Source organism: Typopeltis vanoorti, chromosome 10, assembly GCF_054136105.1.
Source record: "Typopeltis vanoorti isolate ZY-2024b chromosome 10, IOZ_Tvanoo_1.0, whole genome shotgun sequence".
Taxonomy (NCBI): Eukaryota; Metazoa; Arthropoda; class Arachnida; order Uropygi; family Thelyphonidae; genus Typopeltis; species Typopeltis vanoorti.
The window spans coordinates 39,669,516-39,930,431 of NC_143558.1; the positions used below are offsets into that span (position 1 = coordinate 39,669,516).

The following is a 260,916-nucleotide window of genomic DNA, read 5'->3' on the forward strand; positions in this document are numbered from 1 at the left end:
CACGAGTATGTCATCTCCTTGTGGCTAAACAGGTATTAAATTACTTTGGCTAGATGAAGTTTCTCACGAAGAGACAAGGTATTGCAGCAGAAAGTCTGCAAGTGGGTTCCTGTAAATGCGAGTTATCCCTAACTTGCTATAGCCATTTATCCAAGAAATTCCTCTAGGGGATTTAGCAATTCAAAGTGTAATTAATAGAAAAGCGCTTAATAATATGCAAGACAGTAATGGGATTCTTACTTGAAGACTTAATTACTCATGGACATTAATAAAATGTCCATGAGTAATTAAGTATTGAACTGAGGATTTTGCTAAGGAGAAATTTTAATATGCCGGTAAAGCGTGTCCCTTTTAATATATATGTAATTATTTTTTTAACTAGCGTTAATATTTCAAGAAAAACAAAGGTTCTTCCGAATGTTCAAAATTATTTCTATTATAAATGCAGTGTATTACCTGAATACTGCACGGTCTTCGGGATGCATCCTAGATTAGATCTTTTTTCGTAGTATTAGTCAGTTGTGAACAATGTCACGAATATACGATACTAGGTTAACGACCTCAGTTGCCTTATTGTAATTCAGACCGTACGACTTCAGATCTATTAAGCTTTCAAATACTACAAGGCAATTTAATATAAATGCTATACACGACAAAAATTAAATTATTTCTACTGAAATTATTGTTAATAATACAAATAATGAGCGGCGCGCTGAACCCGCCTTACATATTCATGAAGAATGCAAATAAAGTTCTAATTTAGGTCATGTTCATCAAAAACCAAATCATGTCAATATACAGGTGAATCTCTAGATGAACTTGTTCATTTTATGTACAACATTTCTTACTCCAACATTTTGCTATATAATCAAAATCATCAACATTAGAAAGTACTTTGCATTAACAAATAGCAAGTTCATGTTCCAGAGCCTATAACCTAAATCTTACCTATGCTTGTAGTAGATGAGATTATCATTCCATTTCTGATTTTAAAATAACCGGACATAAATTTTTCATTTTAAATTGTTTGTTTTTTTTCATTTTATCAACATTTTCTAGAGTTGTCTAAATTTTGGGTATAAAGTATTCAAATAATTCAAATTTACTATTAACTGCATTAGTCGAGTTATAATCTCCGACCTAATATATCATGATGGCAAAAGACATGTTCGGAGGGATTTGGCACATTTCCATGGGGAAATATTCAGTTTATAATACGTATTTATCATGGAAGAGAAATGAGTATTAGAAACCGAATATAATAAATAATATGTCTTGCATATTATACATACGGCTGTTGTAACAGACGTATGGAGCAGAGCTCTCATATTACCCATCTATAAAAAAGGGAATAAAATTGAATATGAGAATTACAGAGGAATTTCCCTACTAAGTGTTCCAGGTAAGATTTATACAAGCATAGTTTAAGAGTTTGAGAAAGATTGTGGAAGAAAACTTGAAGACACGCTGGCTTCAGGTCGAATAGAGATTATCAAGTTCAGATTTTCACTTTACGACAAATAGTTGAGAAATCGTGGGAATATGACAAGGATCTATACTTAATTTTTGTAGATGTGGAAAAGGCATGACAAGGTGCCCAGAGAAAAACTATTCAAAACATTGCAATTATATGGAGTGAACTGAACATTATACAGAGCAGAATCCACATTTAAGTTGTCAGTCGGCACTTAGAATTGAAGATGGTTTGATGTAAAATCAGGGGTAAGACAAAGATGCAGATTATCTCCACCCCTATTCCCCATTCTATATAGATCACATTATGAAGGAAAGTGGCATCAAGCCTGATGTTAGAATTGGAGATGTCAAACTTAGCTCTTTGCTTTATGATATTGTACACCTAAACACATCTAGTGCAAATCTCCAGGATTCACTAAACTGAATAATAGCTGTAACAAATTTGGCATGAAAATAAGCAATAAAAAGACCAAAACTATGAAAATAGGTAGGAGCATAAAAATTCTCAGCTGCATTCTGAATGGCAATCCTATAGAAAACGTAAAAATATTTCAGCTGTTTACGCACAGTTTTATTGAAAATGGCAGGTTAAATCTAAAAATAGACAACAGAATAAAAATAGCTGGTATGGTGGGTAGCCAGCTGAATATGTTTATGTGGAATAGGAGAGAAATTAGCCAAAATACCCAATTCGCAGTATACTAAACAGTGTTCAAACTAGTTTTAAGTTATGGATCTGGGAGTTGGGTAAGAAATGAAGCACTTGATCAAAGATTAGAGACCACATATATGAGGGTTCTGAGAAAAATAATAATAAAACTGGAGATAACGGCATCAATGGCAGAATCGTATTAAAAATGAAGATATTAGAAAGGAACTCGGCGTTATTAGAATTCAAGAACGTGTCGACAGAGCTAATCTGAGGTGGTCTGGCCACTTAAATAGAATGAAAAAAGATTAGCAAAACAGGTGTTTGATGTCAAGATGACAGGAAAGAGAGCCAGAGGGAAACCATGGTCAAGGTGGATTGATTCGGTCGGAAGTGCCTTAGAAGCATGGAATGTTATATATGACAATACTGGAGTTCTCACACGTAACAGACTGATATGGAGGAAAATTGTCGATATATTAATAATGTAAATTTAATCATGTAATTTAATCGTGTCATAGTAACCTGAACACACCTTGGAGGGGGGGGGGGGTATATATCAGGAAATTGATGATGATGATGTCTTGCATATTATATGTACAATACGCAAGTTCAACACTTCGTCATTCATATAAACCTGTTTAATAGGTAACATGAGTCGCATGCGATATTGTCATATACAGATATGACAGATTGTGCTTTACATTAGAACGAAATATCCAACTCTTGCATTGATGACTAAGACATTTTAGCTGGAACATTGCATCGCATATCTCCTGTAGCTTTCCACCAGAAAGATATTAGAAAACTCTTTCCAACCTGCATATCAAAAGCCTCTGATCCTGAGGGAATCTCACCAGTTGTGCTCAAGAGATGTGCTACTGAACTAACAGTAGCATATCTCTTGTTTTATCATCTCTTCACTACATTACACTCTCTGCCAATATCCGCTCCACAATATGAAAGCAATCCCAAATACAACCAATTCCAAAAAAAAAAAAAAAAAGTCAAGTGTCTGTCATGAAACTATCGACCTTTTGCTCTCACAGTGACTCTGTTTAAACTTTTTTGGAGAAAGGCATCAACAGTTAACTTCTTTGACACCAGCAAACATCAAGTAGTTATTATTGTATTTATTGCTACCAATATGAATTTCGCCAATCAAGATCCACAGCAGATGCCTCCTTCTATACAATTCCCCCCCCCTGGACACATTCCATGGAAAAGTTTGGAGATCAGTCTGTGTTGCGCCTGACATTTACCAGGCATTTGAGAGGGTTTCGCATCGCTGGTTTCTCAGCAAATTACCATCTTAGTCTGCTTTCTTCCCCTTGTAACTGGATTTCCGTTTTCACTCAGGTCGTTCCCTACGTGTAATGGTGGAAGGTGTTCTCTCTACAGATTTCCTGTAATACACATGTTCTTCAGGACTCTATTTCACCCGTCCTCTTCCTCACACAAATAAACGACCTGTTTTCACTGACCTCCAGCCGTAGTCATAGTTTTGCTGATAATAGTACCCTTTGCTCGACATGAAAACAGTACTCTTTGCTTATCCATATAACATAATTTTCAGTACGCAAACATATCAAATTTTAAAATCATCTACAATAAGTGAAAAAGGCAGTGCCCTAAAAGTACGCTGATCTCCACACCATTGGGGCGATAGCAACCTAGATATCTTAATGTTTACAAAACAGTTTTATCTCTTTTTTTTTTATTTCAATCCCTTTCTCTCGTCTCTGACTGACTCTTACACCCTCACTCTATATTCAAATCCGTCCAACCTTGGAATACCACTCTCACATTTGGGATGATGCATCTAACACCTCTGTAACAATTCTAGATGCTGTTCAGAAGAGCGCAGTTCCATTGATTGACAACCCGTCTCTTACAGAATCTTCAGCTACTTTGTCATAGATAATTTTCTGTGTCTCTTTTACAGATATTTTCATGGGATCTCTTCGGGAGAACTAGAATCAATTATTCTCCTTCCTCTAATTTCTGCTAAGCTTATAGCTACACGACCAATAACTGCTCAACATTCTTTAACAGTTGACTACTCCTCAACCAAACCTGCTAACTTCCATTCATCTTTTATTCCTTCACTTCTGTGGAAGAATACTTGAATACTTCACTATGCTATGAAGTATTCCCCGGTGACTTCAACTTCCAGCTCTTCAAAGAGGAATATCAACAGATTACTTTGCTTCTGATCCCAGCCCACACGGCATTTTTTTTGATACAGGGATTCAGAGCTCCATGTCTGTGGGAGTTATATAAAAAGTGATCTTTACGGCTTGACAAAAACGTTGCATTGTTTATATTATTTCGCAAGATTCAAAGGTAGATATTATACTTATCATACCTCTCTAGTCAGATCACAGAGAATTTGTTTGGAGAAATAATCATCACTAACAGTTCCCTTAAGCAGTGTTTCCTAAACTTTCAGTATCCACGTACCCCTTTTAAACATTTTAGAACATCGGCCCACCCACTTAGACAGGCAATTTTGAGAGAAGTGATAATATTGTATTCAAATATGAATAATTCTAACGGTGTTTATATTTTAACATATTTCTTTTAATAAATTACAAATATGTGAAACATTTTTATTGAATATATTTAAATTATACGAATCCAAGCGACACATTTTCGTAAAACTTCCTTTAAATTTTTTAATTATTGTAAAATTACGTCGACAAAAATATAAAAGTAAAAAAAAAAAAAAAAATACTGAAAATTAAAAACAAAAAGTGCCACGTGCTCACTAAAAGCCTTTCGTGTATCCCTGGGGATACGCGTACCACTCTGTGGGAAACTGCTGTAAAGTTCCAGGACGTGTAGAAAGCATGTGAAAATTCACGCAATACCATGAATTTTCAGTCAAGAAGTGTATCCCAACTGCTGACTATCGTATGATGAATATACATCTAGTCGGCATGGGACAAGGCAGTATACACAGAATCTGCACCTTGGAATAATGGAAATCAGTCTTCTGGAAAAATAAGTCAGGGCCTCTGTTTCTTCCGCCCACTGGGCATGTTTGGGTCTGGAAGGACGCTTTTTATCCTAATGTGTTCTTTACACCTGTTAACGTAATCATGCTTCATGTGACAAAGCAATAATTGGAAATAACAGGTGGTCTGAAAAAAAACAAATATGACACATTGCAGCGTTCAGCGCACAGCCCGATCTAAACAGAAAATAAAAAGATTTTACGAATGAACTAGAACGCATAATTCAGCCATGGCCAAGATGGCTTTCTCTTTACAAGTATTCGTTAGTAATATTTTCTGCCAGAAATTAGTAGAAAGTCTACAACGACTATTTGAAGGAGTTCTGGCCAAAGGTGGGACAACAAATTATTTAATTTTTGTCAATAAAAATGGTTTTATTTATATCGTTGTGTACAATAATTGTTGGCCTTAATTAGCAACTGTATGTATAAAAACGCTTTATGGCCATGTGAAAGATGAGTATGTGGTCGATATTTGGTGTGGTGGTAGGGTTTTTTTTTTTTTTTTTTTTTTTTTTTTATTTGTGGCTCTGTGGCTGCAATACGAAACGTAATGTTTATAAATATAAAGGAAGGTTTTCCTTAATAATAATAATAATAATAATAATAATAGGTAGTTTGAAATTCGAGTAAAATTTTAGATCTTTTTTTTTTTAGCATTTTATATAAATGTCAATGTTATTCTTTTAAAGATCCTAGAAAACTTCATCTCTGGTCTCTTTCCCATTTTTTTTCCTAGCGACTTTCAAATGAATAACATAGAACAATAAAATGAACAAGTAAGATAATGATGGACAAACATAGCAAGGCCATTCATTATCACAGCAGTTGAACCAGGATTCGTTTGTTTTGCCACCAAAATGGTCCAGTGATATTAGATATCAAATTCATTATATTCCATGGACCAGAGAGGAACTGTTATTATCTTTTTCAGTCGAGAATTATAGCAAACAATCTTTTAATTTGTAATTTTTATACAGTAGTACAGGCAAGCGTCCAATGCATTACGGAAAATGAATTTTTTTTTTTTTTTGTATTGTACGCATATGCTTTTGTTTTGCCTAATTTTGGCACTATGAATGGTCGGATTGCGACCATTTGAAATTGACAAGATTCGACAATTTTTAGTTGATCTAAATACCATCAAATCCCATCCGCCTAGTACGGAATTATTAATATCATTTAGAATAATTTTGCCAATAAAAAATGCATCTTTGAAACTAAAATTGAACCATAAAGTTATATTCATGTGTATATCCCAACTTTTGTTAAATTCCAGCCACTCACAACGGAGTTATGGATGTATAACTTCAACACATTTTTGTCATTCTGTATTCTAGCAAATGGCCATATTGAAACAAAAGAAAATCTAAACGATTTAGCTCAACAAATTTATGTAACATCTTAAATACCAAATGCGAATAAAATCCTACTTGCCAGATATTCAGAATAACTTGTGCACAGATGGATCTACAAAGTAATTCATATAAGGTGCTTACACATTTTATGAAAAGCACACCTAAAATGTATTATAGAAATAAATTTTAATATCAGTATTGTTTTCTCCAAAATTCTATTATGAAACACATTAAATACTTAGTACCATCGGAGTAAAAAAATTAATTGCGTTCCTAACATCATTCTCTAAACTAGTCTGTATCTTGTCACTTTTCTTGTGTGTGGAACGTCAGATTTTCAGTTTTTGATACTGCATAGCAAGGAAATTTGTTTGCAAAGACATTATTTCATTGCTACGAGAATTTGGACGTGCGAGTGAGTCTTCAAGGGATCGAGATACTACAGTAAGTTACTACCTACGATAATTTAGTATGCAGCAGGTGCCAGACAGTGGATGATAAATTACAAGAAACAAGAGTCTAATCTAAGCTATTATTTTCAAACTTTTTCTTTTTTCGATATACGTTCGTTCATGTTGGTAACCTTTTTGTGTATTTTTTCTTTTCCCTTCGTTTTAATATTTTGCTACGAGAAGTTTAATCTCAAGAAAAGGTTGTTTAGTGAATGTATAGTCTGTTTAATCAGAATTTAAGAAAATAAGGAGATTCCTCTGTTACGTTTGAGAAAAGGTAATGTTAACCCCCCCCCCCCCCCAACACACACACACGTTAAGGCACTGGGAGACAATCGATCATCGACCTGTTCTTCCTTACACAAGTCCTGGTGATTTTGCTCTGAAATAAAAGTTTGCTATGAGGGGAAAAAAATCCTCACTGCGACGTAGTTTGCAATATAAAAAAGCCATCTTATACGCCGGGATGATCGCGCCCTTGCGGATATATTCAGGAAACTATTCTTAGGATAAAATTTCCCAGTTACCAAGTGCGTGAGTATGTTGAAGGCATTATCAAGAACAAAAAAGTCTTGGTTAAAAATAGGAAATTTGCAATTATTGCATGCGGGACCTTTTTATTCCTGCCATGTTGTCCTCTTTTAATACAATTCTCTTCTTTCTCTTTTCCAAATCTCTTATTGAAGGATGCTCCTTCAATCCAGCTTTCTGAAAATATTATTCACACTGCTGAGTAATCTAGTAATTGTGTTGGTCAAAAATGCTCAACTATCACAAGTTAATCAATAAGAATAAACGCCTCCAGTTACCCTCTTAATAGATCGACGGGATAATGAATCCTTCATTTTTTTTAAGACGATTTGAATCTCGTGAGTTTGAATCGGGCATTTCTTCCTCAAAGCAATGCAAATTGGCCACAGAACACACGCGATTTACGGGAAAAAATGATTGCGTACTGGAAGATGAGCAGACGGTAATGTTACAGTAGCTTCCTACGATGAGTCCTTAGATTCCATGTCGTAATAACAATAATCACGATTTACAAAGACACGCCAGTTCCCCCCCCCACACACACACTTTTCCATGATTCCTTTATTTTCATCAATACTTCATGCTCTTTACACAGAAACGCCATACTATGTTCCATAATTAAAGAGTACCTAGGATTTTTCAACTAGATGCTGCATCTTTCTTCACGTTAAAAGGTAGGCCCTGAGAGTGAAATCTATCCGAAGTGAAGAAACAGCGACTTTATTATGCAACGTATCAGGTGTAAATTCCAACAAAGCAGTTTTTATTGTACATAATATTAAAGGAAAGGAAACGAACAATAATATTCTATATGAACTGCAAAGCATCGTGCCTTAAGAGAGCATCTTCACAACCATAGGTACCAATTAGAATCGTGACTTCACAATGGCTTTGAATATGGTTTTTTTTTTTCGATTATGAAAACTTTTTATGATGTTTTTCAATGTTTCAGCCGATGGAAAGGAGCCCATATCTCATCTGATGAAAATTTGTTCGTGATAACTACAGCTAGCGCCTCCGTAGCTCAGGCAGTTCTTGTATTGTAATAAATTTTCACACACACACATTCGCCTAAGACTTCTTATTACTACGTAATATTTCAGCAGATAAAATGGTATCACTGTGGGTTAACTCAAATGCTTAAGTGTTTGTTAATCAAATTTGTCCATACGATTGAGGGACAAAGTTTCGTATATATCATTGGCAAGAAACTGTGCGAAGTAAACCATATTCAAAATGTAACAAAAATGGCAACAGATATATTGAATTAGTAAATAAAGCAATAAATAAAATAATCTGACCTATAAAATAATTCCATCCGTTAATTCACATTTTATTATATATAATATTTATCCTTTCTACATGACTAAACACTAGCAGCAATACGTCTTAGTCGTGTAACGAACTGCACCTTGTTGTTAACAGAAACGCAAGGAATCGGAAAGTTTACAACATGCTAGAATAGCAACGATTTATGAAATAGTTTATATTGTCCGAACTGTTCTTAAAACCAGTGGAACCAATTTATAATTAATACAACTTCACAAAAACAACAACAAAATGTCTCGCTATCTTCGCTGGCGATATTAACCCTTCTAAAATGCGATATAATGGATAGTCCTAGTGTTGACAATAGAAAACAGAAGCTTCACTCGATACTTGATCGTTTATTTCTTTTGCTAAAAATGTACATATTATCTGAAATTCGTTCATCTTCTCAGGTGATCATTTCAAAATACACTAATGAGCCTAAACATGCCCACTCAGCCTATTTCGGACCTATTAGACTGCACGGATGGCGGACACAGGCCGATCGTGGGATATCCTTATGTAGGATTGTTCTCGCGCACATCGCTGGGTCTTATCATCCCCCACCGACCATACCTTCAGAATTAATTCTTATTGGGAATTGTTTCGGACCAGGAGACGATTTTAGATTTCCATAGCTGTTCACTTGCTCTGTTACAGTTTATTTAATTTTAATACTCGGTTTTCTACACACAGCCTAACTAATCGAAAAGTTTGATTGTACAATTACTTTGTAACCCCCCTTGGACTCTTCAGAGAAGGAAATAGTTCAAAAAGGCAAAAGTTTCATTTAGTACCATGGACGATAATTTGTCAGGCCATATTTTGATACGAACATAAAAGTGTATCTATTGTTCGGTCAGTTGAACCTAAAAACATTAAATAAATAATACATTCCTGTGTATAAGAGGATTATGTATACATAGAAACTACTTAGCTGGAAATGCAAAAACAGACATGACGCCAACTAGTAGTGTGCCTCGTTTTTACCATACAAACGTGTGACTAATACAAAAACTACAAATGTTTTACGGCTCGCTGCTTTCATATACAAATATTTTGACATACTGTTGTGGAACTGTTAAGAAGATTAAAGACAAAAGCTTCTTGCAATTAATTTTTAAAATAAAATTACTTTTAATTAGCAACTGATTTCTTCTAGTGAAAAGAGCTACTAAGGGTCTACATTTCTGTGATTTCATTAAAAGGCGATTATATTTGTTATAACTACGGAAAGTGCAGTCAATTAGTTCACCTTTTTTTTTTTTATTAAAAGCATCACTTGTTTCTACGTTAAAGCACTAGCGATCCACTTACTTTTCTCCATTAGTAATTCAAGTAATAATAAAAATACGACTTATGGCTATTTGTTTTCACGCATTACATTAAAATTGTGAGATACTTAAAGATCTATAGCAAATTACCAGTTCTCTTTCTAATATATCAGCAATGGAATCTAAAGAAAGATTTATCGACTGCACATTTCTCTATATTAAATCTCAATTGAAATTTTTTTTACAGTATCAGTTGAATATATTGCGAGTATGACAATTAAACTACACTTAAGACATGATTAAAATACCCACACTATTAACTTACACTGGCCTTTTCTAGAATGCGTCTAAAGAGAAACTCAGACAAGCATTTCTCAAAGTAGGAGTTGATCAGGGGAGAAACTGAGAACTACTTACGATAATGAGTTCGAAATTATTTGATGCTCATTCCAAAATGCAATTTAATTAAAACAAGCAGATTGACACAGTGGTAGGATACAATTCACTAATGGAAACAGGAACAGAAGGAAATGACAGATTTAAAAGATAAAACAATCAGCATACAAGTACAGAAGTAAAATCAGAGTTTAAAATTAGTATTTCCCACATTTATCGGCGAACGTCGCACTAAATCTTCCTTACACTGTATAAACCATGCTGTTCTAAACATACCACATTACCTTTTTCACAACCTTCCCCCAAACAAAAAATAAATAAATTCTCAACAGTTTACTTAGTGTACGATAGACCTGATATAGCCAGCAGCAAAAAGGAAGCGTAAATTGAAATACTTTTAATCTATCAATTTTTTCGATTTTTTAAATTTAAAAAGGAAATATTTTTCTTAAAATTATAATTTTAGATATAACTTATAACCTAGAAAATACAGACAAAAATAGAAAAACGAAAAATTGAAAAAAAATTGTAAATAGAAAAAAAAAACTTGCAAAAACGCCTTATACTCTTTATACAATTGTGGCAACTACAGAAGAATCAAGCTGATGTCACACACGCTGAAGATATGGGAAAGAGTAATTGAAGGAAAGATACGGCAGGAAACAAAAATTGATGAGGAGCAGTTTGGATTTATGCCAGGAAGAGGGACAACGGATGCAATATTTGCGCTAAGGCGATTGATGGAGAAATATAGGGAGATGCAGGCGGAGCTACATGTGGTGTTTATAGACCTGGAAAAGCGTACGACAGAATGGCCAGACAGAAGGTATGGAGGTGAATGAGGAAGAAAGGGGGGGGGTGTCGGAAAAGTACGTAAAGTTGGTGAAGGAGATGTATTAGGAAACGAAAACTCAGGTCAGGTCTAGTGTCGGAATGACAGACGGGTTCCCCATTGTCGTAGGGCTCCATCAGGGATCAACTCTGAGCCCCTACCTCTTTGATCTGGTCATGGATGTACTAGTGGAGGACGTCAAGAAGGAGGCGCCAGGGAGCATGATGTTTGCCGATGTTCTCTGCGAATCATCCCGAGAGAAACTTGAAAAGACCCTGGAAGAGTGGAGAAAGGTATTGGAGGAGAGAGGTATGAAAGGGTAAAGACCGAATATATGTCAACGGGGAGTGACGAGGATATGATCATACGACTCCAGGGTGAAAGGTTAACTTCAGGGAAGAAATTTAAGTACCTCAGGTCGGTCGTCGAGAGGAATGGTGACCTGGATGAGGAAATACAACACCGAATAACATGCGGCTGGATGAACTGGAGGAAGATGAGCGGTGTCCTGTGCGACAAGAGCGCGAGTTGTGAGATGAAAGGATAGCTGTATAAGATGGTGGTGGTGAGGCCGGCGATGCTTCTTGGTATGGAGACATGGCCTATAGCAAAGGCACAGGAGAGGAAGATGGAGGTGGCGGAGATGCGGATGTTGAGAAGGATGAGTGGTGTGACAAAGGAGGACAGGATAAGGAATGACTACATCAGAGGGACGATCAGGTTGGGACCGATCGGTAAGAAGGCACAAGAAAGCAGACTGAGGTGGTTCGGTCATGTAGAGAGAAGGAGTGAGGAATATGTTGGTAAACGAGTGGAGCGTATGGAGGTGGAGGGAAGGAGGGAAAGAGGCAGGCCCAAACTCAGATGGAGGGATAAGGTGGCGGAGGATCTTAGGGAGAAAGGATGGAGTCGAGAAGATGCCTTGGACCGGAGAATCTGGAAGAAGAAGATTAAAGATGTGAACGCTAACCCCGTTTAACACGGGATAAGGCATAGCGAAAGAAGAAGACACTTTATGCAAAAACAAAAAATTAAAAAAAATTGCATCAGTATTGTCGACCGGTGAACATACAGATCTACAGGCTTAGGTAGTTATTCCATAATTCAGAAATACCGCAAAAGGGTTTTAGTTTGTAGTATAATCTTTCAAATAAGTATTATAATGCATAATGATAACTCCATGGTGCACTCGGTATTTTTAAACTCAGATGAAAACAAAATGTGGATTAGAATCCTATCTATTCCAATTCTCGTCCGGATGAGTGAACTGCTTGCTAGCCATTCCTCTGCTACATCCCCTGAGGTTCACTCTCGCAAGGAAAAAAGCCCTCCATCTCCGTATGAGATCGGCTAACTCACCATTTGATCGAGCACACTTCATAAAAGGTTCCTCACGTCTTAGAATTTGAACCTAGTTCTTTCCACCCGAAGGGCGGGTCTGTACCAACTGAGCTATGGAGGTGTTGAATCTCCTATTTGGAAAAAGAAATATTTCTCAGGGGCGATTCTTTTCACCTGATTGTTCCTCAGTGTCAGTGGTAATAGTACGCTGTCTTAAAAACTATTTTGCCTCCTACAACCAACAAATAAATCGACAATTGAGGGACTTAATACAACCGCCTTGTAGCCTTCTAAAAACAACAACAAAAAAAAATCTAACTAGATAAAATACTTTGAGAAAAAAGAGGTGTTTAATTAAGGACGCTGACGAGTTTTTTTTTTTTTTTTTTTTTTAAGGAAACACCCAAAATTTCTTTCTCTCCATCTTAGAAATAAACATCGACCCTCCTTTCTCCCTAATTACTGGAATGAATGAATGAAGCCGAACAGACAATTACTAGCAGATAAACACATGATTAACAGTTTCTCTCTTTAGACAATTCGGATAAGTTAGCGTCGTTAATTAGTAGGAACTTAAATACATTTCCGGATCACCAGTCGTTCAATTTACGGTTTCGTTCGCCGTCAGAAAACGCGACGGTTAGAGCACAAAAGACACGGCACTCGATAAAATTAATCTTCGTACCTCAGTAAACTAATCTCTGTTATTCACCTGTTTACTAGTCCACCTCACATTAACCTGCACATCTGCGACCTCCTTGAAAGACACTTAAAACAATTGCAACTCTAGGAATTCACTTTAATAACTACACTTAAGACTGTACAAAAGAATAATGCCCGAAATATTTTAATTATGTCTACTAGCAACGCTCACTTATATTCAGTCTCTTGATCTGCCGAAAGTATTTCTTCTAATCCTTCTTTAATTATTTTTTTTCTACGTATATTATACTTGAATTAATGCCATACTCATCAGAAGACGTAGTAATACTTTCTATGTTACAAAATTGAGAAGTTTATAGCAAGAAAACTCTCAGGTGGCTTTTTTTTTTTTTAACCTTAAAAACAATTGTGAAGTTTTTAGGAAACATGGCACTGGCAAACAATACTAGTTAGCCTCGTGATTTTAATTGCCTCTTATTAGCCACCTCTTCTTCGGGGATTCGAGCACGAGACTTCACTTGAAGATTGGCACTAGCATTACCAGGTAAGAAGAGCCGTAATGAGATGTAAATGAGAAATAAAAATAAAATAAACGACAGTCCAATTATTTATTTTTTCTTCCGTAATTGCAAGCGCCTGTGTGTGCTCTGTCATCTTGTCGGAGTAGTGTTCGTTTTTGATTAACTAATACCCCATAGTGATCAAGATGAACAGCATGAACTCTTTAGTTGTCGGTGCTGATTACCCTCATCTGAAAACTAAAATTGAATTGCGATCCCCCCCCCCCCCAAAAAAAAAAATAAAAATGAAAACAGCATGATCTCGTTTTAGAAATGATCTCTTCTGGACTGGAAGTGCTGCTTCATCCTAATAATGCACTGATTCCTTGTGTGTTCAGATTGCCGAACTAGAATCACTCCTCTCGAAGATCAGCATGTAAATTCACCATAGACACTGACGGTTGTTGGGTGGATACGCTAACCACCTGGCGAATCATGCCGAAAAGTGATTTAATGGCAATATTAAGTTTTCATCTCTGTCCATTTTTATGACGTTAGCGTTAAGCCTTGGATCAAAAAAAATCTTCCGAATGCAGAAAAGGCTCGAAGTTTCAAGAGCGACTTCAATTCAAGGAAGCATATTTGAATACTTAAAAAAAACCGATTAAAATCCAAATTTTAGATGATTTAACATCCATTGCAAAACGACTGCAAATGCACAATTTCATCAAAAGTTGACCAGACAGAGCGGCATACTTCTGTGCAGAACTTCATGCGTAATCGCAAGTGGACACCTGTTTCTTTAATCTTTCGAAGGCACATCATTTGTAAACAGCCACAGCTAATATAAAATTGTTTATTGTCGGAAACATATGTATGTAAATACCTAATTGAGTATTTACATTTCACCTTCCGGGTTTTGTGTTTCACCAAAAAGCAGTATTCCATTTCTTAATTCGTATTAGAAAATTAACTACTAATATACGCATTTGACATCATCTAAAACAATCAGTTCACTGAAAATTATCCTATTAACCGAAAGCTATAATAATTTTTATGAAAAATGAAATTGATTTTATAATCTACAATGTTCCTTCAAAACTTAGTAAATTTCATTATGGTTTCTATAGTGATCTATACAGAAAACGTGCATAAATAAATGTTCTCTGCGATTGTAAACAGGAAATATATTAAACTAAACTTTGCAAATTAAATGGTCATATTTCGTTTGATAGTAATGAGTCATGATACTACGGGGATATATTTTTAATTTAATATTATCATGAGGACTAATATTATTATTGCATGAGAGTTCCGAGATTCGCCGCAGGGATATAAGTAGATGTAAGCATATAAATAAACATGCCAAGATTTGATTACGTAACAGTATCTAATATCAGACCACCATTAAAACTGTTACACTATATTCTAACCGTGCATCTGGCAACTTAAACGGTACAGCAAACTTTACTCACACTTATTTGCGAGCTAGTTAACTAGCCCGCAAATGAGTCAATACTGTCAACGTATTTTGTTGTCAGCTCTTGTAATTAACTGCTTAGCAACTTAAAACCAATTTACATAACATGCCATTAAGCGTATAACAAAGGCGCCCTCTAACGTATAAATAACATGTTTTGAGTAAACGAGATATCCCCAAAACCAGGATTTATTTCTTATGGGAAGTCACGAGGCGTTTTTCTTTAAAAATACATATATTAAAATTTGAAATGAGAGATCTGTTGGTGATTCATTTCATCAAATTACGAAAAGTTTATTCTGTGATTTAGTTGCGTTGCACACTTGATATTAGCTGGTCAACTAGTTCTGTCGGCTGTATTGTAAGTTTCACTAATCCATTAGGTTAGTGATGCAATAGGCACGTATAGAGTTCCTCGATTTTATAAAAAATAATAATAAAAAAACTTAAATTATTCAGTTAAGTTAAGAGCAAGTTAAAGTATTGAAAGTGTATAAAAAAATGGAAATTATATATGCGATAGAATGGTATGTGTTGTATTTCAATTAAAAATGTAAATTTTTCCATGTTTTTGCGGGGAAAAAAACACCAAATCGAGAAATGAAGAGATGACAATTAACAAAACATGATGATAATTCAAAAGCGGGAATTGGTTATCTCTTATTATATTTTTGGAACTAGATTGTAATTATGATCAAAGCAACTGACACTATAAAGCCAGTATTTGTTAGTGTGTGTTCTCTGGCTAATATGCATGTTTTGCGAGGTTTAAATCCAGAGTTTTTCGGGGGAAAAATCCCGGTATCATGACCAGAATTCTCCCATGAATCTTAAGCTACAGATAAGAAAATCTCAGTAAAACTTGAATACCACATTTACACTACGCAACTATATACACTGCAAATATGGGATATTTGGCTACCGGCGCACAACAGGGTAACTACTTTACTAGTCGAGTTCTGGAGGGAGGGTTCTAGTACCAATCCCTTACATCTGGTATGTAAAGCAAAAATAAATAAAATAATAATAATAACTGGAGCGGCACGCTAAGAAATTTTAGAGTTCTTTCATCCGAAGTACTAGTTTGCATCTTTTCGTTAACGCCAGATGACTACTTTTATTTTGATTAGCACTTGCTGAATATAATAAGCTTTCCCAGTACGATAAAGCCCGCTAATACACATTCATTTCCTTCACATTTTAAAAAAAAATAAAATAAAAATAAATTTCTACATAGTCATTTTTATTTTTTTCTGAAAAATGCAACGACTTTAATTAACATAAACAAACTTGGTATACAGAACTACTAACATCCTACAAGTGCATGGTATACACACCGTAGGAACTCGAATCCTCTCTTATTACACGGGACTGAACAACATAAGGCAACAAACACTACGCACAATGGATCAACTGCCAGACAGGCGACGGGGTGTTGTCGGGTCTTCCACCCCAAGTACTGTATGCTCCACTCTTCGCCTCCCCAAGAAGGAAAGCCATCTCAAATAATGACACCACTGATCCAAGACAACAGCAAACATTAGAAAAAGCATTAAAATTACAAAAAACTCTCTCCCATGTGCAGTTCATCTACAATCATCTTAACACAAACATTGTGTTCAGCCACTTAGAGAAGTCTAAACCCGCCTTGCCATTTCTGAATTGGGAGCAATTGCTATTACCTTCCTTCATATATGCAGGCAATACTTCATGACGCCTTCCGTAACGGAAAATTCATTAGATCTCATAATCCAAAATGGAAAATGGCAAAACTAGAGTGTTCTTCTTTATTTTTAATCTGTTATGCTTAAAAATTGCCTTACCACATTTTACTGCATTCATTTGCTGTCTTTATCACTCTTCAAATTCTGATAACCCTCACCATTTAACGACTTCTTTACTGCTTTCTGAATTCCAAATATGCAAATAGTAAGATCGTTTCCTCCGAGAACTGCAATGTCTAAAACTCACTTCTATTCCTTTTCCCCCTTTCGGTGGTCAAAGATGAAAAATTTCCTCTTTGCACTATATTATACGAGTAGTTATTGATCAAGATTCATATTCAGTCTTCAAACTTGCCAAAACAACAAACTTTTCGTGTTACTCTTTCATTTATCCTCTGAGGTTTTCTCACATAAGTATATCTAAGAGCTATATCATCAACTGTTGAAGGAAAACATCAACATGTTCCGTGTTTCCTCTTGACTACTTGCCCACATATGGGATTGCCCATCATCACATGGTACGTTGTCAAACTAGCACATTCATGTGCGATAATTTAACAACCATTCCTGTGATGATTTATGCAAAAAAATCAGGCATAAAACGACTAAAATTCTCTGATTGTAAATTAATTTATTCATGTATAGAGGTACAACCGTAACCACATGAATAAGTCAATAATTTCCGACACCTCCGTTGTATTTTAAATAATCGTGTTTATTGCTATATTCTTTACATTAGCTTAAACTAGATTCCGGTTATGGCGTCCGTAGGCACTATTTTTCGGTGCTTCCTTTTATTTTCATATATAAAAACAGTTTCACTGAGAAGCATGTTAGGGCTTTTATTTTGGCATGACAACAGACTCTTCGCAAGATAATCATCTCAAGGCAAGCATGCCGAATATGTAACCCACAATCTTCCGAAAGACATCGAGATATCGTTAGTGAACAATTATGTTCTTTTATTGCCTCGTCTACTAGATGCAAGTAACTAATTACATTGTTCTGACATGCTTCCGTGAAATGAAATGAAATCGCGTAGTCAATAACGAAATAGACGACACGTAAGATATCGGAAACTTACACCAAAATTCTATGGTGGGGATAATTTTTTTTTTCCTCAGGTTAATACGATCCCCTCTAGATAAAGGAAGCCTCTAGAGAATGCAGGCATGTTTCGCCACTAAACTTTCTTGAAGAACATTTTTTAAATATGTTTTCCAAGAACAAGACATGGTTAGATGGTGGTTTGGATCGCTGCTGTCTGTCTGCCTAATATATTGGAGGCAAAGTCTCGTCAGTAGCAAACCGTAAGCACGTAAAGCCGTTAATATCACATCCAGAATAGACAACAAAAACATCATCAATTTACTCGTCGGTTTCATCTGTAGGGATCTAATATCTTATATTATGCAACGTAAGGTCGTCTGAATGACGACATTGTCTTCTTGGATAATATTTTCTTACAACACGTGGTAACTGGAAGATTCCATTTACAGCCTGAAGTAACTCGCTATCAAAATCAACTGCACGATACACTTGCAGTGAGAAAGGTTGTTACACATATGACGGGCACATACAACTACTGCCCAGTTGCAGTTCATCGCGTCGACATTGAACTACGACACTTATCACTACATTTATTTTTACTCTCGTATTTAATGACATACAAGTAATAATAACGGAATGATTTTAATAATTATACTAAACAAAATTTGTTATATACCTAGTTTTCATAAGAAACTCGGAATTCTTTCATTTAAAAGAGGAAATTCGAGGAAAGATTTTTTAAGAATTCAAAGTAAATGAATTTTTGAGTAGGAAAACTTCTAGTTGAAAAGAAAAAAAAAATCCCAATGGATAAGTTGCAATCAAAAGACACGTCGAGCTCACCTAAATCAACGGTCTGCTTAACGTAAATTGCATTAGCAATCCCGATGTTTCGGTAATGAACGAACGTCCATTTGCTACAATCTTTCTTTCTTCATCATTAAAGACAGTAATCATCAATAAGGAAACAAGTAATTGGATTAATTAGCGACTTTCTTCTTCGCGAGATTTTCATTTATCTGAGCTCGAAAGCAACAGAAGTTTTGATGAGGAGGGTCATGTAAAAGTTATGTGAACTTTGGGAGAGTGGTTCGGGAAAATGGCACACACTGACGTCGAGATCGTGGGGATAGAATGATGCACTAAACTCATTTTTAAACTGAAAACATTGTATTTTAATATATTTTAAAAATCTTAGATGCAAAAATATTGGGACTATAAATAAAGGAACCCAAGCACAGAGTATAAATATCATTCCATGCGAAAGTTACAAACATAGTAATAAGCCTATCTCCCCTTCGCGTATCAGGCACAATAGTCAGTCACGAGATAGGAATAAGTTTATATGGAAATTTTTTAAAACACAAGTTTTTGTGCATGAGAGATGGCAAGAAACGGAAATTTGAAGCCCTGTGATATTCGTGTTTTGATTTAACCTTGATGGGATCAAAAAAAAGTTCCGAAAAAAACAAAGTATAACATATAATTTAAAAATCAACTGTTAGTGTTCAGCTGAATACAGTGACAGCTATTTAGACTCTTCTTTTAATATTACAAATTTGAAAACTTCCCCTTAAAATATTATGGTAGAAGTGACTTGTTTGAATTAAAAAAAAAAAAAAAAAGACTTACGACCCTAATTATTAGAATAAAAGAACTAATAACAGTCAGACGCATGAGGTAATAAATATATTTCAATGTCAATATGCCAAACCCAAACTCCCAACATTAAACAAACTTCTTACCTTCCATCCAGTAATTAATCAGCACTACAGCACTTGACACCATTTCTTTTTGGATGTGCTGGTCGGAGACGATCAAGCTTGACACTGTCAGATCCACAAGGAGAATATCACCTGTTATGTGCCACGCGCCGATGTCGTTCATCGTTGTCAACACCATCCAGCCGTCGCACGGGGTCACTTTCCTAATATGTTCCACGCACGTATTATTATCGGAGGCAAAACCCAAATACTCCTCTAAAGTGTTATTGGGAAACACGTCCGTCTTATTGGAACGTACATTCGGATCGAAATCGATGAAAGTCCTCAAACTCTCCAATTGTTTAGGGGACAAGGAATTCACTGCTAAATCAAACAAGACGGTCCCTCGATGTTTTGCACAAGACACAAACACGCTCATATTAACCAAGTGGAAATCCGGGTTTGGCAAACGCACCTCTCCGTATTCTCGTACTTCAATCAAAGGGAACATAAAAATACTGAAGGTGGTACAAGACCTGGGTTCGAACCTCGAAAACTCGGAAGACTTTGTAGAGCAGTGGGAACAAGGGATTTCTTGTTCGTGATATGTCCCATAAGTAATGGTTTCGCTGTGGATGTTGGTTTGAGTACGTTCACAATAACACTCATAGGGAAGCAAAATTAACCATGGCACTACCAGAATCTCGTACGCCTCCATCCTTTTCATTATCTCCCAACGAGGAAGTGGCGTGTTTACAAAAAAAAAAAAATAATAATAATAATAGCCTTCACTACTCTATGACAACGTCCTTAGCGAACTTGTTAAAGAGGAGACACTTTTATAAAGTTTTTATCCCCTTCTCTTCCCCCTACTACAATTTCGCACGTGCGCATTCCTTAGATGAACACACAGACCGATACGGAAGATTCTCCGTCGCTGCACGCGGTAAGCACCAGTAAAGTGGAAATCCTCTGCCGTAATGACTACTACCATTAGAAAAGCAACGCATAGGTGGCGTGCTACAGAAAACGGATCGGTGTTTGTAGCCCTATTTTTTTTTTTCTTTCTCTTCTGTTACTTTTTTTCTTATGTTGTGGTTTCATTGTTTTACACCGTAGTAAACATGAACGTATAAATTTATGTTAACTCGAGTATCAAGAGAGACTTGCGTTTAACGCAGCTGTCACGAAATAAACGCGGTTGCCATGGCAACCTCGTCTAAAATGGCATTATTGATGTCAAAGTCCCATGCAAAGAATGTGGGATACACGAGGATAAGGAAGACGTTGACAAATGTGGTGACCTAACGGAAGAGATTTAAACATATCAGTGAAGTTTTAACATGACACTGGAGATAAGAGATTTAGTCGTATAATTTCATTGAATTTTAGTGGATAGACTTTAATTAGGAAGAGGGAATACTAAGGGATGTTCAATGACGTCTTTTGTATTAGCATTTCAACATTTGTACCTGTTGCGGAAGGTTAATAACGTTCAAAATATCGTTTACTAAAGTATAGCGATAAAATACAGGGTTTTTTCTCCCGGAAACTCGGGTTTTTCATCCCGCATACATACAAATCGGCCCTTCAGAACACACGCAATTTACAGACAAAAATTACTAGTTGTGGTGGTGTTGGAGGTGGGCGGTAGATGGCGTTGATTCGTAGTAGAGGTAAGGTGTAGGGACAGTTGAAGATGTCCTCCCGCGATGAGTCTTCGGACTCCTTGGAGGTATCAGGAATAATAATAATAATAATAATAATAATAATACAACGCGTTTAAGATTTGTTAGAATAATATTTATTAGCAGAGCCATTACTGAAAACTGTGTAACGAACACAGAATCTGAAACACAAATATTTGAGGTTTAAAATGAATTGAGAAATAGGCCAGTTTATATGATGAGACAGATGCAAGAAAATAATTTACAACATATGGCGTAAAATCCAATGAATTCTCAATAAAAATTAACAATTCATCATAGCAGAGCATCTATACTACGGATAGAAAACCTTAATTGAGTTGAGTCATAATAAAAAAATAAATAAATAAATAAAACGAGAGTTACCAGTTATTATATTTTATTAAGGAGAAAACACTAGCGCATTTATAATTTTGAAAATGGATATTTCTTTCAAATATATACATTCAAACTGCGTTAAAATATCGAAAAAGAAATGATTCCTGTGACTTCTCAGTTGGTGTTGGTATTCGTTAGTGATAGCTCTTTTTCTTTAGTTCATCATAGATGATGCTTTATGTGTCGGGTAACAACTTCACAAATCGTCATGTGAAAAAAAAAAAAAAAAAGGGAAAAAAAGATAGTGATACTAATATTGTAATAAAATGTTTCGTTGATAAGCACAGATAATCACCTTATCCAAGATTTATGATTAAGAAATCCAAGGATATTTGGAAGGTCGTGGTCACTTAAGGACCTGTTAGAACTAATGATGATGTTGATGATAATGAAGATGAATGTTGATTTGAGTTGCTCGTTCACATGAAGGTTATGTAAGCTCACTTTACAAAAACAAAATAAATAAATAAACAAATATCTTGTACCATCCATCGTAGCGAAATTTTATGTTTGGTGATTTGGATAGAGTTTGTATTTTACATATTTTGTTATTTTATGATAATTTTTTACCTCGGGAAATGCGTAACATGGTTAAAAATAAAGATAGATTATTTATCATCATTTAAGTAATAAAATCAATGTTTGAGTTCTTCTTTTGCTCAAAAATAAATAAATAAATAAAAACCATAAATAGAATCACGTATTTTAAGTTGTGTTTTTTTTAATCCAGTTACGAAATTTTAATCGTATTTTAGTGAAATCTTTACAGCTCTATTTAACTGTCATATCGGATATTGAAGCAAAAATAAAATGCAGCAAATTGTTTAAAATATATTAATACTGTGAAGAACGTCTATATGTTTATAGATTCTGTTACGAAAATACCTGGATTTCAAATATCCAGTAGAGTTCCGTAAGTTATCACGAAATCCCTTCTCCGGAAATACTGCTGTTTGAATTAATGTAAGCAATGGGAGTTCTAATAATGTTAGTAGGAAGCTTATACATCAAAATTGTGTAGAGGTATACCCGGCTTTAGGTAAGAGACTTGCATTCATATGTAAACTGATGCATTGAAATAATAATAACTGATTGCGCTGCTCAAGAAGTGATATGTATTCTAATGCAAATCATTAATACCATCGGACTATCTTTCGATATCAAACATAAACACCGCATGTAGTCGATATTGCTCTGGCGTGTAGCTATCATGCTAATAAGTTAGAAAATCTTTTGTATTCATACTCCCTGAGGGGTAGTTAGTCAAGCTGTACGAGGGAATAAGATGAAATTAGTACTAATGAAATTCCAATCGTCGAGCTTCATTGAGGCATCCTTTCATTATAGTTTACATTCCTAATTTCTAGTAATAATTTTACATTTTAAGAAATGAAAAAATGCCGGCAAACACAGCGAACAGTTTTATAAATATCAATGACCTCTCCAATCCTCACCTTATCCAGAAGTTATAAATCAATCAATAATCAAGAAGAACTGATTATCTATTAAAACAATCATTTGGTTTCATCTCTGACTTTCAGTTTCAAACTCTGTATGAGATCGATTAACTCATTTTCAGCTGACCCCCCCATATAAGTGTACTTCGCTTCCTAGACGGGATTCAAACCCAGGTGTTTTCAACTGAACGTTTATATTGACTCATTTATGAGCGTAAAGAGCCTGTGTAGCTCAGTGGATGTGGCGTTTGCACACCACCGCGCTAGGCCGCACGAAGGAAGTCTTGGTTTCGAGTCTAGTCGGCGACTAGAGGAAATTTTTCTAAGCCTTTTTTCGACCGGTTCCCGAGTTAGTCGATCTCTGGCACGGGCAAGCAGGTTTTTCCTCCCGGAAACTCGGGTTTTTCGTCCTGTAAACTCAAGAAAATCGACCGTAGAACCCACATTATCTCAGACATTAAATATATTGTGTTAGGGTTAGAGACCACGAGATGGCGGCACATTTGAGCCGTCTCTCTTCACTGCGTACCGCTTAATTAGTGATAGCCTTGGGCCATCTGTCTCTGATTGGGTACCAGTGGAGATTGAACTGCCCACTCAGTCTCCAAAAGTTAGATAGAGCTAAATGGCCTCGCCTACTCCCGTATATACGGGAATAAAAAGGCGTTAGCTGATTTTTTTTTTTTTTATGAGCGTAAGACAGAAATAAAATTCAAGGTTATTTCCTGAGCTAATATCTGTCAGAAAGCATCTCATTACTATAAAGTGAATCAAAATTTGAAACATTTAAGAACTGGAATAATGTATTTAACTTAATTAAGTTAAACTTAATCTTCTATTAACAATTTTGACATGCTTTTCAGTAAACGTAGCTTGAAGGACGGAAAAATTCAACTACAAAAACGTAAATTAAAATTTTTGGAAAAGGTTAACAACAGCTTGCAGAACACGTACTTCATGATATTCAGCCAGTATCTTTCATTCATACAAATATATATATATATATATACAGTATATATTTGTATGAATGAACGTATGAAGATGAAAGACAATCACAACCACTCATGCCATAGGCGGGATTCGAATCCACAGCCTTTTGGCTGAAGAGCGGATACGCTGACCACTCGGCCAACTAGGCCGACTATACGTACTTAGCTAAGATAAACTAAAAATTTGGCAGCATAAATAATGATAACCTAGCAAAAATAAGCCACCTTAACTAACCACGATGTCATATTATGCAAACGAATTGAGTGAATAGTTGGTGAATTGAATTCATTGAATGAATGAATATGGAGATAGAGAGTTGTTGAGTAGGGCCCTCCATCGATGAGTTTTCGGACTCCCTGGAGGTGTCTCGTAATAAATAAATAAATTCTGTTTTTTGCCCATTATAAATTGATAGAAATATATCAGATGAATTACATAACAGATAGATTTAGGGGTTAAACTGGTGAAAATTTATATAAATTGTAAATTAAGTGATAATTTATTTACCAATTAATAAATTTAAATAAATATATCAGTTAATTAAATTTTGTTGGTTAATTAAAGTTAACCAACTTTATTATTACTTCATCAATTATCAAAAATGTCAATTGATACATCAAGAACTCTCAATACTGACGTATTAGAAGTAAATACAACTGCGTAATTTTAAGTAATGAATAATATCGCTTTGCGAATGAATTAATCAATAACTCTAGATGACTCGTAAGTAACTGAGTTATCTACATATTGTCGCTTTGATCAAGTTTGGGTTTGGTTTTTTAAGTGAATACTTTTTAAGTTCGTCCATAGCGCAGCTGGAAGGACGTTGCCGCCTTCGATGAAAAGACACGAATTCAATTCTAGTCAAAACGAGAAGAATTTTATACGAACTTTTTCAATTGAAGGCGAGTTATCCGATTTCATACGAAAAACTCAGTTTTACCGGAAAGTCTGGTTTTTCATCCTGTGTACAGGCAAATCGGCCAGTGAACACGCGATCAATAGACAATTAATCGTGTTTAATCGCAATTAGTCGTATTTATTAACTGACGCTCGATGACGCACTACGAAAATGGTGGGTAGTAGCGTAGTATGTGGATTGGAGGATTAAGTTTTTTTTTTTTTTTTTTTATTTACCCTATACATGAGAGGTCGAGGGACCTATAAGTACATTAGTGCCGTTTGTGCGTTGTAGATGAAGACTGGGGTAGAAGTTTATTGATTATTTTCTTAAGAGTTGTATGTGGTAGTTCTTTGGGAATATTTCACGATGAAGGCCGTTCCAAAGGACAGAGGTGGACGGAATAAAAGAGGAAGAATAGAAGTAGGTTCAGTAAAAAAAAGTTTGCATTAAAAGGATGCTGAGCAACCGTTTAATCAAGTTTGGGATTTCTACGTGAATACTTTTTTAAGTGCCTCCATAGCGCAGCTGGAATTAAATATCGAGTGTTGAGTGACCTCTCGCGATGAGTTTCCTGAGACTGCTTAGAAATTTCACGTTATAATAATAATAATAATTTGGAACACAATAGACCTGACATCACAATTATCGAATATCGACAGGTTTGGATTATTGATATCGTAGTACCCAGTGATAACAACATTAACAACAAAGAATTGGAAAAAATTACTAAATATCGAGATCTGACAATCGAAGTTGGCCGACTGTAGCTTAAACACACCAAAGTCATCCCAATAGTTATCGGTGCACTTGGTGCAACTTCAAAGAAGTTATCCAACTATTTACAGCAATTAAACATCAACGAAGTGACCCCATATGACCTACAAAAAGCAGCATTACTTGGAACAGTCCATATTTTGCAACGCTAACCTGACGGACCATTCTTAGATTCTTGGGTAGAATGTGAATTGTTCTGTATCACTAGTCAAATTTTTGTTTATATGATATCTTGTTTTGCCCTGTGTGTCAATTAGGATAATAATAATATTACACTTAAAATGGAATTTATTTCAAATTTTATCAGAACCGGATTATAAATTAAAACAACTAAAGAATAAATTAAATTACACACAGCACTTTTACAGAAAGAAAACCTATCAGTCCTAAGGTGTCGATATTTAGATAAAAGTTTTGTGCAAAACAATACTCGGTATCTTTGCATCTCGATATATTTATGCCAGTAAAATGATTTCATTCATTAAATGTAGTTTCATGGTTATTTTAATGATCTATTTAGTCTAGTTGCTAATTCCTGCTTTAGAATATTTACTAAATTCGAATTATTTGATAAATTTAAATAATTTGCGAAAGGTTGAATAAACAAAAGAAAATGCGATTCGATTAAAAATAAAATAAAATAATAAAATAACTTTTGACAAGAAATAGTACAAACAGCAGTAATTCTCACACAGAAATATTACTATGAAGAATGTGAGAAAGTTAGTAAAAATCGGGTGACATCGGAATAGCTTATTACCAGGGGAGACTCGTGCATGGCCACTGACGAACTGCAGCACCCCCAATTTTTCTCGATATATAAATATATTTATTAATTTATTTATATTTTCTTGTAATATTTAATTTTATGATCAAGAATCCTATACAATTCTCTTATTTTGTATAAAAAATAATAAAAATCCATCTTGTAGCACCTAGAAGGGCGAAGGACGGTAGCAGCAGGTGACACTGTGTTTACCACAGTGTCATATTACTACGCGCGCAAGCATATGCACGTCATAGTGAGATGCGAGCTATTAGCGTAATGCGGCACTGTCCGTCGCGCAGTTCCACTGTCGTTTATATGCAGTTTGCGCCAGTAGAAGAGTGTTTGTAGTGCTTATCGTGTTTACTCCCTTTCTTTAAATATTTGGACAATTAAAGACAAAATTTGTTATAGTTTTCATTTTAGAACATAATTGGGGTTATTGACAATTATTGCATCAATTTTTAAGTAATTTTGAATCGATAATAAACAATAATTTTTCATGTTTAATTTTTTTTTAATTTTTACCATAATTTTGATATTTTATCCAAACACGCATTGTATTTACAGTATGTATGTATATTTCGAAAGCTGCAGCACCTCCCCCCCCCCCCCCCACGATTTCAACCACGAGCCGCCACTGCTTATTACACAATGATAAACTCTAATAAACGAAATGTGTAATTCAATATATAATGCCGTTAATCTTAATTTGTTAAAATAAAAAAAAATAAAAAAAACGTTTTTGTGTAAAAGTTCCAGAATTATGAAATTTCATCAAAAAAGTTCCAGAATTATGAAATTTCATAAAAAAAAAAAGGGAGAAAAAGTCAGATATTAAAATCAAATTAATAATTATATTATTTCATCCATATTACTTTATACATAAATTAAATCATGGCTTCCGAACCTAGAGAAACAATTACCCAGATCGGGGCATATTAATAAAAATAATCTGAGTTTTTATGCTAATATCAATCCTTCTATATACTTAAACTTGCATGGATTATTATTGTTAAGAAATATTAACCAAATTCAACACATATTAAAAGAAATCGACATTAAGTACAAAAGAAACACGCATCCAAAAAAGAACACTTACAGACATTTCATTCCATATCTAAAGCAATTAAAAATACAGTACCATTCGAACCAAAAGTTTGGGCACACTTCAAGATGTAGCATTTCCGCTCCAATAATAATAATAATAAGCTGAATCTTTTTCCTAAACAGGTTCATCACTGTGACAGCTTCGATCACTTCAGTGGTCCCTTTAAACGTCTTATACCAAATAAGTATAAAGCATGTATATTCGAGTAGAATGCTTTTGCTGCAGACTAACGTAATAGTCGTCTTGTTTTCCGGTGCACTTTCATCCCTCCTCTGAATGGAAGAATGCAATTTCCGTCAAAATCTCTATGTTGGCATGCACGGTTCTGTTGTGTCAGTCGAGTATGCTCTTCGACTAGTTTGTGTGTTTAGCGGAGATAACACTCACTTTCAGTTTGTTATATTTGTCCAGAAATTATATTCTGGTTTTCATCAATATTTTAAGTTTGGGTATTTTGGATAAGCAAACCTATGCTTGCGTGTGAAATGTCCTCACGATTAAATTACTCGAATAGAGAGAACAGCTGACTTCACAGATTAGTCAACAGATTAGAAAACAAAAACGGTATGATTTGTTTTCTGTAATGAAAAACATATTTTTTACAGGGCGATACAATGCGATCAGATATCGAATTAGGTACTTAATGCTCTGACAAAAATACGTAGTTTATAAAACGATTGATATTTAGCGTTCGCCATACAATATAGGGATAATAAAAAGGCAGAATAATATTTCTTCGTTGTGTGGCACGACACAGAACCAAAATGTTGTTAAAGTAATCACAGACGTTCACAAACGTCATATAGGAAACCAAAATTATAACGAATTATGTACCCAGTGCAAGTTATCCACTGACATCGACATTTTGTTATCGCTTCCAAGTGAACGCGACCTACTCGCACTATACAAGGTGTTCAAATTGGAGTTATCTAGTTTCAAAGAACGATAAATAATCGAAATGCGGAACTATGTAAGGTTTGGGTTGTTCAAACCTTCCAGAGACGCTACAAGTTTCATGCAGAATTTTATTTTATTTATTTTTTTTTTTTTACAAAAACTTGGCGAGTGTTCCTTCTCATTTGTACAATTTCGATACCATTGTCCATACACTTAAGTAGGAGTAACGCGTCCAAATTAGGGCGGTCCAATGTAGACACCCTGTATTATTGCTTTATGCTGTTACGGAGTCTACAATATTTGATTTTATATTATGGATGATTATTCTAGGATTGCACGTTCTGTCTTTTCGAAATACCATATTTACTTCCTAGACCGGGTCATTTTCTATTAAAGCATTCACACTTTATTTCTTTCAAACCTCCCCCCCCCCAATGGTTTATATCAATCTTCGTAAAACAATTAGAGAGTAAGCGGTACCCGCTTTAGCCTTAACGTAACGTTTCGGAAAAGGATTAGGCTTCTCGATCTCTTCCTTGCAACATTACGGCCGACTGAGTGCATTTTTCAGTGATGACACGTGGGATGAAGGCAACAAGAATACGACAGAATATTGTTCCTAATCCTATATATTACATGTGTGTCTGCGATCGAGTTCAGAAAGTTGGGCACATAAAAAACTGCATTTCTACCGGAAGAAATCCTGAAAGAAACCCAACTTGCGAGCAGTGAAGAGCAACTAACTCCGAAATCCACGCTAAAAAAAAAAAAAATATCCTTTGTTAGGTGGCTTAGATCGTATCTGTTATCTTGCTTCTGCTGATTTAGTGTCATGAAAGTTACCAGAAGACTCTGCAAGTATTCCGTAAAAGATTTAGTTTTCTGACACGATCAACTCTGTGCACAAAAATAAAAGGAATTAAACTGCTATTAATTAAAATCGAAATCAATCATAAAAATTAAAGCACACTTTTAATCTCAAAGATTAAATTGTTTCTTTCCACCTTCGCGATGCTTTTAGAACCCTGGAGTAAACGTCTTTCTTTATTAATATTTAAGATGGTGATTTAGTGATTTTTAATTTAAAAAATAAATCAGGTAAGCTGCATATAAGTAAAAAAGAAACAAAATAGAGACAAAACTAGAAAAAAAAATCTAAATGACAGAAAATAATTACCTTTCTGTTGCATGTAAAAATAAGGCTTCCAGCAGAGGCAAACGGCTATTAATAACTGACGCGGTTGCTTTCATAAAAGGGTAATTTGCAGGGTGTAATTAAAATCAACACTAAAAGTAACTTTCACTAGACGTATTGTTTACATCCTGATCAACATAGTAGTGTAATCTGCAAATTATACTCAGTATATTAGATTATGAAATCAACTGCCTTTTGAGATAACTTCAATAACATTGAAATTAGACATTATGAAAAAATGGTCGTTATTCCGTAAATTTAATATAATGGGTACTCTATGATATGCAGTCCTCTCTTTCATATAGCACTCATTATATTAAATTTATCTTTTTTTTAATTTATAATTTAAATGTATCTTCTTTAAAATTTATTATATTAAATTTTGCTAGTTTTTCAACTCCCAAGAGTTCAAAAATTAGCAAAACATGCAGTGTGTAGCTAACTGGTTGTGTTATTGATGTTTCTTGAACAGCTAGAAGAGAAGGATGAAACGTTGGGTCGATAAATGTGAAATACTGTATATCAACTTGAACTAGCAACTACTCGTGTTCTTACGGTATTACAGGAAAGTGGAGGAATGATGACGGCCAATGAAATCACCTATAAGACAGGCATGAAAGAAACCGAGTTAATGCGAAAGCCACTGGAAGGAGGACTCATCTAAGAGGATTACCCTCGTCGGGATAACATCGAGAATTCTAAGAGATTACAGCTGCATCACTCCAAAAGTGAGAGCAATAGTCTAAGCTTGGACAGATTGGAATTTGTAAAGCGTTAGTTGTCGGTTGTATAATTCAGAAGCCTTGAGAGGAAAATAAGTTTTAGAGGCCGAGAAAAGTAAATCGAGACTGTGCGAAAAAAAAAAATCTCTTATACACATAATAATATACGAATAATAAATTTATTTTTATTAGAAAGTAAATTATACTTGATAAGAAGTTATATTCATTCTTATTTCCCCAAGCTCAAGCAAACCCAAAGTAATAGAGAGATAGAGAGAACAATCAATACCCAACTCCTGCACTACCTTGAAGGTACCTAACTAATATATGACCTCCGGTATGCATTCCCCAGCTTCGGATCAACAGGAGATCTACTCACATATGTTGCCCATCTCCGTACAAATACCATGCAGAAGTTTGGTGAATCTGAAATCGTCAAAGCTTTCGACTGGAACAAAGGCCTATTGAGAAGCTCTTATCATTTGGTCTGTCCTACCATGTCTGCAATTGGGTTTCCAGCTTTCTGACTGGACGCACTCTATGTGTGATGGTGGATGGTTCCTTATCTTCTCACTATGTAACAAATGCTAGCGTTCAGCAAGGTTCTGTTCTCTCACCAACCCTCTTTCATCTGTATATCAACAACCTACTCCTGTTGACTACTAACCCAATACACAGTTTCGTGGACGACAGCACATTGCTCTCATCCCTTTCATGTGTGCACCACGCAGTACACAAATCACCTCAACTTACAGAGCATCAACCTCCACTATCTTCAGTTATGGTCTCCAAGTCATTCTTATGGTTCCCATAACCTCGTCAATTTCAATGTTAGCAAAACACAGTTCTGCCTTATTTCCCACACAAATAACCATTTTCTTCCAGTATTTACTTTCACAACATTCAAATCTCTAAGCAAGATGAGATTTCTCTTCTTGGAGTTTCCCTGATATCAAGCCCTTCCTGTCATAAATACATCACAACCATTGTCTCTTCAGTTTCCAAAAAAACTAGGATTTCTCTTTTGTTCGAGGAGTTATTTAACCTCATAACAACTGTTAACTTTATTACAAATCACAAATCCGCCTAACTATTGAATACTGTCTTAGTATTTCGGTGTTCGGTCCCTAAGAGTTCCCTAACTTGACTCAATACAGAAGAGGGCAATTTGATTAATGGGACATCTCTTACACCATAATCCGCCCACTTTCGCACAGACGTTTGTTTTCTGTAATATGTATCTTCTATAAATATTTCCATGGTAAATGTTCATATGTAGTAGCATCAATAATTATTCCGCTCGCTATCAAATCTGTTGAAAAACGTTCAGTCGTCACCCTAACAGCTCTCACAGTTGAACTCCAGTCTCACAAAACAAGTTTCTTTTTCTCCTCTTTATTGTTGATATTTTGTATAAATATCAACAATAATCTGCTAAGTGAATATTAAAAGTCAGCCGGGGGGGGGGAGGATTCTTATCTCTTAAATCTGTGATCGTGTTATCCCATCTCTTAATCAAGACAACGAACTTTAAAAAGTTGAACAGTATACTGCACAACGAAACAACATATAATTTATAAAACAAGCTAACATGCTTATAATATCATATACAGTACACATTTAGAGCAACAAAATGCTCGATTGTCGCTAGCAATCTAGCACACTTCTTTTGCCTGGTTACCATAATAGTAGTCAATTCGACATTCAGTGGCAGCACGAACTGTTTTCGTTACGATATTATTTATCTGTATTTCTTTTCTGAAGCTATTCTAGAATCAAGATTGTTTTAAATTTCTGGTGGGCTAAGTATTAAGTATGCAAAACAGATGTTTAATTATTTTTACATAGTCGTGGTACACTACTATGTACGCCGTTTTCTTTCCCTCTTCTTATATCATTATGCAATATCCAATGTTTATTTAAATTAATAATTGTATTTTGTAAAGATATATCTAGTAAGAGCTGTAATAATGATTGGTGCAACTGCAAAGTTCATAAAGTTGTCGATATCGAAAGTTAATCGATAGATTTTCTGCATAATACATTGGTCGTACAGATTTATTTTCTAATATTGCATTCTTAAGTAGACTAAGAGTAATATAATATGCGCGCGCACGCGCACACGCACGCACGCACGCACGCACACACACACACACACACACACACACACACACACACACACACACACACACACACACACACACACACACACACACACACACACCTTCAACAAGCTGCTCTAAAAAATTGAATCTATACAAAATTGAAATTACTGTTCAAGTTACTGTCCACCAACGTTCGTATGCAATATCTCTCTAAATATATTCTTTTTATTTAAAAATAACAAGCTTCTGTATAGGATTAACCGGTTTTGGTCCTCTGCATTCAGGCAGAGAGGTTACATGTTCATTGATTGTTGAGATAAATTATATACGAATAACAGTTGTCATAAGACGATATTACACTTATCATACCAATAACAGTTATTTTGACATGATACTATACCTTACACGAAAATAGCAGCTTCTATAAGACAGTATTATATATTTACATGAAAGTAAGAGATGATCATTATTCACACTGTTAAGCACGAAAATCCTTTTCTTTGAGAGGGGAGCATTGATATCACTTCTATTTTGGAAAGTGGGCTGTGATGCAGTCGCCCTGCTCAGCCAGGAGTTGATTCCGTGCATTCCAGTCTTCGCGGAAAAGGTCTAAGGCTTAGACCATTTCCGCGAAGGTGTTGTTCTACAAGTGGTGATGATGCTCATGTAGGATACGACTTCTCCTTTTGTTTGAAGGCTGCAAGGAGATGATCAGCCGCCTCTCTCAGGGAAACTGTTGTGCTATTTGGTCTTGTGTGTCGAAGATAGAAACTATATGTTTTCGCAGTGATGAAGAGGTAGTTGCAGATCGAATGGTTTTTTTGACTCCGCATGGACAAGATTCAGATATTGCTCTTCGGTATGAAAACAACAGCAGGTTAAGGCTGCCGTTTCCCGAGATGAATGGATTAACTGGGTGTTGAGAGGCATTCTAAGTAGATATGTCGGAATTTCCTTCTCGGTAGCAGAACAGACAGTTATCTGAAACACCCGGACTGAATTTCCGTAATATAGTTGGAGTGAATAGGTAATGATTGTGCCACATTCTCCACTGAATATCTGAGTCGGGTTATGGTATCCCAGTTAAGTATTGTTTGGTGACATGATACAGGATTTTCCAGTGAAGTGCTCTGGTTGGACTGTTGTATTATAGTGCTGTAGATTTTGTTTATATTGCAGGGTGTAAGTCTCTCCCATGCATTGTTGGTTTTAATCAAAAAGATAGGCGCTAATCTTCTTCGTCAGGAGGACTGACCCCCCCCCCTTCCGTTATACTATCAGGCATAGCAGCTTGAAAAGCAGATCTCACAATGTGTATCTGCTCAGCCTGATTCCCGTATTCCAGGTTTGCGAGTGATTTTGAAAAGTGCCAGTTAAGGCTCTGAAAATGAATATCACCCAAGACCCTCATGCCTCGCCAGCTCCATGGAGGAAAGAAAATCTCTATCTGAGTGATGGGGGTTCCTCACCATCGTGATGTGGAAGATGGGTTTCACGAGGATTTCAGGAAGAGATGCCATCTTCACTGTGTGCTGGAGGTTAAACTTCTTCCATCTTCGAAGGGCATCTTTGTAGAAATTTGTTAGACTCACAAATGGCACACAAACGCACCACCGAATATATTTTCAGTTCTGCCATTAGAGGTCTCTCTTTTTCCACAACCTTAAGAATTGAAAATATATTCGGTGGTGCGTTTATTTGCCATTTCCTATTGTAGGGTATTAAGGAAAAAGCGAGTACAGCATGTTGTTATCCTGTGGTCAATGGAGATCAAGTTTTGTCCTCATTCTTTAACAAAACTACTTAGCTTGGAGTAGGAAAGCCAATTTGTTTGGTTCCATATGAACAGATAGATGGCTGACTGTATTTGTTTGATAAATTGTACAGGTGGCGCGAGAATCTTTAGTGTATGCAAAAGGATACTGGTAGCTATTTGGTTAACAATTGCTTTCCCTCTTGAGGAGACAGAGACGCGGATTACTGCCCACTTTTCTAATACTTGCTTGAAACGTTTAATGAGTGTTTTCCAGTTCTTATCCACGTGTTTCCTAGGTAAATTCCCAGATATTTATTTCCCCCTCTTCGGACCAGTGACCAGACATTATGGAATTGGTTCGTTTTTTCCATTTGCCACACGTCCTGTGATTTTATGTGCATTTAGTTTGGCTCCTGAGGCTGCTTGGTATGCTGTTTGTATGTTACAGAAATCCTCTTCTGTGCGTCTATAACTGTAACATCATCAGCACATGTTGGTAGGGTTACGGCTTGGTAAGAACGTTTACCATAATTACCAAAGTTTACCATTTAATTCTGCGTGTTCTCAAATTGAAATACCTGTTAATCGGGATAAAGAACCCGAGTTTCCGGAGGGGAACTCTGCCGCCTCCATATGAGATCAGCTAACTTATCTTCAGGTGAAAAAATCCTTATAAACATCCTTTGCACCTTGAAGTCCTAGACAGTATTTAATCTAAATTCAAAATGGATAAATATCGTTATCCTAGCAAGTACGCTAGTATAAGGAGCTTTGTTGTTTTGTAACACAATCTACCTGGTGGAATTGAATGCTGTTTATTTCTCTGGATTAATTTAAAATAGATAAATTTATTTCTATATTGATGCATAATTTTCCTATCTTTAGCATACTATAACCTGATTAGCAGTACATTAACTAATCCATCAGCATTCATTATGTACTTTTGCTACATTATCTGTAGAAAGAGTCAGAGAGAGAGAGAGAGAGAGAGAGAGAGAGAGAGAGAGAGAGAGAGAGAGAGAGAGAGAGAGAGAGAGAGAGAGATCTACCTATACACTACAAAAGTTCTTTATAAACGCAAAAAAAAAAACCATTCATGATCGCATTAACCACAGATAATCTCCATTTTCCAAAGTTCATTAATTACTATCTAACCTAGTCTTTCTCTTCATCAAGTAACTTTTGAACAATTATCAACTAAGTATTTGTTTACAGATCTAAAATTTAGCACAAGAACAACTAATTTAAAACGATCGTAAGATGTTTCATTTTCTAAAGAAAAGACGTGTTCACTAATTTGGTCAGAATTCCAAGACACTGTGAAGTAATCACTTTTAACCATTGTGGTAGTTAAATCGTCAACTCCTGCCTTTTATTATTATCTACATCCCTTATAGCATTTTTACTTCTCTTTCATTAGCATATTCAATACAAATATACTATTTACTTTAAAAGTGTTTGCAATAAAGTATACGTTTAATTTTCCATATTTCAATAGGGTCAATAAAAGCTAGATTCATGTTCGGCAGTTTCGTTGTACTATCGCCTTATTCGTTTGCTTTATTCCAATTAAATTGTTTACAAGTTTCCATTCTGTTACACAGTTGTTTCTACAGCTAGTTGATTTATCTGTGTAGTACTAGACAAAGAGAGAAAAAGATGTGCGAGAATACATAATTTATTGGCAATTCTGAGTGTGTACAAAAAAGATTTCACATCTGGGATTAACTAATTATTCCTCATTAATGAGATCAAATGATACCCTACTCTTTAAGCTGATGATTAGATTAATATCATATTACTAAGCATTAAATAATTAGGTGTGTGTGTGTGTGTGTGTGTGTGTGTGTGTGTGTGTGTGTGTGTGTGTGTGTGTGTGTGTGTGTGTGTGTGTGTGGAGAGAGAGAGAGAGTGCAGGGAGGGGAAAATCATGCCTCAGTCTCTCTTTCAACAAACCAACGACTGAATCATAATGCGGTTCATTTCCACAAGTCAACTAGCATCCTTCGTAAAAGACATCAGACGATTTCCATAAATAACTGTACAAATGAATTAAACTTTTAAAATATCACGTGTTTGTGATATTTACATGCCTTTTATACAGTATTCTATATTCGTGAGTCATCCGTTAAGCTCGGAAAGTGTTTATAGTTTTTTCAGACACTTTCCTTATTAATTTTCAAGTACAGGTAGCTTTTACAAGAAAATTCTGGTCGGCCGAGTGGTTTGTTGTTGTCCAACTAAGAAGTTTTGGGTTCCAATTTGACCGTCGGCATTGATCTTTAAGAGTTCATTAGATGGAAATGACTGATTTCATCATCGACTGTAAAACCACTCTGCTTATGGGAGGCTAGAAGTGGCTTGAAAAAAAGTCTAGGTTTAATCATCAAAGCAGGGTTTCTGGATTATCAAAGCCATAGTCCACCCGATGTACTATAGGTTTACAACAGTTTAAAGGTGGTATTGTCTAAAAAAGTGTTTGTTCTTTTTTATCATTTTATCATCATTTACTTCCACAGAGAACAATAAGGGTTTTCCTTCCGAGAAACTTGTATTTTAAAACTTATAGTATTTTAGACAAATATAAACTGTACTTGTGAAGATTTAGAGCCACGATATGGGCGGCACTTATTCTGTCCACCAATTTTCAAAACAGGTTATTAAGGACTACAGGAAATCTACCTACCCGCTTTCTGGAAATACGAGAATACGGAAATACTTTATATTCAGTAAGAAATATTACTGATACCGGACTCGCAAGGGGTAAACCAGCTTGACACTCTTTATTGCACTGCGACTCAGTCATTACAGTGAAGAATCCTCACTATGCAGTAATTATTACGATATGTATTTTTTATGCTTGCGATTTTTAAAAACATTTGTGTTTCATTAACCGTTCATTTTTTCTCCATCTGATATATTATTAAAATGAATGTCACAAGCATTAATCCACTGTTCTCGTCCTTTATTTGGAATAGCTCTTACATCTCCTAGATCAGAAGATTTACCCTGTACTTTCTTCAATGCTTATTATTTCAGCTTGTAATGCTATTTCAATAATTTTAACTTTATCCTGATGAATATATTCTCCTCAGCAAATACTGCACTTCATTGAAACAGACAATCTAAGTTTCATTTTTGATCGTATGAACTCCAGATATTGTAATTAATTCATGCTCATTTTTCCACCTAGTTGTTTTTAATTCTGCAACTGAATCAAATCGGTAAAACTCGCACCGCTTCAGACAATAATATACAATGTTTGGGTGAGGGAGTGTGAGATGGCAAAAACTATTGCTGTACTCTCTTCTATGGGTTCCTATTAAAATCATCAATTGCCTTGAGCCAGCCATTTTGATGGCTAAAGATGGATAATAAAAGGCGTTATGGGATTTTTCTCTAGTTTCTAAAAAGTTATCTTTAAGTAAATCACGTCTCATTTTTAACTTTTCTCTTTGTAATTTTATCATTCGATTCCAAAACATGCAAATATCTCTATATTTTTATATAATTATGGGTCATAATTATGGGTCATCCATGGCATTTCTTTACTTTTTCCTTTAATTGTTTTTCTTCTTATTCTCAATTTCATTCCCTCTTGTGATCGATAGGTTCTGAACATGTTTGGGTTATTGCTGAATGTTTAATTTAATATTTTCTCCTTTCCTACATATTTCTTCGATAGATATTTCAGCTTGCACTATATATATATATATATATATATATATATATATATATATATATATATATATATATATATATATATATATATATATATATATATATATATATATATATTTCGACATTCCATCAATTTATATGCAAATAAAGCTTGAAACAAACTTCATATAAACTTTGACAGCATCATTCCAGACACAATCCGTGGCAATTTGGTTACTCGAGACTGCTTATGAAATTTCATTTTAGAGAACAAACGTGGGAGTTCACAAGACACTTTAAAGTCTGCAATAAACAAGAGAGTGGTGCTATATAAGATGATGAAAATCGTCCACAAAGAAAAGAAGATTATTATTTACTTATGTGTAGGCTTGGTTATATACAGTATACGTGCAGCAGAGCTCAGGTTACTGTTGTGCACTAGCTTAATAGTTTAACCTCTTTCTTAAGATATGAAACGATATTACAGTCTCGTAGCAGAATTTCAAGTTTAGAAACCAGATTCCTGTTCAAACATAAACCACAGCAGGAGCTCATTCTTCAAAACTTTTGATTCAAACTTGATCGTAGGCATATTAAAGAGACCATTGCAATTTGCCTGCACCAGGTTGTGTGTAGTCCGATGCATAGAGGAGCAAACAGAGAGAGAGAGAGAGAGAGAGAGAAAGTTTTTTTTATATATCTAATGCATGTATAGATAAAAATAATATAATAGGCGCCGACTTTTCCCTAACGGGCTAATAGTGATATCTTTTCTATTTGATCAAATACGGAAGCAATGAATATTGTGCTCTGATGTATTGATATATCTTTTTTTAAGTCTTTCTCTAGGTATTTAGGACCCATGATCTGCCAAGAACTCTTGATTTTCATAATTGAGCAAGCTAAGATGGCAGGTCTTAAGCCTATTGGAATATTTTGTCTGCAAACTACGTGTGTACTTCTAGTCAATTTACTCATTCACAAGGATGAAGAACTCAAGTTTCCAAGAGGCAATCCCTGCAGCCTCCTTATAAGACTGACTAATTCAACTTCAACTGAAAATCCTTAAAGGTTCTTCGCGTCCTGAATGAAATTCGAACCACATTCTTCCAAGCAACGGACATCACTGTTAACTGAGCTACAGAGACTTGAGTTATATACTGCCTAAGTATTAATTTTCTTTTACTTATAAATTTTCTAGTACTAACATTAAATTAAATAATCGTAAAAACTAAAAGAATCGGACGAAATGGCGTTCTGTTAGGCTGACACGGAAACTCTATGTTAGCATTATTGATAACTTATGTTCTCATCTTCTGTAGGTAGTGTTAAGAACGAACAACTTAGCCTTTTATAAACCTGAAGATGTTTAGGTTACTGTTATGCAATAGATTAATGTTTAATTTAATATTTTCTCCTTTCCTCCATATTAAAGTGACTACACTACGTTTAAAATGGTTGCAATATTTGCTCATTTTGGTGACTTAAGTAATCCTTTGAGATATAAATGAAAACTGAAATGTTAATATGGGTATTCTCCAGCACAAGAAATAGCCTAAAATACGTAATATTAATATTTCAGTTTTTAAAGCATTTTTGTTCTCTATGTAAGCAATAAATTGATATATTTTCAGCTAGCCAGGCATTCCACAAACACATAAATTTAGGTATTTGTATTTGCACTAAAATATTATGATGATAACGTTACCGAACAACATTTTTCTTTTCTACTCTTTCTTTAAAATTAATAAAATGTCACAAAATCAAGTAACCCTTTACACAAAACAGGCCATGACGATATCGTTGCTATAATTCTTGTGCGAAAGTAACAATCTTTTTTTTTCATATATATTTTTTCTTTTTTTTTTTGCCGGGTTCTCACATTCCTTCAATGTCCAAAATCTAATATCATTTACTGACTGAAGCGATCAAAAAAGTACAGGGTGGCCATAAAATAACTTTCCCTCTTTGGAGACATCTGTAGCTAAAACCAATAAACGGAATGAGACCAAATTTTATATTGAGACTTTCGAAGGCATGGGGAGATGATTTCTGCAAAAAAAAAAGATTTAGTACCAAACGTTGCCGATAGAGGAAATTTTGGCGCTGGCGGAGCCTAAAACAAGCAGATAATTACATTAAAGGCAAATAAAATGGAATAATAACATTTCGACGGTCTAAGCGACAACCGCATCAATCATTCCAGCTGGATATGTGACGCGTTACAATGACAATAATAATAATAATAATTAAACTAAAACAAGAAGTTGCGAGAGACACAGAAATTAATGTAGTGATTGAACTCACAGGAAATAATGTTTTTTTTTTTTGGACCAGCGCTCGGACCAGTAGTGGTCCCTGTGTCGTCGAACACCGCAGTAGCAACGTCTGTTACCGTCTTTTCTTGAACTGCTTTCCGTCCTCTGCCAGGTCTAACCTCTAGTGATCCAGTTTCTTCAAACTTCTTAATCATAGCTCTTAGTTCTACAGCTGATATAGGACCTGTACGCAGGTTATGAAGCCTTCTAAATTCCCGAAGGGCCGCTATGGCATTGCACTCTTTAAGTTAAACAACTTAACAAGTAAAGCATGCTGAAGCAAGGTAGGACGCATATTGAGCACAATTCGTCAGTCATTCGAATAACTGTCTGAACGTTCCCAATCCCTTTTTAAGTGGAACTGGTGGCGCTGCTGTCACGTACGCACAGTAAAATTTGCATAATTCTTTTTACCTGCGTTTACTGCAAATATTTGACTGCTATCGAACCCGCCAGCGCCAAAAGTTTCCCTATCGGCAACTTTTGGTACTTTTTTTTTTTTTCGCGGAATTCATCTCCCCATGCGTTCGAAAGTCTTAATATAAAATGGTCTCATTCCGTGTATTAGTTTTAGCTACAGATACCTCCAAAAAGGGAAAGTTAATTTATGGCCACCCTGCAAAAGAAGACTTACGATGATGTTCGCTGCATTAAAAGTGAACACTCTGGTATCTCCAGAGACTGTACAGTGCAATGCTTACTTTAACTTCGTTATCAGTCCTCGACTATCTTGAAATGTGTCCTGAACAGACTGTCACTAGAGATACGTATTAACATTTCGATCGTTTGAATGAAATTCAGTATCTTTAGTCACTATTCTGCTTGAATTATTAACGGTGACAAATCCTTCTGGCGATATGCTAATCAGTCATAAGCACTGGCCATGTTATGTATTGTTAAGGTCGTTTCTAATGCTACGTGAAATGTTTCATCTTTATCAGAAAAGAGAGATAATATACAAAGAATGTGGTAAACGGGACAGAAAATAAATTAAACATCTGCTGGAGTGATGAATGGAAATAAAGCTAATCTATTTTAATCCGACTTTAACATTTTTATTACTTCCACTACGAAAGGTTGTAAGCCTACGTAGTACATTAGTGCGTGGGTGAGAAAAGGTTTTCTATTGTTTATTTTTTACATAATCCGGAAATCACGAAGAAGAGACCAAATATGAAACTTTTTAAAAGCCACTTCAGACCTCCAAAAGGTCTCACACAGCCAAATGTTAAAAGCTATTCAGAAACATCACATGGGAGAGGATCCTAACTCCTCAACCTGCTTGACTTGCGAGAGAGTATACTATTCACTTGCCAAACTAGGCTGTCAAATAAATAAAATATTTTTAATAACACCTAATAATGCAAACCTAATACAGAAAATATTTATTTATTTTAACATAAAATGGAATTTAAAAATAAATGACAACCTCCTAAAGATAAAAGCAAGTTATCTGATTATTAAGCAGTTTCACTGCTTATAAACACACAGTTTAATTTCTTCGTTCTTCTTTTTATAACATACGTAATAGATTATTGTGCTTTTAAATGCACTTATTCAACGCGAGACATTTGACATAAAAGAGCTATCGATATCTTTTCTAGATAGCTAAGGAAGAAACACATACCTTATTGCATCTGAACGGAATAAACAATAAAAGTCTAAAATTTTGATGGAGGAAATGTTCAGACAACCATCTGCTGGGGTTGTGCTGAGTAAATGTGAGGTCTCGCCGGTATACAGCAACCAATTCCTCTGCTTACACCTTCACATAGGCGGGCCTGTTAGTAGCTCGGGACTAATAGGCATTAAACCATCAGAATACAGGAAACTATCTAGAAAGTGGAAACCAAGCAGGGAGAAGTCGATGTATTGCGCATAAACTCATCTCTAGACAGATCAATCTTTTGTGAAATAAGCGATGATTTAGAATCACATCTTACAGCATAAAGAAGAACTGCAATTTCTTCTTTTCGAAGGTTCTTCTTTTCGCACACCGGCTACTATATAATATACTGGGCCAAATCGCAGTAACGATCTGGTGAGTAATCTTACTGTCATTATTCTGTCAAGTTTGCTTGGAGAGAAACCATGGAATGGTATTATTATCCGCGTCATGAACACAGAAGAAGCGTTGTTGAGAAATAAGCGAATTTTTTACATGTTTGTAATACAGAATTCCTCATCACATATTCCACGTTCTCCTGAATAAACAATCATTTAAATCTAGCAGAAAGGAAATGGATTACGTTCGTCAAAGTACGCAAACATCCCAAGCTTTCCAGTTTAATTTCACAAAATTATGTAGTCGGTAATTCTACTTCGGTTATGTCCATTTATATGTTCAATCAACAAAACTGCTTACCCTTCCTAAGAGAAAATCAGTTGCCAAGTTCTTCATAACAAGCCCCCCCCGCTCCCTCATATTTTTAATTACACACTCTGTGATAATCTCTTACATCTCAAAAGCGCCATTTTTACATACACTTGTCCTGATATCCAATTCAGAGTGCCCAAGCACAATTTTCTCTTTTGGTCATCTTAAATTGAAAATGACATTTATTTAATTCCATCAGATTCATGATTCATGTGTTGTCTCTGTCACTCACTGTACGCCTTCAACTATTAGGAAAATTTTTTTCTTTGAATGTGAAATTTTCTCCTATACAACTTTCTTAATCATTTTGAAATCATTTTGCTCGAAAATATCCATGTTCCAACTCAAGTTTACTTTTCTTTTCCATCTGCACTAATCCAGCTGGTAGAGATCTACTAAAATTCTTTGACTCCTTATGTCATATGATTTCGTCGAATGTTTAATGTCAGAAGAGTCCCTTCTGATGCACACAAACAAACGCAATAATTTCTCCCTTCTTTTTCTCTGTCAACGTTTCACGCTATTATATTCCACTGGTGTCTATTAAGAGGAAAATGGTGCAGTGATCAGTATTTATAGTTATGATAGTTCTTTTAAAAGTTTTGTTGATTTGTGTAGACAAAGTTTGAAAACTATACCTGCAATGCACCTGTAAATGGAGCTAATGTGAATTATATTTGCAAACAGCCGGGAAAAGGTCATTGATATACAGGAAAAAGAATAAGTGAAAGAACAGAGTTTTTGGAATGCCAGCATTAGTTACAAAGTTTGAGGATAAATACTTATGGCTTACAGGTCACCATTACATGCAATATAAAACGTGTTACGTGAGAGAAAGCGAGCAACTCAATTGCAAAATCAAAGAAGATGAACCAAACAATGGGAGCTTACTGAATAAGCATTCTGCCAAACTCAATCAAAAGCTTCATATATATCTAGAGCAGCCACTCGATTTACATCAAACTTTCCATGGCATTTCTCGTCATCATGAGATTGCCACAACAAGATCTTCTGTTGATGTATTAGTTCAGAAGTTTCCTGGTAGTGCAGAACGTAACTTTCAATTTCTTTATTAATTCAGAAAGCACCAGCTGATTAAGCGCAAACATTTCTCCCTAAAGTCCAAATCAGAAGAGGTTTTAAATATAATAAATTTGCCGTCCTGTGCGTATCTCTGAATACTTTAGTGAAATGGAAACTACTAAGGATGTATTGGATAACAAATATAACCTAAACAACGTCTTGAATATCGCCACATTCAATTTTCTCGAATGTCATAATTACAAAATGATGAAATAAGTGGTAGAGTGATTCGCATTTCTCATGAATAAAATACATTATGCAACAATTTTTGCACCTTGCTGGCGTTGTTAGCCAAGTATCACCGTTTTTATCCAACAGTTCGAAACCTACTGTGGACATGGATGTTTGTTGATGTCGTTAGGTGATAGATGAATTTCATGTATTCTACAGATATTTCTCCACTTGCCTCTTAAGACAGCTTCTTTAGTACCTTAGTACATGGTACTAAGTTACTAAACGTTTATTATTATTATTTCGAACTCCCACTAGGAGATATTAGTCTAGCTAGGGTGACAATCGATATAAACTACACGAATTACCTAATTCCTATTGCTCACTAAAACGAAACGTAATGCTACATAAATATATTCAAAACAGATTTTATGCTTTTGAGAGGATATATGAATTACTCGGAGAAACCAAAAGCTGAAGAACACAGTCCGACCCGTCTAACTCAATGCTGGGATAATAATAATATTTTTAATTATTGATACCTTTTAATACTTGTTGAGTTCACTGCTAAGGAGCAGATAGTGCAGCGGTTATAGTGCTAGAGGCTGTTACTGATCCCGGTTTCAACAGTGCCTTTCTACGAGCAGTTTCTCTTGATATATATATTAATGAATTCTGTTCAGACGTTCCTGAGCATTTTGAAGAATATTATTCACCGGTATCACTCGTCTCTTTGTTCATTAGTTTCTTTACATGTGCATCAAGATTAAATGGCATTTGTTGATTTACAGGAATATTCTTTTTTAACAAACATCAGTTTAATTTTGCCCGGACCTCTTTTAAACATAATCAGATCATTAACCTAAATATATAATTACATTTGTACACCTTAAATTCCTATTCTCCGTCTACGCTTTCAACCTTTCAAAATCATCCAGTAAAGAACCAAAGTTATCTGAACGCCAACAATAATAACGATCTCCATATAAAGAAAAGAAAACTTTTTACTCTTAACATTTGAAAGAAATCCATTTATGAGTATATTAAACCACAAAGGGACCCAAAACAATTTCTATATCCTAACCAACTGACATCTAGAAATCTCGCTTCTGAAAGCTTATCATTTAACCAATTCTTTATCCAATTCACTAAGTACTCATCCATTCCCATTTACAGCATTTTATTTTAACACATTTATATGTGAAATTCTCTGCGAGACTTTGCTGAAATTTAAGATCACAAGAGACTATGCAAGCATCAGCTGCTGGCATAGTCTCTTGTGATCTCTTCATAAAACTTACCTAATTTACTAAAGATTGATCGATCCTTAAAAGCATGCAATGTGTCTTGTTCCATTCTAATTAATTTTCCATTACGCTGTTGATAACACTTAAAAGATGAAATAGAGAATAATTATGAGATAGTTAAAGTAATGTATTCCTTTCGTATTTGTTTGATCTTGCAAATTGCCAATTAGAAAGGACAATTTCTAAAGGCGCTACTTTATAAACTGCCGGATGTTTGAAAATAACAAATTTTCATCCTCCTCCTGTAAAGAATAAACACATATTCTTCTTTGCTAGACCCCTTTCTTCAATTTTATCTTCATCCATATTCACTTCTAACCACTTCATTTATGAAATTCCTCTGTTTCTCAGCAGGATCTTTCAGTCACACATATAGGAATCGTTATCAGAATACATTTTTAACTTATCTATTTAAAACTACTTTCTTGCGTTTGTGATCATCACCATAAAAAGCAAATAAATAAAAAAGAGAAAGAATAAAAATGTGTGCATATCTTTCAGTTGAAGCCTTTTTAATAATGAAGATATATTTTTTTTAATATCAGCCTTTGATCGCAACAGCAAAATGAGGAATTAAAGTACATTCCAGAACCTCAGACATCTACATGGGAAAACGTATAGAGACGACTTCCATAAGGTTTCTAGATCTAGATCAAGTGCAGTTATGACTTTTTTTTATCATCATGTTCTCTGGAATGGATGCTTGTGATGGCATGGATGAAACGATTGTGTTGACAGTGGATATTAGTCTACATATATCGGAAATGGAACAACCAAACGACGCCTTCTCCTGCTTTTCTCTCAGCAGGTACCTTCTTACCGATAAGCTTTGATTTATGCAAAGATGCGTTTCACTAAAATGTCCATAAAACTTTTACGATTCTGATCATTTTAATTAAAATTCATGATTTAAGTGAAGTTCATAACAATATTTCATACATTTTTCAAAAGAATATAAAGTAAGTTTCATCTGTAAAAAAGAGCATTTTAATAATAGCTGCTGGCCGCTGGTGTCATTGACGTCGATTTCCTTTTCATTAACATAAAACTGAAACTAACAGAGAACTTTCAGACAATGGTGACTGTCAGGTAATAGATAAAAGCAGTGGCGCCTGCGCATCTCATACAAGGATGGAAATACTTTTTTTTTTTCCAAAAACTGATATTTTTGTTTTCGTTCTCATAGACAAACAGGCTTAAGAATGAGCGATAATATATTATTATTCGTAGAAGTGGGAAGGAGTTGATATATTGAAATACTCGAAATAATGAAACTACGCATTTTAAAGAATGACTTTCTGAATCACATATAGCGCTTATGTTTTCTATTTCTTTGGACGTAGCTCATAATTTCTCAGATCATACATAGATATGTTTTTATTATTTGTTAACAGGGATATTCATAATGACCAACTTTGGCTAATGTGGCGTCATCCTTAACTTGTGATTTGTTAAATGTTCTTTTTTATTATTTATATTAATAATAAATAATTTAAAAATAAATTCGTTGGATAAAAGTGTCTTCGGAACAACTAGATCAATAGGCATATATTGGGAACATCTCTGCAAAAATTAAATTAGTTTGTGAACACAGAAAGCGAACTGCGTTAGTTCGGTTTTCTGCCATCTATGGATTGACAGAAAACATCCGCCCATACTCGGACATTGTTAAAAGAAGATTAGAACTAAGCTCCTGTCACATTCCTGAAGAATCTATACGCCCAAACATCTTCTTTCTCTACTTCGAATTTGAGTGAAGGTCTAATACGTCTCTGGAACGAGAAGGGGGATATGTGCACTTGATTTGGTCCCATGGGCTTCGGAAACATAACCTTCAGCTGATTTTGAAGTAGAAAAGTATGTGTGCCATGTACTCAACTATTTTCTATATAACCAGTTTTATGTCTTTTGTTCTTGACCCTGCCTATTGAAAATTAAGTAAATTTAGTGCTGTAGGAGGGAAGGATTATTATTTAAAATCCTTCTCTTCTACCAGAGGAAACTCCACTTTAAAAAAACTCCACTCCAAACAGAAAGCTTTTTAAAGCCGCTTCGGGACATCAGCAAGCAGGGTGGTGGTCACGTGCTGGGATACGAAAATCGTCTATCGTCTGAATACTTTCATAAACATCCATGCCAAAGTAGGATTCCAGCTGTGGTTATCTAATAGTTGGAGACGAATCCCTATTCTCTCGGCAAACAGAGGGGATAAATGTTAACAATAATCTCGGTAGTTTGTTGACTAGAGAATACAAAGGCAACATACATGAATTGTACAGAATACGATAAAGAATTCTTGATCTAAAGTAGATCAAAATGGGGAGGTTTTATGTTAGTCAACATTTCACTTCACATCGGAACAATGTAAGTACAGATCGTGCGTGTAAGGCAACAAATAATCGTATGAGTTGTAAATGAGAAAGTGAGATAGGTAGCTAAAGGAGAAGATGAGAATTGAGTTTTGGTCTAAGAGAATGAGTATGACTTTTAAGACTAAAGATAATAATGAGGTTTTTATGAGGTTTTTCATGTATTTTGTTTGTTTTTTCCCTGGGAAAGTTCATTTCTTTTATCTGCTGAAAATATGTTTATATAGGAGTTTTTGTCATAAAAAAAACATTCTGAAGGATTCTTTCCGGGAACACACGAAAGAAAACTGAATACGACAATTTTAAATTTTGCTTTCCCTTCTCTTGAGTTTATGCCCACTTCAGGCCTTCTATAAATAAGGTAAGATGCTCTTTTCCAATGGAATTCGCTACTATTTAAGTCAGAGTCCAGAAACAAACCATACCAATAACATGTGGTTGAAAACTAATGCATAGTATTGCCGCTGCAAAAGATATTCTATCTTGGGCAGTTTTCAACAACGCCTTTTCATTGCCATGGCGTGTTCCTGGACTCGAACTAAAATGAAATTCAGTGAAAAACTCAAAGACTCGATGAAAACACAAGAACTAGCGAAAACTTTTGAAGGACTTAATGAAATATTGTTCCAGGTAGGAAATCAACATACATTGAAATTATGTAACTGGTTACCGAAGCCATTCAACATTCATCACACGATAATCACCGAGCATCTTTAAATTCTTTGATTATCCAATGATTTTAATGCTTTTCAACAGCAAGCAGTACAGATTACTCATATAACACCTAATCAAGAAAGGGTGAATTAGCTGAAAATTCAAAATAATTGATTAAATACTTTTTTTAAATAATTTCTTTATAATAACTAAATTTACAAATAAAATATTGTTTCAAACATGTCTCTTTCATTGATATACATTAATAAATAAATCCTCTAATGCTTTTTGTTATATTTTTAATAAAAAAAAACACTTTTGGAAATCGGTAGGCAATCGGTCTCTGCCTTCAACCGTCGCCAGTAGCCCATGGCTATCAATTATTTTACAGTCATGGGAAAACAGTTCGGGAAACTGCCAACATCTCGTGAACCTAAACCCTAATATTCGTATTGTGATCTGAAATTAGTGACTCAACCTACAGTGCTGCGTATAAATAAAAATAAACAATAAAAAAAAACCTTTAATTCAAATACGATGTTTAATGTTCTAAATGGCGAAACTGAGAAATTCCCCACTTCTGTGTGCAGTTAAATTGCAAATTTAAAACGGAAGACAAACGAAAAGAACAATTCATTTTTAAGTAGCCAATAGAATAGCTTTTGAAAGCAACTGTGGAATTAAGACTAAGATTAGGATTACAATCAAGAACAAACTGATTTACGAAACGAATCTTTTCAGGATCTGTAAAAGTTTGCGTATTACCCTTTTGCATGGTTTTGTGTCTTTTCATGTGATATATTTCGAGAGAGAGAGAATCTTCTGAATTAATACAATTTTGTAAAAAAGCACTACGACTTCCATTATTGCCCATGAAGCCTTCGAATCATCCGTGCTAGACAGAAGAATGTGATCGGAGTCAAATGCCATGAACTACAGATATGTACTGACTGGATAATTCAAAACAAACCAACCATAGTAACATTCGAATCACTGGCGATTTTATTGAGGGAAAAAATGCGTAAATAGTCGTTTTTCATGTTGACACTGCATTATTTTAAACATTCCTACGATTGCACACACACGGTAACGTGATGTACAAATTCTTCAAGGAAGAAAGCAGTCAGCCATTGATTCCGTCGAGACGAGGAAAATACTATTAACAAAAAGAAAACGAAAAAAAGAAAAAAGTAAAGAATAATCACTTGTAAATTTGATAGTAATCACGCAACACTGCAATACAATTAGTAAATTTTATATTGCAAAATATTAGAGTGATAATAGTCGGCAAGGTGGCGCTGCTATGATAAAATATACAAATATTTATAAACTGTGTTAAAAGTAGTTTTATCAGCGTATGACTAAAATAAAATAAACTAACTAGTATTTGTAGGCAATAACATCACATATGCTTGGTCGGTATCTATCAGCGAATTCCTGGAGACAGCGTATTGAAAATGAACTTCTGTTAACATGCAGGAGTGCTTTTTCTATTGTCGCATTCTGCTAGTCATGACAACACTATTCAGTGCACTCGTTCAAAAGGATTATTTGGATGTTTGATTATTGTACAAACCGACAGATATAAGTCTGTTTGAAGAGCTATGCGAGTTGAATAGCTATTATGAAGTGCAACTCCTGACTATTCTGCACCACTGACTTTAGAGGAGTTATAACTATCATTGCTGTTGTGCTCTCTCGGTTGAATCTTATTGAGACAAACTCAATCAGTTTAGTCGTGACAAAATATCGAGTTACTGATTTCAGAAGTGTGTGTGTGTGGGGGGGGGTGATGTTCGAAAATGCAGTAGCGTAGAAGCAAATTCGTAGCTTCGCGCCTTTCTTCTGTGTGACAGTTTCGATAACTGTTAAAATATCTGAGCTTTCTGATGCCCTTCTGAGCAAATGCGTAGGGTTTCTATGCCTCCGCGAATATGGAACCATTATTGTCTGTTTTCTGCTAAAAAAAATTGCTTATTAATGAAGTGAGTTTTTAAGTGATAGATCAAAGCACAAAAAAAGAATGCTGGACCAGGATTTGTGACTCTCTCTCTCTCTCTCTTTCTTTCTCTCTAGTTTCGATTAAGTTTATAAATAATGTTAAACATTGAAACATATAAAGCTGCTTGGCTCATTATGTAAAACGTTTGTGAAGAGAAATACCTGAGCTATAATATGCGTGGGTCAATTGACTTGTGTTTCCATGTTAGATAGTTGGTTCAGTTTTCTTGTTGATAGTGTGCTTTTCTGATGTCAGTAGATAGACTTATATGACAGTTTCTTCTCATTTCCATGGCAACAATAGGTTTTGCTTGTGTATCATACAGACATGTATATTGTCAAACAATAAATATTAATAATAATAAATAAATAAAGAGTGATTTATTTATTTTATTTATATCTAGGTGGGATTAACATGAAAAATAAATAAAAAAAATCAACTCTCTATGAGAGTTACAGTTTAAAATGCACTTTTCAACTAAGAGAATTTGACTACGGCGTGCGTTCTTTTCTTTTTCCCTCCCCCCAAACTTCGAATAAACCGTTTTCTGATTCTATTTCCTTAATCTATGAAGCATCTTTATTATACGAGCGTTTATTCTGTTTCTGGCGAATGATTGTTTGTATTTGTATTTCCCTGTAGAGATTGAAAGAAGCGATGTTGGTTCAATCGAAATTGAATATTTTGTACATAGTGGTTGATTCTTGCATTGCGTCATATCTTTTAATTTTCTTTGCAGTCGCTATAATTCTTTGCTTTAGTTCTTCAGTAAATTACGCAATTGTTTTGTTGACCAAATTATATGTATTCATGAGTATGTTTTTGATGCTATTATTTTTCAGCCATCAAGAGTAAGTTGCTCAGATCAGCTCGAAGTTTGTTGATTTTTCGTTCCAAACGAATTTTCCATGGTGCAGATTGCTTCATCCTCGGCTTTTGGTCTTGCAGTTTGCAACCAAGCTTCGTTCTAATGATATTCGCTGTGCTGTATAAAAGTTGATTTGTTTCCTTTAAACTTTTTTGTGATTGTTTTTATCGCAGCTTTTGCTTCTGAGAGGAGCTGCTTTAGCTTACATTTATGTAGGACTTTTAATGTTGGTAGTCTTATACTGTCATTTATGGAGTTCACATGTTCCACTATTCATTTCATAAGACTTCATTTTACACTGTACTTCTGTCAAAAAATTCTGAGGTATGCCGTCAGCTTGATGATCACTGAGTTCAATTTCGAAGTTACATACAGCTACCGCCTGATGATTTGTTGTTGCTGAGGTATTCGTTTATTACGTAACTCTTTCAGCTCAAGTTCAATAAATATGTTGCTGCAGAAAATGAAATTCTTTTGGTCCATACGTCTTTGTTCTGTTATTGCAGTTGTCTGGGAATTTTTGTTTCCAAATCATGTGCATACGCTTTCGAAAACCCCATTTTTCTGATGTTGATCTATAAAAACATTTATAGATCAACATCCTGATGCCCAGGATCCCCAACATCCAATGCAGTCCTTGATGACTCGGGCGTCAACTGATCTGGAATGGATTTCCTCTTGGTTTTCACCATTAAAATGAAGGATAGAACACTGTTAGTCTTGCTCCCCAGTTGAGACCTGTCTGACAAAGGTGGCCCTGCTGGTAGCTATGCTAACACCAGCATAGCTCTCGACATATTGAAGCAAGCAAGTCCCCAAGGCAGTGTTCCTTGGAGGATTATTATTATTATTATTATTATTAGTAGTAGTAGTAGTAGTAGTAGTATTTATTATTATTAATATTATTAATGATAATTAATTATATTTATTATTATTACACAGGTATCACCATGGCGTCAGTAGACTCCTCCCGGGAGATCTGTTATTCACAAATTAGCCGTTATTCGCACAATGCCTATCATACCTCTTCTTAAATTCATTCATTGACGAAGCACTCATAACCATCTCTGACAACCCATTCATCATTCCCCAACAAAAAAAATCTAGTGTTAACTCTCGTGGATTACCACTCTCTCCTCTGCCACGTACTAAAAGAAGCCTTCTATGTCAATCCTGTAACACCCCTTTAATAACTTATATGATTCTATCACGTCTCCTCTTTTTCAGCTAATTTTTGAAGCCCACATATCTTCAATCTATTCTCAAAGAGTGCATTTCACAGTCCTCCCACAATTTTATCACTCGCCCCTGGATGCGCTTCACCATTTCTCCATCTCCACAGAATCTGGATGACCAAATCTGCGCACAGTAGTCCAGATGGTGTTATTCAATGCGGCCTTATTAAAGCTGTATAAAGGGGAACAAAAAAACTTCTCTATCCCTGCTTGCTAGCGTATTCTTCAATAACCACGTAATCTGATGTGCTGTTTTGTCTAATTTCGCAAAATGCCATCTAAATTTCAACTCTCTGTCTGTGATCCCCGAGTCCCTGGCCTTACCAGTTTCCTTCAGTTCAGTTCCATCATTATAGTAGACAGCTTGTGATCTCTTCTTTCCAAAGTGCATCATTTAACACTTGGCCACATTAAACTGACAGCCATTTATCTTTTCTCATATTGCTAGTCTATTTAAGTCATCCTGCAGGATCTACATATCACCTTCATTTACTATCGCTCTTCCCAGTTTTGTACCATCAGCAAAACAACTGAATATTTCCTGTCAAATCACTTACTGTATCATTGATGTACAAATTAAACAACAGATGACCAAGTACTTAGCCCTGTGGTACATCACTAGTCACCTGTCTTCTTCTGGACTAAACTCCTCTATAAACAACACTTTAATATCTGTCCATGTTCTAATCTAAATCACTATTTGCTCCAATTTATGCAACAGAGTTCTAGGAGGAATCCTGTCAAATGCCTTGGCAAATTACAGTCGGATCACTGAATAGTCATTTCCCTTCGCTGTATTATAAAACGTAACAAAATTACCGTTTGTCCCTTATAAAGTATCATATTCTCCATCCAGTCCTGAATTCTGCCGTTCGCCAATTCTCCAATATCTTGATCACCACTCTTGGTATGCTGATTTGTCTCTACTCTCTGCTTTCATCGCACTACAGAAAAAAATCAAGGTTGCATCTAAATTACATTTCTAATATAAATCCCACAAGCGAGAAGTTGTAGAAATTATAGTTTCTACATTTATCATTCCCGATCAAGTCTTCTATAGGTATATGTAGAAGAGACATAAGGGTGAAGGATAAAACTGACCGTCAATGAAACAACAATTGATGTGAGCCAGTGAAAGAAAGATAAGGACCGTCCAGAAATCAGCAGGATTTCTGGGAGGTCCTTAATGCAAAGCTCCAAACATGAGAACAGAATTTTAAAGTAAAAGTGAATTTGAGATTTGTATAGTTATTAGCTAGGCGGTGAAAATAGCATTATGAGCAAAAACGTTTGCTAATTTTTTGAGAAACTGAGGAAGACATCTATCTGATGTGCTAGGCAATAAATATCACCTATGAAAAAAGACCTGATCCTATGCTGTGTATTATCAGGGATAAAGGATGATCGATTGTGATCCTTTTGTCTTAAAAAACATAATAGAAATGTACAGCATAGAAGGTAACTAAGTTATTCTCATGCCAGTAAAAAATAGCATGAAAGGATGCGTTTAAGATGGTTGTCGTTCATCATGAAGTTTGGAATATTTGTGAACTACAAGGGTTGTCGAATGAGTATAAGGAATAACGTTTACTATTATTCTACAAAACAATTGATAAATGTCGAGGTTAGTCAGAGCGTATCATTTTAAAAGTGTACTTATAGGGAAGTCCGAGGAGGGAAAGTCAAGAGACCAGAGAGAAAACTGGTACGCAATTACAGAGAGTTGAAGCATGCCAAAGGATGAAAATTTGCTAAAGTAAGACTGGATGCAGCCCTGATCAAATGGAAATATAAAGAAATACCACGCGACTTGACTGTATACTTCAAAGGCATGTGTCCAGAGGTGTAAACTGGGTGTAACGTCAGGTATGAAGTTGGTGTTGATGACTTCCTCCATTATTTCAAAGAAGACTGAGAGGAGAAAGATTGGTGTTGACGACGTATTTTTATTCCCCCCCCCCTTTTTTTTTTCTGAATAGACTTGCTTTCAGGTATTTTGGATTAACAGCTGAGTTTAAAAGCGTGTAGAGTCGCTGGAGCATAAAGTGTGAGGAAAGTTGGGGAAATACCAGGGGAACCAGATGACTATTTTGATATCTACGAGGATTCTCTTGATATTTTCTAGCAAAAGACGGAGGAATACGGTGTGCACTGTTTCTAGTATGGCAGGAAGTGGTTTGCCTTGATCATTTATGTAGGAGTGGATGAAGAAGAGAATAATGCCAGGAACTCGTCTTTGATAAGTTTAAGTTAAGTAAGGTTCAATTAATGTTTAATGCTTTAAATTAATTAATGTTTCAATCGCTGTGCATTTTCATTTTGCGATTGAAACAGCAATCAACGATTGCTGTTTTAATCGATAGGCAACTAAGTTGATCTGATAGGCAACTAAGTTGCCTATCAGTTGAAACTGTTTCAACTGATAGGCAACTATTTCAACTGATAAACAAATTATTGCTTTTTCCCATCCACTCATGAATTAATGATAACAGTGGCAGTGTGTAAAGATTTGAATTTCTTTCGCTTGTACTATTCGGTTGTATTAGAAACAAAACAGTGCTGTATTCCCATGTACCCATCACAGAAAAGACTAAGTGGATTTTCTCGCTCATCCGGGGCAATACACAGGAAACCATCATCTTTTAACAATATAGTTTGCTACAATGCCACCATTGCTTGAATATAGTGAACAGCTTCCATTCACCTCCACCTTTCGAATTCCTACCTCTGTTGAAGAAAATCGCCTTCGCTATGTGTAAAATGAATAATCACTGAATAAGTTCCATTCTCACATAATTACAAATGTTTTGTATCGACATCTTCATTGCCCTTTAAACTGTCTCCATGATATGTAATACTATAATAACAATTCAAAGGCTGTTCAAGCAAGTATTGAAGTCAAAGTCTTATAGTTCGCCATCCATTAAACCTTTCATGTATCATCTCGCGTTTAACGGAACTATGAAAGCGTGATCGTCATTCAGTTATTACGCAAAGATCTATGTTATTAACATTCACCAAAACATAGATAACTTTAGCCAACTAATTTCATGCCCATGCCTTAGTTGACGAATTTGCATAAATGGCAGCTCTAGGCGATATCAAACGTTCTGCGACTAAATTCAATGATATGAAATGCTTTCGTTGCGGCAGATACATAATCCTTAATCCTACTTAAAGTTAGAATTTTGCCTTCGCTTAGATGGCCATGATAAGTATTACAACATTTTAAACTATCCAAGTTTTATGAGGAAATTGTTCAATAATCGGAATACCACTTTTAGGCAAAGACTTGAAATCATTTTCAAACCGGAGACGCATATTTAACATATAGTTCCAAACTCGTTCAGAATAAATCTATTGGTGAACTTTTCAAATGTTTAACTTGATATCTTTTGGTGTAATCAATTCAAGTTGGCAATCGAATTCGTGAATTTATACTCAACTAATTCCGCTAGCGGTTGTCAAGTTTGTATATCATTAGTCGAAGTCAATGGCTCAGTACTAACATTTTCGACAGTTGGATTATTCAAACCGGATGAGGTAGGCGAATTTTCAAATGTACTATTTAAACCAGATGCAGACAGTACTAGATACTCATAAATATTAACTTCACTGTCAATATTATTATTTCTATCACCTAGCACCAATAAAGCTTTCGTTCGTGATATTCTTTACAGCATTGGGTATTTGTTTATCTGACTGTCTGAGTTTAGTTGATTTGCTTGCTTCTTTCTTTGACGATTGACGATATTCTCTAAAAAATTCGGAAGCAATCTTCAGAGAAACGAATTTACGAGGACTAACCATTTTCAATAGTAGAGTTGTTGGATCGTCTTAAATTAAATCTTATTTAAAATTTGATTTTAACGACTTGCGAAATGCAAACAAAAAGAAACAACCAACGCGCCGTATAAGCTATGAAATATTAGACAAACGAAAACAAGAATCCCGTCTGTTGTGATTCAGTGACTGCAACTAAACAAAAATACTCTAGCAAGCAATTTAAATTACTTTCACTTTTCTTATTCGGTCGTTTGCTATAAACAAAATTGCATTTATTTATAAAACTGATGCAAATATCTGAAAAAGGCGATTTTCACTTTTCATTTTTTATTTTATTTTTTAAAATAAACCTTATGAACTCAAGAAATTATAAAGTCTGTCCAGAGAACGTCTTTCATACATCGATGCCATGCAAAAAAAACACAATTAGTATTTTCTCAATAAACATTATAATGAATAAATAAATAAATCATTATTTCTCCAATAGAGCTGTTTACACAACTTGATTGTGTGCGCGTTTAAGAAATTGCTGCTTTTCATCTAACTGATTATTAGACTCAAAATATTTGCATCATTATTATCCTAAGTATCGGGTAAAAATCTCTCTATTAAAAATTAATATACAGTAGTATACAAGTAATCATTTTCTACTGTTTTGCGCACTTTTAAAACGGGGTACTTTTTTGCAGCAATTAATCAAGTTATAGACGACAACTTAATTACTGTCAGATCATCACGCTTTTGCGAATAAAATGAATAAACTGTGTATTAAATTACGAATGTTATCCCTTTTGTCTCCTCATTTATCACCCGTGTGTTTTCGATTTATCACCGTGTGTTATTTCGATGCCGTAAACAAAGAGGAATTACGTTTCAGAGATACACTACTTCAATGCTGGTTTAATCAAAATTTGGTTCTTTTCATAAGATATATAAAAATAAAATAATGTTATTCTGCCATTCAAATAACAAAGCTTTCTGGAATTCTAAAACTTGTTTACGATTATTTATGATATTAAGAACACTGCTGTACAAAATATTTCTATTCAGTTCTTTATGAACTAAATCTAATATGAAACCCACCTCGCATCATATGCTCTGATATTTGGGAGTGTATACGTAAAAGGCAGACTTATCATCACTTTATTTTTACTGTGAATGCGCGAATAATGATGAGGAATTAGTCTGTATATTGAGCCCTTCTACTTTAGTTTTAGTAGTGGAATTTAGCATGGATAAAGCACTAATACCATATATGCAATGTAAGTGATGTTTCTCTAAAAATAGTGTTTGTTAACAAAAAAACTTTAAAAAAAAAAAAACTACATACATGCCAAATTGGCCAGTGGTTCAATCGATGTTTAGAGAATGTTTTTTAGGTGAGGATGATCTGTAGAATACCCTTCCCTTTTTGTCACCCACTTCTTTCATTAAGGATTCAACTCTAAGTATTTATTTATTAAATCGCTTTTTATTGCTCGTTTACTTACTTTTCTCTATGGAAAAATGATCTCTCGATCTTTTGTGTATTTAAGGATTATATTACTTTTTTTTTTTTCGGAATGAAAAGCAATTTCACATTCCACTTCAAACTACTCCAGCATCAGCGTCCACATTATGAATTTTTATCGATCGTGTAGCGAACACGGTGGAAGAATAGTTTTTCTGATACCATGACAGTGCTTGTTTTTATGATGCAAATTTTAATAATGTTAAAACAGACTTCTTTTTTTTTACGAGAGGAAAATAAACGGTTAAGTTAAGATAAAAATTAACAAAAGACAGATTCCTTACGTTGTACTTATTAAGCAGTAAGTAAATGTTGCTATGCTGTGTTGACTTTGATGAAGCACGGTCGAATGCCCTTGATTAACTTCTCAGTTAATCAGGACCGGCGGAAGCGGGCATGCAGAGCATTATTATTATTATTATTATTTGACACCTCCAGAGAGTCCAAAGACTCATCGAGAGTGTGTGCCAACAGCATCGAACGATTGGTCCCCTTCCAACTACTAACCGCGCTCAAACTTACTAACTGACCATTAGTAGCAGAGGCTCAACCAATCGACCAACCTTTGCCGGCAATGCGATGCATGCGGGCGCCGCTACGAAGGGGGCGCCGCCGGGCCCGGTTCATAAGTTCATTTTTAAGAAACCAAATTTTTATCATAAAAACAAAAATTCTTAGAATGATCAACATTAAAATAAATAAGGCCGGATACACCGAATAAAAATTTTTAAAAATTGTATATTGCCGCCTCGTTGATCAGCCGGCTGTTTACAATTTTGCAGCTAGAGCAGGCTAAATGCTTGCCTGCAGAATGTTGTGTCTACTGCAGTCTATCAAAAGTGAAACGGTGAACGGTTTTTTTGCGCAGAAACGAATTTTCGTACAAAGCATTTGTTGCTAGTTAACCAGTCATATGGTACGCATCTCAGTAGGCTACTGACAGTAGCGCAGTGCGGACTATTTTTTCGTCTCTGTGTCGCGTTGTGTAATAATTTCCTGTGGGTATAAAATAGAAATGGGATCAAAAATTTTAAAAACGTTATCCGGTGCACAAAATCGTAAGCGTCATACTACGAAAGAAACAGATATTAAGAAACAAACTGGGGCTCTTAATAAATTTGTTAAAATATTAAAATATTCTGATGCAGATTGTAACCAACTCGATACATCAGAAATCAGAGTTGAAGAACCGTGCAAATCATCCAGTTTGCATGAAAGTGCTATTGCAACTATTGAACAAGACAACAAGACGCATGATTTAAGTGAAAAACAGTTAGGAGAAGATTTAGTTGTAGTTGACCACGAAAGTAACACATTGTTAGTCTCTATAAATTTAGAAGATCCAGGTGAATGGGGAAATATTGATGAAAAATTGAGTTGTTTTAATTGAAATGGGGCCTGTTCAAAAGAAAAATATAATAATATAATATATCCCAGAGATACATATGATCGTAAATTTGGCGACACGTATTATAATAGAAAAATGGAAAACGGAGAGCTCGTGCGAAGAACATGGCTCGTTTATTCCGAAACGTTAAATTCTGTTTTTTTTTTTTTTTTTTTTTTTGCTTTTGTTGCAAACTTTTCGCACCTACTGAATCAAGTAGTCTTGTAGAAGGTTATAACGATTGGAGAAATGTTAGTACAACTTTGAATAGACATGAGACTAGTTTAGCTCACATGAAAAATTTCTTAAAATAGAAGGAACTTGATAAAAATTTAAAAAAAACAAAACTACTATTGATTGCCAAACTCAAAGCATGTATGAAATGGAAAAGAAACATTGGACGAGTGTTTTAGAATGCTTGATTGAAATTATAAAATTCCTTGGTAGCCAAAATTTAGCTTTTCGCGGATCATCTGATAAATTATATGAAAGGAGTAACGGCAATTTTTTTAAAATTAGTCGAACTGCTTGCGAAGTTTGATCCCGTTATGAAAAATCATGTTGAAAGGGCCCTACAACGAAACAATACAGTACACTATTTGAGTAAAGACACTCAAAATGAAATATTGGAAACTTTAAGTAACGCAACAGGGATACAATTTTATTATCAATTCGAAAATCTAAATATTATTCCATAATTTTATACTGCACACCTGATGCAAGTAAAACAGAACAAATGATCATTGTTATTCGCTTTGTTTCCTGTGAGAGTGGAATTGTCAAGATCAGGGAAAACTTTTTAGGTTTTGCAGATGCTGTATATCAGATTCCACAGGATGTGGTTTATGTGCAACAATAATGGAACAACTGGAAAAATGGAATATTCCCATTGAAGATATACGAGGTCAAAGGTATGACAATGGGGTAAATATGAAAGGGAAAAAATATGGGCTCCAAAATTTGCTTTCGAAGAAAAATCCTCGAGCGTTTTACGTGCCATGTGCTGCTCATACTCTAAATTTAATCATTAACGATGCAGTCAAAGTGAATGCAGATACAATTAGTTTCTTTGCAATTATTCAAGAAATATACAATTTATTTTCATTCTCTTACAAAGGTTGGGCAATCCTTTTAAAGTTCGTAAAATATTTCACACTGAAACAGCCATCAGAAACGCGATGGGAAAGTAAAATTAATGCAATCCGCCCTCTACGATATCAGTTAGGAGAAATTTACGATGCACTTTTTGAAATTTTAATAAAGAAACTTAGCACGAAGCACAAACATTATGTGCTAAAATAAAGGACTACAAATTTATTTGCTCTCTTATAACTTGGCATGATTTACTTAACAGAATAAACCCTGTGAGTAAAATGCTTCAAGACAAAAATATGAACATTACACTTGCTTTAGAATCTATCTAAAAGTTTAAAATATTTTTACAAGAGTATCGATCAGATACAAATTTTAAAAAAGTTCTAAAAACGGCAAAAAAACTCAGTGAAGAGGTGGATGGAGAACAATAATTTAAAACTGGTACGGAAGTTCGACGACGAAAGAAGACACGACAATTTGACTACGAGCATCATGACGAAACGCCACAATCGCCAGAAGATAAATTTAGAGTGAATGTGTTTTTATACACTTCTAGACGCTGCAATGTGTTCGTTAATAGAACGTTTTGAACAACTAAAAACATATTATGATAATTTCAATTTCTTGTATAGATTACTACAAATTAATAACGAAGATTTACGAAAATATTTTGACGATTTAGAGATTTTCTTGAAGGACGGCGACAATAAAGACGTAAATGCAATAGAACTATATGATAAGTTATGTGCTTTCCGGGATATTTTTCGGAAGGATAATTTAAATATTCAAAACCCTTTCAATATTCTTAATTTTATTGTGTCCAATAATTTATCTTTCCCAAACTTTTCATTTGCTTTAAGAATAATATTAACCTTACTTATTAGTGTAGCGAGCGATGAACATTCCTTTTCCAAGTTGAAATTGATTAACCTACTTAGGAACAATTATGTCATAAAAAACGCTTGCTAGTTTGGCGTTAATAACTATTGAAAATTATATATGTGCGGAATTAGACATTAAGACCATTATTTCTAATTCTGCGAATATGAAATCAAATACCCTAAAATTTTAATTCAAAAAATTTCAAGTATATTTATGTAATTTAATTTATTTTCTGTTATTCTGTAAAGATGTTATTTTATTTTTTAAATACTTATATTAAATATTCTAATTATTTCTGAATTATTTTCTTATTTTCTCATCTATCTTGAGTTTCTTTTATTTTCCTAAAAGATAGTCCCACTTATAAAAATTATTAAAAATTTTTACAAGTTACTAAGAATTTAGTAACTTGTAAAATGCAAGAATTTTTTAAACTTTAGTTCAAATAAATTTTAACTTTAATTAAAATTCATTTTAATTTTGTTAGCGATTTGGGTCCGTGAGAAGGCTATAAACCCTGTATCATTATATTCAACGATTAAAGTGAAGTGGCTTTATCAAAATTTGCTTTACATTTTGAGAATTTTTTGACTATTCGGGTTTTTAACGATTATCCTGCCTAGTCAACATCCCAGGTTCGTTACATTTAGCGAACCCACGTGTGGCGGTTCTGTCAAAATTTATTTAAGAAATTTGAAATAATTTAAATTTTTATTATCGTAAAAGAACCACACACGCCCGGATCGTTTCAGGGGCGCTTAGATTGAAATTGCATGCGGACGGCAAAGACCCTAGGGCCGGTTCTGCAACTAATGTAACATGAAATAAGGACAATGAACACATTGCGCATGTGCAGTGTGCACATTGAGCCCATTTTATGCAGCAATGCTCTTGCAGGAGATATAAATGCAAAATTACAAATAAATGGAAAATAATAATAATATATGGCATATATCATAAGTATTACACAAGTTGGAGCTCTTCTTCCCCCCCCCCACTTGGGAGTGCGAGTAGTTTTCCTGGGGAAAACGCGTTATTCCTATGAAAGAATTTTTTTGATAACATATTATTATTATTATTTCACACCTGCAGAGAGTCCAACGACTTACTGAGGGAGAGTGTGCCAACAACATCGAACGATAACTACTTCGAACGTTAACCCTTCCAACTACTAACTGCGCTCAAACTTGCTTAACTTTTTGCTTGAGACAGTAGCAGAGGCTCTGCCAATCAACCAACTTTAGAAGCATTTTTAAAATCCTTTGATTGTTGCGGTAGTTTAGTTGTCATACAGTACTGTAAAATTCAAACACACAGACCCTCAGCAGTTTTAGAAAGCAAATGGCAATATACATTCTTATAAATACTTCAAACGTATTTATAAAATTCAAATTTGCGACAATATAACAAACATGTATTAAGGCGCTGTATAAAAGTTTGCTCAAAATATAGGAAATATATATTTTGTGTAAGTTTTATGTCCTTATGACATAAAACTTACAAAATAAGTATGCGTATGTGCAAAGTACTTACTTTTCATATACACAATGTTGTTTCCTGAAACAAAGGAACAAAAAAAAAAAAATCATTGCCATAAACTCACAACAGAGCCGCAAATGCAGATAAATATTACTTATTTATCTCTGTGTGGTGTATACTAACAAAGACGCTATTGCATAATGTAGTTTCCAAAATTATTATTATTATTATTATTATATAAGGGCACCTCCATGGAATCCACAGACTCATAGCGGGAGGTCCATTAACATCAACACTAATCATCATTGCAAAACACCTATCTTGTTTTACTTTGAACGCATTCTCCGACAAAGCACTCGCAAACCATTCCATACGTTCACCACTCTCCAAGCAAAATATCTAGTTCACATGCCTTTACATTCTGGCTTAAATTTCATGGATGATCTCTGGGTTCACTACGCTAGTCATGTATCGAAAAAAATTTCATCTGTATCAATCCTATAAAACTCTTTAAGCAACTTTTGTCTCTATCATACTGCCTCCACTAACAGGCCTATTGCCCAGCCTCTATAAACCACAAATCTTCAAACTCTCCTCATACGAAACATCCCATAGACCTGCCAACATCTTGGTCACTAACCTCTTGATGCGTTCCACCACTTCCATATCTTCAAGAAACACAGGTGACCAGATTTGTATACAACAGTCCAGATGCGCGGACCCCTTATAAAAGCCTTATAACGAGGTTCGATAATCTGCTTATCTCTACTTGTCAGGGTGTTCTTCAAATAACTAGGTAATCCAATGAGCCTGTTTTAGCCACTTTTGCAACAGGCCGTGTGAACATCAACTCCCTATCACCACAGTCTCGAATCCCTGGCTTATCACCTGAACTTCATGGAGTACAGTGTCATCAATATGATATACAGCTAGTAATCTTTTCACCTCAAAATGCATAATCTTACACTGTGCCATTAAATTGACATCCGTTCTCATTTGCGCGTATATACTGGGAGTTAAATAATCCTTAAAAATTTCAACATCATCTTTACCTCACAGCATTTCCTACATACTTAATGTATAAATAAAATAATGGTGGCGTAAGTATCAAGTCCTGTAGCACACTACTAGTCACAGGCCTTTTACCCGACTCTCTATTCCTGAATAGAGAGTCTGGATAAAGATTCCTGAATAGAGAAGAGACTATGGTTTGGTATCTGTCCATCAACCATCCTCTTATTGATATCACAAAACTTCATATCTATCCTTATTTGCTACAATTTATGTATGAGAATTCCATGCAGTATTCAATCGCCTTTACAAAATTCAGCAGTATCACTGTGTAGCTATTACCTTTATTCAACAACTGTCACTTTATTATAAGTGACTGAGGTGCTTACCTTTCATAAAACTATGCTGCTCCCCATACAGTATCCCATTTCTATCCATCATCCCTAAATTTTGCCCTTAACAAACTTCTCTAATACCTTGACCACCACTCCTGAAATGATAATTGTCGACAATTTGCTTCTTCTGCCTTGTAACCTAATTTACGGAACGAATCTATTCCTCCTTTTACTCCCTTGTGACTCTATCACGACAGAGACTTAGATCAAACAATCTAGTCAAAGGCACCACCAATTTCCGTAATACACCAGATGATGTCCCATCCAAACCCATAACTGTATTCTCCGCAAGATTCTGTAATATCCTATACACCTGAACTTCCACAACCTCTACTCCCACATACCCGTCACATATATTACGGAAATATCTTCATCTGATGATACACGCTAGCAGAGTGATCACTCAATAATTCAACTATTTTTCTAGTTCACCCACCTCTCTAATATCTGCATTCACCAAATTATTCTAGTATGGTTATTTTCTTTTACTTGTTACACAATAAAAGAAAACGCTTTCGGATTATTCTTGGCTCGCTCAGCTAATCTGCTCTGATATTCCGATTCTGCCTTCCCTACCTCAGAAGAGTGACTACAGGCTAGCCATCCTTCTAGCTTGCGCTTTATATTGATCATGGACTTACTCACTCATCCATTTAATTCCCAATTTATTCATTTTAGAACTCTGGGTATGCCGTCTACTGCTCGTCTCTTCAAACATCACTGCCCATGCACTACTAACATCTTTTCCCTCCAGCATGGCCTCCCATGGCTCTGCTCCGAGGAATCTCCTGTTTCTCGTAATCACCAGCACTGTAATTTTTTCCCATGTAGTTCCACGTGTAACTCTTTTTACTGAAAATTCCAGGTTTAGCACCTTTTAGGTCAAAACTTAATGATCGCTATCGCCGATTGGTGGAAATGTAACCAATTGCACTCTATAGCGCTAGATCTCCAGAAGAAAGATCTAGGCTCGATTCTAGTTAGTCTCCAACTAGAAGAAATTTTTCTACGCCTTTCTTCGACTAGTTCCCAAGTTAATTGATCTCCGGCATGGCCAAGCGGTTTTTTTTTCTTTTTTTTTTTTTTTTTCTAGGACACTCAAGAAATCGACCGTAGAGTCCCCCCACTATTTCAAACAATAAATAAAGCGTTAGAATTAGGGACCACAAGATAGCGGTACTTTTCATTCGTCTCTTCGCTGCATGCTGTTTATAAATAGTGATGGTCTTGCGCCAGTAATCTCTGATTAGCTACTGGTGGAGATTGAATTTTCCCCTCAATCTCCAAAGTTAGATAGGGATAAACGGCCTTGTCTATTCCCTATAGGGGAATTAAAATGTGTTAACGGATTAGTATAATCATTACTAGCCCTCCAATTAATAATAAAAAAAAAATGTGAAGCAGGAGTCTTTTCAAATAATGCAGAGACTTTAGGCTCGATAGTACTATATCATAAGTAATATGAGTGGATGTGGATACTCGGTACTGTAGAAGAATGAACTAATGCTCGACTATCTTCACATGACCCTGATGCTTGTGAGATGAGGCTGAGTGCTGACTAATTTAACAGTGGCAAAAACCAGCTTTAACATGGGGGCTACACTAGTCTGTGAGTAGTGTTACATCTACAAGTGCTTCACGAGAAAGTAACTTACCCAAAACAGTTAACATATTGATGATTGTTTCATTTCAGACACATTTACTGAATTTCCATTTTAATAACATTTTAATAAAAAAAAGACGATTGATCACTTGGTTTAAAGTCAGCAGTGTTAATTTAAAAAAATAAATAAATAAAAATACAAGCGTCAGACATGCGTTATAACAATTGGCCTCAGTAGCCATTACAGGTATCAGTAACGTGCAAATTAGGCTTAAGAAGACAAAAGTTTGACCCTCCTAAAACTCACGAAAAATTCACAACAGATTAGTGAATTTACTCACCAAAAAACCTAAGACGCTACCGATCCATCATAAAACACTTCTATGTCATAACTACGCTGCAGACGTTTAACACAGATCACCAAAAATACGAAATTATGAAACCAGAACATGACACATCATAATTAATATCGCATAATATAGCGACCTCTTCCGAGCAGAGTGACCATCCAGCAAAAATATTTCGTACCAACGTATGCAGGAAAAAGGTACTAGATATGGAAAAAAAAAAAAAAAAAAAAGTACTAAATTTTTATTTGCTTTCGTTTCACTCTATTTAGGGCATTTTACGATGACCATGAATTCTTGACATTTTTTTTTCAATGCTTCTACAGTCTTCAATAGTTACCATTCTCTGTCAAGCTCTTCATAACTCCGTAGATATAAATTTTCTGTTTAAAAACTGACCAATTTATCTTTTCAATGGAATCCAAATTACGCTGTGCATAAGTAAAAGGTGGTTACTCATATTAAAATATTTAATTTTCCCACTTGTTTTCATTGTTGTAATGATCTTATAATGCGCGAGAAGTGTTTGAATAGCCAAGAAAATATTTTCATTGGCTAATGCCAGTCGGATTGAGTGAGTATGGGATCAGGGGTGGTAGAGAAGGTTAGCGAACAGTGAGGGGGGGGGGAAGAAAAATCATGCTTGTGTCACTTAATGTGACCATAAGGGGAGCTGGGAGAAAAGAAAAATATTAAACTTATATGTCTAACTCTTATGTTGTTGTTATTGTTATTATTATTATTCGGAAGGAAGAAAGTACTAGATCTTTGTGAACGTACTAGAACACTAACAATTTATGAAAAAGTACTAAATCTAGTACGAAAGTACTAGTGGTGGTCACCCTGCTTCCGAGTTAAATAAACACTTTTCGAAACAAAAGATGGAATTTTGCAAGGTAAACTGAAAATTAACAAAATTATTCGTTAAACTTATCGAAAATAATAATAAAACTAAAAGCAGATTTAAGAAAATTGAAATTAAACAACTAAAGTGAAAAAAACCCTTAAAAATAAGATGCATTAAATCAAAAATGTAGAAATCTAGTTTAGTCCGGACCAGCAGAAATGGAAAAAAATAAAATAAAATAAAAATAAAATAAAATAAACGAAGTGAAAAACTATTATTATTAAGAACTTTTCACTAAAAGTCATATTTTCTTTTCTAAAAGATGGAATATAAGATTTTCTTTTATATCGGTGATTGTATATAATTATAGATGTTCATAATTATACAGAACACATAAGCCACATTGCAATAATTATTCTTTATAAGTCAAAAATATTTCGGTTTACTTATGATAAAACATCAGCTTGAGTTAATAAAACATAATAGAAATTTGTCAAAGTCCCGAAAAAGTAGCTCAGTCGGTAACGACGATGCCCTTTCACCGAAAAGACCCTGATACAAATCGATTCTAGGATGCAAAGAAGGGCTTTTCAGTTGAAGGAGAGTTAACCGTCTCATATTGAAGTGAAATAGTTTTGCTTCCCCTAAACGCGGAAATTTTAGTTGTTTTGGCCGAAATTCCAAACAACTCAACCTAATCCAAGTTATTCCGATGTACACTGACGTTTGTTCGGCAGATGATTCAGTGCTTCAGAGTAGCAACTTCAAGTCGATTGCATCTGTTTAATGCTATTTTCGATGCACACAGAAGGCACACCCAATAACAAAACAATTATTTGATAATTTACTCAGTTTAGGGGAGAGAACTGGTGATATTTATTTCGATGTGTTTAAAGAGGTTTTATTTTTCCTTAAAATTGAAATAGAAATACAAATGCTGTTGTTTTCTGACAATATCAATAGAGCTTACCACATTTTAAATGCTGTGTGCAAGATTGCCGAATCAGTGATTAGATGAGATCGACCGATAACTTGGCTAATGTTGAGAACATTGTCCATAATGAGATAATGATGATCTAATGCCACAAATTAAACAACACAAAACAGAACTGTAATCTGTTTAGTTTTGGGTTAAAATTAATAAAATATAACAAAAATTCTTCTGCTGTGTTGGAACCCCATATTTTTCTATTAAATAAACTTTTAACCAACTTTTCTATTAAATAAATCGAAAAGTTTAATATGATTTTGAGATTGAAAAATTTGAGATTTAATATGACTGCATTCCCACACTCAAGAGAACTGATATAAAAGGTGCGAAATGGATGAATATAACATTAAAGCACCAGATAGATAAAAAGAAAATGTCATGAACATATCATGTGAAACATGGTGAGCACCCATATGAACATTACAATGGACAGGACAGGATAGCGAAATCCTGGAGAGAAAGATGAAATCATGCTATGAAAAAAAGTTAGATGAGCAGGTTAAACGCTATCCAAGAAAATCTTTTGCCGTCTAGCGAAAGGAAGATCGTTAATGCACTGGAAATAGTAAGATTATTAAGTAATCGCTTTGGTAAGGCATCCATTCCTGAGAGACTCATCAGTTTTCAAGAAGCTGAGATTACTCTAGATAAAAAAAATAGAGTAATAATAGATAGAGATGCTAAAATGTTGCAAGAACCTAATACTAACACAGTACTGCGTTTGGATGAGAATCAGCATGAGTATTAAAGAAAAGTGCTAGAGAATTAGTTATGCCTTTAACCTGATCGCTTAACTTGAGTCACAAGACGAACACAATTCTTAATGAGCGGAAGAAGGATGCAATAATTCCATTATATAAGTTGAAACTGATACAGCTAATTATAGACCAGTCTGTATCTTTGGGATGGTTATTCAAGTATTAAATAAGCGTGTGAGAAATCACATCCAAAGGTGGGTAGATTTTGATCTATTATAAAGGTAAATCTTGTTTTAGGAACCTGATCATGTGTTACGAAAGAGTGATGATAGAGTGACCTTGAAAGTTTGAAATATAAGAAAAAAAAAAAAAAGAGATAAGATAGAAACATAGACGCTAGTAAGGAGTTCCTACAGTACAGACAGAGGAGGGAAATTTTGTTGCTCATTGTAGGTGCAAGAAAGCTGAGTAAGGATGTGGTTCCCAAGAATGTGAGGCTCAGGTTTGTTTTTTTTTTTAAGTAGTGAGTGAATGGATAAGTTGACGTTGGATATTGCATGAATGTTTTAAGGAGAGGTACGGGAGGGGGGGGGGGGCTGATAAATACCTAGAAACAAAATGATATTAAAGCAACTAATATAACTACAAGAAAGAACATAAGATGATATAAGAACATAAGTAGTCTTTATAATTCTGCTACTAGTATGTTCTTTCTTGTGGTTATATAAGTTGCTTTAATATCATTTTTCTACTAGGTATTTATCAGCACTTTCCAGACCCCCCCCCTTGTATGATAAATGCTAAGGAATTACATCTTTCACGGCCATCCCTCAATAAGTCCATATGTTCCTGGAGGTACTTTTATAATAAGAAATCGAGTCTAACTTTTATAAAGATTATGCCTTACATCTGATTATTATACATATTTTGTACATATTTATTATATATTTTAACACCTTTACAGTAATATAGATAATATTTACTAAACAATAAAATAATGTATAACTGTCTCTTCTTATCTCCCTTCTCCCCGCTTCCAAACGTTAATGCTGAACAGCCTCGCCTACTCCTTAAAAGGGTTAGCGGATTATTTTTATTATTATTTTTTCCTTATAATCTAGCGCGTTTTAAATTATGCAGATCTGTAAAACCGTTGCACTTGAACAAATATGTTTATTAATATAAATAAATTTTATTATATAGAAAATCACAAAAGGTTGTTCTTTTTCTGAATTCTATTTGTAGCATAATCTTTTCACAAATATGAAAACTTTGTTGCAGCACCAACGATTTTCTTTGTTTTCTTCCCTAAATTCTATCAACATTAACAATCTGATACTGTTACGAGTATAGTCTATTCTGGTTTTTGTTTTATAGGTCGAGTTTTGTTTGTAGCATAATCTTTTCGCAAATATGAAAACTTTGTTGCAGCACCAACGATTTTCTGTTTTCCGTCATAAATCCTATGAACACCAACAATTTGATTCTGTTACGATTATTCAGCCTATTCAGCAAGAAGTGTTTTTAGACAGCGCGAGCGAAATGCTGTCCAAAATAACTAGGAAGCATTTCATTGGATTGCGGTAGATGCCATTCACACAAACGATAAAAAATAAAATAAAATAAAGTTCAGTAATAAAATAATCTAAAAATTTAATCGTGGAATTCTCGCTATAGAATTGAAATGACTAATTAAAATGTATCCCCATTTCAATTTATATACAATTAAAACACGAGATACCATTCAAAATTGTCATATTTAATTAAGTTACTGAGAACATTAATAATAAATTGTTAAACACCGTATATTTATTAAAATTTTCCCATTGTGTAATGCGTGCTAATCAAATTTAATTACTTAGAAAAATTAACAAAAAGAAAGTGATTAAGACAAAGCAAGAACGGTATTTGTATTAGCAGCATATTTTAATAATCCTCTATATTCTAGTGGCAGGATGTGGTGCAAAGTGATTAACTCTTCCGTCTAATAACCTTGTAATGTTTACGAAAAGTTCATTTTCTAATAATAAACTGCTAATTAGATACTTTTTCTTTTTATTTACAGGCCAATATTTCACGACATGTGGCAGTAAGAAAGACTTGGAACTTAAGTCATAGGATTAACAAGCACCCGGATGAGATTAAAATTTGAAATAAAGCAAGAAATAAAAATGGGTCAAAGGAAAAATGTAATAAAAAAGAAAGAAAATAAGTAAAAACAGTGTTGAATACGAATAAACAACTATCCAGATAGCTAATTCTACTTCTACTTTTATTTTATTTTATTTATTTTATAAGGCGGGATAATATTATAAAATATAAATATTGTTCTTTTGACCTTCATAGTTTCATTGTTGACATATTTTTATCAGGTCAGGTATCTGCAAAAGGTCTTTTTTTTTCTGAACCCACCCTGCATTTTAGTGAATATTACAGCTATTCCATATAGTGGCTATATTAAAAATAGCACATAAAATAAAAGCAAAAGGGAAACTACTATACAGCAATCCCTCGATTAGTGCGCCTAATGCGTTCTTTAAAACAAGCGCATTAATCGAAATGCACTAATAGAATATAATAACCTATGGGAAAATGTATAATTCGTTCCTCAAATTTCTTCTTTGAACCTTAATTTTTTTATAAAAGAATTAGGGTATGTCTCAGGGCCTAGTTAAAGGAAAACCATGAAGCTGAAAGATAATAAAACATATTCAGAATATAAATTTTATCATTCTGCTTCTTAACAAAGAATTGAGCTAACGTAGTTTGGCGGGCATTTGTTTCTTTTTTTTTTTCATACAACCGACGGTATGGTCCTATTGCCTCTTCTACTTTTCTGCAAATTTTACTGCTTCTCTCTTCATCAGGGTCAGCCTCTAAGCATTCTGCTTAAAAACTTTGATTGTACGAAAAATATTTTCAAATTGTTTGTTTCTGTGAAATCTCTTTTGGCTGACTATCAGTGGTTAAATTTTCTTCACATTCTTCGGGATCTTTCCTCTGTGCATCTAAATTTAGCAGGTCGGAATCACTCAATTCTTCAGAATAAGATTTCATTAACTCTTGGACGTTATCACCGAAGGGGTGATGAAGGACGTACGAATTGGTCGCCAACACGCGAAATCACGTGCTTTATAGATAAAATTTCCCAACTGTTATATAAGCAAAATAGTTACCACTTTAACACGTTCATTGCCAATCACGCGATATCGCGCGATGAGAGTTCTCACCAAACGACCGATCACGCGTTATCGCGTGGACGTCGCTAACTAAATAAAAAAATTTAAAAAAATTGGCCACCACACGATATTCCAATTTTCAGCTTGGCAATGAAAGTGTTAAAAATTACAATGAGCATAAAGGAGAAGTCCATTTTTCGACGTGTAATAATAAACAATCATCCCAGAAGACAGATTGATTACCCTATTATCAGAATAATGGATTCTCCTTTTTGTGACATGCGCAGAAGTGTCGAAGAGTCTCGAATCTGTGGGCGTACTATAGCAGACTACATAAATTTTGGCGGTGAAAATTTGGAACATAGGGTACATGGAAGTGGTGTAGTATGTCATTAAAAATAACTTTGTCAAATGTTTTAAATCTGTAACTAGAAAATTTTTAAAATCTGCAACATTTATTTTTAAGATGTATATAGGCACACTAATCGAATTTGGATATCGAAAAAAAATGACGCAAGTAGTAGTAGGGGCACTCTGAACCAGATCAAGATCAAGATAATATATATATATATATATATATATATATGGTCTTACTTGACTGATTTCAGACGACGTGACTATAGTAGAACACCTATTTTGCATTTATTTCCGATTCCATTGTTGGCCGTGAGTTGACCTTGACTGAGGGTAAATCTAATTTAACCAATGAGACCAAACAATCATAATCAGATAATTGGTTAAGAGTAACCCAGTTAAAGAAATAAGAATCAAAACACATAAATACGTTCTGTATTTACAGAATGTATTTATGTATTTTGATAATACAGTTGTGCAGTGATTGTTAATAATACTTTTTGATACAGTTATTAGGATTTGGCTTTGAAAATAATTTTAACATTCCAATATGTCTGATAAAATTCAGTATAAATTTTTTTAAATTCATACTGAAGAGATACTTTGATTAAAAAAAACTATCAGGTGCAGAACATTGCAACCGAAAATCGGAAAAAGAACTCGATATTCAGAAACAAAGCGAGACTTTGCATAAATATCTAAAAGCAAAACTGAAACAGCTAATGTAGTACAAGAGAAAATAAGCGAAAGGACCAAAAACAAAAATTCTGAGCTCATGGCAAGTAGTACTTGCCAAGTACTTCTCATCCCAGTAATGTCGATATTAGTAGCAATTGGTTTTATTTATCCATGCAGATGCACATTTTCAGAACAAATTTCCACCGTTAAAGGGTTAATTATCTCTCTCTTTCTGTAAAGAAATATAGTTTATGATAATTTTTTATTAACTTAAGAATTTTCATTAGCTAATGTTACTATTTAGAATTTATGATCAGACATGTTGAAGCCTAGCTTAACATCGTGGCTTTTAACCTTCCTACCGGCTGAGGTGGATGAAATATCCAGCCCACCATAGCATTCTGCATGGATCAAAACTTCATCGGCATTGTACCTTACATCATGCCATTACCTCCCTCCACCGTTAATCCCTTTACAGCTATTTAAAGCCTCGTGGATTAACTGTTAGTGCCTGACTAACAGTTTGTGTCACCTGTCTTTACACACACTATTTTACTTGAAATTTTCTTTACTGTCCTAAAATATTTGACTTTTTTCCCTCTAAAATGATTTATTGTGTTTCTTCCCAAAAATTGAAACCAATTTCACATGTGCGAAAATAATCAATCTTGAAATGACCATTGATCAGCCTTTGCAATGAATCTATTTAGTAGTAGCAAATTTGCTGTATTATAAATTTATTCTTCAAATCACTGCAACGGAACAGTTGCACTGGTTGTTCCAATATAGAAACAACTTTTTTCACGAATTTTCAGATGTTTGCATTGAACATATTATGTCACATATTTATATTTTTAAATAATATTTATTGAAATAAATATGACCTTTTGCTTTCTTTCCTAGCAAAATACCATTATATGGATTATCACATTTCAGTTCTAGAAACGAATTTTTTTTTATTTTTTGTTTTATGAACAACAAACGATGTTATATTGCATAACTCGGTTTCCGATTGTAAATCTTTTTAGTATCGAAAATTTATATCCAATGATGTTTTAGCAGGGATTCTTCGCCTTTTCTTTTTTTTTTCTTTTTTTATCTTTTTTATTGTAGGATGCACATTTCTATAATATCCAGTGCGTAACCACCATAGATATGTTGAAAATATAATATGAAGGCTATCATATACAGAATAATTCAAAATTCATGCTCATTTTGAAGATTTGCTAATGCTTACCCCCCCCCATCCTTATCCTCTCCTGGAATTCAATTACATAACCACTCTACCACTCTAAATTTCTACAGGTTCGAAAACGTTTCCATACAGTATTCAAAATCTATTACTTCATTTTACCATTTTGACAAAAGAAATAAGACAATAATACTGTTGTACCCTGAAGCTTCTAATTCTGTACTATTTCTTTGCAATCTAAAACCAGCTGTTCTACTGTCTGCTGAAATGATTTGAAATTTTAGAAATACTATGCTATATTTTCACCACATAAAATTGTTTATATGCATTATAACCTATTTATTATGACCCATTAAACATCATATTTCTTGACAGTTTTTCATACATAGTGTCCCTCTAAGGAAACTACCAGCCATGTTTGTTCTCCCTGGAGTTCGTAAGGTTTTCTTTCATCATAAGTTTCACACATCCGATTCTCTAGATTATCATGGAGTCATCCCCGAAAAATCATATTTCCAGCCAGAATTTATGAACAAAGAAACTCGTACAGAGTTCATGAGACTTGGTAAGAAAATCGGCTATACACTGAATACTGTGTGAAAGTGAAACTATTGGCTTAATACGAAAGATGACGTGCATGTTTTGTACGACAGTTGCAATACTTTTCACACTCTCTTCATACAGCTCACCCATATTAATCCCTTTCTCCATGACATTACAATTGCAGGAGTATGTTTGAGAGTATTTCTCCAAAACTTTTTGAAACCTAACACATTGGCCATATTCCTGCTCGGGGTTACATAGGGGTAAATGTGCAAAGTTGAAAGGCTTTGGCAAGAACAACAGAACAACATAACCATACAACATGCACGTTCTGTGGGGGGGAGTCTGCATCGGACATTATTTTGTCGATGGGAATTGTGGAAGCTTTTTATATGAATTCTATGGCTGTTGCCATCATGGTTGCCAAAAATGTTACAGACCAAATACATTCCAACCATACAGAAACACAGACATGATTTCCCTTTTTGAGCAATGAAGGATCGCAAAAACTATTTTCGTAGAAAAGGATTCGACATGATCTCAATTTGGGAATGCCAATTTAATACAGAAATTTCAGAAAACACAGCCACGAAAAACTTTATTGCTTCTTTTAAAATTCCAGATCCCATTTTACCTTGTAGGTGGTAGAACTGACTGCTACAAAATGTATCACAAAATTTAGTCATAAGGGGAAGTTATTCGCTATTTGGTCTTCAATAGCCTTTATCCATGGGTAATGAAATACCAGGTATTTCCTAAGGGGCATCCTGAAGTTATTCTCGATAACTTCGACTATTCTCCTGGGGTATACTTTGGTATTTGCCATGCAAAAGTCGAAGCACCTGCCAAACTCTTTTTACTGGTTTTGCCCATCACAGTGAACAAAAAATTAATCTTTCCTCCTGTGTGGGATGTGTGCATCCTAAATGGCCCCATTATGCTCTCATATGGACCAATCTTTTACAGGTTTTTGGTGCACTCCAGAATTAGATTTAGCCCGTGCTTGTGGTTATAAAGTTATAGAATTTTATGAGGTGTGGCATTTTTCTCAAAAATTTGAAGGTGAAGAAAACTTCCTTGCTCACTACATTGATATGTTTCTGAAGCTGAAACAGGAAGCATCTGGATGGCCTGATGGTAAAAACCGACAGTCTTATCTGGATGAGTTTTTGCTAAGGGATGGTATTATGCTAAATAGTGAACACATTAATAAAAACCCTGGTAAACGTTCACTTTCTAAGCTTTGTTTGAATTCTCTATGGGGAAGGCTTGGCATGAGAATGTTAAGAACTCAAACCCAGGTGATTTCCTCTTATGAAGACTGCATAGAACTTTTTTAGACAACAATATAGTTATCCAAGATACCAGGTTAGTTTCAGAAGAGCAGATGATGGTTGGTTACTCTCCTATTGAAGGCACTGAGCCTGAAAATAGGAAAGGGAATGCTATCATCTCTTCATTTGTAGCGGCCTACGGTAGGATAAAGTTATATGAGGTCATGGAACATTTGCAAAGACGGCTTTTATACACAGATACCAATTCTGTCATTTTCAATGAAAAACCGGACGATTACTCACCATCTACTGGTCACCTTGGGGAGCTACACGATGAACTCAACAGTGACTTTATAGTTGAGTTTGTAACCACAGCTCCCAAATCTTATTCCTACAGAAAGTGTGGGGTAAGATTGTGACCAATTGCAAAGGCATTACTTTAAATTCTTGCACAGCCACTGGTATTAATCTGGAATCTATGATAGCAACAGTAAGGGATGAGCCATAAAACATCCAAATTCCTGTACCATTTTCTGTCCATAGAGATAAATGGAGCTGTCAACTCAAAACGACCTCCGTAACAAAAAGATTTGGATACACTTTTGCGAAGTGCATAGTGTCAAAAGACACATGCACTTTTCTGTATGGGTATTTTACCCCATAAGCAAAAGATGCCATCTATGGGACAGAAAACTAAACAACATTCTACCTGGTAGGTAAAAATCCATGATTGTTTCCCAACATGATAATTTGCAGTGATGCCCTTCTCTTGTGCAATTTTCACATCAATGTTACTGTTACTATTATTCCACAATAGCTTCTTTTTCTTAGAATTTAAATTTTTTTTCTTAGAATTTAAAAAGAAAAAAATCGTCTTGTCATGATTACATGATGACTGTGATAAAACAAAATCTTGAGGGGAGATTTTTTTGATATTAAAAACAAGTATCTATCTGTTTTTACATGATCTCTGATTATATAAAAATAATCACAGTCTAATTATGTTATCATTTTCGCTATGTTCATACATCCATTTACGTGCATTATTTCGAGAGCTACTCAGCCAGGAAAAACAACATTCGTGTTGTCTCTCATAAAACATTGTAATTAACTAATCAAACTACCACTGGAAAGAATCATTTACTGTTACAGTAAAAATCAGGATAAATTTAAAAAAATTACCAACATAGAATTCGTGAATGGTTTCAAGTCACCCGAATTTGATTCAAATGTGAGAAATTAACTTATAATCGATGATTTGATTCACCAGACTAAGAACAGCACGGAAATAGCTGATGTTTTCATAAAAGGTTCACATCACCGTAACCTCAGTGTCATTCTACTGACACAAAATTTGTTCTGTAAAGGAACACATTTTCGTATAATTTCTCTCAATAGCCATTATGTTATTGCTTTTAAAAATCCCCGAGACTCTTTACAGTTTTCTCATTTAGCTTCCCAAGTATTTCCAGGAAAAACGAACCTATTAGTTCAGATTTATAACGTTCAACACGGAACCCCACTCATATTTAATTTTAGACTTTAGACAGGAAACACCTGATATTTTACGCTTAAGGTCACGGATTTTGCCAGGAGAACCCAGTACAGTAATTATCCCTGAATGGCTGATAGACTCAAACGCTATGAATATCTCATCAAGTACTTATCTCATTCCTCTCCCAAACAAGCAAATGATGCTTTAAAACATTGCACCTCCATCCAAATCACCACACTCTGTGAAATCTGCAAAAAAATGTTTTATCTGGAAATATTCCGCTAAAACACAATCAGAAGTCACGTCTACGAAGAAAAAAAAAACATAAGAGCACTAAACAACAAATCGCTTCCCTTCATTACTAGAAGAAAACTAGTTTTACAGCACGGGGGAGCACTGTTCCCATTATTAGGCAGTATCATTGTTCCTTTATTGAGTTCACTTATTAGGAAATGAATCGTATGTTTAAAAAATTTACGCTCCTCCAATGACCAGAGGAGCGTGAACTGTACACACTAGATGATGAAATGAGTGCCATTTTAAAAATAAGAAATAAACATGCAGATGAAAAAGTAAAAGCATATTTAAATGTTCTGTAAAAGTATTTAGGTTTGAAACACCATTGGCTCACACAGAAAGAGAGCAACAGGAACATAGACTGTCACATCCAGAACCTACACTGAACAAACCGAATACCCAGAACCATTCCCGTCAGCCATCGACATCAGCCAGTCCCAGTGAAAAAAAGAATGCTTCCAATCCACTCCCCGCCCGCAGGAGAGCTCGAAGAACCAATAGCAACTTCGTCTTTTTATCTCCCCGAAAGCTGCGTGGGAATAAGAAACTGGTGTGGAAAAAATGGTAAGTGAAAAAAACATTCTTTTTTTTTTTAATTATTTTTTTTATTTTCAGTAAATGATCTGTAACAGCATAAGTTACTACAATGTCATTTAACTACAAATCCTTAGAATAACATTTGCTAATAATATTTTGCATAGAAAGACCACGGCATCTCAATATTAATAAATATACACAGTGCAAACCACGTGAGACAGAATCATTATCTTGTACAGGTAGTACACTATTATAATGCCATATATTAGTGTTGATATTCAGAAAATTAACAATATCGCTTTCGGGTGGATGACCGAAGCTATCGAAAAAATCACCATTTTTGTCTTTGATATAGATAGCTTGCCAATGTTGTCCTGGCAACCAAGTCGGATCTGTGTTCACGACGGACATCGACTGTCGTTGTCTGATCGGATGTTGTGGCAATTCATCACGAGCACAAACTCCTAAACCCACTTTTCTTGTGGTGGGTTCTTTTCTTGTGGAGTGTTCACAGTCCAGTAACACACAGAACGATCCTTTGATAAGGATAACGTACACTCAAATCCTGCATAAAGAACCACTGTGATGTTTTCGGAAGAGTTTGAGCAAATTTAACTTCGAGGCGCACACTTCCTCTTCTTAACAGATTGACACGGGAGGCAACGGCATTTTGCTCTAGCGATAAGTCAAATCCATAGAGAACGTTTCCCTTTACGTATTCCTCATAAGAAATGTCATTACCACAGTCTCTGTTCTATTTGCCTAGTGATGTGAACAGTGACATGCAACATCTGCTGTAATGTCTTTCTTTGAAGTTCAGAGTCAAAGGTTGCGAGGGATACTGAATACCGTCAGCTGCCACCACAAGAAAATTCAGATTGAAATGATGAAAATTATATGGATTTCTGTTGAAAATGCCATTAAATCCATCACTAGCGACCAGTCCAATAATTAATCTAGATGATATTTCACCTAGATACAGATTGTCTCGTGTGGCATCTGACATACCCTTGGGAATCGAAAAATATGACACTTGCACTCGATTGATGGGATATACTATGTTTGACTTGTCTAACACAGGCAGGTCAGCCAGTTGAATCTTTGGGTTTATTTTGACTTTGCGAACAACAAGTGTAGCCTCTTCAATTTGCACTTTAGCCTTAGCATCAGCATTTGCAGTCAGTAAACAAAATTCATGAGAACTGCGAACCATACGAACTCGAATAGAAACATTGTTGATCAAGTACCGCTCTTGATGCATCATATCAGCGTGTATTCGCCCAAGCATCTCGATACTTTTCGATTGTTTAATTCGAACTTGTCGTCTATGCATCCCACATTCACTTTTGGTAAACATATCACTAACATTAGCCACATCATCTTTAACAAACAGTTCATTTGTCAGCTGACTGTTTTTAGCATCTCTGTCATAATTTAGTAGGTTCTCAATATAAGTCCTATAAGGATACGTGTCTGATGCCACATTCACTAGTTTATCTTGGAGCAAAAAGTCAATTTGACTGAACAGGAAATGGAAAAAATTGTTCACGACACCAACTGAAGAATCTTCGATAGGTTTACCATCATTGTCAGCGATGCGCACACGAACGCGTAGGTATGCTTTTCCCAAATCCAAGTATTCTTCAGATGTACCTGGTATGCAAAATTCCACAGGACCTCCACTGTCAGTACTGGATATTGGTTGGTAGTTGACATAAGAACTTCTTTCCACACACGAGTTGACACGAGGGTGGGAAAAAAGATCTAACTCTGACATCATATCCTCAGCAAAAGATGTCATCTCGCTTGCGTTTTTTTGTATTCGTTTTCTTCTTCTTGCTTCCTTGACCTCTCTGAAGTAATGGGCTCTGAGCATTTTCAGCAATGGTTTTCCCAGCTTCTGATGCTCTGTTTATAAAGGCTAGACGTACAGGTACCCCTTCCAATACATCTCCTATCATGTGTTGACCGGCTTTTAAGGCTTGACGACCGACAAATTGAGCTGCAGGTTTTAAAAGTGGACTTAGAAAGGAGAAGGTACTTCTGAAAATGCTACCTAATCCGTATTCACGCTGTATTGGGAGCCCCGTAAACACTTGAGCCCTACCTGCCTGCAGTGTGTAATATTTGAGATAATCAGTCATCCTTCACTTGTCGGAAGTGTAATTTAACTATTGTCTTGCCGCCACGAAAGTAAAACAAATCGCCGCAGTCAGAACGAATTTCAATGCTAATTGACTGAACTGTTTGTTTTCGTAACGGATAATAATCAGGGTGAGCAAAAACGAAGGAACACTTGGTGCTGAACTGAACAACTCGTAACAATGGTGTACATATATCACCAACTATTTGTTCTTGGATTAAATCAGAATGAACAAAATATGCGGCTACACCCCCTCTTTATATCAACTGGATATTTCCCAGTAATTGCCTTTCAGTTTCACACCAATCTGATTAAAACCCAGTAGAAGGCCTAACCCCGGGGCCTCCTTGGGAAACAAAAGGTTATAATGGGACTGTCAGAGAAATAGTGTTGTTCGGGTTCTTTTTTCCTGTAATCACAGAACTCGCATCAAACACTGCTTCAAGAAGTTCAGAGGGTGAATTGTAACTCCCATGAGGAATCTTGTGGACTTTGTAAAATCCTTCTTTAGGCTTTTCGAAAACATTATTTCCTGTGATGTTGTTGTTGTTGTCGATAGTGTTGACTCCTCCTCCAACTCCACGTATCATATGAAACCCATCGTAACCGGAATTGATGTTATTAAATTCTCACGGAAGATGAATTTCGGCAAGAGCAACTTCCCATTTACCTTTAAGTCTGATCTCGTGTGGTCGTTCCACTTGAAATTTCGTTTGCGTGTTAGTAGGAAACATTTTCATACTGGCCTTACTGGGAAGGGTTATGTAAAACATCTTCGCTACGAACCCAAGAATTATACGATGAGGGATAATCGAGCCACTGAACAAAATACTGAAGCTTTCCTTTCTGCTTGCGCTGTTTAATTACTTGTTCGATTAGATATACGTCTTCGGAAGTTCATTGGGTATATTAACGTTTTGAAGTTGAGGTTCATAGAAAGTTCCCTCCACTATCTCTCCGTCCCTACCGCGAACTCTATACACTACAGGAATTCTATTATTAACCTGAGCAATAGTGAAGAATTCTCGTGTCCAGTTACCCCAAAACCCTTTTCTAAATTTGTGGATATCATCACTTAAAACCACGCTATGACCTACGTGAAATTTTGGTTTGGTAGCCTCCTCTTGGGTCCCGTACAAATATTTCCAGATGATCCTCGTTGTGAAGATTAATTTCCGAAGGAGCGATACCGATAGTGCGGTGTGTTGTGAGGTTATAAGTATGTACAAGGGTCGGCAAAACTTTCGTATACCTTTTACATTTAGTATACGTCATCCATTTGTAGATCTTTGTTTTCAATGTTCTGATAAATCTTTCTGCAATGGGTGCTTTCATTTCGCTCCTAGTCGTGTAGAAATGAATATTATGGTTCTTAAACAATGCACGAACTTCCTCGTTGCAAAACTCTTTTCCTTGATCCGTGTTTATGTAACATGGCACTTCTTCTTTAAAAATAGACTCGATAGCATTAACAACAGCGTCTGCTGATTTCTTCTTCAGTGTTCGAACCCACACAAATCGGGAAAAAAAATCAATGCACACAAGAAGGAAACACATGCCCCCATTCTCTTTCGCATGGGATGACATATCTGCCAAATCACGTTGAAAAGTGTCGGAATTTGATTTGATTGCGTTTAAACTTTCTTCTAATCGGTTTATGTCTCACATAAGCAGGCTGTGTTGCTAACCAATTTTTCACGGTTTCATATGGCAAATTTTTGTTTCTGTAAAGCTTTGATACTTCCAAAACTAACTACTGTATTAGGATTATAGTAATCTGCTAACTTTGCCATCACTAACAATAAGATTTTTTTTTGTAGGTGAAAATCAAGAACCATCACGAAAACGCCAACTGTTTCTATTTATACTACTGTTGTTTTTGTTAATGGCATGTGAAATTTGCATATTAATATGGGAAGCAGTATCAATATTACTCAATCGCACTTGTCTCATCAGAGAAATGTTACAACAAAAAATACACCGCAGAGAGTGGTGATGTCTGTAAATTCCTATTTTTGCATATTATATTGTAAATAATATCTGTGCAATAAAATGTATAAACTTAAATGAACAAATGGTATCGTTGATTTTTGCATATTATATTGTAAATAATATCTGTGTGCAATAAAATGTGTAAACTTAAATGAACAAATGGTGTCGTTGATGTGTTATGCATATTTAAGTAAGATCACTTTTGAAATCACAGTGAATTCACACACAGTTTATTTATTTATTTATTTATTTATTGAACTTTAAGATCTTAAATTTTAGATAAATCAAAATATGCTGATGATTTATGGGGAAAAATATGAATTAGAATTAGAATCTGAATATAGAAAAATATGGATGAGTTATGAAAAAAAAACCGAAAAAACAGTGTGTTTGAGGGGACACCAGCATATAATTAAATTATTCAGAAAAGCCTAAACACTGCCGCCATCAGGACTCTGAGAATTCCCAGCGTTTTACAGGAAAGAAATACCCCAAAATGTATTGGAAAATTAGTACAGCCATCTATACACCAAAGACAAAATTTAATGACAATGGGGATGTGTGTTACCCTGTGAAATTAGAAGATATCTTATCTCTAAACATCGCCCACAATTCCATAGGCAAACCAAAACATCACGTTATGTCACAGAGACATATATTCTCAAGAAATTTCCAAACACACAACATCACGATTACTTATCTCTAAACAACACCCACAATGCTCTGTGCGAACCAAACATACCACGTGATGTCCTTGACAGAAGGGGGCTCCTCCTAGCGAAATTCCAAACATTCCAAACCCTATCTTATCACTACCATCACCCATAACGCCATACACAAACCATTTACTTATCTACATCTCACAACAACACACATCCATGACACTCACATCGCTCCCCCCATTCACCCTACCCTGTTTGGTTTAAAGTGTCCCACCAATTATGACACGAATCCTTATCCACTAATATATCTTTCTTTTCCATTCAAAACAATAACATCACTTATTTACAACTAACAAATGATGTCACTTATCTTCATCTGATAGCACACACATCCATAACACTAAAGTTGCTCGAACAAAACAAATAAGGTGAAGTCACTCACACAGAAAAATTCCAAACATTGCAAACTCATGACGTCACGCACACAATGACGTCATCATCTCAACAAACAATCACGTCACAGTTCCTTATCTTATCTTGATCTTGATCTGGTTCAGAGTGCCCCTACTACTACTACTACACTAATCGAAAACGCACTAATCGGGTGCGCATTAATCGAGGGATTACTGTATTTCAGAAGTGAGCTATACCTTGATATGTAGTCGACTACGAACATCCAGGTAGTTCATACCGAAGCAAGATCCAAAGATGGTATATGCAGAATCAAGATGATGACGTATTTCTGTTATTATAGCAACTATTCAGAATGGTACACTTCCGTCTCTTCCACAATCTAGCAATTAATCTCGTTAGTTTTATTTTATTTATTTTATTTTATTTATTTTTTGTAAAATTTTTACACCTTACTTAGTCATACTTCTGAGTCAGTGTACTTTGGTCATCGTACTGTGTTCTACACGTATGAATCAGCTTGTTTTTGTGTAAAAATAAGATCTCTTTAAAACATTTTATGAGGATTTATTTCAGAAAAATATATTTTTTTATCTTTTAAACAGATAATATATTTAAAAACATGATTATGAAAGTAATTATAACTTCAGACGAGAATCGATAGTACAATCAATAGATGTCGTTATTCACAATTGATAATAAAAACCCATTCAGGTTTATTTAAAATTAAAACAACATAATTTTCTTAGTCTGCAAATTGCAAATTAACATATGCCAAACTTTTGACCTTGAAATGATTTTCGAACATTGCAAAAATATTCAACGACTGTAACAATGAATTAGGGTTTAAAATCTACAGTTTTGACCTTGAAATGATATTCGAACATTGTATAAATATTGAAGGACTGTAACAATGAATTAGGGTTTTAAATCTACAGTTTTCACAGTGTGAATCTCTTTACATTGTCCATTCTTGAAGTTAAAAGCTTCTTTCAACGTTAAGAGTATTATAATTAAATATCTAATTGAATCTTTTGCTCAATTAATTCATCTTCAGTTAGCAAGTTCTAAAAGTTCTCGGCGTCCTAAACACTGCTCAAATTATTGCTTCCAAAAGTTTCTCTAGCAGCAGGATTTGCACTGTGTTCCATTTTATAAACATTTTCATCGCTTTCTTTCCATTACAAATAACTACCTAATAAGTATTTGATTTATCGTAATTCCAAATTAACTATTTTATGACTGAAGCTTAATGACGATTAATGCATAACGCGTATTTTAAATAATATAATCTTTTACATTAAAATACGTTAAAGTGTATTTGCTAATAACATTTAAAAGGGCACGAATTTTAAAGCATGATGAATGGGCTTGTTTTCTTGCCAAAACACTATCGTATTGTATTGCGGTATTAACTTGCAAATTTTCACATATAATAGCTTTCACAATATCCACAAATAGTGTGATGTGACCGAGCTCATTACGTGGACATCGCTTTGCATTTTATTAGTTACTGCAATTGTTTGAATATATTGCTATTCTCTCTCTCTCTCTCTCTCTCTCTCTCTCTCTCTCTCTCTCTCTCTCTCTCTCTCTCTCTCTCTTTGTGTATATGTGTAAACTATCGCATCCAATACTAGCCATATTATTCCCCTTTTTACAGGGATACTTTAATGTGTATCGAGGCCATATATTTCATTACACGTTTCACTCTCACATGATAAGGTGCGGCGTTACATTTTCTAAATATGAGCATTTAAATGCGCATATTTAATTAGCAAACACAAACTATTGAAATATTATATTCCCTTAATGCTGTTATCGAGTAACCAGCCAGCAGACCTATTAAACAATAATAACCTTCTGGACTTTGTCTATTGTATTATCAACACTTCATAGATTTGGAAGTGGAAATTATAAAAGTCCGAAAAGAAAACTAAAATTTTTATTAATCATTTCGATTCCTGACTTGCACAATGAAGTTCTTTGTTTTCCTAGCTGTTATTTTGCCTGTCTTGTGCGACCGCCTTCTTGGAGGATGGGAAGACGCAGATCTTTATAGCAGCAAAGTGCAGGAAATTGCAATTTCTGGTGTCAAAACCATTAGCAGTACAATGAATTCTCTTTTTCATCAAAAGTTCGTACGCGTTCTCTATGCTCAAAAACAGGTAAATTTATTCTATTATCAGAATTTAATTCAGTTATATTTGTACATGTCAGAATATTTCTTTCCTTCATAGTACAGTATACGACGAAGGAAAAATATTTGCTCTTCGCTTAAAAAGAATTAGGTTCGAATCCCGTTCCGAATCTGAAAAACTTTTTTAAGGGATCGGCTAAAGGGAAGTTCCAGAGTTAACTTTCTTGGGTTTTTCTCACAGAAACTCAGTTCCCCCCCCCCCCGCAAAACAGAAAAACCAGGAGAAGGTGCACCACATTTAACAGATATGATATTCTGAACATGTCGTCGTTTAAAAAATTGTTTCTGCAAAATTCCATTCCAAACTGATCAGAATAGCGAGTGACTTTTTGACAACAGAATAAGAAATAAAATGGCCAAATTTTTTTTTTAATTTTTTTTTTAATTTTTATCATAATTATCCATATTTTGCTTCGTCCTAACATTTCCTACCCATATAATCATCCCTCCTTTCGCCACACACAAACAGGAGCGATTGCTAACCCTATAAATTACGATACTCTGTATGGTTAAGCTATTGAGGAGAGGGAAACAACCAGTTGATTTTTATAACAGCTGCAGATCGTAGTCCTGGGGGGGTCCAATAATTAGAGGTAGGTGCAATGAAACAGGAGGACGATGATTTGGTTCCGCTAGTTTAATGGATGGTGATCACTATTTAATTATTAGATCAGATTTCAGAATTGGGTTGTTTTGAATTATGATGAAGCGAATGTATTGCGTCTGTACGGTCTGTTAATTGAGATTATTCTGGGTCTGTTTGCCTGCTATACAGAAGGGAAAAAATAAACTCGAGTTTTTGAGCTGAAAAAAACTCTTCCTAAGTATAGGCGGCAAGCGAACTCACCTCATAAAGGTTCTTTACATTACTAGGCAGCATTCCAATTCCAGGTATTTCCATGGAAAGTATTTCAGTTCCATCGTAATCACTGATTGGGCTATGGATAAAATTTCAGACCGGTCAAAAACTATTGCTATTCATTGGTAATTTTAAAATATTTGTTTTGTTATGTGAACACATTTTTCGACAGGGTGAATATGCTGTTGCAATTGTTTGGAAACCATGGACTGCAAAGCAAACCAATATGGCTTTAAAGATTGGTTTGCTTATGATCATCAAGCAAAAATCTTTAAATAATATGTCCATACTTTGGACATATTATGCGAGAAAATGACAGTCCGGAGAAGATTATGATGCTTGCTAAAGTTGATGGAAGCAAGAGAAGAGGAAGAAGGAGAATTAGATGGGTGGATGGAGTTAAAGAAGTAACTAAAATGCGCTTGGAAATTCTGAAACATGTGGCCAGGGGCAGATCTTGATGGAGAATGTATGTTCATAGAATCACCAGGAGTCGAAAACGACTTGATGGAACATAACAACAACAACAATCGTTTGGAATTCCTGCCAAATTAATAAACGTTCTGAAGCCATGGTGTTGTATTCCGTTAAATGCATTTGTTTTCTAGCCGTTTTGACTGATTAGCAGGATAATAAACCAGAATTTCTGTTAGATTATAAATATGCATTTCGTAATTAATATTTAGAAATGTTGAAATTTAAACTAGCAATAGCAAATCTGTATTTGAGACCGCCATTACTCTTCAAAACAAATTTAACTAATAGCTTTATTTTTCAGTGTTATGAATTTGTTGAGATATATTTTAACCACATATTAAATGCGGGTTTTTAATCTGTTCCTTGAAGTTGCGTTGAGTTCTCGCGGTAGAATTCTTCAACTGACAACTAAACAGAAGAACATGGGCATTACAACATTATCACTAGTTTCGTCCCTTCTTTGCAGAGAGCACAGATAGCTTATGAAATCTTTTTTCAGAAAAAAGGATGAGCATGAAACGGTGGCTTGAACAGAGATTCTCACTGCATGTCAAATTCTCTTTTCTTTTTCGGAATCAAAAAACTATAAAGAAGTTAACATGCAGTGAGGATTGAATATACTAAATAATGTAAAGTAATTTAATTCATTTGAATTAAATTATCTCGAATTTCTAGAATATTTTTTGCTTGTTTGTTCCACAGAAAGGATTTTATATTTAATCACACTGTTATGATTGCTCACAATAATATTTCAATCATTTATCTAATTAATGTTTGCTGCATTTATAGGTTGTCTCAGGATTAAGGTATAAAATAGTGGTAGAGATTGGAACAAGCGTCTGCAAGAAATCAGAAGTGGATGAAAATGATGTAGATAAATGTGAGCTGCAAAAAGATAGTGTAAGTAATAAAAATATTCTTGCTTAAAAATGAGATATAATTTAGTGATGATAATAATATGATGATGATGAACAGCCTAATTTTCTACCCACTGCAGGGTGAAGGCCTCTCTCATTGAGGGAGGTTTGGATCTACTACTCCCATGGTGACCCAGACCATATTGGGAGAGTGAGTCCATATTGGGAGATGATAATATATAATATATGAATTAAAAAACAAACTGATATCTTTATTCAATCTTAATTTGTTTTATGTTAATGTTAATCGTAACGTAGTTAATATTTACATACAGTATGGCTCACGATTCCAAGCGAAACGAATTCAAAATATTGTCCACCGTAAGCTCACATTATTATTATTATTATTATTATTATTATTATTATTATTATTATTATTATTATTATTATTATTATTATTATTATTATTATTATTTAGTACTTCTCTTTCCAGCTGTAAATATATGCCAACAGTTGACTTCTAATTGATAAACAAATCTTAGCCACTAGTATCATAATAAGACGCTACTTTTCAAGAAAATACTGAGCCACAATAATCATCCCATATCAAATCAGACCTGAGCATAAAGCACAAATGACAATAATTATTTATATAATAAAATAACTAGGCAATTCTACCTACTAGACCTATTAAATTGTTGTTGTCGTGTGGGATTCCCCCCTATTATCCTTATCCGTCCCTTAGGGCAGGTTGAGCCCTCCCAATGAGGATTTTTTTTTAGTATGTATTTTTGACTGTAGATTCGGGTGTTCACGGGTGGGTTTGCATGTTCTGAAGGACGAAAAACCTAAGTTTTCGGGTGAAAAAACCTATACCTCCATATGAGACCGTCTAACTCACCTTTAGTCGAAAGAGACCAGATAAAGGTTCCTCATGTCATGTACAGACCTCGGCTATATCGACTGAGCCACTGAGGCTCTGACCTATTGAATGAATTTCCATTATGGTACGAAGAATTTAACTTCCATTATGCTACGAAAATTATTTATTCTACATCATCCCATTCTACATTATTATAATCATTATCCATGATTATAATCATAATTTATTATATTGTATTAATTAAAATATGTAATATCCTACTCTAATGAAAGAGAGGAGTAATGATTAAAAAAAAAAAAAAAAAAAACCTTAGTATTTATACATGTCCGCATGTTGTTCTGCAAATAAAATTTGCAGAACAACATGATATTAACCAAAAGCGCGTCTGGTATTAAAAATAAAAAATAAATGAAATCTAATTATACCTCATTGGCACTTAAAAATGACACTTAATATAAGCCAAACACTGACTTCGAAATTATGCGATCATTATTATTATTGTTATGATGTATATTTATTTAAGCGCTTCCTTAATTATGTGTAATTAAGGAAGCGCTAATAAATACACATAATTATACATAATTATATACATAATTTCACTCTACGAATCGCGTTTTTTTTTTAAAAATGAATATACTTAAGCATTTTTTACTGAACATAAAATATAATGATAATCTTTTAATTAACAGTATGTTTTAGTATGTTGGATTTTTCGTGTATATCTTTTTAGGTTAAAAAGTTGTTCTTTTTAGTTGTATAATCTAGTTTTGATAGTCGTGTCTTCAAGAACAATGTTTTAGCATACATGGCTTGTATTTTGCATCAGTTCATATTATTATTATTATTATTATTATTATTATTATTATTATTATTATTATTATTATTATTATTATTATTATTATTATTATTATTATTATTATTATTATTATTATTATTATTATTATTATTATTATTATTATTATTATTATTATTATTATTATTATTATTATTATTATTATTATTATTAAAACATGTTACCTCCAAGGACTCATTGCAGCAGGGCACTCTACTCTACTTCGCTACATACATCTTGCCGTCCCCTCCCCCATAACTACTACTTAATTCTCCAACTGCCACCTATCGCCAAACAAGAGTATTTTTTTGTTTGCAAATTGCGTGTGCTGTGATGCTCTGATTAAGCCGGATCTCGAGTAATTTGATGGTGTTAAGTAAGAAGATTGCATACTCGCAGTGCCGTAACGAGGGCGTAACGTAAGAGGCGCCCGCCACGGGCGCAACTAGGTTTGGGGGCGCAAAATGTAAAAAATAAAAATAAATAAATAAATATGAAAGTACGCTATTTTATATTGTGTTTTTAAATTTTGGCAATACACCGCTTTAGACACAAATTCTGCAACACACTGCAACTCGTTTTGATGGGGTTAATAGTATGTATTTAAGATATTGCATTTAGTAAAATTTAACTTGTTACATTTAAATTTTTCAAAATTTTTGTCATTTTTGGGTTAACGGGGGGCGCAAGTTAGACACTTCCCAGAGGCGCTTTATACCCTCGTTACTGTACTGCATACTCGTGCTTATATAGTATGAATACTGTATAGCTGTATAGCGAATTTCTTCTTCGTCTATGATCTCTTATGCTTTTAAGCGTCGAGATTTTGCCAAAGAGATTTCCATGCCGTCCTGTCCAAGGTTTGTTGTTTTGCTTCTTTCCAGTTAATTCCCTTCTTTTCCAATTTTTCTTTAATTTCCTTTTGCCAACCTTTCCTGGGTCTGCCTATGTTTCTTTTTCCTACTTTCTGGCTTTCGTATACAGTTTTTGCTATTCTTCCTTCTTCCATTCGATTAAGATGTCCAAACCATCTCATTTGGGCTTGTGTTATGAATTGATTCAGAGGTGCAACTTCAAGGCTGTCTCTTATGATTTGATTTCTTATTCGGTCTAGTCTTGTTTTTTGTGCCACTTTCCTGAGATATTTCATTTCAATTGTTTGTAGTTTATTTGTGTTTCTTGTTGTTAAACACCAAGACTCACAACTGTATGTTAATGTTGGTAGAAACTGAACGGTACACTGCCATTTTGGTATTCTGGGTGACTTCTTTCTTATCTAGGAGTGGGCCTTCAATTTCATAGAATGGCTTTGTTCCCCCTCTTATCCTGTTGTTAATTTCTGTGTCTAGTCTACCATCTTCTTGTATATATGATCCCAAGTATTTAAAGGAGTGGACTTGTTCCAGTTGGTGATTCTCTATTTTTATTATGTGTTTTTGTTGGTTTCTAGATATGATCATTGTTTTAGTTTTATTTATATTTATGGTCATATTCCTTTTCTTTGTTTCTTCATACCAAATGTTGATATTGTACTGCAGATCTTCAGCTGTATTTGCTAGACACACTACATCATCTGCAAAAGCCATGTGTGAAATCCTGGTTTCTTTCAGTTTCTTGTATCCTAAGTAGAGCTTTTTTGTTTTTGTTTGGCATGCCTTTAAAATTTCATCCATTACTATGATGAAGACAAGAGGGCTGATACAGCCTTGCCTCACTCCTACATTTGTTTCAAATTCTTTTGATCTATTATTACAGGTTCTTGCATAATTTCTATTACTTCTGTAAAGGCTTTGTATAGCTGCTATTAAGTTATCTTGTATCTTGTTTTTCTTTAATGTTTGCCATATTAAGTGTCTGGGAACTCGGTCAAAGGCCTTTTCAAAATCTATAAAACACGAATGTAGTTCTTTTCCATATTCCAATGTTTTCTCTGATATTTGCCTAAGACTGAAGATAAGATCCTGTGTGCTTCTATTTTTTCGAAAGCCATATTGCATTTCATCCAGTGTGTCCTCTATTTGATTCCTAAGTTTCGCTTCTAAAATGCGGGTATATAATTTTCCTGGAACGCTTAAAAGCGAAATTCCTCTATGGTTTTCACATTTGTGATTGTCTCCTTTCTTAAATATAGGGATTATTATAGCTACTTCCCAGTCTTTGGGAATAATTTTCTTTTTCCATACAACATTGAATAGGTGTAAAAGAAATTTTATGGCTTTCGTTCCAAAATTCTTTACCATTTCTGGTGTTATTTGGTCATGGCCTGCTGATTTGCCCAGTTTTATTTTATTTATTGCTGCTAACAGTTCATTTGCATGAATTTCTTCACTCTGATCTTCTAGGGTTCTATTTTTTCCGTGTCCTGCATCTTCCAATAATTCTTGAAAGTACTGTTTCCATCTTTCCATGATGTCTTCGGAATCTGTGAGTAACTTTCCATCCTTATTTTTGATAAACTTTATGTGGCATTCTTTTCTGACCTCATTCTTCTTAAAACATTATAGAAGAGTTTTTGGTTTCCTTTAAAATTTTGTTCTAAAGTATGTCCGAAGTCTTCCCAGCATTTTCTTTTCTATGCTTTCACTAAGATTTTAACTTTATTTCTTTGGTTGTTGTATAGTTCTCTATCAACCTGCAGCTTTGATGTTATATATCTCTTCCATAATTGCTTTTTCTTTTTAATTTCTTCTTTCAGTTCTTCAGTCCACCAGGGTGTTTTATGTTTCTTCTGTTTATCATTTAATGATACACCACAAATTTCTTTGCTTGTTTCTAGAAGTGTTTTGAACCTGTACCATAGGTTTTCTACATCTTGGTCTTCATATATCTCTTTTTCTACTTCTTTCATCTTCTCTTCTATTTTACTTTTATACTCAATGGCTGTTTCTTCTATCTTTAGTTTGTAGTTCTTTATCCTAACATTTATTTCCATTTTCTACATTTTTCAACTTTTATTTTATGGATTGTTTCCAATACTAATAAGTAGTGGTCATTGCCTCTGTAGACTCTTGCATTTTTTGTATACTTCCAGTACGATCTGCTTATGATGGCATAGTCGATTATAGATTTTTCGTTTTTAATTTTAATTTCTATATATATATATATATATTTCCCCCAAGCTATTAATTAGTTATCAAAGAAACGATGATGGAGGCAGAATTGTGTTTGAAATGGAATGTAGTTATTAAAATATTTACTGTTTGATGATTTCTAATGTTATAGAAATGTCGAAATCGGTCTGAGAGGCGTCACTACCCAGAGTGGTGAGGTTATTTACCGAGACAGTCTGTGTGTCGTCAACAGCCTCTATATGAAGTAGCCAAGTTGTGAGAATACTTCACGCGCAAACTTTGTTTGCCTATTCTTGAATAAAAAAATTAAAAGAATATTAGAAATTTCTCAAACTATTTGGCGAAAGGAAATTTTTTTTCACCGGTTCTCAGTGGTCCTATTATTTATTTGGGCTTAGGATAATTTAAGTGTATGCCATAGGGATTAAAATCAGCAGTAATGAAACATTTTGTCGTTTTTATATTTTCGCATCATTTTGAGGCAAAAAGGTTTGCAGTCCTCCATTTACATTTCATATGGAAAAATCGCTTCTGAAGAAGTTGTTTATAAATTATTCTACTATTTTCTTTTACATGTATTTTATTATTATTTGTCAATAATAATAAAATAAATAAATAAAATAAAATTAATAATATAATAAAAAAGCATTATTATACATCAAATTCTCAGAAAAAAGTTATAAAATATTTAATTAATTTTATGAAAATTCCTGTAGGACCTTCAAGGATCCATTGAAATAATCTTAAGTACGATTTTAGAAAAGCTGTTCTAGAGTTCTCTTTTGTTTCAGTTACGCAATCAGAACTATTTAGTTATCTAATTGTATATTAAGTTTAATACAAAATCTCTGCCTAGCTAGAGGTAATAAGTATGATTGTCGTTGATGAAATCTGCATATTATGATTTATACTTACCTTATCAATTTTTCTTAATCTGTCCAATTAGGTATCACAAATTTGCAACATCATCGTATGGGAAAAAATTTGGATACTAGCTCCGGAAGTTGAAGTTCTTCAATTTGACTGTAAACCAAAAGGAATTTTAGAGAAAATATCATCCAAGGAATATTAATATGAAGAACTATGTAACGATCCTCCCTAGAGATGTAGATCTAAGTTTGTAACAGAAATATATAAAATATGTTTATAAAAATTGTAATTTACAAACATGTCATCTGTGAATAGTTGTGTATGAAAGAGTATTACTAAGTTTTGTGACTGGTTATATGATAAGTACATGAAAAAAATAAATTAATTAATTAAAAAAAAATATATATATATATATAGTCAATGCTCCAGTGAATTGGTAACCATCATTCTTCCACTTGCTGTTGAGCAATTGCTGCAGCTACCCAACATCCTTTTCCAACTGCAAACACAAACAACCTGCTTCTACTTTTCCTGATTTCTTCAATCTGCCTCTGCCCACTGAAACAGCCTCCATAATAATGTTTCCCATAATGTTCAACCACCAGCTATTCAAGAAAAATGTCAATAGAATTTTTTTTTTTTCTCAATCCTTACACATCTCACCCACGACATTGATGTTCCATAGGTTCTTGTAAATCTCGTGTGTGGGATAACAAAAAAAAAAAAAATTAAAAAAAGTAGAGAAAACACAAAATGCCATTCTTTTCAGAGATATATAGGAACTAATAATAAAAGATAAATGTTACCCATAAAATAATTTCTCTTTTACACCAAATACAGCAGTACTATTTCACTAACAACTAATGTCAACACATGATTTCAGAAAACAATCGGTATCTAGTAGTAATCTCAATAAGGTTACAGGAAAATTCATCGAAAAGTGAGTTCATCGAAAGACAATTCATCGAATGAACAATTCATCGAATAACAATTCGTCGAAAATGCAATTCATCGAAAAACAATTCACCGAAAATTTTAAATTTTCGATAATGTTATGGTAAAAGTAATCCATTTAGAACAAAAACTGAACCATGCAGACAGCTTCTTGTACCAACAACTTCTACTAAGTCATTTAAGTCAGAGAGTTTTTGTAATAAAGTACATAATTTGGACACATTATTTCTTTGTCAACCCGAATATAGCTGAACTGAAAATTGGAACGATTCGACATTTTCTTGTGAAAGTTTCAAATAGCGAATCTGAGTAAAATTCATCCCATAATAATTGCTGTATTGAAGTCGCATATTACTATTAACAACAATAATAATGATGAAGCCCGCATAGCTCAATCGGTAAAAACGAAGCCGTTTAGTTAGAAAGACCTAGGTAGTTGGATCCCATTTACGCATACTTTTTATCAGTCCTGTTTTGCTAAAGGTAAGTTAGCAGGCATAATATAGATACGGCTGGGCTTTTCTTCCGGAAACAGGCAAATCAGTCCCATGAACAGACATGAAACAGTTATCGGACAAGGAAGACTACAAGAACCATATTGTTCTATAATTTTTCCCTATGAAAGTAGCATTGTAATCTTCTTATTCAGGTTCAGGTTTTGTTCTAAATGGATCGATTTTCTCATAACATTTTCGAAAATTTAAAATTTTCGGTGAACTGTTTTTTCGATGAATTGCATTTGCGACGAATTGTCGTTCGATGAATTGCCTTTTCTATGAATTGTCTTTCGATGAATTGCCTTTTCGATGAACTCTCCGGATACCCCCAATAATGCATTAGTAATAAAGGACAACAAAAATATTCCTTTTCAATTTCAATTAAATAAACTATTATAAATTGATACTAAGACTAGCTATTTATTTCTGAAAAGTAGAAAGACCGATATCTTTAATTATAGGTAACTTGCATTTTTGAGAATAGAATATGTAAGGTAAGTAACTTACATATGCTACCAAAAACAGCATACTTCATGTCTCTCTGTTTTTTTTTTTTATTCCAAAAAGACGTTAGAAAGAACTTGAATAGTCTAGATTCCAAGAAATCTTTGGGCCTCTTGGTCTAGGACTCTTTGGGCCACTTGTGGTCTGAAATTAACAACCATTCTATATATTCTTTTCAGTCTTACATAGTCATCGGCACAGCACGGAAGCAGACTTAAACTGGTTCCGTTCCATCAAATGAAGATAAATGCCAATCATCAAGCTAATTCCTTATCGCTTCAGTTAACTCAAAAATAATATAGGGTCGTCAGCAATCGACTTCTTTATCATCTGAGAATCTACCAAATCTTTTATCCCACAAAGGATTTCGTCACTTTCGATTTCCAGAGGGTCGCCTAGCTATTATCTGCTTCTATACAGAAGCAAAGAAAGTTATTTAAAAAAATAAAAGATTTTTAAACTGATCTTTCTTGACATTTTTTTCTTGATATAAGCTGCAAAGAGACTTGCTTAGCAAACATTATCTAATGATGTTTTTACCTTCTGCCCTTTTTAACTCGGCAGACAGCTTCATCACCAGTCATTCACTCCAAATCTCGGTGCATGTTTTTTTTTAAGACTTTCTACCAGCGACAGTGCACCCCAGGACACAATACTATCGCCAAAGGCTGTCCTCCTATGTTTAAATAACGTTCTTTCTCTACTGACTTTAAATTCCTTCTATAGTTTAACTGCACATTTGATAAACTTTTCAGTACTCAAACAGTCCACGCGTGAACATCTTCCATAAGAAATATCTTGAGTACTTATTTTTCTAGAGAAAGAATATTATATTACTTATAATAGTGACATCTTTAATTAAGATTCTAATGAAACAATGGTTTATTCTCTCGGGTCCTTGTAGAAACAATATTCAACTATAGCGCAAAAAATTGGATAATTTCTTAACCAAAAATATCTTATTAAATATGGGAAACAGATTTTCTTTTAACGCCTCCTAAATTACGCATTCAGTATCCTAATATTCAATATTTTAAAACAAAACATAAAAGGTTTCCACCAAAGGATGTTGGTATTTTAAATGTAAATATTTTTTTTCTCAGATTTGTTGATAGCTTAAACTAAGACGGTAATTTACGTGCTGAGTTTGCAGGATCATTCGATTTCATTCAGCAAGTGTTGAAATGCAAACGGATCAATAAAAATAGATAAATAAAAGCAGATAAGCATGGTATACACTCATCAACCAAAGCAGTATGACAAACTCAGTTTGTTTCTATCCAACCAGACTGCATTATTGGCCGAAAACAGCCTGTATCGACATTATCCTGAATCCTGACATTCTCATTGAATACATCTTGGCATTAAGGCTTACATGGAGATTATGTGAGATCAGGTGTTGCCCCACATGGTGACAATGTGGACCGATGAATCTGTACTCTTCTGGCAAGACATAATAAGACTCGCATTGTGAGCATGGTTTGGAGAGTATATCCAAGAATTCTGTGTGCTTCACTGAACCGCCCAAGTCTCTTGATTCGAATCACATCGAACATTTATGGAAACATGTGGAACACGACATCCGCCTGTTGTTGACTCCGCTAGAACATCTTCGCGATCAAGCGGAGTCAATGCCAAGAGGAGTGCAAATGATATCTCGGCCAGTGGAGGCCCAGTGTGCTACTAGATATTTGGCCATATTGTTTTGTCTTTTGTGTGTGTGTGTGTGTGTGTGTGTGTGTGTGTGTGTGTGTGTGTGTGTGTGTGTGTGTGTGTGTGTGTGTGTGTGTGTGTGTGTGTGTGTGTGTGTGTGCGTGCGTGCGTGTGTGTGTGTGCGTGCGTGTGTGTGTAACACTAAAAAATAAAATGAAAAATAGAAAAGGATCAACAAAAGACAATATAAATATGGAACTCAATAGAAACCGAGGCAAACAGTTAAAAAAGAACACTCTGGAAATTCATTAATAAAAGCACTCGCCATAGGAATTCATAAAACATAAAATAAAGATGGCAGGATGAAAATAAAAATAAAAAAAACAATATGGGAGTCAATCTACTAAATGCAGGTTGCATGATATATCCAAGCATTCAGAAAGAGAAGTTGAAGAAAACGTTATAAGACAAACTATTAGAAGAACAAAATGTCGAAATCCAGTAATGCATGTATTAATGTTTTACTTCAAAAATTACTCTTAAAAAGAAAGAGAATTTCGAGTGAAGTACACGTGTCTTTTATTGATTACATAACGCTTGGTTGAAGTTCGCAAAAAGTTTAAAATATATTAGCCGATTATAAATGTACGAAATCAACTTTTACAGCTTTAGAACACACGCAATTTACAGACATAGAATACCAGTCGTGGCGGTGGTGGAGGTGGGCGGTAGATGGCGTTGATGGAGACAGTTCGTAGTAGAGGTTCGGTGTAGTGGTTCAGACAGTTGTATCAGTTGAGACAGTTGTAGGTGTTCTCCCGCGATGAGTCTTCGGACTCCTTGGAGGTGTCAGGAATAATAATAATAATAATAACATCGAGAAATATATTCAGGAATTAAAAAATATTGTATAACTTAAATTAGAACACATATCAAAATGAAAAGAAATTTCGAAAAGCGTATTGTAAGGATGTGATTTATCACGTTTATTTTTTGAATGAAATACATGAGTCCTCAGACATCTTTTTTTCTTAAAAGGGCGTAAACCAGGCCGTTTTATCCTAATTACTTTTGGAAGAATTATGGGAAGTCACCCTCTAGCCTTTACTGTCACTGACTGGCACAAGGTGTCAGTGATTTCATACCATCCGTGAAGGAGAGAAGCACCGCAGACACCTGCCGCCATCTTGTGAGCTCCAATTTCTAACATTATATATAAAATGTTTGAACTAACATGAGTAATGTCGTCAATTTTCTTGAATTTTCAAGACCAAATCTATCCTCTCAGACCGACTCTATTAGTACCAGCCTTTCCTGGCACAATCATATCACTTATACACTGAATTAGCTTTGCATTAGGAACATTCACCTAATAACGCGTTGGTCTTCTCTGTGCAGTCACTTCTCGCAGACACCTAGGAACAGATTCAACAAGGTGTCAAGCATCCTCTATGCATAACTTAATCCATGCTCTCTGCAACAACTCCGTCATTTCACAGTCATTACCTGGAGGAAGTTCAACAGTTCTTACACCTGTTCTAGCCTATCCCACACATGTTCAATTGGGTTACAGTCAAGGAAGTTTGGGGACCAAGGCAATGTGGCAAATTCGTTTTGTTCCTCCAACACTCATCAAGCCCTATGGCAAGGTGCTTTGTCCTGTTGAAAGATGGTATCTCTACCATCCATATCTGCAGGAGGTGGACCTCCTGCAGATATGAATGGAAATAGTCAGATAATAGTTCCTTGTAGCGTTTCCCAATCAGTGTTTATGGAATGATAACCAACGGACCTACAGCGTGTCAGAAAAATAGCTCCCCAGACCATAATACCACCTTCACCAGCCTGCTGAACCCAACTGTGCAACCTAGGAATAGTGCTTCATGTTGTTTACGTCAAGTGCACACCCGGCCATCAGTATAGTACAGCAGGAAATAGGACTCATCACTCATCACTTTCTTCCATCTGTCGAGGAGCCATTTTCAACGTTCCTTGGCACATGTCAGGCGTTGTTTGCGATGCCTGACCGCCATTATGGGGACCCTTCTTGGTCTCTGGCTGTAGACCCCCAGGTGAAGCAAGGTACACCATATGATGCATGTGGAAATGGGTCGAACTGCCCCACTGTTGTACTGGTGGGTAAGCTATGTGACTGCACCTCGTGCCGAGATACCAGTCGTGACACCCGACACTCACCTCTAGGATCAACCATGTGTGGCTGACCAATGTGAGTGCCTTTCTGCTGGATGTTTGTTTGTGGTTTATATTTAATATTTTTCTGACACGCTGTAGGTCCGTTGGTATGCATGTGGCACACAGTGTATAAGTGACTGTAGCGTTCACCACTTCACAAACACTGAACGGTGAACGCTACAGTCTTGGTACGCTGTAGCGTACCAAGACTGCAGCGTTCAGCATTCATTATGTATGGTGATGCAGTATGTATGTATGGCGATGCAGTAGTATGGGAGCAACCAACAAGTGCGGCTATTTCCCAAATACTGTCACCTGTCCTTCAGGCCCCAACTATCTGCCTGCGGTCAAACTGGCTTACGTCGCCACGTTTTGCCATCAGTGGCAAACGTTTACTGATTACATACAGAGGATAGGTGTACCCATTTATAGTCACACCTATTCTCTCTATGTGTGCACAAGATATTAATGTCACATTAATATCTTGTGGTATTTCCTTATCGCGTCGAATATGTAAATCGGGGGGGGGGGGGTTCCCTAATGCAAAACTAACTCAGTGTTTAGTGTCCTCAGCTACCAAACTTCGCATATTTCCCTACCCAAGGCGACTTCTGTGCTGAACAGTTACATACTGTGTATATACACAACGTTTATTTGCTATAGGCTCTTCTGCCCTTCGCGTGTGGGAGAAATATATACATAAAAATGAACAGTTGATTCATTTTTATGTATTTTTATGTATATTTTAATAGCTTCATGTCATTAATAATATATAAGAGCTCCTCTCGGAATGTTTTGTTAGAGAGAGAGAGAGAGAGAGAGAGAGATTCTGAAAGGCTGCAGATCTCCCATCCGCTGTTACATTGGTAAAAATACAAATTGGTATTTGATTGATATTTTTCTCTGATTGGTACCAAATCAGAGAAACAAAATACAAATCTGGAGAAGTGTTTAAAAAGTGTTTTTCTAGAATTCATGAAACGGTTTTGATAATTGCGGTATCTAGAACAATAATATTTTAGAAAGTGACTGTCACCAATATCTTCCTCAAGTTATCGAAAATGACAAAATTTTGACATACAACTTTCCTGATTGAGGGAGGGGGAGAATCGGTATTTCTTATCTTTTCATATTATATTTTTCGAATAATTTCATATGATTTTTCGTAATGATTTTCGTAAGCAAAAATCAACTGTTTGGTAGATTTTTATTGTAAGGGATGATTCTGTAGATTCTTATTGTAAGGGATGCTCGTTTATGGGGATAAGTTCTATGGACTGCATAATAACAATTAAATCTGTACCACGAATATGCTTGGATTGTAATATGTGATCACTGTAGTATGAGGATTCTGGTGTCAGAGTAGTAGGAATGCTTCAGCTCTGAGATAGTTGCCAAGAGTATCGGTGTCGATAGGGCATCAGTGGCAGTATGTTTTGCCAATTATTGAAGTCAGGTTTGCTAAAAACCTAACAATTTCGATAACCTTAAAAAAAAGGTAGTTTGCTACTAATTTGTCAAGGAAAAAAACTGAAATCATGAGAAAAAAAACGTATATAACACTTATTAATGGTACAATTTTCAGCTTAATATTGAAGCTGTCTGTTCTGTTTATTTATGGTGAGTGTACAGAGAGGTTTAATTGAAAACAATCTTAAAGAACAGAATATATAAAATATAAGAGTAAGCCATTACACATAGTGCGTTGTCATTTGTAAAATAAAAAAAAAAAAATAAGCTAACGCCTTTTATTCCTATATAGGGAACAGGCGAGGCCGTTTTAGCCCTATCTAACTTTTGGTGGCCGAGTTGGCAGTTCAATCTCCACTGGTACCCAATCAGAGATAGCTGACCCAAGGCTATCTCTAATTAAGCAGCACACAGTGAAGAAACAGCTCAACAAGTGCAGCCATCTGTGGTCCATAACCCTAACACAATATATTTAATCTCTGAAATAGTGTGGGTTCTACAGTCCAAACTGGTATAATTACTTGAAACCCGAGTTTCAGGGAGTAAAAACCCGTTTGCTCGTGCTAGAGATCGACTAACTCGGGAACCGGTCGAAAAAAGGCTTAGAAAAATTTCCTGTAGTCGCTGATTAGATTTCAAACCAAGTCTTCCTTCGTGCGGTGAAGTGCCGTGGTATGCAAACGCCAAATCCACTGAGCTACACAGGCATTCATCAACCACTCAGCTGCCTTCGTAGATACGCTCACTATGTCCGATGAACTACTAGGGAAGGCTCGTATCGTAAGCTGCATTCATATATACTGTGAATCAGTGTCTGAATTGATGCTCCACAGTCACAAGCTAGAGTCGTAATGATGTCTTAGGAGTGAAAGCATGCCGCATTACTGCCTTGTCCGATTTGAAGATGGTTAAGTGTTCTCCAGGAGCGACGAGGGAGATCAAAGCCAGATAGTCGAGTGGATCCTTTATAACTTCTTTGCCGAATAGGATCGATAGTATCGACTCGATACGTTGTTCTCAATGCTCTTCTTTCTGAGCATTGGGAATATTAAATCTCTTGTCGATCAGCTGTTCTATAGCTTTCAAGAGGGTGGGGATGTCGAGTTCTATGACTTCCAGGTCCTACTGTTTCCAGATCACTGTGGTTCGGGGTTTATGTATTGCTCATGGTTTTTGTATATTCTCTTTGAAAGAAATGCATCCTGGGTTGGTGTGGTGGCGCCATATTGCTCAAAACCGGGAGTGCCAGTGTAGTGGAGTTGGTTTCATCTTTCCTGTCTCTATTCTCATGCTGGTTTTGAGTTGATTATCGATTACAGGTGGGCATGGGTGCTGTTCAGCTATACATGCGCGAAATATCAGTTCTGCATTAGATTACAGTCAAAATGAACAGATTACAACAGAATGTTTAGATACCTCAGGGAGTTGAAATATAATTACAGTAATTTTATTTAAAATATGATACGCTATTTAAGAATACAAGAGAAACTTTTGTTCTTACTTTCATAAATACAAAATCTGCGATATCATTATCAGATTCTATGAATCCCTGGAACTAGCAACCAAGAAGTACATGGCATTATTGATCGCGTAGATAGTGCGTATGTATGTCTGTGTGGGATGGAAGGTAATAGTAAATAGTAAGGGATGTACAGTACTAGCCTCTTTTTTTTTTTTCCTGCCCAGGAGATATGCATAGAAGCCGAATATCCTGGTAATAAGAAAGAAAAGTTAATAAAATAAACAAACAAATAAATAAAAATTACTGGGAGAAAAGATGCCCATTTCGGCTCCAGTTAGCGGCGCCACTTGCGGAGAAATGAGAGGGAAAGTTTGTGTTTTTAATTAATTGCTTGATACAGTAGCATGTTCAGGTGATGTACTATTTCTTCTTTTTTTTTTTCCTTTTAAGTAAAAAAATAACTCTTCAGAACTTAGCATTCACAAACATTTATACCCAAATGAACTTACATTCATGTTGGTTGGAGAGTGAAGATGTTTTGTTGACTCGAACACGTGCGCATGTAAACACAGATGGGAAAGACATTTTTGTTCTCATTAATTTTAGTCTAATAATTTAGCGAACACTTAAAAAATAATTTGGTAATTGTCAAAAGCGAATAGCATTACATGAAATTAAATACATGTATTTACATAAGTATTCGAAGATCATTCAAGAAGAGCTGTATAATAATTTAGTTTCCTTAAGAAGCTTTATAAAGAGAAGAGAAAATGAAGCATTGCAAAGCCCTTAAAAATGCAGATTTCGTAAATATCGGATTAAGACAGCATCTAACATATCCATGCTTGAAATGTATAAGTTACAAATATTTTGTGAGGGAGATTTATTATATATATATATAAATTCCGGCAATTTTCTTTTGATGTAAGTTTTAGTTTTTAATTAGCAAAAATAAACACGTTTTATTTTTTCATTGATTTTTTTATTTATTTCATGACATTAAAATCCTTGAAAAAAAAGTGAATTAAGGAAACATTTGGTATGCAGTTTATAACATTATTATTGGGAAAATCATTTTCAAATATAGAAGTGTTCTTGGAAATACATCTGTTTAGTAATTTTGAAGGAAATCTTTACTTGTTTTGGAAATAAAAGTATATTTTCAGAGCATTTTGGCCAGTTATGCAAACATGAATAGCCAGCAAAATTTATTATTTCATTAGAAACTTGAACCAGTTTATGCTTGAATCAATCTTACATCATAACCAGTCAGAACTTCTTTTGAAAGGTGCTAAGTTATGCTTAACAACATTGAAAGCATGCCATATGTTATTGAAGAATGCAAAATACCTCTTACCTTTTCAAGGCATGATTGTAGATTTTTCAAGAAATGGTTGTAAGTGAATGATTTTACAAGATAAAGTAGATTGCATGATTGATTTAGATGGTGATGTGTTTATTTTTGTACCAGGATAATTATAATACAAGTTAATGGAATAACTACATCACAAAGATAAATAATTAAACAGCAGGTTTAATCATTTCACTATTTCCTCTCTGTCACAGACACATTTTCAGGAACACAATGTAAAAATTGCAATAACACACAAAAAACAATAAGTGGAAGAACTGTGGTAGAATAAATAAAGACTAAAGCCCTACTAGCGAACAGCACCCATAGATAATCCATCGGGTTGTCTATGGGTGCTGTTCGCTAGCATTAAATATTGGGTAGGAGGTCTAAAAATTCAAGTTTCCCAAGTTTAATGCAACCATATTTATTAAGATTAGGCTGTTTTTTTTTTTAAGTTGCTGGAGGTTCTGAAAAGAGTCTTTTAAGTTTGTATTTATTGTGATGGAGTATGTTAGGTTTCTTTTATCTGATTCTGTGCAACGCATCCAAGCCACGGTCTGCTATACCTGACTGATTATAATTGTGATGTTGGATGTATTTTTTTGGGTTCATCCAGGCAGTTGTTAGTAGATCTCTCAGTCCGACCATAATATGATAAGTTGCAAGATCGAGGAACTTTGTAAACACCTATTAGAGAGGGGGGAGGAAGCAGATCCTTAGGAGAACTGAGAAGGAAAGCTAGATTCAAATGAGGTTTGAATACAGTGCAAAGAACTTCTAAGTTTCTGGCTGTTTTTTCTGAAGTGCCCTGCATATGGATACTAATCACATTACTGGAGTCTTTATACTCGAGGAAGAGGTTGAAGGGAAGGGACAGATAATTTGTAGATCTTTTTGGCATTTCAACCATTAGACAGGAAGGTGAATAAAGTTGAGTTCCACTGTAAGGGAAGCTTGGGTGGAACAGAGGTTGGAGACTGTTGACAAGGGTTTTGATGACATCATATTGTTGAGGAGTGGATGATGGTAAAATCTATATATCTACCTATGTGGGTGGGTTGTATAAACTGTAAAAGAAAAGATGTCATTAAGCAGACATGATTAGAGTATCTAAAAAAGGCAAGCTGTTGTCATTTTCTTTTGCAATGGTGAACTGGATTCTTGGGTGTTGACTGTTGAGGTGGAGGAGAAAGGAGTTAAATGTCTCAGCCATGCAGAATTAGTAAATGAGTATTTAGGCAATTTAATGGAATTAATTTACAACAAAAAAGAAAAATAATTAAATAAAAGGTTTAATCGATTTCAATATTTCGTCTCAGTCAAAGAGACATCATCAAGAATACAATGTTAATATTGTAATAACACATACAAAAACACACAAGAAATAATAAGCAGAAGAAATGAGGTAGAATGAATAAATGCTGAAGTCCTACAGGTGTTGTGTTTATGAGTGCTCTTGACTAGCCTTAGATATTAGGTGGGAGGTCTAAGAATTAAAGTTTCCCAAATTTTGGGAAGTTTAATGCAACTATATTTATTAAGATTATGCTGTTTTTTTTTTTTTTTTTTAAGTTGCTGGAGATTCTAAAAAGTCTTTCAAGTTTGTATTTGCTGCGATGGAGCATAATGGTTTTCTTCCGTCTGATTGTGTGCAAGGTATCCGAGACATGTCCTGCTAGACTTTATTGACCATCGTAGATCATGGATGTTAGTAAATCTCCTAGTCTGACCATAATATGTTAATTTGCAAGAACAAGAAGCCTTGTAAATACCTGGAATTGAGAGGGGGACGGGAAGAAGCAGATCCTTAGGAGAGTGGAGAAGGGAAACCAACTTCAAATGAGGTTTGAAAGCAGTGCAGAGATTATACCTCTTCAAAGTTCTGGCTAGTTTTTCTGAAGTATCCCATATATAGGGAACGGTAATGACATTACCATAGTCTTTATGTTGTGAGGGGATAGAAGGGACAGATAATTTGTAGATTTTTTTGGCATTGTAACTATTGGGCAGGAAGGTTTGGCAAATAAAGGCAAATTCTGCTGTAAGGGAAGCTTGGATGGAACAGAAGATGAAGGCTCTATTTATAAGGGTTTTGATGATCTCATAATTGCCAATGGCAAGGTAACTGAATTAGTCGAAATAGTAGAATTACTAAGTGAACACTTTGCAGGAGTATGTCATCTAGATGGTGATATTGCAGGAACAAGAGCACCAAAGGCATATACAGGAACTGAAGTAAATGAAATGGAGGTGCATAGCATATTACAGAACCTTAATGTGAATACATTCACATTAAGGTGGGATTGGATGGTGTACCAGCTCAAGTTTTACATGAGTCAGCAAGGGAATTGTCAGTGCCCTTGACCATATTGTTTAATTTAAGTCTCAGCTCTGGGTTAATCCCAAAGGGGTGGTAAGGGGAGAAAATAGTTCCATTGCAAAAGGAGGTTCCAAGACTGATGTTGTAAATTACCAACTGATCAGCATATCAGGAGTTGTCAAAATATTGGAGAAGTCGGTCAAAAGATTGCTCACGTTTTACAATACAGTGATAGCCGAGTTGGATAAAGTTAATGGGTTTATAGTGATACTGCTGGACTTTGCAAAGGCCTTCGACAGGATATCACATGGAATTCTAATCAGTAAACTGCAGCACATGCGATGGATATAGGGTTAGTGAGATGGATAGTAGGATGGTTGGGGAGATATCAGAGAGTAATTTATTTAGGAGTAGAATCCAAAAAAGGCCTATGACTGGTGGCATGCCACAGGGTTCTGTTCTAGGACCACTATTGTTTAATTTGTTCATTAACGATATAGGAAAGGATCTGAGGGGAACTGGTCAGTTTTGTTGATGATGTAAAGTTGGGTAGAGCCAGTGGTGTAGCTAGAGCTTTTGCCACCCTGGGTGGCCCCTGAGTTTGCTGTCCCTCTCAATACACACCAAAAATACTACAAAAAGTCAAAACAACGTATAGGGAAATAAATTAAAATGCTATGTTTATTTTTGAAGTAAAACTTTATTTCAACATTCTAAAATGTTATGTTTCTTGTTTTTCTGTTAGCAAAATCATTGATGAAATTGGCGAAGTCTATTTCATAGTAATATAGGTAATTTGTAATCAATTTTATTTATAAAAACTCCTCTCACAACTAGCAACACTTACAGCAATCGTGAGGAAAATTCACAGCAGTATTACAATATTTGGAACTGAGTTCTCGAGACTGTGTTTTAGAATTAACTATAAAAGTTCAAAAAGGTTCAAAGTGCTGTCTGGGGCAGTCTGCCCCTCTCTAGCTATGCCACTGGGTAGAGCAATAGTTAATACAGGTGATGTTCAAATTTTGCAGGATGGTTTGGATAGATTGGCAGACTGGGCAAAGGAGAATCTATGTCAGTTTAATGTTACAAAGTGTAAGGTTATGCATTTTGTGGTGAAAAGATTACCAGCTGTATACCACATTGGTGGAACTGTACTCCAGGAAATTGATGAAGCCAGAGGCTTGGGAGTGTTAGTGGATAGGGAGTTAAAGTTTAGGGGGCACATAGCAAAAGTAGCTAAAGCAGCTCATCAGATCACTTGGTTACTGAAGAATACTTTGACAAGCAGGTTCCTCTTTATTCAGCCTTGATAAGACCCAATTTTGGCTACTTCATGCAGGTTTGGGTGCCAGGGTTTCTTGGTGATGATGAGGAAGCAAGTGACTGAGATGGTAGCAGGTCTATGGAATGAACCTTATGAGAACAGGTTGAAGATTTGTGGGTTACAGAAACTGGTTGATAGGCAAAAAGGGGTGATATGATTGAGACATATAAATTACTGAATGGTTTTCACAAGATTAATTCAGAGGAAATTTTTCAGAACAAGTCTGGTGGTGGGAGAACTAGAGGGCCATCCATGGAAACTGAGTAAGAGTGTAGTTGGCAAGGGTGTTAGAACTAAGTTTTTTGAAATTTTTGCTTGGATGAATGAGTGCAATAGGTTACCACAGTCTGTTATGGGTATCGTGACTGTGAATGAGTTCAAAGCAAGTATGATACATACTGCGCAAATGTTGGGTAGTTCTTGAAGTGATGTTTAGGGCCTCCCTTGGACTTGCCCATAATAATAATAATAATAATATCATCGAGAAAGGGGGGAAATGGTGGGAAAGTTTATATATGTATTGTATCTAACTGTGTGGGTTGGTTTTCTGTAAAGAAAGAAAGAAAGGGTACCATTGGGCAGACGTATGATTAGAGTATCTAAAAAAAGCAAGCTGTTGTTTTTTTTCTTTTTTTGATAGTGAACTGGATTCTGGGGTATTGACTGTTGAGGTGGAGGAGGAAAGAGCCTAATATACGAATTGCCAAAAATTCATAAACCCAACTACACTCTCCATCGCATAATAGATGCTACTGACTCTCTCTCTTTTAAATTAGAAAAGAGTTTGCAAGAAACCTCGTTTCTTCCACTTATTATTTCTTATGTGTTTTTATAGTTTTAACATTGTATTCCTGATGATGTCTCTTTGACTGAGATGAAATATTGAAATCGATTAAACCTGTTGTTTAATTGATGGAAGTTTTTTCACTTTCACTACCAATTATATATTTAGTTTAATGCTTTATCCAAGTGTAAGCAAACAGAGTTTGCACTTGAAGTATTTTCATATTTTTGAAAATACTTCAGGTACAAACTTTGTTTGCTTACACTTGGATAAAGGATTAAACTAAATATATAATTGGTAGCATAGCCAAGTGGAAAGACTTCCATCAACTTATCTCTAATCCAGAGAATTTTAACAATAAGGTGTGACACCTTTTGGCAACTGGTATTTGGAAATATGACTTCTCCATTACTTCCACCTGAGTATCACCACCTCTGGGTCTGGCTCCCACTGATGAGACCTCAATAAAGGTCGAAACCGGTCTGGGTAGACCCTTCCCTTAATGCATAGCATTATACATGTCTGCAAGGAGATGTGCTTTGCATTATGGGATACTAAGGCAAGTGATGAGAAGTTATACTACCTTTGCCACGAGTTGCCCGAGTCCTGAAAATACTTTAGGCACAAACTTTGTTTGCTTACACTTGGATAAAGGATTAAACCAAATATATAACTGTTGTTTAATTATTTCTCTTTATGCTTAATTATTGCTCTTAATTATTTCTCGTAAATCAATTCCATTAAATTGCAACTAGGGTGTCTGAGCCATGTTACCAAATAGTAAACACATCATCAGTATATCTTAACCAAATAAAAGGTTTGAGACTGGCGGTATCAAGAGCATGTTTTTCAAAATGCTCTATATAGAAATATAGGCTCCCATGGACTCTCCGTTCTCCCCTCTTCTGACCAATTTCTGTATGGAGCATTTTGAAAACTATTCAAGGGCTGAGTCATTTTAACAAATAGCCCTTGCTATGCATGTGTGTTTTGGGGATGCCTATTTTTGGAATGGGTGATGGTGCAAGTATGTAATGTGTCTAAGACAGGGGTCTTCAACCTTTCAGACGGTGCGGGCTGCACTAAAAATTTCAATGAAGCCTGCAGGCCACTAAGCTATACTGCGGTATTTAGAATTGTAAGATGTTTTCCAGATTCACAAGGAACACAATGCATTTGATACTTTACATAAAATCCTATAAAAATAAACAAACCCAGCTTTAAGAGCGTTGGTAGTCGGAGTCAGGTTCATGATAAGTAAATAGAATCAATACATGAAAAAAGATAATTTAATGAAGAAAACTTTCATTTTTTACAGTGTCAATGGGAAACTTAGCAATGCTTTTCCTTGACCAGCTTGTCGATGTTGGAAGTCACTATCCACAGAGTATTCTCTAGATGTCCATAATCTGAGTTCTTGTCTTGGACTTCACATGCTTCATTCTGGAGAACTGCTCACATGTGCTTCCTAACAAAGTGCACATCTTCAAAGCATGCAGGCAAAGATTAGGGAATGCGTCCTCAGAAATGTAGTCTTTGTAAAATGTAAGTAAGGGCACATTGAATAATTTTTCTCTCAAAGAAGAGTTGTTTTGGAGTTCAAGCAGCTCCATTTGTTCTGAGCCTGGCATTTCGGCAGCATTGACACTGAATAGCATTGAAAATAAATCTAAATCTCTTCGAACTCACTTCGCAGCACGGCTAATTTTGTAGTGTATTCATCAAGAGATGAACAGTTGGACCCAGCGAGAAGCTGAAAATCATTTAAGTCTTTTTTGCGAGTTGTGCCTTCCAAAGTTTGAGCTTGGCCACAAAAGCTTTGATGTGACCAAACATCAACTGCACCAGTTGATGTTTGGATTGTAGCCTCATATTTAGGTCATTCATATGCAACGAGATGTCGGTCACAAAGGCAAAGTCTGTGATCCACTTCGGATCATTGAATTCCGCAATCTGCTTCCCCTTGGTTTGCATGAACTGCAGTATTTTGCTTCTTAAGTCAAAGACTTTTAAGAACCTTTCCTCTGCTCAACCAATGCGCATCATTATGATAAACCAATCACCGTGATCCACTTTGCACTCTTGGGTCAAAAACTCTTGGAATTGATGATGATTCTATCCTGTTGCCCTAATAATGTTGACGACAGTCACGATAACTTTCATGACATTCTCAAATCCAGTAGTTTTCGTGCACAAATTCTCCTGGTGGATTAAACAGTGGTAATGGACGAAATCTTTTCCCTTCTAGTTCCAGTTCTTCCGTAGCAGTGCATCAAACCCTTCATTCTTTCCCACCATAGCAGGGTCACCATCAGTTACCACACCCTCGAGGTTTGTTAAGCTGAGGTCGAAATGCCGGAAGGTTTTCGTGGCGACTTCAAGAATATTAGTGCCTTTCGTCGTTCCCTTCATAGATACAAATGCTAGCGGGTCTTCTGTTACACTGAATTGTTGATCAGTGCCACAGACAAAGATAGCCAGTTGTGCTGTATCCTTCACATCTGTGCTCTCATCTAAAGCAAGCGAATATGACGTAAGTTCGGATGAACGTTTTTTTTTTAAAGTTCCTTCAATGTCATGGCAAGTTCTTTGACACATCGTGCTACAGTTACCCCCCGACAAACTCGGTTTTTTAAACACTTCCTCATTATTTGGGCACAGAATTGCCCCAGGCACTCTTTCACAAACTCTCCACCCAAGAAGGCTTTTGATTTTTTAGCAACTTTTTCCGCTATTACATAACTTACTTTGACGCACGCTTTGCTCTCTTCCCTCTGCTTTTTAAACGTAACCTGCTGGAATTTAAATCAATTTGGAGACGGTTCGCTTTGTCCACACGAAGCTGCCCTTAAAGGTGATTGCAATTGGACGCATGCTTTGTCTCACAGTGTCAATTTATATTGTATTCTTTTGATACTGACACATGACAAATTAAATGCACTGGCTTATCGTCGATCGGCACAAAAAAGTACAAATTGGTCCACTTTTCATTAAAAACCCAACAAGAATCACTTGATTTATGCTTTTTACTCGTAGATGCCATAGTGATGGAAGGTGAACCCAAAAAATGATCCAAAATAGCCGTGTAATGGTCATTATCCACTGAATATATCTCACACTAATGAAAAAAGTCTGGCAATATAAAACCACAACAGGCTATGGTGAACCTGCATGCGCTTATACATGAATATCACACTGTTCCTGACTGACTGACTGACTGTGGATGAGATCCTCTTGTATTTATATGAAAATAACGAAGTATTGAGAACCTTCGAGATGTATCTGGAAGGCACTAGACAGTGCACTAGAACGAACTACTGCTTCAGCCTGTGATGTTAGTACTAGTACTTAAGTACCGCTTGGCACTGGGATGGCTGAAGAAGCATGTCTATTTAATATTTATTTTTATACGATTTTATGTAAAGTATCAAATGCACAGTGTTCCTTCTGAATCTGGAAAGCATCTTACAATTCTAAATACTGCAGTATAGCTTAGTGGCCCGTGGGCTTCATTGAAATTATTTTTTTATTTAATCGTGTTTTAATGTTAAGTAGTTATTTTTTCAAAATGGCTGGTAGGCCACTTCAAAGAGCTCCGCAGGCCATGCTTTGAAGACCCCTGGTCTAAGACATGAGGTCAAATAGTAAACACTTCATCTACATAACATATTAATTGTTGGTTTATGGTAGGTGTCTTGAGCCTTGGATTCTAGAAATTCCATATAAAAGTCAGCTTGGGGAGAGTGGATCAATTACAAATATCTAGCAGTTTGTATATTTTGCCTTTCTGTGGAAATTAACCTGAATTAATGATGAATTTGAATAATTCAGATATGTCAGAGCAGAAATATGGCTTAATAAAGTCAAGAGTCTCTGCCAGTGGTATATTGATAAACAATAAACTAATATCAGAATTGACTGTTATGTTTGAATCTTTCATGTTAAGAATTTTTATTAAGATTTTAAAGGGAACTGAATTTTTAATGGTAATTTGCCCATGAAGACAACTCTCATTAAAAATTCTGTTGATGAGAGCTACCTTTAATGCTATTTCTTGTCCATGAGGAAGAAAGTGATTTTGGTAATTATTATTATTGACACCTCCAAGGAGTCTGAAGACTCATATGAGGAGGACACCCACTGGTTGTCCTCCGGTGATAATCGCTCTTGTTAACAGTTTAATTATCATAAATGGCGTTAGTAGTGTTCTGCAGAATAATTTCAGATCATTATACAAAACCACTGTTGAGAAACATTGTGCAGATAAACTTTTTTTTTTTTTTTTTTTTATTACTAATATCTAATGGTCAAGGTCAAGATTAGAATCAAGTATGAGCTGTTATGTATACTTATGACACTATTATAATTGTCTTCATCTTAAAATACATATGATAATCAATAACAGACTTCTATTCTGGATAGAATTTTAGTTTTTGAAGAGCTTGTTACATTTAGGTTCACTCAATAGATAGTTGTCAAAATAAAAAATTTGACAGTTATCAATACTGTTTTCATAATTAAGAAACTGAAGAATACAATAAACTGATAATCTCAAATAAAAATAGGAAATGACTATTTTGCATGCATGTTATGAATTGGGAATCAGCTTCACAAACAAAATGTCCCAAGACCTATGGCACGACAGTGCTATAGGGATGTGCAGGAGGGATAATAGCAGGCCAGTTCAGTGTGGACAAGGGGCTAGAAAGAAGAAAGCAATTTGTTGATATGTTTCTTCAAGACCTGAAGATTATAATCATTAGAGAAAACAATATAGGAAAGATTGTTCCAAAGAGCTGAGGTATAGGGAATGAAAGTGGAAGATGAGAAATTGGTTCAATGAGTTTTGAGTTGAGCTGTATAAGAGTGTTGACCAGCACCTGCTCATTTTTATACATGGTTAGAGGAAAGTGGAAAGATGATATCAGCCAGTTCAGTGAAGCAGTGCCCATGGAAATACCTATTAAAAAAAAGACATAATGCAGCAACTGAGCATCTATAGAAAAGCATCTGTAAGGAGACAATGAATAAAGGTTCACCAGTTAAATGAATTGCTTGCTTCTGAATACAGTAAGCATTCTGGGGGAGGTCTTAGGTGCACCACCCCAAATGTGATAACAGTATTTTAAGGTCAGGCGAATTTGAGCTTTGTAAGGTATTATGAGTTGAGCAGTACTGTTCAGAACAGAACCAAGCTTTTTTGGAGGCTGAAGAGGCTATAGACCTGATGCACTTATGCCAGAAGAGTTATGTGGGAGTTAACCCAAAAAAGAGAAAACGGATCCTAGTTGTGAGCAAGCAGAATACTATCAAAAGTGAGAGAGAGAGTGAAGCATGGTCTTTCTTCTTGGAAATAAGACAGGATTGCATTTTGAAGGCATTAACTTTCACCAGGTTATCCTTACACTGCATGAGAATAGCACTGCATGAACCTTAAGGCAGAAGAAGATGGTTAAAGATGTAGAAGTGCAAATTACCTGAGCATTACAAGGTTTTGAAAATGAAAAAAAAGGAGTGAAGAGTACTGTCATCAGCAAAGTTATAATTAGGATTGGATTTGGATGTCAGAGAAAAGATCACCGATGTAAAGGAGGAAGAGTATATATGAAAGCACGGAGCCCTGCAGTATACCAGCACTAGTTAAAAAATCTGAAAGGAAACCTTTCACTGTGACCCACTGTGAACAACCAGAGAGGAAGCTGGCAATCTATTCACAAGGGAAAGGGGGACTGATATCATAAGATAGTAGCTAGGTAAGAAGGGTGCAATATTATTATTTTATTTTTTTTTTTTGTGACACCTCCAAGGAGTACAAGGACTCATCAAGGGAGGACACCCACAACTCTCCATCTTCACCACTCCATCCACCAACTACCCCTAACCTCTACTATTATCATATACATCAATGCCATCTACCGCCCACCACTAGTATTTTTTGTCTGTAAATTGCATGTGTTCTGAAGGGCTGATTTGTCCTGGACATGGGATGAAAAACCTGAGTTTCTGGGAGAAAAATCCCTGCTACCTCCATACGAGATAGCTAACTCACCTTCAACTGAAAAAAGCCCATATAAAGATTCCTCCCATCATGACGAGAATCGAACTTAGACCTTTTCCAATTGAAGGGCTCAACGTACCGTCGTTCTTCCAATTGCGTTACGGAGGCGCTAATCTCATGAATGAATGATATTCACTTCTCAGATCATATATGACTCCTGAATTCCTGCCATTGGGTGTTTTATGCTAGCACATTCCTTTGTTGTCTGCTGCTTTCAATATTCACTCTTCTCATGCAGTATCTCATATCCATCCCGACTTTTCCTTTTCTCAATCTTTCTGGCATTCCAGTTCTCTCATTCTTCTCATGCTACTCATCTTTCCATTTACATGCACTCCTTCAATCTCTTCTATTCTACTCTCTCCAGCTTTTCCACATCACCTCTTGCTTCCTCAGATCTCCTGTTCACCTTTGTCATTACTCTCCCTTTTCACAATAGTCTCTCTAGTGGACTTGCATCAGAACCATTTAAATGCAGTCCATCAATCATATATAATTCTTAAACTCGTCCTACATGTTCACAAACAGCACTTCTTTCTCCTCACACAGGACTACTAACATTCTGTTCATTATCATTGCTTGTTATCTCAACTCATCACTGTCATATCTGGACAACACATTGACTACTTTTCCTTCCATACTGTTATCTTTTACTTTCCTTAACAATCTTCTGACATTCATTCTCACATTTTCCTTGTTCCCAACTAAATCATTTGTTACTAGTGCCACTGCAAACCCCTTGCTTGCTTACTCCTCAAGTCATTTCAATTTCATTCATCATCTTTCCTGGAAAACAAACCATGTGTACTCACTTGATCTCAAATAATTAAATCTACCATACACTGTGATCCTCGAATCATTCGTTACTTCCTGCTTACCAAATTAAATGGGCTTACCAAATAACATTTGATAAGCCCATTTAATAGATGTTCAGATTACCGTACATAAAACTACTGCCACTTTGGTTGAATAGATTTAGATGAAATTATTATCATTCTTATTATTAACATCTGACCTCCATGGAGTCAGAGACTCATCGTGGGAGGTACACACTGTTGCACAATTCTCATCCAACCATGCCTTAAACTGATTTTATGTGTCTACATTCACAAAACACTTAGGCAATGCATTCTACTCACCAGCCACTCTCCATACAAAGAACCTGTCCGCACTCCTCTGCTCACATCCTCCTTATACTGCTTCCAGTGATAGCCTCTGTTCTACCCCCCCTCTCCCATTCTATGAATAAATCTCTTCCATGTCAACCTGATAACAACCCTTGACTAGCTTATATGTCAAGGGTTGTTATCAGGTTGACATGGAAGAGATTTTTTCATAGAATGAAAAAATCTTTGCAACTTACATTCTCTTAATCTCTCCTCATACTCCACATTCCAAAGACCACTGACCACCTTTGTGAATTTTCTTGGACCCTTTCCAACATATTCTTGTCACCGTGAAAATCAGGCAACCAAATCTGTGCACAATAATCCATATGAGGCTTAATCAAGGCCTTATACAATGCATTATAACCTTTTTATTTCTGCATGTCAGGGTCCTCTGCATCATTGCCATTATCCAATGTGATGTATTCACAACTTGTGTACTGTAGCCCCTGAATTTCAGGTCCTTGTCCACCATCACTCCTAGATCTTTCATCTAGGATCTGCTTGACTCTGCAATATCCCGAAAGAGGAAGGTCACTAGCGGTGCACTGATTCCTGCAGTGCACAGCTAGTGACCTTCCACTTTCGGGATATTGCACCCATATACAACTTTCTGATACCTATCTGACAGCCAGTCACTGATTCAACTTAGAAGTCTTTTCCAATCCCATCTGTTTCAATTTATTTAAGAGCTTATCATATGGCAGTCTATCAAAAGCTTTTGCAAAATTTAAGTGCAGCACTGTATATGCATCTCCTCTGTCCAAGGTATTTGTAACCTTATAGCACATAAGTAAGTTAGTTAAACATGATCTCCCTTTAACTAAGCCATGCTGATAACCAAAGAGAATACTGATGTTATCAATCCATTTCTATATCCTGCTTCTCACCAATCTCTCCGGTACTTTCGCCACAACTGCAGATATACAGATTGGCCTATAATTTGAAGCTACATCCTTATCACATGTTTATGCAGTAGAACAGTTTTACCCTCCTTCCACTCCCTTGGAACCTGTGCTGTTGTAAGACCCTTATTAAACAGGCATGCCAGTGGTACTGCCAATTCCCTGGAACATTCCCTTAAGATGTGTGGTTGATATGTCATCAAATCCTATCACCTTATTGACATTGAGGTTATTTATTTCCTCAAATACCTTCTGCTCACTCACAATTAAGCCATCCTCATCTATCTCCTCTACACTTAATATCCTCATGATTCCACCCTGATTAGGATGAAACACCCTTATAAATTGATCATTGAATACCTCAACAATGTCTTCTGCAGCAGTTACCATTCTACCATTTTCATCCATTAACAGCTTACCATGATCATTCTTCCTTCTACTTTGCCACATATCTAAAAAAAAGCTCTCTAAGGTTTTTCTTCATCTGATTTGCCATTTTTTGCTCATATTGCACTTTTGTTTTCCTTACTAACCGAGTCATTCCCCCTGACGTGTTTTTTATACTCTTCATGAAACTGATTATTGCCATTATTCATCTTGTACTGCCTCCAGAGTACCTTCTTTTTCTTCCAGATTTCATGCTTAAGCCTCTCATTCATCCATTTTATACCTACCTTATTCAGCCTTTTGACCTTTGGAATACATTCACACACATTGATGCTGTTATGTATTTCTTTGTCATTTCCCAAGCAACATTTATTTCCTTACTGCTCAACTCCTTGGTTCATGCTATAGCTCCAAGCTGTCTCCTTAGCTTGTCATAATCACCAGCCTTATAATTTCCCATATATCCTTTCCTGACGAAAGTCTGCATATGGCTAGCCACAACCCAAGTGATCACTTCATGATCACTCTCACCAACTGGAAGACATCGTGAAACTCAAAATTACATCCTATGAAGAAATGATCAGATCTAAACCTCTCGATCCTGACATGCCCTCCTTTACATGCTGCTGGAGATAGTTATATCTCAAGAACTCGAGAAATTCATTTTCCTTATTCCCAAATGTTGTATCTTCATTCCAGTCTATACTGCCATAATTTAAATCGCCCATAATAATTACCTTTCCTTTGCTCACTAATCCAAGTTGTTTATACATTTCCTCATGACTGCCCTCCACATTCCCAGTCTATAGCAACATCCAACTAAATATGCCTTCCTGTCAACTACTCCATGTTACACCACACTGCCTCATAACCATTGCCACTATCTTAGTATTATTTAGTTATAGTACATAAGCAAGTTAGTAAAACATGATCTCCTTTTAACAAACCCATGCTGATAACCACAGAGAATACTACTATTATCAACCCATTTCTGTATCCTACTTCTCACCAATCCCTCCAGTATCTTCACCACAGATTTAGTGTTTGGGATCTTAAAAAATTGTCCAGTTACTTAAATATAATTTTTTTAAAGTAAACTTTTTAAAATTATACAAAATTAAGCTAACATATTCAGGCTAAGCCACATTAAGTTTGATCTACCTCTTCCCACTTTCTACGTTATTTCTTCTAAATTTTAGACTAATATATTTCATATTGTGTTAGAAGTAAAGAAAAAGAGAAGTCTTTCTCCAAGATTGTGTTCCCTCCCTCCACTGTAAAAGATACATCCTATTCAAGATTATGCCATTTAGGCTGCTTTTAACAGATTTTTAATAATATTACTTATCTAATATCGCATAAATATTAGATAGAATTTTTCTAAAAACTGTTTCTTTATTAGTCTTTCATGAAGTATACATAATCCAAGCAAACTAAGAAAACACTGCACTCAAATGGACAAAATCTAATTTGAGGAAGAGAAGAGAAAAGAAGAGAGGAATATTCATAAAATAAACAGAGAGTGAGTTCTGCTCTGAGTAGAACCCTTTCTATGTTATTTCATTTAGTTTTTTATTATTCTAACACCCCATGGAGTCACAGACTCATCTAGGAGGTCCCTTTTGTCATACACACAGCACATCATACTACACTTTAAACACATTCAAATTCTCTGCAAACACCACGCTCTCAGCCAATGCATTCCAGTCACAACTCTCCATGCAAAAAACTTGCTTCTCACTCCCTTGCTTACACCCTCCTGATATTGGGGAAGATTTGACCTCTTGTTCTTCCCCAATCTCCTATCATTTTATGAAAAACCTCTTCAACGTTAATCCTATAACAACTCAACCCCTTACTAACTTATACGTCTCTATCATATCACCCCCTCTTCCTCCTATCCACTAGATTGCAAATCGCATTGTCCCAACCTCTCTTCATATTCAACATTCTAGAGATCAGAAACTATTTTGGTCAGTTATATCTGGACCCTCTCCAACATCTCTTCATCCTTTTGAAAACCAGGTGACCAAATCTGTGATCAGATCCATATGTAGATCTGATCACAGATTTGGTTCATATAGCCTAATCAGAGCCATATGCAATGGAACCATAATCTCTTTACTGCTGCAAGTCAGTGTCCTCCACATTGTGTTATCTTCACAATTTTGGTAATATGTCCTCTAAATTTCAGATCCTTATTCACCATCATCCCAAAATCTCTTATTTCCTCCACCTCCACAATATATCCTCACCAAAAGTAAATTCTACATCCCATCTTTGTTTTCTAAATTTTAAAACCTTACATTTCACAACATTGAACTGGTATCCTTACTCCCATGCCCATTCACTCAATCTATTCAAGTCTTGTAAGGCCACATCTGCTCTACTCCTCATAATTCATCCCAACTTTGCATCATCTGCAAATAGCTGTATATCCCCATTCGAATCTTCCCCATTATCATTAACATAAAGGTTAAACAGCAGTGGTCCTAAAACAGACCTCTGAGGCACACCACTAGTGACGTTCCTCTTCTGGGATATTGCTTCCCCATACACAACTTGATGATCCCTATCAGACAGCCAATCTCCATTCCAATGCACTAGTCTAATATCCAAACCCATCTGCTCTAGTTTAACTATCAACTTATAATGCAGTAATCTATCAAAAGCCTTTGCTTTTGGAGGGAGAATTATCTGTTAGCTCCCCTTCCTTCTAGACCAGGGTTCACATTGTTAGCATTTGCCTGATTGCTTTCTTTGATAATGGACTTTTTTGAAACTTACATTACAGAATCAGGTTGTGGGGCAAGCAGTAGATTTTTTTTTTAATTATACTTATCTTTGATGTTTGTGATAATAATCATAACTGAACATTTTTTTCAATTATTCAGTGTGTTCAGTATAATGGCTGGCCTGATTGGCTAAGTGGTTAGCCTATCTGCTCTCCAACCAATAGGTTATGGTTTCATATCCCACCATGGACATGGATATTTGTGATTGTCTTTAGGTGAGAGATGAATTTCATTGTCTAGTGTGAGACAATTATCTCACTTATTATAGACTTAAAAAGTTCTGTGTTTGGTCTTTAGAGCAGGGTTTCTAGATTATGTAAAAAATAAATAAAAAAATACAAAAAATTATATAAAATTAATTTTAAAAAAATAGGCAAAAAATCCGTGGTCCACTCACAGTACTAACATAGTACTATATAGGGTTTCATGGGTGAAAGTCACAGGGGGAAAAAAATTGCTCCCAATGCCAAAAGTATATTTCATAAACTAGCATTCATAGAATTACTGGGTTTTCACTGACAAATATGAAAATCACTAGATTTTAATTGCCAGCAGGGCAAGTGATCCTGGCAGCTGCATTTTGCATGAATGTCAAAATGATATTCAGTGCACTGAATGGTACCAAGTAATATAATAGAATTATGACAATGAATTCTGAAAGTCAACTTGCAGAATTCATTTACAGTTTGTCTGCAGAAGAAATTCAGGGAGCGATATGAACAAAATTTGAGAGACATGAAATTTCAACAATTGGTAAAAGTTCATGAACCTAAACATTCCATCATCTTTATATACAACATACAAATATACTATGTACAAAAGACTTTTTAGAGCTTACAAGATTCATTTAGTGCAGAAATTGCAGACAGATGATAAACCTAATGTAAACCATTCACATGTTGAAAATATTGTTACAGATAAACACTGAAGATGCTGCTACCGTTCGTATTTCTGATAAGGTATACTGACAGTTGTCACATTTGGAAAAGTGAAAATTCACGAACACTGGTTTCTATAAATTAAGGAACAACAATAAAAATTGCAGTCACTCTGGGAGATAAGGATAAAAAAACATGAAAGTTAGGTACATTATGTAAAAAAGTGACACTTAGTCTAGTTATCTTGTATAAATGAGTCGTAGTCAGTGGTATATGCAAATGAGCTACAACTACCACCTAGCCTAAAATCCATGTTAGGAAGAAGAAGAAGCTACAACATAAAAGTGGGTGTTTTGAAATGGTTAACCATTTCATGTTTGGAGTGAGAATAAGACATTTCGTGATAGCAAAATTCTTGGATAGCTGCAAGACTTCATTTAACTAATGAATTCAGGTGACAAGATATAAGACTGACCAGGAGGTGGTAAGATGATTGTATGGGAATCGTTCCATGTGGTTCACAGGCTATGGAATGAATTCCAACAGTCACAAATTGTATCATGAAGATTGTATCATTTGCAGTCACTCTGGGAGATAAGGATAAAAAGAAACATGATACAGTGAAGGAAAGCCACAGACTACAAGCACAGTGGGCAACCAATATTTCAGATTATTTGCTCACTAAACAGGAGTACCCAGATCAGATACAATCAACCTTGTGTTGGCTATAGGAACACTGATATTTGCTTAGACTGTCTGCAGAAGGCTTCACGAAGGTGAAGCCTTCTGCAGACAGTCTATCCCCAATTTACACACACACGCACGCACGGACGGACGGACGGAGGGAGGGAGGGAGGGCTGGTGCTACCATTTAGGCAACTGCCTAGGGTGCAAAACTTCAAGCTATGCTTTTTTCATATTTGACTAAAATATCAAAATTAAATAGTGATATATGATTTAGGTATTGATTATTTTTCCTTATCCCTCACACATCACACTATTTTACTATTTAACTCTTGGTTCTTTTTTTGTTCCTTACCTAAATGATTTGAACTTACTGCTATTTAAAATTCAGTTAAGATAAATATCTTAAAACGTTAACATTTTAAAATATTAAATTTGGTATTTTATAACTTTTTTTTTAAATGAATTATAACAGAGAATTTTCAAATTAATTAAAAAAGAAAATAAAAAAAGCCCTATTAATTTAACCTAAAAGACAATTTTATTTTGTTTAATGTCAATTAGAAACATTTTAGTTTATGAAATAAGGGGCGCACTTGTGAAATAAGGGACGCACTTGTAAACTTTGCCTAGGGTGCAAAATAACCTGGCACCAACACTGCACACACACACACCAGTGGCGTCACGTGCCCATTTAGATTGGGTGTGCTATTCTGTGGCTTATACATGTTACAAAATTCATGTCAATTTGACCATATGACTGCATTTTTATTGATGTATGAAAGTTTTAAGAGTGCATAGCACATCAGCAATCATCTTAGTTGGTCCAGTACAATTAATTTTAGGATAACTTTGGATACTTTAATTTATCAATTAATATATTAAATATGGAAAGCATAAAGGTCAAATGAACAATAGCTATGCTTCATGGTGAGATTAGATTATCATTGGCAAATATAGAGTTTGACATGGATAATTTGAATTTTGATACAGTTTTAAATACAGCCATATAATATGCACAAAAATCGGAAAAATTAATTGCTTGGGAAATTATTATTTTTCCAAATTGAACTAAAGAAAGGCTGAAATAACTAATTTTATTTACTTATTTGTACACAAGTTTCAACCTCCTTCAACTATAATCATACAATCCATGAAAGCTCTGGCAGAAAACAGGACATTCAATAGATCATCAACACTCTTTCCCATTGTAAATATGAGGGGGAGGGATTATAAATTATAGAAAATTACTTGTCTGTATCAGTGTCCTAAACATGTCTGTTCACATTTCATGCAACAGCAACTCGATAAATGACGTTGGTTCAATTGGATTGGTTGACACAATAACCAATCACACCCACTGATTTCTGCATGCTTGTCTCAGCACACACCCTACCTCGCCTTCTGGGTGGTTCAAAACCACTGGAATGCTAAGAATTTGATCTGCTGTACCATCTGTATATATATGTTCAAAGGACTCGAAGGTGTCCATATTTGTGGCCACACACCCAGGCTTTCATCGTGAATGCAACATATTGTTTTACACATTGAAAAATGTCCTCTTCATGAAGCATTGGTATATTGTGTTTAATTTTAGGAATCATGCGAAACAGGAAACAATTAGGGAAGTCTTTAACAGGAATAAATGCAAAAATATAATATCAGTGATATTGCTATTCCCTGGACACCTAGAATACCCTGAATATATGCACCTGTTATATATCCATCCATAAATGGGATTATTACCATTAAACACACACACACACACACACACACACACACACACACACACACACACACACACACACACACACACACACACACACACACACACACAAAATTATGTGTTATAATGTAATATATTCTGATTATGTATGTTAAATAATTAATTTTTTTATATATATTTTTTTTGCAGTTTGGCAGAGAACTTCAAGAATACAACATGTATGTACTTTGACTCAAGATTTTTCAAGAAAAGTTATTTCTATCTCCTACATGCTTTGCAATAGATTATATGATGAATAGTGCATATTTCCGAGTAGTTCTATTGAGACCTTTTGTTTTATTTTTCACACCAAAATTAGACTATATTTCATTACTAAAATTGCCTTGTGAAGGTTGTCATCGATTTCAATATAGATATCAGCATAATGTGGATCAGTATATGCATTTAGGAATAAAGTCAATGCAAAAGCATTTTCTGAATGTCTGCCATTTTTGTACACAATCTGCAAAAGTAGATTTTCCAAACAAATCAAAACATGATCACATAAATAAAAAAATTGCTTTAAGTGACATATTGTGGGAGCTCTGTAAAGACAAAAAATCACTTAGTCCTGAAGAGTGGGATGAATTGAAAACTAAAGCAATGAGTGTTAATAATTTAATAACAGATATTAATTTTGAAGGATTATTAATGATCACACTAAAGACCAAACAAAATTATATGTTAGCTACTTCATTTATGGATTACATGAAAGCAAGGAATGTAACCCCATCATTTGTAACTTTATCATATTATATGGCTCTTTGTGGAACTGCAAAAGATCCACCAGAAGAAAAAATATTTAGCATATATGAACATTTTAAGAATAATATAGGTGTTTTAGATGCAAATACAGCTAATAATATTGTTATTGGACTCTGTGGTACAAGTAAATGGAAAGATGCCATTGCAATTTATGAGAAACAGAAATGCCTTACAAGATCTGCTGTGCCACTTCAATCTCTTGCAAGTGCAGCATTTCATAATGGGGATGGTAAAATAGGTTGGGAAATGATGAAAGAAATTGCAAATGGCACTGCAATACCAGATGTAACTGTTTATAATAGTGTTCTTAGATATGCAGTACAACAGAATTCTTTGCAACAGACATACAAAGAATTAGATAATCTTTTTACATATTTGAACATAAATCAGTTTCGAATTCCTCACATTTTAGCACAGCAACTTTTGGATATTTTTGAAAAGTAAGTTAAGAATTATTTATGTGTTTCACTTTTATCAAGGAATGCCAAGCATTTTCTTCTTGCTGTTATTATAATCAGTTGTTATTATAAGATTTGATGAGAATATTTTATTAAAATACTAGTTTCTTAGTTTATGTTACTGTTTAGATGAAGAATTTGGATAATCAGATACTAAAAATCAGTACCTTATTAATTTATTCATTAATATTTCTGTTTTATGATACCAGTAGTCTTTATTGTCTTGCTTTTCTTGTTTTCAGAGGTTTTTTTTTTTCCATGTTACTCCTATCTATGAAAGGTTATTTGCAAACCTGTAGTACATTTTGTACTGTGGGTGGGCTAAGGACATGTTTGTTTGTTTGTTTTTTCTATTTTTATCAATTTTTTGTATTTTTCATTTATTTTTTATATTGTCTGGAAACTCTGCTCTAGAGAAACATGGAACTTTTTCAAACCCCTTCAGTTCTCCAATAAGCAGGGGCAGTGGTGTCTCACATTGGGAAATGACATTTATTTCCCACTTGGAGACAATTACAAACATTCATGTCCATGGCAGGATTTGAACCCACAACCGGTTAAAGTGACAACGCACTAATCCAACCAAGCTGGCATTTACTTAGTTGTTAATTGTATGAAAGTTAATAGCCTAAAGAAGATAAAGAAAACATTTATTAGCATTTGATAATATATTTATCAAATGCTACACTTAACTTTGTTGGCTTCAAAAGTTATTTTTTATCTCAAGTTCAATGTATTGGGTTGGCAAATAAGTTCATTCGGTTTATGTATTAGTACAAGTTTATGCCACTTCACCTGTTGCTATTGTTGCGATACCATGCAACGCTATTGCGCAGTTGAAAGGCGACATTTCACATAACCTTTCAGTGAATTTTCATTCGGCCTACTTCAGTTGCGTGTGTGTAATATATTTTTAGAAACGGAAGGGAATAATGTACATTACCAGCGTATTTTGCTTTTTTGTTTCAAAAAAGGCAAACGAGCTGCAGAGGCCCATAAAAAATATGCAGTGTATATGGGGATGGTGCCTTAACAGAATGCATGTGCCAAAAGTGGTTTGCCAAATTCCATTCTGGAGATTTCGACGTCAGTGATGCGCCTCGCGCTGGTCGTCCAACTGAGGTTGATTCAAGTGTTGTGAAGGATATCATCGACGAAAATCCATCACAAGCAGTATGGGAGATTGCTGCAGTACTGAACATATCCCATACAAGTGTTGAAAACCATTTGCACAAGCTGGGATATGCTTCAAAACTCAATGTTTGGGTGCCACATGAATTGACTGAGGCCAGTATGACTGCTCGCATATTCATCTGTGATTCGTTGCGACGTCGCCAAGAAAACGACCCATTTTTGAAGCGGATGATTACGGGAGATGAAAAATGGGTCGTGTGCAATGACGTAGTACGTAAAAGATCATGGAGGCACAAGAGCGAACCGCCACAAACAACCTTGAAAGTGGGATTGCATCCAAAGAAGATCATGCTCTCTGTGTGGTGGGATTATAAAGGTGTTGTCCACTACGAGGTGTTACCATCAGGCAGAACGATTGATTCAACTGTCTATTGCTCACAGTTAACGCGACTGGCCCAGTGCAATTAGCACAAAACGTCCTTAATTGGCAAATCAGAAAGGAGTTGTCTTTCACCACGACAACGCCAGACTCCACACATCGTTAACAACCCAGAGTAAATTGTTACATCTTGGCTGGGATGTTTTGCTGCATCCTCCGTATTCACCGGACCTGGCACTTTCCGATTACCACTTATTTCGATCATTGTAGAATTCTCTGAACTGGAAAACTTTCCCTAATGAGGAAGCTGTGAAAAGACACCTGGATCAGTTTTTCACCAGTAAACCTCAGGAGTTTTATGAACGCGACATAATGAAGTTGGTGGACAGATGGCAAGAGGTCATTGATAAAGAGGGTCAATAACTGACTAATATGTATTATATATATTAAATAAAATGCGTTTCATTCCATTCTGAAAAACTGAACAAACTTATTTGCCAAAGCAATATTACTAATTCAGACATACTGATAAATTTCAGCTTGATCTAAAATAACATTTATAGGATTTTTCTTATGCAGGATAATATAAATATCTGGGTGGAGACCTGAACTTAATCCATAAGGAATGTGCAGAACTGATCGAGGTTTTCTGATCTAGTGTCCAATGCCCACTTTCCTGTGTGCCTCATTTATCCATTTAGTTACTAAATAGATGAGATAAGATAATACTATTAGATGAAAGTGATATAAATGCAAATTAGTCAGAATCAGGAAAATGGAAGTTGTTAGAGCGAAGAGAGAGTTGTACTTATAGCAGTTGGAATATGGTGATGGCGTTTAAAGCCCTGCCTTACACCATTTTGCTTCATACAACAGTTTTTGGTTATGACCATTGCCCATTTATATGACACTATACTTGCTTTTGTGACAATTTTAGCAACATGATGCTGCCTTGAATCAAGCGAAGAGTAGGTTTCATGGACTCAGTTTATATATAACATCATTGCTTGCTGCATTTCTCTGTTTCACTATGGATTATAAACAGTTTATAACTATTATTTTATTTATTTTTTATTATCCCATAGTATTATTACACCAGATTATAGAGGTCAAATTCATGTATTTTATACAGCACCTTTTCTGGGTTGTTATAAAGTTCACATTTAGAAATATTCATACAAGTTAGTAAATGCAGTGGCGATGTTTCCTCGATGGTACAGATTTTGCAGATGGGAAAGACTTTTTTGTCATTGCTAGACTTAATTGGTCTTGTGTGGCCAATCTTGAGGCGAGATATCAAGGTAGTGGCACAGCAATTAAACTTGGAATTGATGGCAGCTCCTGGTTTTTCTGCTGAATACTAGTGGTGAGTCATGTCCTGGAGAATCATTCTTTTTACGTTTTCTTTTTGAGTAATTTTAAAAAGATCAAAATATGTGGTATCACTTGATTTTGGAACCATTTTTGCTACTTCATCTGCAGTTTCATTTCTTTCCCTTTAATCTTACATGGGATAGAATCCACTGGAAAATTATTTTGGAATCCTACTGTTATTTTATTGTTGTTAACAATGGCAGATAAAAATCAAAGTAAGGTAACTTGCTTCCATTGAAAGTTTGGAAGACTAGTAAACCTGTTACATTAGATGCTAAAGTAAAGATTATTAAATTTTGTGATGATGCATATTTTAGACCACGTGGGCAGGTTAGGAATAAGAAGAAAATAATTTGTGGTTATGTTTCTTGATAACCTGAGGGTTGCAGTCAATGGGAGAAAAACTATGAGGAAGGCTGTTCCAAAGAGCAGAGGTGTAAGAAATAAAGGAGAAGGGTGAGACGTTGGCTCCAGAAGTTTGCAGCTGAATTGTATGTGCATGCTGACCAGTAGCTGCTTGTATTTGTGCATGCTTAGTGGAAAGTGGAGGAATGATAGTGGCTAGTTGAGTGGAGCCTTGCCCATGGAAAGACCTATCAAAAAAAGACTATAATTCAGCAATAGTGTGCCAGGAAAGATTGGAGGGAGTCAGCAAGAGAGGGTGGGCCATCAGTTAAGTAAATTGCTCTGTTCTAAATATAATCAATAAATATATCCTAGATGCACATCCCAAATGTGAGAACAATAATCTGAAGTTAGGCAGATTTGAGCTTTATTGTGTCAGGAGTTGAGTAGGAGAGAAGTACTGTTTAGAACAGGGGTGGCCAACCATGTTCCATGCACCAATTTTTTTCACGTATGAATTCAGATGTGCTATACAACGTTTGTACTCTTTAAAACTCCATATAAAAAATATTCTCTGAATTTTCTTCTTTTTAATCCTCTTGCTCTAATTGTATTCACGCATTTCACAACTTGTAACATAACATAACATGCTACAAATTTAATGTTTTTCCACACAGTGACTCTTGGTGTATAATGCAGTGATATTTAAGTAAAGGATGACAGAAAAAGTTTTCAAGCAAAGTTGTAGTTCCTAGCAGCTTTACCTATCATTGATGGCACTCCATCAGTACAAACACTGATGAGTTTACCAGAATCTACTTGTAGATTTTCTGGGCATGATTTTACTTTCTCAGATATGTCTGATCCTCTTGTTTTTCCATGAAGCGATTCAAGACCGATAAGTTCTTCAAAAACATTAAAATTATCATCAATTCCTCTTATAAAAATGCTTAACTGACTACATCTCATATATCAGCAAATTTGTCCAAGCATGGACAAGGTCTTTCACAGATACATTGTGAGAGAGCTCTTTGGTGCATCTCGTAACTGTTTGCTTTGACAGAGCAATTTTGTCTACTTTCCTTTCGATATTTTTATCACCAAGACATCTTGCAAATATTTGGAGACAAGGCTTAACAATTTCTTCTCCATCAGAGAAAGACTTCCACTTTTTTGTTCCTTTTTCTTAATCACATATTTTCTCCATAACTGATCCAAGCACTAGCTTCAGTTTTCTGTCTATTTTAGTCTGATGTTTTATAGTGCCTTCTTATAGTGTTTATTAAGATTGTCTTTTATTATGTGAGAAAGTGTTTTTACAAACAATGCACATTGGTCTTCCTGGTTGATTTGCTATAAATAAGAACTCATTTTCCCACTATTCATTGAATTCACACCTACTATCACCTGTTTTTCTTTTGCACTGTGATGGGTAATTGAATGTAAAAACAAGGCTTAATTTTCGAAAAAGTACAAAACTACAAATGTTTGCAAAGGATGAACAAAACACACTCCTTAGTGCACGAGTATCAATTGTAAACTGACTGGCCAAAACCTGCAATGCACCGCTGTTGCTAATACTTAGTGCCTCAGGATCAAACAAGTGATAACTAATAATTAAGGAATTGACAGCATAGACTAGAAATATAAATTAAATAAACTTTAATATATACTTTCCGATATTTTGGCAAATGTCACGTTGCCATCTTCTTGGGAACTTAATACAAAGACACGTGCATGCAAGTACTACATAACAGCAAATGAGAAAAGAAGCGAGGAAGAATCCGATTTCACCAGTACAGCCACTCTGGGCTTGCAGACCATGCTCTGGATACTCGCCATAGAATAAGGTGGAAGAAAGCCACAGTAATACACCGCAGCAAGTTCAAATATGAAAGACTATTCATGGAATCAGCCTCAGCCCTTAGGAACATGCCAAACCTCAACAAATTTGGATGCATGAGACTGCCCCAAATTTGGGAAACAATTATCAGAAGAACTTCAGCCCAAAGGCCAAGAACCACCAATATAGCCCGCCAGGGGGCACCACCAGGACTTTAGGAAAACGTTAGCATCCTTGCTTCTTTTCTCATTTGCTGTTATGTAGTACTTGCGTGCACGTGTCTTTGTTCCCAAGAAGATGGCAACGTGACGTTTGCCGAAATATCGGAAAGTATATATTAAAGTTGATTTAATTTATATTTCTAGTCTATGCTGTCAATTCCTTAATTATTAGTTAACATGTCTAACCAGCGTATAAGCCTCTCTACAAGGATCAAACAAGTGAATGTGCAAAAGATGTGCATGAAACAATAAAATCGCTAAAAACAATTACTAAGTTTTAGCTTTTTTTCTACAAATCGTTTTTTGGTTAATACTTTTTGTATAAATAGGCTTACTTTTTTATTATTATCATTGGGTGTCCAATGTGCCATAGGTTGGTCATCCCTGGTTTAGAACAAAAAAAATAATACCAAGCTTTTTTGGAGGCAAGAAGCTATGGATCTAATGTGCTTGTGTCCCGATAGAATAGGCTAAGTGTGAAAGTCAATCCAAGAAGAGAAAACTAATTTTGGTTGGAGAGTAGAATATAGTCAGAAGTGAGGGAGAGAGAAACATAGTCTTTCTTCCAAGAAATAAGACAGGATTGCATTTTTTGTAGCATTAAAATTACATTGCAATGTATTACTGAGTAGATTTGTCAGTCTACTCAGTAATATATATTGTAATACTGAGTAGATTGACAGATAGGGATAAGGAGGTATTTGGACCACTGTATTGCTCAGACAACACATGGATTATGCTCAGATTTGGTCACCTAGTTTTTATTCATCATCATCATCATCAATTCCTGACATGTACCCTTAAGGGGTGTACAGGATACAATAGTACTACATGAAAAATTTACATCATTACTAACTTCCTATCTACAATTTTCCTCCAAATCAGTCTGTTACTTGTCAAGACTCCAGCATTATCAGATCTTATATTTCTATTGTCTAAGGCACTTTGTACCGTATCAATCCACCTATATCTTGGTCTTCATCTGGGTCATTTTCCTGCCAACCTGGCAGAGAACACTTGTTTTGCTAATCTTTCCTCGCCCATTCTGTTTAAGTGACCATATCACCTGAGATTAGCTCTGCTAACCCATTCCTGGCTGCTGACAATGTCAAGTTCTTTCCATATCCTCGTTTTTAATATGATATTGCCATTGATGCCATCTGTTTACGCCTGTAATCTTTCTCAGGACTCTCATATCTGCGGTCTCTAGTTTTTGGTCAAGTGTTTTACTTCTGACCCAGCTCTCAGATCCATAAGTTAAAACTGGTTTGAACACTGTCTTGTATACAGCTAATTTAGTGTTCTGACTAATTTCTCTCTTATTCCATATGAATTTATTCAGTTGACTGCCTACCATACCAGCTTTGTTGATTCTGTTGTCTATTTCCATATTTAATTTACAATCTTCAGTAAAAATCGTGCCTAAGTAGCTGAAATGTTTTACTTGTTCCACAGGTTCCCCATTCACAACATAGTTGACATTTTCAACAATTCTACCAATTTTCCTTTCTTTTAAGCATACACGGTGATCCGAATGCATTTTTGAAAATTATGGAGACAACTACCATGTTTGAATAACAACTTTAGTTTAATATAACTAAAATCTACATTCGACGTTTCGACCTTTATGTCAAGGTCATCTTCTGGAGCATACAACTATACACAGAAAACTAGCTACACAACAATCAAACTGGTTTGTTAAAGACACTGCCCAACCGCTACAACAATTGTTGGCCTGACCTCAGGTGGAAAAATATATATATATATATATGTATATATATATATATATATATATATATATATATATATAAAAAATTATACATCAACGCTAGAGTCCTATTATTAGTGTTATCTGTTGGTTGTAGAAATGCATTGGGCACAACAACAACAAGTATCTATCTATATACGTATATTGACATCATGTACATTCCAGCCAGTTGGTGTGGAATGGTTTCTAATACTAGCTGAAGATTGGCTAGAGTCCTGATTTATGCTGGATCTTATATATTAGGTAGGCTGAATGTGTGCCATCCAGATCCTTGGAATTTTCATACCATCTTTGTTGTTGATATTTGGGTGGTTTATCAGGATTTCACAGGCTTCCTTAAATTTCCTTTCGTAACAGGTTTTTGTGCAGTGTAAAGAGCAGGTGCTTTTCCAGTTGATTTGGTGTAAGGTGTTGAGTGCGTAGTCTGAGAGGCCTGCTTCACCATAATGGTTATATTTAATGTGTCTAATGTGTTCTTTCTTGCGTATAGAGATTGTCCGTCCTGTTTCACCAATGTACAGTAAGTTACAGGTGCAGCGGATGCAATAGACTCCAGGATGTGCTAATGGAAGGAGAGGATCCTTAGAGGAGTTGAATATAGTTTTAAGTTTAGTGGGTGGTGTAAAGGTGGCAATGAGGTTATAATGTTGTAGGATTCTGTTGATTTTTTTCTGATAACCCTTTAATGTATGGGATGGCTATGGTTTTACTGTAATCTAGATTCATTTTTGTTGTTGTTTTATGGAATATTTTATTAATAGTATTCTTGTTATAGCCATTATTTATGAATGTGTCTCTGATGATTTTTAGTTCTTATTTCAGGGCTTGCTGGTTAGAGCAAATTGTTGTAGCTCTGTTTTTAAGGGTGTTAATGACTCCATATTTTTGTGCTGGGTGGTGGTATGAATTAGCATGTATGTATTGGCCAGTGTTGTCGGTTTTCGGAAAATAGGTAGACCGTTCAGTTCTACCTATTTTCATTGGCTTTGTCTTTTTAATGCTGACCTTCACACCAAATCTATTACAACAGTTATTCAATTTAGTCAAGGAATCTTGCAAACTTGTAGCAGATTTATTTAGAAGTATAACATCGTCTGCATAAAGCAAAGAGCTGACATTAACATCTCCAATTCTGATATCATGTTTAATACCACTTTCCTTCATAATGCGATCCGTATAGATAATGAATAACAGAGGGGATAATGTACATCCTTGTCTCACACCAGATTTAACATTAAACCATCTTCCTGTACTTCCTTCAATTCTAACTGCTCACTTACAACTCAACTAAAGACTAAATATTGCTTGATATAATGCCCCATTGACATCATATAACTGTAGCGTATTGAATAGCTTCTCTCTCTTGGCACCTTGTCATATGCCTTTTCCAGATCAAAAAAACTTAAATATAGATCTTTGTTATATTCCCATGCTTTCTCGACTATTTGTCGTAAAGTGAAGATCTGATCTTGACAGAATCTATTTGGCCTGAATCCAGCTTGTTCTTCACCAAGCTTTTCTTCCACAATTCTTCTCAACCCTTTCTCTAGTATACTTGCATAGATCTTGCTAGGAACACTCAGTGAGGAAATACCTCTGTAATTCTCACATTCAATTTTATTTCCCTTTTTATATATGGGTACTATTAGAGCTCTACTCCAATCATCGGGAATTCGCCCCTCTGTGCAGGCATTCTGAACTATGCAGTGTAGCCACTGTAAGACTTTTATACCACCATACTTTAGCATTTCTGGTCGAATATCATCTACTTCTGCTGCCTTTCCACATTTCAAGCCTTTGATGGCTTTTTCTACTTCAAGTATGGATATGTATTCCTGACTATATGCCTGTTAAGTGTTTTTTACCACTGTGCTATCAAGTCTTGTTTCATTTAGCAATTTTTCTAAGTAATTACTCCATACTTCAAGGATATCTTTTTCTCTAGTTTTCATATCACCTTTATCATCTCTAACTCCTTTTACAGCACTCTTTCCTCCATTTCTAAGCTTCTTCAACAAACTCCAGAATATCTTACCACCTTCTTGATTTTTATTGTGATATGGAAACATTAGAGGTCCAGAGAAAAGTGGCCAGGTCAATATTAGGACTGGAATGTTTGTTATAGGTGGAGATTGATGGAATGTAAATTGTAGAGTTTGATGGATAGGCAGAAAAGGTGATAATAACATTTGTCAGGAGATTTTATCAATTAATCAGAGGGAATTATAAAAAAAGCTGAAAGTGGGAGAGGAAGAACTAGGAGTTTTATAAGCATGTGGTGAGAAGGGGTGCAAGGAGTAGATTTTTTACATTGAGAACTGTAGGTGAATGGAATACATTGCCAGAATATGTGGTGAATGCAGGGAGCATAAAGATTTTAATAATAATAATAACAGTTTCCATTACTGCTCTGGTTAAATGAAACTCATTGCAATGTCAGAAGTACTCATTTTCATGGCATTCTTTAGGGAAGATAACAGCTCTATGAATTTTATTCCTTGTGAATTTTTTATTTCTGGTCATATTTCACTTCACTTTCTTACAAAATTAGATTTCTCTGGGCTAAGTTACACTTCTAGCTTATCTTAGCAAAGCACTTCACATCCACAGCCTCTTTTCGACTAGGATACAAAAAACTTTATAACGATTTTTCACATCAAGTTGACTTAGTCAGTCATACTGAGGTGGTAGGATTTTTTTCTCCTGGAAACTCAGGTTCCTCAGCCCTGAAGAACACACACGCACGCACGCACGCAAGATTCCTAGCCTTTATTATTTTGGCTATATTATTCTTACATTTGAGGTGGTTAACTAAAAACTCCTATGTAAAGCTTCATGCCATCCAAAATGCAATCTCATTAATATATATTGACTCAATTCTCATAGGATCATTCCAATCACTTTCTCGTAGATGTTCGTTTTCTGTCTTAGCCCCTTTTCTATAGGTATATTCACTGGAGTTGCTTTGTTAAATTGTCTATAATTAAACCTCTGCTTTTTTTTAAGCCTATAGAAACATAGTAGCCAACATTCATTTGCTGTCCAGCTTCAAACCTATTGCATCAATTTCTTCTCTGTAATTTTCTGCCTCTGTTCTCTGGAGAGTGGTCTTCTTTGCTGTTTTTCCCTGAGGACTATAATTTCCAGCTGTTCAAAAAAACATTTTGACAGGTTCCTTCTTTCTCCTTAACCACTTAAGTACTCATTAAGGACTGAAACATATTTTTAACTCTCTGAAATGCACTATTATGGAAAGAAGTATATGCTTCTCATAGGAACAGTTAACTTGAACAAAGTGCTATTTTAAAGAAAAGTCAGTATATCAAACTGTCTACTATAATAAACTATTCTGTGGTCATTATGAGTTTAATTTAGTGAGAGCCAGTTGTGTTAATGTGCATAAATCAATGTGTAAACTTTTGTTTACAGTGTACACACAAAAAAAAAAAAAAAACATGAAGTATAGTATGGTATTTGTAGGTATGGTATGCTTTCTCCATTGATTTTATTTTCTTTTTAATATTACTTTTTATTATCTTTTATAGTATTGATGATGAGAATTGGAAAGGAATATTTACAAGAGTTGCAAGGTAAATATCTAAGTGTTGGATAGAAGGAGTTTCAAATATGGATGCTTATTATTCTTGTTGAGAGGCTTATACACTGATTAAACTTGATAACTAATATTTAAGGAATAGACAGCGTATACTAGAAATATAAAATAAATAAACTTTAATATATACTTTCCGATATTTCGGCAAACGTCACGTTGCCATCTTCTTGGGAACTTAATAAAAAGACACATGCACACAAGTACTACATAACAGCAAATGAGAACTGAAGGTAGGACGCTAACGTTTTCCTAAAGTCCTGGCGGGCTATATTGGTGGTTCTTGGCCTTTGGGCTGAAGTTCTTCTGATAAATAATTGTTTCCCAAATTTGGGGCAGTCTCATGCATCCAAATTTGTTGAGGTTTGGCATGTTCCTAAGTGCTGAGGCTGATTCCATGAATAGTCTTTCATACTTGAACTTGCTGCGGTGTATGACTGTGGCTTTCTTCCATCTTATTCTGTGGCGAGTATCCAGAGCATGGTCTGCAAGCCCAGAGTGGCTGTACTGGTGAAATTGGATGTAATCCTTGTGTTCTGAGATTCTGATATTTGCTGTCCTGCCTGTTTGGCCAAAGTAAGACAATTTACAGCTGCAAGGGACCTGGTACACACCAGGTAGGTCTAGGGGAAGTGGTTGGTCTTTAGTGGAGCAGATAAGGGATGCCAATTTTCTATGTGGTCTATAACAAGTGGTTAAGTCGTGTTTTCTTAAGATTTTGTTGATTTTTTTCTGAGGTGCCTTGGATGTAGGGAATGGTGATGGATTTAGAGTAATCTTTTTTGTGAAGGGGAGGGGGTGGTCGGTTGTGGATAACTGGGTTAAGTATTCTCTGGATTTTTTTTTGGGGGGGGGGGTAGCCATTGGCTGAGAAAGTGTCATGGATGTGATTTAGTTCAGTGGTTAGGGCTTGATCATTTGAACAGATTATTTTTGCCCTGTTGAATAGTGTCTTAATAACTCCATATTGTTGTGAGGGGGGATGATGGGATTGTTGGTGAATGTATCTGCCTGTATGGGTGGGTTTTCTATAAACTGAGAAAACCAAGGTTCCATCAGGTTGGCGGGTGACTAGTGTGTCTAGGAAGGGGAGGTTATTGTTTTCCTCTTTTTCCAGGGTGAACTTGATTCTAGGGTGTTGGTTGTTTAAGTGTGTTAGGAAGAAGAGGAGTGAATCCGGGCCATGTGGCCAAATAGCAAACACATCATTAACGTAGCGAAGCCATATGGTAGGTTTTTGTGGGGCTGAGTTTAAGGCTTTCTCTTAAAGGTCTCCATAAAGAAGTTGGCCAAGGGTGGGGAAAGTGTTGAACCCATGGCTGTCCCCTCTATCTGTTTGTAGAATTTTTCCTGCCAAACGAAATAGCCTGAGTTTATTGTAAACTGAAATAAGGCTGAGATATCGGGAGGAAATTTAGCTTGGATAAGCTCTAGGGTTTCTTTGAGGGGTACATTCGTGAATAGGGAAGAGACATCAAAACTGACCATTATGTCATTATGTTGCAGTGTAAGGTTTTCTATACTGGCTTTGAAGTGGGCTGAGTTTTTTATGTGTGATGGTGTGTTGCCAGTATAGTGTGAGAGCGCTTTGGCTAAATGCTTGGCTAGTTTGTAAGTGGGGGAATCAATGCCATCCACTATGGGACGTAATGGCACATTTTCTTTATGTATTTTAGGGAGCCTATATATGGGGGGGAGGTCTAGAGTTATAGGGTTTTAGTCTGTTGGTAACCTTCTTAAGGAGCCTATGGAGTTTTTTAATTTGTGAGTTGGTGGGATTGTAATTAATGGGGAGGTAAGTTGATCAATCTAATAGCAACACCTTGAGCTTACCTCTATAGTTTCTAGTATACGCTGTCAATTCCTTAAATATTAGTTATCATGGATGCTTATTGAATTTCAAAACTGTCAGCATTGTTTTTAATATTGTGAAATCAATTTTTTTGAGTAACTGGCAAGATAAAAAAAAATTTGTATTGCATTTTTATTATAAGATAACTGCATTTGTATGCTATATTGTGCTTTTCTTCCTTGAGGTAGTCTCTTTACAATTTGAAGATAAATCATCGATGTCAGCTTGATGTTTAAAAAAAAAAGTTATAGGGTGAATTATGGAATAAGAGGGATGGGGAGTTGCAGAAAAATCGTGCTTTTGTGTGTGTGTGTGTGTGTCTAAACTGACTTGTCAAGGTGGAGAGTGCAATCTTCTGTGTACTCCTTTTCAGATCATTTTTGCCATACAGCAAGAAGGAACTGGTATGCATCTGATATGTACTATAAAACTTCTGAATAGAAATTCAGATTTACAATTGAACGCTTATACACATCGTAATGCCCATTGCAATTGAACATTATCAGTCTGTTCTGGATCTTCAACAAACGTTACCACACTTTTCAATTTGGAAAGCCAATTGGATGTTTGAGTTTCCTCTCTGAAACAAAATTTTAACATCTCAAATGTTTCTGTGTCAATTTTTCTCAGATTTTAGCAGAATTTGAGGCGCATATGCCATTCTTAAAAGTACATATTGTACTTTGAATGTGAATTTTTGCAATTATTCACATCTGAGATAATACAAGCTACACTTCGAAATAAACAATGAATGATCCCGACTAGTATTCATCACTTATTTTTCACGCTATTAACAACACCACACACTTTTTTCACAAAGATGTTTTATTAACGCTTATATTTCGTTGATTTTCAACTCAGCATCATCAGAGCACAACGCACTTGTACATGCGACAGTGAGTGAGTGAAACAATATAATTACAAAAGACAAAAGATCTAAAGTCCTATTTTTGGCATCCTCTAACGAAACGAAAAAAAAAAACAACTATGCAGGAGTTTTTTTTTTTTTTTTTCATTAGAGGGCTCCAAAAATAGGACTTTAGAAGATCTTTTATCTTTTGCAATTATATTGTTTTGTCTCACTCACTGTCGCGTGTACAAGTGTGTTGTGCTCTGATGATGCTGAGTTGAAAATCAGCGAAATATAAGCGTTAATAAAACATTTTTGTGAAAAAAGTGTGTTGTTGTTAATACATTGAAAAATAAGTTCATGAATAACCATCAACAACTAAGCTTATCTGTTAACCTGACTAGTATTGTTGTTAATATTATTATTACATAATACTTCATTGGAGTCCAAGGATTTATCGTCAAAGTGTTTTTTTAAGGCTCACCCATTGATATAAAATGTATTTGTGTGTGTGTATATATATATATATATTCCTGCATATATGCATGTGAGAAAATTTTTTTTGTCCTTCTTAAGAATGAAATTTTGGCACTATAAAGAGGAGCATTATACCCAATTTGTTATTTTGGCTCTCTCTTTCCACACACACACACATATATATATATATATGTAGAAAGCATAATAAATATAGAACAAGTTACCATAAGGTGTTTTTGACCTTATTAAATAAAAATCTCAGATACCCAAGGTAAAATGCTTTCTACATCTATCTCTCATCCTGAGATTTTTATTTAATAAGGTCAAAAACACCTTATGGTAACTTGTTCCGGTAAAATACTTATAAGCTCTGTATTACTAAAATCTTGGTATTTCTAGCCTAGCTCCCACTGATGAGACCTCAACAAAGGTCGAAACCGGTCTGGGTAGTGGCCCCCTTGCTTTTAATACATAGCATCATACATCTCCTCCAGGAGATGCTTTGCATTAAGGGTGAATGTTAAGATTAGTCAGAGCTTATCCACCTTTACCACGAGTTGCCTTGACTTGCACTATGTGTGTAGGGTCACCCAGACTTGCAATACTTGCAGTTGCAAACTTGACTTACTTATCTGTTTGCTTACTTGGGAAATGAAGTAAAAGCAGGTTTAAAATAGCTTGGTATCTTTAACATATATATATACAGGGTGTTCGGGATAAATTTGACATATTTATAATTAATTATATTTTTCCGTAAGTTACATGTATTAACACACACTTCTCTTCATTTAAAAGTTTGGACCCTTCTTCATTCATATACAAGATGTCAGAAAGGATGGATAGCTGGAACCCACCTGAATCATGGAAGAGAATAACTTGTATCATGATGATTCGTGCCCGCCATCAAAATAAGGATATTACGACTGCTGCCCAATGCTCCCTGAATACAGTAAAAACAATCAGGCATGAACTAGAGACTTGCAATGGTGACTACGAGGATGTAGCAAGAAGAAAGATCCCTAGCAGACGATCTGATTGCGTTCGTACAGCAGAATTCCTCGCAAATCTGCAGGAACAGGTGTTGAAGAACCCTGGCATTGGAATTCGGGCTTTGTTCGTGGAGTTGCTAACTGTAGTCAAGCCCTGGATAACAAGGGTAGCCAATGGTAGGCCGTATGTATGGCAGCAGGATTCGGCCCCTTGCCACACCTCTGGGAAAAGTCAAAAATGGTTGTCTGAAAATTTCTACGACTTCACCAGTCCAAATGTTTGGCCTCCAAACTCCCCAGACCTTAACCCCATGGATTATTTTGTATGGGGCGCAGTTGAAAAAGACACCAATCGCACTTCCAGTAATACAAAAGCTCAGTTAATGGATAAAATTAAAACAGTTTTTGCGGCCCTTCCCAGGGAGACTGTAGCATCAGCTTGTTCGAGGTTCCGAAGCAGAATTGAAGCTGTGATCGATGCTAATGGTGGTTATTTTGAGTAAATCTTGTTGATAGTATTGTAATTAACTCTGCCTGTAATGTTTTTTTGTCAATTCATTAAATTTAATAGATACAAAGAAGATTTTCTTTTTCCTTACGAAACTGTCAAATTTATCCCGAACACCCTGTATATATATATATATTCCTTAAAGATAATACAAACTACAACTTTGAAATAATCAACGAATGATCCCGACTAGTATCCCCATACAATAATAATAACAACAAAATTGTTATTATTATTGTATGGGATGCTTAAGGGTCAAAGCTGTATAACTGAGAGGGGACCTCCACATAGCCTTTAAAGGAATGCAGAGAACCGATCAGGGCTTCTGACTTAATGTACAATCCTCACCTTCTCGTGGTGCAACCTGTTAGGTTGCATCTACCTGGATACTGAACGAACGAGAATGGGCTGGCAATTTGGGATTTAGCCGACCAAATTGTACTCTTACTGGCTTAAACCACAATATTAAATGATAGTACAACATGACAGAACCAATAATAATGTCAAATACTTGTTGGATTTCTGCTCAGGACATGGACTGGTTATTACTAACACCATGTTCCAACATAAAAATATGCACAAATTCACATGGAGAGAAGAGGCAAGGAATAAGAAAAGTCTCATTGACTATGTTATTGTTCATAGTGATGTTTTCTCTCTTGTGTAGGACACTAGAGTGTACAGAGGATTTGAAATGGAAGTGATCAACATTTAGTCTTGAGCAGGATAAAATTGAATTTCATATCGAAAAGAAAAACGTAAGAATGTTTTAAAGCAAATAAAAGTTGAGCAGCTCTCAGATGGGAACTTTAGGCTGAAATATACAAACATTATTCAAGAAAAAAAGAAAGAGTTTGAGAACAGAAATCAAACTTTGGAGATTCAGTAGCAAGCTTTGAAGAAAACATTTATTGATTCAGCCAGAGAACATGTGGTGAGGTTGTCTGTAAGGATAAAAAAAATCAGAACTCCTTGGTGGACACATTAAGTTAAAGAGGCAGTGAAGGAAAAGAAGAAAGCATATCAAATGTTCCTGGCAAATAAATCAAATTGTGCTCTTAGAGAATACAGAGACAAATGTAAGAAAGCTAAACAAAAGTCATGGGAAGACTTTGGTAAGAACATAGAAAATAAATATCAAGAAGGTGGCAAGATATTCTGAAGGTTGTTCAAGAAGCTCAGAAATGGAGGAAAGAATACTGTAAAAGGAATTAGAGATGATAAAGGTGACACAAAAACTGGAAAAAAAGATATCCTTGAAGTATGAAGTAATTACTTTGAAAAATTGCTAAATGAAACTAGCAGTGACGACAGCACAGTGATAAAAAAACACTGACCAGTGAAGTAGAAAAAGCCATCAAAAGTCTGAAATGTGGAAATCAGCTAGAGTAGATGATGTTCGATCAAAAATGCTCAAGTATGGAGGTATAAAAGTCTTACAGTGTCTGCACTGCATAGTTCAGAGAGACGAATTCCAGATAGCATCAAGAATGTGATAGCAGAGCTAATCTCAGGTGATATTGTTACGTAAACAGAATGGGAGAAGAAAGCTTAGCAAAACAAATGTTCTCTGTAAGGTTGGCAGGGAAAAAACCCAGAGGAAGACCAAAATATAGGTGGATTGATATGGTAAAAATTGCCCTAGAAGATAGAAATATAAAATCTGACAATGTTGAAGCCTTAACAAGTTAGAGATGATTTGGATAAAAATTGTAGACAGGAAGTTAGTAATGATGTAAATTTTTCATATGGTACTATCATATCCTGTACACCCCTTGAGGGTAAATGTCAGGAATTTGATGATGATGATAAATAATATATGTATATAAATAATATAACGTAAGTAATATGATGACCTACCACAGCAACTGAAATTACTTGGATACTTTACATCATTTATTATTTACCACATGATTTAGAATGCAAATTTTATTACTGAAAGTGCACATCAAAACTGTTACATAAAATTAATACAGTAAAACATCAATTATCCATAGTAATTAGAGGATGCTAGAGATAATTGATAAACTGTTAATCTAAATTATGTTTTATTGGATTAAATACACAAAAAGAAAAAAAAAAACCTATAAAAACAAGATAAACATCCTTGTAGTATGTAAATACAAAATATGAACATTTTTAAACTTATTTAATTAGAAAGTCTGTGATTTTTGTTTGTTTTTTTGTGGCATTATTTTTTGTATTATTTTTCTTATCCATCCACAAATTTTTAAAACTTTAATGTAATGATTGTAATGACTTCTGTTATTTTACAAATTCACTTTTATACAGAATTTTTTAAAAAATGAAATTTGCACGTACTACAGAGGACCATGGTTAATCCGTATAATTAGGCCCCAAATAATCGGCTTTTTACTGTATCTCCAAAAAACTGATTGTCCCCTAACCTTCCACTAACTCAAAGAATATGTGATTATTTTCATGTTGTTGTTTTTTTTTAAATTTTTTATTTTTTATTTTTTTATGTTAAGCCCATACATGAGAGGTTGGTTAATCAACCTATAATACAGTGCATGGGTAGTGGGTTGGGAAAGGAGAAACTTCTTTATGTTTGATTTAAAAGCCTATATATTGTATTCTTTGGGAAACACATAAAGGGAAAGACTATTCCACAGTACAATAGTATCAGGGATGAAGGAGAAGGCAAAGAAATATGTTCCGAGGGTTTCAAGTTGTACTGTGAAGGAATGTTGGGCAGCAGCAGCAGATGTTCAAATGGACTTAGTACTGAGTGAGGGAATTATTGATGCTATTTCATGTGAACATTTGCGTGGAAATATTTATAGAACACACATATTGCAGAAATCAAACACCAGTGTGAAAGTAGATGGAGTGAGTTGGTAAGAGATGGGTTATTAATCAATCTAATTGCCTTCCCTCTGAGCAAGCATTTTGAGTGATCGGGGGGGGGGTCCACCCTAAATGTGAGAGCAGTATTCAATAGCTGGAAGGATTTGTGATTTGTACAAGGTTAACAGCTGTTTGAAGGTAAAGTAATATTTCGATTTAAAGAGAAATCCTAGTTTTTCGGAAGCTGAGAATGCAGTAGTTGTGCATGTTTATGCCAGGAGAGGCTTGATGTTAGGTTGATTTCAAGAAAAGAAATCTGATCTTGTCTGGAAATGTGAGTGTTGTCAAGGTTAATACTGGAAGAAAATGGTTTTGTTTTGTCAGAAATAATGCAAAACTGAGTTTGCTATAATTGAAATTGATGAGATTGAGGACAGTGGCAGTTGTTCTGTAGATTGAGGTGAGTTGTTTAGAGTAAGGTTTGTTAAATGAAAGGGAGGAGTGCAATGTGCTGTCATCTGCAAAACTGTGGATTGGATGTCAACTGAAGTAGGTTGTTGATATACAGAAGGAAAGAGAGTTGGTGAGAGAGCAAAACCTTTTTGAACTCCAGCATCTGTTGAATAGTGAGAACATAAAGAACTATATATCATCACACACAGTGATGGTAGATAGTATCCAGTCAAAAAAAGCTGACAATCCAGTTACTGAATTCATGGGATAGACCAAATGATCAGAGTTTGCTTAGTAGGCCTTTGTGCCAGATCTGGTCAATAGCTTTGGAGATATCAAGTGTGCAACCACTTTGGATTCACCAGACTTCTCCATGGTTTGTCCATAGATGGAGGACATGTGAATAGATCTCCTGTTGCTCGGTGATAATCGTGGTGGTCATAATTAGTTGGGTGGCTTCAAGGTAGTGTAGAGTTGGAAATTGATGGTTCTCTCCATTACTTTATATAGGATTAAGGTGAGTGAGATGGAGCTGTAGTTTGATAGCAGTGATTTGTCACCCTTCCTGGGAATGGGTTGAACATAGGCCATTTACAGGTTGTGGGGTACATACTAGTGAAGATATCAGAGCTACCAGATATCAGTAGATAACAGAGTTGCTTAAATGCTTAGAGATGTGTATGTCAGTTAATCAAGTTATAGAGAAGTTGATTAGGGTTTGAATACAAGACTGGGTCAAAGAATAGGTTCTCTGTGATGGTCAGCATGAGTTTACTTGCATTCTATGATACAGTGAGATATGTATTGGACAAGGATACTTCATATACAGTGGTATCTCGCTAATCCGAACTAATAAAAACTGTGCTCATTCGGATTAGCGAATTTCCCCCCAAGAGTACAACAATAACTAGTGTTTAAGACAAAAATAATCAGATTCTAATTTACATTAATTTAATTCTATAAATAAATGAAGTAACTGATAGAAAAAAGCTACTGTACTGTAATGTAAAACTTAAAAAATAATATGGTACAGAAGTTTATTTTAGTAAAAAATTTAGTTTTGTATATACTTATATTGTTGAGGATTCTGATTTAATAAAATTGCATGGTTCAGTACATAACTTAATTTGCATAAAAAAATATATTTCTTGTATACAACACAAAAAAAGTTTCACAAAATAACACAAAAAAAAAAAGTTTTATTTCTTTGTAAAAGATGAAGTCACTGATTTTCTTTTGCTTCTTGTAAGCTAAACTTTTTTTGAATGCTTCTTCTTGCAGCTGCATTAGCAATAAAATATTGTGGAATGGCGTATCATTCTGCTTATCCCATTCTATACACACATTAAAACTGTCAGCTGCCTCTTCATGTTTTACTTTTTTTTCTTCGAGTTCTTTATCGTCATCGTCTTCTAATTCATTCTGTAGTGTCATATTTATAATTTCAGCATCTGATTTGATTTCGAATTCAGTGATTCATGTCTACAATGTAGTACGTACTGTACAGTATAAAAAAAGCAAATGTGAACACACACAATAAATCAAAATAGACAATATAACTGTACAATTACTGTATTTTTCGGACGATAAGATGCACCCCAAATTTGAGACAATTTTTAGAAAAAAATATTTTATTATATAAAGATATTTACAAATTCTTACTTAATTTTTATTTATTGTTACAATTATTTGTATTAGCAATATTCAGTTCATCTTCACTCTCGGTACTATCACTCGTCTCGTTAATGACTCCCTTCAAAAACTGCGTCATCTTCGGTACCATCCATCACATTAGTTATCCCTCATTTCTTAAATGACTATAATCGTCTCTTCTTTCACAGCTTCCCATGAATTTTTCACCCAGGTACATACTTCTGAAATTGTTGGCCGTTTCATACGTTTTGTTGCTGTAACATCGTGATTTGGCTTTGCCATCCATTTATTCCACTCTTCCTGCATAAAATTTTTTAATGGTTTATTAATAGATCCATCCAAGGGTTGTAATTGACTTGTAAGGCCTTCAGGAATGACAGCTAATTCTTTAGAAGCTTCTTGGTTGATTCTATTTTATGCGCTCTGAATTGATCCCACACTAACATCGCAGGCTTTTTAAACAACTCACTTGGACATTTTGCCCATATCTTTTGTACCCATAATTTCATTCCCGTTTCGTCCACCCAACCTTTATCTTGAACATGGATAATAATGCCACGAGGAATTTCATCTCTTGGTAATGTTTTTCTCTTGAAGATTAATATGGGGGAGTAGTTTTCTTCCATCTGCGCAACAAGCTAAAACTACAGTGTAGTGAGTTTTTTTGTGACCTGTTTTGATCACTATTGATTTGGTGCCTTTTGAATCTACTGTCTGATTTGAAGGAACATCAAAAGTTTGATGCACTTCAATGTTCGCAATTTGATTAATCTCAAAGTTAAATTTCCTTCTCGCTGATATGACAAATCTATGGAATTCTATAATTTTAGCTTCATAGGCAGACGGCATTTTTTGGGCTACAGTGGTTTTTGTATGCATGCATAACCCATGTCTTTTCATAAATCTAAAGCACCAAGACTGTGATCGGGTTAAATCTAAAATTTCATTAGCAGTTGCCCATCGTTCGCTTCAAAAATTATCATTTTTGTAGAAACAGATATTCCCATGTTTCGGTGATTTGTTACCCAATTTTTCATTTGTACTTCTAATTCTGGTCATTTTTCTAGGTGCGAATGGAATGTTTTCTTGTGTTTACATAGCAGTTTTAATTGTTCCTCTTGTTTTCTCCACTCACCCATTTTTTTCTTTGGTGGTGGACCAAAATGTCTTTCTGCTGCACTGTTTCCATATTGTTTTGCATAATTTATCACATTTAATTTATAACTCACGTTATATGAAAGTCTTTTTTGTTTTACACTCATTTTTTCTAATTTTAAGATAAAAATTTTAACGACTTATAAAAAATAATTCAAATGAACTATACAAAAGCACATGTTTACACACTAATGACTATTGACGCTCCAAATCAGTGATTCACCCACTTGCAGAAATTACAGAACATAAATTAAAGAATTTCATTGAACAAATTACAGAAACTGCTCAAAAGAGCGATTGCCAACATTAATGCAGCCTTCACACCTTCGATGCAGTGATTGGCATATACATTGGCAAAAACACTTGACATTTCTTGTACAGCAGCAATAGAAATCCTAGCTGTAAGATCCTCATTGGAATCGATGGGGCTATCTAGATCAGGCTTTTCATATGGCCCCATAGGAAAAAGTCCAGACATGGATTGGGCGATCATGGTGACCAGGCGATGGGACCACCCCGACCAATCCATCATCTTGGAAATGTTGCATCCAAGGCATTCCGCACATTCATGCTGAAATGGGGGTGGCGTTCCGTTGTGTTGGAACCACATATGTGTTTGAATGTTTGCTGGAACAGGGTTCAGTAATTCTGGCAAGACCTCTTGTAAAAATACGAGGTACGTTCTCCAATTCAGTTGTGCTGGCAGAAGGTATGGGCCAATCAAATGGTCATGTAGGATTCCAGCCCAAACATTTATGGAGAAATGCCACTGGTATGAACGTGGACGTGTGGCATGAGGATTTCTGCTCGCCCACACATGATAATTGTCGGTATTAATAATGCCCTCACATGTAAAGGTGCATTCGTCAGTGAATAAGACATGTGCATCACAGTCTGGCTGCACTGCAGTCTTCTGCAGGAACCACTGTGCAAAATCCACATGAGGCCGGTAATCTGCAGGTGTCAAGGCATGCACCCTCTGTGCATGGTAGGAGTGCAATCGTTCATCTCGTAGAACTCGCCACACTGTCGATTGGGGCACACGTATGGCATGGGAAATTGCTCACGTGCTACGTTCGGGACGATCTGCAACCCTATGTAGAATTTCCTCTGTAGCACGTGGCGTCCTCACACTCCTTGCATGCCGCTGACAAAGGAGCCCATTTCACACAGATACCGGTGCAATAGCTGAAAGGTTTTACGTTCAGGCATGCATCTGGCCAGAAAGTGCTCTCGGTACAGTCTTTGGGCTTCTCTCGCATTCCCGTCCACAGCTCCTTAAATGAAATGCATGTCAGCCTTCTCCTGATTTGTGAAAGAATCCGCCATTTTTGCACTCCACGGTAGAAATAACGATGACTGCAAAAACCAGCACTTATAAGTGTTCATTGGAAAGCACCCTCTCAGCGCTTCACCGCTTGAGTTCAGACCATGCATCGTATGATGAAAAGTGCTTGTTTATGTGTGTTCTATCACCACTTAAAGTTTGGCCCAAGAGTTCTGAATCACCCTGTATAGTGGCATAGCTTCCTAGAAAAAGAAATAACAAATTGTGTGTTATAGGGTTTAATTTTTGCACATCACAGTTCAACTTATTTCTTAATGATATTGTATTGCAAACAGTTTACAGGGGAAATAGCCTTTCCTCTTCCAATCTGTTTAAGTGACCATACCACCATAGATTAGCCCTGCTCACACATTCTTGAATCAATATCAAGTTCCTTCCTAATGTCTTCATTTTTAATATGAGTCTGCCACTGATGCCATCTGTTACCCCTAAGAACTCTCTTATCTGTGAGTTCTGATCTTCAAGTGCTTTATTTCTAACCCAACTATCAGATCAGTAACTTAAAACTGGTTTGAACACTCTTTTGTATACTGCTAGTTTAGTGCTTTGGCTAATTTCTCTCTTATTCCATATAAATTTATTCAACTGGCTCCCCATCATACTAGTTTTGTTTATTGTATTGTCTATTTCCAGATTTAACTTGCCATCTTCACTAAAAACTGTACCTAAATAGCTGAAACATTTTACTTGTTCTATAGGCTCTCCATTCATAATACCGCTGAAGTTTTTTTTGTTCCTGCCTATTTTCATCATTTGCTCTTTTTCTTGCTGATTTTCATGCCAAATTTGTTACTGCCATTATTCAATTTATTCAGAGAATCCTGCATAGTTGCACTGGATATGTTTAGGAGTACAACGTGATCTGCATAAAGCAAAGAGCTAAGTTTGATATCTCCAATTCTAATATCAGGTTTAATGCCACTTTCTTTCATATTGTGATCCATATAGATGATGAGTAAGAGTAGAGATAATGTGCATCCCTTGTCTTATCCCTGATTTTACATCAAACCATCTTCCTTTATTTCCTTCAATTCCAACTGCTGACTTACAACTTATATTTATTTATTTATTTATTATAATGTTCCATCTACCCCATATAACTGTGTTTTGAAAAGTTTTTCCCTGGAAATGTTGCCTTTTCCAGATTTACAAAACTTAAATACAGGTACTTAGCATATTGCCATGATTTCACAACTATTTGTCATAAAGCGAAAATTTGATCTTAATAACCTTTATGTGGCCTGAATTCAACTTATTCTTCTCCCAGTTTCTCTTCCACAGTATTCATCAGCCTCTTTTCAAGAATACTTGCATAAATTTTACCTGGAACTCTTAGTAGAGAAATTCCTCTGTAATTCTCACAGTCAGCTTTATTCTTTTTTAATGGATGGAAACTGTGAGAACTCTACTTCCAATCATCTAGAATTCGACCTTCTGACCAGGCTCTCTGAATTATGCAGTGTAGCCACTGCAAAACGTTTATACCTCCATATTTGAGCATTTCTGGTCAGATATCATCTACCTTTGATTTACCATCAGATATCAGATGCCTTTCCACATTTCAAGTGTGATAACTTTTTTCTATCTTCAAGTATTGATATGTACTCATGTTTGCATTTCTCTTGAAAATTTTCTTCTACAGTTCTGTCATTGCTTCTTTCATTTAACAGGATATCCTTATCTTCAGTTTTCATGTCGCCTTTATCATCTTAGCTTCGGTTCCTTTTACAGTACTCTTGCCTCAATTTCTAAGCTTTTTTCAATAGTCTCCAGAACATTTTTCCACCTTCCTGGTATTTACCTTCCATATTTTTACCGAAGTCTTCCCATGACTTGTTTAGCACACAGCTTAGTTCCCTTACATTTTTGTCTGTATTCTTTTAGGGCATCTGCCGACTTAGTTGCTAGGAACTTTCAGTATGCTTTCTTCTTTTCAAGGACAGCTTCTTTAACTTCTTGTGTCCATCATAGCATTCTTATTTTTCTATCCTTGCAGACAACTCTAGCTGAATAGAGCCTCTGTAGCTCAGTCAGTATAGATGAAGCCCTTTGGTCAGAATGACCTGGATTCGATTCCCATCTGTAACATGAGGAATCTTTATCTGGTCTCTTTTGACTGAATGAGTTAGACGGCTTCATAGGAGGTAGGGATTTTTCTCCCAGAAACTTGGATTTTTCATCCCTCACAACAGGTAGACCGGCCCCATGAACACATGTGGATCTATAGTCAAAAATACATACTTAGAAGTCCCTCGTTGGGGGGAACCCCACACAACAAACAAACAACTCTAGTTGAATCAATGTTTTCTTCAGAGATTGCCACTGAGACTCCGAGGTTTGGTTCTTGTTTTTGAACTGTTTCATTCTTTCTTCAATAATGTTTGTATTGTTGAGTCTGCAGTTTACTTATAAAAGCTGCTCAACTTTAATTCTTTTTAAAACATTTTTATATCAGCGTGATATTTAGTTTTATCCTACTTAAAACTAAGTGATGGTCACTTCCAATTTCAGATCCTCTGTAACTCTGGTGTCCTGAATCAGCATGAAGATATCAATATCAACAATAACATAGTCATTGAGGCTTTCCTTAGTTCTTGTGTCTTCTCTCCACACAATACCACTTTTTTCAGTTTCTTTTTGTCAGCTGCCAGTTCTAGTGACTTATAAATTCATCCACTTTTTCTCTAGGAGAATCTTCTGTGAGACAATAGACACAATGAGTTTCATTTTCATTTCCCTTTTGAAGTTTGGCCACATAACTCTACTTGAAACTGCTTTCCAATCAACAAGTTTATCTTCATGTTTGCTATTGAATACTATTGCATTTCCTTCCTTTTCTAGATCATTATTGCCCAAATATAACATCCTATACTTATTTAATAAGATCTCACCTGTTTTTATTCTTTGTTTCGGTGATGCTAGTTATGTCCACATGGTACTATTCCAGTTTTATTGATTTCCTTTCCATTAATACTCCTTATATTGATGGTTCCTATCTTCATTTCTTCTAATGTTGGGTTTTTCTTCTTCTTAATCTAGATGGTAAACTTCAGTCTGTTCCAGTAGCTGACTTTTCACTGTTCGTCCTGGAAAAAACAGCAAGGAACTTGTTTTACTGGGCAACGCTCCAGCTGGCACGAAATCTGATCATGTTGCACCATCATATTATTTCTGGCTTAAGACAATACACAGTACAATTTGGTCGGCTAAGTCCAAAATAGCCAGCCCATCCTTGTCTGTTCAGTAGGTATCCTAGCAATGGATACCTACTAACAGGTGCTCCACGTGAAGGTGAGAATTTGACGTTAGGTCAGAAGCTCTGTTTGGTTCTCTGCATTCCTTAAAGTTCGTGTGAGGGGTCTCCTCCCAGTTATTTGGCTTTGAACCTTAAGTGACCCCATTCTTTTTATATTTCAGTATTAAAAAAAAAATCACACCAAAGTGCATGACTTTGCATTTACTAACATTGAACTGACAGCTATTTTCACATGTCCACGATTCCAGCCTCTTGAAATCATTCTTCAAGTATTGCATATTCAGCTGCATTTCTTGATTACCTGCCTGTCTTTGCATCATCAGCAAGTAGCTGTACATGGGACATCAAATCCTTCCCAATGTCATTAATGCAGATTGTAGATAACAATGGATCAAGGACTGATTCTTGTGATACACCACTGGTTACCTTAAATTTGGTAGACTCACATCCTCCATATACCGCTTTTTGATATCTGTTAGTTGACCATCCTCTTATCCATGCTAATATTCTATAACCCAAACCCATATTCTCCAATTTATGCAACAGTCTTCCATGCTGTATTCTGTCAAAAAAACTTACCAAAATCCAAAAGTATCGTGGTACATCCATTACCCTTGTCTAACTCAACAATAACATTATTATAGAATGGGAGCAGGTTGCTCAAACATGACCTTCCAATTAGTAAACCCATGCTGTTCATTGCAAAGTAGAGATTCTCTGTCACCCCATTTTTGAATGTGAGCCCTAACCAACTTTTCCATAATCATCACCACCACTCCAGAGATACTGATTGATCGATAGTTAGATACATCAGTCTTTGCACCACACTTGTGCAATAGGAACAAACTCATACATTCTTTCCACTCCTGTGAAATTTTCCCTGGTCTGAGACTCAAATTATATAGCCGTGTGAAAGGAATGGCCAATTCAGCTGAACAATCTTTTAGCAAGGCTCTTATGTTTTGGAAATAAATAGATGGCATATCGAATTGATTGGTAATAAGGACCTAAAAGTTACCAAAGTGATAAACATATTAGAAGAGTTGTTAAGACCACACAGCATATGGTAGCAAACAAATTAATCCGAATACTCACATTTTAAAGAAAAATTTTAATTTTGCAAGAAAATAAGTACAAACTTATTAAACTCCAGCTTTACCTAATAATTTATGTGTTCCCTCTGTTCCTAATAAGTTCATTAATTGGCTTAAGCATGTGTACTCTACCAACATAGAACATAATTTTCTTATTTCTGTATCTCGAAGTCATATTTTTTTTTTATACTGGATTGTATTAAATTATCCTTTGTATCACAATTTAATTTTCCAAGTCTATGTTACTGTGGCCCACAAATTTTCTATTGGGTTAATGTCAGGAGAGTTACCTGGCCCCTGAAGCAATTGGATGTTGTTATTTTTGAGGAACTCTTTCACTTTTTTGTTCTGGCATGGAGCGAGTTACAGTCGGAAGATGAGTTCTTTGTCTTTCTGGATCAGCGGGACCTTTTCTCCAATATTTTTTATGTATTGGTCTCTTTTCATCATGCCATCAATAGGCACAATGATCCTGGACCATCATGTGTAAAACGGCCCCAGAACATCATTTTAGCTGGGTGTTTAAGAGCTTGTTGAAGGTGGGCAAGAGAGATCTAAGCTGCTGATATGCAAAACATAACCAAGGGTACTTGCTCTCCTTGGACAAAGAAATGGCTCTCATCTGAGAATATGACCTTCTTCCACTTCTCAACAGTCTAATCTTTATACACTTTTGCCCACTGGAGACTCTTTTTCTGCATAACTTTCATCAACTTTTATGGTCTGTGGGCAGACCTCCCCTCTTCCAACAATTTTCGATGGATTGTCATGTCAGAAACATTAATCCCACTAACTGCCAAGTCTCTATTTAAGTCTATAGCAGACGATCTTGAGTAAGTGTAGTTTTTCCTTTTTCACCCACATTTACCTTTTCTGTCAGGAGAAAAGGCACCTGTCTCCATAAATCTCTTTAAAATTACATTAACAGTTGACAGTTTGTCTTTGAGTCATAGATGTCTATGTCACTTCTCAACAGTCTAATCTTTATACACTTTTGCCCACTGGAGACTCTTTTTCTGCATAACTTTCATCAACTTTTATGGTCTGTGGGCAGACCTCCCCTCTTCCAACAATTTTCGATGGATTGTCATGTCAGAAACATTAATCCCACTAACTGCCAAGTCTCTATTTAAGTCTATAGCAGACGATCTTGAGTAAGTGTAGTTTTTCCTTTTTCACCCACATTTACCTTTTCTGTCAGGAGAAAAGGCACCTGTCTCCATAAATCCCTTTAAAATTACATTAACAGTTGACAGTTTGTCTTTGAGTCATAGATGTGTGCCAAGAAAGAGTACATATTTTTTAAAGCTTTCTTGGAGATGTATCCTTTTTTTAGCTACACAAAATGAATAAAACACTCTTGTTTACTTAAATACACTAATAAAAATGTATAACTCTATTAATAAATATCATTGAGACACTTGAAACATGCAGCACTCTACCAAAATAGTGAACTAAAACCAAAATTATTGTGAACTAAAACCAAAAAGGTGATGAAAAATTGGCTTGTTCGGAATACAGGTATCCCTTGTTATTGATCGATTGATCAATGCTTGATTAACGTGATTAATTAATCCCTCAATATTACCGCGTATATCAAAAGTACATTAATCAAATATAATAACACAAGCCTGCAATGGAAAAGTTGTCTGAGAAGTAATAATTGATTCTTATAGATTTTCAGGTGCTGAGTTCAGAAAAAAATAGTAAAAAAATTCCATCGCCCACCAATTTTACCCAATTTCCAATTTTATCATTTTTATTAGTAGTATTTGGATTTAAATTCAGCACATTGGTATTTATTTTCGTTCTCCTTTACTTACAGCTAATTAGTTGTATAAGCTCTTTTTTTGAAGTGCCTTTTTATGGTAAATAAAGAAATTTCCATGAAACTTCTCATTCTTAAGGAGGGAGGAATGCAGATAAAAGTACAGGTGGCTACTTTGAATCTGATTTGCCAAGATAACAGATGACTTTCCTGTTGTCACAGGCATTTACATTTTCTTGTGTGATTCTTTAGTTGAACTTTAGTCTTCGACTACTAAGGTTATCATATTTCTGAAAGGTGGCATATTTTCTAATTTAGTGTGAAGATTCAATTTAATGTGTTTGCAGTGTTTTTAATGTTTTTACGTAGTGTCGTATAATAGTATTGATGTCATTCATTAAAATTTGTTTAACTGTTTTTAAGTGGTATCTATAATGGCTTCAAGAGGTTGCAAAAATTCACCTAACAAAGAGGATACACCAAATATCCATGCTTTTTTTGCGAGTAGGACAGCTGAGATCGAGAGTAACATTGGATCAAGAAGGAATGGCCAGAAAGAGTCGCATTAGAACCTGGAAGTAAAAATGTGTTGTACGAAACTTTGATTGCTCAGGAAAAAATCCTTTTACCCTCACTTCACATAAAACTGGGATTGATGGAGCAGTTTGTCAAGGCTTTGTCGAAAGAAGGAGAGTGTTTTAAATACATCTGTTCAAAATTTCCAGGATTATCCACAGCAAAATTGAAAGAGGGTATTTTTATTGGTCCGGACACCAGCAAACTTATGAAGGATAAACTGTTTAAAGAAAAAATGCAACTGTTGAAAAACAAGCATGGAAAGTTTTGAAAGAGGCGATGACCAAATTTTTAGGAAATCACAAGGACCCCAACTATAAAATGATTGTGGAAGACATGCTACAGAAATTCATGGATTTTGGGATGCTCCATGAGCTTAAAAGGGTACTTTCTTAACTCTCATTTAGACTACTTTCCTGAGAATCTGGGAACTGTCAACAAAGAGCAAGGAGGGCAATTCCACCAAGACATCAAGGAGATGGGAAGAAGGTATCAGGGCAGGTGGAATGTCAACATGATGGCAGACTATTTTGCCAAATGTTGCACAGAGACGACCTGGGAAAAGAATTTCACAGGAAAAGTTTGGAAAGAAGCTTTGAAGGAAAAAGAAAAAGACACCACAACAAAACTAAAGATTAATCTTTAATTACTTTAATTAAAAAAAAAATTTTTCCCAATACTTTCATTCCAAAAATGTTTACAGAAAATTTTAAATACTGTTATTTTACTTAATATAATGCGTTTTAAAGCTATTTTACTGTAATATTGAGATCTATTTTGTGAAAAATCCTTACATGATAGAGAAAAATGGAAGAGATATTTGAATTCAGCGGTCAAAAATAAATCAGAAATAGTTAATAGTTTCCAGACAACTTTTCATGACTCAAATTTTGCAGGCCTGTGTAATCAATAGTAAAAATTACAAATTCGTCCATGAATGATTATTATTATTATTATTATTTGACACCTCCAGGGAGTCCAAAGACTCATCGAGGGAGAGTGTGCCAACAGCATCGAACGATTTTCCCCTTCCAACTACTAACTGCACTCAAACTTACTTAACTGAGCCATTAGTAGCAGAGGCTCTACCAATCAACCAACCTTTGCCGGCATGACTGAATGATGACTGTAGTAATAATTCGTTTTATATGGTACTCTTTTAGGAAATATAAAAAATGAATGCAAAGTAAATGTTTAATAAATGCTTGTACCTATATTAGTTTCTGCAATTTTTTATCAAAAAAAAAGTTATCAAGAGTCATTTGAACAGTTTTAGTTTTTTTCTTAGCATAAATTCTACAATAACAAGCAAAACGACTCTCTAGAACTAGACAAATGATTAACATCTGGATCCATATCCATTACTTGCTGCTTAAGCGATTCTAAATTGCAAAATATTCCATGCAGTTCTTTGATTGTTATTTCCTTTGGAACCTCATCTTCACATTCCATTTGTTCGTCATTTTCATATGTGGGTTGTTTCAATTTCAAGAAGATCGTTGTCACTGAAATCTTTCGAATTTGAATCCAATAATTCTTTAACATCTGCATCAACACCATCAAAACCAAGGTCTTCACTAATTGCAATGATTTCTACAATCACGTTGTTCAGGATTTTGAAAAAAAACCACCTGTCATTAGCGCATTCTGGCAAAAAAAAAGGTTTTTCCAAACAGCTCTCATGCAGCTAGAAGACACTTGCTCCCATGTGTCATGAATGTTTTTAATTGCGTGTTTAATGTTAAAATTGTCCAAAATTCTTAGAGTGTAATCGCATTTTCTTCCTTTGTTGTTGTTTCTACTGCTTTTGAGAATGTCTTTTTAAGAAAATATGCTTTGAAAGTTGCAATGACGCCTATGTCCATGGTTGGATATAGGCATCATCGTATCTAAAAGCAAAAGAGCTTTGAAAGCTAAGTTATTTCTCTTGCAATAAGCTTCAACTGCTGCACAAAAATAAGACTTAAACCAATCTTCGAATAGGCTTTGGGTAACCCAAGCATTCTGATTCGCCCACCAAATTACAGGTAGAGTTCTTGTTACATCGTTTTAAAGCCGTTGGGTTCTGAGTTCGATAGACAAGCAGCGGTTTCAATTTAAAATCTCCATTAGCATCCCTCTAAGCATAATACTTAATCGATCTTTTGATACCTTATAGCCAGGCTTCGCTGCTTCTTTTTTTTGATATAAAAGTTTTAGATGGCATTTTTTTTTTCCCCACCAGTTTCATCTATATTGAAAATTTGATTTGACGGTAATCGTAATAATTTTCTGCAGCTCAGCAGGAAATGTAGATGCAGCATCTTTATCGGCACTTGCAGCTTCACCTGTTATTTTCACATTCTTTAGTCCAGCCCTAGATTTAAAATTTTCAAGACAGCCTTTGCTAGCTGCAAATTTTTAATTATCTTCTTTATATTTAGTCTCTTCAAGTCTTTAAAATAGGCTTGAAGCTTTGGCTATGATATTATAGGCAATAATTGGAATTATCTTTTGATTGCAGTCTTCCAGACTAATAAACAACAAATCTTCCATTTTAACCAAGCACTTCGGTTACATTTACATTGCATACTTGCAGATGTAGATGCAACTTTACCTTGCTCGCAATACTCATCAGCTTTGGATAAAATGGTCCATATTGTAGACTCTTTAAAACCAAATTCACTTGCAATCTTACTTTTATTTTCACCACGTTTAAATCTTTAAATTATATCAAGTTTTGTATCTAAGGTAATTACTTTCCTCCTCTTTTTTTCATTTAATGACCCAGTTGAGGAATGATGTCATCATGCTCATGACTTTCGTGAGCATGGTAAATTTAAAGGTGCATTAATTAAAACTCTTACTGCAGATGTAAAGGGATGGTCGCAATTAATTTCGCCACGTTAAGCAAGGAATACCTGTAATTTGTTTGCTACTGTACTACTATGATATCACAGGAGTCTGTACTTGAGCCATTGCTATTTAATTTCTACATTAATCCTGCAGAGGTCGCGGTTGTAAAAATTGCAGCGTAGGTCCATGTATCTGAAGATACATTCATTACTAGTGTGTGCTGAAATGTGATTAAACTTAAAAACAAAAAACACTGCAAATATAATACATGATGGTTTATTTATTTTCAGTTACAATCTAGAAATTATTGAACAAAGAAACAAAGAAAAAACAACAACTAAACCAATACTATACTGATATCGGAGTTTGCAGTATCTTTCAGATACAATTTACTATCAAATATAACTTTCGCATTCAACTCTATCATTCTCATCATTGGACTCGAGTAACAAAATCGCTGAATCTCTTCAACATCTGATGGATTATCCAATCGATGTATTTTTCCAGCCATTTTCAACGGTAAATTAAAAAAAACAGAAAAAAACTAAACCAATACTATGCTGACATTGGTGTTCGCGGTATCTCTCGGATACAATTTACTATCAATTATCACACACCTTTACATAACGTGTTAAACCAAAACTGACTGCATAAACTGTGTGGAATATCACTTGTAATATATGCATGCGCAGCTACTCATGGCCTCCAAGCTATACACTGGATATGTGTAAGAATATTTATATTAAACAATTTGTTTGGATCAGCCGTGACCTCTGCAGTGTTAAAGGAATGATTTGAAGTGGACTATCCATTTGTTTTCTGATTATACAAAACTTGGGAAGGCAATGATAGATATGAGGAAGGGGAGGTTGAAATGTTCTGGTACAAAAATGATATTAAAGCAATTGATATAACTCCAAGAAAGAACATATCCTAAAACCCTTTGACCCCCATGTTTCATCAAATTGTAATAATTTGTTCTTTTTCTTTTAGGATATATAAGAAGACATGTCAGATGTTTTGAAGAAATTTGAAGACACAGAGGTGGCTTCAAATTTCAAGTTTTTCATGCTGCAAGATAAGTCCACAAGTGAGATTCACCAAACTTTGTGTGAGACTTTAGGGGACTGTACTTCAGTATATTCAACAGTTGCCAGATGAGCTAAGTTTAAAACTGGGCATCCTGAGAAAACATGCTCCTGGATCAGGAAGACCTTTCACAGCGATCACATCGATGAAAACATCGATGCAGTGCATGCTGTGATTCTTGGAGATAGATGAATACCAGCCAAAAACATTGCAAAGAATCTGGGGATATCCAGAGAATGAGTTTGGGGTCCTTATCCACCAATATCTGGATATGCAAAAATTCTCAGTCAAGTGCATCCCCAAATGTTTGAATGTCAACCAAAAGAGAGAACATGTGTTGTCAACTCAAGGGATTTTGGGTCATTTTGAGAAATCAGGTGCAAATTTTTTAGCTCATTGTGACTGTTGACGAAACATGACTTCATCACTATGATCCAGAGACCAAACAATAGTCAGTGGAGTGGAGACACAAAGGTTCTCCACAGCCAAAGAAGTTCTGAACCAAAAAGTCTGCAGGAAAGGTTCTTGCCATTGTCTTTTGGGATATGGATGGTGTAATCCTTACCTGAATAAAGGTGAAACTCTTACAGCAGCAGTTTATTCAACAGGTCTGAAGGAATTGAAGGAGGTGCTGAAGGAAAAACCCAGCAGGAAACTGAGCAGAGGCATGTTGCTTTTTCAGGACAATGCACCTGCTTGCACTGCTCGTGAAAGTTGGCAGACAGTTGTCTGTTGGATTTTTATGTCCCCCATCTGACTATTTCCTATTCCTAAATTGATAGAAACACTTGAAAGGAACAAAATTTATCACAGATGATGAAGTAATATCTGCAGCTGACTGGTTTGTGCAACAAGTGAGACTTTTTTCTCAGAGGATTGCAAATGATGCAGCAACATTGTAACAAGTGTATAACACTTTGTGAGGAATATGTAGAATAATCTGTAAATTGCATGGTTCCACCTCAATCACACCTTTTCAGCACATTCTCATAAAGCTGATGTAGAGATCCTGCCAGATGATTTAAATAGACTAACAGTACTGTTGCAGTTCCTATGATTTCCACTAACATGATATTATGCAGTATCCTCCAGTTGAAATTGTGTCAGGAGAAGGAGGAGGAGGAGTGTATACCTGAAATAACAGTTTGTCATGGATGTGTGTCTAATAGTTTGCATTTGAGTGCCTGTATTATATCTTTTTTTTTTTAGTTCTTGGAGGTGTGTTCCTCTCTTTTATTACCTTTTTATCTATCTGAATATTTTTTGTAGTATTCTCTTGTGATCTTTGCTTTCTTTCCTCTGTGGTTTTGTACCTCACACCTAGCCAGTACTGACATTGCCCTGGAGGGTTGTTCATTTCTGAGATCTTTGTAATCTGTTGCATTTTTTTAATAGATAACATTTCTGATATTCTTGGGATGTGTAGACCTCTTTGTTCTTTCTTTAATACTAACTTATTTTTGTTTTTGCTTTATGCTTTGCTGATAGGAAAGGGAGTTGTGTAGTATTTAATTACAGGGATCATTAATGGTTTGATAATCTGTTTTTTTCATTGACAGACTTTCAGGTTTCTTTTATGCTTGCAATTTTTTTCAATAATTTCCTCTTCATTTTCCAGTAGGCCAAGGTGGTTGAAAGGAATTCCTAGTGTTTTAATTTGTGGTGACTGCGGTGCGGTCCCTTCTAAAGTTTTTATTTTTGCATTTGATTCATTTATCGGTGATTTGGTATACTGTTGTACTTTTCTATCGTCTGGAAGAGGGCATTAAACAAGTTATTTGTTATGATACAATTGACATCATCATGGATTGGGCCTTTTATTTCATCTTGCTTTTTTATTGGGATTTCAAGGCCTTTGGTTTCTTAGTTTTTCCTGGTAATATTTGCAAGAATTTCAATCTTCTTTTGCATATAAAGCTGTTGAAGCAGGACAAGCTTGTCTCACACCTTGTGTTATATGAATGTTATCAGACAGGTTGCCATGAATAAAGAATTTGCTGATTATCTTATTGTAGAGGCAATTTATCATTTGACTCAATCAATTGCATTTACTCTATCATGGAAAACTATTGCATTTATTTTTTTCTTTCTATGCATATTGCATGGTATCTCTCAGTAAATTGGTTGGCTGAAATATCTGCCTAGAATAGCACAAGGTTTAGTTTGGGTGGATTATTGTTTTCAGTGTTGGACTCATTCTGCTTACAGTTATTTTGGCTAGTATTTTGTAACCAGTATTTAGTAAGGAAATAAGTCACTAATTGCTGAGTTGAAATGTGTCAGTGTTTGCTTTGAAATTAAGGTTATGCCTGAATGAAACAAACATAATAGTAAGCTATTAATTAATGGTTGTTCTTAGACCAAAGTTTGTAGACTTGATCCAAAGGAATATCTAATTAGATTGCCAATGATTCCCTTATAAGAGGGAATGGATTAAGGTTAGATTCTTTGACTCTTCATCAGAGTCAAAGAATTGTTTCTTGTGACTAGCGGTGAAAGCTTCTCTCGTGTAAAGGTCTTGATAAAGTGACTTAACTGTATTGGTCCTGAACAACCATTGTGATGGTGAAAAATAAATGAGTCCATAGTAAGCTATGACATCAAATCATGTTTTACTAATGTATCCCTCAATGATACCTGAGTGACAGATGGAAATATGATATAAAAAAATTTAAATATACAATAATTATAGTGGAAATATAATTTGTATATATGGCAGTCAAATATTGTGTGGTTCATTAAGTATGAAATAGTTCAGTTGCTTTTTTTTTTATTCCTTAGAGAAGGCACTTGTATCTCCTGTAAAAAGCACTTGGAACTTTTGGAACTTACAGAAGAAGAATTTAAAGTGCTGCAGAAGACATTTTTTTCTGAAGTTGTTACAGGTTCTGACATATTTATAAATAGTACTCCACAAGAGCTACAAAAATATAATGACTTCATTAACAGATCTATGCCATATGATGTTGTGATAGATGGCCTTAATGTGGCTTTTTTGAATCGTAATGAATCTAATCGAGAAAAAGCAGCAGTGGTATTTGTATTTTCTGTTATGCATGTTGTGTATCTATCTATCTATATCTGTATATACATATACGTGTGTATACGCTTAATCAAGCCAGGGTTTGAAAAATGTGCTCATCCATGATGAGCGAAAAAAAAATCAGAAGAGAAATTTTGTAATTGTCAATTTTATTTACATAATGCCAATTCTGTTGTATGTCATAAATAGTTTTAGCACGCTTACCTTGTCATATTATAATTATTATCATCATTATTATACGGGCACCTCCATAGAATGAAAAGAGTTATCGCAGGAGATCCAAACATTCCACATAATCTATCATACCTCTCCTTGAACCAATTAATAAACAAAGCGCTCACAACTCTCCAAGCAAAAAAATCTAGTCCTCACATTCCCTACTAATGACACCTTTATTCAACTTCCTGGGATGACCCCTTGTTCTGCTCCCTCTAGCCAAGTGCTGAAACATTGGCTGCCCTAATCCTAAATCTATATGCTCCTGATTCTCTCCCAAGCTCTTTAAGGAAGACTAAAGGTTTGTCAGATAAATGTCAATGTGCTGACAGTTAAAAGAAAACAAGATTCAAATCTGATGCCAATGAACAAGAGAAAAGACTCGTGCCAGCTCGGATGTCACCTGGACAAACAAAATCTGCATCCCCAATCGAGTAATCAGGGTTGGATCGAAAAATCAGTTACTGAAAACAAAGACAAAAAAATCAAACTCAGGCCTGTAAAGGATGGAATATCAATTGGTACATGGAATGTCCATACACTCTGGGCAACTGGGAAATTGCAGTTGCTTCATGAAGAAATACAGATGTGATATATTGGGTATTTCAGAAATGAGATGGACAATCTTCAAGAGAATCAAATGGTGAAGAGTTCTCTGGTCAGGAAATGAAAATAAGCATGAAGCAGGCGTAGGTTTCCTGCTAAGTAACAAGGTCTGTCAGGTAATGATAGGATACAAACCAGTTAGTGAAAGAATAATGGTTGCAGGATTCAGTGCCCAACCATTCAAATATATGTGCCCACTGCAAAGAGGGCAGATGAAAACATTGAGAAATTTTACAGGGATCTACAACTAGAAATTGATGAGGTGCCGAAGCTGGATATACTCAATCATTGGAGGAGACTGGAATGCAAAGATTGGCAAAAATAACACAGGATGGGAAAAGGTTATGGGAAAATTTGGATATGGAGAAAGAAATGAACGTGGAGAGATGCTTCTGGAACTTGCCACGGATAACGACCTGATTATTTGCAATACCAAATTCCAACAAAAAGATTGTCGTAAATGAACATGCTGCTCCTTCGATGGCAAACACAGGAATATGATCGATCTGATATTAATAGACTAGAAATGGAGAACCTCAGTTAAACAGTGCAGATCATTCCAAGGAGCTGATATTGATTCAGACCACAGCTTAGTGATTGCGAATATAAGACTAAAACTGAAACAGAAGTACAAAGGAAAGTTTCAAAAAAGCTAGAGACATCTCAAAACTAAATGAAGACAGGCTAAGAACAGCATATCAGAACATATTGGAAACTAAACTTAAGACCCCAAGTGAAAAACAAAATATAAATACAAGAGCAGAATGACTGACTACAGTGTTAAAAAAATGCAGTAAAGGAAGTAATTCCTGAAAGAGAAAAGTTCAACAAGAAATGGATAAGTCGGGAAACCCTAAAATTGGTACAAGAGAAAAGAGAACTGAAACTTAAAAGAGATAATTCACAGGCAGCAGATGAGTTATACCATCAAAAATGCAATGAAGTACGGAAAACAGCAAGATCTGATAAAGCCAAATGGTTGGCGGACCAGTGCAAAGACATTGAACAGTACTGTGGAGAACACAAAACTAGAGAGGTTTACAAACTTATAAGAAATGTCAATAGGAAGTACAAACAACATCAGTAGCAGTCAAAGATGAAGATGGTAAAGTATTGATGGACAAGACAGAAATCATACACAGATGGACAAGATATTGCAGCCAACTATATGAAAATTAACTGAATAATACTGCAACAGAAGTAATCAAAGAACTAAAAGCAATCTCTCTGCCAGCAGCAATCTTTGAATATGGCATCTTGGAAGAGGAGGTGAATAAGGCTATAAAACATCTCAAGAACGACAAGAGTCCTGGAGATAACAACATAATAGGCAAGATGCTAAATATGGGGAGAATCAGTTGTAAAAGAAATGCATAAGCTATGTAATGAAATGGGGTGCTTAAGGGTCAAAGCTGTATAACTGAGAGAAGACCTCCACATAGCCTTTAAAGGAATGCGGAGAACCGACCAGGGCTTCTGACCTAATGTCCAATCCTTACCTTCTTGTGGTGCACTCTGTTGGGTATCTACCTGGATACTGAATGAACAAGGATGGGCTGGCAATTTTGGATTTAGCTGACCAAATTGTATTCCTATTGGTTAAACCAAAATACAAAATGTTGGTACAACATGACAAAATTTCATGCCAGCTGTGGCGTCGCCCGGTTAAACAAGGCTCCCGTTGTTTTCGGCAGGGAACCAGTGCGACCAACGAAAAGACAGCTACTGGAACAAATCTGAAAGCACACCCCAACTCAACATCACCAGAGTTAAAGATCGGTACTATCAACATAAGAAGCCTAAATGGCAAAGAAATGGAGCTAGCGGAGGAATGAGATAAGTACCAGATCGACATAATAGGGGTGACTGAAACAAAAAAAGACAAAAACTGGTGAGATCTTTCTGAGCAATAAATACAAAATATTATATTCAGGGAATGACAATCAAGGAAAAGGAATAACCATAGTATTCAACACAAAATATGAGGCTCATCTTCTTGAATGGCAGGCAGTGTCAAGTAGAGTGATTTGGGCAAATATGAGAATGGGGAACTGGACAATGAGACTTATTTGTGCCTATGGTCCCACAGAATTTTCTACTAAGGTAGAAGTGAAGTAATTTTTTGAGGCTCTAGAGAAAGCTACTGACACAATGAAAAATGAAAAGTTGGTCCTTGTTGGGGATCTGAATAGCAGAGTAGGAAATAATTGTCAGACATACAAAAATGTTTTGGGAAAATTTGGAGAAAAGAGCAAAGCTAATAATAATGGCAAATATCTGTTGGATTTCTGCTCAGGACATGGACTGGTTATTACTAACACCATGTTCCAACATAAAAATGTGCACAAATTCACATGGAGAGAAGAGGCAAGGAATAAGAAAAGTCTCATTGACTATGTTATTGTTGATAGTGATGTTTTCTCCCTGGTGCAGGACACCAGAGTGTACAGAAGATTTGAAATTGGAAGTGATCACTATTTAGTTTTGAGCAGGATAAAATTGAATTTCATATTGAAAAGAATGACATGTAAGAAAGAAAGTTTTAAAGCGAATAAAAGTTGAGCTGCTCTCAGGTGTGAACTGTAGACTTAAATACACAAAGATTATTGAAGGAAAAATGAAAGAGTTTGAGAACAGGAACCAAACCTAGGAGATTCAGTGGCAAGCCTTGAAGAAAACCCTGATTGATTCAGCCAGAGAACATATTGTGAGGTTGTCTGCAAGGATAGAAAAATTAGAATGCTATGGTTGACACAGGAAGTTAAAGAGGCAGCGAAGGAAAAGAAGAAACCATATCAAAAGTTTCTGGCAAATAAGTCAGCTTGTGCTCTTAGAGAATACAGAGACAAATGTAAGAAAGCTAAATAGTGTGTAAAACAAGCTAAACAAAAGTCATGGGAGGACTTTGGCAAGAACATAGAAAATAAATATCAAGAAGGTGGCAAAATATTCTGGAGGTTGTTGAAGAAGCTTAGGAATGGAAGAAAGAGTGCTGTAAAAGGAATTAGAGATGATAAAGGTGAAATAAAAACAGGAGAAAAAGATATCCTTGAAGTATGGAGTAATTACTTTGAAAATTTGTTAAATGAAACAAGCAGTGATGACAGCACAGTGATAAAAAACACTGACCAGGCATGCAGTCAGGAATACATATCCATACTTGAAGTCGAAAAAGCCATCAAAGGCTTGAAATGTGGAAAGGCAGCTGGAGTAGATGATATTCGACCAGAAATGCTGAAGTATGGTGGTATACAACTGCACTGCATAGTTCAGAATGCCTGGACAGAGGGCCAAATTCCCAATGATTGGAGTAGAGCTTTCATAGTACTCATATATAAAAAGGAAAATAAAACTGAATGTGAAAATTACAGAGGTATATCCCTATTGAGTGTTCCTGGTAAGATATATGGAAGTATCTTTGAGAAACGGTTGAGAAGAATTGTGGAAGAAAAGCTTGGTGAAGAACAAGCTGGGTCAAATTGAGGCTGTCAGGATCAGATCTTCACTTTACAACAAATAGTTGAGAAATCATAGGAATATAACAAAGATCTGTATTTAAGTTTTGTCGATTTGGAAAAGGCATATGACAAGGTGCCAAGAGAGAAGCTATTCAGTATGCTACAGTTATATGGTGTCAATTAGACATTATATCAAGCAATACTTAGTCTTTATTTGAGTTGTAAGTCAGCAGTTAGAATTGAAGGAAGTACAAGAAGATGGTTTAATGTTAAATCTGGTGTGAGACAAGGATGTACATTATCCACTCTGTTATTCATTATCTATATGGATCACATTATGAAGGAAAGTTGTATTAAAGAGGATATCGAAATTGGAGATGTTAATGTTAGCTCTTTGCTTTATGCAGGCGAGGAAAGATTAGCAAAACTTCTAAATAGATCTGCTACAATTCTGCAGGATTCTCTGACTAAATTGAATAACTGTTGTAATAAATATGGCATGAAGGTCAGCAATAAACAGACAAAGATAATGAAAATAGGCAGAATCATTGAAAATGTCAACTGTGTTGTGAATGGAAAACCTGTGGAACAAGTAAAACATTTTAGCTACTTAGGCACGATTTTTAAGTGAAGATGGTAAATTAAATATGGAAATAGACAACAGAATCAACAAAGCTGGTATGGTAAGAAGTCAATTGAATAAATTCATATGAAATAAGAGAGAAATTAGTCGGAACATTAAATTAGCTGTATACAAGACAGTGTTCAAACCAGTTTTAACTTATGGATCTCAGAGCTGGATCAGAAGTAAAAGACTTGACCAAAGACTAGAGACCGCAGATATGAGAGTCCTGAGAAAGATTAGAGGCGTGAACAGATGGCATCAATGGCAATATCATATTAAAATCGAGAATATTAGGAAAGAACTTGACATTGTCAGCATCCAGGAATGCATTAGCAGAGCTAATCTCAGGTGGTATGGTCACTTAAACAGAATGGGCGAAAAAAGATTAGCAAAACAAGTGTTCTCTGCCAAGTTGGCAGGAAAACGACCCAGAGGAAGACCAAGACATAGGTGGATCGATACGGTACAAAGTGCCTTAGACGATAGAAACATAAGATCTGATAATGTTGGAGTCTTGACAAGTAACAGACTGATTTGGAGGAAAATTGTAGATAGGAAGTTAGTAATGATGTAAATTTTTCATGTAGTACTATCATATTCTTTACACCCTTTGAGGATACATGGCAGGAATTTGATGATGATGATGATGATCTAATGAAATATGGAGATCAGGGTATGCCTCCAAAGAGTGGAAAAAATCGGTCTTGGTTGTTCTTCATAAGAAAGGCAGTGCTTTAGAATGCATTAATGAGTCATCTTGGCAAAGTACTGATGAAAATTCTAACAGAATGCTGAAGGGTCATAAGGAGGCACATCTTCCTGATGAGCAAGTTGGATTTCGAAAATATCGAAGTACAGTGCAACAAATACTCGCACTAAGACTAATAGCAGTGAAAGCTCGAAGAAAGAACAAAAAGATATACTGCCGTTTCGTGGACTTCCAAAAAGCATTTGATAATATTGACCAGAATATAACATGGGCTGTCTTGGAATCCTATGGTGTGGACAATACATTGATCTGCCTGCTGAAAGATATAAACAGCCAGGCACATGCAAAATCAGGATAGCAGGTGAGACTGGAGATTGGTTTGCCACTAGTCAAGGCACAAGACAAGGGAACCCAATATTACCAATCATTTTCATCACACATCTGGGAAAAACACTAGATAAGATTAAAGAAGAAGGTGGAGGCATTTCAATAAATGGCATGAGAATAAACCACCTCTGATTTGCAGATGACACATCATCCTGATTGAAGAATGATGCAGCAAGGATGGAACAGACATCGCAAACACTATACACAGAAGGAAAAAGATGGACTAAATGTCAAATTTGAAAAAACTAAAACAATGATATTCAGATAACAGGAGTTACTGAACAGAGTTACGATATACAGATTTCAACTGGAAAATGTGGAACACTTCACATATCTTGGATGCCACATGATGCATGACTTGGACCCCAAAAAAAAGTGATAAAAATTAGAATAGCCAGAGCAACAACTATTTTAAAAGCCATGGACAAAATATGGAAGAGCCGAGCTATAAAGATGCAAACTAACCTGTGCATTGTAGAAACCTGTATGTTCAGCATCATGCTCTATGGATGTGATGCCTGGGTACTCCTGAGAGAATCTGAAAGGAGGATATTAGCATTTAAGAGGAAGTGCTATAGAAAGATCTTGAGAATAAGCTGGATCCAGAAAGTGAACACTGAGGAAATCTACTGACGAATATAACCAGAAGAAAACCTAATCCAGAAAATAATCAAAAGAAAACTACATCTCTTTGGCCATATATGTAGAATGAACGATGAGAGGAAAATGAAAATGCTGCTATTTGGGATGATTGAAGGAAAGAACAAAAAAGAAGACCAAACAGAGAATGGGGCGATGACATTGTCAAATGGTTTCAATACACAAACTGAGTCATCTTGCACAAAATAGAATGCAATGGAAGAATCATATCAAGATGGCATCAGACACCTACGGGCATCATTGGACCCATGGTTGTTGATGATGATATGATAGAGGTCTATAAATTTTTGAATCAGTATTATAGGATAGCATCTGATAAAATTTTTCATTATGTGGAAAGTAGAGAGAGAACACGAGGGCATCCATCGAAGTTAAGTTTGTTCATAGTCAAGAAAGGGGGTCAGAGCTAGGTTTTTCTCCCAGAGAGCAGTGAGTAAGTGGAATAATTTGCACTTAGGGGATAGTGAGTGCATCTATTATGAATGAATCTAAGGGAAGGTATAACAGCTGATTTGGGTGATTTATAGCCTCCCTTGGTGAGTTCTTGACTCCCTGGAGGTCTCGGATAATAATAATATTAATATTATTAGCTTATATCTGCTGATAAAATATGCAAAATATGAACCATTAATAATGGATAGTAAAACTTTGAAAATTGAGGAAGAAGCATTTATTTTCCCAATATATTTTCCCAATATATTTCGTTATATTGATTCTAACCCAAATGGTTTTCATTTGTTTTCTGAGTTGCTATTGTGTTATGCAACATTACTGACCCTGTCCATCTGACATTGTTTTGGAGCCAATCAGAATCCAGAAATGCACTGACCTAAGGGTTTTATTTTAGTGAAAACTTTTATAATACTATATGAATATCTTTAATGTTTGTTTACAAATGACAGAGAAGGATTTATTTTATTTTTATTTTTTTCCATAAAAGCGATTCGAGACAATATAAGTGTTAGAAATGAAAAATGGTATTATTATTATTTAAAAATAATAATAATAATAAATGGTGTTGGATCACTTAAAATGCATCAATGTTTAGGCAACAGTGGGTAGAGTTCACTCATGCTAACTTCTGAAGTGAGATATTTGCCTGACTAGTGAGCCAGTACACAAAATTTTTCAAGCCCTGTGCATATCCTCTTTTGTAGAATATTTATTTTATAAATGGAAAAATGTCTATTTCTATATTTAATTTACCATCTTCAGTAAAAATCGTGCCTCAGTAGCTGAAATGTTTTACTTGTTCCACAGGTTCTCCATTCACAACACAGTTGACATTTTCAATGATTCTGCCTATTTTCATTGTCTTTGTCTTTTTATTGCTGACCTTCATACCATAGCTATTGCAATAGATAATGTCAACTGTGTTGTGAATGGAGAACCTGTGGAACAAGTAAAACATTTCAGCTACTTAGGGACGATTTTTACTGAAGATGGTAAATTAAATATAGAAATAAACAACAGAATCAGCAAAGCTGGTATGGTGGGAAGTCAATTGAATAAATTCATATGGAATAAGAGAGAAATTAGTCGGAACACTAAATTAGCTGTATACAAGACGGTGTTCAAACCAGTTTTAACTTATGGATCTGAGAGCTGGGTCAGAAGTAAAACACTTGACCAAAGACTAGAGACCACAGGTATGAGAGTCCTGAGAAAGATTATAGACGTGAACAGATGGCATCAATGGCAATATCATATTAAAAACGAGGATATTAGGAAAGAACTTGACATTGTCAGCATCCAGGAATGCATTAGCAGAGCTAATCTCGGGTGGTATGGTCACTTAAACAGAATGGGCGAGGAAAGATTAGCAAAACAAGTGTTCTCTGCCAGGTTGGCAGGAAAAAGACCCAGAAGAAGACCAAGATATAGGTGGATCGATATGGTACAAAGTGCCTTAGATGATAGAAATATAAAATCTGATAATGTTGGTTTTCCTCCAAATCAGTCTGTTACTTGACAAGTAACAGACTGATTTGGAGGAAAATTGTAGATAGGAAGTTAGTAATGATGTAATTTTTTTCATGTAGTACTATCATATCCTGTACACCCCTTGAGGGTACATGGCAGGAATTTGATGATGATGATAAATGGAAAAAAAAAAAAATTCATCATATATATATGTATATATATATATATATATATGATGAATGCTGTTGGGTAACATGCAATCTGATATGAGTACGTGCTAGGAACAGGGGATGAGAAACCTGATATCAAAATTGGAGATGTTAATCTCAGCTCTTTGCTATTTACGGATGATGTTATACTTCTAAATAAATCTGCTACATGTCTGCAAGATTCCCTGACTGAATTGAATAACTGTTGTAATAGATATGCTATGATTTAGCAGTAACAGGACAAAGACAATGAAAATAGGCGGAAGCATTGAAAATATCAACTGCATTGTGAATGGAAAACCTATAGAACAAGTAAAACACTTATGCTACTTAGGCACGATTTTTAGTGAAGATGGTAAATTAAATATGGAAATAGACAACAGAATCAACAACGCTGGTATGGTAGGAAGTCAACTGAATAAATTTATATGGAATAAGAGAGAAATTAGTCAAAACATTAAATTAGCTGTATACATTACAGTGTTCAAACCAATTGTAACTTACGGATCTGAGAGCTGGGTTAGAAGTAAAACACTTGACTAAAGACTAGAGACAGCAGATATAAGAGTCTTGAGAAAGATTAGGGGCATGAACAGGTGGCAATATCATATTAAAAACAAGGATATTAGGAAGGAACTTGACATTGTCAGCATCCAGGAATGCATTAGCAGAGCTAATCTCTGGTGGTATGGTCACTTAAACCGATTGGAAAAAAAAAAGATTAGCAAAACAAGCGTATTCTGCCCAGTTGGCAGGGAAAAGACCCAGACCAAGATATAGGTGGATTGATACAGTAAAAAGTGCCTTAGAAGATAGAAATATATGATCTGCTAATGTTGAGTCTTGACAGGTAACAAACTGATTTGGAGGAAAATTGTAGATAGGAAGTTAGTAATGATGTAAATTTTTCATGTAGTACTCTCATATCTATACACCTCTTGAGGGTATATATCAGGAATTTGATGATGGTGATATATATAAGATTAATGCTGTTGGGTAACATGCAATCTGATATGAGTACATGCTAGGAACAGGGGATGAGAAACCTGCATATAATTTTTGCATACCTGTCTGAACAAATACCAACTATGGGGTAATTTTGATGGTACCTAAAATAAGTAAATATAAAATAAAGATGAAATAAATTACAAAAACTGTTAATTTAGTAAATAAATTTATTAAAATCATATTCCTTACAAAATTTTAATAATTATTATGAAGACAAAAAAAAAAAACGCTTTGTGTTAACAATATGATTTTATTTAAAGAAAGGAAATATCCATCTAGTTGATACCAATTAGTCATTATATGTACTTCAAAACTAAAAGTTTCAAAAGAGACATAGCTTTTGAAGTTTCATGACTTTTAGCATAAGTTACCTTGTGATAAGGGAATAACCAGAGGCCATCCCTGGAAGGTGCCTAAGAGCATGGTGAAGAAGGGTGTGAAGAGTAGATTTTTTTACATGGAAAATTATGGGTGAATGGAAAGCATTATTAGAATATGCTGTATACAGAGAGTGTAAAGGGCTTTAACATTCAATATGATAAATATGTTGTCAATTAAGTGAACCTCTCATGATGAGTCTGCTGACTCCAATGAGGGTGTGATGATGATTATATAATAATAAAATGCATAATAATAAATATTGAAGAAAGAATTTTATAAATTCTGGAAGTTGTATAAAGATATAGTGAAAAAGGCTGTGAGAAGTACATTTTTTTGCATGGAGAGGTGTTGGTGAGTGGAATGCATTGCCAATAACTTCAAATCTCATTATGATAGACATGTTGTTAGTTGAGTGGGCCTCCCGCAATGAGTCTGTGAACTCCATGGAGATTACCAATAATATCGATAATAATGGTCCATGTAGATTACAGATAATGGTACAGATATAGTATAACTGTGATTTAATTCAAACCATCCTGTATATTGCTCATTGCAAACTGAAGCTTCCATTTACATTATAGTTATTAGAACTGATTTTTCTCCCTTGCCTTACAACTTATCCTTTCAAGATTTACAGATCATAAAGATACTTTTATTCCCAATTTTTCTGCTGTTTATTTTAAATTAAAAATTGGGTCATTACAACTCATCCTTGGCCCTTGTTTTTTAATTTCTTTTTAGACTTTGAAAGTTTTAATAGTAAACAAATTGTAAACATTGTTTATACTTTACCTCAGCGTTTCTCAACCGGGGTTCCGCAAGAAATAATAATGAATAGCAGTGGCAAATAAATTAACTTAAACAGTGGAAGAAAATAATAAACGTTCTCTGAAAGGAATAAATTCAAGTTCGCATTAGTTGTATTAACTCCCACTGGGATGCGAGGCAATGCTCTCCATGATCCACTTATCATACGGCAACTGGAGCTAGTTCTAGCGCTAGCTAGTGTCACTTATGAGTCAGTGCAAGCAAGAAATATGAGAAGCGCAGTCGGTCTCTTATCAATCCTGGGTGTTTTCTACCGTGTAGGTACGTATTCACTCATTAATATGAAAAGTTTGTATGTTTTCTCGGCTAAACTCCACTTTACGGTGATCATAATTTTTGGGAATGTTACTCCTTTATTTCAGGTTGCAGTCGATCATCATCATCAAATTCCTGCCATGTACCCTCAAGGGGTGTACAGGATATGATAGTACTACATGAAAAAAATTACATCATTATTACTTTCCTATCTACAATTCTCCTCCAAATCAGTCTGTTACTTGTCAAGACTCCAACATTATCAGATCTTATATTTCTATCGTCTAAAGCACTTTGTACCGTATCAATCCACCTATATCTCGGTCTTCCTCTGGGTCATTTCGCTGCCAACCTAGCAGAGAACACTTGTTTTGCTAATCTTTCCTCCCCCATTCCGTTTTAAGTGACCATACCACCTGAGATTAGCTCTGCTAACGCATTCCTGGATGCTGACGATGTCAAGTTCTTTCATAATATCCTCGTTTTTAATATGATATTGCCATTGATGCCATCTGTTCATGCCTATAATCTTTCTCAGAACTCTCATTTCTGTGGTCTCTAGTCTTTGGTCAAGTGTTTTACTTTTGACCCAGCTCTCAGATCCATAAGTTAAAACTGGTTTGAACACTGTCTTGTATACAGCTAATTTAGTGTTCCGAATAATTTCTCTCTTATTCCATATGAATTTATTCAATTCACTTCCCACCATACCAGCTTTGCTGATTCTGTTGTCTATTTCTATATTTAATTTACCATCTTCAGTAAAAATCGTGCCTAAGTAGCTGAAATGTTTTACTTGTTCCACAGGTTCTCCATTCACAACACAGTTGACATTTTCAATGATTCTGCCTATTTTCATTGTCTTTGTCTTTTTATTGCTGACCTTCATACCATATCTATTACAACAGCAATTGAATTTAGTCAGAGAATCTTGCAGACTTGTAGCGGATTTATAACATCATCCCCATAAAGAAAAGAGCTGACATTAACATCTCCAATTTTGATATCATGTTTAATACCACTTTCCTTCATAATGTGATCCATATACATAATGAATAACAGAGGGGATAATGTACATCCTTGTCTCACACCAGATTTAACATTAAACCATCTTCCTGTACTTCCTTCAATTCTAACTGCTGACTTACAACTCAAATAAAGACTAAGTATTGCTTGATATAATGCCCCATTGACACCATATAACTGCAGCGTATTGAATAGCTTCTCTCTTGGGCACTTTGTCATATGCCTTTTCCAAATCGACAAAACTTAAATACAGATCTTTGTTATATTCCCATGCTTTCTCGACTATTTGTCGTAAAGTGAAGATCTGATCCTGACAGCCTCTATTTGGCCTGAATCCAGCTTGTTCTTCACCAAGCTTTTCTTCCACAATTCTTCTCAACCGTTTCTCAAGTATACATGCATAGATCTTGCCAGGAACACTCAGTAGGGAAATACCTCTATAATTCTCACATGCAGTTTTATTTCCCTTTTTATATATGGATACTATGAGAGCTCTACTCCAATCATTGGGAATTATTCCCTCTGTCCAGGCTTTCTGAACTATGCAGTGCAGCCAGTGTAAGACTTTGTTGTTGATATTTGGGTGGTTTATCAGGATTTCGCAGGATTCTTTAAATTTTCTTTCGTACCATGTTTTTGTGCAGTGTAAGGAGCAGGTGCTTTTCCAGTTGATTTGGTGTAAGGTGTTAAGTGCATGGTCTGAGAGGCCTGCTTCACCATAATGGTTATATTTAATTTGTCTAATGTGTTCTTTCTTGCGTATAGGGATTGTCCATCCTGTTTCACCAATGTATGGTAAGTTACAGGTGCAGCGGATGCAATAGACTCCAGGATGTGCTAATGGGAGGAGAGGATCCTTAGAGGAGCTGAATATGGATTTAAGTTTAGTGGGTGGTTTAAAGGTGGCATTGAGGTTATAATGTTGTAGGATTCTGTTGATTTTTTCTGATAACCCTTTAATGTATGGGATGGCTATGGTTTTACTGTAATCTAGATTTGTTTTTGTTATGGTTTTATAGAGTATTTTATTGACAGTATTTTTGTTATAGCCATTGTTTATGAATGTGTCACTAATGATTTTTAGTTCTTGTTTCAGGGCTTGCTGGTTAGAGCAAATAGTTGTGGCTCTGTTTTTAAGGGTGTTTATGACTCCATATTTTTGTGCTGGGTGGTGGTATGAATTCGCATGTATGTATTGGCCCGTGTGTGTCGGTTTTCGGTAGACCGTGAAGGATAGACTGCCTGAAGGAAGACGTGTAACTAGTGTGTCTAGGAACGGGAGCGAATTTTGGTTTTCGATTTCGATGGTAAATTGTATGCGTTCATGTTGTTTGTTTAGGTGGCTGAGGAATGTGTTTAGCATTTGTCGCCCATGCAGCCAGATCGCGAACACGTTTTCAATGTATCTGAGCCAGATTGTCGGTCGAAGCATGGCAGAATCAGACCATGCACTTAACACCTTACACCAGATCAACTGGAAAAGCACCTGCCCCTTACACCGCACAAAAACATGGTACGAAAGAAAATTTAAAGAATCCTGCGAAATCCTGATAAACCACCCAAATATCAACAACAAAGATGGTATGAAAATTCCAAGGATCTGGATGGCACACATTCAGCCAACCTAATATGAAAGATTCAACATAAGTCAGGACTCTAGCCAATCTGCTAGTATTAGAAACCATTCCACTCCAACTGGCTGGAATGATGTTAATATAGGTATATAGTAGACAACACAAATAATAGGACTCTAGTGTTGATGTATAATTTTTTTTTTTTTTCCACCAGAGGTCAGGCTAACAATTGTGGTAGCAGTTAGTCAGTGTCTTTAACGAACCACAATTATGTCGATCTGGTACTTATCTAATTCCTCAGCTAGCTCCATTTCTTTGCCATTTGGGCTTCTTACGTTGATAGTACCGATCTTTAACTCTGGTGATGTTGAGTTGAGGTTTGTTTTCAGATTTGTTCCAGTAGCTGACTTTTCGCTGTTCACCCTGGTTCCCTGGCGAAAACAACGGGGGCCTTGTTTAACCGGGCGATGCCCCAGCTGGCATGAAATTTTTCATGTTGTACCAACATTTTGTATTTTGGTTTAACCAATAGGAATACAATTTGGTCGGCTAAATCCAAAATTGCCAGCCCATCCTCGTCTGTTCAGTATCCAAGTAGATACCCAACAGGGTGCACCATGAGAAGGTGAGGATTGGGCATTAGGTCAGAAGCCCTGGTCGGTTCTCCGCATTCCTTTAAAGGCAATGTGGAGGTCTCCTCTCAGTTATACAGCTTTGTCCCTTAAGCACCCCGGTTGCAGTCGATAGTTTGAGCAATTGATTTTTGTTATTTCATCAATTTATTAGTTATATCATTACAAATTGTGCATTTAGGTGTTATGTATTTATGAACATTAGACTCAAATAAATAATAATTATGTTTAAATAATATTATTAATTACATTATTTGGTACTTATGCATTAACGTGGGGGGCACCCGATTTTTCATGATTGTTTAATTTCTTTTTATTATACTTTTTCTATTATATTTTTATTAATTTACTATTTTATTAATTTACCCGGTTTTTCATGATTGTTTAATTTCTTTTTATTATACTTTTTCTATTATATGTTTATTAATTTACTAAATATTATATTACTAACACAACTTAATCTGTTTTATAAACTAATTTTCTCGGCCCTTTAATTTAACCAATTTTTTTTAAAAACTAATACCTTTAATGATAGTGTCACATGTATTAAGTATTTTTATTGTTTCAAGACCAATTTCATTTGAGTTACGTGGCAACCACTGTTAGCTAACCTATTCTAATTCGATATATCGATAGTTTGTTCTGAATGGTGAATAAGGTTACACCCCTTGAGGGTACATGGCAGGAATTTGCTGATGATGTTAAAAAAAAAATTTTATAAAAAATTAATTCCCCATTCTCATGAATTAAAAAACAGCTAAGAAAACCAAACGCATATTGATTTAAATAAATTGAAGGCCTGTTAGTACTGCATGCTCTCTCATGACTGATTCGCCTGATTGTGAAAAAGAAAAACCCACATAAAAGTAAAAGCCACCTATGAGATTAGCTAACTCACCTTCATGAAAAGTCCTAATAAAAGTTCTTTATGTCTTAAATGTGTTTTGAATCAGTCTTTCCAGCTAAAGAACTGCATCAAAATTGATTGAAGTACAGAGCCTCTCTTAATCATTTACTTAGAAAAATATGAGAAAAATTTGTTTAAACATATACTTGATTATGACTTAAAGCATTTTATAAAATGTGCACAAAATGTGTTTTTATGTTAGTTAAATGACATCAGCACTGTCCAGGCATCCACATGGTTGTCTTTTATTAGTGCTTTTGATAAAGGTTTTACTGGCCTGAGAACTGTTTCGAAATGGTTGTTCTCATCAACAACAACAACAACGTTACTGGCTTGCTGGGTGAAGCATAAAATGCATTTTATTTTCCCCTTTATCTGTGTGGAGAAGCTTGATGGGGGAGGTTGTGAGACTTATGCTCGCACTTTGTGAACTATGGAGTTAGCTCTGTTCTGCTGAAAGCAGGATTGCCTTGGGTCTTTTGTGTTTTTGATAGTCATGTTCACTATAACTGGAAGCTTGTCTGATTAGTGGATTGGGATGAGAATGTGCCTTGCTGAAGAACTTTTCCGCATGGTCATGAAGGAGAGAACGGATGTCAGGGGATCCGGTTTCTCTGTGGATCTGCGTGTTTCTGATGAACCATGGGGCGTCTAAGATCATCTGCAGGCATTTGTTTTGTATCCTCTGTAGTTTCTGGATGTTAGATTTGGATGTGTGACTCCATGCCGGGGATGCATATGTGATTACTGGTCGAATTACCATCTTATATAATAACAGCTTGTTGCATTTATCCAATTTGCTGTTGCGATTGATCAGGGGATAGAGTTGGGCTATGGTTCTGGATGTCTTTGTGCCTATGAGCTTGATATGGCTGTTGAAATTTAGCTTTTTGTCTAGCTGTACTCCAAGGTATTTGGCTTCTGTCTGCCATGGTATCTTTTTTCCGAGAAGTTCAATATCATCTTGGATGAAGGCTTTGCGTCTGGTGAAGAGTATAGCTGAGCTTTTGACGGGGTTTACTTGTATCCTCCAGTCGGAGAACCATTTCTCTAGCTTTGTGATAGTATCCTGGAGACGACTGATCGCCAGGTGTGGGCGGAGAGATCTTGTCATTATGGCTGTGTCGTCTGCATATAGGGCTGTGATGGTAGTCCTCAGGTTCTGTGGAATGTCAGCCACGTAGATTGTGAAAAGTAAAGGAGCCAAAAGAGATCCCTGAGGAACTCCTGCCAGGATTTTGCGCCTAGTTGAGATGGTGCCATTTATTTTTATCTGCATGGATCTGTCAGTGAGGTATGATTTTATTAGACAGGTAAGGTTTGTTGGTATGTTGGCCTGAATGAGTTTATAGAGTAATCCTTGATGCCATACCTTATCAAAGGCCTTGGCAATATTCAGAAAAACTGCAGCTGTGTGAAGGTTCCAGTTGTATCCTTGAGTGATATGCTCCACTAGTCTGTGTATTTGTTGCACTGTGCTGTGCATACGGCAGAAGCCGAATTGTTCGTTTGGAATTATTCCTAATTGGTCTGATTTTTCTTGTAGTCTTGAAAGGATAATTTTTTCAGCAATCTTTCCCAGGTAGGTTGGAGAGCAGGCTTATTGGACGGTAGCTTTGCGGGAGTTGCGGATTGTTTCCTGGCTTTTTTATTGGTATGATGTCTGCTGTTTTCCATGCAGAGGGGAAGTGTTGTATCTTCAATATTGCATTGGTTATGTTAACCAGGTGCATAATAGCCTTTCTAGGAAGTAATTTGATGATTCTGTTAGTAATTCCATCTGGTCCTGGAGCTTTTTTGTTGTTTAGATGTTTTATGATGTTGGTTATTTCAACTGGAGTAGTGGGGGTGATGCTGGCTGGTTTGTCTTCGGACTGACTTAAGGTACGCTTGACCTGCTGGTGGACTTTATATATGTGGGTGATGTTTATATTATCATATGACGGGCTGCATTGTTTTTCTAGGTTTTCTGCTATTGCTTCTGCTTTTTCTTTATCAGTGTGCGCCGTTCCATGAGCAGTTTGCATGGGCGGTAGGGGATTGTGTTTAGTGCGCAGAATCTTCAGAAATTTCCATATTGTGTGATCTTCTGGGTTGAGTGATGATAGTTTATTGTCCCAATCCTGGTTCCTGTGGATTTGAAGTGCTTTTCTGACTTGGTTGTTCAACTTGTTCAGAGCTTTCTTGTCCTGTGGGGCTCTTGTGTTGTGGTATCTTTTCCTGGCTTTGTTTTTTGTTCTGATGAGGTCCATTATGTTTTCTGGGAGTCGACCGGATGGGTGGTTGGTTGTGGTTTTGGTGACTGCTTCTAGTGCTTTTTTAATTTGGCTTGTTAAATTGCTTATTGCTTCATCTATGTCTTCTTTTTTGTGGATGATTGGTACAGGACCAATGTATTCTGGTAGGATTTTAGCTAGCCTATCCCACGATGTGAAGGTGTGCTGGTGGGCCAGTTGATCTTGCGTGCCAAGTTTGATCAGGATTGGGTTGTGTACGGATGATAGTTCATTGAGCGTCTCTAGTTTGTATTGATAACTGATGTTTCTAAGGATAGCTATGTCAAGTACATCTGATCTGCCATGAGGGCTGTAATGAGTGTGCTCAGTGGGTCCTGCTACCACAACTGAGTTAAGTGTTGAATAGTTGTGTAGTATGCGACCACTTCTGTTGTTGGTGGTGCTGAACCATGCTGTGTGTTTGGCGTTCAAGTCACCTACTATGATGGTGGGGTCTGTGGTGCCGAGGACTGCATCCAGGTCTGTTGTCAGTAGAGGATTGCTTGGTGAGTTGTAGGCAGCAAATATCTTGAGGCTTCCAGCATTGTTTGTGTGGACTTGTATTCCTGTGGTTTCCAGGTTTGTAGTGTGTGGGTTGGATATGGCATTGTGGTGGAAGTATGGTTTGATGTAGATGGCAGTGCCTCCCCCTCTGGAGCTGAGTCTATCTGTTCGGTATATTGTGTATCCTCTCACTTTTGGGTTGTTGGCAGGTCTTAGGTGGGTCTCGTTGATCAGCATTATGTCCGGGTTGTGTCTTTGTGCGAATTCCTGTAGTTCTAATGTTTTGTTGGTGAGGCCATTGGCATTCCAGGCTGCAATTAGAAGCGAGTTAGGTTTTACTTTTGTTTTATTCATAGTTGAGTGCTGTGGGTATGGAATGGGTTCCTTGCAGGAATCTCTTTGTGGAGGATGGAGTTGGGTTTGTTCTGCTGAATTCCTGGAGCATAGTGGCTAGCGAAGCAGTCAGTATTGCTGTGATGTTGGAGCCTATTTGATTGCTTTGTATTGTGTCCTTTGGGCGGGCTGCTTCAGCATAGGTCTTGGTGGAAGGCTGAGCCCTTTCCTGATTTTTATGGCTTGGGTTTTGATGGTTTGATGACTGTGCAGCAGAGATGCTTTGATTGGTGGTCCAGATTGGCAGATGTGCAGATCACCTTTAGAAATGGGGCATGATTGCCTCACCCAAGTGCGACTATGGATTACCCTGCCAGACAATTAATCATATTACAGCAGAATGTGCCACGTGCATACAGTGGAAACTTGTCGGACTTCATCCATGCTACACCAAGTGCAGTTGACTGAATAATCAACCTAGACATACAGTTGTAGCCTATTCTCGAGTTTCTCTTTTTTGACTGTATTATGTCTATTATTCTGTTCATATATATTAAGGATTAATGTGATGTAACTTTTCATGTGTGAGCCATATGCTAAATAAATAAATAAATAACATTATGAAAGAAAGTGGCATTAAACCTGATATCAGAATCAGAGATATCAAACTTAGCACTCTTTGCTTTATGCAGATGATGTATGCTCCTTAACAAATCCACTTCTTTAACTAAATTGAAGTTAAAGTTATTATCAACATTTGTAATAAATTTAGCAATAAAAAGACCAAAATTGTGAAAATAGGCAGGAACAATGATTACTTCAACTTTTTGCTCTATAGGTGCTCTACTGAGCACCTATTAGAGCAAACGTTTTTAGTGAAGATGGTAAAATGTGGAAATAGAATAAGCCAAGCTAGTATAGTTGGGAATCAGTTGAATAAATGTACATGGAATAAGAGTGAAATTAGATAAAACACTAAACTGTCAGTATATAAAACAGACCAATTTTACCTTATGGATCAAGAGCCATGGCAGTGATTTGCAGAACTCCAAGTATCTGTGGTAATTTGCCATTAAGCTTAAGAATGAATTCCTTCAAGCCTAAAGGTGAATATCATACAGTTTTGAATTAACAATTAATCGGAATTAAACGTTTGGAGCAGTATTTTGTGTAAATTACAAAGCAAAATAAAGGACTGAAAAAAAAACATACCAAAAAAGCTTGTCTCCTAAAACTACTCTAGTTGGTTTTGCCATAGAAAACACTGTTAAAACTGGTTCTTGAGTACAGGCTTAAGTGCTGTTAAGATATTATGTTTTAATGGATTTTTTACAACACTCAAAAAGAATTAAAATAGAATTTAAAAAAAAAAAATCCATTAAACCTCCAACATAATAATAAATAATTAAAACAGGTTCATTCATCATAGCAAACTATAACATGACCAAACAAACATAATAAGCCTTGACCTTAATCCCACTGGTACAGTGCTGTTCTCAAGAAAGTTCACTATGACAATACCATCCACTATATCAACTATTCCTATAGCCTTGATGAATTCTCTGCACATTGAGAATTGACTGTATGTGCAGCTTGTGGTGTTTGCTCGCATTTGTATCTGTGAATACAGTGGTGTTGCTTTAGTTTTTCAGGAGTAACAAATTGTTTAATTGCAGAAAGCTAGCAGTCATCAAGTTGTAGTTTTGGTGTAAAATATAAATATGAGATTGACTTGTGAAAAATCAATTATTTTTTTTAAGTAGAATAGGATCATTTTGCATTAAAAGCTGCATCGAATCATCAGATTTTAAATGAAGCATTTGTTTTTAATTATTTGAATGGTTTTATTTGAAATATTATACTAATATATACTATCAAAATATGACAATTTATGCAATTTTTATAGCTTCTTACTGCTGTACTTGATTTTGTTAAACAAGGAAAGAAGGTAGTAGTACTTGGCAGGAAACATATGCAGTGGTGGTCAGAAAAATACATGAATAAAATAACCAGTAATTCTCTGTTTTTCTATGTCGATAATATGTGAGTAATTTCTAGATTTAGGATTTTCTGAATATTATATTTAGTTTAATTGTTCAGCATTTTAAATCATTTACATGGCTTTAATAATATTTTTAAATTTAAAACTATAAATTATTCTAACAAAGATTTAAACAGTATTCACAAATTAGGATTTAAAAAAATAGAATTTTTTACTAATATTAATGCCTTACCTAAATCACATTTACTGCTGCCATGTTTTTGATTCTATGTTTGATATTTTAGGACATCTCTATTCAGAATATGCTATAGAGACATTGGAGGCATCAGTAAAATATTGGTAATAAGTTTCGATTATAACCATATCTGCACGTTTGTGTGCAGATATGGTCAGCAGGGTTATGTTATTGAAAATTGAAATTTCACCATTTTTTTTTTCCTTTTAATAAAAAGTTTCATATGTTTGTAATTATATTGCAAACGTTAAAAAATAAATACCTTTATAATTTTTCATGTTTGAATGAAATATTCTCTCTCCCAGATTGCTTTTACCTGGGGGTGGGGTGGGGGGGGATATGTAGGTACTAAAAATTTGGGAAACTCTGATCTAATGAAACCTCACTTATCAAAACCATAATATAATAATGAAGTCAGCTACTCTCATTATGCAAGTAAATAGCCATGAAAATAGTTCAGACACAAACCCTTTATACCTGTAGAAAGGAACATAAAGAATATAATTTGTCAAGTATAATATTCTTCAATCTAGTGGATGAAAGAGTTGATACAACTGTTATCTACTATTGGCCTCTTAACATAAGAGGCTAATGCTTTCACAAATTACTGGAACACTTGCTGATCCAGAATGTTCTGGTCTGCTTTAAATGCTGAAAGTCAAATTCTTTCTGTTGTTGCCATAAGCAACAGTATGGAGAATAATTCTTGTAGCAAGGCTTATATGTTGGTCATACATAACTGGTAATTAACTTAAGGAAACTTACAATGCATAAAACGGATATTAATTAAAGGAAACTTTAATGAATACCTTCAATATATCGGCAACGTGATGTTGCCATCTTCAGGAACATACAAATATGGTATGTGCACGCAGGCACTAACAAAAGCAAATGAGGAAGAAGGCAAGAAACTAATATTGTTCCTGAAGTCCTAATGGTGCCCCCTAGCGGGCTAATTGGGTTGTCTTGGCTGTTGGGCTGAAGTTCTCATGATGTAAGTCTCCCAGATTTGGGGATAGTCTCATGCACCCAAATTTGTTGAGGTTTGGAATGTTTTTTAGAGCTCACCGCACTTTCACGTGGCCACAATTTCACCCTAGCTCCTAAAAGAATACCTGCTGAGGAAATAATGATCCAAATAGAGCGTGGAATTCGCAACCTTCTTAACCATATCACCAACAACGTCAGACTGGATGTAGCCGATGTTTTCACCAAAGCAAGACCTCCAAAAACTAACTTATCCAAAGACGAATATGCAGCTCTACTAGAAATGAAGAAAAACAAAAAAAAATGGTAATCACCAAAGCAGAAAAGGGAAATGCCACAGTGGTTCTCAACCAAAAGGACTACACAGATAAGCTTAATGCTTTATTATTAGACTGTACTACCTACCTCCCTATTGAATATAATCCTACCAGCTCTCAGATTAGAACTCTCCACCTGTGGAGGTTACTAACAAACTAGAACCTTTTAACTCTAGACACCCCCCCCCCCCCCCCCCCCCCGATTATATGGACTTCCAAAAATACATAAACAAAATGTGCCATTACGTCCCATAGTGGATGGTATTGATTCCCTCACATATAAATTAGTCAAACATTTAGCCAAAGTGCTTGCACACTATACTGGCAGCACACCATCACACATAAAAAACTCAGCCTACTTCAAAGCCAGTATTACTATTACTATTATTACGGGCAACTCCAGGGAGTCATTAGACTCATCGAGGGAGGCCCCAAATCATATTCATCACAACTATTTGACATTCATACAGTATCTATCATACCTCGCCTTAAACTCATTCACTGTCACAGCATCCACCACAGACTCAGGGAGCGCATTCCACTCATTCACTACTCTAAAAGTAAAGAACCCAGCTCTAACACCTTTACTAACCACACTTTTGCCCAGTTTCCATGGATGTCCCCTAGTCCTCCCACAACCAGCCCTGTTCTCAAAAATATCTTCTGAATTAATTTTATAGAAACCCTTCAGTAATTTGAATGTCTCAATCATATCTCCCCTTCTCCGCATAGAAAAAGTATAGAAAATGTCTCACTTCAACACACTGACATAATGGTCAGTTTTGATGTCTCCTCCCTATTCACAAATGTCCCACTCAAAGAAACCCTTGAGCTCATCCAAGCCAAATTTCCACCCGATATCTCAGCCCCATTTCAGTTCACAATGAACTCAGGCTATTTCGTTTGGCAAGGAAAATTCTACAAACAGATAGAGGGGACATCCATGGGTTCACCACTTTCCCCACCCTTGGCCAACTTCTTTATGGAGACCTTAAACTCTGCCCCACATAAACCCACTATTTGGCTTCGGTATGTGGTTGATGTGTTTGCTATTTGGTCACATGGCTCAGATACACTTCACTCCTTCCTAATACACTTAAACAACCAACACCCCAGGGTCCAGTTCACCTTGGAAAAAGAGGAAAACAACCCCCCCCCCCTTCATCGACACTCTAATCACTGACCAGCCTGATGGAACCTTGGTTTTCTCAGTTTATAGAAAACCCACCCATACAGGCAGATACATTCACCAGCAATTCTCCTCCTCCCCCCTCACAACAATATGGGGTTATTAAAACACTATATGACAGGGCAAAATTAATCTGCTCAGATGACGATGTCCTAACCACTGAACTAAACCACATCCTTAACACTTTCTTAGCCTATCCTCAAAAAATATGACCTAACTTCTTGTTATAGGCCATATAAAAAGTTGGCATCCCTTATCCGCTCTATCAAAGACCAACCACTTCCCCTAGACCTACCTGGTGTATACCAGGTCCCTTGCAGCTGTAAATTGTCCTACTTTGGCCATACAGGCAGGACAGCGAATGTCAGGATTTCAGAACACAAAGACTACATCTGGTTTCACCAGTACAGCCACTCTGGGCTTGCAGACCATGCCATAGATACCCACCATAGAATTCGTTCAAAGAAAACTAAAATAATAACCGCAGCAAGTTCAAGTATGAAAGATTATTCATGGAATCATCAGCAGCTCTAAAAAACGTTCCAAACCTCAACAAATTTGGGTGCATGAGACTACCCCAAATTTGGAAGACTTACATCATGAGAACTTCAGCCCAAAGGCCAAGACAACCCAATTAGCCTGCTAGGGGGCACCATTAGGACTTTAAGAACAATATTAGTTTCTTGCCTTCCTCATTTGCTTTTTGTTAGTGCCTGTGTGCACTAACAAAATATATTTGCATGTTCTTTTAATGAATAGGTCTGGAACAGGCATATTATAAGGTGCCAGGAGAAAAGCTCTTCAAAATGCTGCAGTTATATGATGTAAATTGGACATTATAACAAGCATTACGTAGTCTGTACTGAAGTTTTAAGTTCACAATGAGAACTGAAGGAGGTATAGAAAGATAGTTTGATGTTGAATCAGGTTTGAGACAAGGGTGCTCATTATCTCCACTGTTATTCATCATCTTTTATGTGGATCACATTATGAAGGAAAGTGACATTAACCTGATAGCAAAATTGGTAATTATTGATCTCAGCTCTTTACTTAATGCAGATGATGGTATGCTCCTAAATAAATCCGGTACAAGTTTGCAGGATTCCCTAACTAAATTGAATAACTGCTGTAATAAATTTGGTAAAAAAATCAGCAAAGAAACCATCATCATCATCAAATTCCTGCCATGTACCCTCAAGGGGTGTACAGGCTCAAGGGTTGAAGAGCTGAAGGTTGAAGTTGTTGGGAAACACATAACGAGGAGTGCTGTTCGAAAGAACAGAGGTAGATGGAATAAATGCAAAAGAGAATTCGGCTTGATGAGTTACTAGTTGTACTAAAAAGGGGGATATTGGACAGTTGCTGCTCTTGTTTTAACAAGCCCAATAGACATTGGAAAAGTGGGTGTTGGCCAGTTCACCGGAACATTAACCATGGAGGTACCTGTAGAAAAGACACAGAACTGAAACAGCACAGCTAGAGGTTGAAGTCAACCTGTGAGGGAAGGGTCATCAATGAAATGCTCTCCTTTGGACAGCATCAAGAGCTTTAAGGTAACTTTTAGACACACCACCACAAATGTGTGAACAGTATTCTAAAGATGGGGTGGCTTTAGGATTTGTATAGGCTTAGTAGCTGGATGGGTTAAAGTAAAACCTTAAAGGAAAAATAATGCCTAGTTTTTTAGTAGCTGAAGAGCTTATTGATGTGTTTATGCGAGGAGAAGCTAGAGGCAGTGGTGAGCTATGAAAATTTTAACAAAGGGCTCGCATTGTCGAGCAGAAAAAAAAGCCATATTTCACACAAAAACTTTCATTTCTACCCATTCCTTTGATAGGTGACAACTTTTTTTCTCTTTGAACACCTAAGGTTTTATATTTTGAGCAAACACAACATCCTGATTTACCATTTTTAACTTCTATCCACTTATACTGTGTTTCGAAATGATGCTTGCTTCTCGTTCCATCAGTCAGGTAAATAATTTTCTTTTTCTCCTCCAACTTGTTGCATATTCATTGAATCAATATGCGTATTATCTTCAACTTCATCTTCAACATCATTTTCAACTGCAGTAGAATCAGCAGAATCACTTTTCATTATTTTTTCTTTCCCAAAAAAATTTAATAAATTTGACTGTCTCTTTTCATGTTTCACAGGTAAAAATACTTTTACAATTATGAAAATAAAATTTGCTGAATATATAGTTTTTAAATTTATTATTATTTTTAAATTTTAAACACAAACAATTGTTATACATCAGTGTACTGACAAACACAGAACTAATGTCCAGTGGAACAACCCATTGATGACAGTTTTATGAACAGTTGATTGGCTACTAGTTTTACCATATGATTGGCTACCAGAAGGGAGAAGGGTAAAGATAGCACATGCACTTATTTTATTTTCAAACTTGGGTGCATTCGTTATGGAGGAGTTGAAACAATAATTCCAAATAATCTATACACTGCCGGATAGACTAATTTTTGTCAGGTTACCATATGAGTTTGTCACTTAACATATTTCAAAAAATTGGGTAGTTTTTTTTTTTTTTTTAAATAAAAAAAGTAAACAAGAAGAACAAGGGCTCGCAAATTTGAGAAAATTGTAACAAATGGCTCGTGCGAGCTCTTTATAGCTCACCACTGGCTAGAGGTAAATGTTAGTCCAAGAACAGAGAGCTGATCCTGTCTGGTGATTTATATACTACTGGGTAAAAGAAGGCTAAGCTGTGAGATCCTTTTTGCAAGAGAAAAGGCTGGACTATATTTTGGTGGCAGGGTGACCAGATTGTCCTTGCCTCACTGAAGGATGGTATGGAGGTCTGAGTTGAAGGCATTGTTGCAGGTGAGCCTCCATAGCTCAGTCAGTATACACAAAGCTCTTTGGTCAGAAAGACCTGAGTTTGATTCTCGTCCATGATGTGAGAAATCTTTATCTGGTCTCTTTTGACTAAAGGTGAGTTAGCTGCTCTCATAAGGAGGTAGAGGGTTTTCCCCATCTGGAAACTTGGGTTTTTCGTCTGTGAACACACATACACACACGGATCTACAATCATAAAATACGTACTTAATCCCTCATTAGGAGGGCTCAACCAATCTTAAGGGACAGTGGAGGAATGGGGGGGGAGGAACCCCATACGAATAAAATAACTAAATTGTTGCAGATGATCTTGAAGCTTAGGATGGCTGAGAACTGCATGGTTTGTTGAAAGAATAGAAAAAATGGATGGAGAGCGTGTGCTGTCATAAGCAAAACAACTGTAGATAGGATTAGTGGAGATTTGAGAGTAGGTCATTTATGTAAGGAAGATAGATGATAGAATAGAACCCTAAGCCATTCCTGCATTGGTGGCAAAGCTGGAAGAGAGAGGTTGTGCCATCTGCCATTATTCACAGTGAGTGATCAGAGAAAAAGCTGACTGTCCTATTACAGAGGATAGCAGGTAGACCATAGGAAGGCAGTTTGTTTAGCAGGCCCTGATGCCAAACACAATTTAAAAAAAAACTGGAAATGTCAAGGGTGACACTGCATGTTTCTCCAAACCTTTCTGGCACATGTTCAGTGATGGATGATATAGGCTAAGAGATCAGTCATGGATCTAGATTGATGGAATCCATACTGATGGTTGCTATTTAACTGACAAGCTTCTAGATAGTGTCAAAGTTGACTGTTGATAACTTCTCCATTCTTGTGGAGAAAACAGTGCAGCTAGGAAATAGAGGTTGAAGTCAACCTGTGAGGGAAGGGTCATCTATGAATTGCTCTCCTTTAGATAGCATCAAGAACTTTAAGGTAACTTTTAGACATACTACCACACAAATGTGTGAACAGTATTCTAAAGATGGGTGGCTTTAGAATTTGTATAGGGTTAGTAGCTGGATGGGTTAAAGTAAAACCTTGAGAGGAAAATAATGTGTAGATTTTTAGAAGCTGAAGAACTTACTGATGTGTTTGTGTGAGGATAAGCTAGAGGTAAATGTTAGTCTAAAAAGAGAGGAGCTGATCCTTCTGGTGATTTTTGTTTTACCTTCAGTAGTACAAGCTTCCATGTGTTGAGATAAGTGAGTATAGATTGAAGAGATGATAGAGGGCAGGTGTTAGCTCTGGAGCGCAACATTTGAGTACAACTGAAGAAATGCCATTGGGACCATAAGACTTTTTCATGTCCAGATTGTTTAGTATTCTTTTTATGTCTTTTTGTGAAAAATCACAAGAGGCATATGGTGCTCGGTTACTGGCATAGTAGGAGGCAGTTTCTCTTAATGTATGCAGGAATAAAGGAAAAGAGTGATGCCAGGAAGTCTACTTTATCTTTTAGTGCTGTAACAGTGATGCCATCTGGATGAGAGGTAAAGGTGGAAGTGCAGATGAGCAGAATTTGCATCCAGTGACCTTTGCAAGAGACCAGAAGACATAGCTTCCATTTGGACAGGAGGCAAGTTTTCTGTTGGTCCTTATGAAGTTGGATTTGCTGATGGTTGCTTTACATTTATTGTGTGCTTCGGCATAGGCTGAATATGAAGCTGTTACAAACCTGTTGCAACAAGCTGACTTTTTTTTTTTTTTTTTTTTCCTGCAGCTGCTTTCATACATCTTCTGTGAACCAGGGCTTGGAGTTGACCAGAATGGGTGGTGGGGGAGTGAAGCCCTTCACCATTGAGGTTTCTGTGTGCATTCATCTGGGTCAAAAATTACAGATGCGATAGTCATGCCATGGAAAGGAAAAGTAATAGTACCCGAGGTCATCCCATTTGTTACCTTTGTAGTGCCAAAGGACACACGATTGGGTGTGGTTGGATGGAAGTGCTCTTTATAAGTCGAAACTTGCACAGGATTATGAGCTGAATTTCTGAGAGGAGAGGTGACCTCTGTAGTTTATCTGGAAGGAGAACCAATTAAAAAAAAAAGATTAAGGGTAGTGGTAAAGTGGAAAGGGTTATCAAGAATTTAGGTAAGTAGGGAGGTGTATGATTTGCATTAGTTCATTGTTTATAGCAGAAACTACTATCCTACTGCATCATGTCCAGCTTGAACAGTGTTGTTGGAAAAGGGGATTCAGTGGAGTTGTGGATGTCAAGGTCACCTGGGTCACCACTGACTCCACTATTTGGATAGCTGGAGTACAGAAGGTGGATCTTCATAGATAGGAAGGTAAAGAGGTCAGAGCGGTTTTGGAATTTATGGAGAAGTAAATACAGCAGATAAATGTTACTGAATGTGGCAAGGAAACCTGAGCCAGACCAGCAGGGGATTCTAAATTTGGTTATTTTCTCTGGCAAGGAATGTTGGATCACACAAAGGCACCATAGGTGGTGCCACCCTTGTAGTATAATGAATCATGAAATGTATAATTTGGGCATTGATGGTAGACTCGTGTTGCTGTAGTTGCAATTTGAGTTTCTGGTCTGGATAAATGGTCATGAATGCTCTGTTGGAGTTTATGCCAAGGATATTTGTAAAGGGGATGTGAAAGTGATTTTGTTTGGAGGGATTTTTGTATATTTTGAATATTGTGCTTGGTTTGATTTGCGTGATGGGATCAGTTTTCAAGGGAAATTTATTTGATTGCAGTATTACTGTCATTGTTTATCTTTCATTTTCATTTTTAGTTCACTGTTGGATGAAAGGAAACAGTGGAGACATGCAGTGAGTAGAGATGCATGGAGAGCACACACAAAAATAAAAAAAAATTCTTAACTCTTATTGTCAATAGTGATATCTTCAAACTGGTTCGGGATACAAGATAATACACAAATTTGAAACAGAAAGTAACCTGTTTCAAACTTTTTTCCCTTGGTAGAATGATTAGCATACCTGCTTTCTGTCAGCAAGCTGCAGGTTCAAATACAACCATGGGCATGGATGCTTGTGATTGTTTTTAGGCAGACAGTGAATTTCTTTGCCCAGTGTGAGACCATATTGAGACCTGAAGTGGCTTGAAAAAAGTTCCATATTTGCTCTCTGGAGTAGAATTTTTAGTTTATGTAAATGAATAAATAAAAATATTTTAAAAAAGATTAAAAATAGAAAATGAAACATCCTTATCTTACCAACAGAAATAAATGTAAGATAAATTTACTACCTTTTCTAGTTGTGGAAGTCAAAAAAAATTCAATTTTGAGAAGTTCCCTGCAAAAACTCATAGTGTGCTCTTAAAAGAATAGCAGAGAAAATGGAAGAATGCTAAGCAAAGTGTAAATATAGCTAAATAAAAGTCATGGGAGATGCCATTAAGAATACAGAATATAAATATCACGAAGGTGGCAAAATATTCTGAAGGCTATTAAATGAGTTAAGCCAGTGACAGAATGGTGGAAGAAATTATTCAATAGGAATGCATTCAGGAGTACATACCAATACTTAGGTAGAAAAGTCATCTGAAACCTGAAATATGAAATGGCAGCTGGTGTAGGTGATAGGGAAATTTCTCTTTAATTCTTACAATGAATTAAAGGGTAATTTAGAAAAGATTTACCTCAGACTAGAAAAGAGGCTAAGAAAAAATCTTGGAAGAACAAGCTGAGTTCAAGCTCACTGGGATTGTCAGGATTTGATTTTTACTTTAAGACAAATAGTCAAGAAATTATAGGAATATAACAAGGATATGTATTATTGTAGATCTGGAAAATCCATATAAAGTGCTGACAGAAAAGCTGTTAAAAATGCTACAATTATATGGTGAAAAGTGGACATTATATATAGAGCAGTATATAGCCTATATTTAAATTATAAATCACCAATTAGAAATGAAGATGTAGTATAGGAAGATGGAAAATCACATGTAAAACCACACTCTCATCGCTGTTATTCATCATTTTCTGACTCCCACGTCACTTGAAAGGTTGCAAACCTGTAGTATATTAGCATTATGGGCGAGATAATGTATTTATTTATTTATTGTTGTTTACATAAATAAAAAATGGGAAGAGATGCCTTTAATAGAAAATGGAATTTATTCAGAAGTAAAATGGATAGAAACCTAAAGAAAAGACTAATAAAATGTTATGTGTGGAGTGTTGCCCTCTATGCATCTGAAACTTGGACATTGAAGAAATTAAGATTTTGGAAAGCTCTGAGATGTGGATTTGGAGAAGGATGGAAAAAATCAAATGGACAGATAAAATAACTAATCAAGAGGTCTTAAAAAGAGTAGAAGAAATAAGTCTGTTAAGAAGGATAAAAAGAAGCAAGGGAAACTGGATTGGACATATTCTGAGAGGGAATGGAATCATTAGAGATGCCATCGAAGGAAAAATAGATGGAAAAAAACCCAGAGGAAGAGTAAGGAAAACAATGCTAGATGACATGCTCAATGGAGACAGGTACACAACCTTGAAAGAGAAGGCTCAGAACAGAAGAGAGTGGAAGGAAAGTTTCTGCTACTAAAAGAAGAACCTGCTCAATTGCAGAATACTCAAGAAGAAGAAGAATCTGAAGACCCTGCTCTAGAAACCAAATACAGAACATTTTCAAGCCATTAATAAGCACAACGAGGCTCATTATGGGCGATGAAAATCATCTACCATTTAAACACTTTCACATGCATACATGCAAGATTTGAATCTACGACCTATTTGAGCAGAGGGGAGTCAGGTATTATGATTCATAGAGCCAACCATGCTGCAAAAAGACTGTCAAAACTATGGTAAAAAAAATAGGAACATGGAAAACATCAACTACATTCTCAAGGGAAAACCTATAGAATGAGTAAAATATTTCTGCTATTTAGGTATATTTTAATGCATATGGCAAAGTAAATTAGACATAGGTACATAATAGGATAATCAAAACTTGGTGATGAGGTACCAGTTAAATAAATTTATAGGGTGAGAGAAATTAGCTAAAATGCTAAACTAGCAGTATACCTGATGGTGTTTGAACTAATTTTAACTTATGGATCTGACAGATGGGTTAGAAATAAAATATTTCATTGAGTTCTGAGAAAAATTAAGATTATGAATAGATGACAAAATCATATGGAAATTAAAAAATAGAAAAGAACATGACACTGTTAGCATTCAAGAATGTGTGAGTAGAGTTAATGTATGGGCACTTAAACAGAAGGGAGGAGGAAGGGTTATAGAAAAAAAAAAAAAAAAAGAGGGAGATAACTAGAAAATACCCAGTAGGAATCCAGGATCTAGACAGATTGATGTAGTTAATAGTGCCCTGCAAGACCAAAGTGTTAGATCTGAATAGTATGGGATATCTGACAACAGATTTATTGCAGAAGAAATTGTTAATATGAAGCTAAAAATAATATTAACTTAACTGTATTCTATGCACTGTCTTCTTCTTTTCATGGAATGTATCTTTAACATTCTGTGTCCTCCATGATGAAACTATTATTGTTTAAATTTTTGTATACAACCTCATCATGCCACCACCTGAGTCAGTCAAATTTTCTTCAGATTTTGCTTCTCATTTTCTAAAGTTTGGGTTTTTCTTTTCAAACTCCTTTACTTATAAGGTACTGCCACCCAAAAATTTGGGAAATTTGAACCATAAAAAAATTATTTATCCTAACACTCAGTTTCCACTTTATTTCACTTACTTAATTAACACATAATTTCCTTTGAAATAGTCCTCTTGGATATGTATACAGCAATTCCAGCTTTTTTTCTCTGATTCCAATATATCATATCAAATGCATCCATGGAGGAAGCCCTCAGATGTGACTGTGTTGAGCACCTCTGTCTGGATCTCCCTAATCCTGTCAAAACAACACCCTTTCAGCTGGAATTTCATCTTGGGAAACAGGAAAAAAAAAAGTCACAGGGGGAAAGGGCAGGTGAATGGGGGGGGGGGCAGGATTTTTACAGAAATTTTGCAGCAGTGCATCTCATGTTCAAAACATCTGACAAAATGCATTAAATTGTCCAATACAACAGCCCTATGATCTCACAAACATCGTGAATAGTTTGCCTATGATCTGCAAGGAAACTCTTGCACTTTTGTGATTGTTGTCTGGTGTTGCAATTATTGTCAGTCCACAATGCTCATCAACAGACATCTCTCTGTCCTTGAAGCATTTGTACCACAAAAAAAGTTTTGCTTTGGCTCACAGTATTAACACCAAACACTTCCTTAAGCATTTAGTGAGTTTCTGCAGCAGTTTTTTAGGTTGAAACAAAATTTGGTGTAGATTCTTTACTCCAGTGTTTCTCAAAGTGTGGTACACGTACCCCTGGGGGGTACTTGGCAAATTTCAGCTATGTGTCATTAATGCATGGAATCATTATATTTCTCACAAATAGTGCAATTAGAGACAACTGGGCTAAAAAAACAGCACTAACTAATGAATCAATATACTCAAGCTAAACCATATGCTGCCAGTGCAACATATGGTTTGCTTGACGATACCCCCGTCATGAACATGTTGAAACTAAGAAACATATAGTGAATGTGTTTCAGATATTATGGAATTCGGTTGAAGAGAATTAGCATTTCAACTCAACTGTTGAAACACTAATTTGTCTTTTTTTTGCACGATCTTTTGTTAATACCACACCAATCATATGCACTTCTTCATAGCTGCTCTACATATATCAAGTCTTGTAAATTACTGGTAATTTTTGCTTGAAATAATGGGAAAGAAGATGAAGCTATTTGGTAGGTGACTTTGACGTTGCACACAAGGGAACTGTTCTCGATGCCTAAAGTAGCAATAGCGAGTAGGAGCTTCTTGGTAAGTCATACTATTTTAAAGTTTTTTCTGAAAACTTTAGTTTCTGAAAATCCCTGCATATATCTCGCACCACGATTTTTTAGCTTTAATTTTGGGAAAAAAGTGCGAGTTATATTCGAGTAAATACGGTAATTTTTTTAGCTTTCAAATTCTTAAGTATGTATCATTGGTTAAAGATTGGATTTATAAAACCCACAAAAGAGAGCAATATAGCAAATACAAGTAGCTGTAAGCAGCAAGAAAACATTGATATTGCATTTGGATGAAATGAAATTGATAAAGGTGTGTCATCTGACATCTCTAGAGAACCAACTAGGAAGAAGATGAAAAATCTTTGTAAGTATGATATGAATGATTTGAAATGTGGATTTTCATAGACGAGAAATGAAGAGGACCCTATTCCAAATTTTGTTCTATTAAAAATAAATCATATTTTTTTGTTTACATGAACATATAAATTCAAATAAAATAGACATTTACAATGAAATATACTTTATTTATTATTTGATAAGGGGGTACTTGTTAATAATGAAAATTTAAGAGGGGGGGTACGCAGATATCTGAAGTTTGAAAAACACTACTTTACTCCATAAAATCTGCCATTTCAGTTAGATAAGAAAATTGTTGAACTCTAAAACACGACATTACAAAAGCACATAATAAAGAATGAAGCCTCTCAGCTTTCTGGCTTTTGGCATACTGATTCACAAAAGGTACTGCTCACCCCTTATAGTGGCTGAAGGCTGTACTATAACTGGTTTGCAGGTACTATTCAAATTCCTCGAACTTTTGGGTAGCACTTCATATTCCTCAGCAATATTGTGAAGTATTTAAGTCTACATATTTCTCTTTTTTATGGATCCTGTGTGCCTGTGATTCATTTCCTTCTCTTCTCATTACATCTCCAACAAGTAGTGATTTTTCTTTATATCAATGTTGTCCTTTCTAATCTAATGACTCAAAAAATTCTTCTCCTTCTTCCCTTTAGAACCTTCTAAGGTACAAATAAATTTCATTGTTCAAATTTTCCATTTTGAAATTCTTGCATCCTTCTATTTGAAATTAATTTCAATTCAAGAAGTTTATCTTTTGTTGTTGAATACTGTAGTTACTTTTTCCTTTTCCTTATACCAAATGCCCAAGAAACATCTTATACTTACTATTTTGAAATATATCATGTTTTGGTCTTCACTAACACCAATTATTTTGACGTATTTTACTAATACTTCTGCTAGCTTTATTTCTTTTCTACCAGTACACTTCCACTGTGTCCGGACAGTTCATCGCAGAAAAATTAATCGCAGATATATGTGAAAAAAAAAGAAATATTTCCCATATAAGAAATATTTTAAAAAATATTTCTTATTTTTAAAAAAATTTAAGAAATATTTTATATATTATTTAATATTTTAATTATATTTAGCTTTTTGAAAATTTTTATTCGGTATAAAGTTATTCATTATGAATATATGTGAAAGAAAAAAAAAGAAACATTTCCCATATAAGAAATATTTTTAAAAAATATTTTTTTTTTTAAATTTAAGAAATAGCTGGCCGAGTGGATAGCATATCTGCTCTTCAGCCAAAAGGCTGCAGGTTTGAATCCCACTGTGGGCATGGATGTTTGTGATTGTCTGTGGAAATACTAGTGGATCAGCAGTAGATGCCATTAGTGTAGTTGCGGTCAGTTGGTGATTGAATGGTGGAGACACCATTGTAGAACAGGTGCCCTCCCTTGTTGAGTCCTTGGACTCCCTGGAGGTGTCAAATAATAAGAATTATTTTAGCTAATCTGTATGTGGGGGAATTAATGCCATCTGCTATGGGATGTAATGGCACATTTTCTTTATGTATTTTTGGGAGTCCATATATACGGGGCAGTATGGAGTGAAACGGTTTTAATTTGTTAGTGACTTCTACAGGCCTAGAAATGACCTTCTTAAGGAGCCTGTGGAGTTTTCTAATTTTTGAATTGGTGGGATTGTACTCAATAGGGAGGTAAGCAGCCCGATCTAATAATAGCGCTTTAAGCTTACCTGTGTAGTCCGTTTGGTTAAGTACTACTGTGGCATTACCTTTACCTTTATCCACTTTGGTGATTATTATTTCTTTGATTTTCTTTAATTCCTGCGTCCCATAGTGGATGGCATCAAAGTAGCTAAACATTTGGCCAAAGCGCTCACACACTATACTGGCAACACATCATCACACATAAAAAACTCAGCCCATTTCAAAGCCAGCATAGAAAACCTTACACTCCAATGTACTGACATAATGGTCAGAATAATAATTCAAACAAATAGAGGGGACAGCCATGGGTTCACTACTCTCCCCACCCTTGGCCAACTTTTTTATGGAGACTTTTGAAGAGAAAGCCTTAAACTCTGCCCCACAGAAACCAACCATATGGCTTTGCTACGTTGATGATGGGTTCGCTATTTGGCCACATGGTTCTGATACACTCCTCTCCTTCCTAACACACCTAAACAACCAACACCCCTAAACAACCAACACCCCAGAATCAAGTTCACCCTGGAAAAGGAGAAAAATAACAGCCACCCTTTCTTAGACACACTAGTCACCCACCAGCCTGATGGAACCTTGGTTTTCTCAGTTTATAGAAAACCCACCCATACAGGCAGATACATTCACCAAACCCCCCCCCCCCTCACAATAATATGGAGTTATTAAGACACTACACAACAGGGCTAAACTTATCCGTTCAAATGACAATGTCCTAACCACGGAACTAAACCACATCCTCAACACTTTCTCAGCCAATGGCTACCCCCCCCCCAAAAAAAATCCAAAAAATATCGACACCAGTTAACGACAATCCCCCTTTCACAACAAGGATTATTCTAAAGCCATCACTATTCCCTACATCTGAGGCACCTCGGAAAAAATTACCAAAATCCTAAAAAAACATAACTTGACCTCTTGTTACAGACCATATAAAAAATTGGCGTCCCTTATCCACTCCACTAAAAACCAACCACCTCCCTTAGACCTACCTGGTGTATACCAGGTCCCTTGCAGCTGTAAGCTGTCCTACTTTGGCCAAACAGGCAGGACAGCGAATATCAGAATTTTGAACACAAGGACTACATCCGTTTTCACCAGTACAGCCACTCTGGTCTTGCAGACCATGCTCTGGATACTCTGGACACTTCCACAGAATACGGTGGAAGAAAGCCACAGTAATACACCGTAGTAAATTTTAATTTGAAAGGCTATTCATGGAATCAGCCTCAGTCCTAAGAAACATGCCAAACGGCAACAAATTTGGTTGCATGAAACTGCCCCAAATTTGGGAGACTTACATCAGAAGACCTTCAACCGAACAGCCGAGAATACATACATAGCCCACTAGGGGGGCACCATCAGGACTTTTAGGAGAAACAACAGCTTCCTGCTTCGTCCTCAGTTACTGTGTGTAATGCCTGCATGCACGTGTCTTTATTTTTAGTCCCTGTGAAAATGGCAACGTGACATTGCCGAAATATTGGAATATAGATTAAAGATTAATTTTTAATTTATATCATTTGTACGTTGTAAATTCCTTAAGTAATTAAATAAGCATGTTTAATCAACGTCTAAGCCTTTCTATGAGAATAAACATAATGACATAGTCGACAAGATTATTTTAATAACTGAAGAAAAACAGACACCTTCTTGTGTACATTCTAATCTCAGATATTATTAAACTCCATCCATCTAAGATGGATTTATTTCAATATACACTCAATGGACAAAACATTAGAGATAGGGGCAATGGGAAGTTGACAGTGGCATCTGCTGCACAGAGCGAAACATACTCAAACCGAATGCAGATGGTAAATAGGCATGCACTGGGGCTTCCCAACAGTGTATCGCAATTGAAGAACATGGGTAAATGTGGCAATCTTAGCAACTTTGATCATGGATGTATTATCGGTGCAAGACAGATGGGTCACTCTATGCTCAAGTGGTAAGAATCCTAAGGTTCTTTATGGCAACCGTATCAAGGGTTTACCATGCGTGTATATACCATCAATGGATATACCAGTGCCCAGCAAGCAAGTGGTGGCTGACCACACACTTTTCATGACTGGGGGTTAACATACTGTCCAAGCTTGTACAGACCAACCACAGGGCAATGACAGCACAATTCACATCCAGTTTCATTGTCCGAGGTCCAAGCAGCATCAGTGAGTGAACAGTATGGCATTCCCTGCACACCATGGGCTACGGGAGCCAATGCCTTAATCATGTAGCACTGTTGACAGCTCATCGTTGGACATTGCACCTCACCTGGTGTCAGGACCATCAAAAAACTGGACCTCTGCAGAGTGAACCAGAGTCATGTGGCCTGATGAATCCTGTTATCAGTTGTACTGAGCTGACGGGAAGGTGCGGCACCGACAGCATGAGGCCATGGCCCCATTGTGCCAGGTCAGCTCTGTTCAAGGTGGTGGCTCTGTGATGGTTTGGGGAGCCTTCTCATGTGATGCATTAGTGTATCTGTAGAGGTCCTTAAATGCTGCGAGCTACCAAAACATGCTGGCTGATCACCTACATACTTTCATGGCCTTTGTGCATCCTGCAGCCGATGGTCTTCAGCAGGACAATGCATTGCCCTACTGGGCCACAACTGGCTTGAGAAACACTCATCTAAGTTTGGGACCATCCAGTGCCCCCCCCCCAAGGTCCCCAGATTTAAATCCAATCGAATCTCTCTGGGATGTTGTTGAGCAAGACATCAAATCCATGTATCCTGGACTGACGTCTAAGGTGCTGTGGACAATTGAATCCACCAGATCGCCTCTGGCATCTGGTGGGTTCAATGCCTCAGAGAGTACAGGCTGTTATTTGCTCTAGAGGTGGACCAACACGCTATTAGGTAGGTATCTCTAATGTTTTGTCCATTGAGTGTATAGTTCATATTTGCTTTGTACACTTGTTGGTCTTGTTTCCAGACAAATTTTATTGAAATTCTGAAATAACTTGAATATGGATGGACAGAAAGTCAAAAGGAATCTAATAGGTATTTTGTAAAACAGACCTTAAAATTCTGCACTGTACAATTTACCTTATTTACTCATTTATTATTATTTGCTGATATAATTTTTTTTTCCTGCTTCTTTTGGATACATCACACTGATTTATAAGTAAAACTGTTACGCTTCTGATTTTAAAACTGTAACAAGAAAAGAAACTTAAAATCTAAATAGGATTATCTTTTATAAGCTTAAAACATGTGAATTTGGAATCAATGAAAATACTCTCCATTTGTTTTTGTTTGGTTGGTTCTGTCTGTGTTGTTTCTGTGAAAGGAGTAACAATGCAATAGTCTCTCATTTCTCTGACCTTCAAAGAACCCTTTCTTCATTTATTCCATTCTTGAATAGGTTAGCATTTCAGCTGATTCTGGAGCACAATGTAACTGTACATTCAGTTGGTCTCCATATCCTCAGTTCACTTACCAGAAAATAATTTCCCAACAGACCTGGATAATTGCGAGGTAATCATAATAATGAAACATGTGCCAAGCAGATCCAGTATTGCAAGAGATGGAAGGGAGGATTAATGAATAAATGATTATAATATATCTCTATCAATAAAAAAAATAGATAAAATGTGTGTTTCAACATTTCTAAAGAATTCACAGAAAACTTTAGTTACACAAAGAGAGAGAGAGAGAGAGAGAGAGAGAGAGTGTGTGTGTGTGTGTGTGTGTGTGTGTGTGTGTGTGTGTGTGAAATTCAGCATCATAGTTGAAAGTAATTTGATCTGTTACTTAATATTCACTAATTCTTTTTTTTTTTTTTTTTAATGTAGATCAAAAGATGATCCATTCCTCATATCTGCTACAATGGCTGGTGGGTTAAATACAGTGTTTGTATCACAAGATCTTATGCGAAATCATTGTGAAAAATTGAAGTCCTCAAAATTACATAAATCTTTTGCTCGGTGGCAACAATCGCATCAGATTTATCCATTCTTTAATAAACACACTCGAAAATTAATATATCAGGTAGGAATGCTCATTTTGTAATTTCACTTTAATGTTAATTTTTTTTTCACTGTTTGAAGACTAATGCCTCATTTCTAGGAAGGCTATCTGTGAGATGGTGTGATAATGATTGTAATGATATAGCTACAAATATGATGATGAGATTCAAATGTTATTTTTTGCTCTTTGTTAAAACTATTTCATGCAATATCAGTCTAGTATCAGTTAATATCACAGTGACACAGTTAATATGAGTCTAGTACAATTGGATTAAATGGATCCAAAAAAGAACGGGCAGAGTCTGTAGATTGCATTTCAGAGTGCCTCATTAGGCTAAATCTGGCTAAACATGTAAACCTGGGAAGTCTGCAATGTACTAATGGAACTAATGGCCATACAAGAATAATCTGAGTATGCTGAAATTTGATTTCTAATGGTATATAGCATCCAAATCCTCGGTCAGTACCTTTATGTTAGTGGATCTGTTAGTATATCTTTTAGCCAGCAATCATTTAACTGTCAGACCAAAGGAAAGATACTGATCTTTATGAGGTTATGATTCGCTGCATCTTGAATACTGTGCACAGATTTGTCATCTGGGGGCTCTAGGTGGATCAGGAGGTGGTAGAGGATTCAGAGACGAGTGACCAAACTGCTAACAGATATGTGGAATGCTCGCTATAAGAATAGGGGAAGGTGTGTGGGTTACAAAGTTTAGTTGATAGGTGGAAAAGAGGGGTCATGATAGAAACTTACAAGATATTAAAGGGTTTTATAAAACTGATGTAAAGGAAATTTTTCAATATATGACAAATAGTCAGAGAACCTAAGGATCATCTGCGGAAGCTGTGAAAGAGTGTGGTTAGTAAGGGTGTGTGGACTAGATTTTTTGCGTGAAGAGTGGTGTACAAGCGGAATGGATTGCCAGAATTAGATGTGAGTGTCCTGACAGTAAATAAGTTAAGGAAAGGTATGATAGGTTTTGTATGAACATTAGTGTAGGTCTCCCACGATGAGTCACTGGACTCCATGGAGATACCATATGGTAATAATAATCTTGTTACCATTATTTCAATGTGTATATGTAGGTGTGAATATGCAGAGATGCTGAGGCTATGATTTATAGGTTTATATTTCATCCATTCTCCCCCCCCCCACACACACACACACATCCCCCACCTATGATTTATAGGTGGAGAGGGGGGGATTGGATGAAATTCTCTTATACATTTGGCTAAGTGAAAAATCCATTTATAATATGTGTATTCATTACATGTAATAAAAGGCAAACTTTCCTGATCCTTCATAGATACACATAACCTTGGTTTCAACCACAGTGATGTTGTTCCCATATACAGTCTTTAAACCACACCAAATTTTCCTAGCAAACTTGAGTTTCTTCAATCATTTCACATTTGACATTGATATTTATGTTTTAGAAAGAGATTCTAACTTAGTAATACCTCTTTTTTTTTTTTTTTTTTTTTAATGTCAGTTCCATGCATGAATGGTTGGAAACCTGTACTGCATTATGGTGGTGGGAGCGGAGGTATAAGGATATTAGCTGACCAGGTTGTCTGATTCCACTAACCATTATAAACTTTATTTCATCTTCTCTCTTTAAATCTTGATTTTCTCCATACCAACTTTGCTTTTCCAACTACACTAGTCCAGTGAATATAGATACCAAGGCATCTGTTATTCAATTCACATAAATTATTCACATGAATATCAGATAATCCTAACCATTTTCCAAATATTCTTCATCTAATCCTCACAATTGATTTAGTGTATATTTTTCTTCTTCTTCTTTTCCGTCTAAGACGGGTTGAGTCCTCTAGAGCAGGATCTTCCAGTCTTCTCTATTCCTTGCTGTTCGAAAAAGTCCCTTATATGTTCTGCATCCCAAGATGTTCTTTATTAATTTTAGCCAGGTAATTCTTGGTCTTCCGGGTCTTCTTTTTTCAGTTGGAAAAGTATTGATTAGGACGTTAGGAAGTCTGTCTGCGTCCATGTGTACAGTGTGTCCAAACCATCTCAGTTGCTGTTTTCTAATTTTTTCTATTATTGTCTTTTTATACAATAGTTCTTGTCTGACTGTGATGTTTGTTTTCTTTTCTATCCAACTTGTTCTATTTATTTTTCTTAAGCATTTCATTTCAAATGCCAGCAGTTTTTTCTCCTCTCTTTTTTTAACTGTCCATGCTTCTGCTCCATAGGTGACTGTTGATATGATTATTGCTTCATATAATTTGATTTTGGCTTGCTTAGATATCTTGTTTGTTTTCCAGATTTTCTGTAATTTTCCCATGGTGGTCCATCCTATCGCTATTCTGTGTTTGATTGTTTTGAGTTCATGTATTGTTTCTGTTAGTTTTGATCCAAGGTATATGAAGTTGTCTACTTGTTCTATTTGTTCTCCGTTTAGGGTGGCTGAGATGGTAGTTCCGTTTCTATTTTTATCACTTTTGTCTTTTGTATATTTATTGTCATGTCATATGTTTTACAGGTTTCATTTAGCTTGTTGATCAACTTTTGTAGTTCATTTGGGGTTCTTGCAAGAAATACGAGATCATCTGCATATTTGATATTATTTATGTTTAAACCATTGACATTGATTCCAGGCTCATTGTCTATTGCCTTCTTTACAACTTCTTCTAGATATATGTTGAATAGGCATGGGGATAATGGGCATCCTTGCATTACTCCTTTTTGGATCTCTATGGGTTCTGTTGTGAGTTTGTCCTTTTTTAATTATTGCATTTGTCTTAGAGTAATATTTTATCAGAAACTGTATTATATATTTGTCTATTGCTTTTTCTAGTAGAATTTTAAGAAGGATTTCTCTGTTGATGTTATTGAAAGCTTGTTTAAAGTCCACAAAACAACAATATAGTTCTTTATGGTTTTCCCAGCTGAGCTCTGTTAGTTGGTGCAATGTGAAAATTTGGTCTATTGTTGAATGAATAGTTTCCTCGGAAACCAGCTTGTTCTATGCCTATCATTTCTTCATAGGTGTTTTTTAATCTATTTTGTATAATTCTTATGAATATTTTATAGGTGTGAGGGAGTAAATTGATTGGTCTGTAATTTCTGCAGTCTCTTTTGTCTCCTTTCTTGTATATCGGGATGATCTTTCCAGTTCTCCAGTCATCTGGGATCTCTCCTGTTTGTAGTATTTTATTGAATAGGGTTGTTAAATATTCTATTGATATGCTGCCTCCATATGACCACAGTTCAGTAAGGATAGTATCAACGCCTGGTGCTTTATTGTTTTTCATCTTTTTTATTGCATATCTAACTTCTTCTTGTAAAATTTTTGGGTGATCATTATTTTCTTCTGTTGTTGGTATTATAGTTTTGTTTCTTGGTGGAAGATAGTCTTAAAATAGTTTGACCAGATTTTTCTTATATATTCAATATTCCCAGTTTCAGTCATCTTGTTGTTTATCATTGTTACTGCTTTTGCTGAGAATTCCTTTGTAATTTCTCTTACAGTATCATGGAAAACTTTTGTTTAGGTTGTTTTGTTGGTATGCTTCTTGGCATTTCTTAGCTTTTTCTTCTAACCATATTTCTTTGGCTTTTTTGCATAGGTTATCAACTTTATTTTTTAGTGTGCTCTGTATTTTTCTCTATTCTCTTCATTGTTTTGTTGGTTTACAAGTATCTTGGCCTCTCTTTTCTCTTCTATGGTAGCTATGATTTCTTGGGTTATCCACTGTTTGTTTATTTTGGGTTTGGATATTTGTATATTTTTACAATGCAAAATTTGTTTGTTCTGAGTATAGATGTTGTTGTCTTCTAGGCAGTTCAAAATGAAAGGTAGTGGTTATTTCTTCTCTCATAGAATGAGCTCAAATATTTACTCTCATCTGTTGGCCATTGTAATTCTAGGTGTACTTATATCATCACAGTCTCATAACATTCATTGCCCCTCCCACCTTTTGATTTTTTCTCCTCTCCTAGTCCTGACAGCTGGATCATTCTAAAAGTTTCTGCTTCTTGAATTTATCCAGGGTAAATTCAAGGATAACAAACTATTCTGCATCCTGAAAATTTCCAAACACAAATTCCTGTGGGAAGCTTTCAGTAGTGAGACCACATTATGATGTAAATAAAGAGATTAATAAAAATAAGCAATTAAAACCTGACGAGTTTCATAAATCATAAGACTTACATCATCAGGGGGTACTGGTACAGAAAAGTTTCTTGTGTAAAACTTTTCTGTGTCAGTACCCCTTACCCCTAATGATGTAAGTCTTATGACTTATGAAACTTGTCAGGTTTTAATTGCTTATTTTTATTAATCTCTTTATTTACATCATATTGATGCATCTGGAAACCTCTTAATGAATAAATGATCTCCATTATGAATTTCATCACTGTCAATTGATATATCCTGCTTGCTTGTGTTGTCACTCAGTTTTGTATAAACTGGAGAGACTTCTGAATATCTCTGAAGTGTTTAATCAGGTATGCACAAAGACATGTTAACTGAGCCCCTTCCCTCCCCACTCATGATTTGTCTTTTGTAAACTCTGTAAATAAGAGTAGCATCACAGACATTATACTTTCACCATCTGTCTTCATTTTGTGCATCATAACCTCCTCAGTTAATTCCATATCCAATTTCACAGTTTGCTAATGTATATTGTATTCTGCTTTTTCATATGACAAACTTAGCAAGTATAATTTTTATATTATCCACTTCTACAACCCTAAATTTTCTCTAAACCATTCTTCAGTGAGGTTCTGATAACTTTATTAACTGTAATGCTATCAAATTTTTCTCTCAAAAAAAGAACATTTTATTCTAGTCTTATTTTTAACAGCATCCGCATCTCTCAATATGAAGAGATTTCTCTTATTGGGAAATCTCTTCTAACCTAACCTTCCATCTTTGCATAAACACATCACAACTATTATCATATCAACATCCAACAAATTTCTTTCACTCTGGGTATTCCTTACCCTCTACACTACTGTTAGCTTTATAAAAAAATGACAGATCTCTCCAACTATCAAATACTGTTCTCACATCTGGAGTAGTGTCCTTAAGTCCTCCCTAAAAATCATTGGCTCACTAAAGAAGTGTGAAATTAGGTTGGTTTGCAAATATTTCCCTACTCAATTTTCATCAGAATTTGTATTAGTTATTCCCTTCACTCTCCTCTGCATTTGATAGTATATATATATATATATATATATATATATATATATATATATATATATATATATATCTTTCTTCCTTCCTGTGTGGAATTACTGTTAAAACCTCCTTCTGAGAGTGATACTTGGAGTTAATAATTTTAGGTTTAACTGAAATTATGTTTACAATGTAAAATGTAGTTACTCTGCATGTAGTTATTCCACAAAATAGTCATAAATGTGGGATGTTGAGAAAACAAAGGAAATTAGTCAATTTTATTTATTTTTTCATTTTGTCTACTAATTTAAATCAGTAGATAGAATGTAGGAATAATAGAATGAGTTCACAGTTAAGATATAGTGCCATGTATTATGTTTATTAGAATGAACTGTCAAATGACAATCTTAACTTTCCATGAAGGGCCTAGAATAATACAAAACAAGGAGATATACTGAGAGAGAAAAGTGTGCTGGTTATTAGAACCAGATTGAATACATATGTAGCAAATACACTTTATTTTAAACTCCTACTGATGTTTTACAATTAATAACTAATTATCTTCAAAGCAGTGTTACCAATTAAGAAATGAATAATGAAGCTGCATAATGTGGCTGTTGTATTAAACAAGAGACATAAATACACCATGCTACTTTTAAATTTGGCTAAAGCTTTTGATTCCAGGATTCCATGGAGGGCTGTTGATAAGTTGGAAGATATGGGATTGAATTATAAACTACTAGTTTGGATAAGAGGATGGCTGACTGATAGACATCAAAAAAGTGGTTTGGGGGGAGGGGGGTCTCCAAGACTTAACACGACCAGTGGTGTACGTCAGGTACTAGTCCTTGTCCATTCTTATTCAGTCTTATATTATTGACATTGGGAAAGATTTAACAGGAGATGTACAGCTTTTTGCCAACAATGCAATAATAGTCAAGATAATCAGGAGTACTTATAGAATGATTTGAATAAGCTGGAATTGTGGGCATATGAAAATGACTCTTATTCCACTTTTAGTAAATGTAAAGGTATGCACTTTGGTGTAATCAGATATCCATTGGCAGGATTATGCTAGAAGAAATTTACCACTACTTTTAGTAGATAGAAATTTGAAGTTCAGGTGCCCTAAAGCCAAGATTGCAAATACAACTCAGAAGTTAATTGCAGTGCTGAGACAAACCTTAGAGATAAGGAAGTCATTTTATTTCTTTATAAGCCCTAATGATTGTTGGACATACAGAAATATTATAAGGGATGCCTAAAGTTAAAATCTGTATAACGGAGAGAAGACCTCCAACATAGTCTTTCAAGGAATGCAGAGAACCAACCAGGGCTAATGACCTAATGATCATTCCTCACATTCTTGTGGTGTACCATATTAGGTATCTACCTGAATACTGAATGAACGAGAATGGGGCTGGCAATTTGGGATTTAGCCAACCAAATTAAACCAAAATACAAAACGATGGTACAACATGACAAAATTTCGTGCCAGCTGGGGCTTCACCCGGTTAAACAAGAACCTCGTTATTTTTACCAGGGAACTAGGCCGAACAGCAAAAAGTCAGCTACTGGAACAAATCTGAAAACACACCCCAACTCAACATCGCCAGAGTTAAAGATTGGTACTATCAACATAAGAAGCCAGAATGACAAAGAAATTGAGCTAGCTGAGGAATTAGATAAATACTAGCTCGACATAATAGGGGTGACTGAAACAAAAAAAAGACAAAAACTGGTGAGATCTTTCTGAGCAATAAATACAAAATGTTATATTCAGGCTTCTTATTTCTTGTGCTGTTAGAGAATACAAAGAGAGTAACAAAGCTAAACACTGTGTAAAAATAGCTAAACAAAGGTCATGGAAAGACTTTGGTAAGAACGTAGAAAATAAATGTCAGAAAGGTGGCAAAATATTCTGGAGGCTGTTGAAAAAGCTCAGAAATTGAGGAAAGAATGTTGCGAAAGAAATCAGAGATGATAAAGGTGACACAAAAACTAGAGAAAAAGATATCCTTGATATATTACTATTACTATTATTACGGGCAACTCCAGGGAGTCATTAAACTCATCGAGGGAGGCCCCAAATCATATTCATCACAACTATTCGACATTCATACAGTATCTATCATACCTCGCCTTAAACTCATTCACTGTCACAGCATCCACCACAGACTCAGGGAGCGCATTCCACTCATTCACTACTCTAAAAGTCAAGAACCCAGCTCTAACACCTTTACTAACCACACTTTTGCCCAGTTTCCATGGATGTCCCCTAGTCCTCCCACAACCAGCCCTGTTCTCAAAAATATCTTCTGAATTAATTTTATAGAAACCCTTCAGTAATTTGAATGTCTCAATCATATCTACCCTCCTCCGCCTATCAACCAATTTTTGCAACCCACAAATCCTCAACCTGTTCTCATACGGTTCATTCCACAGACCTGCTATCATCTTGGTCACTTGCCTCTGGATCCTCTCCACCTCCTCCCCATCAAGAAGAAACCTAGGTGACCAAATCTGAGCACAGTAGTCGAGATGGGGTCTTATCAAGGCTCGATACAGAGGAACAATAACCTGCTTGTCTCTGCTTGTCAATGTATTCTTCAGCAACCAAGTGATTTGATGAGATGATTTGGCCACTTTTGCAATGTGTCCCCTAAATTTCAATTCCTTATCCACCAACACTCCTAAATCTCGTGCCTCATCAATTTCCTGGAGCACGGTTCCACCAATTCAGTAAACTGCAGGCAATCTTTTCATCCCAAAATGCATAACCTTACATTTTGCCACATTAAATTGACATCCATTCTCCTTACCTCCAATCTATCCAAATCATCCTGCAAAATTTTGATGTCATCTGCATTCACTATTGCCCTACCCAACTTCGCATCATCTGCAAACAAATGAACTGTTCCTCTCAGATCCTTTCCTATATCATTTATGAACAAATTAAACAGCAGTGGTCCAAGACCAGATCCTTGTGGTACACCACTAGTCACAGGCCGTCTTGTGGACTCTACTCCTGAGTAAACCACCCTCTGATATCTCTCTGTCAACCACCCTCCTATCCATCTCACCAACCCTATGTCCATTCCCATATGCTGCAATTTACTGATTAGAATTCCATGTGGTATCCTGTCAAAGGCTTAGCAAGGTCCAGTAGAATCACTGTAAACCCATTACCCTTATCCAGTTCAGCCGTCACTGTGTTATAATACGTGAGCAAGTTACTGAGGCATGACCTACCCTTCACAAAACCATGCTGTCCCTGATACAGTATCCCATTTTCTTCTATCCAATCTTGTATTTTCCTCTTGACTATTTTCTCTAATACCTTGATAATGATTCCTGTTATGCTGATTGGCCGGTAATTTTCAACAGCAGCCTTGGAACCACCTTTGTGCAGTGGAACTATTTTTCCCTCTTTCCACCCCCTTGGGACTGACCCAGTCCTGAGGCTCAAATTAAACAAAATGGTCAAGGACACTGACAATTCTTTCGCCGCTTCACTTACGACACGAGCTGGTATACCATCCAATCCCACAGATGTATTGACATTGAGGTTCTGTAATAGACTAGTTACCTCTACTTCATTCATCACAATTCCAGTATAAGCTGTTGGTTCTTTCATTCCTGCAAAGTCACCACCTGGATGATATACTCTTGCAAAGTGCTCACTCAGTAATTCCACAATATCGACTAATTCAGTTACCTCCCTACCCTCAGCATTTTTTAAGATCATTCTACCATGAGCATTTTTCCTTTTACTTGCAACATATTGAAAAAACTGTTTGGGATTCTCTTTAGCCTGCGTGGCCAATTTCCTTTCGTAATCTGCTTTTGCTTTTCTTACCACCCTTTTTACCATCCTGGCCTGAGCTTTATACTGTTCCTGCACCTGATGGTCACCCTTCTCCTTAAATTCCCTCCACAATTGTTTCTTTTTTTGCAGCTCAAGCTTAATAGTGTTATTCATCCATTTAACCCCTACTTGATTTATTATTCGGACTCTTGGTATACAGTCAACCATTGCCTCCTGCAAACAGTTCTTAACCACCTCCCTTACACTATCAACATCCAGCCCTTGCAGTTTTACATGCCATGGCATTGAGCCAAGCACATACCTAAGCTTGTCATACTTACCAGCCCGGTAATTCCACATGTACCCTGTCTTAATTGTAGATTCGACTCCTTTAGCCACCTCCCAAGTCATGACCTTATGGTCACTCTCGCCAGTTGGTGGCAACATGGTCATGTTCGTTACAGCTACATTCTCATTTGCAATTACTAGGTCCAGCACTCTCTGCCCCCTGGTATTTTCCAATACATGTTGCCGTAGATAGTTGTCCCTTAATAACCGCATAAAATCCAATTTCTTCCTCCCATGTTCCCTCTCCTCTTTCCAGTCAATGTTACCATAATTGAAATCACCCATAATAATTACCCTTCTTCCACTCATTTCTTCTATTTGCTTATGCATACTATCCCCACCATCCACTCCATCACCCGGTCTATAGCAGCACCCAATTGTATATTTTGTTCTGCTAGATTCTATCTCACACCAAACAGCCTCAAATGTGCTTTTTTCCCCATCCTGCAGTTCAACTTCTATACTCCTTGGCTGAAGCTCATCAGCTATCATCAATAATAATTCTCCCCCCTTTTTATTCACCCTGTCACTCCTGAACACGCTATACCCGTCGCATTCAATCCCACTAGCTTTATCATCTTCTGTCAGCCATGTTTCACTAATACCGACAACCTGTGGCCTGGAAGTGCCAACCATGGCCAAAAACTCTTCCTTCTTGTTCCTAATACTCCTGGCATTAGTGTACATGAATCGCAGAAGCCTTTGTCCCATCCCTACTTTGATGCCTTATACTAACTATCCCATTCTGATTTGTTGTCCATCGTACTCGCTCGGGCATAATATACTCATTCATATACTTAACTGCCCTCCCTAAAGTCTGCATGTCTACTCCCCCCCGCCTCTTAATAAATCTAGTATCCCTGAGTCTGTACATCCACTTCCACATCATTCATCAACACTCTTTCAAGTCTCCTACACCAACTCCATTCAAATGTAACCCATCCATCTTATATAAGTCCTTTCGCCCATCGAACTCATTCCACACATCCACAAATTCCACACCACTCTCCATGCATAACCCACGCATAAAGTCATTGGCAATTATGGCCCTCCTTCTAAACACCTCGCTGTCATACCGCGGTAAGATACTCACCATCCTAACTCTCTCACTCTTCTCTCTTGCTACCTCAAACAACTCCCTCACATCCTCTATCATTTCCATTTTGTCCTCTTTCAAATCATTCCTTCCTGCCACGATTATCATCTCTTTCACCCTCTGTTTTTGCAGTCGAATAGATTCGCTGACGTCCTTTATGTTCGCACCCGGCTGGTACGACTTCATTAAACTCTCAATTATTATGCCTCTTAATAGCGAATCCCCATACAGCACTCGCTCCTTCATTTTATTGACGTTTACGAATATTCTATTATTTGCCATCACAGACTTCTGCCGGTTATTTGTCGGTACATTCAACACACATTTTTCCATACGCTCCAGTTGTCTTTTAGCTCTGTGTATAGCACCATTCAAAAGGGCAATTTCGGTACTCGCATTTATCTCACCATTTTCATTATCGATCAAATCATCCATTCTTTCTGTGTTTCTACCTTCATTTACACATTCAACGACGCTCTCACACCTATCTGGCACTACCACGCAATTCTCTAGCACACTGCCATTTTCTACATTCTGACTATTGTTAATGATATCACTCTCGACACATGAAACACGCTTGAAGTCCTCATTCTCTTTACACTTTCTACACGTATTAACTCCACTATCACTTTCTAACCAGACTCCCACCGCTCTTCGCAAGTCATACATCTCACAGACAGCACATTGCATAAATTCGTTTACATCAAAACTCTTAAACAAACATGGCGACCTGGCCGCCATTTTTTTCTTTATCGGTGCCATGTGTACGCTATCTTTTCTTAAAAATAATAATTAAAATAACAGAAAACACGCAAAAATTGCACAGACACACCAAGAAACATATGGAGTAATTGCTTTGAAAAATTGCTAAGTGAAACAAGCAGTGACAGCACAATGGTAAAAAACACTCAACAGACATGCAATCAGGAAAAAGCCATCAGATGCCTGAAATGTGGAAAGGTGTGGGAGTAGATGACATTTGACCAGAAATGTTCAAGTATGGAGGTATAAAAGTTTTGAAGTGGCTGCACTGCATAGTCTAGAAGGCCTGGACAGAGAGACAAATTACAGATGATTGGAGTAGAGCTTTCATAATACCATATATAAAAAGGGAAATAAAACTGAATGTGAGAATTACAGAGGTATTTTCCTTCTAAGTGCTGTAGTAAGATTTATGCAAATATCCTTGAAAAATAGATGAAAAGTATTGTGGAAGAGAAGCTTGGGGAAGAACAAGCTAGATTCAGGCCAAATAGTGGCTGTCAGGATCAGATTTTCACTTTACAACAAATAGTTGAGAAATTGTGGAAATATAACAATGATCTGTATTTAAGTTTTGTAGATCTGGAAAAAGCATAGGTGCCAAGAAAAAAGCTATTCGAAACGCTACAGTTATAAGGTGTGAATGGGGCATTATATCAAGCAATACTTATCTTTATTTCAGTTGTAAGTCAGCAGTTAGAATTGAAGGAAGTACAGGAAGATGGTTTGATGTTAAATCTGGTGTCAGACAAGGATGTACATTATCCCCCCCTGTTATTCATTATCTATATGGATTACATGAAGGAAAGCAGTGTTAAACCTGATATCAAAATTGGAGATGTTGATCTCAGCTGTTTACTTTATGCAGATGATGTTATACTTTTAAATAAATCCAGTACAAAAGTATAACTGTTGTAATAAATTTGCAATAACAAGACAAAGACTTTGAAATTAGGCAGAAACATTGAAAGTGTAATACAATTGTTAATCTCTGTAAAGAATGGTTTTATACTCTGAGTGTTTTTTTTTATTATTTACACAAGGGTTCAATTCCAATGCTGTGACTTTTAACTGTTTCCTTTAGAATTCAGAAAATCACTGACTCAAGACCACATACAAAAAATATAAAAATATACACACTTAATAAAAACTAAAACAATATATTCACTTTAAATCAAATTAACTAACTACAAAATTAACTGGATACAATAATAAATTTAGTTTAATCCTTTATCCAAGTGTGAGCAAACAAAGTTTGCGCCTGAAAGTATCTTCAGCACTGGGTTAAGGTGGTACAACACCAGGACAACTCGTTGCAAAGGTGGAGCAAGATACCAGCACTCCTATCTCAATATCTCCTATAATGCAAAACACATCTCCTTGCGGATATGTCTAATGTTATGCATTAAGGGAAGGGCCACTACCCAGATCTCAGTATCTCCTATAATGCAAAACACATCTCCTTGCAGATATGTCTAATGTTATGCATTAAGGGAAGGGCCACTACCCAGACTAGTTTCGACCTTTATTGAGGTCTCTTCAGTGGGAGCCAAGCCCAAGTGGAGATATCAGGCAGAAGCATTAGCAGGTCATCTCCACCTATAGGAATTGCCAATTGGTGTGCCACCCTTTTTTAATAATTTACTCTGGATTTAGAGAAAGATGTTGAAGGTTTATTTTTCACTTGGTTAGAGTATAATAAATTTAGTTTAATCCTTTATCCAAGTGTGAGCAAACAAAGTTTGCTCACACTACCTATAAGCAATTCCTATAGGTAGAGATGACCTGCTAATGCTTCTGCCTGATATCTCCACTTGGGCTTGGCTCCCACTGAAGAGACCTCAATAAGGGTCGAAACTAGTCTGGGTAGTGGCCCTTCCCTTAATGCATAACATTAGACATATCCGCAAGGAGATGTGTTTTACATTATAGGAGATACTGAGATAGGAGTGTTGGTATCTTGCTCCACCTTTGCAACGAGTTGCCCTGGTGTTGTACCACCTTAACCCAGTCCTGAAGATACTTTCAGGCACAAACTTTGTTTGCTCACACTTGGATAAAGGATTAAACTAAATTTATTATACTCTAGCCAAGTGAAAAATAAACTTTCAACAAAAAATAAAATAAATAAAATAACTTGATACAAGGAATTCTAAATCTACACTTTAGAGATTTTCTTATCCAAAATAATAAAATCATTCCTCCTCCTCTGACTCATTCTATTATTGGATTGTTTGACATATACTTAATGATTGGAGTAGAGTCACTTTACCAATTTATTTATTTAAAAATTCCAGATTAAACACCTTGTTTATATAACAACAACAATTTTCATCAGAGTCGGTTTCTTTGTAAGGGCATCTCCAAAAATATTAAAAAAAATTTCTTCTTTTCCATGGGATCTTTTTTTTTATCTCCCTTATGTAGCATACAATATTATTTCTCCTGTCTCACTGAAGTATAAATACTCTTACCTCTTGCAGTTCTATTTGCTGCACAATTTACTATATCAGAGAAGAGGGGGGAAAAAAGTTTCTTCTACTACTTCATAAACAACATATCTAAGTTCAGCTAATTCCGTCACCTTTTCAGTAGAAATAACAAATAGATCCGACATCCTTAAGAGAGATGAAACTTTCCATTCAGTGTTTCCTCAAACATTCACTTAGAAGATTGAGTACATTATCTTCTTTTATTTACTAAATACTTGTTGACAGTCTCAACTTCTCCAGTTTAAAGACTCACAGTTCTACGATTCCTTTTCGGAATCTTCTATTAATATTTTTCCAACTGTCATGTAAATCTTAAACTTCCATTAGCTCTCTCTTTTTTTTTTTTTTTTTTTTTTTTTTTTTCTCCATTGCCCCGATACTGAACGCTGTCAATCACCCATCAACTCCTCAGCGAGCATGTGCACTCCATGTAAAATGGCAAGCAAGAAGTTACATATAATGGCTGATGTGTCTCTGTTAACATAATGAGAATGTCTTTACAAATTACAATAACAGGATTGGAAGTAACACAATTATCAGAATCTAGAATATATCAATTTTCAAATGGTTTACATTTTATTTTGACAATAATAATATCAATAACGGGCACATCGCAAGTGCCAATAATACGTGTTACGGAACCAAAACTAAAAATATACTAACACATACAATTTGTAAAAATATTCATAATTTTAAATTATGATAATTTTTACAAAAAGCATCAACTGCATCGTGAATGTAGAACCTCTAGAACAGATAAAACATTTCATCTACTTTATGCTCAATTTTTAGTGAAGCTGGTAAATTAAATATGGAAATAGACAAAGAATTAGTAAAGCTGGTATGGTAGGAAGTCAGCTGAATAAATTTATATAGAATAAGAAAGAAATTTGTCAAAACCACTAAATTAGCTGTATACAAGACAGTGTTCAAAATAATTTTAATTTAGGGATCTGAGAGCTGGGTTAGAAATAAAATGTTGATTAAAGACTGGTGACCTCATATTAGATTTTTGAGGAAGGATTAGTGGAGTGAACAGATGGTATCAATGGCACTATCATATTAAATATGAGGCTGTTAGGAAAGAAATTGACATTGTTAGCATCCAAGAATGTGTTAGCAGAGCTAATCTCAGATATTATGGTCACTTAAACAGAATGGGAGAGGAAAACAAGTGTTCTCTGCCAGGTTGGCAGAAAAAAGACCCAGAGGAAAACTAAGATATAGGTGGATTGATACAGTAAAAAGTGCCCTAGAAGACAGAATTATAAGATCTGATAATTTTGGCGTCTTGACAGATAATAGATTGATTTGTTATTAAAAGTCATTTCATAATCATTTTTGATAGATGTAAAATTTTTATTGGCAGTTTTCAAAGTGCATTTGGAGATATAGTAAACCTTGTTAGCCTCAATTAGCTTAAAAAACTTATCACACTGTTCATTGAAGGCAGTTGCTCTAATTTCTCCACTTTCATCTAGAAGATCCATAGAGAACAGCTTTCCTTCTCCTCTTGAGTTGTTCCATGTACGAATGGCAGATTTGTTTGTTACTCTTGCCCTAATAGTCCATCTGTTTTGGTAAGGTGTCAGACTGTCAATTGGATAAATGTTTTGTTTGGATAATCCAGCATTTGAAACAGAGCCTCCAACCTTTTCTGGGCCTGAGCCTGCTAATCTGTTCTGAATTCCACTTCCCTGTTTGTTAACACCACCATCCGCATTAGATGTAATAACCTTTTCTGATGAAAACTGATTGATTTGTTGTTTGATGATAGCATAATTGCTTACTTTAATCAGCAGGTTCATAATTTTTTTGTTCCTTTTTATTTGGAGCATTGCTTTGTACAGTTGGCCTTTAGACTTGTAGAGATGTTAATTTCTACAGAGTTCACTCTGCTGTACTTTGTTACAATGGAAAGGTTGCTGCAGTGAAATTCCTTCGAAATAAATTGTTCCTGCAAGCCTTAAGTAGTTTGTTGTAGTGAGTTTGCTATAATTGTGTTCATTACAGTGAGAGGTAACTATGCTTGATATGCTCATGAAATCAGATAGTAAAGTCATTGCAGTATACTTACTCATTTTAAGTGAAACATATATGAATGCTTAGTAGCAAAAAAAAGTCTTAAGATTCCTGAAAATAATCCAAACATGTTGTAATTAAAAAAAAAAAAAAACTTTTTAGCCAAGAATAATTTTGTTTTAGGCCATTATGTGGCCTAAACCAAAAGTTTTGTTTCTGCATTAACAATCCTGCATTGCAGGGTTTTGATACCCTGCATTATTTATGCCACTTATTGCTTTCCTTTCATTAGTCATTATATTAAACAGACCATATTTAGAATTGTTTAGTTAATAGCAATTATTAATTCTTTTTTTTTTTTTTTTTTTTTTTAAATTAGGGGCCTCTGATGTACAGTATTTCAATTCAAGGAAATATGTTAGATGGCTGGCATATACCTTATGATGATGGTAAAGAACTTACCCCATATGAACATCCAGAAACATGGTTATGTCTCAGAAAAAAGTAGAGAATGAGTTTGAAACTAATGGCAGAAAGTTTATCGTTGATAAATGTTTAGAAAACAAGTGAGAGAAAAAATGTTATACAGAAGCAGTTGTATGATTTTTAAATAAAACGATTTGGCAAAAAGAAAAAAAAAAATGAAAGTATAAGAATGGTTTATGACTCAAATTGTATGCAGTAGTAACAAGTTTATTTGCCAATGGGTTGGGTAGTAAATTACACATTATGAGAAGTTATATTCTTGATTTCATCCATATTTTGCCCTAACACAGTGATGGCAAACCTTTTAGGCTCAGCATGTCAAATTCGGAAAATGCCTAACTTGACCCTGCTAGTATACACCCTATCCCCAACAAAAGAGAAACAATTCTTTACCATTTCATTTATTTAAAAAAAATACAGTCCAGTCATGTGTGGTGTTATGCATTATATATTGAAACATCAAATGAAATACAAGTAAAACAAAGTCAGGCATGTAAAATAATAATAATGAAAATCAGTGATTGATTTACAATAGAGAGCACATGATGTGCACACTGATAATTGGGTTTAAAATAGTGCACTAAAAATTGCCCTACTTTTAATATTAATTTTGAATTGAATTGGAAAAAAAAAATGGAACACATTTGATTAACATCAATTAATGACTTTTTTATAGCTGAGTCTTAATGGATAAGTCTGAAATTGAAGGTAGGTACTTAGTGCTGCTTGCATGGGCTTCAAGTGCACAAATTTCATCTGTCAATTGGTTTCTTTTGTCTGTTTTAATGTTGTTTAACACTGAGAATAAGGTCTTGCAAGAATATGTAGAGGGAAAAATTGTGAATAAAGCCATTGCTAGATTTTTAAGGGTGATAAAAAAGTTTCAAGCATTCAAAATTTCTTGTTTGTACTAGCACTCTTCATTCAAGATCTGATCCTGACAGCCTCTATCTGGCCTGAATCCAGCTTGTTCTTCACCAAGCTTTTCTTCCACAATTCTTCTCAACCGTTTCTCAAGTATACTTGCATAGATCTTGCCAGGAACACTCAGTAGGGAAATACCTCTGTAATTCTCACATTCAGTTTTATTTCCCTTTTTATATATAAGTACTATGAGAGCTCTACTCCAATCATCGGGAATTCGTCCCTCTGTCCAGGCTTTCTGAACTATGCAGTGCAGCCACTGTAAGACTTTTATACCACCATACTTCAGCATTTCTGGTCGAATATCATCTACTCCTGCTGCCTTTCCACATTTCAAGCCTTTGATGGCTTTTTCTACTTCAAGTATGGATATGTATTCTGACTGCATGCATGGTCAGTGTTTTTTATCACTGTGCTGTCATCACTGCTTGTGTCATTTAGCAGTTTTTCAAAGTAATTACTCCATACTTCAAGGATATCATTTTCTCCCGTTTTCATGTCACCTTTATCATCTCTAACTCCTGTTACAGCACTCTTTCCTCCATTCCTAAGCTTCTTTATCAACCTCCAGAATATTTTGCCACCTTCTTGATATTTATTTTCTATATTCTTGCCAAAGTCCTCCCATGACTTTTGTTTAGCTAGTTTTACACACTGTTTAGCTTTCTTACATTTCTCACTATATTCTGTAAGAGTAAAAGCTGACTTATTTGCCAGGAACTTTTGGTATGCTTTCTTCTTTTCCTTCACTGCCTCTTTAACTTCCTGTGTCCACCAGGGAGGTCTGATTTTTTTATCCTTGCACACAACCTCACCACATGCCTCTCTGGCAGAATCAATCAATGTTTTCTTCAGAGTTTGCCACTGAATCTCCAAGGTTTGATTCCTGTTCTCAAACTCTTTCATTTTCTTTTCAATAATCTTTCTGTATTTTAGTCTACAGTTCACATCTGAGAGCTGCTCAACTTTTATTCGGTTTCAAAATTTCTTACTATAATTTCATTTTCTTTTCAATAATCTTTCTGTATTTTAGTCTACAGTTCACATCTGAGAGCTGCTCAACTTTTATTCGGTTTAAAAATTTCTTACATGTTATTCTTTTCAATATGAAATTCAATTTTATCCTGCTCAAGACTAAATAGTGATCACTTCCAATTTAAAATCCTCTGTACACTCTGGTGTCCTGCACCAGGGAGAAAACATCACTATCAACAATAACATAGTCAATGAGACTTTTCTTATTCCTAGCCTCTTCTCTCCATATGAATTTGTGCACATTTTTATGTTGGAACATGGTGTTAGTAATAACCAGTCCATGTCCTGAGCAGAAATCCAACAGATATTTGCCATTATTATTAGCTTTGCTCTTTTCTCCAAATTTTCCCAAAATATTTTTGTATGTCACACAGTCATTTCCTACTCTGCTATTTAGATCCCCAACAAGGACCAACTTTTCCTTTTTCATTGTGTCAGTTGCTTTTTCTAAAGCGACAAAAAATTCCTCCACTTCTACCTTAGTAGAACCTTCTGTGGGACCATAGGCACAAATAAGTCTCATTGTCCAGTTCCCCATTCTCATATTTGCCCACATTACTCTACTTGAGACTGACTGCCATTCAAGAAGATTAGTCTCATATTTTGTGTTGAATACTATGGCTACTCCTTCTTTTCCTTGATTGTCATTGCCTGAATATAACATTTTGTGTTTATTGCTCAGAAAGATCTCACCAGTTTTGGTCTTTTTTGTTTCAGTCACTCCTATTATGTCGATCTTGTACTTATCTAATTCCTCAGCTAGCTTTATTTCTTTGCCATTCAGGCTTCGTACATTTATAGTACCGATCTTTAACTCTGGTGATGTTGAGTTAAGGTTTGTTTTCAGATTTGTTCCAGTAGCTGACTTTTCGCTGTTCGCCCTGGTTTCCTGGCGAAAACAACGGGGGCCTTGTTTAACCGGCTGACGCCCCAGCTGGCACGAAATTTTGTCATGTTGTACCATCATTTTTTATTTTGGTTTAACCAATAAGAATACAATTTGGTCGGCTAAATCCCAAATTGCCAGCCCATCCTCGTTCATTCAGTATCAAAGTAGATACCCAACAGGGTGCACCACGAGAGGGTGAGGATTGGACATTAGGTCAGAAGCCCTGGTCGGTTCTCCGCATTCCTTTAAAGGCTATGTGGAGGTCTCCTCTCAGTTATACAGCTTTGACCCTTAAGCACCCCTGTACAAAAGCAGAAGAACAAAAAATGCAGGTGAAAAATTTAAAGACTCCTGAAATAATTCTTTAAGATGGTTTGGAAAAACTCCGAACTGTTGGGAAAAAAGCACTGGGTATTCATTCCAGTTTATAAAAAAAGAAAATAAAGATTCTTCAACGAGCATAAGGAAATTAGTCTACTATATGCATGGCACAAAATATATACAGTGATATTAAAAGGGAAGCTAAAAATATTGTAGAGGACAAACTACTATAAGAACAAAATTGATTACAAAAAGACTGATCTTGAATAGATTCAGTTTTTTACTCTAAAATTAATAATGTTAAAGAGAAGAGAATTTCAAAGAGAAAGTCATATGGCCTTTGATTACATATGATTATATTAGAGACTTCGTTCTCATATCCTACTGGCTGCACCAATTTGTTATATTATTAAATGTGTGAGATTGCTATACTTTAATATGTATGTGAGCTTGATCTGCCCCACGTTTGCTATTCTCCGCCCATGTCCAACCTATATTTAACGAGAGTCGTGGAGTAAAGTAACAGTATATTTAATTTTATTTATTGGTTAGAATGTTCCAGATTCATATCCGTGAATAGTGCATTGACTTCAGGATCAATATGTTGTGTACTAAATAATGAAGCTCAATATAAAAATGTTTACTTTGAACATATATTTATATACAATAAATTAACACAAAGAAAGATTATAAATGTCCATTTTAAAATAACATAAATGAGCTCAATTTTCTCTCATACCCTATTCAATATTGAGAGATAAAACAAAATATTTCTACAAAAACAAACTGAAAATAACATTCAGTAAATGCTATTTTTCTTTTGTAGTCTCACTTGACCATATAGAAGTTTCCTTTAATGCATCTATCTTTCAGTTTTCTAAATGTAGGCATGAAGAAAAATTTCACAGCAGGAGTATATTAATTGAGTAATTCCAAATGCATTTCCAATACTATAACTTTCACCACAGATTCCAAATTGCTTCTTGGAATATATATATGTATCACTTGCCTTTAATTGAGCACAAAATATTTTTGTATACAAGACTTGATATATATTATAATGAACTTCAGTTATTAGCTTCACAGTTCCATATCATTGGAAAGTAATTCAAAATGCATATAAAAACTTTCAGTTCTGATTCCCTTCCTTGCCTACTCTTTACTTTTTAGCATTCCATATTACCGAACGACAGCTGTTCTAAAAAAAAAACAATAACTAATGCACATGTTCGTTACTGAGATTCAAAGCGAAACTCAAGTGATAACATGGCTGCTGTTATTACTGTGCTTGCATGTTACGAGTATTTGACTATTTTATGAGTATAAAAATACCAACGTAATTTATAATATACATTCGACATTGTTGTGGTATTCCCTAAGGATAATGATATATGGTAAGCAAGTTTACCACGTATGACTACAATTAAATTATTTTATATTGCTCCCGCTTAACCACATGGCAGCTCTAATAATACTAAGCATATAATTACAATACAATACAAATCATGTATATACCTTTAGATTATCTTATCATAAAAAAAAAACATAAGCAAAACATTTATGTGAGATTTTTACACACATATAAACGTTTTGCTTATTATGTTCATTTTTTTTTTTTATGATAAGATAATCTAAAGGTATATATACATGATTTTTATTGTATTGTAATTATATATATATATATATGATGTATAAACAAAATTATAACAATCTGGAAACTGCATAAGCCATTTCATATACAAGTAAAGACAGACATGCTAAACACATGATCAAATTGTATTAGCTATATCACAAGATTTACAAAGATCAGTAAAATCATTAAATGAAATCTCAGAACAATATAATATGAGAGTAATGTATAAACAAAAATCATGGTTTTAAAAAAAGAGAGCCCAGTAAAAAATAAAATAGTGATAGATAATAAAACATTACAAAAAGTAAATACTTTCAGATATCTAGAATGTAATCTCTTTCCAGCCAAAAGGCTGCGGGTTCGAATCCCACCGTGGGCATGGATGTTTGTGATTGTCTGTGAAAATACTACTGGTGGTGGTGGCCAGTAGATGATGATGGTAGTTGGTCAGTAGAGACGGAGAGTTGTGGATTGGGTGCCCTCCCAGGATGAGTCCTTGGACTCTCTGCAGGTGTCACATGATAATAATATGAAGATGAAAAAGATCTAGACATTAAAATATAAAATTTTGTAAATTTTTTTTTTCACAAACACGTGTGGGAGTAGGGAGGATATATATATATATATATATATATATATATATATATATATATATATATATATATATATATATATTGTACATAAGAGGTACAAGAACCTATAGCACATCAGTGCTGTGTGTGTGTGTGAGGAGCAGATGAGGGTTGAGCAAGAAAAAACCTAACCTATCAACATTCTTCTTAAAGAGTTGCTTGCAGGTTGAAATTTTTGGGAAACACATCATGAGGAAGGCTGATCCAGAGGACAGAGGTAGATGGAATAAATGATGAAGAGGAGAAGCAGATTTGATGAGTTTGCAGTTCTAATGTAAAGGGGTGTTGGAAAGCAGCTCCTGTTTTAACAGGCCTAACAGCAAGTGGGGGAATGGCTAATTCACTCGAGAAGTGATCATGATAGTACCTGCAGAAGAGAGACAGAGCTGAAACACTGCATCTGTGAGATAGAGGTTAAAGTGAGCCTGTGGGGGAAGGGCCATGGTTTACCAATTTGAACTACATGGTATGAGCTGAATTGCTCTCCTCAGGACAGCATCAAAAATTTTTAAGGAGGTTTTAGATGCACTACCCCCATATGTGTGTGTGTACAGCATTCTAAGAAATGGGCAGATTTGGGATTTATATAGTTAGTAGCTGGGTGGGTGTAAAATAGCTTCTTAAGCAGAAAAGAATGCTTAGTTTTCAGAAGCTGAGGAAGCCACTGATGTGATGTGTTTGTACCGAGAGAGAGAGAGAGAGAGGGTGGAGGTATAAATGTCTGTTCAAGGAGAGAATTCATCCTCTCTGGTGATGTGTGTATGCAATGAGGAAACGAGAGCAGAGATCCTTTTGCAAGAGAAAAGGCAGGACTGAATTTTGGTGACTAGGTTATCCTTGCTCCCACTGAAGGATGATATGGAGATCAGTGTTGAAGGCACTGGTTGCAGATGATCTTGATGTAAGGACTGTCTGGGAATTACATGGTTTGCCAAAGGGGTGAGATGATTGGAGAGTAGTATCATTGGCAAAGCTGTAGATAGGATTTGTAGTGATTAAGAGTAGGTCATGTATAAGAGAAAGAAGGTAGGTGAGAGAATGAAGTCCTGAGACACTCCTGCATTGGTGGCAAAGCTTGAAGAGAGGGGGGAGGCATTCACTATGACATGCAGTGAACAACCAGAAAGAAAGCTAGTTATCCAGTTACAGAGGGTGGCAGATAGCCCGAAGGAAGATAGTTTGCAAAGTAGGCCTTGATGCCAAACATGATCAAAAGTCTCAGAAATGTCAAGGGTAACAGTACGTTTCTCCGACCCTTTCCATAGCATGTGTCCAGTGGTGAGTGATGTAGCCTAAGATATCAGAAGCGAATCTGTATTGGCAGAATTCATACTGGCGGTTGCTGATTAACTGAACTTCTGGGTTAGTGAAGAAGTTAACCACTGATAACTTTCTCCATTATTTTGACAAGGGAGGTGATGGTAATTGGTTGGTAGTTAGATGATAGGCTTTTGTCTTACTTTTTTGGAATAAATTTGATATATGTTAGTTTCCATGAGATGGAATAAGTGCCAGCTGAGCATAGAAGATTGAAGAGAAAATAGAGGACAGGTGTTAGCTCTGAGTCACGTCTCAGTACAATAGGAAATCAGGACCAGATGACTTTGCAGTGTTCAGGTTTTTTTAATATTCTTATGTCTTTCTACCGAAAGGCCACAGGAGGCATGTGGTGCTCAGTTGCTGGTATGGAAGGAGGTGATTTGCCTTGGTCATCTATGTAGGAGTTAGAGGAAAAGAGTGATACTAGGAGGTCAGCTTTTCTTTGAGTGCTGTAACAGTGGTGCAATCTGGATGGGAGAGATGGGGACAAAGGTGAGCAGAAGTTATGTCTGATGGCTTTGGCGAGGGACCAGAAGGCACGGTTACCATTTGGACAAGAGACAAGTTTTCTGCTAGTAGCTTTTATGAAGTTGGATTTGCTGATAGTTGATTTACGTTTTTATTGCCTGCTTCTGCATAGGCTGAGTATGAAGCCTGTGGTGAGCTGGGTTTTTTTTATTCTTAGCCTGCTTTCATACATCTGTTGAACTAGGACTTGGAAAGTGGATGGGAATTTTGATAGAGTGAGAGATGAATGCCTTCATGACACTGAGGATTTCTGTGACTTGCTCAGTGCAGGTGTCTGGGTCAGAAGAGTGGAATGAGAAAGAATAGTAATTCCAGAAATCATCTCACTTTGTAGTGCCAGAGGACACGAGGTTAGGTGTGGTCAGTGGAGGGGCATTCTGTGTGACTGGAAATTGAGGAGAAAGAGGAGTTGGAGTTGTGGACATTCAGGTAACCCAGGGCGACGACTTGACTGTTTGGGTAGCTGGATTGTAGATGGTCAAGTTTCATAGAGATCAAGGTGAAGAGGTCTGTGTGGTTTTCAGAGTTTGGATACCAATAAATGCAGGAGATGATTGTTACTAAGTGAGGCAAGGAAGGACAAAAGAAGGGGATTCTAAATTTGACATTTTCAGGCAGGTGTTTGAACATAGAATGGCACAGGTGCCATCTTTGTGACAAAATGAATCACGAAGAATATAATTTGGGTATTGAAGGTGAACTGTGGTTGATGTAGCTGTAACTTGGGTTTTTGTTAATAGGAGATCTAGTGTGGATGTCTGTAAGTGATGATGAATGCCATTTATGTTGGAATTTATGCTGCGGACGTTTGTGAAGTGGCTGTGGAAATTATTTTTTTTTTGGGAGGGGACTCCCTTTGGAATATTGTGTTTCATTTGAACTGGTTGTTGAGGAAGATTTATGTTTGCAATGTTGCCATCATTGTCTGTTTCATTTTTAATTTTTGGTTTATTATTAGATGAAAGAGTGGAGATATACCGTTGGGGGAGATAGACTCATGAACACACACAGAGACCCCCACACAGAGAGCAACCAGTCACTTTGCCATTCTGTGGCATTGACAGTGCCTCACACATGCCACTACTCAGACTCCCACACCAGGCATGACCTAGCAGAGTATGTGGCAGCAGGAATATGTGTAAACAGGAAGCCTTCTGACTCATTACTGACCAGTTCGGGCCTGTATACTATCTGGCGTCCGGCTGCATTACCACCATTTTAACTGCTGTACCCTTGAAATGGAGGAGGATCTTGAAATCTAAGTATGTTAGTAATGCCCTTGAAAAGTAACACTTACACTGCATGTAGAAAGGGTGGTGTGTGTGTGTGGGGGGGGGGGAGATGGAGGCTGGAAACCCCACTCTTGAGGTCAAACACGGCATTTACCACTTCAGGCCTGCAATAAGCAGGGTGGTGATGTTTCATTGGGCAATGAAGTTCATCTACCATCCAGTTGACATTTCCTCCAACTAGGGAGATATCTTTTTGCAGTGGGAATGCTTGCTGCAAATGCCAGATAGAATTGCACTGTATTTATTAAATAGAGTAGTAAACTACTCATATGCATGTTTTGAATCATATGAAGATCAAGCATGCTGGCTGGATTGTTCAATGGATAGCATCTCTGCTATCAATGAATAGTAGCTTTAAAGATTCAAATCCCATGTAGCATGGATATTTGTGAAAGTCTCTGTGGGAGAGATCTTTGCACCTAGTCTGAGACAACTGCTCTGTGTTACTGGAGGCTGAAATGGCTTTAAAAAAAAAAATCCTGGGAAACTTGACCATTCTGTAATGTTCATCAACAATCCAAACTCAGTTTAATACTGAATTCTTAAAATTCCAAATGAGAAATTTAGAATTTGAAAGACCACGGGGAAATAACTATGCTGCCTGATAAATGCTATTCTGATTTGTTAAGTGGATAGCATCTCCAATTTACATATTGTGGATTTGAATCCTGCTGTGACTCGGTTGTCTTTTAAGCAGTATCATCTTATACCGTCAGACCACTACACTGGGTTATTTGAAGGTTTAAAGTTGCTGATTTTTTTTTTTTTTTAATAATTTCATCCATGAAAGCTGTAAACCTCAGCACTGTCAGTGAGCCATGGGAAGATAACTTGGGCAATCAGCTCTAGGGACCAAACATGGAATTCTTTCAAGCCATTTCAGGACTTGTAACATGGAGATCTCACAATGTGCAATGAAAGCTGACCATCTGCCATGACACATTTAATCACTTCCATACTACTAAAAATGCATGGGACATGTTTTGTAGAATTAGTTTACTAATTTTAATTTTCTGTCAAGGGGTTATGTTACACCTGATATCTTGAGAATATAGTATTCTCAGTTATCATGGTGTAACATGAAAAATAAAAAGCCCTGCATAAAAAGGATAATTTAATTAATAAAATATTCTTGCATCCAGTATAAATTGAGTAAAATGTAAAGGTCTATTGTTTAGTTAAGATAACAAAAGAAAGGAATGTATTTAGATGTATTATGACTAAACAAGGAATTTGTATTAAATAAGTAGCTAACTAAGAATTAAAATAGTAATGCGATTAAGAATGAAAGAGTTAAGTGCATAAGTATAAAAGAATGAGTCATGAAATACGCTATGTAAGAGGCTACAGATTAAGCATTAAGTAGAATTCTGAGAAAAGGTTTAAAAAAGGGGTTAACAAGGGAAATAACGGAATATCGCTTAGGGCCTATACCCGGATAGAAACTTCGTTACGAGTTGCCAATCAAAATGACGTGTGGCAGCAAAATGCTATCCAATTGGTAGACAGATGGAAAACAAGTAGGAGGCGGGAGAAAGAAGTAAGAAAGGGCGCCGTTAGGGAAGCAGCTATAAAAGGGTTGGTAACCCCCCCCCCAGGAAGCCTTTTTTTTGGAAGAGTAGGCTCTTTTGGGTTTTGGGGAAGACGTTTAGATAGTCAAGGAGGCTTGAGGCCTTTTTGCCTTGTGCCAGAGGAGAAGAAACGTTTGGATAGTCGCGGTGGTTTTAGTTTGGTTTTCTAGTGGATTTCACGGTGTTCCTGAGTGGAGAGATATGGCTTATATCCTCATGCCTCAACAAGGAATCGAAGGTGAGTGGGAAAGCTATTCCTGTATTCCTATGTAGAAAGCGAAGTATGCCATAGAGTCATAGGAAATTGTGAAGATATCGATGTCCTCATTTCGGATAGTACAGCCGACCGTGCAGATGTTTATATAGCCTGAGTTGCAAGAAGTTATGCAAGCAAGTTCGTTCAGTAAAAAGGTAAAGGCCCGTAAGTGAAGCTAAAGAAAGGTATTGTGAATTTTGTCTTATGTTAACCAGAAGTTGTTTGTGATAGGTACCATTGTCATAATACAGAACTGTTAAAGTGATTAGGGAGAAAATACAATAGAACTTTAGAATTTGATAAAGAGTGTTAAAAGTAAGCTAGCTAGTGTTGATAATTTGTGAATAATTAATTATCCTAAGAATCTTGAGTGCCTACTATATTGTAAAAGGAAAGTTAATGACATAGTTGTGTGTTAATGAAGTAAATGGTTTTATTAATATTGAGTTTGATTAGTGTAAATTGAGTAACCAAGTAGACTGAGGAATTTGAATGCCTAGTGTGATGTGTAGAGAATCGGAATAGTCATAAGTATGTGCTAGAGTAGTTAATGACTTTGTTAGTGTACTTGAAGTTGAATAATCTATTAATGTGTGGTGATCTAATCTTTCCATGTTAAGTGAATTCATGTTTTGTATGAAATTTTGTGACGGCATGATCGTAGTAACTTTTGTCGAATCATAGCCCAACTATTTGTATTAAGCTAATTTTAGTGTGCAAGTAATTTAGTTGAGTAATTTGATATGTACCATGTTTAGAGAAATAATAAACCTTTTGTTTAATGAAAAAGAAAGTTGTCTGATATTGCTAATCCAATGCACCGCTTAGAAACATTCGAGCCTAACCACGCGGGGAATTAATGTTAAGAAACGGGAAGTTTAAGGAATTAATGTTGAGTAACAAGAAATAGTGTCACGACTGCAATAGTTACACTTTTAGATATTTGAGTTCCTTTTCTCTGTTTATGTATAAAATATCTTAAACTAAATATCCCAAAGGGCACAGTTAAAATACAAATACTAGGGATACTACGGGGAACAATAGCTCAGATATTAGTAGAAATTTTGGTGATGTCTTGAAAGTAGAAGTTAGAAGAATATAGATGAAGGCTGTTTGTAAGACAAGCAAAATCGTAAGATAGGGACATAACAGTTACACATGATCAATAAACAAAAAATTGTTTATTGATAATGCCAGCCTGTTTGGCCAAGTGGTATATCCACTTAGCATATCCACTCTCCAGCCAAAGGCCGTGGGTTTGAATCCCACTGTGGGCATGGATGTCTGTGAAAATACTTGTGGTGGTGGATAGTAGATGATGTGTGGATGAGGTTGAATGGCGGAGACAGAGAGTAGGTGCCCTCCCTCGATGAGTCTTAGACTCCCAAGGTGTCAAATAATAAATAAATAATGCACTGTTTGTCAGCATAATTTAATTTTGCAACTACTTTTTCTTAATTTTGTTTTTTCTCTGGTAAGAATATGATTTGATAATAACTGCAAGACAAAAGTAATAAAAAAACCAAAGAAATAAATTCACTGGTTAGTGATTTTGCCTAACAGCAGAGCTATAAATAAAGTCAGCATGAAACAACTGTCTACTAGTCACTATTCTACCTAACATTTTGTGACTGCTTTATTTGCCTGAATATTAACCTCTGGTAGTGAGTTAAAAGTATATGTCATCTTTTATAATATACTAGGGCGGCTACGCACCCATGGCGCCTATGGCACCCAACCCTCCATATTCCGGACTGGTAGGGTAGTTCTTGAATTCTGATGACTCAAAAAAAAAGGGGGGGATTCTGGCACCTATGCCCCCCCTCAAAAATCCATATGGCTTAAATTTATTTTAGACTATTTGCACTTGCCCAAAAAAGGTCTTCCTTCTACTTCTAAATGCAATTCAATTGCAGAATATAACAGTACATAAAATTTAACATGCTTAAAAACTATTATTAAAGTTTCCAAATTTTTAAACTTTGCTACAGTAATCATAGTAAAGTGAAGGAACCTAACCTAACACTTATTGGAATGATAAAATGAGGACGTTAATGTGTTCAGAGGATGCCAAGATAAATATGCTCATGGTCATATATTAGTTTATAGTCAATAGCTTTTTTTTTGTGGTAAATAACAGAAATGAATTATATTCTTCCAGAAGCAGCATGAAAAACACATTTGCATGAGTTCTTCCATGAAAAACTTGAATTTCACACAACGTTTTAAAACAGCAGCAGAGACAAATCACCTGCATACTATAAGTGAAAAGTTAATATTTGCAATAAAAATTGTTGCATCTCATGAAAGATAGCAAGAAAATCAGTTAAATTCATTGTTTCTAACAATGCAATGAAATGTAAGAACTGAAGATCCAAGATTATATATGGATGCACCATAGTATTGATAGAGGCACAGCTATTCAAGAATGTTTTATGTTTATCTTATGGATTTAAGGCCAAATGATAGCATAAACTTTGTTTATGCCATCATTTTCTTGTCTTCCAATTCCTCTTTTTCCATTATTTAATATCTGTATAGTATTGTTGGCAGTCTGCTATTATCCATTCGATTTAGTTTGTTCTAATCATTTTTGTTTATATTTACTTTTATAGTAGTTAATTGGTTTTATATTCAGGGATTGTAAAATTTCATATTTTTGGTCCCACTTGTTATATCCAGCTGTTTTTCTGAGAAATTTCATCGCTGCTGTTTGAAACCATTTTCCATTCTTTTCTGTGGTCCACATTTCACTTCCATATTGGTTTAGACAGGATGACAATATATAGACTGATTCTGGTGTATTTTTGTACTGGGGTTGGCTTAAATATATTATTTATTATGCCATTTACTTTAACAAAATTTATTTTAATGTCTAGATCTTTTCATTTCCCACTGAGTATTTTCCAGGTAAGATTTACACATACATATTTGAGAAAATGCTAAGAAATATTGTGGAAAAGAAATTGAAGTTGTGTAGAACTAGAAAATGCATATGACAAAGTGGCAGGACAAACGTAATTCAAAATGCTACAGTCCAGAACAGGGTGCAACCATGAGAAGGTGAAGTTGGTATTTCAGTGGGAGAGGCTATAGCATTTCACACCCATTTCATGTTTATAAACTATATAAAATCTCATGCAATGAATTCCAGAATCATTATTGTTTTCTGCTGTGAATTAGGAAGTGACCAGGTGGATCTTCTATTAAAGTGTGAAATTTAAGTTATCAAAAGTAAATATTTTGAAATGACTTTTCCAAGGCAAGGAATATTATATTCAGATTTAAAGATAGATTTCATGATTTTTATTAGTTAAAAACGGTATCCTATTTATATGACCTACTGTGTGTCTTAAATGAGTTGTATCTACCAATAAATTTATATATTTTTAATGTTCAGGGAAAGGCAACTATTTTTAAAAAAAAAATTCTCTTGTGAGAATGACAAATTGAAAGAAAAATTAAGTTTCAACTGAATTACAAAAAAATTCAATGAAGCTGATATCCAATTCCATCATAAGTGTTTTAAAAATGAATGTATGTGAAGGGTTTAGTATCCTGTGGTGAGTGTCCTGTGGAATGACAAGAATACTACAAATACCGATGATAAGACTGAAAATGTTAATAATGTCGAACGTGTGACCATGGAAATAGAGGAGAACAAAATGGATATGAATAAAGAAATAGTGTGCTTAAATGATATCCTTCATATGATGAAGCATGAAATTGAAAAACTGCAGAAGTGGCAAGAGTTAAGCAGGATGGGTGGGGGAAATAAAGGGATGTTGCCATTTCTATATCTATATACTAATGCCAGAAATATCAGGAACAAGAGGGAGGAGATTTTGGCAAGGTAACTTGGCTAACAGCGGATGATGTAGTTACAGGGATTGGATGTGAAGGGTTCAGTGTCCTGTGGAATGACAAGAACACTACAAATACCAATGATAAGACTGAAAATGTTAATAATGTTGAACCTGTGGCCATGGAAATAGAGGAGAACGAAATGGATACGAATAAAGAAATATCGTGCTTGACTGTTATCCTTCATATGACAAAGCGCGAAATTGAAAAACTGCAGAAGCGGCAAGAGTTAAGCAGGGCTGAAAAAAGAAAGGAGCAGGTGATCCAAAAGAATAATAAAGACTGATGAAATAAACAAGAAAAACAAGTTAAGGAGAAAATTATATATGGAGACCCACGATTTTGTCATACTTAAAGTATGACAAAATCGTGTTTCCTAGGAGCAAAAATTCATGATATTAGCCATGCCATCCAGATGCAAAAACATAAGTCGAAGGAAATTATCATCTTGTTGGTACTAAGACAATGATTTGAGAGGCAAGAAGTATTCTATGATGGAAGATGTAAAGGAGTTGTTAGAAGAGAGAAAACTGAAGAGCGAGAAGGTGAAGACTGTAAATCTCCTACCATGCTATGATAGAGGTGAACTGAGGAGGGGAGCATTAATAGCCAATGTTTATACGTAGATTGCGCAAAAGGAATGATGTAGAATTTGTGGATCTGTGGTCTCTGTTTGACAGAAAGAAGGATTTGTACAATGCAGATGGACTGCATCTGAATGATTAGGCATCTGGAGAGAGCTTTGTTCACCGAGTATGCTGAAATTCAAATTCAGGGAAACTTAATCAATTAGGGTGGAAGCAAGGGAATTTGTGTGAAGGCACCCATGAAGTGAGTGAGTGTGAGAATGACCAAGTGGAGAATCTAGTTTCTCAAGCAAAAATACTGAATAGGGTAGTCAATTCAGAAAGTAAAGGTGGATGGGGGATAAAGTGATGTTGCCGTTTCTATATACTAATGCCAGAAGTATCAGGAAAAAGAGAGAGGAGTTTTGGCAAGGTAACTTGGCTAACAGCAGAAGATGTAGTTACAAGGATTGAATGTGAAGGGTGTAGTATTTTCAAGGAAGATAGGATGGGATAGGAGTACTGCTGATGATAGATGAATTGCAACCAAAAAGAATAGGAGACAGGCAGTAGGGATGCTGTTCATTTGAAACAATCTGGTGTGAGATTAAGACCAGTAAGACTAAATATACAGTTGGTTGTTGATATAGGCCAGGGAGTTCAAGAGATGATCTGGAAGATATGCATTGCCATAATAGTACGAGTACAGGTCAAGTGATTATTATGGGGGACTTCAACTATGGAGATATAGACTGGAAGGAAGAAAGAAAATAGAATTTATATACCTGCTATAATTACTTAAGGCAGCATATGATGGAGGGGACTAGGTGGTGGGAGAGTATTGGAACTGGTCATATGATCAGAAGAGCTATCCATAACCAAGTGACAACATTGCATCCAATTGGTGAAAGTGACCATGCGGTCTTGACTTGGAAGATTGTAAAACACGAGGAATATTCTATCAGGAAAGGGTATTTGTGGAACTACAAGGCAGGTGATTGTGATTATGACATGCTTAGGAAAAAGCTTAAATCTGTACCATGGCATGAAACACTGCAGGGTAAGGATCTTAGTAGTAGTGCATAGTATATAGTTAAGGGTCATCTAGAGGAAGCAGTATTAAATTGTATACCTAGGGTAAGGAGGGTTAATCAGGTAGGAGTTGGATGAGTAATATCATTAAGCATGAGCTGCAGAAGAAGAAAATGCTGTGGAAAGTATATAAAGAGAAAGGTGACCAGCGAACTCAGGAACAGTACAAGAAAGGTGACCAGCATGGCAAGGAAGGCAAAACTAGATTATGAGAAGAATTTAGTTGAGCAGGCAAAGGAAATCCCAAAGAGTTCTTTCCTTATGTAGAAAGTAAGAGTAAAAATGACTATGAATAATGAGTGATGATAGTCACAAGGAGACAGAAGCAGATAAAATAGTTGAGTTACTGAGTGGCCACTTTACAAGCATATATCTTCCTAGGTTATTGCTTTAACCAATGTGACAGACACTAATGTGGGAACAGAGGTGGATGAATTGGAGGTTCTTAGAATATTGCAGAATCTCAATGTAAATACAGCTGTGGGATTAGATGGGATATCAGCTAGGGTTTTGTGAGAATGAGCAAGGGAACTGGCAATGCCTTTGATTAAGATGTTTAATTTTAAGTCTCAGCTCTGGTAGAGTTCCAAGGGAGTGGAAAGAGGGCAAAATTATTCCTTTGCATAAGGGAAGTTCTAAAACTACTGTAGCAAATTATAGACCAATCAGCATCTCAGGCGTGATGGCAAAAGTACTAGAAAAATTGGTAAAACAAAAGCATTCAAGAATGGGTAGATAAAAATATGATACTGTATGAGGGTCAACGTGGCTTTGTGATGGGTCGGTCATACCTTAGTAATTTACTAACTTTTTATAATAGATTAACAGCTGAGTTGGATAAAAGAAATGGCTACACGATGATTTTGCAAAGGCATTTGACAGAATACCACATGGAACAATGTTACGCAAATTAGAACAAATGAGGATCAATATGATCCTCATTTGTTCTAATTTAAATGGATAAGAGGGTGCCTGCTAAACAGATATCAAAAAGTGGTATATGGAGGGAAAGAATCAAGGCAAAAAAACAGGTGACTAGTGGTGTGCCACAAGGTTCAGCTGGGACCATTGCTGTTTAATTTGTACATTAATGATATAGGAAATAACCTGAAAGGAAATATTCAGTTGTTTGCTGATGATGTGAAATTAGATAATAGTTAATCAAGGTGATGCGGAGAGCTTGCAGGAAGATTTAAGTAGGCTGTCAGTATGGGTAAAAGTTAATGGGTCAGTTTAATGTCGAGAAACTTTGGGATAAATGGATTACAAGCTGTGTACCACATTGATGGCACTGTACTCCAGTAAATAGATGAAGCTAGAGATTTAGGGGTGGTGGTAGACAGAGAGTTAAAGTTTAGAGGACGTTGTTAATTATATAATGTACATATACATTAATACAATTATTAATTGTATAATGAACAGTAATACAGCTCGTAGGAGCTACGTTCACATAATGGGTAAATACCAAGAATAGTGATTGGAGCTTGCTCCACCCTTTCTATGAGTTGCCTCAGTTTGCACTACCTAAATGGATCAGGTGCTGCTTTCCAGGTATTTGCTTATGCTTGGAATCGCCGAACTTTATATAGTTTCTATATTCGGCATGAAACTCCTTGAGTTTCTTATTCGGTTAAGAAACAATATGGAATGCAATATCCCTTAACTTAAATAAGTTTAGAGGACATATTGCTAAGGTAGTCCATAAGATTACTTGATTATTGAAGGACACATTAACAAGTAGAGGTAAGGAAGTTGTTATTCCTTATAAGGCACAGTATAATCCAGATATATCCATATCTGGATTATACTGTGCTCAAGTCTGGTGCCCTAGGTTTCTTGAGGATGAGGAAGTGGTGGAGAGGATTCAGAGGCAAGTGACCAAGATGGTGAGTGGCCTGTGGAATGTTTCCTGTGAGGATAGATTGAAGGTGGGTGGATTGCATAAGTTGGTTGATAGGAGAAGAGGGGATATGATAGAAACATTTAAGTTGCCTAAAAGATTTTTGTTATTCCTAAAAGTTGTTATTCCTTATAAGGCACAGTATAATCCAGATATATCCATATCTGGATTATACTGTGCTCAAGTCTGGTGCCCTAGGTTTCTTGAGGATGAGGAAGTGGTGGAGAGGATTCAGAGGCAAGTGACCAAGATGGTGAGTGGCCTGTGGAATGTTTCCTGTGAGGATAGATTGAAGGTGTGTGGATTGCATAAGTTGGTTGATAGGAGAAGAGGGGATATGATAGAAACATTTAAGTTGCCTAAAAGATTTTATAGGATAGAAGCAGGGGAAATGTTTCAGAACTTGGCTAGAGGGACCAGAACAAGGGATCATTCCTGGAAGTTGAATAAAGGTGTGGTCAGTAGGGTGTGATGACCTGAAATTTTGTTTGGTGAATGAGTGGAATGGGTTGCCAGAGTCAGTTGTGAGTGTGCTTTTTCTGTTAATGGGTTCAAGGAGAGGTATGATAGATTGGATCTCCCGCAATGAGTCTTCGGACTCCATGGAGGTGCCCGTATAATAATAATTCTTTTTGATAAGCTCTCGTTGATTAATTTTTGGAAGAGTTATCAGAATCCATATTCACAAGCATCTGAGAAAGCAGTCAAATTTCTTTGTTTTCCTTTACAACATAAGGGTGAAACTGGCTTATTAACTTAGAAAAAAGGGTATAAAAATAGATTGAATGTCAAACCAGATTTGGGCATTGAATGGACTTCTTTTCCTCCTGACATAGAGTGATGTGAATGCCAAATAATGCCATCATTCACATTACGTTCCTTATTTAAAAAATAATAAATACTGTACACAGTAAATAACTTTAACGAAATTGAATTTCTTTTATTTTTTAAGGTTATTACAAATCTCTTTAATTTGGCAAACCACATACATGTATGTATACACGATGAGTCCTTAAAAAAAAAAAGTAAACTGAAGGGGAAGAAAAAAGTCTTCAACTGTGTCAAGTTGGGAGAAATGCTGCTCTATATCAAGATTTAAATTTCTTAAACGAAGAAAGTCTTCATTTTTGTAGATCCCATTAGAAAAAAAAAAAAACTCCCGAAACAATTCAGTTAAGTAATAAAAAATAAATGTAGCAAATAAAAGTAACATGGATTTGTAAAGGATACATCTTGTTTTAGCAATTTACTTGCATGATAAGGTAATGAGTGTGTTAAATAAGAGAAAATCATATACAATGATATTCGTGGACTTTGCCAAAGCATTTGATAGATTACCACAATATTGTTCAAAGAATCAGAAACCCGTTCTTTGAACAATACCAGCAAGTTATGTATGATGGAGCAGCGTCTCAAAAGAGGAGGGTAATCAGTGGTGTGCCCCAGGGTTCTGTTCTTGGGCCCCCTGCTGTTTATCTTGTTTGTAAATGATATATCATGTGGACTGAATAGGAATCTTCAGTTGTTTGCTGATGATGCAAAGTTGGAGAAAATTATAAATAGCACTGCTGATGTTAATTCCCTTCAAGAGGATTTGAATAGACTTGACTTGAACAAAAGAGCAGGGTTGTAGTTTTAATATTAATAAGTGCAGCGTGTTGCATTTTGGAGCACAGAAATATAAGGCTGTGTATTATACTATACTGATGGTGCCACACTGCAGGAAGTGGATGAGATTCAAGAGTGATGGTTGACAGTAGACTAAAATTTAGAGGGCAAGTTGTGAAGACCACATCATAGTACTGCTATAAGAAGCACTAATATGTAGGGATAAGGAAATGGTTGTGCCACTGTATAAAGCACTGGTCAGACCACATGGATATTGTGCTCAAATTTGGTCACCTGCTTTTCAGTGTGATGTTGAAACATTGGAGAGGATCCAGAGATGTGTGACTAAGACAGTATCAAGACTTTGGAATACTGGCTGTGGAGAGAGGTTGAAAAATGTGGAATGCAGTGTTTCATGGATAGGAGGAAAAGAGGTGATATGATAGAGACATTTAAGTTAGAAGATTTTATTGGATTAATTCAGATAGGGTTATAAAAAGAGTTGCAGGCAAGAGAGGAAAAACCAGAGGCCATCCCTGGAAGTTATGTAAGAATGTAGTGAAAAGGGGCATGAGGAGTATATTTTTTACATGGAGAATTGTCAGTGAATGGAATATATTACTAGAATGTGTTGTTACTGCAAGGAGTGTTAAGGATTTTATGATTCGGTGTGATAAATATGTTGTCAGTTGAATGAACCTCCACAATGAGTCGGCCAACTCCATGAAGGTTGCAATAATAATAAATAAAAATTATATGTATTACTGTAGCAGTAAAAGGATCCCGCTGATACAGAATAAGGCCAACTATAATCATAAATTGTATGTCTAAATATCATCCAGCTTACTGTGTTATAGAGAGAAATCCAATTAATCTTCATCCCCCCCCCCCCAAAAAAAAAGATTTACTTTACTGAAAACTACATCTCCAAACCTGACAAACTAATATTCCCATCTACATTCCAAACACCATCATTATCATTGCACTAGTTTAGTTGAATAGTATATAATATAACATTAATTTTAGAAACTTAGGAGATAAGCAGGCACTTGTTAGAGAGGAAATTTCATTAGTCCTCACCATATCCACCTCTATCTAAGTGTATTAAGGTATGTATACAGTATCCTAAATTTTCATTAACTGTTGCAATGTCTGATGTTGCCTAGCCTGGAAGAACAAAAACTATTGTTTTAATAAAAGAATTTACTACAGAGAATTTCCTTCAAAAACAGCAGCAATGTAATTGGTGCTTTGGCCAGGACTTGTTGCTAATTTGTTCTAGCAAATGAGTTCATTATAATGGTTCTGGTACTGCCAGTGTGTGTGTGTGTGTGTGTGTGTGTGTATACACACACACACACAGTACTTACCATGCTAACCAACCAACAGGTGTGGATTTAAATCTCACCATGGGCATTCATGTTTCTGACTGTCATTAGATGAGAGATGAATTTCATCACAAAGTGTAAGACCACCATCCAAATTTATTGGAGGCATGAAGTGTCTTGAAAAAACTTCCATATCTGGTCTCCAGAGTGCAGTTTCCAGATTATGAAAAAAAATATATATATATATATTATTATTATGTAACACCTTCAGGGAGTCCAAAGAGGGAGGGCTCCTCTCTGCAACTCTCTGTCTCCACCAATCCATCCAGCGCAACTGCCTTCCTCATCTACACCAAAGCCACCTACCGCCCACCACTAGTATTTTTCACAGACAATCACAAACATCCATGCCCATGGCAGGATTTGAACCCGCAGCCTTTTAGCTGGAGAACTGATACACTAACCATACGGCGAACCAGGCTGGCCGAGTTGTTTCATTTATTTCATTGTAATAATGAAATAAAAACAGAAAAAATCCCTAGTCCACCCAGGGTACAAATTTACTATAGGTTTACAATCTTTCGTAGTGGGAGGCACACATTTAAAAAGGGGAAAAAAATTAGAAAGCTGGAATTTGGTCTTTTCAGATGGGATTGCCCTAATTAAAGTTAAATAACTTCTTTAACAACTTCCATTCCCAAAGTGAGTAGATTTGACCTTACTAGTTTTTTGAAGCTCAGTTGGCAGCCATCTCCATCCTTCAGCCATCACTGACAACTGAGCTCTAAAGCCATCAAATCAAAACTCTCAGGAAAGTGATTACATATGTTCTGCAATTTCATGGTTCTAATACTAACAAGTATATCTGAAGCTGGGTTCTGTTGTTCAATTTTTCAACTGCGAGATGAAACCTTACTTGCCTATGCTTAAAATTGGTCAAAGAACTGACAGTCTTTTCTAGAAAAATCTTCCTTTAGTCAGCAACTAAAATTGAACCTATAACATCCTTTCTTCAGGCAGTTTACCATTATGGAATCAAATGCTATTTTCACAGAGCACTGTAAAATAAAATATGAATTATAAATATTACTGAAAACAACAAAATGTCTGATGTAAAAAACATATATATAGACTGGTCTGATCTAAAATATGAAAGTTCCAATTTTTGTAATAAAATGATTATAATTATTATTACATGACACCACCATGGAGTCCAAAAACTCATTGAGGGAGGGCTTCTACAACTCTGTCTCCACCACTCAATCCATCAACGCCATCTGCCGCCCACTACCACCACTAGTATTTTCATAGACAATCACAAACATACATGCCCACAGTGGGATTCAAACCCACAGCCTATTGGCTAGAGAGCGGATATGCTAACCACTCAGCCAACCAGGCTGGATTTCATCTTTTCATTATTTCTTTATTCTAAAAATATTTCATGAGAGCACCATCAAGCTGAATTCTTTATCCACGTTTATTGAACTGTGCATGGTCAACTTCACTTTATAAATGTCCACTTTGAAACTCCTAAGGTTTATAATCTTACATGAAAGCAGTCAAAATTAAAATGGAAATATTTTTTTGTACTTTGCTACAATCATAATCAGTGCATGCTTCATGCACTTAAAATATAATTTCATGCTGCTTTTTTGACATTTATGTATGCTGTATGCTTCCAAGCATTAAGGATATTAAAAATTCAAGAAATTTAAAGAAAAATAGTAGAAAGCATGTATCCTGCAAATTCTCTCCACATTGCCTTGATTTAAAAGGCTGTCAGTATGGGTAAAAGATAATGGGTACTAGTTTAATGTGGATAAATGTAAAGTTCTGCATTTTGAGATAAAACAATTAGATCAATGTGGTACACATAGATGAAGCTAGAGATTTAGGGATGGTGGTAGACAGAGTTGAAGTTTAGAGAGACATATTGCTAAGGTAGCTAATAAGATTACTTGGCTGTTGAAGAACACACTAACAAGTAGAGATAAGGAAGTTATTTCCTATTTATAAGGCCTTGATACATCCATATCTGGATTACTGTGCTCAAGTCTGGCCTCCTGTGTTTCTTTGGGGGATGAGAAAGTGGTAGAGAGGATTCAGAGACGAGCAACCAAGATGGTGAGTGGTCTGTGGAATCTTTCCTTTGAGGATGTGTGTGGATTGCAGAAGTTGGTTGATAGACAAAAAAAAAAGATATGATAGAAATATTTAAGTTACTTAAAGAGTTTTACAGGATTAATGCAGAGGAAATATTTCAGCAGCTGGCTAGTGGTGAAAGAACAAGAGGTCATCCCTGGAAGATGAGTAAAGGTTTAGGTAGTGGGGGGGGGGTATTTAGTATTTAGACTAAATTTTTTGTTTGGAGAGTTGTGAATGGAATAGGTTGCCAGAGTCAGTTTTGAGCACTTTGTCTGTTAATAGGTTCAAGGAGAGGTATGACAGATTATGTGGATGAGTCTTTGGACTCCATTTAGGTGTCTGTAAAAAACCAAAATCATTATGGGGGCATGCAGTTTAATAAAAAGAAAGATGGAACCTGTTGATATGTTTTTGAATGATTAACAGATAAACATACTGAGACATTGATTCAGTAGGTTTGAAGCTGGACAATGAACAGATATTCACCAGCAGCTTCTCTTGTATTTCACAGGCTTAAGGAAAAGTGAAGGCACGATGGCAGTAAGTTTAGCAGAAGAGTTCAGCACCAGTGCCTTGAAAATACTTACAGAAGAGGAGGCATAAGGCAGAAATAGACCGTCTAAAGAAGGCTATAATGAGTCTATAAAGATAAGTGTCATCAGTTAAGTGGACTGCCCACTTCTGGCAGTCCACTTAATGTATCACACATTTTTATCAAGGATTTTTGTGTATCACCCAAATGTGAGACCAATATTCCAAGGTAGGACACATTTGGAATCTATATAGTGCCAGGAATGCACGGGTGTGTAGTAACCAGAACAGAAAAGGGCAGTTTTTCTGGAAGCAGAAGTGTAAATCAATCTAAGAAGAATAAACAGGCCTTTCATTGAAGTTTGCACCAAGTTGTCATCGCCAAGATTGTCATCATCATTCCTTAAAACACATTTCCTTGAAATATGGCAAGGAAATGTGTTTTAAGGAATTGCTTATATAGGAATGAAGGTGAACTGCTTATATGTTACTCTGAAGAACAGTATGCATATTTTGTGGGAAGCTTTTGGTATTGAGACCATATTGTAATATAAATAAGGAGTTTATTAAAAATGTGCAATTAAAACCTTCATAATGTGGTCTCAATACCAAAAACTTCCCACAGAAACCTATGTGTACAGCATACATATTTCTTTGTGCCAACCAAATATTGCCCTTGGTTTCCACAACATCACACATCCTTTTTTGGGAATTTTTTTTTCAATTCCACTCCTGAAAGGTTAGAAATTCACACAACATTTAGTACAAGGCACATCCAGAAAGTAAAAGTCCATTCAGAATTTACCATCAAATGAGATATGGAGGAGGGGTCATGCATGCATGCATGGTAGCATAGAGTGACTCATTAATTAGCTGTTGACATTTTACTTTCATTCCATTATCGTTTGTTGTCTTCTACAAATAATTTATAAGTGCAGCAATAAAAAAAATCCCACCAGTTGCAAGGTTCATGGTGCAATAATTTTTGTTCGCAAAAAACAATAGTTCTGCAGAAATTCATTGATAACTCTGTAAAGTTGATGGACGTAATGTAATGAGTGACAGTAAGGTTAGGGAATGGTGATGTTTGTTTAAAGACGGGTGCAACAATGTTCACAATGAAGCACAGCGGCCAGCCAAATGTGGTGACAGATGATTTGGCGGCAAGAGTGAACATGAAAATCTTGAGAATTTTTTCACGATTACAGAACTTTCTTTTGAATTCCAGGAAGTTTTATGCTCAGTCATTCATGAAATTGTGACAGAAAAGCTGGAGTATGAGAAATTGTATGCCAGATGGGTCCCAAAGATACAGACTGATGCACATAAACAGCAAGCGTGGAATCAGCTCATCATAAAGCTCCAAAAATTTTGGAGCTTTATGAAAATAAAGGAGATGAACTTTTTTTCTCATATCAATGCAACAGCACCATTCATCATTTTTGAAAGCAAAAAATTCAGGCAGGCATCATTGATTAAAAATGATGACAAAATCCCTTTTCTGAGACTAAAAAGGGATTTTTGCTTGTCAATTTATTTCAAGTGAAGAACCACAATTAATGTTGATGCATATCGTGAAATGCTGAAGAAACTCACAAGCAATTCAGAACAAAAGACAAGGAATGTTATCAGGGATCGTGCTTTTACATGACAATGTGCGAGTTCACATTGCAACTTGAACTCTCCAGCAAATTCAGAAATTTGAGTTGGAACTTTTTGACCACTCATCCTAGTTTCAACCGTGTGTGGGGGGGGGGTCTAGAGACACTTTCATGAGAGATATGACAAGACTTTCCTGTGCTCATAGTGAAGGATTGAGGTGGTGGAGTAATGGTATGGGCAATGTTCTGTTCTGCAGGTGTGGGGGGGCCCATATGTGGTGTGGGCATGAGATTCAATGTCTCTAGGTACCAGGAGGTGCTGGCTAACCATCTTCCTGGAGCGACGGCAAAGTTCTATGGGAATGCAACTGATTGTTTCTTCCTGCAGAACAATGCACTATGCCATGCTGCATGTACAACACAAAGGTGGTTCACAGAGGTTGGCGTTAACCTGTTGCCTTGGCAAGCCCAGAGTCTCAATTGAAGTAATGTGGAATATTCTGGAGCACTGTATATGCCTGAATGATATAATCACGTAATCACAAGAAAGATATTTATTTAACCAAATATTTCGGTCTGGAAATAGCAGACCATCGTCGGTGGTATTACAAGAACAGTTTAAAAAATATACAAGCTAAAATACTAACAATAGATCGTTGAAATTAGAACATGCCGCGTGATGTTATATCACTAAGTATGAAACGAAATATTTTGAAGTAGAAACATGATTGAATTTGCTATTAAAAAAAAAAAAAAAAAAAAAAAAAAAAAAAATTAATGAGTAATCTTGATTAGGCTTTCCCAGATTTTTGATATAGATATGCAGTCATTACGATTCAGGTTGGGATGATGGAGCAAGGCCTCCACGCTTTCCTTGAACAAACGTTCGAACCTGTAACGGGATCTATGTAAGAGGCGCGTCTTGGACCAAAGGATGCTGTGGTCAGTTTCAATCCCGTGTTGAGCCAAACCAGACTTTTCAGGTTTATTGTGAAGAATGGATGATTGATGTTCTTGGATAGCAAATTTAATAGCAAATTTTTAATAGCAAATTCAATCATGTTTCTACTTCAAAATATTTCGTTTCATACTTAGTGATATAACATCACGCGGCATGTTCTAATTTCAACGATCTATTGTTAGTATTCTAGCTTGTATATTTTTTAAACTGTTCTTGTAATACCACCGACGATGGTCTGCTATTTCCAGACCGAAATATTTGGTTAAATAAATATCTTTCTTGTGATTACGTGATTATATCATTCAGTCTTATGTCGCAAGTATCCTTAAAACAACAAATTCTGTATATGCCTGTACAAGCCACCTGTCAACAGCCACCGTCAATTGTTGGAGCATTTGAAGGCCGAATGGCAATGTATCCCACCAGAACACTGTCAGCAACTTGTAGACAGCCTTCCATGATGTGTTGCAGCCGTTATTGCTGCAAAGGATGGCGCAACATGCATTCATCATGTATGGCCTACCAGACAAGTGGTGTCCAGATAATTTTGGCAGGACAGTAAGTATATATGCACACGCACACACACACACGCACACACACACACACACACACACAGTAATCCAATTATCCTTATCCAACCAAAGCAGGAAAGCAATTTACCAGTCAGATGCAATTACATGCTGTATACAGTGCCGTGCCCTTGTATAAAACGTTTCCATGAAAAATTTTTGCTAAAAATTTTACTTTGTTAAAAGTACAAAACAGTTTATACGCATACATAAAAAAAAAAAAATTTTAACATAGTAGAACATTGTAATCACTAATACATGAAATTCATTATAAGGATAATAAAAATTTTCAAAATTGTTTATTTTGTTAATATATAAATGTGTATAAATAAATAAATAATATATATATATATATATATATATATATATATATATATATATATATATATATATATATATATATATATATATATGTGTGTGTGTGTGTGTGTGTGTTAAATATACCAAGCAATTTTATAAGCTAGGTTTAATCCTTTTTCCCCAAGTAAGCAAACAGACAAGTTACGCCTGCACGTAGTGCAAGTCTGAGGCAACTCGTGGTAAAGGTGAAGTAAGAACCGATCACTTTCCTTAGTATTTTCTCCTAATGCAAAGCACATCCCCTTGTGGAGATGTATGATGCTATGCATTAAAGGCAAGGGCCACTACCCAGACTGGTTTCGACCTTTATTGAGGTCTCATCAGTGGGAGCCAGACCTAAAAATGCTAAGGTTGAAGTAAGTCAAGTTTGCTTACTTGGGGAAAAAGGATTAAAACCTAGCTTATCAAATTGCTTGGTATCTTTAACATAGTATATACCCAAGGTAAAAAATTTTCTACACATATATATAGATATATATAAACAAAAATTACTTTTATTTTAATATAAAAAGAAATATTATTACATAACAAAGATAATTTGGAGATATGCTTTTAACTATATAACAATTAGGATAAATGTAGATTTATTTTACATATTTATCCATCTTGCTTTAGCCGCCACAAAATTTTTAATAATATCTTTAATGTCTAATGAATCCATAATATTATTTTCAATTGATATAATTGATAAATCCGTTAGACGCACTCCAGAAATTATTGACCGCAAATAATTTTTTATTAGTTTCAGTTTTGAAACACTTCTTTCTCCTGGTGCTACGGATATTGGTAATGTTAAATAAATACGCATTACAATCGCAATATTCAGAAATGTGTCGGTTAATTTATTTTCGTATATATAATTTAAAACATCCCGAGGAGCCGCCTCTTTTTAATAAAACATTGCAAAGTTTTTAATTCCTCAAATAAAGTCATACTATCAATATCGCAATTGTCGCTTGGTTTTAAGTGCGAATCTTTACAATGTTTCATTAAATCTTCATCGCTCCAATCTTTTAATTTGCTAATGTCTTATAACTTAAAAGTCCTCGCTATGTTGTTTTAAGAATATGAATCTTTCCGTGATTTAAAATTTTGTTTAGGATCATGCTTTGTCTCGTCTGATGCTTCGTAATCAAACATTTTTGTTTTTGTTATTTTGCGAATGTCTTGAAAAATATGATCAATATTAAGATCGTTTGCAGTTCTAATATTTTCAAAATTTTAGTCTGTTCGGCGAGTGTTTAATTCTTGTATAACATAATCAAGATTATCCGTAATTTTTCCTATATCAAATGTCGGATTGTGCATTATTTTGCTTGCAACATTTACGAGACTTAAGATTTCGTAACAAACATGAACAGAGCAAATAAATCTTTGAAATTAAGTTGTCTGCGTGAACTCTAGAATCGATCTTTAGTTACATCTTCCGTAATATCAAAAGGAGCCTGGTAAATTTCCTTGATATTATTTTTAAGTGGCTTTATTGCTTCTACTCTACTTTCCCACCTAGTAGCAGAAAGTGTTTTAAATTTAAAACGCAACTGTTTTTTGTTTGTGTTTTAACATAAACAAATGTTTGTTTGTTTTTAATATATCCCAACGCTTCACAGATATTGAAAAATAATCATATAATTCCTGTATTACCCCCCAAAAATTTAGTTTCAGAGGATATCTTAGCTGCATCATTAACTGCCAAATTTAATGAATGAGCAGCACACGGAATAAAAAAAGCCCTTCAATTTATTTCAAGGATTTTTTTCTGCAGTCCTTGTTTGCCTCGCATATTTGAACCATTATCATAAGCTTGCCCATGTAAATCCGAAATGTTAATATTCAATAATTTTAAATATTTTTTTATAAATTCAAATAGTCCTCGCCCAGTGGTATCTTCTGCAGAAATTCATGAACATAAAAGGTTCATGAATTTCTGCTATATTTGTATCTTCATTTTGATTAACAAATCTAATAACAATAATTGTTTTGTGTGGCTTATATCCAGAGTAGTGTCAAGAATTAATGAATAATATTTCGCCTCTTTAACCATTTCTAAATAGCTTCCGAAATTATACGGATGATTTTCATTTTGTATTTTATCACCTAAATAATGAACAATGTTTCTTTTTTGTGATGTTTGAATGCGATGCAAGTGTTCTGCCATTATCGAATCAAATTTAGCGACAGTTTCTACTAACTTTAAAAAATTGCCATTATTATTTTCAAAAAGTTTTTGTGAAGAACCTCTAAAGCTATACACTGTCGCGATAAATATTGTATTATGTAGGTTAACCGTTCTATAACAGATTGCCAATTTTTTTTTTTTTTTCAGTTTCAGGTAATCTTTGTTGTGTGCAATCAATAATGCATTTCTTAATCAACGACATCTTAAGTTCGCTGTATTTCGAACAGTTTTTAATGTTCATGGAACTTGTCTCATGTATTTTTAGTATATGACTCAAATGTTGCCAATCATTACAACCGTATTATTAGTAAGTTGGGGATTTTGACTACCAAATATTTTGCAATAATAACAGAAAACCGAATTTCGCGATTCTGAATAAACTAAATAACTTCATAAAAGTTTTTCTCCATTTGCTAAAGTTTAATAATAGTATGAATCGGAAAACTTGCGGCCAGATTCATCTTTGGGAAATTCTTTATTAACTACTTGATGCAGGCAATGCTCAACTCAACTAAACTAAACTCTAACTTCGATAGTTATATGATTTGGCCAAGTACCTGGATCATTAACATTAAAATTTAAAGTAAAATTTGAAGTTTCGGGTTTCGCTGAATCGGAATCCAATATTTCTTCGGCTGCAACTTCTGTAGACAGTCCAGTCAGGTCAGTTTCATTTTTGCATGTAACATTTGTTTCTTCGTAGTTATCTTGTGTCCTCTCTTTTTCCATAATAGAGCTACATGGAGTATTTGCTTCGTCAGAACTTTCTGTTCTTTGCGGTCCTGAAGTTAAAAATTTATTCAGCGTTCTGGCCAATTTTATGTTCCAGTTGTTCTCGCTTCAATTGTCTTTTCCTGTTTTGTGCACCAGATAACTTTGGCTTTTTTCCCCCCGACATCTAGGAGTTAACATAGTTGGTTATACTTTAAAATAAGAAGAGCAGTAAAAGTTGTCTGCCAAAATAAATAATTTCTGAAATTTCCCCTTAAACTTATTTTTTAACCCTTAACCGACTTATTTTTTAAGGTGAATGGCCCAAAACTGACTGTTTTTTTTTATTACAGAATTTGATTTCTCAGATGTTTTGAATAATAAATATGCTTACATTTTTGGTATTTTTTTGAAAATTAACATGTAGAGATTAGCCACTGATTGATTTCTCAGTGATATTTAATATTTTTTACATTCTGGTAATTGTTTAATATAATTAAGAAATTTCTAGAATATTAAAATTATTTATTAAAGAAATTAGTAAAAGGACCCCAACCCCAATGTCTTCAACCAGAACAAGAAGAAATATATAAATAAATCTCTTATTAAATATTATTTATTTTCTAGACGTCTACCCAACATAATATAAAAATCATTTGTTTTCGAAATAAGATACATAACTAAAATGAAACAATTTAACGGATTTTCAAACTTAGCAAAAATATAATAGACGTATTTGCTTTGCGTGAATAATAATCCAAATTCACAAAAAATTTACTTCTTTCTTCTTCTGCAGCTTCTCCCACTTAAGTGGGGTCACCATTGATGATGAGTCTCCTCCACATCCTCCTGGCTTGGCTGTCACCACATCCAAGTTCTTCATCCTCAAGTCCTCTTCTACTAGCTCTCTCCATCTTTTCTTTGGCCGCACACGCTTCCTCCTTCCTTGCACATCTATCTGCATGATCCTTCTTCTCACATATTCGTCCTGTCTCCTCATCACATGTCCAAACCATCTCAACCCTGCCTCCTGTATCTTCGCTCCTAAGTTCGTAACTTTTACTGTTCTCCTCACATAGTCATTTCTTAGACGATCCTTTCTGGTCACACCGCACATCCACCTAAGCATTCTCATCTCTGCTACTTCCATCCTGCTGATGTTATTTTTCCTCAGGGCCACAGTTTCTATAGCATACGTCATAGCTGGCCTCACTACTGTCCTATAGATTTTGCTTTTCAGATTGATCGGCATCCTCTTATCGCCTAACACTCCAGCCATCTCCCTTCCGTTCCTCCAACCCGTTTGTATCCTGCATCCCGCTTCCTTCTCAGCTCCTCCACCTTCTTCCACTGTTAAACCGAAGTATCTAAAGTCCCTCACCTTCCTGATGACATTTCCTTCCAGCTCCAGATCTGTCTCCTGGCCGCCGCCGCCCACAGCGCAACACAACACATATACTCTGTCTTACTTCTGCTCAGTCTCATACCTCTCTCTTCCAGTACTTTACTCCATCTTTCCAGTTTAGTTCCTGCTTCTTCTCTTGAATCTGCACACAGCAAGATGTCATCTGCATACAACATTATCCAAGGAGCATCTTCTCTCACCTCCTCCGTCACCACCTCCATCACAATGTTAAACAGAAACGGACTTAATACTGATCCTTGATGCAAGCCAACTGTTACTTGAAAACTTTCTGTCTGTCCCAGACAGGTCGAACACTTGCCTTCACATTTCTGTACATCTCCCGCACCAACCAGACATATTTCTCCAGAACCTTCTTCTCCCTCAGACACCTCCAGACTTCTTGCTTTGGCACTCTATCGTATGCTTTCTCCAGATCAATAAATGCCAGATGTAGCTCCCTTTGTTTCTCTCGAAACTTTTCCATCTGCCATAACCCAAAGATAGCATCTGTTGTTGATCTACCAGACATGAAGCCAAATTGTTCCTTTGCAATCTCCACCTCCTTCCTCAATCTTCCATCAAGATCCCTTTCTAGGATTTTCATTGTGTGCGACATCAACTTTATTCCTCTGTAATTTTTACAGTCTTGTGCATCCCCTTTACCCTTGTAGATGGGGACAAGAGTACTCTCCCTCCATTCCTCGGGTATATTTTCCTGTTGGCAAACTTTCATGAACAGGTCCCACAGCAAGTCAATTCCCTCTTCCCCCAGTACCTTCCATGCCTCCATTGGAATCCTGTCAGAGCCCACCGATTTTCCATTTCTCATCCTCTTCATGGCCTCCATCACTTCCACTCTAGTGATGTTCTGCATCATTCCCTCAGAAGGCTGCCCATCTTCTCTGTAAGTCCTTGCATTTTCTTCATTCAAAAGTCCCTCAAAGTATATTCTTCATCTGTTTCTTATGCCACATCCCTCCATAATACCCTTCCTTCAGCGTCTTTGATCGCATCACATGTAAGATGTCCTTTGCTGTTTTATTTCTACATTTCGCTAGTTGGTAAATTTTTCTCTGTCCTTCCTTTGTTTCTAATTGATCATGCAGATCTTGATATGCCATGGCCTTCGCCTGTGCCACAACTCTCTTGGCTTCTTGCTTTCTCTCTCTGTACACCTCTCTGTCCTCTTCCACTCTTGACTCATCCCACTTCTGCTTTGCCTTCCTCTTAGCTGTCACTGCCACTTGTACATTATTATTCCACCACCAACCCTCCTTCTGCTCTCTAATCTTTCCAGATGTCTCAACAAGCACCTAGATTGCACAGCTCAGGATTACTTTTGATTTATGTTTCCACCAATCTTGTCCCCCACTGACAACGAGTCTGAAAATTCGAATTTGTGTTTAGATAATAATCAGGCTCTTGAGAAACATCCAACAGCTTCGACTTCAAATACAAATACCTCAACACTAAATCACGAGCTTTTTGACGATCCAGCTTCATGGCCAAACTTGTCCAATTCAATAATTGATATATTATTAAAAACGAGGTCCTCCTGCTCAATCAAAAGAGACTTTTTTTCCCACATGATGAACATAATAGAAGTTTTTTTGTATCGCATTATAATAGGATTTTAAGTAATGGAGAAACCATTAAAAGATCTTGGTTAATTTACTGAAGTTCAAAAAATGTAGCATTTTGTTTCTGCTGCAAATTATTTTCTAATATTCGAACTACGAACTTAATTTCAGAAGGAAATAACGATTGGAAACATATGTCCCAAGTTCTTCAGCGCCACAAAAAATCTAAAGAATATTTTAATAATTTTGAAAAATGGATTGATTTGGAAAAGCGTTTAAAAAATGAAACTACAACTGATCAACATCGGCTAAAATTACTCAAAAAATAACAAGAAAACTGGATGCATGTTTTAAAAAGCATAATATCGGTTATTAAATTTATTGCAAAAGAAAACATAGCATTCAGAATTTGACAGTATATTACAAAAACATGTAGAACGCATAAAAAACAATGACATCCACGTTCATTATTTAGGGAAATGTATATAAAACGAAATGATTAATATATTGAGTAATGAAATTTAAAAAAATAATAAATTGTATCTAAAATAATGAATGCTAAGTATTTTTCAATAATTGTTGATTACACTACTGATATTTCGAGGGAGGAGCAAATGTCCTTAATTGTAAGATATGTCTCTATAACAGAAAAAAATGAAGAAACCAAAGATATTATACAAATAGAGGAAATATTTCTAGATTTTATTACAATTAACAATACAACAGGAAGTGGTATGGCTGAAGTAATTTTAAAATTATTAGAAGAAAAAAAACTTAAATATTCAAAATATCCGTGGTCAGGGGTTAAATATGAAGGGGAAGAATGCAGGGGTACAAGCACTTTTAAGGAACAAAAACCCTAGAACATTTTTTGTTCCGTGTTGTACGCATTCCTTGAACTTGGTATTGAGCGATGCAGCAAGCTGCATTGTAGATATGGTTTTATTTTTTGACATTATTCAGTCAATCTATAATTTCTTCTCTTCATCGATGGGAAGTTCGTTCTTCTAAACCACATCCAAAATTTTAGTTTAAAACCTTTATGCACGACGAGATGGGAAAGTCGAGTTAAAGCTGTAAAAGCAATACGAAATCAAGTAAAAGAAATACACGAAGCTTTAATTTTCATCACAGAAGATGACAGCTTAATTGGGCAACAAGGCATTAAAACAAAATTGGAAGCTAGTTCGTTAGCAAAAAAATTTAATTCTTTCAAGTTTATATTTGGCACATTTGTTTGGTATGACATTCTAAGTGAAGCCAATGCATCTAGCAAACAGTTGCAAAAAATATCTCTTGTAATATTATGGAAGCCTTGAAATAATTAGATGTCAAGAAAAAATTCTTCACGTCATACAGAAGCGAAATAATTTTTTGAAAGTTAAGCACCAAGCCCATAACTTTGCTCTAAATACTGGGTTAAATGCCGATTTCCCAACTATCGACAGCACACGAACTCGACATATAAAAACTCAATTCGATTATGAATGTCCTGACGAATCAATTACTAATTTTGAGCGACAGTTTCAAATTAATTTTTTTAATGTAATTCTTGATTCAGCAATAACATCAATTACCGAGAGAGATTTAAACAGCTAAATAAATATGAATTCAATTTTGGGTTTCTCTTTAACACGGGCAACTTAAAATTTGATGATATAGTAAAAAAAAGCTTGTTTCAACTTAGAAATTGTTCTGTCTGATGGTGATCAAGAGGATATTTCAGCAATAGATTTATTAGATGAATTAAAAATATTGTCTCGGGGGGATATCAAATAATTATTCCCCATTACTACTAATTCTTTTAACAATTCCAACTACTGTTGCAAGTGCAGAGCGCAGTTTTTATAAATTAAGACTCGTTAAAGATTATTTGCGGTCCACAATGTCCCAAGAGAGATTAAATGGCTTAGCCACTTTATCTATTGAAAGTGACATAGCCGAGACATTAGATCTAGAAGTAGTAGTCTTTTGCTGAAATTAAGAGTTATGGACTCTCCATATGATGAGCTCGACTCAAGCAGCTATTGGCAACCTTCATGTAGGAGGTCTGCTGCAAAGGAAATGGCCAGGAAAGGTAGCAATCCAGCAAATAGAAGAGGTTGAAACAGAGGACTGTCAATCCCCTGACCCTCTCCCCAGCACTTCTCAAGATAACACCGGAGAGATTATGTCGCCGGTTAACGACCAGCTCCTAGTGGACTCAGATAACTCTACAGACTATCAGGTTGTCAGCAGAAAGAAGTGCAAGAAGGGGTCGCCAGCTGCAGATCCTGAAATAATACCTCGACCCTTGGAAAGAACAACTCCAATGGACTTAACAGCACAACCTGATGAAAGAATAGAGATCAACTCCAGGGCACAACCCAAAGAGAGGATTCCACCAGTAATTTTAAGAACAAAAGAAAAATGGTCTTTAATTACAGAGACGATGCAGAATGCAAACATCAAATTTACATCAGCCAAGAGCACAGATGAAGAAATCCGGATTCAACCAGAAGGAACTTCGGACTACTGCCAGCTTACCAGACTTATGAACTGAAAGTCCCATATCACACCTTTCAGCTTAAAAGTGAAAAAAAAATCTAAAGGTGGTCATCAGATGTCTGGCTGAGACCATACCAGCTGAAGAAATAGCTACTGACCTCAAATCACAAGGCCTGGAGCCGATTAAGATATCGCGCATGTACCGAGTAGACAGGTGCCCCATGCCTCTGGTCTTAGTCGAGATCAGTAAAGACCATAGAGAAATTTACGACCTTAAAATAGTCTGCAACTTAGTCATCAAGACCGAACCTCTCAGAATAAAAGCTTCAGCTGGTCAATGCCATCGCTGCCAAAAGTATGGGAATGCACAAAAACTATGTAAAGCGGATTACATTTGCGTCAAGTGTGGTAACAACCATCCCTCCCACACTTGTGTCAAACTGCGAATCAGGCCTGCTAAGTGTGCAAACTGTGGCAGCCCACACCTAGCCAACTACAAGGAATGTTTACTCCACCCATCCAACCTGCAGAAGACTAGAGAGAGAGAGAGAGGCATTACCTCAACCACTCAGAAGCGAACTACACCAGAAATCAGAACGCGGACTGTTACTCCCGAAAAATCATACGCATCTGCGGTTTCTACAAGTAACAAACCGGCACCTTGCAACCAAACTTCTGCAGCAATCCTAGCTGCTACTCTAGGAGAGATGTTAACAGCCTTTAGCAAAACAAATCCCAATCAGGCCGACACCAACAAGTTCCTCAAAAACACACAAGTCATCTTCTCCATGATTAATGGATAACACGGTTACCATAGCTAACTCAATACATATTGCTTATTGGAATGCTAATGGACTAAACAACTTCCTAGAACTAAAAGAATTTGCTGAAAGATATAAGATAGACATCCTTTTAGTCAACAAGATGCATCTTCGGCCTTGCGACAACCCCAAAATAAGGTACTACACACTACTTAGGACAGATAGGCTCAATGCCAGAGGGGAATGGAATGGCTATATTTGTTAAAAAAAAGCATAAGATACAATGAGATCAATAAAACAACAACTACAAACCTGGAAGAAACTGGAATTGAAATTCACACCAACAACATAGGTAGTCTAAAACTATATTCAGTCTACAACCCCCCAAGCAAACCACTCCTTGCCTCAGACCTCTCTCAGCTCCTTGATACAAACGAAGCAACAATAGTGGCAGGAGACCTAAACGCAAAACATCCTGTGTGGAACAGTAGAAACACCAATAATAATGGAAAGAGCCTACACAAATTCGCTATGACAAGAAACATCACTATAGCAGGTCCTGTTGAACTAACACACTACAGACCACTGGGAAAACCTGATGTGCTGGATATAGAAATTTTCAGGAACACCCCACACCAGTTACAGGTTATTAATGATCTTAGCTCTGACCACAGCCCAGTTCTGCTCAGCCTAGGTGGAGAAGCAGGAAACCATCCCCAGACAATCTACACAAATCTCAAGAAGCTCAACGCAACTCTCTGCAACATCACTGACCCTATCCCAACCATCTCCTCACCCAAAGTAGACACAGTAATCAATAAACTGGAAAGCACAATCCAGACTAGCCTTGCAACAGCCTCCACCGTTACTACACCAGCTCAAACTAACCTGTTCCCAGAAGAGATTCTAAAGCTTATCCGCAACAAAAACAGGATCAGACATCGATACCATACAACACTATCACCCCAGGATAAACAAGAGCTAAACAGGTTAACAAACCTAGTCCGATATGCAATCAAAGACCATAAGAATCAACTATGGGAGAGAAAACGTAAGTTCCTTAAACACTGTAGATAACTCACTATGGAAAATGACTAAAGCCCTTCGCAGCGATCACCCCAACATACAACCAATCCATGAAGAAAGAGGCATAGTCTACCGAGACGATGAAAAAGCAGAAGCCTTTGCAGATACCCTGGAGCTGCAATTTCAACCAAATTACGCTCATGCTGACTTGCGCTTCATTGAAAAAATCCACAGGCAAGTATGCTATGCACATCATATCACCAGCAGTGACAACACAAGCTATACTACACCAAATGAAATATACGAAATCATCAAGAACCTCAACAACAGAAAAGCACCAGGTCCTGATCAGATTTCAAACAAACTTATAAAAGCACTCCCTCACAAAACAATAATGCATCTAGTGGCTATCATCAATGCGATGCTAAGACTCCACTACTTCCCCACTCGCTGAAAGCAGGCAGATATAATCCTCATCCATAAACCGGGAAAAGCACCTCAGTTCCCCCAGAATTACAGACCTATCAGCCTCTTGTCAGGCCTTGGAAAAATCGCTGAAAAAGTATTACTAAAATGCCTACAAAACGAAACGGACAATCTAGACCTAATCCCAAAAGAACAATTTGGTTTTCGAACTGTTCATTGCATAACTCAACAAATCCACAGACTTATAGAATACATAACTATCGGATTTAATTGGAAACAACATACAGGTGCAATATTCCTGGATGTGGCGAAGGCCTTCGATAAAGTGTGGCACAAAGGCCTCATCTACAAACTAATAACTGCGAAATACTCACTAAACCTCATCCAAATCATAGATTCTTAACTGAAAGACCGAAAATTTCAAGTGAAACACCGTGGGCTCAGATCCACAACAAGACCTATCACAGTAGGTGTCCCGCAAGGCTCCCTATTCGATAGAGTGGCACAAAGCCTCATCTAAAAACTAATAACTGTGAAATACCACTAAACTTCATCCAAACCATAGACTCTTACTTGAAAGACCGAAAATTTCAAGTGAAACTCCGTGGGCTCAGATCCACAACAAGACGTATCACAGCAGGTGTCCCGCAAGGCCCCCTATTATCGCCGCTGCTCTTCAATATTTTTATCTCAGACGTCCTTAGCACAGCATCAACCACCATGGCGATTCTGACCAGATCGCTCAGGCCATACTTAGCCACACAACGATTGCAAAACGCAGCAGCGGATCTTGAAAAATGGTTTTGGAAATGGAGAATTGATGTCAATGCAGACAAAAGCACGGCCGTACTATTTACAAGGAAGAAAGAAAACCATCACGGAACAGTCGTGATGTTCAATACTGATATCCCATGGCAAAAAGAAGTAAAATACCTGGGAATCAAACTAGATAACCATCTCAGCTTCAACTCCCACATCTCTCATGCCTGCAACAAAGCAAACTCAGCAATAGCTCAACTCTACCCTCTACTCAACCATAGAAGCAAAGTCAGTCCAGAAAACAAACTAAGAATATACAAAGCAATCATCAGACCCATACTAAGTTACGATTCACCAGCGTAGAGCCACACCTCCCCTAGCAACATCAAAAGATTACAAACAATCCAAACCAAATGCCTCCGAATGATCTTCGATGTCCCCATGGTTTGTAAGGAACACTATCCTCCACCAAGACGGAAATCTGTCAGATATACCTACGTTTCTCCTTCAGATAGCAACCAAGTACTTTGCTCAGGCATCACTCCATCCCAACCTACTCATTCGTGAGTCATCAGATTACGATGAAAAAGACAGATGGAAACATAAACGGCCAAAGGCGGCCCTGATCACAGATTGAAATATTTCTATACAGCCCTAATTAGGGCTAGCTACGTGCTCAAAACTTTCTTTCTTCCTTCTTTTAGTCTATGCAATTTAAATATGAGATTTTCTTTCTTAGCTTGAAGGATATGGTTCGCCATGTTGTCCGTAATCCTTTCAAGGATAATCCAAATATCTGCGTTCAAGTAACTTGAAAGTTCAGATTTTTCATTTTGTACCTGGTTTTGAGTAACGCCCAAGTTTTTTCTTGTAGCTTGGATCTGTTTCCTGTTACTCAGGGTTTCTAGATACTTGTTTAAGGTGTATCTACCGTTTCTAGATACACTTGTAACACGTCTTCCTTCTGGCAGTCTTTCCTGCAGTTTACCAGAAATCGAAACATACTGACCAATATATACACATAAACTCCTTCAAAACAGAGCTTTGAAGATCTGCTCCAACGAACAAGCGCAAAAAGACGAATTTAAAGTTATCAACAATACTTTTCTAAAAAATGGTTACAGCCATAACATCATTAACACCTTAACATACAAAGACGACTGTGACACGTCGTTTGTTTATTGCACCAAAATTGATTTTGAATTTTGGTTTCACATATAAATACAACCGAATATAGATGCTAGACAGTCTTGTACCTATTTCCTTTCAGCCGAGAAAAGTTGCCAATGGTGTGTATCGGCTATTTCGTTTGCGTTTGCACAAATTCATCATTATTTGAAAAATAATGATGAATTTGATCCAGCAAATCACCCTCGCCCAAAAAATTGGCAGAAAAACGAACGCTTTCTTATTTTTAATTGGTATGTTAAGGGGTTAACAAAATTCTCTACAAGACCTCAATAAAAAAACAAACATAAACCAGACTACAATAAAACTATAACCATTCCTTATTTTAAAGGGACATCAGATAAAATAAACAGAATACTACAAAAATACAACCTCAAAGCCACCTTTAAACCTCCTGCAAAACTAAAAAGCTTACTCAACTCATCCAAAGACCCACTCCCTCTGCTGGCCCACCCTGGAGTATACCGTATCTATTGCACCTGTAATATACCATATATAGGGGAAACAGGATGCACAATTCCTATCAGACAAAAGGAACATAAACGACACATTAAATATAACTATGGTGAAGCTGGCTTTTCTGACCATGCCCTGAACACTTTACATAGAATTGACTGGAAAAGCAACAGTTGTTTACATCACACCAAAACATGGTATGAATGCAAATTTAAGGAAGCCTGTGAGGTTCTTATCAACCATTCCAATCTGAACAATAATGGTCTAAAAATCCCAAGCATATGGAAAGCAGATATTCTACCCATGGAACCTTTCTCTCTAAGAGTTAACTATTAACAGGACTATAGATAATCCTGAATCCTAAATCTAAAATAACAATTGTAATGCTAAAAAAAAGACATCATTGTTACTGAAAGAAGACCATCTATAAGAAAGAATTTTTTCCTGTTATCTTAAACAGAATTTAGTTTTGATTACTTAAGTATAAAGAGCTAATAAGCTTCATAATAAGCTAGTTTTGATTTTTTTTTTTCACTAGCAGTCATACCAGTAGATTAACCAGTGATCAAATCATTGTTCCTTTAGTTTACTGGTTGTAATGTAACTCAGCTTGTCGTTGTATTTGTATATACTCCAGATGATCTTAATATGAAGATCGAAATACGGGGAAATTAAAAGTTATTTATAATACGGTTGTAAAGTCCATAATTTCTAAAATGAATGCTGATCATCGTGCAACACTAAAAGAAACGATCATGACATTGTTGCTTGCTACATCTCTGTATTTTTGTTTTTCTGTGAATTATAAACCGTTTATAACCATTCTTTTATTTTATTAATAGCAGCAAGGCCTGTGTAGCTCAGTGGAAGTGGCACTTATGTCATTTGAGCTTGGTCGCTCAAAGTCAGAACTCAAGTTCAAGTCTAGTCACCGACTGGAGGAACTTTTTCTAAGCCTTTCTACAACCGATTCCCGAGTTAGTCAGTCTCTGCCACGGGCAAGCAGGTTTTTCCTCCTGGAAACTCTGGTTTTATATCCTGTAAAGTCAAGAAAATCGACCGCAGTATCCACATTATTTCAGACAGTAACATATCTTGTGAGGATTAGGTACCAAGAGATGGCAGCATTTGTTTGCCAGCCTCTTCATTGGTGGCTGCTATAATTAGTGATAGACATGGGTCAGCTATATCTGATTGGCTACCGGTGGAGATTGAACTGCCCACTCAGTCTCCAAAAGCTAGATAGAGTATAAAGTCCTTGCCTACTCCCTAATAAAGGAATAAAAGGAGTTAGCTGATTTATTTATTAATAGCAGCAGATAAAATTCAAATAAGGGTGCTTTTGCTTCAGTGAAAAGATGAAGACACACACCTACATTATATACTAAGATTAAAATTATTAAATTTTAATATTAGTATGAGCCTGTGTAGCTCAGTGGATGTGGCGTTTGCACACCACGGCGCTCGGCCGCACGAAGGAAGGCGAGTCTAGTCGGAGACTAGAGGAAATTTTTCTAAGCCTTTTTTCGACCGGTTCCTGAGTTAGTCGATCTCTGGCACGGGCAAGAGGGTTTTTCCTCCCAGAAACTCGGGTTTTTCATCCTGTAAACTCAAGAAAATCGACCGTAGAACCCACATTATTTCAGACATTAAATATATTGTGTTAGGGACCACGAGATGGCGGCACATTTGAGCCGTCTCTCTTCACTGTGTATCACTTAATTAGTGATAGCCTTGGGCCATCTATCTCTGACTGGTACCAGTGGAGACTGAACTGCCCACTCAGTCTCCAAAAGTTAGATAGGGCTAAATGGTTGTCCCTACTCCTGTATAAGGGAATAAAAACGCGTTATCTGATTTTTTTCTTTTTTTTAATATTAGTATATAAATTTAGTAATGGTGTATTGAACACTGTGATAGGCTGCAGGTTAAACTTATCTTGCACTATTGTTACATTTGTTAAAAACAGACAAATATAAAGTGAAGTGAAAAGTCCTACATTAGTTAATACTACAGTTATCTGTTAAATGTATTGCCAAAATGGAAGAACTTTTACTGATGTAGATTGATGACTCAACTAGTCGGCATGTTTTAGTAAGCCAAGCTATTCAGAATAACTGTCATTTACAAAAATTATTATACATCTTTTGTTTACATATCTGACCTAAATAAATGCTTTATTTGCATCATTTATGTACATATATGGCTGCTTAAAAATGTCATTAAATTATTATATGCATTTACAAGTGGAGGGGGGGGCAGTGATTTGCTAAACAACAGTAGTCTGGAACTTAACGTGTCCTATAACTGGGATATGCCTGTATATATATGTATATTTTTATTTTGCAAGAATCCTGCCCCCATGAAAGATTAAACCTCAAGTATATTAGTATTAGCACTTTGAATAAGCTAAAAGTTAGATGATGATGATCATCATCATCATCATCAAATTCCTGCCATGTACCCTCAAGGGGTGTACAGGATATGATAGTACTACATGAAAAATTTACATCATTACTAACTTCCTATCTACAATTTTCCTCCAAATCAGTCTGTTACTTGTCAAGACTCCAAAATTATCAATCTTATATTTCTATCATCTAATGCACTTTGTACAGTATCAATCCACCTATATCTTGGTCTTCCTCTGGGTCATTTTCTTGGCAGAGAACACTTGTTTTGCTAATCTTTCTTCGCTCATTCTATTTAGGTGACCATACCACCTGAGATTAGCTCTGCTAACGCATTCCTGGATGCTGACAATATCAAGTTCTTTCCTAATATCCTCCTTTTTAATATGATATTGCCATTGATGCCATCTGTTCAGACCTCTAATCTTTCTCAAGACTCTCGTATCTGCGGTCTCTAGTGTTTTATTTCTCAGTTCTCAGATTCATAAGTTAAAACATACCAGTTTTGTTGATTCTGTTGTTTATTTCCATATTTAATTTACCATCTTCACTAAAAATCATGCTTAAGCAGCTGAAATATTTTACTTTTTCCACAGGTTCTCCATTCATTCACAACGCAGTTGACATTTTCAACGATTATACTTATTTTCATTGTCTTTGTCTTTTTATTGCTGACCTCCTTATCTCCATACAATATCTATTACAACAGTTATTCAATTTAGTCAGGGAATCTTGCAGACTTGTAATGGATTTATTTAGAAGTATAACATCGTCCGCATAAAGCAAAGAGCTGACATTAACAACTCCAATTTTGATATCATGTTTAATACCACTTTCCTTCATAATGTTATCCATATCTTTGCCTCATACCAGGTTTAAAATTAATCCACCTTCCTGTACTTCCTTCAATTCTAACTGCTGACTTACAACTCAAATAAAGACTAAGTATTGCTTGATATAATGCCCCATTGACACCATATAACTGTAGTGTATTGAATAGCTTCTCTCTTGGCACCTTGTCATATGCCTTTTCCAGATAGACAAAACTTAAATACAGATCTTTGTTATATTCCCATGCTTTCTCAACTATTTGTCATAAAGCGAAGATCTGATCCTGACAGCCTCTATTTCGGCTGAATCCAGCTTGTTCTTTGCCAAGCTTTTCTTCCACAATTCTTCTCAACAGTTTCTCAAGTATACTTGCATAAATCTTGCCAGGAACGCTCAGTAGGGAAATACCTCTGTAATTCTCACATTCAGTTTTATTTCCCCTTTTTATATATGGGTACTATGAGAGCGTTATTCCAATCATCGGGAATTCGTTCCTCTGTCCAGGCTTTCTGACCTATGCAGTGCAGCCACTGTAAGACTTTTATACCACCATACTTCAGCATTTCTGGTCAAATATCATCTAGTCCTGCTGCCTTTCCACATTTCAAACCTTTGATGGCTTTTTCTACTTCAAGTATGGATATGTACAGGGCCGGCCTTCTCTATAAAGGGGCCCAGGTGCAAGAAACCTTTTGGGGCCCAAAATATTTTTCAAAGGTAAAAATTAAAGGATTCGAAATAAACGTATTGTAAAACCTCTTACCTGCAAATGACTTTGGCACAGGAAAACAAAAAAAAAATCATATTCGAAATATAATACGTTTCCGCAAATGTGTGCCGACTGTGCCCACTCGATCGTGGAGACTGCATGCATTGCACCCACGAGATGGCTGGCCCTGGATACGTATTCCTGACTGTATGCCTGTTGAGTATTTTTTACCACTGCTTGTTTCATTTAGCAATTTTTCGAAGTAATTACTCCATACTTCAAGGATATCTTCCCCCCCCCCATTTTCATGTCACCTTTATCATCTCTAACTCCTTTGACAGGCATTCTTTCCTCCATTTCTAAGCTTCTTCAACAACCTCCAGAATATCTTTCTTACATTTGTCTCTCTATTCTCTAAGAGCACAAGCTGACTTATTTGCCAGGAACTTTTGATATGCTTTCTTCTTTTCCTTCACTGCCTCTTTAACTTCCTGTGTCCACCATGGTGTTCTGATTTTTCTATCCTTGCAGACAACCTCACCACATGCCTCTCTGGCTGAATCAATCAGTGTTTTCTTCAAGGCTTTCCACTGAATCTCCAAGGTTTGGTTGCTGTTCTCAAACTCTTTCATTTTTTCTTCAATAATTTTTGTGTATTTTAGTCTACAGTTCACATCTGAGACCTGCTCAACTTCAACTTTCTTATATGTTATTCTTTTCAATATGAAATTCAATTTTATCCTGCTCAAGACTAAACAGTGATCACTTCCAATTTCAAATCCTCTGTACACGCTGGTGTACACTTTCTTACATGTTATTCTTTTCAATATGAAATTCAATTTTATCCTGCTCAAGACTAAATAGTGATCATTTCCAATTTCAAATCCCCTGTACACTGTGGTGTGCTGCACCAGGGAGAAAACATCACTATCAACAATAACATAGTCAATGAGACGTTTCTTATTCCTTGCCTCTTCTCTCCATGTGAATTTGTGCACATTTTTATGTTGGAACATGGTGCAGACAAGTCCATGTACTGAGCAGAAATCCAATAGGTATTTGTCATTATTATTAGCTTTGCTCTTTTCTCCAAATTTTCCCAAAATATTTTTGTATGTCTGACAATCATTTCCTACTCTGGCAGGAAATGATCCTTGTAGATCTCCAACAAGGACACTTTTCAGTTTTCATTGTGTCAGTTGCTTTCTCTAAAGCATTAAAAAATTCCTCCACTTCTACCTTAGTAGAACCTTCTGTGGGACCGTAGGCCAAATAAGAGTCATTGTCCAGTTCCTCATTCTCATATTTGCCCACATCACTCTACTTGAGACTGCCTGCAATTGAAGAAGATTAGCCTTGTATTTAGTGTTGAATACTATGGCTACAACTTCTTCTTTTCCTTGATTGTTATTGTCTGAATATAACATTTTGTATTTATTGTTCAGAAAGATCTCACCAGTTTTTGTCTTTTTTTTTGTTTCAGTCACTCCTATTATGTTGATCTGGTACTTATCTAATTTCTCAGCTAGCTCCATTTCTTTGCCATTCAGGCTTCTTTTGTTGATAGTATCGATCTTGAACTCTGGGGATGTTGAGTTGGGGTGTGTTTTCAGATTTGTTCCAGTAGCTGACTTTTCACTGTTCGCCCTGGTTCCCTGGCGAAAACAATGGGGGCCTTGTTTAACGGGCAACGCTCCAGCTGGCATGAACTTTTGTCATGTTGTATTTTGGTTTAAGCCAATATGAATCTAATTTGG

At 35.8% G+C, this 260,916-nt stretch overlaps 2 protein-coding genes across 3 annotated transcripts in view; one reads left to right on the plus strand and one right to left on the minus strand.

The window, feature by feature from the left end:
* LOC150102353 (leukocyte tyrosine kinase receptor-like) overlaps nucleotides 1–28,010 on the minus strand; it is a 535,474-nt gene extending 507,464 nt beyond the window's left edge. Inside the window, exon 1 of the mRNA XM_090398770.1 lies at nucleotides 27,876–28,010. The gene's annotated coding sequence lies outside the window, so the exon portion shown is untranslated. The remainder of the gene's footprint in view (nucleotides 1–27,875) is intronic.
* Nucleotides 28,011–102,482: 74,472 nt separating this feature from the next.
* On the plus strand, nucleotides 102,483–215,439 carry mldr (mitochondrial ribonuclease P catalytic subunit). Of its 2 annotated transcripts, none has more exons than XM_090398952.1 (7): nucleotides 102,483–102,543; nucleotides 122,705–123,759; nucleotides 134,387–134,431; nucleotides 159,947–160,199; nucleotides 180,632–180,768; nucleotides 198,964–199,159; nucleotides 215,195–215,439. In XM_090398952.1, exons 2-7 carry the CDS (start codon nucleotides 122,804–122,806, stop codon nucleotides 215,321–215,323), a joined length of 1,716 nt encoding a protein of 571 aa, XP_090255078.1. In that variant the 5' UTR covers nucleotides 102,483–102,543; nucleotides 122,705–122,803; the 3' UTR covers nucleotides 215,324–215,439. The 2 variants fall into 2 exon arrangements, with proteins under 2 accessions (XP_090255078.1, XP_090255079.1); XM_090398953.1 differs by lacking the exon at nucleotides 102,483–102,543 and adding an exon at nucleotides 102,969–103,055.
* The last annotated feature ends 45,477 nt before the right edge of the window (nucleotides 215,440–260,916 follow it).

Bases quoted from the DNA above. Each gene is read 5' to 3' on its own strand.
- mldr (XM_090398952.1), top strand. From the start codon at position 122,804: ATGATGAATAGTGCATATTTCCGAGTAGTTCTATTGAGACCTTTTGTT. The intron at 160,200-180,631 runs GTATTTGTATTT...CAATTTTTATAG, and splicing joins ATCGAGAAAAAGCAGCAGTG to CTTCTTACTGCTGTACTTGA. The intron at 199,160-215,194 runs GTAGGAATGCTC...TTTTTAAATTAG, and splicing joins CTCGAAAATTAATATATCAG to GGGCCTCTGATGTACAGTAT.